This window comes from Orcinus orca, chromosome 16 (assembly GCF_937001465.1).
Source record: "Orcinus orca chromosome 16, mOrcOrc1.1, whole genome shotgun sequence".
Classification (NCBI taxonomy): domain Eukaryota; kingdom Metazoa; phylum Chordata; class Mammalia; order Artiodactyla; family Delphinidae; genus Orcinus; species Orcinus orca.
Genome location: NC_064574.1, coordinates 68,366,932 through 68,600,565, shown reverse-complemented (window position 1 = coordinate 68,600,565; position 233,634 = coordinate 68,366,932). Strand labels below are relative to the sequence as shown.

The window sequence follows — 233,634 nt, the reverse complement described above, 5'->3', positions numbered from 1 at the left end:
TCCCCTGGGCCATGCTACCCCTGATCCCTTGCTGCATCCCTGCGGTCCTGGCAGTGGCTTCGTTCTTCCATGGCCACTGCTCTGCAGAAGCTGTGTAACATTATTCCCTCCTTCTTTCCAGTCTAGGAATAACTGTTCCCCACAGTGACTATACCACTCTACCAACCCTTGTTGGTACCCCCTAACCCCGCCTAAATCTCAATAAACAGCCCCTTTAATATGGTATCTTTGGTTAAATCCTTTACACTCTGATATCTCTTTCATGCCGGAACCCTGACTCACAAGGCTTCCCACTGTCTGTGGGATAAATTCCATATGACACACTCTGTAGGGATTATCCTCCTCTCCTCGGTTCCTGGGACCTTGGGTGTGAAATTCTACCTTTTACTTACTTGTTTATTTATTTATTTATTTTGGCATAAGTTTAGTAGATTTTCCAGGAGAAAGGCTTTCCTGGGTCTAGCTGTCTGCTCTTCTAAACAAAGGTTAAAAAAATTTTTTTTTTCCTGAAGGCCATGGGGAGTGGTATCTTTCGACACCCTCTTGAGTGTGAGCTACAGAAACCCAACTCAAACTAGCTTATGCCAAAATGTTGGTTCACACAACTGGAATATCCCAAGCTTCAGGTCTGGTAGGATCCAGTGTCTCACATCATGTCATCGGGCCCTGATTTCAGTGGCTGTGATTTCTGGTCTTATCTTTGCTCCCAAGCAGCCTTCTTCTCCACCATGGTCTTGAGAGGCTCCAGCTAACATCCACTCAGGTTCAAGTCCAGTAGGAAATGAAGATTCCCCAACAGATTTGACAACAGTCCTAATGGTCCTTGGCCTGACTCTTATTGGTCCACACTGGGTCACATGCCTATTCTTGAACCAATCACCTGAGCCACGGAACGCAAGATATTTTTCCCTGCCGTCCTTGAGTTGTTGCCAAAGAAAATCAAGGTTGGTATTTCTAGAAGAAGGGGAAAGGTGTGCTGGACAGACAAAACCAGTGCACATCCACCCGCTTTGCTCATTGGTTCATTATGAGGACTGAGTGAAAAGTGCTTGGCTGGGGCAGGGTTTATGACGGGCTCTCCCACAAGCATGTGGCTGTATCCTTTCCCTCACCGAAATTGAATGCCCCAAATCCCTTCCGTGAGAGGGTAGATGTGCCCAAGAATGCAGACAGTCCTACGTCATCTTTCTGTAACTCCTTTCTCTCACATAATCCTCTGAGGAGCCATACCCTCCTGGGAACCATTCCAGACTCTTTCTAAAACTAAGCAATGTAGACATAGAATGCATGTGTGACCCATCAACTTTATTTTCGCCCCAATAAAAATGAGATAATCCTAATAGGGTTTTCTGTAACTGTACTTTTTTTTCACTTAACTATGTCAGAGATGCCTTCCCGTAGTGGCTTATCCATATCTATCTCATTGTCTTAGTGGCTCAATATTCCAGCTTCTGGATAAACTATAGTTTATTTAACCAGTCCATTCTTGGAGCAAATACTGCTGATGTCACCCAATATCCAGTTTCCACTTTTTCACTAATAACAGAACACTCGCATTGTCTACGGGGACATGACATTCCAAATAAAGACTACAGGTCACAGCCCCCCAGCTCGGCGTGATTAAGTTCTGCCTTGTGGGAGGTGAGCATAATTGAGGCATCGACATGGGGGTCCTGCCCTTAAAGAGAAGGGGCATATACTCTCCATGCCACTATATCTCTTCTTGCTGGCTGGGATGTGACCAAGGGAAGGAGATATCTCAGGCCATGCAGATGAGAGGAACACTGCAAGCATGGAGGGAACCTGGAGTACCAGCCCTGACTCCTGGCAGCCAGACTGCTCAGTGAGAGTGAAGCCACAGCAACATGGTCCTGTTAGTGAAGCCACTGCTCTTTGGGGTCCCTAGTCCAGGGGGTGAGCCAATACCCTGAATATGTGGTCCTCCAACCAGCATCAGCATCACCTGGCTACACCCCAGACCTCGGGACTCTGACTCTGCCTTTTTTTTTTTTCTTTTTTGCGGTACGCGGGCCTCTCACTGTTGTGGCCTCTCCCGTTGCGGAGCACAGGCTCCGGACGCGCAGGCCCAGTGGCCATGGCTCACGGGCCCAACCACTCTGCAGCATGTGGGATCTTCCAAGACCTGGGCACGAACCCGTGTCCCCTGCATCGGCAGGCGGACTCTCAACCACTGCGCCACCAGGGAAGCCCTCTGACTCTGCCTTCTAACAAAATCTCCAGGCAAGTCCAAGCACTTTAAAGTGTTGGGTTTTTTTTTTTTTTTCACTTTAAAGTTTTAGGACAGATCTGATATCCTTAATGAAGGGCGGTTCCACTGTCTGCAGTTTTCTATTGCAAGCAAGGTTGCAGTGACAATTGTTGTCAACGTCCTCTCCTAGACTGGAATCTCTCTAGGTCAGATCCTAGGCGTGGGATTGCTGGTCCATGGAAGACGGACCTTTACAAAAGGTTTTGAGAGTATTTTTTGGCTGTTTTTGATTTTTTGGTTTTGTTTTGTTTTGTTGTTTTTTTTAAGATTTAAGAAGTTTCTAGTGGGAAAGCCTGCTAATCTCAGAAAACCTTACTTCTCATACCTTCTTCTAGGAAAAGGGAAATCACAGTATGCCCCCTGGTGGCTGTCTTCTTCGCTTACAGGCAAGTGGGTCCAGGGCTAAAAGACCTAGCAACCCCAAACCCACCAAGGGTTAGTAAACCCAGAGCAAATGAGGATTATGCTCTCACCAGGGCTGACTGGGTGCCTTCAAGGCTACTCCCCACAAGAACCGCTGCAGTGGTCATGCAAGCAAAGGGCTATATGCAAGAGGACTGACACGCCAGTGCAAGACTGACAAAAAGAGTCCGAAAAGAATGGCTAGATGGAAACATAATTGTTGCACAACAAACCACACATATAAAAAATGTCCAACGCTTCCCTGGTGGTCCAGTGAGTAAGACTCTGCTCTCCTTATGCAAGGGGCTTGGGGTCGATCCCTGGTCGGGAACTAGATCTCGCATGCCGCAACTAAGAGACCTGGTGCAGCCAAAATAAATAAATAAATACATTTTTTTTTTTAAGTCCAATGGATGAGGTTTTTTTTAACTTAAGTATAGTTGATGTAAATATTATATGTTTCAGGTGTACAACACAGTGATTCACAATTTTAAAGGTTACACTCCATTTACAATTATTATAAAATATTGACTATATTCCCTGAGCCGTACAATATATCCTTGTAGCTTATATATTTTATACATAGCAGTTTGCACCTCTTAATCTCTTACCTCTACCTTGCCCCTTTTTTCTCCCCACTGGTAACCACTAGTTTGTCCTCTGTATCTGTGAGTCTGTTTCTTTTTTGTTATATTCACTGGTTTTATTTTTTATACTCCACAGGTAAGTGATACCATGTGGTGTCTGTCTTTCCCTGTTTGACTTATTTCACTAAGCACAATACCCCTCAAGTTCATCCATCCATTTTTTACAAATGGCAACATTTTATTCTTTCTTATGGCTGAGTAGTATTCTACTGTGTCAATATATATATCCCACATCTTCTTTATCCATTCATCTGTTGGTGGACACTTAGGTTGCTTCCATATCTTGGCTAGCGTAAGGGATGAAATAAAATTTATATTTTAAGCAAGACAAGAAAAATTAAACAAAGCGTTCTCTGTGTTTGCTTGGGCCTCTTCCCTTCCTCCCTAAGGTGCAGTGTGCATCTGCGTTACACATTAACCAGAGCTCCTCAAAGATGGGAGTGCCTGCTCAACCATAAAAATCAATTTTTTTCTTTCTTCTGACACTAGCAATGTAAATTCTTAAAGGAATAGTGTTCTGTCCCAACTCTGCAGGGGGTCGTGACGACCTGCTTCTCGCCTTGTACATGCTTACTTGGACTATGTACCCTTGGTGAACTTTATGTAAAATGATCAGTATGTCATTTTGATGTACGGTCCTTAGTCTCGAAAATGTGTATGACTGCGTTTGGCTTCTAACAGGCAAGTTAGCTCTCAGAGCTTTCTAAGAGTCTGTTTCCTGGGTTATAATCCTCAATTTGCCTCAAATAAAATTTTTTTCTCCTTAACTTGATTGTTAATTGAATTTTCGTCGAAATAAGTAATGCTGCTATGAACATTGAGGTGCACGTATCTTTTCAAATTAGTGTTTCTGTTTTCTTTGGGTATATACCCAGGAGTGCAATTGCTAGGTCATGTGGTAGCTCTGTTCTTAGTTTTTTGAGAAACCTCCATACTGTCTTCCACAGTGGCTGCACTAAGTTACGTTCCCTCCAATAGTGTACAAGGGTTCCCTCTTCTCCACATCCTCACCAACATTTGTTATTTACAAATAACTTTTTTTTTTTTTTTTTTTTGCAGTACGTGGGCCTTTCACTGTTGTGGCCTCTCCCGTTGCGGAGCACAGGCTCCGGACGCGCAGGCTCAGTGGCCATGGCTCACGGGCCCAGCTGCTCCGCAGCATGTGGGATCTTCCCGGACTGGGGCACGAACCTGTGTCCCCTGCATCAGCAGGCCGGCTCTCAACCACTGCGCCACCAGGGAAGCCCACAAATAACTTTTTGATGATAGCCATTCTGACAGTTGTGATATCTCACTGTGATTTTGATTTGCATTTCTCTCATGATTGGCAATGTTGATCATTTTTCATGTGCCTGTTGGCCATCTGTATGACTTCTTTGGAAAAATGTCTATTCAGGACTTATGCCCATTTTTTAACTAGGTTGTTTGTTTTTCTGATGTTACGTTGTATGAGCTGCTTATATATTTTGGATATTTACCCTTTGTCAGGCATATCATTTGCAAATATGGTTGTCTTTTCATTTTGTTGATGCTTTCCTTTGCTATGCAAAAGCTTTGAAGTTTAATTAGGTCCCATTTGTTTGTTTTTGCTTTTATTTCCTTTGCCTTAGGAGACAGATCCAAAAAAATATTGCTACAGTTTATGTCAAAGACAACCAATAAGTTTTGACATATGCATGCACCTATGAAACCATTGACACAAGAAAATATCCAACATCCCCTGAAGTTTCCTAGCACCCACCCCATCCCCAGACAGTCAATGATCTGTTTTTTGTCTCTATAGATTAACTTGCATGTTCTGGAATTTTATATAAATGGCATTATGTAGCATGCACTCTTTTTTGTTTGGCTTTTTTCACTTAGCATCATTATTTTGAGATTCATCCATGTTGTTGGGTTTATCTATAGTTATAGTTCCATTGTATTGATTGATTGATCAATTGATTTTTAAATTGTTTTAATTAAAACATTTTAATTGAAGTATAGTTGATTTACAATGTTGTGTTAATTTCTGCTGTACAGCTAAGTGAGTCAGTCATACCTATGTATACATTATATATACATTCTTTTCCATGACAGTTCTGTTGTATGGATATACCACAGTTTGGTTTTTTATAAATTTATTTATTTATATTTTATTTTTGGCTGCGTTGGGTCTTCATTGCTGCACACGGGCTTTCTCTAGTTGTGGTGAGAGGGGGCTACTCTTCGTTGTGGTGCGTGGGCTTCTCATTGCAGTAGCTTCCCTTGTTGCGGACCACGGGTTCTAGGCGCACAGGCTTCAGCAGTTGTAGCACGCAGGCTCAGTAGTTGTGGCTGGTGGGCTCTAGAGCGCAGGCTCGTAGTTGTGGTGCACGGGCTTAGTTGCTCCACGGCATGTGGGATCTTCCCGGACCAGGGATCGAACCTGTGTCCCCCTGCATTGGCAAATGGATTCTTAACCACTGCACCACCAAGAGAAGTCCAAAATTTATGTTGGTTTTTAAAAGGGTAAAAAGCAAAGCTCGCCCTAGCTGTTGTGAGGAGGGTGGGCTGTGGGGCAGGAGCAGAAGCTGGGAGAAGAGAGGAGTGGCTCCAGCAGGAGATGTCCGGGCTGAGGTCGTGGGGCTGAGGATGGAGAGATGGTCAGATTAAGGATCTCTTTTGGAGGAAAAGCAGATGGATTGTGGATGTTGGGGGTCAGGGACTGAGCTGGTAGGTGGTCTGATGAGAATTTCAACCCAGAGTGGTCTAATTCCAAAAGCCACGCCCTTAACCGATAAAGGTTCTTTTACATACTCTCCCCCTCTCTTTTTTTTTTTTGGCCACACGGCATGCGGGATCTTAATTCTCCAGTGAGGGATGGAACCCATGCCCCCTGCAGTGGAAGCACGGATGGAGTCTTAATCACTGGACCACCAGGGAAGTCCAAATGGTACCTACTCTCAAGGGCATGGGTGGGCCCATGGGAAGAGCTTTCCCTCTGCCATGTTCCCTGGGCCTTAGGCACTCAGGAAATCCCACTTCTGCCCATCACCTGAACCGCTACTTATGTAACTAAGAAGGTCTTTATTTTTTAAAAATAAATTTATTTATTTATTTTTGTGTTGGGTCTTTGTCGCAGTGTGCGGGCTTCTCATTACAGTGGCTTCTCTTATTGTGGAGCACAGGCTCTAGGTGCGCGGGCTTCAGTCGATGCAGCACGCGAGCTCAGTCGTTGTGGCTCGTGGGCTCTAGAGCACAGGCCCAGTAGTTGTGGCGCACGGGGTTAGTTGTTCGGTGGCATGTGGGATCTTCCTGGATCAGGGATCAAACCCGTGTCCCCTGCATTGGCAGGTGGATTCTTAACCACTGCACCACCAGGGAAGCCCCAGGGGTTGATTTCTAAAACTATGAAATTAGCAAAAACCCAGGTGGTTCAGTGATATGGTGAAACTGAGCAGGACCCTGTGGGGCTCCTGGGCACAAAAGCCTTTCTGGGTCCCCCATTTCTTGTTTGCAGGAAAAAGGCTTCATTCAGCCTCCATGCCCTTCCCTGAGTTCCAAAGGGCAGGTTCAAACAGTTGCTAATCAGGGAAGGGAGGGGATGCAGAGACAAGGAAGGAGCAGCCTAGAAACAATTGCGCAGCCTTGGGGCAGGGTCCTGGTTCCACCTCAAAGGATACACGTAACAATGATTTTGAGCTGTGTTGCAGATACTGAAACACCCACCAGGTGGGAGAAGTGAAGTGTATGCTGCCCACAAGCACAGACCCCAGACTGGATGGATCCAGAAGGTTGATGATGCTGACTCCCAATTGCCTCACCATCAACCAATCAGAAGAATGTCCACAAGTTGACCACACCCTCTTGGAACCATTACTATAAATCTCCTCACTGACCCCTCCAGGTCAGGACACACAGTTTTGAGGGCACTAGCCCGCTGTGGCCCCTTTTGCCTGGCAAAGCAATAAAGCTATTCTTTTCTACTTCACCCAAAACTCTGTCTCTGAGACTCAATTCGGTACCGGGTACAGAGGCCAGATTTTGGCTGCAACGGTAACATGGTAATGGGGTCCATGAATTGGATTCAGGCTTGCAGACTGTTTAGATCCTGGGATCCATGTTTGTCCTCTTCTGGAAGCTGCTGGACTGTGGATACAGCTTCCCTCACTATTCAAAGCCCAGCCCTGCTGTACCAGCAGGTTGGGGTGCTTCCCCACCTAGTGAGTCAATGGCTGGCCAGGACAGGGGCACACTGGTCCCTGAGGGCTGAGACAGGGCCCAGAGACTCAGTGTAACCTAGCAGGACCCTATGGGGACCTTCCCCCAGATACTCTGCTTTAGCTCCTCCATGAAGTACCTAGATAATGGTATTTGATGCAAATTTCCTGGGTTGTTGTGCAGACGTGAAACTGCCCCCCACCAAATGGAAGATGTTAACTACTTGATGACCATGAGCACATAGCCCCAGGCCTCCTGGAGCCTAAGGACTGATAAAGTTAACCCCTGTGACACCGCCCTGTTCCCTCACCATCAGCCAATCAGAGAATTGTACACGAGCTGATCGGTACCGAGACCCCCACTCCCTCACCTGGCTTTTAAGAATGCTTTGCTGAAACCCCTGGAGCTTGAGGCTTTTTAAGGCATGAGCCACCTTGTCTCCTTGCATGGCCTTGCAATAAACCTTCCTCTGCTCCAAACTCCGACGTTTCAATTTGTTTGGCCTCACTGTGCGTCGGGCACGTGAACTTGTGTTAACATCAGGACTGGGAAGTCACTCTGATGCCCCTTTACCAGAGCAATCTCTGCCACTCAAGTCATCCGGAGCTGGAGCTCTCCAGCCCTGCTTCTTCAATTCAAGTGGGGTTCGTGGGCCTTAATATGGCCCATCTTTCTGAAGCAGCAGAGACGTTTTGAAGAACAGCAATTTAACTGGCTATTTGAAACGTTATTTCTAGGTGAAAATGGGTATCACGGAGTCAAATGCAACATTCATATGCAGCTTTAACCTGAAGTGAAGAGTTCAAAACTCTGCCCCCAGATCCCAGAGAGATCCACATCTTCTATCCTCTCCTTAACTTGGGGAGTGTGTTGGTGGACAATTTGAGCCACACTGTACTAGGACTTTGTGTTTCCTGTTCTAGGGCCAGGCTGGGGTGCTCTGAAAATGAGAAAACACGTACAAACACCAGGTGTGTAGAGAAGCCTTTAACATACTGTTACTGTTATCCCCTTCCCCCAGGACCCTGCAAACACCTACTCAGAGGCAGGGCCAAAGCCCTGGTCTCTGTAAGGGGCTCTCAAGTTTCATCTGGGTGGTTTCTGGCTCTCATCTGGGGACCCCGCCGCTCACATCTGAAATCAAAGGATCGACTGGAAAAGATCTAAGTTTTGAAGAGGGAAAATCAGTCCAGTCCCAATGCATGCAAATTATCTCTCAGCCAAATATGAAGCCAGCTTGCTCAGTGCAACCTCCTTGTCGCTCCCGTCTTGATTCAGCCATCTCCTCCTTTGGCTCAGTCGTTACCCTTAACACTACTTAGACCCTACCTGTCAAGAACTTCACCTCCACCCTCACAGTTTGACAGCACGGCACTACCACAATTTTTGGTCCTCAAATGTCAACCGGCAACAGCTGTTATCCCTTCAATATCTACTCAGCAACTACTGTGTGTGTGACCACGTGGATTACAAAGACTAGCAAGAGATTATGCATTGGCTGCAGCTCATTCATCAACAGCAGTGATCAGAAAGGGGACCATGGTTTTGAAGCAAGCACCAATGGGAGGACGCACCTAAATTTGACCCGGGTAAGCTGAACCCAGTGATTACTGTCTTTGAGGGGAAGGCAGGGTTGGGCAGGCCTACTGGGGAAGGAGAGTGGAGCCACAGCAGCAAGGCACAGCAGCTCAGGATGTCTAGAGCTAAGACACGTCCAGGGGCACGGAAGCTGTGTGGCCCTTGCGAGCTATATTTGGAGATGCATGACTGGACGTGTTACAATGTTTAGATCAACTCTTACAGGCTGTTAGTGACTTGAGGTCACAGAGCCAGGGGAATATCACGGTCAAACTAATGGCCTGGACTAAGGACTAAGGAATGGGCAGTTGGGAGAGATTAAGAAAGGTTTAGGAGTAACACAGTCGCTTAGGGACCAGAGCTGTTGTATTTAAGGACTAGGCAAACACCAAACCACTTTTTAATTTTTTAAATCAAACACTTTATTTTCACATAACAAGCGCAAAAAACTCCCAAACACTTTAACAATACAATTAACGCAGTTATGAAGTCAATTATATACTACTCAAAGCCCCAAAAGGTCAATCAGCTTAACGTTCCAAACATTTCCAGACGTGGTTTTTCAAAGCTACCTTTGGTTTTTGGAAAAACCAGTATGGAAGTCAATATACATTGAATGCATTGAACAACATTTGCTTATATTAAGGTGTCCACCAACATTAGCTTACACCTGGCAAGTTGGAGCATGATCTGAAGTCATACACTGAAATACGTACACAGGTTCTGCCCCGGAGCTCCTGCAGTGAGGAGGGAGGAGGGCCGTGAAGGGGGAAGAAAAAGGCCAGTCCAGGCTGTGGCATTTCTCGTTGTGTAACAGAGGTATGAGAGTTTAACACTAGAACACTGTCAAGTCATTAAGCTTCATGTTCCAAATGGTCTCTTGCTGAGGCTTGAGATGGGCACAAATGGTGGGGAAGATGAGTCACAGAAGAGTTTTGAGCGACAAGATCCCAAAGATGCTCAGAGGGCCGGAAGGAGCAAGCGACAGTTTCCCACTGTTCTCACATTATTTCAGGGTGAAATTGTGTATAAGTTCGGATAAAATATTCAAATATTTGCTTAGATTTTTACCAGTTGCTCTATGAGAACCCTCATACATAGCAACTTTGAAACTTTCATTATAAAAAAGAGCGTACAAATAAATTCACAAAAAAGAGACAATTAATGTTGAGCAGCCAAAAAGTCATGGTTTATTATATCTGAAGAAATTTCATAATTCAAACACAACCAAACTGTACATTTTACAATCACATTCTATTTGTAAACAGTTAAAAGCCACTGACTTCTTTTGCATCTTAGGACACAAACAGTTAGAATCAAGGCAATGAAATGATGGCAAATTCTGTACTGTTAAAATTTTTACCCTTGTTTAGTCTCTCTTCTTTGACTAAGCAAGCATTATAATACCATTTGTGGGCAAAAGAGGGGAAAGGAGAGAAAGAAATTTTAAAAATGGTGTAACTCGTTAGTTTGCAACAACATTTAAAATTTTCTTTATACAACGAACAATTCTGTAAGCCCAATACCTTGGTTACAGTATGCATAGTTACTGATTTCGGTTTTAAGGTACAACAGTTAAACATTAACACAGTCACAAGAGAGCAGAAACATATAGAGCCACTTGATGGGATTACAAAAAAATTATTACCTACTGATTATTAGCAAACCATCATCACTCACTAATAAAAAGACAGCATCTGAAAGCAGAATCTCAAACTCCAGCTTTAAGCGTTTTTTTGTTTTTTGTTTTTTTTTCTTTTTGGCAGAGAAGATTCTTTAACAGAGCAATATGTAGTATCAGTGCTAAAAGTTGGGGTTTTTCTTTTTTTCCTATAAGAAACTACAAGGAGGTTTTTTTTTTGTTTTTTTTGTTTTTTTTTAAACTGGGGAACTGGTTTTCCTGAGAACCATGCTCTTTGATTTAGGACAGGAATAGAAAAACAAAAGAACATGGCCAAATGCTGCTCCTTTTTCCCAGAGATAGAAAGCATCTTTTAAATCATCCTCCATTTTTTTTTTGTCTTTTAATTTTTTTTTTAAATGATGGAAGAGTAAACATTTTTTTCTCAAAAAACAAACAAAAAAATCTGTAAACAAGAAGGTTCAACGTGGGAACCTTCAAAACAAAATGGAAAGCCTATTCAAAGTGCAGGGCCCGTCCTGGGTGGCAGGTGGGCTGCAAGTCACAGCTGTGGCCACAGTTTTTCAAACTGCAGAGCGAATTCTTTAGTTTTATAACATGAAAAAACTGGTGCAATACTTTCATTTATAGTCCTAAGTCAGTATCATAACTTGATCTTTTAAACTCCACGATACCACAATAAGGTAGGCAAACATCAAGGCATAGTAGAGAGCGCACACCTTTTAAGAACATCCTTGAGTAAACATTTACACTGGAACAGCTGCCCCCCCATATTGCCGATTAGACGGAGAGAACATCATTCAGTGCAAAGTTAAAAGCTCATACATTATCAGCCCAAAAAAATGGTTTTGCAAAAAGAAAGAAAGAAGAGAAAAAGAATGAATGGGGGGGGAGGGGGAGAAAGGGGAAAATTAAAAAAAAGAACCCAAAGGCTAAACATGATGAATATACACAAGTGAGCTCATTCTATACGGTGTAGCATGTATGGCGCTATTTGGGAGTGTAAATAGATAGATACCTTTTCACATTATAATATTGGCCTGCATGATTCAAGTATTCAAACTGATATGTTTCAGGGAAAACAAAGTGGAAAATGTGCAGAGAATAGCTGTTCCCACAGGTGGCCCTGGCTGCAGGCGGCGAGCCCAACTTAGTGCTCCTTTCTTTCGCGTCTTGAGGTCGCAGTTCTGAGTCGAGTCTACACTGTTACATGGACTCTCCACCCCCACCCAGGTGGTCAACAGAAAGAAAAGCGTTAATGGGGGACGGGCTGCTAATTCCCCGGGGGTCGCTGCTGCTTGGGGGACCCCACAAGCTTGTGGAATAATGTGGGGTCCCCCAGAGGGAAGTGCCGTGAAGCTCTCCACAGTTGGCTCCCGACAGCCCAGCACCATTCCAGTGATTGAGATCGGCCCGGCTGGAGAAGGAGTGGGAACAGTCGAGGGAGCCCAGCCGGCTCTGGCTGGACCCGAGGGACTGCCAGCTGGGAGAAGGGGTCAGAGACTGACTTTGTGCAAAGAAACGACTGATCTCCTCTTCACTGGCAAGCTCAGCAAGAATAGTAGTGTTCCCCAGTACACACCTGGAGGAGAGAGACACAAGTGGGCTAGCTGAGGGGTCTGGGTCAAAGTCAGGGTGACACTGTCTCTGCTACAAAAGCAGTGGAGGGCGAGAGGGAGAGGGCGGGGCACACAAGGACCCAGCGTGCCCTCCCTCCCAGCCAGCGTGTGCCCCGGAGGCTGCACACGGCGGGGGCGCAGCGCCCAGGGCTCTCCGGGCCCAGCCGTGCCACCCGGTGCTGCTGTGGCATCAAGATCATGTCTTCTTGTCCCTAACAAGCAATTTAAGGGACTTTCTAGGGCCATTTGGATCTGGTGTGATGCATCCCTCTCTGAGTACTGCCCCTGGAGCCCAAGACACAGTGAGGCTGCAGCTTTTATGAAGCGCTCACTGCGGGACCCCAAGTGCTGGCCCAGAGATGGCACACACAGTCACCAGCTGCACTTTCATACACACAAGGGAGCCCTAACGAGAGAATTCCAAACTTGCAATCCCAAGGGCATTTTCCAGGTGCCATGCGCAGAATGGCCAACTTACATGTGCAGAGACTTTTGTGCCTTCACTACCTCTTCTTTTGAACTGTAACGGACCAAAGCATTTCCATGCGGGAGGTTCAGGTGGAATGTGATCAGTGGGCCATGCTGCATGCACAGAGTGCGCAGAGTTGAGCCGTCAATCTAGGAAACAGAGCGTGGGAACTGCCAATTAGATGCACCGCCATGAAGACTGTCCAGGTAGGTTGTCCCAGGCTGGGACTCTGGTCCTTTCTCTCTTGCCCAAGGTTCTTCACTCCTGGTGCCACTCTTCACTGGGACTCACTGCTGTGACAGGGTACAGTGCCCCCCTCCCCACCTCCACTGGTCCCAGAGCCATACCTCTGTGGCCTCTAGACTCCTGGACATTCCCCAGATCCCCAATTCCTTAGTTAGTCACTGCCCCTGCTGTGGCTTCATGTCTTCTCTCTTCCCTGCCCTGAGGACAGGATGCATCAAGGCACTGCTCCCTGGGGAGGAGGGGGGTGGGCTCTTAACACCCAGCCTCCAGAGGAGGGGGCAGTCCAGGGACTAAGAAAATGTTCTCATCTAAAAGGGCAGACAAGTTTTCTCAAAGTGCAGTACAAGGACCACCTGCATCAAATCCATCTGAATGCCCTTATGGAAATGCAGATCCCTGGCCCTAGCCCAGATATACTAAATGAGAGTCTGTGGGGTGAGGCCTAGGACTCTCTATTTTCGGTCAGCTCCCGTGCATTTTACAGTGTAAAAACCACTGGGTCAGACCACCAGCCTGCCTGAGGCATCTGAAGACCATTCTCTGCTGTTTTCTCTGCCCGGCCTTGACATCTACTCAGCACCACTTTGGAAGGCCTGGGTAGTCCCCATCTCAGACTTAAACCAGAAGGCAAACCTTTGCTTCCATGCTACCTGGCGTATCCACATAAGCCAGGATACCTGATGTTCTTACCTGAGGTGTAAGGTTTTTCAGAACAAGCCAATTTGTTATTCTCCCTGAGCTGCTCTCACCCCAGCTGGAACCTAAACAAGGAAGAAAAAGGACAAGTCAGTTTTCCAAGACTGTGGCCTGAATGACTGTTCAGGACAAACATACTCCAGTCAAACTGCAGACATTCAGGAGGAGCATCTGGGCTCGCAGCGTCCTCCTCTTCCTTCTTCCTTACCTGTGCGTCTACATGGGGTATTTTCTCTGTGGGCCCAAGATGCCGGCTCACTCCAGCTCTGACCAGGTGTTAATTTCTGGGGCACGTGGCTCTGCCTCTGGGTGGAGGGGGCTCAGAGGGCTGCCAGCTCATCACACGGTGGGCTAGTGAACCAAAGGCCAGATGCCTTTGGGGTCTTCCCATTTATAAAGCTAGAACTATCGCAAATGGTAGCCTTTGGGGAATCACCTCAACTCACGATGATCTCAGGTTATCAACCGATGACTGCATGTACATCCCACGGGGTGTGAAGTTCGAGGGGATTTAAGAGCTTGCAGTCGTCCAGACATTCCTCGTTTCAGTCTGGGCTACCACAGGGGCTCCACACCTGGCTCTCCTGCCTGGCCCTACAGCATCGTCTCTCCCTCCCAGCAGCAGAGCTTTAAGACATGATCAAGTCAATTCTGTCTACAACTACTTAAAAGTGCCTCAGACCTGATGAGGATGATTATAATTTATGTGACTTTCTGTTTGAATATAAAAAAAAAAATCCCACAAGGACTCAGAGGCAAAAAATATACAAATCAATTTTCACTGCAAAGTAAAGGAGCTGTTACAGTGGAGGATTCCTGGACTGAATGTCAATATTATGACATAGTGTGCATGTGTGGTAACTGCAGTCATTGTAGCTTTTGTTGTGGTCATCCATTTACAATGCTTGCTGTCAGTTTATTTATCTCTTGTAAAAATAAAATACAGGGTGTGTGTGTTAAAAAAAAAAAAAGAACTTAAAAAAAAAACCCAAAAAAACAGTGCCTCAGAAACACTCCGGGTGGCTTAGGAAGATGGCTGCGTGACACAGCTCGTGCCCACTCAGCTCGCCCTGAACACCACCCCTTGCCAAGCTCCAGCAACTCCAGCAGGAAACCCTTGTGCTTTCCCAGGTCTCTACGCCTGGCACATGCTGCGCCCTCTGCTGGCCTGGCTGTGACTCTTACAGGCTTCCTGAGCCCATTCAACTCCACCAACCCTCCTGAGGGTGAGGGTGCCACCAGGCACTTGGCCGGCATCCAAAACACATCTGTGGCCTGAAAGAACCACTTACACACGACACCAATTACACTAACTTGCATTCAGTGGCTTAGAACAGACTCATGTGCTTTTTTCACATAATTAAAACTTTCCCCCAAAGGAAACACCGCAAGTTTTATTTCAGCCAATCACCTGTCCAAAGATAAGAAATTATTAATGAGGTTTTACTACAACTTTCAGCCTGGAGATGAGAAAGTTCGGTGCATTTGAGGGGTGGGGTAGAACGGATGAACTGGCAGACGAGCTCTGAGTTGTATTTGTGGCTGTGTGTGTTGTGTATGTTGTGCGGAGGCGGGTGAGGACATGATGCCAGTACAAATCCGGTGCTAGCCATTTACGGAGGGAGTAGAGAGGTAAGGGAACCATCTGTCCCAGTTTTCCTGGGACAGTCTGGTTTAGGCCTGTACAGTTAATTAACAGCACCCCTTTTCACTCTCAAACGTCCCTGTTTAATCAATAAATTTTATGATCATCCTAAGTACAGGCCAAGCTTTCACCCAAACAGACCCCATTCTTCAAGGCCCAGGTGGGCTGCTCCCACCTCCCCAGGCTTGTCAGATGACACTTCTGCTCCATGTGACATGGTATTATGACAAGCCTGCCATGAGCAGGAAGTTACTATACCTAATAAGATGAGCCCTTGAGGAACTTCTGAAAGAAAGGAGATCCCCACTCCATTAACTTTATCACTGACAGGTGTGTCTTTGGGGAAATGTAAGTAAACTGGGCAAAATTTAAAATAAAATTTAAGACTCTCAAAAGCATGGCAATTGCAGAAGATAGCAATGAACCAGGAATCTTATGTTAAGTTCTAATCTTACTTTATAGAGGATAATGCAACAGTCTGCTATTTAGGTCTCTGTTAAACTAGGCTGTTGGTACTGATTAGTGTTCAGCAAATAAACCACATGAAACCTTATGCATGTCGTCTTACCTGGGGTATACCTGGCGTCAGAATTTCCCCATCCTCCACCTACACGAAGGGGAGAATTATCCCACGTAGACAAGGGTGGCTTCTGACCAGTCAGTCCCGGAGGTGGGCGGGACGGAGCAGTGATGTTTTTAGGTGGCAAAGGGACCTTCCACAGCTCATGAGCCAGAGAGGTGTTTGTAACTGAACCAGGAGACCATGTCAATTTGGAATCACTATTTCTGGCTACTCAAAGGAAAAAAACAAAAGTGGGAAAGAGGGGAGATAAATGCTTTCAGAAAAGAGAAAATTTAAATAATGACAACACTCATTCCCCCACTAAAAGCAAATCAAACAAACAAAAAAACTTAAAAAAAAACCCAAATCAAACTAAACTGCAGAAGAAACAAAAAGCCAAAAGGAAACTGCTCCCTTGCCTCAAAACAGACTGTCTGTCTCATTAATAGTTTTAAGACCTGTGAAACCCTTAGTCCAGCGTATACAACTACATTGAACACTGCTTTGAGCTGCTCGAAAGTAGCAAGTGGGAACTCCATACCTTAACAACCATAATGAGCTGCTCAGGACCAACACTCAGGCCATTCGATTTTAGCATTGTGTTATTCATTCATGAAAAAAGGACTATAAAAGCAGCCCTAACTCAGGGAATCTTCACAGCAGACATTCGCTGGGGGCTACTCTATGCTGAGCGCTGGGCTGCTGGGCGCTTGGTGTACGCTACTTCTAATCCTCACACACATTTTACTGAGGTTCAGAGAGGTTAAGCAACTTGCCTATGGGTCCAGTGCACAGCCAGGAACACAGAAAACTAAATCGAAATAATACCCAAAAAAATGAGAGAGCAGAAGGGGATAGAAAATTTTATAACTTCTGTCACCATCAATTATTTTTTCTACCTGCTCATAAGGAGCATGTCTTTAAGTCAGCACGTCTCAAAGTGTGATGGGAAGACTGGTCACAACACAGTTTATTACTGGTCTGTGACAGTACAAATACAGAAATTCAGAGTGAGCGTTTGTAAACTCTTAACAGCAATCTGATGCTGCTGTAACTCCCAAGTGTGTACTCCAGCAACTCGAAGTCCAGGTTTACTGTATTTTACAAAAGTTACCAGTTTGCAAAGGATTGGGCATTAAAAAAGTAAAAGGTCCTTCACTACAGATTGTTGAGGACTACTGCTTCGAACTAAATTATATTTAATCTGAGACAGCTCTCAGATGAGAGTGGCTATTCAGTGAAACCTGATTATTTTAGTAAATGACTACTGGAGACAGTAAATTTTAAAAGGGGGCAAATGGTGTTAAAAATATCTTCCCAGGCTCAGAAATATACTCTCCCAGCTCCCTGAAAAGAAGACTCTGAATCAAAAGAAGAGGTGAACACTACGGCCCTGGCCCCGGGTTCTGCCCCTTGCTCTGCCAGAGCCTTGGCAAACCCAGGACAAGGCCCACCTGAAGTGCTTTGTGCTGTACTGCTGAGGGGAACGTTGTAGTTGGAGGCACGAATGGATGACCAGGCACTAGTTGAAGGCAGCGTGGTGTTCAAGGATGAGGATGACCCTACACAGGAAAAGAGCACAATTAGTCATCCCCAGAGCAGGGGACATGGCATTCGAGAAGAAGCAAAAGCACCCAGTGGACCTGCACCTTAACAGTATGCCACAGAAAGGAAACAGCCATGTTCAGGGCCACGGGAACGGTGCCCATGACTGTAGCTTCCTTCCTGCCTTCAAAACAGCACGTGGAGAGCTTGCTCACTGTTTCCACCGTGGCTCAAGAGGTATCCCTCCCATTCCGGTCTTCTAATAACTGTCTGTGAGAACGCACCCCAACAACGGGATCCAGCAAGAGACAACAGCAGCCCTGCTTCTCAGCAGTGGGCTCCACCAGGGCTCCCAGTCTGTCTCTGAACTCTAATGACTTCTTATTGGGCAGCTCACCAAGGTGCCCTGGCACTGGCACTACCAGGGAGCCAGGCCTTTGTCCCCTCCCATCGTGCCCTACATTCAGTCTCGAAAACCTAGCCTTTTTTCCTATTTTTTAAAAAAATCCCCTTGACCGCTACCCTAGTTTAGCTCCAGACCCGACCATTAATGGGGATCACTGCAACAGCTCCTGCTGCCAGATTCTTTCATTAACCACCAGGCTGTGAGGTTTTATTGCTGGCTCCGTCCCCACGTTCTCCTGTGAAGGCAGTGAGTGGCTTTAACTATTGCTATACACAGTTGGCTGCTAAACTCAGTCGTTTTAGAATGATGAGGATTCTCATCTTACCACTGTGACCTGGCAAACACCTGGTAACACATTCTGTATTTAACAAAGTGCTGACTGTTCTACATTTTCTTTATTACAAACTGTTTAAGGGGACAGCTGTGAGGCTGTACGTTACAGAAAGAGAAGAGATCGTCACTCATTTCATTCACCTTTCTTCTACTGCATGCATGGAGTACTTACATATGCCTGGGGTGAAAGACAACCACGGGGTAGGTCGGAGGAGGATTTCATTGGATAACCCACTAAAAGTGCATCTGGACTGCAGCGACCCTTAAATTTTTCTTATTTTCAGTCTCTGGGAGACAAAGAAAGCCAATTCCTTCTCCAGATGAAAGTTCTTTAACATCCAGAGTGTATAAACAAATAATAATATAACATCTTCCATAAGAAACACCCATTTCTTAATAACCACAATACGGAAACTTGTTATAAAATGGGTAACAACCTTCAGTTGTTAATAGTTACTGGAAAGCAAGTGTCTGCTGGTCCTTTGCGTTTACCACATCAAGTGATAATAAATCCTCATCATTTTAAAAGTGGCTGAAGAGTCACCCACGGGAAACCGAGAATTCTGTTATCCCTGTCACGAGCCCCTTGGAGGTCAGGCGCTGTGCTGTGCTGGAGTGACTCTCACTGCTCAAACTTTCACATCTACTTTGAGCCACTGTCCTGCATCATTCAGAAATCCTGAGTTGTATCCGCCTACATACCACTGTTCCTGTCCCTGAGGTGGTCGACTTCCCGCACAGTATTAATTGAAAGATTGTTTATGACACTGCCAGGAGTGACATAAGGGTCAGTTTCAGGGTCAATGTTTGGATAACCTTTCCATGGTTCACCAGGGCGAAATTCTGGAAATAAAAATTTAAAATTAGTTCAGGCTTAATCATCAGCTGAAAATCCATCGGTAACTACCCAAAAGTTTTATTCCTAAAGTCTATGCAATTATCAAATATCTCCCAATACTCTCAAATTATTTTCCAATACCCTAACAGGCTGACTCAATATCACAATTAATATACTGTTTTTTATGAATAACTTGCAACTTTTTTCTGGGTTTATATATCCTTAGAAGTAACACTTTAAAAAAAAAAAAAGTAACACTTTAAAGTGCTTTATTACAAATCACAAAGCCACAGCAAGTTGGAGAGGACGAAACAGGTCATAGGTGCATTTCTGGTGATTCCTCAGTAAATGCAAATGCTGTCACCTCTGTCCCCAGACACAGCTGGAGAAGAACAAGGAATGAAGGTTTATATCATTCTTCGCACTGGCCTAATCCCTTTGTGGGACTAACCCCGCCTTCACAGACTAGAGCATAAAGGCGCTGGCAATGGGCCAGGTCACTCATCAGCCCAAGACCTGGGCTCAACTTCCCTTTCCCATTTCTGTGTTCTTCCTCATCCTTCGCGTAGTTCAGTCCAATCACAGATTCAGGGCCAAACCATTAGTATATCTAGAGGTATCGAAACCTTAATGGACACAAACTCTCATAAAAGAAGATGTCGGCATTTTACCTGGTGGCCAATTAACACTGCTAGAGCCGTTAGGCGATTTGGCACGTGGCCAGCCATCTCCTACTGAACCCGGAGGACTGGCTGGTGAAGTACTGCTATTCATAAAGTCATAGGGAACAAATGGAGACTCTTCCAGCCTGAAACCACTTGAAATAGCACCTAAAGAGAGAAAATGGAAGGGAAATGTGACCAAAATATAGTATCACATTTATTTCTTGTAGTTTGTCAAATATAGTAAGAAAACTTTTCATTAGATCTGTGGGTTCCAAACTGTCCTGTAGATTATGTGAAGATGTGAGGAGAAAAGAAAGCCCTGTGCTTTCTTCCAGATTTCAATCACTTCTAGCCTCTGATATGAATGAGGCCCTTGCCCACAACGACAGTATATTTTCACAAAAAGCCAAGTAAATGGACAGAGGGCAGGAGGAGAGAATGTGTGTCAAGGAGGGGGCAGGGACAGCATGGAGAGTCTGGGGGAAAAGATTCTAGCCAGTGGGTGCGGCCTGCACAAAGACTTGAGGAGAAAAACTGTTCGGCACATTTGAGGAACTGAAAGATCATTTTGCCTGAAAAACAGTAAACGGGAGAGAGAACAACATGAAGGAGTGGGGCCCTGATCTTGAAGGGCAGGGATGACCAAGTACATTTTGTTTTAAATGCTTGGAATTCAAAGATCCTGAGGTGGGGTGTGCACACTCTAGCTGTCCCAGGCCCTACCACTCCAGACTGGCCTATGCCCTGCCTGTTCCCCGAAAGCATCAGAATTTACAACACCCTCAGACAGGGCTTTGTAGGACTTGGCAAGGAGTTCTTTATGCTGAGGGGTTTTAGGAAGGGAAGTAATACAATCCCATTTGTTTTGAGGTCACATTTGCTGCAGTGTGGAAAATGGAAGGAAGGCTAGCATAGAAGCAGGGAGACCATTAGGAGACACAACAGATGCATAAACTATGTATTTTGGAAGCAGAATGGGTACTATTCACAGATGGACTCAATGTGCAGACTGGAGAAAGGAAGAAATCAAGAATATCTCTTAGGCCCAAATACCCATCAACAGATGAATGCACAAACATAATGTGGTACATATTGTCCAATTCAACTATAAAAAGGAGTGAAATACATGTGCATGCTACAACACGATGAACCTCGAAAACATTACGCTAAGCCAAAAATACCAGTCATAAAAGACCAGATATTATATGCTTCCATTTATATGAAATGTCCAATACAGACACATCTACAGAAAACAAAAATATCAGTTTTTACTTATGGCTAGAGAGATGGGAAAATGGAGGTGGGAGAAATGACACCTAAGGGGTTCTTCTAGGGTAAGGAAAATGTTCAAAAGTTGATTGTGTGGGGCTTCCCTGGTGGCGCAGTGGTTAAGAATCCGCCTGCCAATGCAGGGGACAGATTCGAGCCCTGGTCTGGGAAGATCCAACATGCCGTGGAGCAACTAAGCCCGTGCACCACAACTACTGAGCCTGCGCTCTAGAGCCTGCGAGCCACAACTACTGAGACTGCGTGCCGCAACTACTGAAGCCCGCGCGCCTAGAGCCTGTGCTCCGCAACAAGAGAAGCCACTGCAATGAGAAGCCCATGCACCGCAATGAAGAGTAGCCCCTGCTCACCGCAACTAGAGAAAGCCCACGTGCAGCAACAAAGACCCAACGCAGCCAAAAACAAGCAAAAAAAAAGTTTAAAAAAAAAGTTGACTGTTCGATGGATACCCAACTGAGAATGTTACTGAAAGCCACAGAATTTTATACTTTAAAAGGAGAAATTGTATTATATGTAAATTATCTCAAACTTTTTGAAAAAGAGAATGCCTCTTAAACTTCTAGCTTTAATAACTTGATTGAAGGAGGTACAATTTCTGGAATGGGGAGGAGCAAGGGTGAAGAAAGTAAAACTGAGCAGGTCCCTGTGTGGCCCTCCCGTGTACAAAAGCCATTCCATGTCCCCCATTTCTTGTTTGTAGAAAAAAGGTTTCAGCCTCCTAGACCTTCCCTGAGCCCCAAAGGGCAGATTCAAACAGTTACTAATCTGGGGAGTGAGGGAATGCAGAAACAAAGGAAAGGCAGTCAAGAAACAATAGTGTAGCCACCGGCCAGATCCTGGTTCCTCCTCAAAAGATATACATCACAACCTGATAGAAATCTGAGTTCTTCTACAGGAACTGAGGCCCCCAACCCAGGTGGAGGATGGTAACTTCAGGCTGATCACAAACACTGGACCACAGACTGGATGGGACCAGAGGGCTAACGACTGAGACTCCTGGAACACCACCGTGTTATTTCCCCACCAATCAACCAGAGGAAGGTTACACCCCCTGTAGCCCCCCCACCCCAATTTCGCCTATAAAAATTCTTCCCCCCCTGAAAAGCATTGGGGAGTTTGCGCTTTTTGAGCACAAGCTGTCCATTCTCCTTGTTTGGCCTTGCAATACTCCGTTCTCTATTCCAAACTCTGACATTTCAGTTTGTTTGGCCTCACTGCGCATCAGATGAACTTGGATTTGACAACAGAAGGAAAACCAAGTGTCTTGTCCATTCATGTAGAGTTTGAAACAGAAGTAAGGAAAGCCCTGGTTCACGGACTCAAGGCTGCTCCAGCTATGAGCTTCTGGTAAAATACAAGACCTCATGCCACTCACTGGTGGGCACTAACCTATCCCTGACTTGATTCAGTTATTCCACCAATTCCATTTCCCTCTCTTCTCTGGCTTCCTCATCTAGTTATTACTTTTATCGTAGTGAACTATGTATCTTAGGCTAATTAAAACCACTTGGAAATACAGTGGGATATATAAAGTAGTAGTTGCAAGTAATATAGTAAGTAAGCATAACTGCCAAATCTGAAGTGATTAATTCTTACACAAGAACCAGCAATGATGAAAGCATCCGCCCCCCTTTTTAAAAAGAAACAATATCTACTTATTCAAACTTCATTTTATTTAAAAGGACAATAGACACAACTTAAGCGGCATCCATGATCCAATTACATTCTATTAGACACTGCATGGGAGAGCATCAGAAAAATGAAATGTAAAATTTATATGGTAGGTTTAGTTTAAGCAAATAGAGCTGGATTTACACTGGAGAAATGGTGCCGTCTTAGAGGTAGGGCACTCATGAGATGACAATGACAGCAATAACAATAATGATGAAAGCTGAGACCCACCGGCCACTTATGTGTCTAACCCTGTTCTAGTGCTTAGGCGCTTCAGAGTTACTGCCTTATCAATCCTCAAAACATCACAAGCATTACTATTATTACTCCCATTTAGCAGATGAGGGACCAAAGTTCAGAAAGGTTAAGCTACTTGCCAGCAGCTAATAAACAGCAGAGCTAATTAGGAGCGGAGGTAGGTGTCAATTCTAGGGTCCATATTTATTTTGACATTTTGCCATTGTCTCAGCTCCCACTCCCTCTCTTAAGGAAAATTCCAAACATGATATACCACTGTGTGGCAAATTAGCTTAGAATTCAGGGCTGCTTGATTTCATGTTTCAATGTTCCTTCAATTACATGACAATTTCACCTTTAATTTCTGATAATCATCAGTCCAATGTGTACAAACCAGCAAACTGAACTTTAAGCCAAGTTTAGTCAAAGTTTCAAGATAAAATCCAATGAAAAGGGAAGGAATGAATGTAACAAAATATCCTTTTAATACTAATCAGAGGAACAATGATTTGGTGTTACTTAAGTCAGAAAACAAGAGTCTCCCCTGGCTCTTCCCTATTATTTTAAAATCACTAAGTCCTGTCAATCCTGCTGCCTACCTAGCTCTTTTTTCTCCTCCTGTGATTGCAAAGATTTCTGAATTACTTTGTTCTGGGTCCCCCTGTATATAGCATAGAGTCAGATTTTGCTTTATGATCCAATATGAATTTCTTTTAATTTCTTTATAGATTCTTTAAAAACTCTTTGAAAATGTTGATTTATCTTTTCTGAAACTGTGGAAGGCTTATAGTTTTTGTTTAGTGGGTATCTTTATAACTTACACATTTAATCTTCATTTCTTTTTAAAATATTTTGATTGAGATATAATTGACATACAACATAATTAGTTTCAAGTGTACAACATAATGATTTGCTATTTGTATATATTGTGAAATGATCATATAGCTTTTGAATAATGACACATGAGATCAGACTACTGTCATCTCGTTTGACCACGCTCTGGATTAGGCAGAAGTTTCCTAACTAATCTCTCTGTCCACTTCTACTCCCCAGTTCTTCACACTGCCTCTTCAAAAATGCCAATCTGATCATGTCACTTTCCAGCTTAAAACTCTTCAACAGTTCTCCATTACAGAGGAGTAAAATTCAAACTCTTCAGTAGTTTGAAAGGCTCTTAAAACTCTAGCCTCTACTAACGCTTTATGGTTTTCCCTCCTTTGACCTCTGCCTGGCTAATGCCTGTTTATCCTTCATATCTCAGCTTAAGGGATCACAGGCCTCCTGGAAACCATTCTCAATTGCCCTCAACTAACTCTAAGACTAAAATAAATGTATTCCAGCTCCTGAACATTGTACTTTTCTCTGGCAATGAGGAGGGGAAAGGGATTTTCTAAACTCTGGTAAGTCACAGAATCTTAGGACCATAAAGTATCACAAATACCCCAGTCCAAACCTCACTTGACCCACAATTCCCCTGTTAAGCGGCCTTGCCTCCACTCTACTCTACTTCCCTTAATGAATCTCGTTTTTTGACTCTGGAAGGTGTGCAGTAAAGGGTTAGCACAGGGCTAGACTGCACATGGCAAAGAGCTTCAGACTAGTCCTTGATGGCTCCTGGGTTCCTGTAACTCACAGAATAGCATGCCAGATGAAGAGTTCCTCTGCATACATTGGGCCATGGCCATGCCAGAGAGTTTATGATAACAATGTGATTTATGGTGAACATCTGTTTTTGTTTGCATGGGCCTGGGTCACGCTGTTTTGGTCTGAACTCTGAAGGGTCTGCAGGGGGTTGGAGATTGACAAGCAGGTGTGCTCCATGTCTACACAACTGACCCCTGACAAAAAAACGAGGACACTAAGGCTTAGCTGAGCTTCTCTGGCTGGCAATACTTTGTACATGTTGTCACACATTGTTGCTGGGAGAATTAAGTCCGAGAAACTGCACTGAGAGAGGACAACAAAAGGCTGCTCCTGGTTTCTCCTGGACTCTTTTCTATGCGCCTTTTTCCTTTGTTGATTTTAATCTGTATTCTTCTGCTCTAATAAACCATAAGCATGAGTATTTCCGTTTTTCTGAGTTCTGTGAGTTCTTCTAGGAAACCAGTGTACTTGGGGATCTCTGACACGGAAGATTCTCTTGAATTTGCCCTTTCTTCTCTGCTCCACAACTATCTTACTAGCCCTCTAAGCTTCACTAGATGGGGATAAAAATAGAACCCACGTAAGATTGTGATGCAAAAGATCAGAGCCAGCCAAGCGTCCCCACAGGCCTCTCCTGTTTCCAGGCTCAGCCCATCTCAGCCCAGCCTGACTACTGCTATCGGATCATTCCCTCTTAAAAAATGATCTCTACACTACTCTGGTACTATGGAAAAACAACCCCCGTTTTCTACAACATGGAAATACAAATGCCAATAAGGCCAATCAGGTTTTATATACAAGTGAAGCAACCTGCCTACAGAAAAAAAATCCCATGGTCCCTCCTCAGACAGAAACATGACTACAGGGAAATATTCCCCCGGTTAGGGAGTACAGAAAAATACTTCTCCACCAATGGGAGGGAAGGCACAGGTGTGAGGGGAATGGGAAGAATGAGCCATGGGCAGCAGCCACTCAACTCTGGGTGGTGACTGCTCTGGAGCTTGGTGCTGGCAGACCTTCACATTTCTCCAGAGATGCCAGAAATCTGAATCTGTACGTGAAATTTCCTGAATGTTTAAACAGATGCTGGTTCAAAAAAAATATTTTCAAAATAGTGTGTAACAAAGCATAACACTCAGACCAGTTTTGGGATCTCTTCTAGAATACAAGGTTAGATGCCAATTTTATTTTTATAAGGACAAAAGAACAAACTGCACCAAAATAATAATGGAAATAAGACGATGAACATTTCTCTATTTTTTTAATATAAGGAAAACTGAAAACAAATAAAAAGAGTGTGCCTGAGAAGAAGATTCTAAGTCTCTACCAGGAGAAAGAGAGATAGTAAGAGAAGGAAGAGAACCACAGAGCCAAGAGGAGCGCTTCTGGGAGAAAATGATAGTATAAACAATTAGAGAATTATTATAGTAAGAAAAAGCACTTTCTTTAAACAGACTGAAAAGCTTAAAAAAAAAAAACCCCCAAAAACAAAACCCCAACCTTTTAAGACTTGAAATTTAGAGGGTTCTTATATACAGATATAAAACCAACCTGGTCTTTCTTTCTAGGCATGAAGACCAAAACCACACCAGGTCAAGGTATATTTCTGAAGTCATTTTTACAAGGAAGGAAAAAATACAACAATGAAGAAAGAATAAAAGCAACCACAGAGAAGAAATTTTATCAGTCTTGATTTTTAAGGGGATAAAGTAAAAGCCTGGAGATCTCAAAATAATATCCACGAAGGGAAGACTACTAGTCTTGGGCTGCTTCAGATGAGTTACAGGGCCTGCTAAAGTAAAGAAAATGAGAACATTTTGGGGGTGGGGAAGCATATAAAATTTTTGTAATTTGTATTAACAATACAAAAATAATTTAAAAAAAGAAAAACTGACAGTTCCAAGATGTCAAGTTAAGTAAATAAAGAATAGTAGAATAAACTCACACTTATGGTCAATTAATCTACGACAAAGGAGGCAAGAACATACAATGGAGAAAAAGAAAGTCTCTTCAATAAGTGGTGCTGGGAAGACTGGACAGTTGCATGTAAAAAAATGAAACTAGAACATTCTCTAACACCATATACAAAAATAAATTAAAAATTTATTACATTTAGGCTAAAGACCTAAATGTAAGACCAGAAACGATAAAACTCCTAGAGGAAAACATAGTCAAACACTCTTTGAGATAAATCCTAACAGTATTTTTTTGGATCCGTCTCCTAAAGCAAAGGAAATAAAAGCAAAAATAAAAAAATGGGGCTTCCCTGGTGGCGCAGTGGTTAAGAATCCTCCTGCCAATGCAGGGGAGACGGGTTCGAGCCCTGGTCCAGGAAGATCCCACATGCCGCAGAGCAACAAAGCCTGTGCGCCACAACTGAGCCTGCGCTCTAGAGCCCGCGAGCCACAACTACTGAGCCCGTGTGCCACAACTACAGAAGCCCATGCACCTAGAGCCTGTGCTCCGCAACAAGAGAAGCCACTGCAATGAGAAGCCTGCGCACCGCAACGAAGAGTAGACCCTGCTTGCTGCAACTACAGAAAAGCCAGTGCGCAGCAACAAAGGCCAGATGCAGCCAAAAATAAATAAATAAAATAAATTTATTTTAAAAAAATAAACAAAAATAAACAAATGGGACCGAATTAAACTTAAAAGCTTTTGCCCAGCAAAGGAAACCATTGACAATGAAAAGACAACCTAATGAATGGGAAAAAATACTTGCAAATGATATGACTGATAAGGGGTTAATATCCAGAATATATAACAGCTCATACAACTCAACATATAAAAAAAAACAACACCCAATTTAAAAATGAGCAGAAGACCTAAACAGTTTTGCAAAGAGGACATGCAGATGGCCAAAAGGCACATGAAAAGATGCTCAACATCACTAATCATCAGGGAAATGCAAATCAAAACCACAATGAGATATCAGCTCTCACTGTCAGAATGGCTATCATCAAAAAGACCACAAACAAAAAATATTGATGAGGATGTGGAGAAACGGGAACACTGTGCACTGTTGGTGGGAATGTAAATTGGCACAGCCGCTGTGGAAAACAGTATGGAGGTTTCTCAAAAAATTAAAAATACAACTACTAATGACCCAGCAATCCCACTTCTGGGTATATATCCAAGAGAAATGAAAACAGGATATCAAAAAGACATCTGCACGTTTATTGCATCATTATTCACAATAACCAAGATATGGAAACAACCTGAGTGTCCATCAATGAATGAAGAAGGTGTTGTATACACATACAAAGGAATAATATTCAGCCTGGAGAAAGAAGAAAATTCTGCCATTTACAACAACACGGACGAACCTTAAGGGTATTATGTTGAGTAAAATAAGTCAGACAGAGAAGGAAAAATACTGTATATCACCTATACGTGGATTCTAAAAAAATACAACAAACTAGTGAACATAACAAAAAAGAAACAGATTCAGATATAGAGAACTAGTAGTTACCAGTGGGGAGAGGGGCAAGATAAGGACAGGGGATTAAGAGGCACAAACTATTAGGTATAAAATAAGCTACAAGGATATACTGTACAACACAAGGAACTTAGCCAATATTTTGCAATAACTACAAATGGAGTATAACCTTTAAAAATTGTGAATCACCAAATTGTACACCTGTAACTTATATAATATTGTACATCAACTATATTTTAATTAAAAAAAAGAATAACAGGAACCTACACTGAAGTAAAGGAGAAAGAGCATCAACCTCCTTATTCTGAAAAAGAGAACGTTACTAGAATATGTTCATTAGATTGCTATGTATACAAGAATAAAACTATTTGTTTAAGCTAATTACTAAAAAACAAAAACTAACTGCTCACATTCCAGGTTTATGCAAAATCAAACAATAAAATGCATGATGAAAAAATAAAAAACAGATACTAAGTTTAAAAAAACAGAGAAGATAAAATACAAAATTAGAATATAAAATTACTAATTGAATTGACTGAAAAACAAACTTATGATAATAGGCTGCTTATAAGAAGACATCACCACCCACTACCTGCATGTCACGTGCCAGGCAATGAGGTAGGAGCTTAATAGTTATTATCTCATTCAATCCTCAACAGTTCTATGATGCATCATTTCCACTTTACAGATGCAAACACTGTGGCTTAGAGGTTAAGAACTGGGATCAAATCCCAGGTCTATCTGCCTTCAAAACCTATGCTGCGGGCTTCCCTGGTGGCGCAGCGGTTGAGAGTCTGCCTGCCGATGCGGGGGACACAGGTTTGTGCCCTGGTCCGGGAGGATCCCACATGCCGCAGAGCGGCTGGGCCCGTGGCGCGCTGGGCCTGCTCATCCGGAGCCTGTGCTCCGCAACGGGAGAGGCCACAACAGTGAGAGGCCCGTGTACCACAAATAAAAAACCAAAAAAATCCCTATGCTGCATGATGACATGCCATTTATATAACGCATACCATATACATACCAGTATGCCCTCAGTAAGTATGCTGAGCAGTTGAGACTATATGATATACGTTACACCTAAAACAGCAGTGTGAGGAAGGAAACATTTTTACAAAGAAACTGAGGGTCAGACATGCAAAACAGACATGGAAAAATTCATTTTAATCAGAGTAGACAGAAAACCATACGGCAGAGACATTTTTCTGGGTCTCCACGTCCTACCTCTCTACCCATTCTTCTCCAGGTTTCTTTACTACCACTGGCTCTAGGATTGTGTGTCCTTATTCCCTTCTATGCGCCGTCTCTCTGGGCAACCTCATCCATGTCGACGACATCAACATTCTGATGAACACAAAATCTTACTCTCGCCCAGATTTTTCTTCTGAGTACCAGGCCTCTAATTCTAATTTCTTACTGGGCTTTTCCACGTTGAGCTATCCCTAAAATACCACACTCAACAACTCTAAAATCCATCCATTATCTGTCCTAGCAGGCCTGCTTCAATTCCTACATTTACTCTGCCATTAACTGCATTACCGGCCACTCATCCTTTCACCTAGCAAATGTCCCCCAAGTGCTGCAATGTGCTCAGTGGGGCTACAGGTAAGCAAAGCATGGACTCTCTCCTCCAGGAATTTATGTCCTGTTACGGAAAAAGGCCTAAATGGATACTAACACAAGACAGATACACATAAGAGGTGCTATTCGAACACAAAGCCTGGAAGAGGCTTCTTGGAAATGACTCTTGAGCCCAGGGTAAGGTATAGGGTTGGACTGAGGAAGGCAAGAAGCACAGGAGGCACATCACAGATAATCATATATTTGCAGAATGAATTAAGTTAGTTACCAAGCCCTTCTGTCCTTAATTCTAACACTCTCTTCAATGCATTCTGTCTTCTCATGTCCGTTGCCCTCTGTCTCACTTAGACTCCTTTAAGCCTTAGGTGCCTTTATATATCCATCATTTTCATGTTTAAAGTGATTTTTTTGGCACAAAAGTTTTCCATGATTGCTCAATACCTACTGTTGCAGCTACACCTTCCTCCTTTCTCTCACTTGTACCTTCAGCCCCAGACATGCCCACCTAGCAGAGCTCACCAGGAGGTCCTGTCTTTGAACGTTCCACATGCTATCCTCTCCATGGTGTTCTTTCTCCACTCCTTTGGTAAACTTGAAGACTCAGTTCAGACCCATGGTTTGTTATTCCTGACTCACTTCTCCATTAGATTTCACATTCTTATACTATTTATCCTATTGTATGTATTAACTTTTATAGCAGCTATCACAGTGTAGTAAAGCTGTTTACATGTTTATTTTTGCTACCAAACAATGAGCTTCTTCAGGGCAAGTATTTTTACTTGTTTACATAGTCAATTGTGCACATGTATGTACATATGTATCTATGTATTCCAGGTGGCCTAGCAGAGTTCTTGGCAAGCAGAAAATACTCCATTAACAATTACTAGATGAATGGAAAGGAACTGTTAGAAATCAAATTATGGTGGAAGTTTTTAATCCCTTATACCAGATTAAATTGAGTAAATGTTAAGTAGAACACTAAAACAATAAAATAATAGCAAAAAACTAAATGATCATCTAAAGAGGGAATAATTAAAAAATAAATGTGTAATCTGACCTGTTTTTCACAATAGCACAATAAAGGTCATTTTTTTTGGTTTTAACTAAGACTTAATAACTAATAAAGCACTTTTTAATAATGAGAAAAGGTTCTTAAGAGAATTTAGCTATGAAAAAATACATATATAAAATAAAATAAAGCCTAAATTTAATATTCTACAGTTATTTTTTTAAAAGTCAAAATATAAGAATGTATTTTATACCATGTTTGCTGGAGTTTTGATCCAAAGATGTGTTCACAGAAATGCTGTCCACTGTAGTCCACTTCCTTAGTCTTGACTGTGGCTCTTTAATACTGTTCATATCCATATTTACATTCAAGTTTGAGTTCAAGCCTAAAAATAAGATAATAATTTTAAAAAACCACTTTATAAAATATAGCGTATTTTCCTTCTGGTACCACAACTTTCATTTTCTAGAAAAACATATGTAGCTAATCTAATGTTTTCAATCCTAATGTTCCTTAATAAATACCATCCTGCAAATGTGGCACAGCCAAAAGATTACAGACAAAGGCAAGGCAGGCAGGACAGACACTCTGGACTCCTGGCCGATGCCACGCAGAAACAACGTCATAAGAGCGAACCATGGCTAGATTATCAAAGAAAGCAACACACAGAAATCCTAAATAGCTTGTCTAACACTCATTAATATAACATTTTCAAAACTGTTAGTACCATAAAACTGTTAGTACTATAATTGCATTAACTGTGGGAAACTACTCCATATAATACTGATTATTTTTAAATTCCTTGGCAAAATAACAGAAAATTCTACGACAGCCAAATATTAAAGTTTATCTCTCTATTAAAATATACCTCTTTAGGTACTTCCCAAGAGAAGAATTACATATGATCACTTTCAGTTGCTAACTTTTGCTTATGAACAATTTTCAACTGCCTGACCCGCCAAAGGATAGTATCATTTAAAAGTAAAAATGTCCTGCTCTAACAATTGTACCTTAGGGCGAGACTCCCATATCCCAAGGTGCAACTTACTTGAACTCTGCTGATGACACCCATCAGACTTAGATATTCTCTTGGAACAAAGATGGAAATTTCTATCTGAGATACTATAGTCAGAAAACTGACCATTAAGCCAGTGTTTCTTAAAGTGTGATCCTGGGGACCATCATCAACAGAATAATCTGAGATGCTTGTTAAAAATGGAAACTTTTCGGAATTCCCTGCTTCCACTGGGCACGGATTCGATACCTGGTCGGGGAACTAAGATCCCAAAGGCCGTGCATTGTGTCCCGCCCCCCCCCACCCCACAAAAAGAATTGATGATAGATGTTTTCTTAAGCTTAAGTATGCACAGGGTAAGAAATTACAAATATAGGGACTTCCTTGGTGGCGCAATGGTTAAGAATCCACCTGCCAATGCAGGGGACACAGGTTCAACCCCTGGTCCAGGAAGATCCCACGTGCCACAACTACTGAGCCTGCGCTCTAGAGCCCATGAGCCACAATTACTGAGCCCTTGTGCCACAACTACTGAAGCATGCGCGCCTAGAGCCCGTGCTCCATAACGAGAAGCCACCGCAACGAGAAGCCTGTGCACCACAACTAGAGAGAGCCCGTGCACCACAACTAGAGAGAGCCTGCACACCACAACTAGAGAGAGCCCGGGAGCAGCAATGAAGACCCAACGTAGCCAAAACTAAATAAATTTTAAAAATAATAATAATTAAAGTATATAAATGGGCACACAACGAAAAGTAAGTCAGGGTGAGTTCTTAAAAAGTAAGTCAGGTTCTATTACTTTCTTGCTTCAATTTTCCCAGTGCTGAAACTCACACTAAGCTCCTGCATGCCATGTGGCACGACCAAAAAAAAAGAATTCAGTGGGAGCCAGAATCTTTATTTAACACACATCGAGGTGGTTCTTAATCTAAAGTTTCAAAACAAATGGTTTTTAGATACTTGGGTCTGATGAGTCCCTGTGATACCAGGTCAAGCTTAAAACTTTAATAATATAAACTCTCTAATACCACCCCTATTTGGAGAAATTAAATTTGCTGCTCTCTGGACTCATTAATTAGACCCAATACTTGGCAAGTTTTTTCTGTGAAGGTTTAGATAGTAAATATCTTAGGCTCTATGGGTCACATGGTCTCAGTGTCTCTATGCAACTCTGTTGTTACAGCACAAAAGCAGCCATAGGAAATACATTAACAAAAGAGCATGGCTGTGTTCCAATAAAATTTTATTTATAAAATCAGGCAGCTGGCCAAATTTGACCAATGGGCTGTAGTTTGCCAATGCCTGATTCAGACAACCATACTGGTGCTTGCCTGGGTTAAGCAGACTTCCTTTTTTTTTTTTTTTAAATAAATGTATGTATATATGTATGTATTTATTTATTTATGGCTGTGCTGGGTCTTCGTTGCTTGCGCGGGCTTTCTCTAGTTGAGGCGAGCGGGGGCTACTCTTTGTTGCGGTGCGCAGGCTTCTCATTGCGGTGGCTTCTCTTGTTGTGCAGCACGGGCTCTAGGTGCGCAGGCTTCAGTAGTTGTGGCACATGGGCTCAGTAGTTGTGGCTCGCGGGCTCTAGAGTGCAGGCTCAGTAGTTGTGGCGCAGAGGCTTAGTTGCTCCATGGCATGTGGGATCTTCCTGGACCAGGGCTCGAACCCATGTCCCCTGCATTGGCAGGTGGATTCTTAACCACTGCACCACCAGGGAAGCCGCTAAGCAGACTTTCTTAATCAAGAAGTCGTCTCTTGCTGTAAGGGTAGCGAGGTTAGGAAATCCCTTATTTAGAAACTTATCTCCTCATTGGCCCAATTTATATGTCCAGTATGTAATCAGTGAGAGTCACTTCCTTTCACTAGTGAGACAAAACCTCTCAGTGTACACTTGGGTATTCTTTTACCACTATACTGTTGTCTCTGGGATGACCCGGCTTCTCTGGTATTCACCTACAGTGGTAACTGACAAGGGAATGTAAAGAGATTGCTAACAACTCCTAAAACTCCAAGTTCCACCTATGGCCTAGCTGAGAGTCCATGGCAATACCAGGGAGAGCCGAATCCTGTATCAGGTTCAGCCAAAGTGAAACGGCACCAGGGGCAACAGCAGGCCCAACTCCTGCCCACAGCCCAGAACGTGCTAGTTAACTGACTTGTCTTCAACAAAACTGGGCCTGTTAACCAACAAAGCTGGTTTACAAGAGAGAAAGAAAAAGTTAAATGAATAGAGTGTGAACAATCAAAGGTCAAAATATATTCAAAGGCACAAGAAGAAAAGGGGCCTAAGGAAGGAGAAGACATATAAGCCTGAAATTCCCAGAGGGAATAAAAAGCCTGGAGACGTCATAAAAAAAGAGAAGGGGGGGGTGCTACGGCAAAAGGAATAAAGGCAATCCCTTCTCTCACCCCTATTTTCTACATTTATGCCAGTAATCATTTATAAATATTTAAATAGTAATTAAAATTTCAGATGTGACTGTTCCCAGTTGTTTCCTCAAAGCAGCACTGCTCAAAATTTCTCTGGTGTGCTCTAATAATTTCAGTCCTCCCCTCCAATTCATATCCTACAATTAAGATATCTGAGTGTTAAAAAGAAATAATATCTTTACACTAACTCATTTCAAAAGAGCATGGGATTTTTTAAATAGTGTGATTTTCTTGAATGGAGAGAGGCGTTCCTGAAGCATGAAGAGGCTAGCGCTAGAAGAGGCGTGGCCACCCTCTGAGAGGGAACGGCTAAAGATCAGCGTGGCACTCACAAGAGAACATCTGGACAGGTAAGACAGCAGGATGTTAACTTGTGATCATGAAGCACCAGCCGAATGCTTTGGCCAAGGAGAAACCCACCTATGGGGAAGTTGCTGAAAGCATTTATTGGTGATGGCCCTTTTTGCAGCTCAGGTGTAGTGTGGGGCATGACATTTTCAAGGAAAGATTTCATGGCTGGCTGATGGAGTGACTGCTGCTGAGATGGCGGAGTCTGTTGCTTCACCAGCAGGTTTGGATCAAGTTGACGAGACGGCTGCATCATCTGCTGCTGCACACTAAGAGGTCGACCCTTAAAACGACAAGACGACTGTGAAAAACTGTGGAGAAAAGTCTTTACAGACACCTTCATTCCCCTTCACTTTTGAATTCACTTCCTTCTCAGTAGGAAGGTGAAGAATCACTATATACCAGTTAATAAGACTTCTGGGCAGACAGAAGACTTAATGAACAACCTTTTCCATTATAGTTTAATAAAGGCATTTCGACTGTCTTCTTACAATGGAGTTGATATAAGCTGAGTACAAGCAAAGCAAGGGGAAGGATCAGATCTACCTGCTGGTCTTGCTGCTGCCGGTTCCCAGAAGGCACGCTTCTCTGACTCTGCGCCCTTTGCTGCTGCGCTAACAATCGCTGGAGGGAAGATTGCAAAAAGGTCATCAGTATCACGTCATCACAGACTAGCGTGCCCTAGAGTGACGGTGGCAGAGGGACCTACAAAGGCATGGTTTCATCTAGTCAATGCCCACATGCCCTGCCTCATCTAGTATCTCTTGTTTGGACTCTCTGGCCTCCAGCCATTCTATTGAATTCAGTCTTTTGCTCAATCTAAACTTCCACTCCATCAGGGAAATTTTTCCTCCTCATAATACCCTGACCACCAGCCCAGACCTGGCTGGCCTTGCTCACAGAGCACCCTGCCCTTCGAGTTCACCATCTGTCTTCACACATGGACTGTTAGCTCCCTGAAGGCCATGGCTATGCCCGTTTTGTTTACTGCAACACTTCCTGTGCACACTCTAGTGTTTAGCACACAGTAGACACTCAATAAATGTATACTGAATAAGGCTATTATTCTACTTACCTGTAACTGGGAGATCTGAGAAAGCTGGTTTAGTTGGGATAGCTGGTTCAGCATGGCTACCTGCTGAGGGCCAAAGAGTGGATTCAGGCCACTGTTGTTTGGTGCATACTTCAGCAATGAAACTGGAACCTTAGGGTCACAATGGTAGGTTAATAACAAAGGTAACTCAAGCTAACAAAATGTACTGTGTATTTTAAATTATCAGGAGAGCAATTAAAATTTGTGGACTATTACTGGGGGGGATTGTGTTCTGTCTTTCTTGACTTCACTAATTTATTGTTCACATATGTTTTCACGTGTTAAGTATAAAGTGACAGAGATGAATCTTAAGCCAGTCAAATTTACTTTGCTATTGTCCTCCTCCCCTCAAGGTATTTTATGAAAGAGAATGATAAATTTTAGATTTAAATTATCTTTGACTCATTTTCTTCACCCTACCACGTCCCTCTGTAATAATAACTAATTCAGAATTAGTTTCATCTCAAAGTTGCCAATAAATACTATGATGATCAACTAGTCATCTCATTCAAATATAAATTTATTCAAGGTTCTTTTCCAGGTAAAGAGTAGAGAATATAGTGGAAATTTATTCACCTGAGGGGAGAGTAATGGAGGAGGCACTTGAGCACGGAGATTAGGCTGAGATGAACTGAGAGGTTGTGCTGGAGGCTGCTGCAGGCCCCGGGGTTGTGCTGCTGTGTTTCCAACACCAAACATACTGGGATTGCCATTCTACAAAAACAAACAACCACCACCAAATAACACTGGGATTCTTTAGGGACAAACACCTCATTACCACACTGAAATACTGATTTAAACACAGCAACTACATGTAAGAGAGATCTTATTACTTATACAAATCAACAGAGAGCCTAAAATACACATGTGGACTTACCTGTCTAACAGAATTCAAGTTTTGCATACCCAGCCCTGCTATGGAGCCAAGGGCCTGGTTAGGTAGTGCACTATTTGAAGGGGGAAGCTTCATGCTTTGACTGGACATAAACTGCATGTTTTGGGATTCATCTGCTACAATGCCATCCTGATTGGACAGACAGAAAGATGTGCAACACCAGCCAAGCAAACAAGTGGAAGGGAGAAATCATTGCAGGAACAGAAGAGAAGTCATATGACATTCCAGCATCAACAGGAAACAGGTAGAAAACAGAAGAGATCGGATTAGTGTTAATTCTAGAGTACATAGAAAGAACCAAACATACTTTATGGGATTAAGAGGAAAATATAAATGCAACCCCTATGATAAATCGACACATAAAAGGACAATGAACTACAAGTCCAGTAATATTTGGCACTGGGTTATAAACACTTCATATTATATTAAATGTTCTAAACTGTTAATGAGAAAATTATGCTATTAAGTGTATTGCTTTCTTAGCCACAGGGTAAAACAAACAAAAAACAAACGAACAACTTACCTTATCAAAATAAGGACTGCGCTCCATGGAAGACTCTTTGGAAATCTGAGGCCGAGAACCAGGGCCTTTCCCGACCGTTCGATTGTAATCACCAATATTTAGGCTATGTTTATCTATCTCCATTCGTTTGTCTTGTAACATTCCTAATAAATGCAGGAGACTACGTTATCAAGTAGGAAGATAACTAACCTAGATGGTTTCAGATAAATGTACAGTAGAAAGAAAAATACTCACTTCCAAACCAAAATGAATTCTGCCTTGACCAGGACCATGTGAAGAATGCACTTAATAAATCTTGCATTCCTCACAAGTTGGGTTTAGCGAATACTGTTATTTTATTGAACCAAATTAACTTGAAAATAGACTAGGAAACAGACGGTTAAGACATCTATTGGTCATCTATAATCTGCTTAATTTTAAAATAACAACATAGTTTCCAGTAACAAACAACAGAAATAGCACTAAGACAAACCACCATCTAGCATATGCTTACAAAGTGCCAGGCACCGTTCTGAACATGCATTCTCATTTAATGCTAATAATTCTACTATCATCACCCCCATTTAGCAGACAGGGAAAGGTCTTCCTCTTTTCTCAGGGCTTGCTCCGCTCTCCTCATTCTGACTAAGCTGCAATAAATATGACCTCCTCTCATGGAAAGCCCGTCTGGCAAAAAATCTTCACTCAAAATAGCCAGCTCCCAGGCTACAATCCTACTTAAACAAATCTCTAACTCCACGTCCTTATCATATGATACCCGTTCTGGGTTCTCTTTCTCCTCCTCTTTCCATAGCTGAGCCCACTTCTTTGTGTTTCTTCAATGCTGGGATGTACTCAGTATGTTTAAGGTCTCACTCTTTCAACTCTCTCTCTCAAACTGGCCTCCCCCAGGCTTATTCACTACCAAGGTGACCCTCAAATACAAATGCCTACTCTGAATTCACTCCTGTGCTGAGTCGCACATCTTTAACTGCCTGCTGAGCAGAGCCACTTGAGTGCCCCTTGGTCACTTTTAACAGGTGAAACCAAGCACATGATATCGCCTCTAGATCTTCATGGGACTCAAAAGTGGCATCTTCATTCTCCTGGTCACACAGCCTTGAAACCCTGGTTTTTACCTTGTGAGAATACCTTTTCCTCCCATTTCCCTGTTCCTCAGGCTCCACATTTTCTCAGTCCTCAGATCTCACCCATAATTTCCTTGCAGCTGCTGTCCTTCTTTGAGATGCCTGCTGCTGCAGCCACCACAACACTCACCCCTACTACCCTCATCCTAGGCAAGTGGAAAAGACAAATTTTAACAAAAGAATTCTTAAAATAGGTACAATTTTCAAATGCTGCTGCTTTCCAGAAGTACTGGTCCAGATATGTGAATAACCCACACTTCAGCACTTGTAATTAAGAGCTCTCCCTTAAATGGCAACGAACTTTTTTTCTTTGGCAACAAACTTTTGCAACAACCTCTCCTCTGTTCTCTTTCCCCCGTTAATGGTGTCAACATTCACTGACGCACCCAAGCTAGCCATCTTGAACTCTTTTCCTCACTCTCCACATCTAATCTTGTAACCAAACCCAACCAACTCTTCTTCCAAGTCTCTCTCCAAGCTGTTCTTTCCTAACAATCCACATTATTTTTGCCTACCTAAATAAAATCTTTTCAAAAAGTGGCATGATACATCCTTTCTCCAAACCATTCTGCGTCACTTTATTCATTCATTCATTCATTTTTGGCTGCGTTGGGTCTTTGTTGCTGCGCGCAGGCTTTTCTCTAGTTGCGGCGAGCAGGGGCTACTCTTTGTTGCAGTGCGTGGGCTTCTCATTGCAGTGGCTTCCCTTGTTGCGGAGCACGGGCTCTAGGCACATGGGCTTCAGTAGTTGTGGCACACAGGCTCAGAAGCTGTGGCTCGTGGGCTCTAGAGCGCAGGCTCAGTAGTTGTGGCGCACAAGCTTAGTCACTCCGTGGCATGTGGGATCTTCCCGGACCAGGGCTTGAACTCGTGTCCCGTGAACTGGCAGGCAGATTCTTAACCACTGGGCCACCAGGGAAGTCCCCACATCACTTTAAAAACCATCTGAGTGCCAAATGTGGCAGCCGCCCCTTGACCAATCTTTTAAGAAGACCCTTGGCTAAAGTTACCAATGACTCGTCCTAACCCCCAGGATCAAATCCATTCCATGACAATCACTTTCCTCTTCTCAAATCTCTATTCTCATCTGACTACTGAAAAATTACTCTATTCTACTCTAACTTGTTCCATTTCTCAGATCTCCCTTAAATGTCATTATACCCCCTGGAGTTTGTCTTTGGTCCATTACTCTATAAGCCTCTAGCCGACCTTCTTTTTTTGTTAAACTTTTTAACCTTTTTTTTCTTCCTGGCCGTGCTGGAGCAGCTTGTAGGATCTTAGTTCCCTGACCAGGGATTGAACCCAGGCCCTTGGCCGTGAAAGCTTGGAGTCCTAACCGCTGGACGACTAGGGAATTCCCCAGTCAACCTATTTTTTGAGGCTGTACTACCATCAGTGTCTAGTTACACTTCTTATCTCCAGCCCTATCTCTTCTAAGCTCCACATCCAGATTTTCTACTGCTTACTGGACGTCACCACATGGTTTTCATAGCAACTTTAAACTCAGTAACCTTGTCTATCAAACCTGTTTCCCCTACTATATTTCCTATCTCAAATAATGCCCAGTTATTGATTTATTGTCTCTCAGCTCCAAATTCACACTTTCTGACTGCTCTGTGAAAGTATCTGGGCTCTACATTTTTTTCTTTCACCAGCTGGCACTGAGGCTTTGTCAATAGAGGGCGCTGGAGAGACACTGCAGGCGGAAGTTTTGCCTACGTGCCCTTGGCGGCTTTGGCAGTGCTTCCAGCTTCTCCTGTGCCCTACACTTGCAGTACAGGGTGATCAGCCTCACTCGGAGGCCAGCTTCTCCCAGCATTCCCACATACCTCCAGGCAGCTTTGTAGCAGAGTGTCTAAGGTGAGACATCTCTCCATGAACAGCTTTTCCCAGCACCCTAGAAGGGTAGATTTCCAGAAAGTTCCAACAGCACAGCAGCACAGCAACTTCTCTGCCATTCAGTGAGCCATGGAGGAGGCAGAGCCTTGTCATCACAGGAATAGATGCATATTCTGGATACGGACTTTCCCCCCCTGCCATCCATGGTCTCACAAAAGGCCTTATCCATCACTCCTCACAGCACTGTGTCTGATCAAGGAACTCACTTCATAGTAAAGGAAGTAGAGTAACGGGCTTAACTAACTGGTCTTACCACATATATCATCACCCAAAAGTAGCTAGCCAAACTGATAGGTACAAGTGGTTCCTGAAGACCCAGTTACAAAGCACGCTGAAAGACAACATTCTAAAAGGATGGGCTTCTGTCCTACAGGATACAGTTAAGAACCGATGTCACTGAACCAGCTGGCAAGGGGGCGGGGGGCTCACCTGCTGGCTGGAGTGAGTGACTCTGATTACCAAGGGGGACCTGGTTTCCTGCTACAAAACGAAGGCAGCAAAGACTCTGGAATCCGGGCAGGTGGGCAGGGGGTGGGTGTGTGCGTCTGGGGGTGCTTCTTAGTAATTCCATGCCCAGTAGTAAAGGTTAATGAAAAAACTATAACAACCAAAAAAGCAAAGATGACTGAGGGCTCAGACCCTGCAGGAATGAAGGTTTGGGTCACTCCACCAGCAAAAGAACCCAGAGCAGCTGAGGTGCTGGCTGACAGTGGGGAAGTATGGAATGGGTAGTAAAAGAAGGAAGCCAAAGATACCAACGAGAGCTTGTGACCAATTACAGAAATAAGGATGGCAGTAGTTTTGCATGTTATCTGTTGCTTATCTGTATAGGCCATCTTCTTTTCTCTTCCCTTTTTTCACTTTTTAAGCTGTTGAACAGCTGTTTACGCTGTTGAGTTTATAGTTTAGTCTTTAGGTTACTCCTTGTATCTGCTATTCATATATCCATATATTCTCGAGGAGTCTCGTTATTATCTCTTCCTAGCCAATCCCTCATTAGTCTAATAGTGATTCTTTACATTTGTATTAAACTTTCCCTGTTCAAACTACTATGTAGTTTCTCTCTTCTGCCTGGACTCAGACTAATACAACAACAACAGTACCACATACTAAACTGCCCAGGCAAGAAAGCTGGGAATTATCTTTCACCACACCCTCACCCTCATCCTCCATAGCAGATCGATTCAAGCCAGTTATCAACTTCTATTGATTCTAATTCCTGTATCTACACTGAATTAAGATTCTTCCCACCAACTGTCTTAGTTTAGAGCTTTGAAAATTCTCACTGGCTACAGCAACAAATCTCTAACTGGTTTTGCTATGTTTAGTATCTTTTAGTCTTCCTCTGCTGCCAATGTTTTCTGTCCCAAGTTATTTACAATCTACAGCCATGATTATTTTTGTAAAACATAAGACCAAATCATTTCATTCTCCTGGCTTAAAGTTCTTTAATCCCATACTTTCAGAATAAAGCTCAGACACCCAAGCTCCTCATGATTTAGCACCTACCTAGTTTTCTGGCAACCTCACCTAAGTAAAGCTTTCACCGTCACCACACTCCCACCACCACAACCAATTTATATTTCTTCTTCCATTGCATGGAACTACTTGCCATTTCCCCAGTATGGTTTAAGATATCTCTATCATGTATCTGGGTCTTTGTACACATTGCTCCCTAAATTAAGAAGACTATATCACTCAACCTGGATAACTTATTCTTGACAGGACTAAATTTGAGGTAATCAAAGGCTAACAGTATCACTACCTTAGATCTGCACAGTGATTTACACTTTAAAAGGCATACTAACTCAGAAAACCCCCACATTCTAATGTATGCTAGAGAGAATAGGAACACTGAAACAGAAACCCAGGTCTCCGTCTCCTGGTCAAGGTCAGTGCTCTTTCAGTAGGATCATGTCAGATAAGTTTCTCCATCAATGATGAATATAAAACTCAAACTGATTTAATTTTTTCTTACCTCCAGAAAGGTCCATCTTATTGCTCTGTACATTTTCTTCTGGTGAGTCTCTCTGAAGAAGGAAAAAGTAGCATGTTAGTAGACCTTAATTTATCAATGAAAATAAATTAAAAGTGAAGAATTTTACTTTATTTCCTTATTTGTGAAATTTAAGTGGATCATAAAACTTCATTTTTCACTGCCTAATATGATAAAAAAAAATTTTTTAAAATAAGACTAAAAAAAAAAGATACGTGATCAATGTTTTTAGCTAAAACTGTAAAAATAAAGAAGACATCATGGAAAATTTTATTCTAACCTCAGCATATTCATAAGGACTCAAAATAATTATTTGTTAAGAAAACAAAAAAATGAAATTAGGGTATTAGGGTAAGTTTATGGATCGCCATTAAAAGGGAAGGAGGTTGCCAAGAAAACATACTTACCGAAAAACTGATATTTGAAAACTGTTTAACAAATGGATTTATCCATGCTTCTTCTTGTTTGTTTCCACCTTTCATCATTCCCTTTGTAAAATAAAAGAGTAGAAAGATGCCATGGCCATCTCTATTTATCTGGGTATAGTGATGGATTAATAAAACTTCAAGACAATTCCCAACTCTCATTTTTAGCCAATAAATTTCTCCTCCAACCAACTCTTCTCACAGAGTTGTTCATAATTAAAAATCAACTTATTTGATTTTCAACTTCCTTTGCTCCAGTCCTCTGGTATAGCTGTAATGCACAGAGAAATCTCTAAAGGCAAGCAGTCAGAAGGAAAAGACAGAAGCAAAGGGCCTTGATGACCCACAAAAAGTTAAAAAGTCCTCTGGATAATGGAGAACTGTTCATCAGACAGTTTCCAATTTATAAATGAACTGTGTCCTAAAAGATTAATTATAATTTGGATTTGTAGAATTCTCACACAAAACCAAAGTAAGAAGAGTCACCAGGTTTCAGGTTAGTCCAAAGAAACCAATTAAACCCATAATTTAATTATGCTATGTGCACTGTACTGAAAAAACACCATATGTTTCCATATGAAAGAGTATTTTAAAATTCCAATTTATGCTGCCAAGAACACAATATCCCCAGCAGCAACTAAAGCTGGGATTCCTCCTACTTGGTGTTGGCTTTCTGTGGCTGCTTAGGGTATGGGAGGTACGGAAACTACTTGGAGACATGACTTCAGAGAAAAAATGATCCGTGATTAGCAGTTTGGTAGACAGGGAGGCTGGAAGCCATAGAGACCAAGGCCTCCCATTAACGTGAGGATCACAGAACAATTCTCAGTTTGTTGCCTTCATTTCCCTTTCCCATTGCTACTACCTATTCCTTCTGACTGTGGAACAGAACACAGCTTCGTAATTTCCCCCTAACTGCAGGTCTCTGAAGCAAGCATCTAACCCTTTCCAAGGTTTCTGAAGTGGGCTTTGATTCCTTTTCCTTTTTCACCCCCACCCCATGCCTAACTGGTTGCCAATACCTGTCTCTTTTATTCCAAATGTCTCTCACAACAATCCCTTCTAAACATTTATTCTTGCTTCCCAATTCAGGCTGTCCTTTCTAACCAGAATGAATGCAGAAGCTTCCGAACTAAGATCACTAACTCTGGTCTCTCCTCTGTTCCAATTTATCTTTCATACTATCACTGGTTAGCTTTCTTTAAAGAAATTAATTTTAAAAACCAAACTGATGTTGCCTTCTATTCAACTTGACTGGCTCCATATTTTATACAAAATGAAGCTCAAATTCTCTGGCATGTTACTGAAAACACTTTGGTATCTGCCCCTAATCTAACTACAGATTAGATTGTCACACCTCTTCTCTAAAATTCTGTTATTTTAGTAACATCAGCCTAACACTTTCCCTAACACACCCCACCCCGAGGCATCTTCCAAATTCAAGCTAACACTCCTTAGAGCAACTCTTAATGCCCCATACTAGACCCTGAGCTCCTTGAAGGTATGCTCTTATCCTAGTGTTTCTGAACCCCCAGCACCAAGCACAGTACCTGGCACACAGCAGAGGCTAAATAAATATTTGCAGTTGCTTTCTAAAAGATTTTTACTAGTAGAAACAAAGGAGAAAGAGTAAAAAGGCTACACACCCTTTCCCTTCTCCTTTTTTTGCCACTCAGACCCTGTAAGGAAAGACAAAGTCACAAAACAGCATGGTCCAGTGGGAAGAACACAGGGTTTGGAATTGGAAGACCTAAACTTAAGTCCTTGCTCTGTCACTTACTAGTTATGCAACTTTGGGCAAGTCACCACTTTTTCCAGTCTCAAATTCCTCATTAGTATTCTATCTCAGAAGGTTATGAGGATCAAATGATTTATGTAAAATATGGGGAAGCACTTCATAAGCTATATGGTGAGGCGATAGGCAAATTCAGCCAAATGAAAAGTTTTTTAAATGAAAATGGCAGGTCCTAGACTTAGAATCCCAGGATCAAAAGGGAGGGACCCTGGCAGTGAGCTACTAGGTATTTGACTTCTAAGGTCCCTCAAAAACAAACTGTTCTCAAATAGGGTCGAGAGGATATATTAGAATCACCTGGGAGATTAGGCACATATTTTCAAAATGGTCCCCAAGAAAATCTGACACCAGTGTTCTCAAACCTGGCTCTGCATCAGAAACATTCAGAGAGCTTGTTTAGGACAAGAAACTTGGTCCAATTTCCAAAACAACAGTAGCCTAGGGTATAGGATATTATACTTTTTAAACAAATGTCATACAATTCTGATGAACAGCCAGGTTTGGGATAAGATGTGTCCACATTTAAAAGCAAAACAAAACTCTACTCATTCCTAGGGATTTTTGTCACAGGACCTTTCAGGGTGGAGAAGGGACAAAGATGGGGGATGAATAAGGAGGATGGTAACTCTGGGTAATGCGGAGGTCGGGGACTCCAGGTGAGGAGGTGGAATGGGAGACGAACTGGCAGTGGGATGGAAAGAGTCGACATGGAGATTTGCCCTTCTCTTCATCCTCAGCACTGCAGGTACCACCCTGGGGTGAGGGGTTGTCCCAGGCAGCACTGGTGGAGGGGGAGGAGGAGAGAAATCCCAAGCTGTAGCAGTGGGGAGAAAGGAAGTTCCTGTAGTCTTATGTTTTTCTAGGTGGCTGCCCATACAAGAGGTTCTACCTAAGTTGGGGACTGCATGGACTATACTGATTGCATTAAACGGGTAGGCAGAACATTAATTTTCTGTGGGTAAACTACCTTTGGAATTTAAAGTTTCAAGGGCTTTGCCCTTGAAATGTTTACCTTCGACGACATTTTCTTTGTATATGGTGGCCAATTTAAAGATGAATTAAGCTCTTGAGATGAATTACTATTCCACATTCCAATCTCTACATCCTCTTCCTCTTCCCAGCCAGTGGGGCGATTTCCAGGCAATGGCATATCATCACCACACCAGCCATCTTGCATAGATTTTGGCCCTGATTGTGGATTTGTGATAAAGAGAAACATGCTTTAATCAAACAATTCTTTCTGGAGGCTGAGCATTCATTAAGCAGGCAGAGCAGGGGGAGAACCTAAAAAACCCTCTTTTATCTCCCTTACCAGATCTGCACGGCAAAAATGTATGTTATATGCTGAGCCAAAAGCTACATTAAACAAGAATTTATTTTTATTAAAATTTTCAATAAAACACCTGCCATGCTTTTACAAGTCAGAGGGCTCCTAAACATGGGACATCGGTGGCACTCTTGTTCGTACTTGCTTAGCAAGCTGCATGGTGACGCACAGGGCCAAGAGGACGAACAGAATTTTTAAAAATTAATTTTAATACATATTTTTAAGGAGAATGGCCCAAAAGCATAGCAAGTCAAAAGCAGAAAGTATTTCATCTCTATACTCAGCCTTTGGAATTCCTATGGGAATAGTGACAATGTTCATCTGAATATTGAGGGTCCTTCCTGAACTCTGTTCATTTTCTGTGTAATATTCAGGGAATTGTCTGGAACCTAAGCCAGAGAGTTTGGACATATGTCCCCATGACTATTATACTCAGTCTCTCGTGCTGGATAGCATGAAAGTTGCTTGACTATTTCTAAATAATCCAATTTGATAAAATATAATTTAGATTTGGTGAAGTACATGCAAATCATTAATAGTTATACACTTCTAAGAAAAAGAAAAGATAGGAAAATTCAGAAAGGTAAAAAAGCAAACCACATTAACAAGTTCAAAGAGCCAAACAAATAGTGAAATCATCCAGTATGATAATACATGGACACATTATCAATGACATAAGCATTATCCAATTACTTAATTATAGTCAATGAGATCACCACTGCTACAGCCAGGAATTATCAATAACTTACCAGATTTGCTTAATGCTTGTGGACCAACAGAGCTGGAGCCCCACGTGGATGTGCTGGATGCCGCAGCAATGGGTTCGCCCCAGCTGGGACCACTGTCTATAGGTTTACCCCATGCTGAAGTACCATTATCCACAGTTGTGGCTGGAGTAGAAGTCTCACCCCAGGGCTCACCCCAGCCTTTAGAAAGTGTGGGAAAAGAAGTCATCAGCACACGGTAGAGGCAATAAGGAATACTTAGGGAACAAAAGAAGAAGACCTTCACATTTATGTATTAAATAATAATGTGATAGGCAGAAAGGATGGCATCTGTTTTATGTAAAGAAGACAAATAATTTCCCATTATTATAATTTAACTATATGGTATGAATTTTTTTTTCACCTCTTCTTTCAGAATTGCCCTCTGGGTGTACAGCAGATTCTTTTGAATAACCTTAATTATGGCAAGTCATCCTCCTTTGAAGATGAATTTAACTCCTGGAAAAGTCAAGTCATTCTGAGTCAAACCTAGTGAATTAAAGCAGGTGATCAAGCTGGGTACAGTATGTGTATAAAATTTTTACTATACGTACAACCTTTCAACATCACTGTTCTGGAAAAAGCAATTTACTGTAAGACTAATAATAGGTAGGCATCCTACTTTTATACATGCTGAACAATGCTTCTTAAAAAATTTATTAGGTTGTCCGAAGCAAGGCAAAGCCAAGCCATAAACACGTTGTTTAAAAGAACCAAAACAGCCTTCCCCTTAGATACATACCTGTTTTTTCTAAGAATTATATCTAAATTAATAATACTCAGAAAAAAAGTTAGGTGCTGAAGGGTTAGTTCATGAAAACACTTCTGTCTCTACATCCAATGGATTATTCAATAAAACCTCCATTCACAAAGGCAACACATCTCAATGACAACTAATGAAAAATGTCATTGTCAAGATAATTTGCAGAGGATAGGAATTAGTTCCTTGCTATAAGACGAAAGTGGAATATACTAGAAAGATATTATTAAATGTTTTAAGCAAGCATACATACATGCTATATCCAATAGACTTAGATTTCATGCCTACTTAAGTAAATTCCTTCTAAGGCCAAATATAGTACCTAGTTTCTTAGAGAGCACTGTGCTTATTAGATACTTGTTTTATTTCTGGGGATATTTTAGTCAAATAATAAAACCAAAACGTGATGGCTTGACTCAGAAGAACTGAAAAAAGTGTACAGCATTCCAGCTTGACATCACTTTTCCAATTCTGCCTTCTACAGCGTTCCTAACGGAGAATGGAGTATGTGGGATTCACAGCCAACACTGCCAAAGGCAGAGCTCTGTTCCCTGATGGTAAACACCTTCCCCATAATTTTCTTCCCTATAAACTTCTCCTGGATTAGAGTTAAAAAAAGCTTTGTGTGCACATCCAAATACTTCGTTAGACAAGTTTTATAATAACAGTAACTTGAAACAAGGTTCACAATACTGTGAAGTACTTTGTAACACAGACTCCATAAAATAAAAACTCACCAGAGCCACTGCTCGCCTCCTTGTTTGAGATGGCACTTGCAGACGGCAGCAGCTGATGTACCTGTGCTTGCTGGTCTGAACGGCTGCTGCCGTTTGGGACATTTTTGTTCCACATGTTCACATTTTTGTAGTTGTATTTGCTTGGATCTCCCCAAGCTGAAGTTCCATCATCGATCTCCATTTTGCGACGTATGGATTCTGGGGATGGTTCCTCCCAGCCTGTGGGCTCTTCTTCTTTTGTTGGGGCTGGTATAGGTCCTCCCAGCCAGCCTGTACCAGGAGGTTTGCCTGTAGCTGATGGGATTCCCCAAGATCCGACATCTTGTTGCTTGTTCCAGTCTGGAGAACTGACTGGCTTTGACGAATCTCCCCAACCTAGAGACTGATTAGACTTTGGAGGATCTCCCCATCCCTGGGAAGGATTCGGTTTAGAAGATTCATCCCATCCTGATGAATTATTTGGATTTATGTTATTTCCCCAAGTAAAAGAACTAGTTTTACCAAGTTCGTTCCAACCAGAAACGGACCTATCACTGTCACTACCTCCTGAGCTAGATTTCTTATTAGCCTCACCCCAATGGTTACTCCTTGAAGTTTCTCCCCAGTTATCACTGGCAGAAACGGACCAACCTTGGTTTGATTTTTGTCCATCACCCCATCCCTGTTTGTTCTTTTGCGAATCATTCCATGCAGACTTCTCTTCTTTGCAATTCCCCCACTGATTGCTCTTGGCCATTCCTGTAGCAGCAGAATCATCTTCCCATCCCCCCTGGCAGTTTGAGCCTTTGGAATCTCCCCACCTCAGAGTAGGTTTGGGATCTCCCCACCCCGATACAGATGAGGTATCATTACTACTAGGGCTAGTCTTATCTGTACATGCCCCTGAGTTAAAAGTCTGTGTTGCAGAGCTTCCCCAGGCCTCTGTCCCATTGTCAGTCTTTCTTTCCCCTCTAGGTGATGTTTCGGTATCCCAGGCAGTATTCTGCTTAATAGGAGTCTGTCCCCAACCAGAGTTGGATAGGACACGTGGATCTAAGTCAGTTCTGTTTACAATGCTTTGGAGTAATGAGTGCTGATCGATTTTTCTTCTATCTCTACTCTGATTTTCCCCAGTTACTTTTTCCTCAAGGCGTCCAGTGCTTTCTGTACTACCTTCACTCTCCACTGTACCTCCCGTTTTGGCCCACACACTGTTTTGCTCATTTGTCTGAGATGTGGCAGAACCCTGATCCTCTTCCTCAGTAGATTTCCATCCGTTTGTAAACTTCTTACCATTGCCATTTGCACTGTCACTGGAATGCTGATTGCTAGGCAGTTTGCTCCATTCCACGCTGGGTATATTAGTGCCAGTGTTTTGTGCAGGAGTTCCCCATCCTCTTCGACTTCCTCCAGAATTTGCACCATTTCCCCATGATGCACTCTGGGAATTCACTGCCCCAGACTCCCACACACCTCCTCCTTTATTTGTGTTAACTTGAAAGTTAGTGCCCATAGGCCCATTTATGCCAGGCTGCATTAGAGTTGCATTCACAGTGTCACCATTAGCTTGGCCATTAGGGCTTGAACATTTGTCTCCAGAGTAATTAGAACCATAGGCACCCCATGTAGTACCATAAGAGCCTCCACTTTTTGACTCTCCATTGCTAAGGTGAGAAAGGGAAGTGCCATTTACAACCGACGGAGCCTGTATCTGAGGATGATTCATTGTGCTCACACGCCAGGCCCCTGTATTACTAGGCAGCTCATTATTCTGTACTGAACCGGAGTTTGGTAAACTAGAGGTCACAAAGTTAGTAGTGTTATTTGGTCCAGTCATTTCAGTGGTAATATTTTGAGGTTGACCACTGAATGAAACCTTCTGTGTACCACTTACTTCAGATTCACAAGTTTCCTGAAGGCTTCCCCAGGTACCATGGGTAGAAGAACCACCCACTTTAGAGTTAATACTCTGATTGTTAGGCATCTGGCCTAAGGTACTGCACTGAATATTGACGCCAGAACTACCACTCCCTACAGGCCCTTTTAGGGCAAGTCCGTTGTTCTCTAACACTGGCCAGGCACCATGGTTGCTAGCTGAATTCAAAGTGCTTGGATTTAACCCTCCATTTGATGAAGAACTTACAGTGCCCCAAGCATTCATTCTATTGTTGCTACTTTCTGATTTGCTTTCAGGAGCATCCACAGAGACCTGACATGTGCTTATTATGGCTCCATGGGAAAAACCCCATGGCCCAGTACTACTTCCATGGCCCACATTATTGCTGCTGCTACCAACCACAAACTTGTTTTGGGATCCAAGTCCAGTGCTATTCCGAAGGCCATCGTTTTCACCACCTGTGCTCCCTGAAGCCATGATAGTGATGTTTCTCTCTGATTCAGAACTGGAGGCAGAATCAGCATCCACACATTCTGAAGCCAACTCTAGATCACTGCCAGGGACTGAGGGCCATGCTTCTTTTTCAGGCGAGTCGTTTACAACAGCATTCTTACAGTTTGTGCTAGAGTCACTTGTAGAAGACACAGGTCCCCGCTGCGAATTTTCATAATGGGATCCTGAAGTATTGTGGTTTATATCTAGAATAAAGAAGAAGCACAAAAATGCATGAAATGTTTGGAAAACTGATGAATATATTATAAATGTACATGGCTCCTCAACATCAACAAGCTATAATACTTGGCAGTATAATTACAAAGGCATTCGTTATATCTCAGCCACCAATTTTCCATATCCAATAATTAATTCCACACAGGCAGGGAATTTTGCTGCTTTCTTCATTGATGTTATTCCAAGAGCCTAGAGCAGTACCTGGAACATAAGAGTTCCTCAATAAATATCTGAATGAGTGAATTGTTAACATATCAGCAAGTAAAGAATTTGGAGTCAGGAAGGACAAGGTAGTAATGATGTATTAGGATAATGGAGCAACCCAGGCTTGGAGGCCCAACATGGGAAAGAAGGGGCTGGGATATAAACGGTTAAAGACAAGTGAACAGGCCAAACTTGATAAAATGTATTAGAAATATATTAGGAATCCTTTTCTATCCACACTTTTTTAGAATAGCTTTTTCACAACTGTTTTGGGTATTACAACAAGTTTATAAGAATTATAAAGCCTTTTCCATTATATTTCCATTTCATTAGTGTTCATATTCAATCTGAAAAATACTACATGCAAGTAAAAATAATTTTAGTTCTACTCTCCTTCATAAAAATGTCTTAATAGCCATGTTTATTAGAAGACAACAGAAAAATGGTTGATATGCTGAAGATCAAAGTTATGATTAAAAAATCAACTGCTGACATTTGAAGACATTAATGACTGGTCACATAATCCTGTCTTAGACTTACTGCTACGTACTGATGTTATCATCTAGTTACTGTACTGCATGTAGGGCAGGCAGTCTTAGTGCTTCTAATGCTTTCCCAAATTCATTACTCTCATTCAGTTTAAGAATCTGGTAGATGGAAATCCTCAGAAATATTAACCTGCATAAGATGTTTGCATTTAGACTGTCCCTAGCGGGTTGCTCATATTGTAGTTCTCTACTACAGTAGTAATCAGAATCATATGTAGTGTTTCTCAGTAATACATATGCTCAAGTCACGTCCCAGATGCAATGAACCAACCACCAGGCATTGTAAGCCCAGAAAGTTAAGTGTCACTCACTATAAGGGTATTGCTAATATGGAAAATCAGGTTCATCTTGCATCATTTTCTCTCAAAGCACAATTGTTAAGCAGCAAAAGGTGATGAGCTAGAAAGAGTAGCAAAAAAAAGGACTAGACAGAGACCAGAAATGTATACATAATTCACCAAATATAGATATACAGATATAGATAGATAGATAGATATAAAGTTCTGTGACTGTGACTTCTGCTCTCTGATTAAGAATCATTTGGCAGTTTTAAGCTGCCAGGTAAAGCTTTTCATCTTTCAGTGCCCATGAGGAGGATTTTTCTCATGAAATAAAGGATACTAACATGTCGCTCAGTCTCACTGGGTAAAAGCAAATCTACAGACCAGTACCTGCACTGTCAGCAACACCATTTGGCACTCTGGAGCACGTGCTTTATGTGCAATGTTGTCACTGAATCCTTGAAACAACCCTAGAGCACAGGCATTACCTTCACTTTACAGATGAGGAAATTGAGGCTCAAAGGTTGTAGAAAATAAGGTAAGAAAGGCAAGATTCATCATTAGGTAAAAATGCAAGGTGGCTCAGAACATGGCTGGAACTCTAGAGATACCCAGGTTCAAGTCTGGACTCTATGTAGTAGCTGTATGACCAAACCTGCAAAATGGGGATACAAACAGTACGTACGTACTTCTTTACCTGTTTGTTTAGTTAGCCTACTGTCATATGCCAAGTATGTAGCTCAGTGCGGGTTTCAAATAAGTGCTCCATGAAGGGCAGTTTGGTGTAGTAATTAAGAGCAAAACTCTGAAGCCAGCCTGCTTGGGTTTAAAAGCCGCTCTGCCATTTACCAGCTATGTGACCACAGGTAAGATCCTCAATCTTTCTGTGCCTTAGTTTCTTCATCTGTAAAGTGGGAATAGTAACAGTACCTATCTCATACAGTTGTGAGGATTAAATGATTAATAATTAAAAGTGCTTTGAACCATATCTGATCCAGATTAGGTACTTAATAAATGAGGACCATTATTTTCATTAATTAATGTGTATCAGTGATTTTCATTATTTTTCAGTCCTATCTCTAAAGCACATGTCATTCCACCATGCCTCTCTCAAGAAGAACAAAATTAGAAATCATATACGAAATTGCTTACTTTAAATCTCCATTTAGATATCTCAAAAAGGATGCCAGCTCCTAGATTATACCCCTACAGGTGCCTCCTCCCAAAGGGAAAAACAATCCTGCTTCTTTACTAGTTTTCCTCATCTCAGTAAGTTTCCTAAAACCTAACATTTATCCTTGATTCCCTCCTGTGCACAGCAAAACCAAAACATCATGAAGTCCCAAATCCATCCACTTTTCTCCAAATCTAAAACAATCAAGCCATCATCATCATCATCTCATGGACTATAGCAAAATGGGATGAAAAAAGATCCTAATTGTAATGGCCACAAAAACTATAAAGGAAGTTGGGGGGCTTCCCTGGTGGCGCAATGGTTAAAAATCCACCTGCCAATGCAGGGGACACAGGTTCAAGCCCTGGTCCCGGAAGATCCCACATGCCATGGAGCAACTAAGCCCGTGTGCCACAACTAGAGCTCACGTGCAGCAACTACTGAAGCCCGCGTGCTCTAGGGCTCGCGTGCCACAACTACTGAGCCTGCATGCTGCAACTACTGAAGCCCGTGCACCTAGAGCCCGTGATCCTCAACAAGAGAAGCCACCACAATGAGAAATCTGCACACCACAACGAAGAGTAGCCCCGCTTGCCGCAACTAGAGAAAGCCCGCACGCAGTAATGAAGATCCAACACAGCCAAAAAATAAAAAACTATAAAGGAAGTTGGAATAAAGCTAACATAAATACTTTAAAAAGTCATATATGATTAAACTTTACTGCAGACCATAGCAGACAACTTGATTAAGTATAGAAACTTGTTCCTCAATAGGAATATATAACAATGTTCCTTTTAAGTTTAATTCAATTATAAAAAAATACTAACAAGAGTCTGTAATTTGATTAAAGTGATTTAAAAGTTCACGTAAAACAAATAAGAGGAGTAAACAAACTCTTGTTATCATGTAACAGTTAAATAGCACTGTACTACCAGAGTACATAAGAACTTCAATTGAACAGAAAAAGTAATCCAGAAACAGCCCCGAGTATATTATCTAAGGTTATATGTCAACGGTTAGCATTTTAAATCAGCAAAAGGAATATTCAATACTTTATAAAGATTTTTTTAAATGGACAACCTATCAAAAACAATACCAAATGATTCAGTGTTAAGACGAAACCAAGAAGTTACTTGTGAATGAGAATTTTTTATACATAAAAGCAAAGAAAGAAACCATTAAAAAAACAGAGATTGGACTACTTAAAGTTTTTCTTTTTTTTTTTAATGCCCAAATACATCAAAAGCAAAAAGCCCCAGAGAACAGCAGAATACACTTGGCAAACCAATTCTATCACCTTTAATGTTAGTGAAACTTTCTCTCACAATCTGGTCATGACCTAGTTTGGAGGTGGTAATGTTCTAAATTTGCCTTTTGCCGTGTACTCACATGCATTTTAGGAAAATAAGAGATGCCATCAGTAATTATTAGCTAAAATTCCATTTTTAATCTGGAACCTACCTGACACTTTCCCAAAAACCTAAATTAAAAGGCTATCTCAAAAGCTGCATTTACCAAGGCTGGATCACAAAGCCATTTTTGTTATGAAAAACACTGCAGCTTAGATAGAAAAATAAAAATCTAAGAGTAGGGGAGTGGGATAGGGAGTCAGGATGGGGGTGGGGAGATTACTAGCCTGACTAAAATTACAAAAAGTGCAGGACTCCTCAGCAATCATGACTAAAACATTTCAGAGTCAGAGACTACTTCAGAATTGGAAGAAGTCAAATAATATATTTCCCTTACACATAAGGAAGCCAAAAGCCATCATTACAAATGATCTGGAAGACAAACATATAGAAACATCATTAAGTAGATGATAATTACACTTTTCCAGGAAAGGGGACAGTTCAGTATTACTGAGTGTAATGCAAAATACAAATTTTAAACTAAGATTTGGAAGACTGAACTTAACTGAGAAACATCTGAAGTCCAAAATATCATCAGCATCCTGCTCTCATACAAAATTGCCTTAGGAAGACTGAGGGCAGCTCTAGTACCATACCTCAAAAAGAATATTAAAAAAAAAAAAAAAAAAATTTCCCTGGCGGTCCAGTGGTTAGGACTCTGCACGTTCACTGCTGAGGGCCCTGGTTCAATTCCTGGTTGGGGAACTAAGATCCCGCAAGCCATGAGGCATGGCCAAAGGAAAAAAAAAAAAAGGACATAGCAGTGCATTATGTAGCACCTATTCAGAAAGAAGATATGTGGGGTAGAGCAAAGACTGGTGATAATTCAAGGGAATTGCATAATTCATTCAGGAAGAATTTAGATCCAGGAAAATTCATACAATTTCCTAAATAAATATGTATCATGTAACAAAATGGCTAAATATGTGCTTTCTGCCTTAAAGACTTCCAATCTCACCAAAAATAAAGACCTTCAGAAGTTAACAGTATTTAGGTTTTATAGTATTTCCAGGAAGTATGAACTGTTATCATTGGGAATATGAGAGAACCTTAGATGCACAATTTCAAACAGTACTTGAGTGAGAAAGTTAAAAATGTTTCCTTAGGGACTTCCCTGGTGGCGCAGTGGTTAAGAATCTGCCTGCCAATGCAGGGTACATGGGTTTGAGCCCTGGTCCGGGAAGATCCCACATGCCGCAGAGCAACTAAACCTGTGCACCAGAACTACTGAGCCTGTGCTCTAGAGCCCGCGAGCCACAACTACTGAAGCCCACGTGCCTAGAGTCCGCACTCCACAACAAGAGAAGCCACCACAATGAGAAGCCCGCACACCACAGTGAAGAGTAGCCCCCGCTCACCGCAAGTAGAGAAAGCCTGTGTGCAGCAACGAAGACCCAACGCAGCCAAAAAAACTTAAAAAAAAGTATCCTTAGTTATTCTAGCCTCTAGTCCAAGGGCTGGCAAACGTTTTCTGTAAAGGTCCAATTAGCAAAGATTTTAGGTTTTGCCAGCCAGATGGCCTCTGTGGCAACTACTTACCATAGTAGCTGGAAAGCAGCCATAGATAACATGTAAATGAACGGGCATGGCAGGTTAAAGACGACAAATGCAATACCACAACCGAATGCAGTGTATGGATCATGACTGGTTTCTGGGGTAGGGACTGTGGGGAGGCAACTATAGAAGACATTCATAGGGTTGTTGCTCTAGACCAGGTGGTGAGTGTCTGAACCAGGTCAATGGTGGCAGCAGTGCAGAGGAGAGAGGAAAGCTGAGAGATGTTCTGGAGTTAAGATCAGCAGGGCATGATAAACCAGTGGCCTGTAGACATGAAGAAGAAGGAGAGTTAAGCATGATTTTAAGAGTTCTAGATGGGTGACTGGATGAATGGGGTTGCCGACCTTTTGAGCAATGGGATCCAGAAGGAGAAACTGGCATGTGGCAAGATAATGAGTTCGATTCTGGACATGTTGAGTTTGAAGGGCCCAACATCAGCTGAAGAAATCCAGAAGACATGGAACCTAAAACTGGGGAGAGAGATGAAACAAAGCCTTGGGAGGGAGTAACATCTGAAAACTGGTCAAAGAAAAATGAAAGAATGAAAGAGCTTTAAAAAGAAGGAAGGGGTCAATGATAAAAAATGTAGATACAGGTTAAGATAAGAATGGAAAAGTCTATTTTGTAACCACAATTAAAAATAAAAAAAGTCTGGATTTGGCACAAGAAGATCAGTGCCCTTAGTAAGAGCTACTTTAGTCAAGTGAGCAGGAGCCAGACTCCAGAGGAATGAAGTGATGTATCAGAGATTCCAAGTCTAGAGTATTTCTGTAAGAACTCTAAAAGTAGAGAGAAATTCTACAATAGCCCCAAGAGAATGGGAGTTTAAAGGAATTTATTTTAAAGATTATAAAGACTTGAATATGTTTACAGACCAAGGGACAAGTTGAGAGCAAGAAGTGGAAGTTACAGGACAGCGAGGATGTGTACTACACCGAAAACACAGTGATGAGCACAGCTGGATGGACAGTATTTTAATCTTTAAACATCTCTGGAAACTTTAAGTTTCTTAAAAAAATTGAAACGTAGGAAAATCTATAGTGTAATATAAAAAACACTCACACACCCCTCACCTTAAGGTATATACTACTAATATAATAGAAAACTCCTGTGTACCCCTCTCTTGCTTACATCTCCTTTCTTCTACAGTAGGTAACTGGTAACCACACAAAATGCTATATTTGAGTTTACTCATAAGCAAAATATGTTGTTTTGCAAGCTTTATATTTTATATAAATGATATCATACTATAAACAAAGACTTTTTGGTACCATCTGCAAAAATGTGAACATGAACTACGTATCACAGGATATTGCTGAAAACATCCCTCTTCTGCTTAACGGTGACTGTGGTATCATGGTTGTATAGAAGACTATCCTTATTCTTTAAGAAATTACCTGTGGAAGTATTAAAGGTGAAGTGCAATGAACATTTGTGCACACGTTTGCATATGTATGTATATATAATGTACTAATAACGGATGGATCTGAATCTATTTGTTTAACTTTTCTGCATGTGTCATGTCAGTTGGATGATAAAAATGTGGGTTGGAACACTCTGCCCCATAAGAACAATACTGCTGCCAGCCCTGTTAAGCATAAGTCCCCCCAAATCCTTTATCACACAGCCTTCAGGCCCCCCAATTCAAGTTTTTTGGGGGAGGAGCAAGGCCTGATACCTTAAGGCTCTAAGAAATCAACTGCAAAAGAGAGGTCCTTCAGTGATGACTGAAACCATCACTAAGTGTTTGAGGCACAGCCACAAACTGGCAGCTCAGCCTGCAGCGTTGTGTGGTTTGACCAGCACACGTTCTAAAAACTTAAAATGAGAATGTAAAGGTAGTCAGGCAGGGTACAAAATTAATACATTTACCACAGTTCCCATTACTTCTTTTCATCCTTTACTCCACTTACCTGCTAGCCTATGAAGGCATTTAGTTTGTGCGATCTCTAATTTAGAAAATACCTAATGTCATCTAGGTACTATCCCTCTTCCTTGACTGCAGTGAACGAACGAGAAATGCATTCCGTGAGGACAAGGGAAGTGTATCCAGAACTCCTCATCTTTACCATGCAAACTTGTAAGTAAATTTCTATGTATGTATTGCATGTATTAATTTAAATGTCAAATCTATTCCATTACCTATCTCTGTTCAGGAAACAAAAAAACCAAACACAAGTACAAAGAGACAAAACAGTTAAGATTATGTTCCCACATTTCTGAACTACATGTAATTCACAACATGCAATTTTGGGGTTTCTGGGCTATTGTTCATGCTGTTTGTACCGTCCAGTACGCTGCTCTTGATTGATTGCTAAGCTATTCTCTAATCTGCAAAATGAAAATTAAACATGTTAATACAGTGTGTGGGTCATAAGCACCCCATAAGGGTTAGTCACTATATTATTATTATTATTGTTGTTATATTATTATTAGCCCTTCAGGAGCCAGGAGAGACCTGAGAAGTCCTCCCTAATTCACAGACACCCAATGCCCTATTACGTGACTAGTGTTTCTATTATCATTTCTAGTAGCACCTACAAAAATATTTTAAGGTAAATACGTGACTATGCTGTTAAAGGGGGAGTCATAAATGTTTAAAACAAGACAAAAGCACAAGTCTGGTTCTTCTGCAGAATGCTTTGCCTTCATCCTCTGCATTCTCTAGCTGTGTGGGGATTTAATTTTAAACCTCAGGCAGATTGCTGCACCCTCCTTATTTCCATCGTAACCTCCACGTTAACGCAGTCCACCTTTGTAAAGTTGTTTTAGAAACAGGTGGGATATTTTCCTTTCTCAGCCTTTGTTTGAAGACTTCTTCCTATGCCCACATCGTAGGCTTTCTTTTCATCTGAATGTATACCGATAACACTTGGGTTTCTTGACCCATACCAATTTTTGAGAAATAAGATTCTTATACTCCCATTGTTGCCATTTCAAAAACGGCTTTGCTCTTTCATTTCCCAAATTGAAAAAGCATATTCAACATATATCTTCTAAATTTACTATCCCACTTTCCTGTTTGTTAATTATCATACCACTATTACTTAATTTGCAGTAGGTACTCAAGCATTGTTGTATAAATAACCTCTCCTAGGTTTTAACCACAATGATGCTGATGACTCAGTACATCTGCTTTGCTTCCAACCTGACTTCCCAGAGGAACTTCAAACCAAATTATTAATTGCTTGGCATTAGATCTAACATATCTAAACCAGACTCTTCCTCCTGAAAAGTGCAGGTCCTTCGGTAAAAGTTTCAGGGAAGATAATTCATGCAGTGCCTAAATATTAGGCACTAAACTAGCTGCTTTAAATGTCACATAATATCATCCTCAAAGCAACCTTACAGATTGGGTACTACACTTTACAGATTAGCAACGACAGTCAGATAAGTTAAGTGACTTGGCCAAGCTTATGCAAGGAAGTGTGTAGGGGAGTAGAAGTAAGTATTAACTTGGGCTGATAATTTAAGTTTGCATCCTTTCCAATAATGCACTTCTCTAATTACCTATGCGCGAAAAATCACATCTGTGCCCTCTTCCTCCTTACCTATCACTACCAATATGCTGCCAAAGCAAAGCACGGTTGTTATGAACATAGCTTTGGAGTCAGACAGATCTTGATGTGAGTGCAGGCTCTGCTACTTATTAGCTGTGAAATACCATATTACAACGTAGAGTAGTTCCTGGTATATATAAGAGAGCATAGAGGTAGAAAGTGAATATTCTACCTGAGATAGTTAGGAAAGGCTGCTCAAACGAGACTCGAACACACGTAACAATTAAGTAACCTGCCAAGGTCACACATGCTGGTATATGGTGGAACTAGGACTTCAAAACCAGGTCCATCTGGCTCTAGAGACTCTGTTCATTACCAATCTGCTACTGTTTTCATGTGTGGAAACCTTGATTATCCTCAATTCTCTATATGACTTGTGGTAAAAGTGTCAAAATAGTTCAATAAGTGAATGGACAAACCAGTCGTCAGAACATATCAAAACAAACTGGGCTTTGAGAAAACTGTAATCACACACTGGATTTATCTTCTGCCTCACAATCATTACTGAGCTGAGAAAAGCCATTCTGAGGCAATAACTGAAATGCATGTGCTCTGAACAGCATTTTCATGGGTGGTAGTCTCTTTACGGCACGTGGTAACTGATCTCAAGCCATTTTTGTCTTGGTGCCTCAGTTTCCTCCACTGAAAAGTGGAGATAAGAACAGCTTACACCTCTCAGGGTTGTTGAGGATTAAATGCAATAACGTGCACAGTTGCTCAGCACGTGACTTGGTGGGGGGGTGCTCAATTTTAGCTATAGTCTTATAATCAATTTTAGCTATAAGCTGTATATTAAAATGGGTAAGATCTGGAGGGAGAGCTCTAGTTAACCTACAGGAAACATTTTCAGATTCTCCATTCATAACTTCTGTATAGAATTCTTATTTTTACAACACAGATACTGATGAATACAAATACATCACCAAACAGGCATGAGTTTATAAACTTGCTACACTGCTAATGACGACAGTTGGAGTCTCGTAAGAAATGCCTTCTCTCACCTGACTGGGTTTTGCTGATCTGCACCTCTCCGTTATTTTGTGGCTGTTGATTTGTTAAAGCACTGCTCTCTGACTGGCTGCTTAACACTTTAACAGCAGATCCCAGGTTTGCTGCTATGACAGGAAAATGCTGACCCCTCTTTAGAAGCTGCTTATGTTCCTGGTGGCGAAATCGAGGTGGAACTTCGCGCGGATACCGAGGCAAGGCCTGTGGTGGCTGCGGCTGCGGCGGCTGCTGTGGCTGTGGCGGCGGCTGCGGCGGCGGCTGCTGATTGTTGGCTGTGGCTCGCTTGGCATTATTATTAGTGCTGGTTGCTGTGGAAGTGCCGTTATTAGAGTTGGCAGGCTGAGGCTGGCTTACACTGGGCTTTATCTGTTCTGGCACTAATCCCAACAAAAGAAAAGGGGTGGAAAAGATTAGCCAGTAAAGTGCACCTCCATTCCAAGCCATCTAAGTAAAAAGGCACTAAGAAAAACAATCCTAAAGGAACAGAAGCTTTACGTGTGCAGGGATATCCTTCCTCATTCACGGGCTCCAGTTTTCTTGAGAAGGATCACTGCCAAGCATCAAATTTTACTTCTGCTAACTACCTATCTGATAAGGGAATGGACACCAGTCAGCATTCCCTGTCCTGGATGACAGTTCATGCTCACCATCTCCTTCCCATATTATCTCCAATTAGAGAACAAGCACTGTTTATACAACTCTGGAACTCACAATAACTAAAATAACAAAGGTGACAAATCAAGTTTTGGTAATCCCGAAAGAATCCTCAATTCCCCAGTAACTGTTCTTAATCTGCCTCATGTTTAATGTGTCTGGTCCCTATTTTTCATCTTTGAAAGACAACACAGAGTAAGGGTAGAAAATAATCCTGCTAGTTCCCTTACAAAACAGCAAAGTTAACACTGTTTTTTGTTATTAAAATGTAAAGCCTGAATCAAATAAGACAAATTCAGAATTGGGATGTATATACAAAGATCACAGACTGAAATCTATGAGACTAACCAAAATTGGAGAAATAACTTGGATACCCTGTCTTAAGCAAGTCTGAAAAACAGCTATCTGTCTACTGTATGAACAATCAGAGACTACAGTGAATTTCTGGACTCCTAAAGGAGATTAAATAAGTAAATAAACTGAGGGAAATGCTCTAAACCAGTGAAAATATAGCCCATCTCTAAAACTACAGGGAGGCAGCGTGGTATATGAACTTTTGGTGCCAGATGGACCCAGGTTTCAATCCCAGCTCTGCCTTTAGTTAAGCTTTGTGTCTTTGGACAAGTTGTAAAAACCCAAGCCTGTGGTCTCCTCTGTAAAAGAGGGATAACACCTATTGCTTGCAGAGCTCTCCTAAGGTTAAATATATTAATGTTTACAGAGCACCAAACACAAGGCTATACACGCATACTCTGGTTTATTGTGCTTCGCTTTATTGCACTTAGAAGATATGGTGGTGGGTGGTTTTTTTTTTTACAAATGGAAGGTCTGTGGCAACCCTGCATTGAGCAAGTCTATCGGCGCCATTTTTTCCAACACCACCTGCTCACTCTGTGTCTCCTGTTTCACATTTTGGTAATTCTCTCCGTGCTTCAAACGTTTTCATTATTAGTAGTTATGGTGATCTATGATCGGTGACCTTTGATGTTATCGCTGCAAAAAGATTATGACCCACAGAAGGCTCAGATAATGGTTAGCATTTTTTAGCAATAAAGTATTTTTAAATTAAGGTATGTATATTTTTTAAGACATAATACTATTAAACAATAGACTACAGGATAGTGCAAACATAACTTTTACATGAACTGGGAAACAAAAAAATTTGTGCCTCGCTTTATTGTGACATTCACTTTATCATTTTGTGTGTGGCACTTTTAAGTTATTAGTTTTTAAAATAAAAATATATATTCACTTTACTCCGGTGGCCTGGAACTGAACCCACAATATCTCTGAGGTATGCCTGTAGAGTGCCTATTTTTTAATGACTGGCATAATACCACTTTATACTTTTGTAGCAGTTTAATGTTTCTCTGAGATTCTGATGCATCTTCACAGATGCCACTGTCAGATAAATAAAGTGATTCGTCTCCATGTGATCAGTGAGGACACTCAGAGAAAACTGTTCGAGAGTTAAGAGCTCCAACCCCACCACTCACTAGCTACGCTATTTCTGTGTCTTTTTCCTTGTCTATATGGTATAGACAGTCTTGATCTAGTACCCAGAATAATGTAAATACTCAGTGAACAAAAGGTATTACTGTGGCCCAAATAAAAGAAATATTTATCAAATGCCTAAAATGTATATGATTCTGTGATAAAGTGCTGGTCACATGGGTTGTTTCCAATAGCCACCCAACTTCCTCTTACAAACCCTCAGATCTAGAGCCACCTTTCATTTAACAGTTTAGCCTCACTATTGTCTTCTTTCTCTGAAATGGTGGATTTAGTCTATATCACTAATACTGATACTTTTTATTCTTAATATATGATCTTGACCTCTTATTTTTTAAAATCTGATTTTGATTTTTCTAAAGTAATACAAAAAAATTGTATTTCAGGAGGAATTACATTGAAAAATCACAAACATTCCATCTATTGCTTGGAATTCCTTCCATTCTTGAAGGCAAACCGAAAAGCCTCTTATTAGCATTTGGGCCAAGTACATTCTAGGTCTAATTACTTTATGTAGAAAATTCTGTCTCCTAGACAATTTTATGCTCCCAGAATGTAACAATAATGTATATTCCTCTGTCATGAGGAAAATAAGGAACTAGAATATTCTAAAGTACCTCTGAAACCAAAAGAAGATCAAGTATATGTAACTGAAATTATAAGGTACATAAAAACTCTAACTCAGCTTTTACATGCCTAGTATTGGGCTCAGTATGGTATTTGGCAATTGAATGTAACCTTAAAGTGGTGCAGTTACCCACTGCTAAAATACAAGTCTGTCCGCCACTTTATTACTAAAGGGAAAAGATTGTGACAATTTAATACCCAAACAAGATGTTATTTATGTGAGACAGCAACAGGAAAGTGTTGTTTAATACATTCAAGAAATTAGAAGATATCCTACATGCAAACACTGTGAATAACCTACATGAAGACGTGTATAAGAACCCTAACACTACTTCAGAAGTGACTAGGAACTCAGAAGCAGTATTTACATTGGTCACCCAGCAACCCCACACCTACCTCAAAAATTCAAAGAACTCCTGTATTTCTTATCAATAAAGCGCCATGGGGAAAATAAGGCTGAAAGAGATACTAGTTTCTTGGGCCAGAAAACTTCACTGACACCAGTAAAAACATTAAGACACGTAACTACTGACTATAATACTAAACTAAATAATCTAAGGTAAAATCTCAGATGTAAACATGGGATGTAGTAGTAAAGAGTAAAGGAGAAGCTAACAGTGCATGTAGGTGTGCCAGGGTAAGGGTGGAGTTGCTGGGTAACAGATATAAATACTGAATAATTTTCGCTGCTGTATATGTGTAGTTAAAATTTAGGTTAATTATGTCAGTAAATATCTAAACCATTGGAAGGGGGAAAAATGACAAAACGATCCATTCAACAGACAGAAAATGCAATAAAGAGAATTACTTTTAAATTGTGGTTAACATGAAATACAAAATGAAATGTCAAGCATAAAACTCAAAATATCTGTAATCAATAAAAATGTGAGTGGGTTAAATTAACTAGTTAATAAAAGATCTTAAACAGGGTTAAGAAAAGAAAAAACAAACTTAAGGAATATACTTATCAAAAATCACTCCTGAAACAAAACAATACAGGAAAATTGGTGGAAAAAAGTACAGAGACAGATACACTAACAAGAAATGCTAACAAAACTTAGATGAAAGCAACATTAATATCAGACTTTTAAAATTCAAAGAGAAAGCATTATAAAGATTTTGCATACTGATAAAAGAAACAAACTAAAAAGAAATAAACAGCTAAGAACCTTTATATACCAAATCTTAGTATCAAAACGTGTAAACCAAGTGGGGACAGAAAAGAAAAACTGAGAAAAAGCAAAACCATGTATCTTGAAATGAGGTAACACCTTTTTTGACAAGTACCCGAGAAACAGTCATGAAGTGCACACACAAACCATCCAGCACTAAAGAAAACATCAATAAATTACAAAAAGTAGGAATAATACAGATGGTATTTCTGGATTACAATGGCATCACACTAGAAACACAGGCAAATACGACTGCCTTATTTAAATAAATTTTGAGTTGAAGAGGAAATAAATACCAAAACTGTAGAATTATATTTAAAAAAATAGTGAAAACAATACACATAATAAATTTTAAGGTATCACAGACTTAATTATTTTCAACAAATGAGAATGAATGTGAAGCAACCAACTCAAGTTAAAAATCAAACTAAAGGAAGCAGTAAGAAGGAATCAGTAAAAATAAAAGTAGAAATCAATGACTTTAAAAGTGAACCAATAGCAAATAAAGATTTGAATAAATATATGACACAGATATAAAAAAGGAGTATAAACAAAATATGCTATAATTTTACATTTTAATCTCCGGAATATTTTACATTGTTGATTCAATAAAAGTTTTTTGGAATGCAAATAAGTGAACCAATAAATCCAAGGCATGGTTCTATGAAAAAAGTAAACTACCAATTAACCTAATTTTTAAAAAAGAAAATGGAAAAAAAATAAGAGATGATTTTCTAAAATTAAGGTATTTCTTAAGGCTTAACTCATTAAATAATTGGAAAAACTGGAGGAGGGAATTATTTAACACTGATCCCAGAAGAGGCAGAAAAAAACAGATTAATTAGCATAGAAGAAGTGGAGAAATTTATGAAATCATCAATCAGGATCACATAGTTTGATCAATACTACCATGCATACTTCTTCATTTTTTTTTTAACTAGCATACTTTTAAGAGATATTTATCTCTAAATTAAATGCTATTTAAATTGTTGTAGGGCACAGCATAAGATGGAATACCAACATTAACACTGTTACAAATAAATCAGACAAAATTTTCGTAATCCCAAACAATGGGGGAAATAAAAGAAGCAATATAAATAGTACTGGGGAAGAAAGGACATAACTTCAAATATAGAGATTCTGTAAAGACAAGAAAATACTATAATCTATACCAATAAAACAGAAAACCCAGCTAAACTGAGTGTTCTACAACATGGCTTGGCAAATCTTTCCTGTAAAGGGCCAGATAGTAAACATTTTAGGTTTTGCAGGCCATACAGTCTCTGTTGCAACTACTCAACTTGCTGCTGTAGCACAAAAAAACAGCCACAGACAGCACGTAAATGAATGGATATGATTGTGTTCCAACAAAACTTCACATAAAAAAAACAGGCAGTGGGCCAGATCTGGCCTGCAGGCTGTAGTTTTCCAGCCTCTGCTCTGTAAAATATAATTTACCAAAATGAGCTCACAGAGGAGTAGAAGATCCTATGGAATAATAACAGCAGAGGACACTGAAAGATCCTGCAAGGTTTACCTCCTTAAAAAGCACCTGGCTCAGATGACTTTACAGGGAGTATGTAAATAAAATCCTCAAGAAGCATATATAATATCAATCTTACATAAACTGTTCCAGAACAAAGAAGTAAAGGTTCAAAAGACTGGCTGGATTCAAATTTTGGCTCTGCAACTTACTAGCTACATGACCATGGGCAAAGTACTTATCCCCTCTGTACCTGTTTCCTCATCTGTAAAACAGAGTCAAGTATTAATACCTACACCCATCGGGTTTTTGTGAGGTTTTAACAAGATAATAGATGTAAAGAATTAAAAACAGTACCTGGCACATGGTTAGTACTCAATGAATGTTAGTGATTACTATTACCATCTGGGTAAAAAAAAGGGAGGAGGAATTAGGATGAACCCCAGGTTTCTGGCCTGGAATCCGAGTAGACAGTAGTACCATTTACTAAGATATGAAATAGAAGACAAAAATTAAATTTGGGAAGTATGTGAGAATTACTTTTTTTTTGTTTGTTTAATTGTTAGGTTTGTTATTACTATAGGACAGCCACTCTCAAACTTTTTGGTCTCAAAAAGTTTACACTTTTTGAGACACTTAAAATTTACACTTATAATTTACACTTAAAAAATTACTGAGAACACCAAAAATTTTTTGTTTATGTGGGTTACATCTATAGATATTTACCATACTAGGAATTTAAACAAAGAAAATTTTAAAATATTTATTGACTCATTAAGAAAGTCCTTTATATATTAAAAATAAATGTTTTTTGAAAAAAAATTTCCAAAACAAAAAAAAAAAATTATGCATTGTTTTACATTTTTGCAAATCCCTTTAACATCTGGCTTAACAGAAGGCAGGTGGATTCTCACATCTACTTCTGCATCCAATTTGTTGTGACTTGCACATTATGTACCCTCTAGAAAACTCCACTATATACTCATGAGAGAATAAGTGGCTAGGCAAAGCCTTTCTACTATTATTATGAAAATAGTTTTAACCTTGTGGATCTCATGAAAGCTTCAGGAAGCCTCTCAGGTGCCCTTGGGTAAACTATGAAAACCACTGCTGTAAGAATGCTACTGAATATATGGTTCTAGAATTCAGTAAAAGTTTGAACTAAAAATATGGATTTAGGATTCAGCATACAGGTAGAAAAAGAAGTTATAATATAAGAAATGGCAAGACCTAAAGAATAGGTTTAAATAGAAGACAGAAGAAGAGAAGTTATGGCAAGAATAAGTTACAACTGCCAGAGAAGTAGGAGCGCTGTTGTTTATTTTAGTAAACGGCCTCACTATCTATCTAATTACTAAAGCAGGGACATCTTTCTCAAATTCTCCCTATCCCTTTAGGTCCAGTCAGTCTAAAGGTCCAATAGATTAATTATCTCCTTGATACAATCCAAATGCATCCTTGTATCTCCAATGTCACTGCTGTGATTTAGGCCCTTACCAATTTCATCTTGCAAAAACCTAATTGGTCTCCTTGGCTTAAGTGTTGATCTCATCCCACGCCCTTTTCACTCTCCCCAAATCTATCATCTCTCTGCCCCACATTATCTATATTATTAAAGTGCTCTCAGAATTAATGCAAAGTCCTTAGCACAGTCCCTATCTACCACTTTTCCAGATTTTCCACTTTTCCTGCTACATCCACACACATCTCCTCTTCTGCATCAAATACCTCCAATTCTCTGAAAGGCATCATGCTCTTTCATGACATTCCTTTCTTGAAAATCTTTCTGTCTACCACCTTTCCTAGGAAACAGCTAATCACCCCCCACTACCCCTCTATTCAGCTAATCTTAGAAGTATTTTATGACAACATCCCCTCCCCACTCCCATAAAACTCTTAGGCATTCCTTACACCAGAAGTCTCCAACCTTTTTGGCACCAGGGACCAGTTTCATGGAAGACAATTTTCCACAGACGGGGGTGGTGTGGTGTGGTTCAGGCAGTAACGCGAGCGATGGGGAGCCGCACATGAAGCTCCCCTCCCTGGCCTGCCACTCACCTCCTGCTGTGCGGCCCGGTTCCTAACAGGCCTGGGGGTTGGGGACCCCTGCCTTACACTACATGTGCTCTGTAAGTGCAGGTTTCTTACTACTTCTTCCTTTTTCCACATGGTGGTCCCAGCACCAAGAACAGCAAATGGCATGTTCAAAAATCCTAGAGAAATCAGAAATATACCTTTTCCTGGGTCTTAGCTCTGCTTCTTCAAGGAACTCTTACCTTCCTACCCAAAATTTCCCATCTTAAATTACCAACACAAAGAGGAACACAGCTGATTTGTCCTTCTACAATCCTCTAGGTTTAGCTGACTGAGTAAATTCTTCCACCGAGCTTCATTAATGAATTTCTGGATGAAACCACCCTATTAACCAATTCTGCTCTTCAGCAAAACACCTTAGGCAAGGTACATCTGTTCTAACGTACAGATCTTCTTTAAGAGCTAGAGGATACCCATACAATATTCACAATATGGTATTCCCAAGATCTTGGTTAATCTGTCCATCAAATTTTGTCCAAATATGTGAGATGCAGAAAAGTGGGATGATGAAAGATTTATTTTTCAGGCAGAGGCACGTGTTTTAAAAAAAAAAAAAGTCATCTACTGTATAGCACAGGGAACTCTACTCAATATTCTGTAATAACCTATATGGGAAAAGAATCTGAAAAAGAATGGATATATGTATAACTGAATCACTTTGCTGTACACCTGAAACTAACACAACACTGTAAATCAACTATACTCCAATATAAAATAAAAATCAAATTAAAAAAGGAAAAAAAAGTCAGATTGCCCTCAAGTCTCTCTTTCATAACTAACAATTCTAGAAGTGATCCCCAAATTTATTTAATTAAAAGTGCTATGGGGCATATGTTTAAAACAAAAACAGGTTCTTCAAGCCTCACAGATTTACTAAATCAGAATCTGTATTTTTAAAAGCACATATCACGTGGTTCTCATTTCTGAGTAAATTCTGAAAACTAGATACTGTAGCAGCATCTACAGAGCTTCTGACTTCCATTTGTGAGTCCAAAACAAAAGATAATACCTAACAATTTCAACTAGAAGTTAGTGACAGGAACAACAAAAAAAAGTCCCAAACACACTGGGGGAAAAAAAAAGTTTGCAAAAGTTATATAATAAAGGAATTTTTAAATTTAATTTTTGATTAATTTGATTTTTTAATTAGAAAAAATGGTCCCAAATATATATAAAAATGAAGTTCAGATAAATTAAACAGTTAGACTATACAATGCTAAAATTTTTTAAAGCTTTCAGAAAGCACAGGCAAAACTTTTTCTAAAATCTGAATAAACGGTAGGTTTTCTCAGCATAAAAATGAGTCAAGAAATCAGAGTAAAAATTGTTAAGTTTGAGCAAATAAAATTATGCAGTGTATTTTATTTTTTCAAAGGTGTCTGTGTGTATATATTTATTCCAAATTAAAAGACAAACTGGAAAATATTTGTCCTTTGGAACAAGTTAAAGGGATCCATTCCCTACCCCCCTCCCACTGCCCACCCCAATTTTCCCTAACCAAAGGGGAAAAGGTACTGTTTTGGTTTAAGGCTGCTAAACCTAACATAGGAAAGCATTCAACAGAGTCACTAGAGTTTAGGACCGGAGTCCTAAACTAAGAATATAAATGTTATTTAATTTTGCTTTCCTTCTTCTAAACATATATTTGCATCTTCTGCATATGTACCCCCTATGGGGTCTGATATTTAGATATTTCTACCTGGTATCTCATCCTCAGAACAACCTCAAACATATAATACAGTCCATAATCTTAGAAATTTTTGCATCAAACACATTAAATGGAATGTTAATGAGCTTCTTATACAGAGAGCTCATGTAAATAGATAACAAAAACTCTAGGCCCAAGAGGAAAATGGGTAGAGAATAATGGGCAATTCATAAGAGCAAAAAAGTACAATTGAACATATGATACTCCATTTTATCAATAAACAAATTGATTTATATTTAAAGCAATAAAATACCAATTTTGGCCTGACAGATTTATAAAGATAATATATCCCATTCTTACGTTGCAAGACATATTCCTTGCACTGTGGCAGAGACACTGCACTGTGATTCACCCATGCTGGGTTGGGTTCTACTTTAATGAGAGGAAAAAGCCAGTCATCGTCTGGGTGAGGAGGAACTCTGAAATGACTGGGGAAACTGCTAATATGATGTTTCAATGGACTAAAAGGTTGCTAGGATACTGCAAAACCACAGTTGTGGGAGTTACAATTTACCAAGTATCAGTTGGATGCCACACAATTTATCTAATATCTCTTTATCCTCACCATGATTCTATGCATTTGAATTATTACTTCCATTTTACCAATAAGGCAACTAAGGGCAGAAGAAGGCTGCCCATGACTAAACATCTAGTAAATGGCGAAGCTAAAATTTAAAACCAAATCTGACCCCCAAACTAATGTTCCTCCTAGTATACATTTTCATCTTACTTATAAGAGCAAAATCAAACTCTCCAAAAATAAAGGAATGACTAATTCTGGCTTAATGACTTTGAAAGCTACAAATCAAAATTTTCTAACCAGCGTTTATAAGTTATCTATCACATACTCAGCATTAACTACCCTCCAGTGACTTATGTTCTATATTATATATCATTTCATTCCCACATTAAGTAACCTGGATTATCTCCTTTTAACAGAGTCAAACCGAAGTTTAGAGGTTACAGTACTTGCTCAAGGTCACAGAGATAAGAACTACAAAGGCAGTATTCAAATCCAAGTTTATCTGACTCAGAAGACTGGACTTTTAACCACTATGCCTGGTTTACACAAAAATTCCAGGATTATCTTATTAGATGAATCAATGCTTTTCGCTTCTGGCAAAATGCTGCCTTTAAGTAACATTTTATCAGGCGTACTTTCACTAAGGCTACTGGCACTGAGAGAGAGAGCTCTTAGTAAGCATTCTGAAGCACAGCTACTATTCTAATTAGAACTACAAGTATATAAAAGTGAAAAAGATGATATATCATGTGTTTTTTCCTAGTCTGGAGCTTTCTTTTACCTGGTTATAACTGATAAAGCTATTCTTGCGAATCCATCCCGACTTCTACTCCAAAATTTAAACCAGAAGACTCCTGATTTGTTTTCTTTGAAATTGAAGACCTAATTGTTGCCCAAGCAGAGTATCTCAGGGCTCAGGACACAACCATACGATGCCTCCAACAACTATAGGCTCATTAGTCTCTGAATCTAGTTTTTGACAATAGTTTACTTTGTTAACTGCAGTAATCTCTGCTTTTCTCATATCTATTTCCTGTCTCCTTTGTCCTGCTCCAGTCTCATCAGACATCTGAATTCACCAAAATCTTTAATTTCTACTTATTTTAATAATTTATTAGTATTTATAAGCAAAACACATCTACATTTGGTAGAAATAAAATGGTTCCTACCTAAAACAAAAAGAGATCTTTAGCATTCTTCATAACCTCCTGAGTACATAAATCTAGATTTACATGTATAAATCTATATAAATCATTTTTCTTTCTCAGTAGGAGAAAAGGAAAAATGGCGACTCTGATATACCTAAAAACAGTACTTTTTATTGACTCCCATGGAAGTAGAAGCCCATTTCCCCCCTTCCCGTTAGTGCATAGTTAGAAATCTTTTTGTTACACAGCTCAAAGACATCTTCATAGAAACACATTCACCATTAGTAAATTCTTAATCAGTAACAACCTCCTCTTCTTCAAAGAGGTCAGTACCCATCTGCCTTCAAAATCTCTCATAAAGCCAAAGTACTATCATGGCACATTTGGAATCAGAACCTGGTCTTCCAAATATTACCTAATACCTGCCTGTGGTACAAAAGTCATGTTTCTACCATGCATACTGTGGAGAAAAACACTGAACTGAACCCCGGTTCTAACAGCAGACCTTTCCAACCTGTGTGCCAGGAATCGGTTAGAGGGATGCTGAGGGGAGCAGTACTTCAGAGTCCAGGTGACCAGACTCTCTAGATCGTCATCCTCAGCTGAGAGCAGACTCTTCTGTTTACAATAGCCCCACAAATGTCATTTTCTACATGTGCCATTATGTGAATAAGGTCAGGCAATGTGCTTCAAGTCACAATCTATTTGCGCCTCAATTTTCTTCTGTATGCAGTACAGTGATCCTTTGTCAGGCCACCAAAGTTCCTGAATTTCATTACTGTAGGAAGCTTTGTGATTGAGAAACTTATGATCTCATGGAGAAAACAGAGTGCTAAGCTGAGATCACAGGTAAAAACATTTAAAACAAAGATGAGAATGGAAACACACTGGGGACAAGGACTTGGAGTTTTGTTCATGCACAGCAGTGACCACAACAGTGCATGAAACAGGGTGGGCACACAATAAATATTTCATGAATGTTAAATGGTTCCTGAAAAGTCAACTACTTCACACATCACAAAATTGTCGAAACCTCTCGACAAACAATGTTGCTGGTAATACAATTTTTTATTTGTTTCTTTGTGCTCAGTCAACAGGGAAATACTATAAAATCTGTTAGATCTTTCTGTAATATTTTTAAAAGATGCATTGTTTTAGTTCATTCATTGCATGTTATTAAACCATGGGCAATGGTGTAGCTCTCCTGTTCTGTCTTCCATATAACTAACTACAGGGATATTTTCAAAGAAAAAGAAGCAGTAGAGCCCAGTAGGGTTAGTAGTCCAACCCTTACTCAGACACCAATCAGCTGCATAACCAATAGGAAAGTTACTTAACCTTTCTTAATCTTGATTTTACCTGTAAATGGTGATAATACTATCCACTCTCATAGGGCTGTTGAAACGATTAAATGCAGGCTTATATTGTGCTAGTACACACTGATGAAGCCCTATTCCTAAACATTTAAAACAAAGATGAGAATGGAATAATTCCTGTATTAGTTTTTAAATATCCACTGCGTTAAGTCTCACAGTTCCCAGGCTGCTGCCCTGGTGCCTTCGCTGGGTCCCACACATTTCCCAAAATTCAATAGCTAAGAGTTACTCTTAGCACATTAAGATCTTAGGTCTGCTCCAGTACAGTGTTATGAACCACTGGTGCCCATTCACTATTAGTAATTAAATATTTAGAATCTCACCTTGACTAATGAAATATAATCAAGCACAATATAAATATAAAGCACAGTCCATGCTACAGAGTAGGTGCTCAGAGTTAGCTATCTTGACGCCTCCAATATGATGTGACATGCAGCTGATTTAACAGCTCTTGAATATTTTGATCACTCCCTAGATCAATGGATTTAAGTAATGAAATTGTGTTTGATAGAAAAACAGAAAGGCTAGAATTGAATACAAATAATGGTTTCCAACTATGGCAGGAACAAAAATGTGTTTTAAACGTTGATTCAATTCTCATGAGTTTTTAATTAATCCGGAAAGAGAATAGCCACAATTAACTATGCTTCCCTATGTGATCACCAGAAAACAAAAAGTCTGTATCAAATTTTCTCTATTCCTGCTTCCATCCCAGGCTCCCCTCATCTCCTTTAGGAGCTCTAGGGTTTGCTATTCTCTGTAATTAGCTTGCTTATGAAACCACTTGAAGAAAGCACTGGCATGATATAGACAGACAGAAAAATAAATATTAGCTGTCAAAAATTAACAGTGCTTATTCTTTTGCAAGGAATGTACAATCAGTATGCTTCCAAAACAAGCCAGTGTCAGAGCTGGAAAGCTGTTTTAAAAAAATGACGTTTATTCTTGATAGAGTTCCCAGTCCTTCCCTGTCTTTACAATGTATAGGTCCACAGGATACCCATCCGTTCCTATACCTCACCATAATTTTTTTAGCGCTTCATTCCCCTGCTGTTTCAAAGAGATACTCATCATATACATATTTTAGAAAGGAATTTCAAACATTCAAATAGCTATGCTCCTTACAGTTTTTCCAAGTTCAAGTCACAGGTAAGAATAAAATTTTCAGAAATTTCATTATGTCACTCATTATAATGGTCCACATTTTTATGAGATGACGCATGAGTCCACTGCACCAAGAAATAAACATCATATTGTTTTCATATAAGAAAGCTGGTCAAGAATTTAATTTATGATACCTTACAAAAATCCAGCTTTTATACAGTTTCACCACTGAATGAGAGCAACATCAGCAGGTATTATTTAATCGGGAATGGCAGTAGCCTTAGAAAAAGAAATAGCTCATTAAGGCAGAATTCTACAGGGAGTGCCGGGCCTAACCAGTTATGCAGTCTGAGCACTAAAATCTTGACTCTTAACAACCAAGAAGGCTCTAGAACTATGTGGTCCAATAATATTTTAAATTCAGTTCCTCAGTCACATTAGCCACATTTCAAGTACTTAATAGCCACATGTGACTAAACCTGGGCTTTATATAGACTCTATAATATAGAAAGACAAAAATAATGCTGACAGTATAAACTATAATCCTGAATTAGGTGAATTCTCCTAATTTTTAAATGTTGGCAATCAATTAAAAATTTAAAGGATAACAATAAAAACACTGTGTGGAGACCATAGGAGATGAGGGAGAAATGACAACTAAACAAATTACCTTGCATTGGATCCTAGAACAGAAAAGTTAATAGAAGAATTGGTGAAATCTAAATACAGTCTGGAGTTCAGTAATACCAACGTATGTCAGTTTCTTAGTTTTGACAAATGTACCACAGAAACGTAAGATGTTAATAATGGGGAACTGGGTGAGGTCTATATGGAAACTCTCTGTACTATCTTTTCAACTTTTCAGTAAGTCATAAATTATTCCAAAATAAAGTTTAGTAAAAAAAACAACGGTGTGAGCCAAACCCATACCACAAGCGTCCTAAATTTATAATCTAATCACTGCCATAAACACCATATATTGTACACACCACGAAAATAAATACATTTTCATGAATCAGAATAAGCGTGACCAAGTATGAAGGGAGCTGCCATCAAAAGAAGGATGAAGTGAGTAAAATAGTTGGCAAAACAACGTAAAGCATTTTGAAGTGACTTTCATATACTCAGCCTAACATTCTCAGAATTGTGGAAAATCTAAAAAAAAGATTCAAACATGTTCATGTTTTATGTATGGATGTAAAAGAATGACTTACATTTGGAAAGGATATAAACAGTAGGTACTCAAAGGTCATGTCTGAAGAAACAAATATCCATGGACCAGTCAAAAATCTAAGATAGAATAGTGAGTGCCCCAAGCTTAATACACATCACAACACTAAGAAAATGGAAAGGGAAGGATCTAGGGCAGTTAGAGAGATCCACTAGAAGATGAGTTCTGAGAGCGTTAGAAAAGCTGAAAGGCATCCTTGGCTAAGAAATGGGATCAAAAAGAAACAAACAGGAATGAACATGAAAAAGATAAGAATGATCTGAAAAGTATAAAGGAGTGATGGGAAACAAGTTGGTTAGATCATGGGAGGTCAGATTAAAGCGGGACTTGAAAGTCAACCAGGAGTTTGGTTTTGAAGCAAAGCAACAAGGAACAACACAACATTCCTATCCAGGCGAGTGGTGTGAGAAAAGTGGAATTTTAAGAAAATTAATTTGGTCATGTTCCTACTAAAATTTTTTTTTGGGGGGGCCACGCCACAAGGCTTGCAGGACCTTAGTTCCCCAACCAGTAATGGAACCTGTGGCCCCTGCACTGGAAGCTCAGAGTCCTAACCACTGGACTGCCAGGGAATTCCCCACGTTCCTACTGAATTAATTTGGCAGTGCTACTCCCTACATCATTCCACATCCCTGTAACTTTCTTAGACATCCAAATTCAAAGCCACAATATCACCTTCTGATCTCACCAGTTGCCAATCCTGTCAATTACATCTCAAACATCTGTCATCCATCTCCTACCTCTACTGTCAAGACCTCAGTTCAAATCCTCATTACCCTATTCCTTCCCTTCTCTCTCTGGTACTGCTCCTTTTTGGTGACACTAGACACAACTGACAAAGAAATGTTCTTAAAGCATAGCTTATGACCATGACCTCTAAATGCAAGAACGTTTGCTAGCTCTCCACTCTTTAGGCAGCATGAAGTCCGTCCTCTGGTTCCCCCTACCTCTATGCCTATATTCGGCCCCTTCCCTTTAACACCCCTATACTCATTCTCTGAATATTCCCTCTTCTTGTCCACCTGCCTCTTCTGCCCAGTGTCTTTTTTCTGTTAGCTCCATCTTTCAAATCCCTGCCCATCTGTCAACCAAAACTTTCCATGTAAGTAATTGCTAGATTTAAAAGAACGAAAAAACAAATGATGTCACCATCTTCTTAAGCTCTTCAGTGGCTCCTTGAGTACATTTAGCATATAAGGCCCTCTCTGACCTGGCCCCTGCCTACCTCCTTCAAAAAACCCTTCAACCCTGACCACTTATCACTAGGTATTTAATGCTCTTGGAATACCACCAATGCACATAACATCACATTATGTCTTGTCTCTGTGCCTTCAATCATGCTGATCCCTCTGCCATTTCATTCTTTCTTTGACTGGCTGTCTCATCTTTAAGACTCACAACCTCAAAAAGGTCTTCCTTATCTGTTCTTGTTCACTCTCATACAACTGCACCTAAAAATGTTACCTTAAGCAATGCCTTGGACTTCCCTGGTGGCACAGTGGTTAAGAATCCACCTGCCAATGCAAGGGACACAGGTCAAGCCCTGGTCCGGGAAGATCCCACATGCTGCTGAGCAATTAAGCCCATACGCCACAACTGCTGAGCCTGTGCTCTAGAGCCCGCGAGCCACAACTACTGAGCCCACACATCACAACTACCAAAGCCCACGCACCTAGAGCCCGTGCTCCGCAACAAGAGAAGCCGCCGCAACGAAGAGTAGCCCACGCACCACAATGAAGAGTAGCCCCTGCTCGCCGCAACTAGAGAAAGCTTGCACGCAGCAATGAAAACCCAACGCAGCCAAAAATAAAAATATAATAAATTTATTTTTTTTTTAAAAAAAGCAATGCCTTACCTTAACCTCTAATAAAAACAAGCAGTTTTGAGTGCAGTATCAGCCAAATGCAGAGATTATACTTTTGGTATAGCTTACGTAAAAATTCAGAATCTTTAGGCCTAACAAGTTCAGCATCAGAGACCCCTACACCTTTCATTACAGGTAGTCGACTCCTGGGAAGGTGAAGAACTCCTGATTCAGGATGTGAGAGGAATTAGGTTCCTGTTTCTTTACCACCCTGAAGTCTTTTGCTTGGCATGTACTGGGGGCTGTTCAACCTAACCATAATGTTAGCAATCTACTATTCTCAGTGATAATATAGAATGGATGTCAGTCTGCCTACAGGAAGGAGTGGGGGACAATATTATACAGAGAACAAGGAATAAAGTCCTAGAGGTAGCTCCAGCCAAGAAGACTTTTAGATGGAAGACTGAAGGAAAGGCACATGTGCTCAAAGACTCCAATCAAGGAAGTATGTTAGGAAGTGGTGTTTATTCTAGGAGATAAATGTAAGGTAGGTCTCGAAACTATATTTTTAAGGTGGTAATTAATATATACTACAATAAATCATAAACCCCAAAAGATGACTCCACGGTGATGTCACTGAAGAAGTCTGTCCCCACCCCCTGTTCCTTTCATGCTCTTCTCTCTCCCATCCTGGAGGTGAATAAAAATGCATATCAACAACCTTCCTTTAATGAAAAAAAGAATAAAAAATAGCTTTAAACAACGTACCTTTGATTTTTTGTTCAGTGGCCTAAAATAAAAACAAACAAAAAACAATGTAAATATGAAACTGAAAGAAATGGATTGTTATGATAAAATGCTCATATATTACTATTACATAAGACATAACACATTTTTATTAAATAAGGAATTTGTCACTTAGATGAACTGCATAGGAAAAGATATGCAAAAAAAGCATGCTTTTCCCACAGATGTGCCCCATTGTCCCTGACACAATGTTTATTAGTAAAAAAAAATTCTGGAAATGCTTTAGTCACAAAGCAGAAAAGACACCATTGTATGACAGTATAATAATAATAATGATAAATGGAACTTCTCTTCATTTAGTTTTAAAATTATATAACTGTCACCTTTACCTTTAATGGATCTAATGAGTTTTTCAAATGTTTAAAGGGCTTCAAATTTTCTTGTATCACATGATAAAACATGAATTAAGTTTTCTGGAAGAAAAGCTGCATAAAGCTTCTTTGGCCAAATTAGTTAATACATTTAACTCCTGGAAGTTAGGCTGCTACAGTTAAGCATGGTGAACTTTTAAGTATTTCTGGGTGGGAAAAATTTTGAAACATTTGTCACTTCTGACACATCTGACAATTCAATTAAAATCATTGTGTTCTGAAGTTAAGCTGACATGGGCCCTGCTTCCCATGCCTGCCCCTACTTCCACTGTCTCTGACACAACAGGGAGAGGGGCTTGAGGACAGTAGGACTGCCTCAAGGTGGCTGGCTCAAACTTCAAGGGCCTCAAGAAGAACTGATTACAGACAAAGGCCACAAGTGAAAATCAACTTTTTGATTATGCCCAACTGTGTGGGAATCCTAAAAGAAAAAGATACAAGGATAGGCAGGGAGGTGAGGGAAGATTGAATACTTAGTAACTGAATAACCAGGAATTGCTTCTAAATGAAGATAAAGCTTTTCTTAACTGTCATAGGGCAGGACAATTCATTTTGCTTAGTCATATTAAATTGTTACCAAAAACAGCATTTTTAAAATTATATCATTATAGAACTATATGGTAAAGAACTATATGGCAATTACCATAATATTGAAGCCACACCAACCATTAATCTTTCCCCGGAGAGCCAGAGTCGATCTAGGCACTGAAGTACTTTACCAAGTTTTAGAGCACTAGTGACACATAAAATAATGGAGGCCCATCTTTTACTTTATATGGATCGAAAATTAAAAAAAAAAAAAATTGATGGAAGGACAATGGCAAAAGACCAGTCAACTAGCTTGAACACTTCATTTATTTCTGGAAGAAATTGTTTTTAAAATCTGGTAGTAGAAAAATAGTCTTATTAAAGAGAACTCAGTATCTGAATACTTCCAAGTATTACAAGCATCATGTCAAACTATAAGATAACATAATTTTCTGAAACCCAAAAAATAAACACAGAAATTATTCTGCATGTTGAACAGATTGTGTGTTGTTTTGTGCGCTGTTTTGTTTTTTTTTTGTTTAACTCACCTGGTCTCTTCCACAGTTTACTTCCAAAGGAAACTAGGCTACAGTACATAGAAACCATGACCACATTACTAAACCCCAAGATATACAGTGTTGCTCTTCTAGGCCTTACAGCATAAAGGATATCTACTATGCCAACTCCTTTGGGAAAGAAACCTTCATGTTGCTTGAGAACAATGATCCACCTCATTCAGTATTGTGTCATCTACAGAGAACAGCACCAGGGGACACTCAAAGGAGTGTCTGAAGGACACCCATCAGAACACCAACTAATATAGTAAAAGAATATAAGTAATAGAACCCAAGACCTCCTGATTAGGAGGAAATGGAACTGAAAGAGTTCCATTTCGTTCAAATAGGTTTTTGTTGGTTGGTCCAGGGAACTTGTATATTACTCAAACTATTAAAAAGAGAATTTTCCAAGTGGGGTCAGTGATTTTAAGAATATTTGTCTGCACTGTTCAAAATGGTGGCCACTATCCCATGTGTTTACTGACCACTGAAACAGAGCTAGTGTGAAGTGATATGCACAAAATACATACCAGATTTCTATTATTCAGTATTTTTTAAAAAGGTAAATAATTTCATTGATAATATTTTATACTGACTACATGTTGAAATAGTAATATTTTGGATATACTGGGTTATATAAAATATATTAAAATTAACTTCAACTGTTTTTTTTTGTTTGTTTTGTCTTACTTTTAAATGACCTTGTCATTTAAACCCTCTGGGTCTCAGTTTCCTAATCCCTCAAATGGAGAAGGAGAAAAAAAAACTGTTCTGCTTACCTTTTCAGGGCTATTACAGGGCTCAAGTAAAATATAAAAAGATCTTTTCTGGATAAATAACACTATTCAAACGTGACGTATCATTGTGGATCTTGTACAACAGAATTAAAGGATTCTGGCAAACTGAGAAGCAAAAGTATTTCTATTTTGAACATCTTTTTCTTAAAAACAAAAAACCTGAGCTGTGATTCCACAAGCAATTATCACAATTGCCTCAGTTTATTAGTGAAGGCATCAGACAAGTGGCAGACACACCCATGCCAGGTCCATGCCAGGTGCTTTGTTTCTGTCAGGCTCTGCACCACTTGTCCCAGCTCCTCGACCCCTAAGTACACCTCAGTGGTTAAGAGCTCAGAGTCTGAAGCCAGACTGCCTGGCTTTGACTCCTGGCCCCACCATTTACAGTGTGACCTTGGTCAGAATTAGTTAACTTCTCTAAAGCTTGGTTTCCTCATCTGTAAGACAGGAACAAAAACACCTACCTCAGAGTTGTTGTGAGGCTAAAAGGATTGAACTCATATAAAGAGCTTAGGGGAAAAAAAAAGAGAGCACGCTTAGGACAGTGCCTAGCATACAGAAAGCATTCAACAGATATTCCCTAGTGCCCTACTCACCCATGCTTTGGCTCCTTCCTCTCACAAACTTGACTCAAACTCACTCCCAGCTCCCAGGTCCTACTTTTTTCCTCTTTTTCTAATCATCTAAAATGTCTTAACAGTTCCAGGTATTAGAAACTAAAACAAGGACTAAAGAATTAATAGTTTGATTCACTTATTTTAAATGAGATAATTACTGGTTAGAGATCTTTTCTGTGATTTCTCAGCAACCAGCACACTGTCTAGAACCCAGGTCTGCTGAATTATATTTTTAAAAAAAGAAAAGAGAAGAGTAAGCTTAAATAAGGGCCAGGACTGTAAAGACAATACCTAACTGCCCTTGATGAGTACAATGCTCCAGGCCTGGTTATATTACCACTTAGGTTACTGAGAAAATTTGCTACTTAGACTGATGAATATGGTCTCTAGTCTCAGAACAAAACACCCTTTGGGAGACATAACTAGTAAATACTAAAATTTCCAAAAAGGAGGAATGAAATTGGAAGTTTTCTACAACATAAGTCTAATTTAAGCTCGAAATGAGTACATTTAAATCCACAAAGCCTTTTATAAAAATCCCTTCAAGCTTTTAACACAATAACAAAAATATCCATGAACACTGACTTTTAAACATTCTCAACCGAAAGATCCCAATTTGTGTTGGTGCCTCCTTCCAACCCTCAACCATTATATGCTTTCTAGGAACTACAATTACATGTTTAAAGTAAAGTTTATACTAAATGATCCCTCTATAATTAACCTATTTCTCATCCTCCTTTTTCCTCCTCACTACATTTCCCTCAAGATTCCATCTAGAAATTTCTTCTAAAAACAGAACCTAGAGATAAATCCATGATAACAACCTACCACTACTATTGTTACCCTTTTCTTAAGTACAGAAACTACATTCCTGTGCTATATCAAATTATTTTCTGAGCCTAGAATCAGAAGGTAAGCAAATAGCCATAATTCTTAGATGTGAAATAGAAGGCTTTTCAAAAAATAAAAAATCATCCATTGATTTCTATTATTAACTAGAGACGTATGGAACTGAAATAAAATAAAAACCATGTAATTTTGTGTCAAAAATTTTTTAAGGAATTTAAATATTTAAATTGATATTTAACAGACAAAATTAGAAAAACTATCATAGTACAAATAGTGCAGTGAGCTTTGTTTGGTGTCTAATTGTTTATATAAGGAGTTGTATATCTAGTTTTTTATTTAAAATAGAAATTAACTCTGGTCTGAATTTAAATTTCTTTAAAAGACCACAGTTAGGGACTGTTAAATCTGTTCTCTGTATTCATGGCATAAAGACTTATTAAATGCCTTATAAAAACCACCATATTATCTCCAGCTTTAAAGTTCACCTTTAGTTGGTGAAAAATAAAGTAAAAGTATAAGATAATGTTCTGTACCAAAAGGATAAAGCCATAGCACCGAGTTTTGGAAAACCTAGGGGAATAAGAAGATTTCAATTCTATTCCTGTTCTGTCACCCTGATGGTGACACTTAACTCATTTTAATGCTTGTGTTCCTGATATATAAAAAGAACGGATTAAAACAGCATCTGAAGTCTTTTCAGAAACAAAAATATATAGTTTTTTTCAAAGTGTGCATAGATTACATAAAACAGACAGATTGTTTTTACCATAGTGAATTCATGTTTCAACATTTATATAAATGGGCCTGTCTCCCTAGCTTATGGAGATCTCTGTCACCTACCTGGATACACCTGCTGGCTCCTACGACAGACAAAAGACAAGCTCCAGGAAACTTATCTTAAAACTCCTGTGACTCACAATATATCATATGGGCTATAAGTGTGCCAACTTGGGATATTTTTCCTTTTATATTGTTTTTAAAGAGCTATTTGGTAACAGCCTACAGAAATACCAGCTGTCCTCATTTCACCAATGGGTTGTATTCAAATTCAATTGTAAGCTGGTTATCTAGAATTCAGACAACAGTCTTATTTACAGTGGCATTAGTCTACTAAGCTTAACATTTATTAGAGATATTAAATATTCCTTTATATTGTGTTCAATCACCAGATATTACTTTTTCTATAGGATACATAGGAATCCCTATTAATGCTGAAGATCTGACAAAAGAAAGGGGGAAAAAAAAACCCTCCCCATCTCTCTAATGGCTATGGAACCGTATCTCTGATGATGGTTCCAGTGGGACACAGTTGGGGTGAGAGCCTGGAACCCTACAGTGAGTGAGGCAGGGATGGAGTGGTAAACAGTATGAAGAACTCACTTCATATTGTGTGAGGGGCCAAACACCACGAAAATCATCATTCGTGTGTTAAAGACACTGCCTTGGTGATTTAGATTTGGTTATAAAGAATATAAAGGTAAACTTTAACAATTAGAGTCATTTATTTGTATATGTTACAACTTAAAAATTATACTTACATTACATATTTAAAAATACAATATTTAAAATTTTAAAAGTTCTCATTACAAGAAAAAAAATTCTCCAATTAGGTATGGATATGATTAACCAGATTTACTGGGGTGATCATTTCACAGTACATACACAAATATTGAATCATTATGTTGTACAAATGAAACAGAGGCCTAAGGCATTATCAATGCCAAAACTCTATAGTAGGAGTCTATTCCAAACCCTATGACAATTACCAATGCATCTCTTCCCATCACTCGAGTTAACAAACGGCTGACAACAAGGGTCACCTATTAAGTCAACTCGTCCTCATCACTCTTAATCCTCCACAGTGCTCTGTACTCTGCTCTTCCCCGGTTTACTCGCTTCATCACACCCTAAACCCTGCAAGTTCAGAACTGAATTATATTTCTTTTCCCCTTTCTGTGTATCCCCTAACCTGGTTAACTGCTCCCAAAATGTACTCAGCCACTCACTCTGGAACCTAAAAGTCAATCCAGGTTACTCTCCCTTCATATTCTTTCAACAAATTCTATGGATTCTTTTAATAGTCCCTTCACCAATATCTCAGTCTCTAGTTTCTACCCCTTCCAATCCAATTCCACAACTGGCCAAGGTTCTAAATACAATTTTAAAATACAAACTTTTATGTCACTCTACTAAAATGTCTTTGGGGTTTTCCCCAACACCCGATGGCCAAAATGGGAGAACTGCCAACAGCTATGACCAACCCTCCAGTCTCACCCCGACACTTCTACACTTGGCTCCTTCCCACCACCACCCCCTGCAATCAAAACCCATACTTTAACACATACAGGCTACAGACACTTAATTCTCAGTTTATACTGCTGGAATCATTTTCCATTCTGCTCCTTATTCACTTGGCTAATTTCTATTCTAAGAAAACTTCCCTGTCCCTCTACCCCATTTCAGGCTGAGTTAAGCACTTCTCTCTGTGCTTCAACAGATCCCTACCTGCCATAGTTTTGTATCCTGTTTTTCCCTACTAAATAGTGTGGAGATAATGATGTTGCTCTAGTCTATATCCAGTTCCTAGCACAAAAAAGGTATATATTAAAAATTAAAATCATAACTTTTCATTAGAATACAGAAATGGAACAGTAACGTCACTGGGTCTTTTAGAACATTTTTAAGGTCCCTGAAATGTTGATGTAGCAGGAGATGAGTGCCTAGCTCAGTTAACTGTCATCAGCCTCTAGTATTAATTTGGAAAAATCTTTACAGGCAACTTTTATTTTTCTGCAATTTGTGTTGCTTTGATTACAGTTTTTGATTAATGTATTGGTTAAAGATCTTTTGCAGCAATTATGTCTTAGGCTTATTTTTAAATAACATAATCTTCAAATTAAAAAAATCAGCCCAGGTACTAAATAAAAAGGGAAAAGGAAATTGACACTTTGTTTCCTATTATGTTTATTACTATTTCCTTTATTACTTTATTTTCTATTATGTGTATGTATTACATTATCTTATTTTATTCAACTCTCATTTTACAAAACATAAGGAAACTAAGGCCCAGAGAGGCTAAATAAAGTTGACGGCCACACTGTTCTGTACGCTATGTGGGAGAGCCTGCTTTCAAAGCCTCTCTATGCAGCTACAAATTCCACGCTCTTCTCACTATAAAATGATGTATTATGAAAACCTAGGAGCACCTAATCGAAAAATAAAGACCTATGCAAAGCACTTACCTTCGAGAAAAATTATTGGCAAAATCAAATAACTATGCATTAAATTGTACACACTTAACAAGTTACTATTAATGCATATTCAAAGACATTAAATATTAAAATGAATCTCCACTGAAGTTAAAACATTAAATCAAATGCTTTACATAATCCGATAAGAGTAATTTTCTTTTTTAATCTATGTTTAAACTGCTTAATATAAATAATTAGTTTATACATATACTACCTTCTTTTGAGCAGCTTCCTTCTTTTTCTTGTCGTCTTTTTTCTTTTTCTTTTCTTCCATCAACTGTTCTTCTTCTTGCACTAAATCCCTGAACCACACAGTTGCAATTAACTTTCCCAAAATGAATTAATAACAGTAATGTTGCATATAGATTCATTTTCACTCTTATTAGAAGACATGGCAAATTACTCTTTTATCATTCATTGAAATAAAACACAACTTGCAACCTCAGTCTAACTATACAGCCACTGCACAGTACTTTTCTTTAGTAAGCCACAAGTAGTAGAGCTTTTATCTTAATGTTATATCAAGGAAGACAACCTACAGTTAGCAAATTTTACACTGGGAAACAAGCAACTTCCTCCAATTCTAGCATGTAAACAACATCTCATGAGCAGAGTTACCTTGCTTCTGGCCCCAATTATCAATTAGTAGCTAATGGCAATGCCTGGAACCTTCCCCACAATCCTCTCCTGACCAGGTATCTGGGGTATCTTCAGCTCTCCTTGCTCTAAAAAGCTTTATACCTATTTTTAGAACACAACTTATTCATAAATAGATGATTTGTATTTTAGCATTATACTAATTTCACATCCTATAAACATTCTAAACTATTCTATCAATACTTGGGAAACAATCCATAATGCACTAATGTAAGTAAGTTTGTTTCAATTCTTAAAATCAGAAATGTTCAAATTTGTCAACAGAACCTCTGGCTCGGGATTTCAAAATGAATGGGCAAATGTATTTGTCTCCTCCTTTCTACTCTCCCTCACTGAAATGATAGGGAAAAGGGTACTAAATCTATTCAGAGCTGATGAATATACAAGAGCAAAGGAAGCTGCAACCTAAGAATAAACACAAGAGAAGTCTTAAACGGCTGTATGTGCCATCCTGTGGTAGAGCTCCAGAGAGGCTCCAAGATTAGAGCTGGTTGAGCAAAACAGGCACAGAGCAAAGACTGCATAAGGAACAGAAAGGCCACAACTACTCAGCTCTTTCCATCCACTTTCCATTCCTATATGGCTACATGGCCACAGGTAGCAAATGTATTTAAATCCAAAAAAACAATCAACATCCTTCACATACACAGGGCTCCCCATCAGCATCCCCCCAACCCTTTCAAGGCAGGGGACTACTGGGTAATGAAATCTACACAAAGATGGAGGAAACATACTCAAGTTACCTACATTAATTACCCTAGAGTCTAGAACCTAAACCTTCATTCATAATATCAACAGACAACCAAAAATCACGAGATACTTAAAGAAAATCAATACACAAAGAAAAAGTACCTAACTCTGCCCTGAGGAAGCTTTCCAGGGGGGACATTATGAATACCAGGCAGAGAAGGTTCAAGGGACATGAACTAGACACTTGGGAAATTGTAAATAATTCATTAAGGCTGGAATGCATATGGCAGTGGGGATGCAGTAGAAGATAAAATGAGAAACACAGACAAATACATACAAAACTAGAAGGGGTGCTATAGGTGCACTCCATTGAGATTACACAAAACTTAAGTTGGCTTTGCTGATGGAAGAAACTGAGAGAAGACGCAGGGAGACCATGAAAAACAAAATGAGTGACATTATGTAAATTGATGATAATTTAGTAAAGTTAACTATACAACTGCTAAAATCAGAAGTTGGAAGAACAGGTTGATAACTGTTGCTGAATTTCATTCCGTTTTGTTAAAAGCAGCACTGTCATGTGGCTAATAAGAGTAGCAAAACAGATTCAAGCCAACTGTAATCATGACTCATTCTCTAGCATTCTGTGTGAGGGAGGTAATGAGACTGAGCAAGCTCACTCACTGTAATCCTGGAAGCCAAGGCTGAGATAGCCATAGCAGTGAGAGAAAGAATAAATTCGTAAACAAAAGCAAATAAGTTACATCATTGTCATGTTACTCAACCAAAGCTGTTTACTAGCTCCAAATACTTAAACTCCTTCAGCCTCAGTTTCTTCATTAAAACTGGGGATAAATTACCGTATGCACCTACTTCCTAGCATTTCTGTAAGGTTTAAATGAAGAATGCTTACTTAACACATTTGAGCAAGCAACTCAAATGCCTAGTCAGGAACCCCTCTCACCAATTCTCAGTGGCATCTCTAAGACTGTATTCACTCTACTTTTGTCAAGATATTTAGGGTCACTTATTATGCAGAAACTCAGGAATCTTTAGCATTTGTTCTTTGTGTTTGCCTGTGAATTACAGCCAAGTCCTTTTCTAACCTTGTTCTACATCACTATAATTTCACTCTATGGGATGTTCCTTTACTATTTAACCGGAATTTTTTTTCTCCCTTCTCAAACTTCATTTTGAAGACTTTTTGATGACATTAGCAAATGTTTTCCTGACCAAAAATGGTCTCTTTAGTACTTAAAAGATGAACCATATTTCCTCAAGGAAATATTATAGTATCAGTTGATACCAGAAGCATAAGAGAAAAAAGTTCTCTTCTTCAATACTGTCATCACCACCAACTAACCACACTTTTCCCACATCTCCTTCAGAAAGCCAACTGGAAAAAATATATATAAATATACCTAAACACTTCGACTTTCAGAATTTAAATGCTAGTAGAGAGTCATATAAGATATTTGATTCTATCTTTCACCATATCTATCAAAAGGAATAAGGGTCGATGGATCTGATAGGTCTAAGTTGTCCATGTTGTACATGCTAAGTTGCACATGCTCCACAAAGACGACATTCCAGTCAGCAATCATTCATCCCTTGAAAGTTAGTAGCAAAATATCTCAAATATGCAAGTTCTGGATCTAGGAATGAGAACAAACCTCTGAGTGATTAAAATGTTACAGTGACTATGCTGGGCCGTTTAAATATATTTTCCCATTTGTCACTTTTTTAAAACGATAGGGACAGGTTTCCCTTCTACAGATGAAGAAACTGAAGCTCAGAAAGGTTAAGCGACTTGTCCAAGGTCATACGGCTAGTATACAGTGGAGTAAGGATTCAAATCTTGGTTCTCAAAGTCATGGTCCTTCCTTTCCCCTACACCATAATACCTCCCAAAGTACTAGCTCTCTTTTCAGAAGCCATAGAGAATAATCCTTTTCCTTTAGATAGGTTAAGTGATAGATCTTCTCACTTTTATCTTTTCTCCAGACTGTGTGCCTCCACAATCCTTTTCTTATTTCCTTCCACCTTTTATAAGAACACTTAAGAACAATGTACTACAGGAAATACAAAGTATTGGAGTTCCAAAAACCATGGGGTGTATAATCAGGAGCAAGAACTGCAAAAGACTCAAAGACAAAGACTAAACAACCACTGGTTTTAACAAGAGGGGACCAGGCATTGGTGATATTTAAGACAGCAATTTCAGTATTTTTTATTTTGTGAATGTTTGTGGGAGGACAATGTGGGAGAAACAACTAGACCACAACCAGTGAATAGTTGTAAAGTCCATACTTGAGGAGTTCAATCGTTTTGTGGGGTTTTTTTGTTTGTTTAAGAAAAAAGAGAAGTAGGCGAGTAGCTAAAAAGCTATCAGAAGTGAGCAAAAATGCCCGTCTTTTTAAAAAAAACACTCATGAAAAATGCAAGGTGCATGACAGAGTACCTAGTATTCAACCATTTGTGTATAAAGTGAGAGAGCCTATGTATTCATATTCATCTGTATGTGTCTAAAATGACTCTAAAAGAACACTTAAGAAACTAATAGTAATTGTGGGGGAGGAAGCAGAAGGAACTAAGCATTTGGGGCCCGAGAGGAAGGGAGATCTCACTGTATAAACCTTTTCATACACTATTTTAGTTTCTGAGCTATGTAAGTATTCAAAAACTTAAATATTAAAAATTTTCCAGTATTAATATTAAATTTTACTATTTAAAAAGTAAAAGGCTGTTCTGTTTCTGGTTTGCTCGGAGATCCAGTCATGAATGCATGCTATATTCTCTTAGATTTCTTTTTTGTATCTATTGAAATGGTTACAGAATTTCTGTCTTTTGATCACTGATATGATTAACTCTATCGATGGATTTTCTAGTATTGAACCAAGCTTTGCATTTCCTAGTATAAAGCCAATTCAATATATTATTTTTTTAAATAAATTGCTGAGTTTTCTTTCTAATAAAGGCAAAAAACTATAATGCTACACTATTTTTTTATACTAATTTCACTGGCAAAAATGTTCAAGAATAATAATATCCAGTGCTGCCAAAATGAAAGTTAAGAGGTTCTTGCTTATATTACTGGTAGAAAACTACTATAACCTTTTGGAAAGTATTGTGGTAACAGTTTTAAAAATTGAAGTTACACATAATCTGAGAATTCCCTGGCGGACCAGTGCGTAAGAATCCGCACTGCCACGACAGGGGCCACTGGTTCAATCCCTGGCTGGGGAACTAAGATACTGCGTGGGGGGGCGGGGGGGAGGCAGGAATGAAGGAAGGAAGGAAGTCATAATCTATCCAGCCACCCCATGCTTCAGAATGTGTCTTACAGAAATAAAGCACTAGTACACAAGGCCATATGCATATGAAGGTTCACTGCAAGGTTCACAAGGGCTGAAAAGCAGAAAAGTTGAATGTCCATCAATAAAGAAATGGCTTTATAATAGCACAGCATATTGGATTGAAAAAAAGCTGATCTCTTTATTGATTTGAAGGAATATCCCTAACATTGTTAAATGAAAAAAAAGCAATTTGCAGAACTGTGAACAGTGTTAGCCCATATTTTTTTAAAGTTGTCTGTTTGTATATTTGTATAACTTTATACAAATTTAAGGAAATACCCTTAAATTTGGGTATACCCTCCTGAACTAGGTATCAGGAAATACCCTCCTGAACTAGGACACTAGAGTAACCTCACAACTGAACCAACTGTTTGGGGAAATTGTTATGTTTTTTAAAAAGCATATCCCCATGGAAAATGTTATGGTGAACATGCATTATTTTTGTAAATTAGTACCAAAAAAATGTTTTTTAAAAACATCATGTCTAGGATTTGCTTTTACTACTCCAGTCCCCACCCCATCTTCCCAAAAAAGGAAAACAGAAAAATGAAACAAGATTGACAAAATGTTGACAATTGCTGAAACTGGGTAATAGGTACGTGAAAGTTCTTTATTCTGTTCTATTTTTGTGTATGTTTGAATTTTTCCATAATAAAAGACAAAATGATCACAAGCCTCCAACCAAATGATTAAAGGCAACAAGGTGGGAGATCAGAGATAGATGAAGCAGATAACTGTGTGAACCAAGTGTCTTAGGAACAGGAAGAGAATGGGTAAGACAAGTGTCCATAATGGCAGCAAGATAGATCTGGGATCTAGAAAGCCCATCCTGGAACTGCTCTTCCTGATGCTTGGTCAGTTTTCCCTACATTCCCAACACGAGTATCATTAAAAACAATCACTTCCAAAGGATACTCCTGTAAACTGCTGTTGGATATGGACTAGCAAGGACCTCTGGTGAGCAACTTAGAAATATCTATCAACATTAAACTTTTAAATGTCACTATGTTTATGACCCATCAATTTCAATCTAAGCCTCTACAAAAGGAAATGTACAAAAATAGATACTGCAAAATAATAGCCTAAAAGCCAATCAGTAGGGAAAAATTAAACAAATCATAATGTACTCATACCATGAAATACTACGCATTAGTTTAAAAAAAAAAAGAAGGGGAGTTATAGATTTCCACGGTGTGCAGAAAGGAGTTATTAACACAGCAGGTTTGAGACTGTGATCCTAAGAAAGGACTGCAAGGTTGGCCACTGGCTGGTGTCAAGGAACTTGGATTTCAGGGAGGTTCCCACCAATCCCTAACTGATATGGGTAAGCTTGGTACAAACAGTATAGTTTTGCTGAAAGCCTACTTTTCTTATGGCAGTTGGGAATTTTGGTACGTTAGGCAGAGGGTACCTACATAACCAGCCCCGAAAAAAACCCCTAGGCACTGAATTTCTAACCAGTTTTCCTGGTAGACAGGTTTACATATGTTATAATAATTTGATGCTAGAGAAATTAAGCACATCCTGTGTGACATCACAGGGACAGAAATCTTGGGAGCTTATACCTACCTAGTTTCCTCTGGATTTTGTCCAATGTGCCTTTTCCCTTTACGGATTTTGCTTTGTATACTTTCACTGTAATGATTCACAGCCATGAGTATGACTATATGCTGAATCCTGTGAGCCTTCCTAGTGAATCATCAAACCCGAGGGTGGTCTTGGGGAACCCCCTCAACAAATGTGGCCTTACAGAAAAGATCTCTAAGACACACTGCTGAGCTGAAAAAATGTCACGGTCCAGATCATTATATCATTTGTTAAAAAAACAAAAACAAAATCCCATTAAAAAAAGTACACATCCACAGGATAGCAAGGAAGCGGACCCTCAAGGTACCTGGATGATCTGACTCTCTGTATCCAAAATCATTTAATAATAACCTACAAAATGTTTAATCAATAAATCAATAAGAATGTGCCTGGGGATTCCTAAAGTCAAGCAGTCTGCTGTGTACTGGGAGAACCCAAGTAGAATACATGGTTTTAAACTACAATTTTGTAGGAACAACAACTGAACACACCCGCAATATGGAAACAAGAAATCATTTGGTAGAGGCCATAAGCAAGTTCAGGAAAATAAGACATGCATATGAGCTGTTACAGCTAAGCAAAGCTTCATGGAGCAGTAAGAAGTTGATCTGGGTCTTAAAGAAGAGGCAGGATTTCTAAAGAGAGGTGGGCTTTTTCAAGCAAGGGAGCACAAAAGGGCATGGACAGCAGCAAAGCATGGAGAACTGTTAGCATGGCAATTTCAGGGTCCAGTGTTGACTGGGATAGAAAAGGGAGGAAAAGCACTGGGTAAAAGTAGGAAATAAATTTGCTCAATAGGGTGAGAAGACTGTTGCAGTAATCCAAGTAAAAGTGTTATGTCCTGAACCATGATGGTGGCAAGTGGAAATGAATAGCAAAGAATAAATCCAAGATAATCACAAGAAATTGGAATAGTTGACAGTATTAATAAGAATGGGGCTTCCCTTGTGACGCAGTGGTTGAGAGTCCGCCTGCCAATGTGGGGGCGCGGGTTCGTGCCCTGGTCCGGGAGGATCCCACGTGCCGCGGAGCAGCTGGGCCCGTGGGCCATGGCCGCTGGGCCTGCGCGTCCGGAGCCTGTGCTCCGCAACGGGAGAGGCCACAGCAGTGAGAGGCCCACGTACCACAAAAAAAAAATATATATATATATATATATAAATAAGAATATATATATTCTTATATATATATTCTTTTATATATATATATATATATATATATATATAAAAATAAGAATGACAAAAGAGAGACAAGATAATGACAACTCCAGATTGTAGAAAGCAAAAATTTTTAAATGGAGGCTCTGCTGTTAGAAATGATTATAGAAAATAGGGGGCTACTTTCCATAAGGCCCAACTAGCCTATCAGTCTCAACCTACCATAAGCCAGCTCACCTTCACACAGAAACCAACTGTATGTTACAAGCTAGTTTTGAAAATAATTTCACATCTTCTGCCAAAAAATGTTGTTCACCTACTTTTTCTCTTACAATTTATTGTTTTCTCCCAGCCTTCCTGCTTCTCCTTTTCCTATCTGCTTGTCAGCCTCTTCTTTTTTCCTCCTTCTTGTCCTCCTATGCCTAAATTAATCACCAAAGCCAGTCTAGCACCACAACAGGAAGTCACTGGTAACCTTCAAAGCTATAATTTCACCAGATAGTAAAGATAGAAACCAAACTGCTGCAAAAGAGGTTAAGCATGATCAGATTTTCAAAAATTTAGCCATGATATGAAAAAAAAAACCAGGATAAAACTGAAGTTTTTTTTTTTAAATAAGGAAGACTAGTACTTATTTGGAAGTAGAAAAGGGGTTAAGGAATAAAGGTATCAGAGAGGGTGATAATAAATGGGGTAACACAAGAGAAGCTTGTTTACAGTCACAGGTAGTTTATACCTGCAAATGCTAAAGTAGTTAAATAAAACTGATACATCCATAAAATGGAATAACTATACTGCTGTAAAACAGATAAGGAAGGCCTCCATATTCTGATATGAAAGGATCTGAAAGGTATATAGTTAACTGGGGAAAAAACTAAGGTTCAGTATACTATCTTTTGTGTTAAAAGTGGGGAAGAGATAGGAATATATATCCCCCATGTGCTTGTATTTGCGTAAAGGAATTCTAGAAGCACACACATACAGAAACTAATAAAAATACCTATTTGTGATAGAAATATGTGGAGAAAAGAGGACAAAAGACAGGATGGTGGCAACACTGTGTATTTCTAGATAGCATTCGATTTTGAACCATAAAGCATAGGCAGGTAGTGAAGCATAGGCGGTAGTGAAGTCAGCGTATCTTCCCCTTAAGAATGAAGAGAAGATAAGAAAATAGGATATGATGAGGTATCAGTGAAGATACAGACGACACATAGTCTGGATCTCTTCAAAAAGTAGGAGGTTGAGCTTGAAGGGGGCTTCTACTGGCCTCATAAACTAAGCAATAAAATAGTGCTAGTAAAGGATTACAACCCACTGAATAAATGAAGAATCCATGAGTCCCTACTAATATGAATAAATGAATAAATGGATGAATTAACAGGGTAAAGGGACAGATCATACAGTAGAATGTCAACTAATGTAGCAAAAATAATGGACTTAGAAAATCACCATTTAGCAATCTATTGACTCAGGCAAGAATCTTGATGAGAAATAATATATTTACATAGTTTCAAAGTACTCCCAACAATATAATTATTAATTACAAAGGGAAAGTACTAACTTTACAGTGGTGAAACCTGACATATACCAGGTAGTTGGTATTCAACTTACCCAAGTAGTTTAAGTTACCATCGCCAATAATGAGATAAAGGGACATGATGCACCTCTTTATATGAGGCAATAAGCAAAACAACATCAGTCCTGTGCTGTTCCTGCCAAAAACACATAATGTAAATCTAATCAAGAGGAAACATCAGACAAATATAGATTGAGGGACATTCTACCAAATAACTAACCTGTACTCTTTAAAAAATATCAAGGTCTTCAAAAACAAAGACAGACTGAGAAACTGTTCCAGAATACTGGTGACTAAACAAACTTGAAAACTAAATGCAGCCTGTATCCTAGATTGAATCTCTGACCAGAAGGAAGTTGTTTTTTTTTTTTTAATTTGCTCTAAAAGTTATTACTGAGACAATTGGCAAAATTTGAGTAAGATCTGCAGATTTGCTATTAAGATTGTACTTTGCTATTAAGATTGTACTTTTCCAATTTTGATAATGGCACTGTAGTTACTAAGAAAATGTCTTTGAATTTAGGAAATATTTATTTTTAAATTGAAATATAGTTGATTTACAATGTTTCAGGTGTCCAGCAGTGATTCAGTTTATACACAAACACACCTTCTTTTTCAGATTCTTTTCCATTATAGGTTACTATAAGATATTGAATATAGTTCCCTGTGCTATACAGCAGGTCCTTGTTATTTTATATATAGTAGTGTGTATCTGCTAATCCCAAATCCCTAATTTATCCCTCCCTCCCCTCCCCTTCAGTAACCATAGGTTTGTTTTCTATGTCTGAGTCTGTTTGTTTTGTAAATGACTTGATGTGTATTATTTTTTTAGATTACATATATAAGCGATATCATATGATGTTTGTCTTTCTCTGACTTAACTTCACTTAGTATGATAATCTGTTTGCAGCAACACAGGTCCACCCATGTTGCTGCAAATGGCATTATTTCATTCTTTTTTTATGGCTGAGTATGTTAGGAAATAAATATTTAAGTTTTTAGGGGTAAAGGGACATCACGTCTCTAAGTTACTCTCAAATGGTTCAGGAAAAACACCATTATGCATGTAAAAAGAGAATGAGAAAGCAAAGGTGGTTAAATATCACCATTTGAGGAACACAGATGGAGGCTATTCAGGAATTTTTTGTCTAATAAAATTTCTCTCAGACTGAAATTATTCTCAAATAAAAAGCGCAGGTCGGGGATAGTGATATTAGAATTTTAAAAGAACTGAAACCCCCCACCGTAGCAACAGGAGCACTGTACAGTTTACAAGGTGCTCTGAAGAGATCATCCATTTTGAACCACAATGCCAAAACACAGAATTTATGTTATTGCCATTTGACACTAAAAGAAACCAAGGACTGGAAGCTCTAAATGACCTGTACAGTGTAGACAATGGTAAAGGCTGGCCCCAAATCCGGTTTGCTAAGCTACGCTCCTAAATCTACTCCTCTTTTGAGGCTTAACAATTACTAGTTCCTTCATAATTCTTTCCAACTCATATAAAACTCACCCTTGACCTCTCATTAAACAATGCTCATTTTCTAATTATTTCAGATGTTAATCTCACTCTTCCAAATAGAACTAATTACTGTTCTGGGGACAAAAAGCAGTTCTACTTATATTAGTACTCCAATTTAATACCAATTCCTTCTTCCCTGCTGTTACTAACACTCTAACCCCATCCACCACCAAACATGCACTCTTTTCACTCTCTTCTACCCACATTCTACTTCTTTAAGGACCAGTTTAAATCCAATCTATTCAAACAAGCATTTCCTGGGCAGCACAGCATGAGGTTAAGAGCTCTGGCTCTGATCCCAAAGAGACGTGGCCTTAAATCTCAACTCCACTACCGACTTGTGTAAGCAACTTGTTTAATTTCTCTAAAGCCTCCGTCTCCTTGTTTATAAGAGGTCTTAAACTGTACCTCCCTCAGAGGGTTGTTGTGAAGATTAAATTAGGTAATGCAGAGGAAGTGCTTAAGAGATGCACGTAAGTGTACACTAAACATTAGCTACAAGAAACTAGGTACAAAATATGGCACTAAACTAATGTTAGGACACAAAGAAGATTGCGACCAAAGAAAGGAGAGCATACAGTAGAAAATGGAATTGACTCACCTCTTAGAATGGCTGTCATCAAGAAGACAAGAGGTAACAAGTGTAGCAAGTGTCGGTGAGGACATGGAGAAAAGGGAACCTTTGTGCATTGCTGGTGGAAATGTAAATTGGTGCAGCCACTATGGAAAACAGTATGGAGGTTCCTTAAAAAACTAAAAATACAACTACTAATGGCCCAGCAATCCCACTTCTGGGTATATATCCAAGAGAAATGAAAACAGGATATCAAAAAGATATCTGCACTCCCATGTTTATTGCAGCATTATTCACAAGATATAGAAACAACCTAAGTGTCCATCAATGAATGAAGAAGGTGTTGTATACACATACAAAGGAATAATATTCAGCCTCGAGAAAGAAGAAAATTCTGCCATTTGCAACAACACGGACGAACCTTAAGGGCATTATGCGGAGTAAAATAAGTCAGACAGAGAAAGACAAATACTATACGATTATCACTTATATGTGGACTCTAAAAAACCTGAACTTGCAGGGGCTGGGGGATAGGAGAATTGAGGAGATGTTGTTAAATAGTACAAACCTGCAACTCCTGAAACTAAGGAGAATAAGTTCTGGAAATCTAATGTACAGAATAGTGATTACAGCCAACAATACTATGTTATATGCTTCAAAGTTGCTCAGAGACTGGATTTTAAATGTTCTCACCACGAAAAAGAAATGGTAATTATGTGACATGATAGCGGTGTTAGCTAATGCTTCAGTGGTAATCATATTCTAATACTGTAGACCCTTGAACAAGGCAGGGGTTAGAGGCACTGACCACATGCAGTCAAAAATCTGCATATAACTTTACAGTTGGCCCTCCAAACCCACAGTTCCACATCTACTGATTCAACCAACCACAGATCATGTAGTACTGTAATATGTATTTAGTGGGGGGAAAAAAAAATCTACATATAAAAATCCACACAGTTCAAATCCATGTTGTTCAAGGGTAAACATGCATATAAATATCTCAAATCAGCAAGCTGTACACCTTAAACTTGCACAAAGTTAGATGTCAGTTATATCTCAATAAAACACACACACATACACGGGCAATGCACTAACTGCTGGGGGGAAAAGAAAATGGAGTTAATTTTGTTAATCATACCTTAATAAAGTGGGAAAAAAATAAAAGGAAAAAGTGGAACTGGATATATAAAAACAATTATTAATGCACAATGCAGAATGAGGTAGATGCCAAACCAAACAGCTCAAGACCCCGGATTCTAGATTCCAAACCAGACCATACCTGGTACCAAAAGACAAAGATATCACAAGAAAGGAAAACTACAGATCAATAACCCTTGTGACCACAGACTCAAAAATCCTTAACAGAAGACTAATAAATCGAATCTAGCAACATATAGTAAGGACTATATGCCTTGCCCAAGAGGGATTTATCCCAGGAATGCAAAGTTGGTTTAACATATGAAAATCAATGTAATACAACATTAACAGAACAAAGCATAAACCAACGTGACCTCAACAGACACAGAAAAAGCATCTGACAAAATCCAACACCCTTTCATGACAAGATAAAAACATTCAAACTAGGAATAGAAGGAAACTTCCTTAATTTGATAAAGGCCATCTACAGAAAGCCCACAGTTCACATTATACTTAATGGTTAAGACTGAATGCTCTTCCTCTAAGATTAGAAACAAGACAAGGATGTTCACTCTTGCCATTCCTATTCAACATTTTACTATAGGTTCTGGTCAGGAAAATTAGGCAAGAAAAAGAAACAAAAGGCACCAAGATTGGAAAGGAAATTATAAAACTTATCTTTATTCACAATTAATATGGTCCTATGTATAGAAGTCCTAAGGAATACACACACACACACACACACACACACACACACACACAACGGGTTCAGCACAGCTGCAGGATACAGGATCAACATACAAAAATCAATTGGCTAATGTTCTAAAACATGTATGAACCTTGAGAATATTATGCTAAGTGAAATAAGCCAGTCACAAAAGGACAAATATTACGAGTGGTTCTAGGAACCACTCAAGAGGTTCCTATAGCAGTCAAATTCATAGAGACAGAAAGTAGAATGGTGCTTCCCAAGGGCAGAGGGGAGGAGAGAATGGGGAGTTATTGTTTAATAGGTACAGAGTCTCAGTTTTGCAAGATGAAAAGAGTCACTGGTAGTGACAGTTGCACAACATTGTGAATGTGCTTAATTTCACTGAAATGTACACTCAAAAATGGTAAAGACAGCAAATTGGCCATACCAAAATTTTAAATTTTTGTGCTTCAAAGGACATCAAGAAAGTGAAAAGGCAACCCACAGAATAGGAGAAAATATTTGTAAATCATGTATCTAATAAAGGACTTGTATCTAGAACATATAAAGAACTCTTACAACTCAACAATAAAAATATAACCAACTGTAAAATGGGCAGAGGATGTGAACAGACATTTCTCCAAATCAAACACACAAATGGCCAGTAAGCACGTTGACAGGATGCTCAGTATTATCAGTCATTAGGGAAATGCAAATCAAAAGCACAATAAGATATCACTCCACATCCACTAAAATGACTATAATCAAAAAGAACAATAACAAGTGTGGGTGAGGATGTGGAGAAAATGGAATACTCATACACCGCTGGTGGAAGTGTAAAATGGTACAGCTGCTTTGGAAATAGTTTGGCAGTTTCTCAAAAAGTTAAACATAGAATTACCATATGCCCAGCAATTCCACCCCAAAGTACATACCCAGGAGAACTGAAAATGTACGTCCACACAAACACTTGCACATGAATGTTCACAGTATCACTATTCATAATAGCCCAAAAGTGAAAGCAACCTTAATGCCCATCAACTGATGAATGGATAAACAAAATGTGGTACAGCTATACAATGGAATATTTTTTGCCCATAAAAAGAATTAAGTACGTGCTACAACATGTATAAACTATGAAAACATGCTAAGTGAAACAAGCAAGACAAAAGGCCACACATTATACGATTCTATTTATATGGAATGTCCGGAATAGGCAAATCCATACAGAATACAGATTAGTGGTTGCCAGGGGATGGAGTGAATGGGGAGTGATTGCTAACGGGTATGGGGTTTTTTTTGGGGGTGGGGGGCGGATAAAAAAATGTTCTGTAATTAGGTAGTTGTGATGATTGCACAATTCTGTAAATATACTAAACCACTGAATCATGTACTTTAAAGGAGTGAACTTTAGGGCTTCCCTGGTGGCGCAGTGGTTGAGAGTCCACCTGCCGATGCAGGGGACATGGGTTCGTGCCCGGGTCCGGGAGGATCCCACATGCCGCGGAGCGCCTGGACCCGTGAGCCATGGCCGTTGAGCCTGCGCGTCCGGAGCCTGTGCTCCGCAACGGGAGAGCCACAACAGTGAGAGGCCCGCGTACCGCAAAAAAAAAAAAAAAAAAAAAAAAAAAAAAAGACTGAACTTTATGGTATGTGAATTTAATCTCAATAAAGCTGTTAGAAAAAAAAATTGAGGTAGAATTTGAAGGAGACATTCAGAGAAGGAGGAACTGAGGACAGGACAAAAGGTAGAAGGGATAAAGCTAAACAGATAAGCTTAGCACAGACAAGAGTTTGGGCTTCAATTCCAGAGTCACTAGGGAGGCGGCAGAGGTTTCTAAGAAATAGTGAGTGACAGGCTCAGAACTGTGGCTTGAGCATGATTAACCTGCAGCAGTGTAGAGAATGCACATTTTATGTCCCTTTCTATTTTTACATGGTAAGATTCTCACTTATATGCCTCACATCACCTAGGGATTCACAAGAAGAATATTAAGTAAAACATATTTCTCTGACAGCCTTTGTATGGTCAATTATCAAAGTAATGCTTAAAAATACATTTTAAATTAGTGCATATTTCACACCACACAGCACTATTTCCTTGTGTTTTAGGGGGATCCTCCAGAAGAATAAGAGAAAGAAGGGACCCAAGTCAACAAAACACAGATGTCAAAATTATAAAAATATTCAATATCACTGCAGCAAGCTGTTCAATAAATGCTGGCTAACTCAAAACCACTAGTAAGAATAGCAAAACAAGTGACTTGGTTTAATCTTGTTTGTTATTATACAAAATCCAATCAATTGCTGTTTGCAGAAAATATCTTGTAAGGTTCAAAGTATAAAATTCCTTAACCAAGTTTCAATCTGTTTTGAACATTCCATCTGAAACGGGAAGTCAGCTGAGTCATGGTCACACAACATACTACTGCCTAAAATTCAAAATGCTTTTCCCTAGTTACAAGAGTAGAAATGCTAGGATTTCTGCTTCATACCCAGCTCACACAGAGTATGCAATTCATTTTAAAAGTAAGACCACCTTAATATGACATTTAAACTATACAGCTGGCCCTCTATCCCGGGTTCCAAATCCGCAGATTCAATCAACCAAGGATCAAAAAAAATTCCAGAAAGTTCCAAAAAGCATAACCTGAATTTGCCATACATGGGTAACTGTTCACATAACATTTACATTGTATTTACACCTATTTACATAGTATTTACATTGTATCAGGTATTATAAGTAAACTAAAGATGATTTAAAGTACACAGGCAAATGTGTACAGGTTATATGCAAATACTATACCACTTTATATAAGGGATTCGAGCATCCTTGGATTTTGCTATGGGCTGGGGTGCGGGTTCTGGAACCAATCCCCCTCAGATACTGAGGGACAACTGTATTTTCATGTTGGTTTTTTGGGTTTGTTTTTTTTTTGAGAGAAACTATGCCTTAGTTGAATGTTACTTTCTCTCTTTTAAATCTTAAAATCTCCCTTTTACTGACATTATTCAGCTCCTCTAACCTCCCCCCCATAACACAATGTTTCTTAATATTTGCAGAGCCATGAGCCTTTGAAATCTGATAAATGCTGAGGATCATCTTTTTCTTTTTTTTTTAAAGCACACATTCAGTTTTTCAAACTACCTCATACCACCTGTGGTCCCTCTGTGGAATCCAGGATGAGAAACCCTGTTCTGGTGGCACAATGCCACTCTAACTTCATTGGGGTATTCTTTTGAAGAATGCATATCACAAGCCCAGTCCTATGTTTCATTTTCTTACCAGGGTTCGGTTTACTACTGGTGAAAGCCAAAAACACGCAACTTTTATGTCTAACAATGGAAGAGCTACCTTCAGAATAACCCTTCAAAAAAGCTGCAATCGTTATAGTTGGCCAATTTAAAAAAGACTTGTAATTACTGTAACTTCAACTATTTAAAATTATACCTCAGTTTCAACTAATTGTCATATCCTAAAATGAAAGAAGCACTGAGCTAGTGTAAAGGTAAAAGTACTGGGTAAACTTTTAGCTAACTTCCTTCAAAGGGGACAGGGAGAGGGCCTGATGTGATGCACTAAGAACAAACACATCACCTATGTGGTATTCCTGCCAACAAGGTTTAACCTGAATCTAATCATACAGAAACCAGACAAATCCAAACTGAAGCCTGCAAAAACAACTAGTCTGGACTATTCCAAAATGTCCATGTCATGAAAGGGGAAGAAATGCATAAGGAACTGCTCCTGATGGAAGGAAATTACAGATGACTAAATGCAACCCTCGATTAAGAAACTGAGAGAAAAGAACAAACTACATTTTAAAAGATACTATTAGGGTTTTCCTGGTGGCGCAGTGGTTAAGAATCCGCCTGCCAACGCAGGGGACACGGGTTCGAGCCCTGGTCCGGGAAGATCCCACATGCTGCAGAGCAACTAAGCCCGTGCGCCACAACCACTGAGCCTGTGTGCCACAACTACTGAAGCCCGGGCGCCTAGAGCCCGTGCTCCACAACAAGAGAAGCCACCGTGATGAGAAGCCCGTGCACCGCGACGAAGAGTAGCCCCGGCTCGCCGCAACTAGAGAAAGCCTGCGCGCAGCAACCGAGACCCAACGCAGCCAAAAATAAAATAAATTTAAAAAAATTAAATAGCTACCCGACCCCCCCAAAAAATGTCCAAAAATAAATAAATAAATAAAAGACATTATTAGGACAACTGGAAAAATTTGAATATGGACCAAATAGTACTGTAACAAAGTTAAACTTCCCCGACTGTGATAATCTGATTGCTGTTATGTAGAATGCCCTTGTTCTTGGGAGATACATATTGTCTTATTTAGGGGTGAGAGGGCATGATAAAACAAATTTGGCAAAATATTAGTAACTGGTAAACCTAGGTGGAGATACAGGTGTTCGTTGCACTATTCTTGCTACTTTGCTGAAGATCAGAATGATTTTTTAAATTTTTTAAATGAGAGGACATTTTCTCGATTTTGAGTGAGAGACGTCATAAGTCAGTCTGACAAGAATATATACAGCCATATCTATTTTAGTCTTTCCAATTATGGGCAATACTTCTGAGGTTGTCATAAAACAGAACTGTAAAGGACTGTATTTTATACTTGCACACTTACTTCAGATGCCAAAACTCACAAGAGTTACAGAATGGTACTTAGATTTTTTAATGATGTTTGTATTTAAAACTTCCAGAGGGTTGTTACACATTTTAAAATTAAGCTTACAGTTTGTGATTCATTTATTCTACCAATTGATATACCACATAGCTGCCAAATAAAGCTAGAAAGAAACCTACTAATAGGAAATTGCTGGCCTACACTACATCACAGGAAAGCAACAGAAAAGCTTAACAAAATCAGAAGATTTTTTTTTTTTTTTCCAGATAAAGTTTGGTGAATTCCAAGAGCAGGATCCACCTTATCTAGGAAGACCTAATGCTCTGGTTTACTCCTGCTGTCCCTAGTCTTTTCTTATTTAGCATGTCCCAAGTAAAGGTGTCTCAGATAAAAACGTTCCAGTTTAGATGCTACATTTTATGGTACACAGCATCTTTAACGACTTCACTTGATGACATTTAATGGTTGGTTTAGGGAGAAAAAAAAAATCAGCATAACATGAAGCATGTAGTTCTACTCTAGACAACACACCCTATGTTACAGTAAATTAGTAAAATGGTCACAAAATATATTGAGGGAATGGTTCTCACGTTTTCAGAAAGAAAGGAGAAATCAAAGTTATCTCTTTTCTATTGTGCAATATAAAACAAAATGCTGCCTAGCTGTAAGAACCCTATAGTGAGAGTCAAAAGGCCTGTTTGAATCCCAGCTCTGTCACTTGTTAGAGACTATAACCTTGACCATAGCTTTCTCATCTGTAAAATGAAGGGATCAGAATATTGGCTGGGATCATGGTCCAGATCTAAATATTCAATGATTCTATCACTTTGGTATATATATTTTTTTAAGTTAGATAAGTTGAGTTACAAGAGGTTTTTTACAACTATAAACTGTAACTTACCATCTTATCTCTCCAAACTCCTATTTCTGTTCTCACATCTATTCTGTTCAGAGGCTGGGTCAATCTCCCATTCAGCTTGGACAGAGACCCCGTGTATTCGCTCCTCTCACAACTAATCACAGACTAGGTAGCTGCCAAACCCCATACTCCACATCTTCAGTATCTCACACTCTCCCCTCTTTCTACTACCATTTTAATTCATGTCTTCATCACACCTCTTGCCCAGGTCACTAGTTATCATTTTTCTATCCTATCACCACCCTACCTAAAAGCACGTAGTAGCTTCCCACAATGTAAGATTTATGCAAAAAGTCCTCAACCTGATATTCAAGAAACTCGACACCTGCCCCCACCCTATACTTTCTGGATTTTGTGCCTTCATTTCTGCTGTTGTTCCTACAGTGCCTTTTTCTCTGCCTTTCAAAACTGATTCCATTCTTTAAAATTTAGTTCCAATGGCGATCTCACACATCTAGACATTACAGTTCTCTTTTGAATGCCCAGGATACCGACAAAAAGTGACAATTTTAATGGCCAACAGTAAATTAGATAGTTTACCTTGTGTGGGCAACTAAACTTATCTATTGTGCCAATTTTGTTTAACTGGCACGGGCTACCTGGCATGCTGTCTTGAGGGTTTGCAGTTTAGCAGAGGGAAGGGAGAATGGCAATGTAACTTTGTCATTCATTCAGAGACTAGAGTTTCCAAACAGGGGGTCTATACAATGGGAATTTGGAGTTCCATGGTATTAAAAGATATTTAACATTTAAAGATTTAACGTTAAAAATCCAAATGTTTGGTTATCTTCGTGAAACATGAAGATCTACAACAGTGTGGGTGACTTTGCCCTCCAGGGGACCTCTGGCAGTATCTGAAGACATTTTTGATTGTCACATCTGAGTATTTCTGGTAGACGCTGCTGAACATCCCACAATGCACAGGGCAGAATTCACACTAATCAATAATCTGGTCAAAATGTCAACAGTGCCCAGGTTGAGAAATTCTGATCTAGAAGTGTTGCTTGTATGTGTGGGTTGTGCCTCCCCAAAGATTTTTTCAAATTTTTCAAGGTGAATAACCATGCCTCTTGTGAAGCAACACAATACAGTCCAAAGCGTACCAGTGGTGTGGCCTCCTGAAAGCTACTTAACCTCTTTGTGCATCAAAGTCTTCACCTATAAAACAGGAACAGTAAAAGTACCTACCTCACAGTGTTCCAGGATCAGATGAGTCAATATAAGACCTTCAGAAAAGTGTGCCAGGCAGACAGAAAAAACACTCAATAAATTCAGCTACTTCCATTCTTCCCCTCCCTAGTGCCTAGTCTTCCGTTTGGAACATATAAGATGCTCAAGAAATGGTTACTGAATGAATATAGGATAATGCCTTCCTGGGGAGAGCACAAATGGGTAAAGACATACTCTCCTTATTTGTGAAAAAGGAAGCACAGAGCTAAGGATGGAGTTGAAAGGAAGCATTTACCCACCTAATCATCTCTCTCCCGCCTCAGGAAACTTTTAACCTTTAGGAAATGTTCCCCTCTCACAAGGTCCTTAGTACACAGGGCCCTGTTGTTTTTCCTTTTCATTCCTTCTGACCAACTGAAGAGCCTTAAGTATATGAATGGAATGGTATCTTCTTTTGACTCTTACATCATCTACCTTGTATTAGTTATTTATGTACCCATGACAGTCCTCCTCCTAGACTGCACATGCTCTCTGTGGCCAGGGACAACACTTGACTCCTTTTTATAAAACCCTAGGGACCTAACAGACCTTAGCAACTAGCTGGCCCAAACCTCTTGTTTTATAGATTAGGAACAGAGAGGCTAAGTGATTTGCCAAGAGTCAAGGTCATACTGTAAGTGCCAAAGCTGGGATTCAGACTCTCATACATAGATGATACAGAGACTCCAAGTTCTATCCAACTGTAATAGCATATAAAAATTATACCTGTGGTAGAGACAATTTTTAATTTATAGTCCCAGAAAACCTCCAAAGGAATTACACTGATATAGTTACCTGACAAAGCAAAAAAAGAAAGAGAAACAGACTGATACCTCCAAGCTCCTTTCTGACATTACACCTTAAAAATTCAACCTCTTTTATTTAACGGTTTCATATCTTAACATTTCTTTAATAGCTTTTGACAAAACTTATTTAAATATCCAACAGTTAGTCAGTGACATCGGGTTTGATTTCCTTTAAATGATCCTGTAATTATTTTGAATAACAGAAAATCTCTTATTTGGTAAGACGATGACGTCCATCCTTCACCGACTTAACAGATTCTTTAATGATCACTTTAACAAATTAATATCTATAAAACTCAAAAGACTAGCAGTTTGAAATGATTCCATATGCTGAAAAATATTCAGATGATTTGAACTGTGAATGTTAATTAAGAACCTCAACACAAACATAAAACTTAAAATCACCAAGCACAAACTACATTAAGACCTGAGATAGAGAAATTTTATTTTATTCTGTTCAAGTGAAAGAAAGCTGCTCACTGATTAGGTTAATCTAGAAGTTTCTGAGTGTCCCAATACGATGCAAAAGAAAACGGCGAATAAGAAAGGAAAAGACTGTAAAACAGAAAATGAATGTGAAAAAGAGTTAAATATGGTGCAATGCCCTAATGCTTAAGCAATTACAGCTCAATAAAGCTCAACATTTCCATAAAGGCATCGTTTAAAAAAACCAAAAAACCCCTTTGTGGTGAAGATTTAAATTACCAGTGCAAAAGCACTCAGGTCCAAGAGGAATGAGAGCCACTTACTGGAACAGATTTTTAATTATTTTACCAGCTGATAAAAAGAGCACATACAGAACGTAGATATAAATGTATTTTCAAAAGAAAACAAAACGCAGTTTATGCTTGGTAAAGTTCAAGGGCAACACTGTTTCTTTCCAGTGCAACAGAATCCGCCTGACTACAATGTGTTGGAAAAAAAAATGCGAACACACAGTATCTTTTTATAAAGGCAACAATTTGAGTTTCAAAGTAATAACGGGGAAGCCAAAACAGTTTGACAGCCCGCCATAAGGGCCGCCTCAATCATGAGTCACACAATGCCTGCAACCATTTACAATAGTAATTAATGCACAAGTCCCCTAATTAAATTCTAAAAGGGTGAGAATGCTTTAACTAAGTTTACAAGAATTGCTTTTCGCTGTGTTCCCCCCACCCCCAAAGAAAGGAACACACGCGTAATTACGCATCTCCCCGCAATCCCTCCATGCAGTATTCCCTCCGGCCTCTTCTCCGTGTCTGCTCCCTGCGTGCGAAAGAAAATGACACCGGGTAACTTCTAAACCCAGCAAGGGCGAGCCAGAGTGGAAATACAAGATTAATAGGTCGAGAGGCGGTAAGCTCGCCCATCTTACCTGCTAAGATTTCTTTCTGCGTCTTTGGTAGCTTTAGCTTCCAATTCTCTGGAACAGAAAAGAAAAAGGGAGAGAGAGAGAGATGCGCATGAAAACGGAGCTGCTGCGGCAGAGGCTCGCGCCGGGGCCGGATGGGGAGGGGGAGGGGAGCCCGGGGGGGCTCACAAAGCTGCGGGGCTGCAACCCCGACTGCGGTCAGGCGACGCGAGCGAGCCGCAGCCCCCGGCCTGGCCCCAGCCGTGCAGCGCCGCCCCTCCGGGCCTCCCGTCCGGCCTCCGCAGCAGCGCAGCCGGTTTCCCTCGCGCCGAGGCCCGAGATCTCGGGGACGCCCGGCGCCGCCGCTGCAGCCCGCAATCGGGGGCCCTGCGGCAGCGCCCGAGGCTCCTCCCGCCCTGAGGGAGGCCCCCGCCCCACTCACCTCATGTGTGTAAAGTGCACGAGCAAGTGGGGCGCGGCGAGTGAGGCTCGCGAGCCTCAAGCCCTCCGTAGCGCCGCGGGGAGAAGCCCGAGCCGCTGCACCAGCGCCATTTTCTACACCGACCCGAGGCCGCCGCCGCCGCCGCCACCGCCGCCGCCGCCGCCGCTGCAGGCCCCAAACCGGAAGTGAATGCCCCACTCGGCAACCCCTTCCGGGGGTGCCGCGGCCACCGGCCTCAAGATGGAGGTCCTAGCAACTAGAGCCGCAGGCTGGGTAGGCCCTTGGCAACCACCCCGGCGTGGCGCGGTCCCCGGCTGGACCTCCCTTGGGGGGGGCGGGGGGGGATCACAGCCTCCGAGGCGCCCCGCACAGCGGCAGGGGGCCCCGCCGAACTCCGAGCCCAGCCTTTTTTGGCACGGCCGCCTCGGATTCTGACTTGAGTCCCTCTCCTCCTTCTTTGCTGCGACACAAGTTTCCTTCCCTGCTGCCCGGCCCCTCCCCCACCAAAACACAGCAGAAAAAAAAAAAATCGCATAAACCGCAAATTCTACCCCAGCCGCAGCATGATGATTCCTCGCTGCTTTTGAAATCCGCCACTTCTAATTATTTTTGACCTTGGGCCAATTATTTAACCTCTCTGCTTCTCTGTTTCCTCCTCAGATAATAATGCATACCTGAGGATGACAGGTTTAGAAGCGATTTTTATCCTTCGAATTTTGCAGACCATTTGACTCAGCAATTCCACTTGCATGAACTTCTGTTCAAAAAATAATCCTAGATAGCTACAGATAACGTCACCATCGTGATATTAAGTCCTGCGTTGGTGGTGGTGAAAAATTGTGAACGGCCAAAATGTCCAACATTACGACATGGCTTTAAAAACTGAACTCCTGTAAATAGTGCTGCAATGAACTTTGTGGTAAATGTCTCTTTTTGAATTATGGTTTTCTCAGGGTACATGCCCAGTAGTGGGATTGCTGGGTCATATGATAGTTCTATTTTTAGTTTTTTAAAGACCCTCCATAGTGTTCTCCATAGTGGTTGTTCTGTTTACAGTACACTGTTTACAATAACCAGGACATGGAACCAACCTAAATGTTCATCAACAGATGAATGGATAAAGAAGATGTGGCACATATATACAATGGAATATTACTCAGCCTTAAAAAGAAACAAAATTGAGTTATTTGTAGTGAGGTGGTTCGACCTAGAGTCTGTCATACAAAGTCAGAAAGAGAAAAACAAATACCGTACGCTAATGCATATATATGGAATCTTAAAAAAAAAAATGGTACTGATGAACCTAGTTCAGGATTAAAGAGGTAGACATAGAAAATGGACTTGAGGACATGGGATGGGAGGGCGAAGCTGGGGTGAAGTGAGAGTAGCATCGACGTATATACACTACCGAATGTAAAATAGTTGGCTGCTGGGAAGCAGCAGCATAGCACAGGGAGATCGGCTCTTCGCTTTGCCATGACCTAGAGGGGTGGGATAAAGAGGATGGGAGGGAGGCTCAAGCGGGAGAGGATATGGGGACATGTCTATGCATATGACTGATTTGCTTTGTTGGGCAACAGAAACTAACACAATATTGTGAAGCAATTACACTCCAGTAAAGATCTATTAAAAAAAAAAACTGTACTACTGCACGCGTTAGGATACTATAAAAATGCTGGAGAGGAAGAGTAATGGCACAGCGGAAAATGGTTACAATAGAATAACTAAAAAAGCAAGTTCCTAAGTAGCTCACACTGTGAAAGCATGTAGATACAGTAAGATACTTATATATGAAGACAGTAAGCTACATATGTGTACATAAAGTAAAAATATATACCTACATGTAGATACAAGATACCTACGGGTAGATACAGCAATATACATACCTGTATATACAATAAGATACATATATTCGTGTGCATATGTGTGTATTCTTTCCATCCTCTCAAAACGCTTTCTCTTTTTTTTCTTTTTATTTTTGGCTGCACTGGATCTTCGTAGCTGCACGGCCTTTCTCTAGTTCTGAGAGTAGGGGCTACTGTTCATTACCGTGCACAGGCTTCTCATTGTGGTGGCTTCTCTTGTTGCAGAGCACGGGCTCTAGTCACATGAGCTTCAGTAGTTGTGGCACGCAGGCTCAGTAGTTGTGGCGCATGGGCTTAGTTGCTCCGCGGCATGTGGGATCTTCCCAGACCAGTGCTCAAACCCGTGTCCCCTGCATTGGCAGGTGGATTCTTAACCACTGCGCCACCAGGGAAGTCCCTCACAACGCTTTCTCCCCCCAATCTAAAGATGATTCCAACTCTGTGCTTGCAATCCATTCCTTCTCAGAAACCTCACTTTATGGATCATCCCATTTTCCTCTTTCTACTGCTTTGATCCTTTCGTTGCCTTTAAAACATGCCCAAATCTCTCCCATTAAAAAGAAACAAAACCTCCCTTGACTGCCCAGTTCCTGTCCTCTGTCAGGGAGATGTGTAATAAGTTAATGTATAAGGGAATGAATGGATGCACAGAAAGTCCTAAAGCATATGTACCAAAATGTTAACCGATGATATAGTTTTTAATTTCCTTCTTTTAATGTATCTGGCTTTTTTTTTCATTTTTATACAATAAGCATGTAAAAAAAAATTTTTTTTAATCTGGTTTACAAAGTGTAAAATGTAGGGGGCACCAAATAAATGCTAGTGACTTTCCTTTTCTTGCCATATCCCTAAGTTCGATTCATCCATGCATATATTTGGGTTTGTTTTCTTTTATTGTTCTTTCTACTTAAAGCATTAAAAATTATATTACAGCATTTCTTTAGGAGTTAAAAAAATGAACATGTGTATATAGAACAGTATGCTTTCATACCAGGTTTATGAATAGTTTTCCACAAAAGCATAAAGCAATGTAATATTTATCAACATTTACACAGCTGTTAAGATTAACTGATTTTTTTTTAAAAAATTAGACTTTCTTAGGTTTGAATAAATCATTGATTCTCATTTGGGGCAATTTGGCTCCCTAACCCTCACACAAAGATTTAGCAATTTCTGGTTTCTGATGGTCACAACTGGATGCTACTGGTACCTAGTAGGTAGAGGCCAGGGATTCTGCTAAACATCCTACAGTGCACAGCACAGCCCCAATCCCCCCAGCGTGAGAGTATCTGAACCAAAATACCAATAGCACCCAAGGTTGAGAAACCCTGGAACTAATTCCCAGCTCCAGGGAAGCTGAGAAGATGTAATTTCTTGAAGATCTTTCCAGAGTGGTTTGACACAATCACATATGACTCCTAGAGGGCTGCATTATGAAGGTATGCTAATCACTTTTTGATTATCTCTTAAACTTGGTGCATAGGGGTAGGTCAAAGAAGAATGACAACAGAAAACCAGCACTGATTCCTTATCAGAAACCTACTGGACTTCCCTGGTGGTCCATTGGTTAAGACTCCATGCTTCCAATACAGAGGGCATGGGTTCAATCCCTGGTTGGGGAAGTTCCACATGCTGCATGGTGTGGCCAAAAAAATAGAAAAAGAAAAAAGAAGGGCTTCCCTGGTGGCGCAGTGGTTGAGAGTCTGCCTGCCGATGCAGGAGACACGGGTTCGTGCCCCAGTCCGGGAAGATCCCACATGCCGCGGAGCGGCTGGGCCCGTGAGCCATGGCCGCTGAGCCTGCGCGTCCGCCTGTGCTCCGCAATGGGAGAGGCCACAACAGTGAGAGGCCCGCATACCGCAAAAAAAAAAAAAAAAGCCTACTAAGGGGTCTTCTCTTATTATTCTTTCTCTTTATTAATAATTAGTCTGTCTATTGAATATTTCCCATCATCATACAAACATATTCTAGTAACTTCCACAATAAGAAAAAAACGCAAACAAAACAAAAAACAACTCCATGGATGCCTCATTCCTCTCCAGCTTCATTTCTTTTCTTTTTTTTCCTCTCTTTCCCAGAAAAACTTCTTGGAAAGGTGTTCTATACCAGCTGCTTCCAGTTGCTCACCTCCTTTCCCAGCCCACTCTAACCTGACATCCCCACTCCTCCCCACAAACAGCTCTTATCAAAGTCAGAAATGACCTTGAAGCTCTCAAGCTCAATAGTAACATTTCTATCCTGCTCTTGATTTACTTCATTTTTTTTTTTTTTTGGCTGCGTTGGGTCTTCATTGCTGCACACAGGCTTTCTCTAGTTATGGCGAGCGGGTGCTACTCTTCATTGCAGTGTGCAGGCTTCTCATTGCGGTGGCTTCTCTTGTTGCGGAGCACGGGATCTAGGCACGTGGGCTTCAGTAGTTGCAGCATGCAGGCTCAGTAGTTGCAGCACATGGGCTTAGTTGCTCCACGGCATGTGGGATCTTCCCGGACCAGGGCTGGAACCCGTGTCCCCTGCATTGGCAGGTGGATTCTTAACTACTGCGCCACCAGGGAAGCCCCTGATTTACTTTTTAGCTGTATTTGTCACAGCTGACCAGTCCTGCCTTCTTAAGAGAGCTTCTTTTCCAGAATGTCTTGGCAGCACACTCTCCTGGGTTTCTTTTTACCTCTCTAGCCATTTCTTGTTTTTGTATCCTTTGCCATCATCTCTTGCTTTGTACCAAATAAATGTTGGAGAACCCCAAGGCTTTGTTCCAGACTCTTCCCCTTCTCTGTCTCTCAGCTTTCTCCTTCGGATGGGTAATTCCATCCTTTCTCTTGTATTTAAATACTATTTAAATGTAGATGACTCTCAAATTCATATTTTTAGCCCATATCTCACCTGTGTACCCCAGAATGCTAAAATGCCAGTCTGTCTGGGCAACAAATATATGTGCTAGGTACTGTGCTAGGGCCCAGTTCTCAGCAATACAGGAGCAACTACTCCTGTCCATTAAGTCTTAAGAGGCAGACAGATTTTTTCTTTTTAAAGCAAACTATAAAGTGTATAATTATAAACTATGACAAGTGCACAGAGGGAAAGAAATGTTGTGCTAAGCATGAAACAAAGGAACATTACATAGATTGTGTGGTCAAAGAAGGTTTCTTTGAAAATGTAAAGCTTCATCTGAGAGCTGAAAGATAAGGGGCAGCCAACCCAGCACCTAGGGAACAGCAGAGGAAGGGTCTCAGGCTGGAGGCTTAAACTGTGGGTCCTTATTGTGGATGAAAACAGGCTTCGTATTGTATTTAGCTTTAAATCCACTGGTGCCACCATTTTTACTTACTTGTATGAACAATTAGGAACAAAACCAGAAACAAGGTTCTGTACAGAGTAATGGGTTTCACTAACATAGCTGGTTTAAGTAAGCAAATGCCATTTCCTACAACAAGCATATTCTCTAGATTAAGTGAATGTTATAATATGTTGCATGCCTTATGGTTGAAGTTTCCAGTTTGAGAATTTGTATATAACATTAACTGACTTTCCTACCATAGCTTTTTACGGAATAGCTCTGGAAGAATCTGTAACTATCTCAGGAAGCTTCTTGCTTCTTCTTAGTGAGCATAGTAAGAAACAGAGGCTATACAAAATTAAACGTAAATAAGATCTTTTCTCCGTTTGTCTTTCTTCCTTGGGTTTTTTGTTCCTTTGGTTTCTGAGGTTACCAGAGCTTAAGTATTCTTCAACCCTCTCTTCCTTATCTAAGAAGGGTAAATGACTAGCCTAATACTTGAAAAATTATGTACTTGAAAGGATTATTTTTTCTCCCAAGTCTCTACCAAATACCATCATGAAATCTATATATTTAGACAAAGCTCACTCAAAATATTTTTAAATTTAGAAGAATTTTCACAATAATGTATAAATGGATATTGAAAACATGAACACAAATGAGATTTCCTGGAAAGAGTATAATTATTTTATTTAACTGAAATCTATTTGGTACTTAATACATGCCAATTATGCATTGTTCTAAGTGCTTTAAAAATATTAACTGGGGGCTTCCCTGGTGGCGCAGTGGTTGAGAGTCCGCCTGCCGATGCAGGGGACGCGGGTTCGTGCCCCGGTCTGGGAAGATCCCACATGCCGCGGAGCGGCTGGGCCCGTGAGCCATGGCCGCTGAGCCTGCGCGTCCGGAGCCTGTGCTCCGCAACGGGAGAGGCCACAGCAGTGAGAGGCCCGCGTACCGAAAAAAAAAAAAAAAAATTAACTGATCATTATCATTGTCCTCACACAGCCCAATGATGTTATCCCCATTTTACAGATGAGGATAATTGACTTGCCCAGAGTCACCTAAAATGTGGTAAAAATCAAGCAATTTGGCTTCTGAGCCTAGATCACTAACCACTACATTGTAGATCTTTTTTTCTCAACTCAATTAGACCCCGCAGCTCCCTTTGATAAGAAATATTTTGTAACACCACCCTTTCTATCCCTAAATGATCATCATAGATAGTATAAGCTACCTAACATATAATTTTAAAATCACATAAAATGACATGTCTGAAATAAAGAAGTCAAAGGAAAGTAAATAAAATAAAATGTCTTTCACTATGTAAATACTTGGTAATGGTCTACACTGGAAGACTCAGTAAAGTCGGCAGATCTTGGCACCTATGTGTTGAATCACTTCTACAAATGCAGCAGTGTTGAAATAACTACTCATACACCAAGACCTGTAGAGATGTAATTTATCTGGAAGAGAGAACAACTCTCAGTCAAGTTCTGAACAACTAGAGAACAATTCTCTTTCAATTTAGGGGAACATTGAATTACTGAAAATTTAAGTGTATAGTAATGCTGAATAAAGTAAAGAGGTCCTTGGATAATTACAAACATGCTTTCACTCATGAGAATGTCGGGGGGGGCATCCTACATTTTGTGGGACTGTCCCTGTCCAGCCCCTCTCCACTGAATCCCACCTCTTTGTGACAGCCCAAACCCCTTCAGCAGTTTCCCCCACCCCTCTGAGGAGTGGAGGTGAAATATTACCCTATGGAGAACCATTGCTGTGGACTGAGGAAAGAGCAGAGGAATGCTACTCCAGTGACAACCTAGCAAGGCACGATTAACAGGATTAAGGGTAGTATAATGGGGACAATCGATGCTTCTCAGATTGATGTGTCAGAATTTAGCCTTATTCCAGACTTCCCTGCTGGCGCAGTGGTTAAGAATCCACCTGCCAATGCAGGGGGCAGGGGTTTTGAGCCCTGGTCCGGGAAGATCCCACATACCGCGGAGTAACTAACCCTGAGTGCCACAACTACTGAGCCTGCGCTCTACAGCCCGTGAGCCACAACTACCGAACCTGCGTGCTGCAACTACTGAAACCCGCGTGATTAGAGCCCGTGCTCCGCAACATGAGAAGCCACCGCAATGAGAAGCCTGCGCACCACAATGAAGAGTAGCCCCGCTCGCAGCAATGAAAACCCAATGCAGCCAAAAATAAATACATAAATAAGTAAATAAATAAAAGAATTTAGCCTTATTCCTTCTCTGTCCCATTCCCCCCACCACACACAAACCTGTCCCCAAAGAGACAGTTTCCCCCAGGTAGCAGTAATACCCGGCACTAAGCTGCCCCAGCCAGAAACCTGAGTCAATTTTGACTCTTCCCTCCCTCTCATCCAATATATCACTGTTACTTTGTTTCCAAACTTCTCTTATTTTTCCCTTCCTCTGTTTCTCCACTGCCAGCCCCCATGGTATACCCTGAAAACACCACCGATTCACTTTTATTTCCCTTTTTTTTTTGTGGTATAGTTTACATACAATAAAATGCACACTTTTGAAGTCAAAAAAAATTGACGAGTTTTGACACATAAATACACCCGTGTAGTTATTTGTCAAAATAAATACCAAAATTAGTGTAACCAAAATCACTATATAGAACACTTGGTCAGCCCTGAAAATTCCCTTGTGCCCCTTTTCATCACTCACCTGATCCCCCCCGCCCCTGGCCCCCCACACACACCTGACACCAAGAAACCACTTTTCTGATTTATATCACTATGGGTTAGTACTGTCTGTTCTGGAACTTCATATAGATGGAATCATATAGTATGCATATATATATACTTTTGTGCCTAACTTCTCTTGCTGAACATATCCTAGTCATTCATATTGTTGCATGTGTCAGAAGTTCATTCCTTTTTGTTACTGAGAATCATCCCATTAAATGAATGTACCACGGTTTGTTTACCATCCTGTTGTTAACTGACACTTGTTTCCAGTTTGAGGTTATTATGAATAAAGCTGCTATGAATAAAGCTGTATTCTTGTACAAGTCTTTTTTTTTCTTTCTTTTTTCTTTTTCTGTGGACTGTAGACATATGTTTCTATCTCTCTTGGATAAATAGCTAGGAATAGAAATACTGAATCACAGAATAAGTTCATCCTTAACTACATGAGAAGCTATACAGTGTTTCTGAAGTGGTTACACCAGGTTACATTTCCAATCGCAGGAGGGGCTCTGATGCACCACATCCTCACCAGCTTTATACATGTTCACATGAAATCATTCACCGTTCAGCAGCCTCAGTGATTTTTCTTAAATTGAAAACTTGATCATCGTACTCCTGAACTTATAATAATTCAAAGGCTTTCCAGGGCTCTTGATTCAAAGCCTAGTAACTTTAACATGGTCTGCAAGGTCGCCCAGTGTTATCTCCAGCCACCACCCTTCTCTCCTTGCTCCAGACAATTCAATCCAAGGGCTTTTGTTTTTTTTCTTGGCCATGTCACATGGCTTGCAGGATCTTAGTTCCCCAGCCAGGGGCTGAACCGGGTACGCAGCCATGAAAGTGCAAAGTCCTAAACCCTGGACCACCAGAGAACTCTCCAAAGGGCTTTTCTTTCGTTTTCTAAAACGTGTCCGGTTCTTCACCCAGCCTTACCATCCTTCAGCTCTCAACCACATGTCACTTCCTCAGGATAGACTTTTTTTTTTTTTTTTTTAGGATAGACTTTTTGACCACCACCTGCCTTGACTTTATTAGGTCTCCCAGTTACATATTCTAAAGGCATCCTCTACTTCTGCATTCTGGCATGATCACATCTGTAATGCAGTACTTCTATCATTATTTGTTTAATTTTTGATTCTCCAGATTCTTTGTAAGCTCCAAGAGAGCAAGGACAATAACTGCCTTGTTCTCACTACATCTTTCGCATCTAGCATGTTGCCTAGTACATATTAGGCCCTTAATAAAATTTATTGGATGAAGGAATGATTCTTCCATGCTTGCTAACCTCCCTCTATCCAAATATCCACACTGCTGCCAAACTGGTTTCCTAACAAGTAAGTCTCATCAGGTGCTGCTGCTGCTAAAATTTCTTTTTTTTAACACCTTTATTGGAGTATAATTGCTTTACAATGGTGTGTTAGTTGCTCCTTTATAACAAAGTGAATCAGCTATGTGTATATATATATCCCCATATCCCCTCCCTCTTGCGCCTCCCTCCCACCCCTCTAGGTGGACACAAAGCACTGAGCTGATCTCCCTGTGTGATGCAGCTGCATCCCACTAGCTATTTATTTTACATTTGGTAGTGTATATATGTCCATGTCACTCTCTCACTTCGTCCCAGCTTACCCTTCCCCCTCCCCATGTCCTCAAGTCCATTCTCTACGTCTGCATCTTTATTCCTGTCCTGCCTCTAGGTTCTGCATAACCTTTTTTTTTTTTTTAGATTCCATATATATGTGTTAGCATACTGTATTTGTTTCTCTTTCTGACTTACTTCACTCTGTATGACAGACTCTAGGTCCATCCACCTCATTACAAATAACCCAAGTTCGTTTCTTTTTATGGCTGAGTAATATTCCATTGTATATGTGTGCCACATCTTCTTTATCCATTCATCTGTTGATGGACACTTAGGTTGCTTCCATGTCCTGGCTATTGTAAATAGAGCTGCAGTGAACATTGTGGTACATGACTCTTTTTGAATTATGGTTTTCTCAGGGTATATGCCCAGTAGTGGGATTGCTGGGTCGTATGGTAGTTCTATTTTTAGTTTTATTAAGGAAACTCCATACTGTTCTCCACAGTGGCTGTATCAATTTACATTCCCACCAACAGTGCAAGAGGGTTCCCTTTTCTCCACACCCTCTCCAGCATTTATTGTTTGTAGATTTTTTCATGATGGCCATTCTGACTGGTGTGAGGTAATACCTAATTGTAGTTTTGATTTGCAATTTTCTAATGATTAGCTACATCGAGCATCCTTTCATGTTTCTTTTGGCATTCTGTATATCTTCTTTGGAGAATTGTCTATTTAGGTCTTCTGCCCATTTTTGGATTGGGTTGTTTGTTGTTTTTGATATTGAGCTGCATGAGCTGCTTATATATTTTGGAAATGAATCCTTTGTCAGTTGCTTCGTTTGCAAGTATTTTCTCCCATTCCGAGGGTTGTCTTTTCGTCTTGTCTATGGTTTTCTTTGCTGTGCAAAAGCTTTTAAGTTTCATTAGGTCTCATTTGTTTATTTTTGTTTTTATTTCCATTTCTGTAGGAGGTGGGTCAAAAAGGATCTTGCTGTGATTTATGTCATAGAGTGTTCTGCCTATGTTTTCCTCTAAGAGTTTGATGGTGTCTGGCCTTACATTTAGGTCTTTAATCCAGTTTGAGTTTATTTTTGTGTATGGTGTTAGGGAGTGTTCTAATTTCATGCTTTTACATGTAGCTGTCCAGTTTTCCCAGCACCACTTATTGAAGAGGCTGCCTTTTCTCCACTGTATATTCTTGCCTCCTTTATCAAAGATAAGGTGACCATATGTGCATGGGTTTACCTTTGGCTTTCTATCCTGTCCCATTGATCTATATTTCTGTTTCTGTGCCAGTACCATACTGTCTTGATGACTGTAGCTTTGTAGTATAGTCTGAAGTCCAGGATCCTGATTCCTCCAGCTCCATTTTTCTTTCTCAAGATTGCTTTGGCTATTCGGGATCTTTTGTGTTTCCATACAAATTGTGAAATTTTTTGTTCTAGTTCTGTGAAAAATGCCATTGGTAGTTTGAAAGGGATTGCATTGAATCTGTTCATGGCTTTTGGTAGTACAGTCATTTTCACAATGTTGATTCTTCCAATCCAAGAACATGGTATATCTCTCCATCTGCTTGTATCATCTTTAATTTCTTTCATCAGTGTCTTATAGTTTTCTGCATACAGGTCTTTTGTCTCCTTATGTAGGTTTATTCCTAAGTATTTTAATCTTTTTGTTGCAATGGTAAATGGGAGTGTTTCCTTAACTTCTCTTTCAGATTTTTCATTGTTAGTGTATAGGAATGCAAGAGATTTCTGTGCATTAATTTTTTATCCCGCTACTTTACCAAATTCATTGATTAGCTCTAGTAGTTTTCTGGTAGCATCTTTAGGATTCTCTATATATAGTATCATGTCATCTGCAAACAGTGACAGTTTTACTTCTTCTTTTCCGATTTGGATTCCTTGTATTTCTTTTGCTTTTCTGATTGCTGTGGCTAAAACTTCCAAAACTATGTTGAATAATAGTGGTGAGAATGGGCAACCTTGTCTTGTTCCTGATCTTAGTGGAAATGCTTTCAGCTTTTCACCATTGAGAATGATGTTGGCTGCGGGTTTGTCATACATGGCCTTTATTATGTTGAGGTAAGTTCCCTCTATGCCTACTTTCTGGAGGGATTTTATCATAAATCGGTGTTGAATTTTGTCAAAAGTTTTTTCTGCATCTATTGAGATGATCATATGGTTTTTATTCTTCAATTTGTTAATGTGGTGTATCACATTGATTGATTTGCTTATATTGAAGAATCGTTGCATTCCTGGAATAAACCCCACTTGATCATGGTGTATGATCCTTTTAATGTGCTGTTGGATTCTGTTTGCTACTATTTTGTTGAGGATTTTTGTAACTATGTTCATCAGTGATATTGGTCTGTAGTTTTCTTTTTTTGTGACATCTTTGGTTTTGGTATCAGGTTGATGGTGGCCTTGTAGAATGAGTTTGGGAGTGTTCCTCCCTCTGCTATATTTTGGAAGAGTTTGAGAAGGATAGGCATTAGCTCTTCTCTAAATGTTTGATACAATTCACCTGTGAAGCCATCTGGTCCTGGACTTTTGTTTGTTGGAAGATTTTTAATCACAGTTTCAACTTCAGTGCTTGTGATTGGTCTGTTTATATTATCTATTTCTTCCCAGTTCAGTCTCAGAAGGTTGTGCTTTTCTAAGAATTTGTCCATTTCTTCCAGGTTGTCCATTTTATTGTCATGGAGTTGCTTGTAGTAATCTCTCATGATCCTTGGTATTTCTGCAGTGTCAGTTGTTACTTCTCCTTTTTCATTTCTAATTCTATTGATTTGATGAGTCTGGCTAATGGTTTATCAATTTTATCTTCTCAAAGAACCAGCTTTTAGTTTTACTGATCTTTACTGTCATTTCCTTCAATTCTTTTTCATTTATTTCTGATATAATCTTTATGATTTCTTTCCTTCTGCTAACTTTGGGGGTCTTCTGTTCTTCTTTCTCTAATTGCAGTAGGTGTAAGGTTAGGTTGTTTATTTGAGATGTTTCTTGTTTCTTGAGGTAGGATTGTATTGCTATAAACTTCCCTCTTAGAACTGCTTTTGCTGCATCCCGTAGGTTTTGGGTCGTCATGTTTTCATTATCATTTGTTTCTAGGTACTTTTTGATTTCCTCTTTTAGTTCTTCAGTGATCTCTTGGTTATTTAGTAGTGTATTGTTTATCCTCCATGCGTTTGTATTTTTTACATATTTTTTTCCCTGTAATTGATAACTAGTCTCATAGCGTTGTGGTCCGAAAAGATGCTTGATATGATTTCAATTTTCTTAAATTTACCAAGGCTCGATTTGTGACCCAAGATATGATCTATCCTAGAGAATATTCCATGAGCACTTGAGAAGAAAGTGTATTCTGTTGTTTTTGGATGGAATGTCCTGTATCAATTAGTCCATCTTGTTTAATGTATCATTTAAAGCTTGTGTTTCCTTCTTTATTTTCATTTTGGATGATCTGTCCATTGGTGAAAGTGGGGTGTTAAGAGTCCCCTACTATGATTGTGTTACTGTCGATTTCCCCTTTTATGGCTGTTAGCATTTGCCTTATATATTGAGGTGCTCCTATGTTGGGTGCATAAATATTTACAATTGTTATATCTTCTTCTTGGATTGATCCCTTGATCATTATGTAGTGTCCTTCTTTGTCTCTTGTAATTGTCTTTATTTTAAAGTCGATTTTGTCTGATATGAGACTTGCTACTCCAGCTTTCTTTTGATTTCCATTTGCATGGAACATCTTTTTCCATCCTCTCACTTTCAGTCTGTATGTGTCCCTAGGTCTGAAGTGGGTCTCTTGTAGACAGCATATATATGGGTCTTGTTTTTGTATCCATTCAGCCAGTCTCTGTCTTTTGGTTGGAGCATTTAATCCAGTTACATTTAAGGTAATTATCTATATGTATGTTCCTATTACCATTTTCTTAATTGTTTTGGGTTTGTTATTGTAGGTCTTTTCCTTCTCTTGTGTTTCCTGCCAAGAGAAATTCCTTTAGCATTTGTTGTAAGCTGGTTTGGTGGTGCTGAATTCTCTTAGCTTTTGCTTGTCTGCAGGGGTTTTAATTTCTCCATCAAATCTGAATGAGATCCTTGCTGGGTAGAGTAATCTTGGTTGTAGGTTTTTCCCTTTCATCACTTTAAATATGTCCTGTCACTCCCTTCTGGCTTGCAGAGTTTCTGCTGAAAGAGCAGCTGTTAACCTTATGGGGATTCCCTTGTACGTTATTTGTTGTTTTTCCCTTGCTGCTTTTAATATTTTTTCTTTGTATTTAATTTTTGATAGCTTGATTAATATGTGTCTTGGTGTGTTTCTCCTTGGGTTTATCCTGTATGGGACTCTCTGCACTTTCTGGACTTGACTGACTATTTCCTTTCCCATATTAGGGAAGTTTTCAACTATAATCGCTTCAAATATTTTCTCAGTCCCTTTTCCTCTTCTTCTTCTGGGATCCCTATAATTCGAATGTTGGTGTGTTTAATGTTGTCCCAGAGTTCTCTGAGACTGTCCTCAATTCTTTTCATTCCTTTTTTCTTTATTCTGCTCTGCAGTAGTTATTTCCACTATTTTATCTTCCAGGTCCCTTATCCATTCTTCTGCCTCAGTTATTCTGCTATTGATTCCTTCTAGAGAATTTTTAATTTCATTTATTGTGTTGTTCATCATTGTTTGCTCTTTATTTTTTTTCTCTTTATTAATTTTATTTATTCATTTATTTTGGCTGTGTTGGGCCTTCGTTGCTGCATGTGGGCTTTCTCTAGTTGCGGCGAGCGGGGACTACTCTTTCTTGTGGTGCATGGGCTTCTCACTGTGGTGGCTTCCCTTGTTGTGGAGCACAGGCTCTAGGAGCATGGGCTTCAATAGTTGCAGCACATGGGCTCAGGAGTTGTGGCTCGTGGGCTCTAGAGCGCATGCTCAGTAGCTGTGGCGCATGGGCTTAGTTGCTCCGTGGCATGTGGGATCTTCCTGGACCAGGGCTCGAACTCGTGTCCCCTGCACTGGCAGGCAGATTCTTAACCACTGTGCCACCAGGGAAGCCCTGTTTGCTCTTTAGCTCTTCTAGGTCCTCATTAAATGTTTCTTGTATTTTCTCTATTTCCAAGATTTTGGGTCAACTTTACTATCATTACTTTCTATTCTTTTTCAGGTAGACTGCCTGTTTCCTCTTCATTTGTTTGGACTGGTGGGTTTTTACCTTGCTCCTTCATCTGCTGTGTATTTCTCTGTCTTCTCATTTTGCTTAACTTACTGTGTTTGGGGTCTGCTTTTTGCAGGCTGCAGGTTTGTAGTTCCTGTTGTTTATGGTGTCTGCTCCCAGGGGGTAAGGTTGGTTCAGTGGATTGTGTAGGCTTCCTGGTGGAGGGGACTGGTGCCTGTGTTCTGGTGGATGAGGCTGGATCTTGTCTTTCTGGTGGGCAGGACCACATCCGATGGTGTGTTTTGGGGTGTCTGTGAACTTATTATGATTTTAGGCAGCCTCTCTGCTAATGCATGGGGTTGTGTTCCTGTCTTGCTCGTTGTTTGGCATAGGGTGTCCAGCACTGTAGCTTCCTACACTCAATGTAGTTCATTGAGTGGAGCTGGGTCTTAGCGTTGAGATGGAGATCTCTGGGAGAGCTTTCGCTGTTTAATATTATGTGGGACTGGGAGGTCTCTGGTGGACCAATGTCCTGAACTTGGCTCTCCCACCTCAGAGGCTCAGGCCTGACACCTGGCTGATTCACAAAGACCCTGTCAGCTACACGGCTGAACCATCCTTCTAATGTATCTGAAACTCACTTTGACTTTACTTGTCTAATTTTCCACAATTTCTCCCAGAACCCAGTGGCTGTAATTAAGGATCTTGAGCACAGGTTCCAACAGAGCAGAAGGGTAGCATACTGGAGCTGAAGGACCTAAAAATTCTTAAAGAGATCTCTGTACTCTATAGAATATTAACTGAAACCCCTTGCTTAGCATAAAAGAACCCTTCTTCAAGAACTCTTACTACATAACCTACCCTATTTCTTAGAATTCCTATTTTGTGTTCCAGTGACACTGAGTTATTGCTACTTTCTCATGTTTTCCAAAGCCTCTCTGACTTAAACATGTTATTTCTTCTGGGCGGAACATCTCTCCTATTATGTCTACTTAACATAAACTTCTACTTCAAAGCCCAGCTCAAATGCTTCCTACTTTAATAAACCTTCGCTGAGGTTCTCTGGACCTCATACTAATATAGATGGGATTCATGTATCAAAACTAACCTAGACTTCACTGATTGTTTTCCCCTCCTATTCAGGTGGAAACAGCCCCCCTAGAAAGGACCCCTTGAGCATTTAGGGCTGGAATCTTACATGTTCTCATGAGATAATTCATTTTATCCAGTCACTGCTGCCATGTAAGGTCCATAAGAGTGGGGACTTGTCTGTGATGTTCAGAGTTGTATTTCCAGTACCTACAGTGGTGCCCAGGAGTATCAAACATTGAATTAATATTTGTTGAATGATGAAGAATGAATGTTGTCTTTCTTCCAAGCAGTCCCACCAGGTGTGTCAAGGAGCATCATTGTTCTCCCAGGTACCTGCTCGTGACCATCTTGACTACCAGCAAGAAATAGATTCTCTTAGACATCTGCTTACTTTTTTAGATCTGCTGGGTTTTGCTTTATCTTACAGATGCAAGCAACATTCTTTCATAATGCTTTTGTTTTCCCACCAGATCCACCAGGCACCTTCATTGTTTTGTTGAGGATAAAGTAGGTACATCTACCTCTTACTAGGTTCCTCAACATTTACTGCTAAAGTAATCAGTTATTGTTTCCCTTTTTCTCTGAATTGAACAAGTGATAATGGCACCTGCTTTGCCTTGAGGGCAAATCTCCCTTACTCTCAGTCCGTTAACTTTGATGAAGAAATGCTGCATTGAGCATTTTTATATTTAAATTTTTTTATACCCACTGACCAAATTTAGGGTAATTTTAACACTAAAATAAATATAGTAAGGGATTATAACCCTCTGAATAAAATAGGAAACTATACATCTGCATAGACACAAATGTATATCATTCATTCAACATTAGGTGAGGAATAGGGGCTTCCTCATCCACTTCCAACCAAGGTGGAGCAACCAAAACTCTATTTACCCTCCCTTCTGAAAAAGCTAAAAATACAAACAAAATTTATGAAACAACAGTTTTTAAGATATTGAACATCAAGGAGTGAAAGAGAGTGATCCCTGAGAGAGGGGAAACAAATGAGGCGAGCCCTATGATTGCCCTAGATTACTGTTTGAGGATAGTTTCCAGGCTATGGTACAGTGGTACAGGGAGGGGGAACCCAAGCAGAGAGGACTCCCTGAATTGAGACAATGTAGCTGAGAGTCTGGAGCATTCAAGGTGGCTAGATTGACAGGTCAGAGGCCCAGAAAGCAGAGAACCACACACATGGAGGACTCTGGAGATCTGCAGAGGGTCATGTTTGGGTCTTTAGCTGAGAACTGAATAGTGCCTTCATGTCATGAAATAATTCAAGATTGGGAAATATTGGAAGGATTAGAGGAATAGAGTCAGATAACAACAGGCTTCTTGTTAGAAACAATGCAAGCAAGAAGACATGGAACAACATATTTCAAGCATTAAAAGAAAAAAATATTAGTCAATCTAGAATCCTATTACCTTCAAAAATACTTTTAAAATTAAAGATGAAATAAAGACAGACTTTTCAAGCTTAGAAAATCTGAAATAATTGTCACCAGCAGATCTGTACTACAAAAAAAAAAAAAGTGGTAAAATGAAGTCCTCAGACAGAAGGAAAATGAGCGAGATAGAAATTCAGATTATATAAATGAATAAAGCGCACTGCAAATGGTACCTACATAGGTAAATCATAGATAACTATGAAAAATACTTTTCTTATTATTTAAATATCATTAAAAGATAATTGTTTAAAACAAAAATGAGAAAAACATATTGTGGGGTTGACAACATATGCTGAAATAAAATGTAAGACAAAGTAACACAAAATCTGGGAGGGGAGAAATGGATGTATTGTTGTAATGTCTGGTTACTAAGGTGTATACTATTGCTTAAAGGTAGACTATGATAAGTTAAGGCTGTAAATGTAAACCCGGCAGCAACTGCTAAAATAATACAATAAATAGTTAAGGCTAATAAGCCAACAGAGGAGTAAAAAGGTGTAAAGTAAGGATTCAACTTTATTCTTTTGCAGGTGGATATCCAGTTTTCCCATCGCCATTTGTTAAAAGACTGTCCTCCAACCATTAAAAGTTCTTGGCATCCTACAAAGTAGTAAAATGAAGTCATAAAAATTACAGAACTAAAAGTATACAGGGAAAAAAAAAGGAAAATAGAAAGAAAGAACAAACAGGACAAACAGAAAACAAATAGCCAAAATCTAAAATTTAAATCTACCAGGTCACATCAGATATAAGTTGTCTAAGCATCTCAATTAAAGGCAGAAATAGAACGGATAAAAATGAAGGATCCAACTGTATGCTGCATACAAGAAACCCCTTTAAATACTAAGACACAAACAAGTTAAATGCAAAAGGATGGAAAAAATAAACTAGGCTAACACCAATCCAAAGAAAGCTGAAGTGGTTATATTAATACCAGACAAAGTAGATTTTAAAGCAATGACTATTACCAGGGAAAAGGATGATTCTTTTGTAATGATAATGGGTCACTTCATCAGGAGGGCACGACAATCCTAAGTTTATGCAGCTGCTAGGAGGGCTTCAAAACAGCAAAAATTGACATAACTGAAAGGAGAAAAAGACAAATCCACAATTGTAGCCAAAGATTTCAACACCTCTCGCTCCATAATTGATAGAACAAGTAGACAGAAAATCAGTAAGAACATAGAACACATGAACAATATTATCAACCACTTGACTTAATTCACATATACAGATTACTCCACACAATAACAGCAGAATACACATCCTTTTCAATTGCATGCAGAATGCTTATGAAGATAAACAATATCCTTAGCCATAAAAAGTCTCAATAAATTAAAGAGAATTCCAATCATACACGGCATATTATCATACTCAACAGAATAAAATTAGAAATTGATAACAGAAAAAGATCTGAGAAATCCCCAAATATTTTGAAACAAAATAACACACTTCTAAATAACCCAAGGGTCAAAGGAGAGATCAAAAAGGAAGTTATAAAGTATGAAAAATGAAAATATACCAAAATTTGTAGAATGTACCTAATGCAGTACTTAGAGGGACATTTATAGCACACTAAATATCTATATTAGAAAATAAGGTCTCAAATCAATGACCTCAGTTTCTACCTTAAGACATTAGAAAAAGAAAAGCAAATGAAACCCAAAATAATAAGAAAGGAAATAATAAAGATCAGGATGGTAATAAGTGAAAGAGAAAAAAAAAGAGAGAGAGAGAGAAATATCAATGAAGCAAAAAACTAGTTCTTTGATAAACTAGTTTTATCAATAAAATTCATAAATGTTTAGCCATGAAAAAAGATAGAAAACACAAAGCAGTAATACCAGAAATGAGTGAGGTGATAACACTACAAATTCAATAGACATTAAAATGATAATAAGGGAATATTGTGAACCAGCTTATGCCAAAAATTCAGCAACTTACGTAAAATGGTCAAATTCCTTGAAAGACAAACTAAAAAACTCACTCAAGAAGAAAGAAATGACCTGCATGGTCCTTTATCTATTTAAAATTTTAACTTTATATTTTAAAACTGTCCCATGAAGAAAACTCCAGGTTAAGGTTTCTTCATTTATTCTAGCAAATATTTAAGAAATAAATAATGTAAAAATCTACCAAACTCTTCCATAAAATCAAAGAGGAGGAACTATTTCCCAATTCCTTCTAGGAAGTCAAAATTACTCCAGTAACAAAGGCTAAGATATTACAAGAAAAGAAAACTACAGACCAACATCTCTAATGAACACAAATGCATGAATTTAAAATTTTTTTGCAGAACAAACCCAACCATATATAAAAAGACATATAAATATTCCACAACCAAGTGGAGTTTATCCCAGAAATGAAATCAATGTAATTCATCATATTATAAAACTATAAAAGAAAAACCACATAGTCATCTCAATAGATGCAGAGAAAGCTTTAGACAAAATACAATATTTATTCCTTATTTAAACAAAAAAAACCTCATAGCAAACTAGGAATAGAAGGGAATTTCCTCAACATGATAAAGGGTATCTATAAAAATTCTACAACTAACATTGTACTTAATGATGGAATACTGAATATTTTTCCTCTAATATCAGGAATAAGACAAAGATGCCTGCTCGAACGTCTTGTATTCAACATTGTTCTGGAAGTTCCAGTCAATGCAAAAAAGTGGAAATGAAGAAGTACAACTGTCTTTATTCACTTTCTATGCAGAGTGTTCAATGGAATCTACAAAAATACTACTAGAATTAATAAGTAGGTTTAGTAAGGCTGTAGGATACAAAAGCAACATACAAAAATCACTTATATTTCTATACAATAGCAATGATCAATAGGAATTTGGAATTAAAGATCACAACCATTTTCAATGGCATCAAAAATATGAAATGCTTAGGGATAAATCTGACCGAACATGTGCAAAACCTATACCCTGATAACTACAAAATATCACTGAGAGAAATTAAAGTATACCTAAATAAACAGAGATATATGGTGTTTATGAATCGGAAGACTCAGTATTATTAGGATGTCAGTTCTTCCAATTTGATGTATAGATTTAATGTAATGATAATCAAAATCCCATCAGGTTTTTTGGGGGGGGGCAGTTTGGTAAAAATTGACAAGTTGATTCTAAATCTCATCTAGAACTGTAGAGGACATATAATAGCAAAAATAACCTTGAAAAAGACCAAACAACTGGTGGATGTAGACAACCCAGCTTCAAGACTTACTAGAAAGCAGCAGTTATCAAGATAGACAAATGGATCAATGTAACAGAACAGAGAGTCCAGAAATAAACCTATACACATATGGTCAATCTATTTTCAGCAAAGACAATTCAGTGGAGTGAAGATAATCTTTTCAATAAATTTTGCTGGATATTTATATGCAAAAAATAGTACCTCAACCCTTACCTCATATCATATACAAAGATTAACTCAAAATAGATAATATACCTAAACATGAAAACAAAAACTAAAAAACTTTGAAAAAAAAACTCAACTACTTTTGGAAGTAAATATAGGAGAAATCTTTGTGATCTTGGGTTAGGCAATGATTTCATAGTCACCAAAAACACAGTCCATAAGGTATCAGAATTAAACATTTCCACTCTTTAAAAGATGCTGTTCAGAGAATGAAAAGCCACAGACTGGGAGAAAATATTTGCAAATCACATAAAGAATTTAGATCCAGAATACAAAAAGGCGTCACAAAACTCAATAATAAGAAAGCAACCTATTTTTTTTAAATGGGCCAAAGATTTGAACAGACCTTCAGTAAATAAGATATATACATGCTCGAAAGCTTTAGTAATTAGAGAAATGCAAATTAAAACCACAGTAAGATACCACTACTCACCTAAAAAAATGTCCAAAATTAAAAAGACTCATTATACTATTGTTGGTAAGGATGTGAAGCAACTGTAGTTCTCATACACTGCTGGTGGGAATGTAAAATTACTCGATTATTTTGGAAAACCATTTTGATAGTTTTTTTGAAAAAGATAAGCACACACCTACCTTTTAACCTTGTGATTACATTCCCAGATTCTTACCCAAGTGATATGAGTGCATTTGTCCATACAAAGACTTGTGCATGAATGTTCATAGAAGCTTCATTTGTAACACTTCAAAACTAGAAACAACCCAATTGTCCATCAACAGAAGAATGGATAAACAAACTGGTATAAATCTATATGGTGGAATATTCTTCCGCACTTACAAGGAATGAGCTATTGATATATACAACATGGATGAACTCAGACCAAAATTAGTACAAATTGTATGGTTCAGTTTATATAAAATTCTAGAAAGTGCAACTTATTTTATAGTAATAGAAAGTAGATCAGTGCTTGCCAGGGGATGGGGAAGATTCAGGGCAAGACGAGAGGGAAAAATTACAAAAAGGCAAGAGAAAACTTTTGGGGGTGATGGATATGTTTACTATTTTGATTGTGGTGATGGTTTCACAGCTGTATACATAATGTCAAAACTTATCAAATTATACACTTTAAATATGTGAGTCAATAAAGCTGTCCCCCCCCAAAAAAAAAAAGTTTGGCAAAAGGAACAGGATATTTACATAATTTCAAAACACCTCCCACAAAATACTCAAAAATGTAAAAGGAAAATGAGTAACTTTACATTGGAGAAGCCTGACAGACACCCGCTTAGTCGAATGATCAAAGTGAACATCATCAAGAGACGGATACTTCTAAATCTAGCACCACCTGGTAGGATGCAATGAGAAGAACACAGCATCATTTTGTGCCGTTCCTGTCAAAGATGCATTACTCGAACCTGATCATGAGGAAACCTCAGACCAACTAAATTGTGGGGCATTCTTCAAAATAACTGACTTGTCATTTTTTTAAGTGTTAAGGTTATGAAAATCAGGGAAAGACTGGCTGAAGGAGTTTAAAGAGATACGGCAAACAAAAACAATGCTTGATTCTGAACTGGATCCTTTCCCTACAAAGACATCATTCAGATAATTATGGACCTGAAAAGCGTTTGAGGATTAGATGATATTAATGTTAATTTCTGGATTTCAATCATTGTATTAAGGTTATGCAAGAGAGTTTCTTAGCTCGTAGGAAATATACACTAATTTATTCCAGGGTGATGTGGCATGGATTTGGGTCTATTTTCAGGTTGTGTCAGCAATTTACTCTCAAATGGTTCAGGGAGAAAAAAGTTCTTTTTCTGTACTTCCAACTTTTCTGTTAATTTGTGATTGTTAAAAAAAAATTCTTCTATTTACAACTTTGTTAATGTGCTTGAGATATCTGTGGAACAGATTCATAAAAGTGGACTAACTGGGTCAAAGTTTATGAACATCTTTAAATGTGATAAGTATCACCAAATTGCCTTTCAAAGAGATTGTGCCAATTTATAACCTGGCCAACAGTTTATGAAAGCATTTATTTCCTCTCACTCCTTTTGGACACTATTAAACACTTTTATCTTTGCCAATCTGTTATCTCATTTTAATTTATATTTCTTTAGTCACTAGCAAGGTTGAGAAACTTTTTATGTGTTTAAAAGCAATTTGGACTTCTTTTTTGTGAACTACATCTTCATATCCTTTGTCCAATTTTAAAGCTATTCATATTTTCCTTTTTATTTATGAGCTCTTTGTATATTAAAGAAATTATTTTTTTGTAGTCTGAATTGTAAACACTTTTTTTCTAGCATGTTATTTATCTTTTAACTTAGTCTATGCTGTTTTTATACTATGCAGCTATTTTAATTTTTATGTTGCCATTTATTCCTGTTCAGCTTCTGAGTTTTGTGGCTTGCTTAGAAAGATTTTCTTCGGTTCAAAATTATATGTGTGTGTACACATGTTCATGTTTTCTTATTTTTTGTGTCACTTATTTACATTTAAATTGTTTATTCGTCTGGAATTTATTTGGTGTAAGAAATCAGATAAGCACCCAGCTTTAAGTTATATTTTCTCAAATGGCTAGCCAATTACCCCAGTACTGATTACTCCATCGTATGATTTTACTTCTTTTCTCCCTGATTTGAAATACAGCTTTACCGTATACTAGCTTCTCAAACGTACTTAGGTCTATTTCTGAATTCTAACCTGTTTCGTTAATCTGCCTTTCTTTTCATGTAGCAGTACCAAACTTTTTTCATAAAAGCAGCTTTATAATATGCTTCAATGCATACTAGGGTTAATCCTTCTTTATTAGTTTTCTTCTTCAGAATTTTCCTGGCTAGCCTCACTTGTTTATTTTTCCATTTGAACTTTAGACTCAGTGAGTCTACTTCCAAAAAAAACCTCATAATGTATTTTTATTGATATAAAGTTAAAAACAAAGGTTAATTTAGGGAGAATATGCATCTTTACACCATTAAATCTTCTTATAGATGAACAGGGTATGTATTTTCATTTGCTGCTTCTTTCATTTTCCTTCATTTTTGTTTTGCCAACATTGTAAAAGTGGGTGTTGGTGCTCTTTTAAGTACAATATTTTTCTTCCTTTTTTTTAATAGCTTTTTTTCTGAAACATAAGAATGCTGTTGATTTTGGATATTTGTTTCGTAACCAACTACTTTTCAGAATTAATTCATTGTGTATAAGAGATTGTCTTAACTTTTTTAAAGAGATTTTTCAATAGTACTCTTGGATTGTCTAGATATGTAATTATATTAGCTGCGAATAATCATTACATTGTCTCCACTTCGGAATTCTTAAACTTCTTACCTTTAAATCTTGGTACATCTAGAACAATGTTTAAAAATAGCTGTTTAAAAAAAAAAGCTGAATGATACTCAATACTCTGTAATGACCTATATGGGAAAAGAATCTAAAAAAGAGTGGATATATGTATATGTATAACTGATTCACTTTACTGTATGCTGGAAACTAACACAACAACGTAAATCAACTATACTCCAGTAAAAAATTTATTAAAAAGTTTACTGAGATGCTTTTATGATTGATAAAACAAAAATTTCAATTAGTGAAAAGAAAAAAGCTGAATGAACTACAAAAGTGAACACACACATGTAACTCCACACATCCCCCTCCCAGTTTCCACCCCAACACCCCTCCCTCCAGGAAACCACCACCCTTGTTACAGCAAACAGGTTGTGGTGCATTATGGTTTTGAGATGCTACTGGATTCTGGTTTGCTTATCAACAATATGCTGGCTTTGTGGAAAAAGTTGACTTTCTTTATATAGTAGGTTGAAAATTACTAAATTGCCAATATTCAACTGTTTTGGAACTACAGAAACAACAACTGCATTGGAGAAGATTTAAACAAATTAAAGGACATCCAGAATGCTTAATATTGTTAAGATGGCAGCACTCCTCAAATTGATTGAGAGATTTAACACAATCTGCATTGGAATACTAGCTGGATTCTTTATAGAAATTGCCAAGCCAGTCCTAAAATTTATATGGAAGTATAAGGGACCCAGAATAGCCAGAGCCATCTAAAAAAAAGAACAAATTTGGAGGACTCATATTTCTTCTTCTTTTTTTTTTTTTTCCGATATGCGGGCCTCTCACTGTTGTGGCCTCTCCCGTTGCGGAGCACAGGCTCTGGACACGCAGGCTCAGCGGCCATGGCTCACTGGCCCAGCCGCTCCGCGGCATGTGGGATCTTCCTGGACCGGGGCACGAACCTGTGTCCCCTGCATTGGCAGGCGGACTGTCAACCACTGCGCCACCAGGGAAGCCCGAGGACTCATATTTCTTGATTTCAATATTTACTACAAAACATAGTAAATAAACAGTTTGATACTGACATAAAGATAGACATATAGATAAATGGAATAGAATTGAGAATCTGGAAATAAACCCTCACGTTTATGATCAATTGATTTTCAACAAGGCTATTAAAACAATTCAATGAGAGAAAGAGTCGTTTTTCAACAAATGGTGCTGGGACAACAGGATAGTCAAATGCAAAAGAATGAAGTTTGACCCCTAACTTATGCACATAAAAACATTAACTCAGGATGGATCAAAGGCCTAAATGTAAGAACTAAAACTGTAAAACTCTTAGAAGGGGCTTCCCTGGTGGCACAGTGGTTGAGAGTCTGCCTGCCGATGCAGGGGACACAGGTTCGTGCCCCGGTCCAGGAAGATCCCACATGCCGTAGAGCGGCTGGGCCCGTGAGCTATGGCCGCTGGGCCTGCGCGTCCGGAGCCTGTGCTCCGCAATGGGAGAGGCCACAACAGTGAGAGGCCCGCGTACCGCAAAAAACAAAACAAAACAAAACAAAAAAAACAACCCAGTCAAAAAATGGGCAGAAGACCTAAATAGACATTTCTCCAAGGATGACCAACAGTTAAATGAAAAGATGCTCAACATCGCTAATTACTAGAGAAATGCAAATCAAAACTACCATGAGGTATCACCTCATACCAGAATGGCCATAAACAAAAAGTCTACAAATAATAAATGCTGGAGAGGGTGTGGAGAAAAGGGAACCCTCCTACACTGTTGGTGGGAATGTAAATTGGTGCAGCCGCTATGGAGAACAGTGTGGAGGTTCCCTGAAAAACTAAAAACAGAATTACCAGATGATCCAGCAATCCCACTTCTGGGCATATAGCTGGAAAAGACAGAAACTCTAATTAGAGCAGATACATGCACCCCAATGCTCATAGCAGCCCTATTTACAATAGCCAAGACATGAAAGTAACCTAAGTATCCATTGACAGATGAATGGATAAAGAAGATGTTTCATATATATATATGAATATATATATATATGTATATATATAAAAACATACACAATGGAATATTAGCCTAAAAAAGAATGAAATAACGCCATTTGTAGCAAAGGGATGGACCTAGAGATTATCATACTAAGCGAAGTAAGTCAGAGAAAGACAAATATCATATGATACCACTTATATGTGGAATCTAAAAATAATGATACAATGAAGTCATTTACAAAACAGAAACAGAGTCACAGACATAGAAAACAATCTAATGGTTACCAAAGGGGAAGGGGAGGAGGGATAAATCAGAAGTATGGGATTAACAGATACAAACTACTATATATAAAATAGAGAAACAACAAGGACCTACTGTATAGCACAGGGAATTATATTTAATATCTTGTAATAACCGATAATGGAAAAGGATCTGAAAAAGAATATATAAGTACGTGTGTGTGTGTATATGTATATATAGTTTTATATATATATAACTGATTCACTTTGCTGTACACCTTTAACACATTGTAAATCATCTATACTTCAATTTTTTAAAAAGGCACATAACACAAATAAGAAATGTGCAAAGGATCTATATGACATTTCTCCAAGACAAATGGCCAATAAGCACATGAAAATATGCTCAACATCATTAGTTATGTTGGAAATGCAAAAAAACCAAAACCAAAAAATCCTCAGTGAGATATCACTTCACACGCACTAGGATGGCTATAATCAAAAAGACAATAAAAAGGGTTGGCAAGGATGTGGAGAAACTGGCACCCTCATACACTGCTGGTGAGAAGGTACAATGGTGCAGCCACTTTGGAAAGCAGTCTATCAGTTCCTCAAAAAATTAAACATATAGTTACCATATATATTGACCCATCAACTCCACTTCTAAGTATACACCTAAGAGAAATAAAAACACGTGTCCGCCCAAAAACTTGCACACAGAAGTTTTTAACAGTTCTATTCATAATAGTGAAAACGTAGAAATAAATGTCTATCGACTGATGAATGCATAAAGAAATGTCGTATATCCATTCAATGGAATATGATTTGGCCATAGAAAGGAATGAAGTACTGATACCAGCTATGACAGGAATGAATCCTGAACACACTACCCTAAGTGAAAGAAGTCATTTGGGAAAGATCACATATTATATGATTCCATTTACATGAAATGTCCAAAAGAGGTAAATCCACAGAGTCACAAAGTAGATTAGTGGTTGCCCAGGGCTGGGGTGGAGAGTTGGGGGAATGGGGTGGGAGATAAAGGGTATTGAGGTTTCTTCTTGGGATGATTGAAATGTTCTAAAATTGGTTATGGCGATGGTTGCACAACTCTGTGAATATACTAAAACCCATTGAATTGTACACTTTAAATGTGTGAATGTAGAGTATGTGAATTATATCTCAAGAGAGCTGTTGCCAGAAACATGTCAATTTCATACGGTTCAATCCAATTGTCCAGTATCTTAAATAGCACTGGCTTATATGGTATGGCTTGAAGATGTGATAGAGTTTATGTGTGAATCTGGGAAGAGAAGAGGGAGTAAAAAGACTACCTGCATGAGAAGATAGGAAAGGAGGCAACCAGTGGGGGCAGGGGGAGGTTTGTTTGCTTGTTGAGCATGGGAGAGACTTAGACTTCCCATATAGGAGGAGGAGAAAGAACCAGCAGAGTGGGAGATGTTGAAGAAATAGGAACAAGGTTGATGGATGACCTCCAGAGTCGGGGCGGAAGCAATCACCTGGGAAGGAGTCCAGTCTCTCTCCCATAAGACCAGAAGGAAGGGGGAGAGGATGAGTTCGGATACTAATTAGTTGATGGTGCAGAGAATTTTTTTTCACATTAGATTTTTTTTTTTTTTTTTTTTTTTTCTTTGCGGTACGTGGGCCTCTCACTGCCGCGGCCTCTCCCGTTGCGGAGCCCAGGCTCCGGACGCGCAGGCTCAGCGGCCATGGCTCACGGGCGCAGCCGCTCCGCGGCATGCGGGATCTTCCAGGACCAGGGCACGAACCCGTGTCCCCTGCATCGGCAGGCAGACTCTCAACCACTGCACCACCAGGGAAGCCCCAGAGAATTTTTTTTCTTACTGGCCTCAATTTCTCTGGAAAGAAGGCAAAATCATTTGTAAAAATAAGAGAAGAGAGATCAAGGTCGTGGGTTTGAGGAGAGGGGAAAGTTAGAACTTAGTAAGGGGAGTGAGCGAGGAACCCGGGGGGCTTGAGAGCCTGAAGATTCCTCTGCCAGCAGAGGAATAGATTCTGAAGTGATGCTGAGACTAGACCCCTGCAGTTCTTTCCTGCAGCCTCGTTCAGGAGCCATCGCCTCCTGAGTCATTCCTGCTTCGGGCCAGACAACCCCAATTCTTTCAATATTACTCATACATTTTGGCTTTGAGCCTCTTACTCTCTGGATAGTCTCCTCTGAACTGGCTGCCTTTGGCAACCTTCCTCCCAGAACTGAGTGTTCTTTGCTGGTGAGCGCTGATCCAAGTCGACCTCCCTGGTTCTGAGCCCTATGCTTTCATTAATTCAACCTAAGATGACTAGATTCCCCTTGGCAGCCTCATGGCATTGGGTTAGTGACAAACAAATCCAAAGAGCAGACGGAAATCTGTCTGATAATACATCAGCCCCCCTTGTGAGGCACGGGAAAATGTGGGGTGGAAGGAGACCAGCGGTTTGTCAAAGAAGCTAGAAAGATATTTAACATGTTGGCGAATGTCTAAATGTGTGGGATCAGGGAACAGGGTGGAGACACATAGGTGGGACGTTCCCCAGGGGTGGGTAAGGCCAGCCAGACTGGCACGTCACCCATCACCTTGAACCTAATTACTGAGCATAGCCAATCAAGCACCTTTATCCTGGAGATCCTCAGCCCATTAGGGTTCAGGAGTATCACAAGAGAAAGGGGAGGGTGCCAGGGAACCCTAAGAAATATCTTTTGACCCCAGCTATTGGAGTTATACTGGAGTTACTGCTGGTCTAAGTCTCTGGGCAAAGAAGATGTGGCACGTATATACAATGGAATATTACTCAGCCATAAAAAGAAACGAAAGTGAGCTATTTGTAATGAGGTGGATAGACCTAGAGTCTGTCATACAGAGTGAAGTAAGTCAGAAAGAGAAAGACAAATACCATATGCTAACACATATATATGGAATTTAAGGGAAAAATGTCATGAAGAACCTAGGGGTAAGACAGGAATAAAGACACAGACCTACTGGAGAACGGACTTGAGGATATGGGGAGGGGGAAGGGTGAGCTGTGACAGGGCGAGAGAGAGGCATGGACATATATACACTACCAAATGTAAGGTAGATAGCTAGTGGGAAGCAGCCGCATAGCACAGGGAGATCAGCTCGGTGCTTTGTGACCGCCTGGAGGGGTGGGATAGGGAGGGTGGGAGGAGGGAGACGCAAGAGGGAAGAGATATAGGAACATATGTATATGTATAACTGATTCACTTTGTTATAAAGCAGAAACTAACACACCGTTGTAAAGCAATTATACTCTAATAAAGATGTAAAAAAAAAAGTCTCTGGGCACCAGGAGGCATAGGGTTCCTGATTCTAGAAGGGACAGTATAAAGTGTGGTTGAAGGAACGTAGCCTTTGGTGTCAGATGTAGACTTCAAGCCTGTCTCTGCTACTTATTTGCCGTGTAACACTGGAATTTGACACACTGCTTAGCCTCTTGTGGCCTAAGCTTCCACATCTGTAAAATGGAAATTAATTAACATCTCTTCTCTTCAGGGCTGGCTGTTGAGGAGATGATGTCAGTGGCCGTCCAGTGCTACTTTCCTGTTCTTTTCTGGGCCTTTGTTTTGGTTGTTCCCTCAGAAGCACATTTTACACAAGCCAGATTTGCCTGAATATCTCCTGGTCATCCTTTGCATCTCATCTGGCTCTCTTCTGTCTCCTGCAAGCCCTTCTTGATTAGGTGTCCCTCTCCTGCCCGCTTCGCTTACCCCCTTCCCAGGACTAACTGCACCACATCAGAACTCTTTACCTGTCCATCTCCCTGCCAGGTCTGTGGAGGCAGGAGCAGGATCTTGCCACCATCGTACCCCCAGTTCAAGGCACACACTGGGCACTCAACAGATAAATGTTGATGAAATGAAGTTCTGAAGATGAAGTGAGATCAGGCAGGTTTAGCCCACGCCTCCCGAAACACACTAGGAACACGAAAGAATACTTACCCACTTTGTATCCTCTCTGTAGGTGCTTTGGCTCCCTTAAAATTCTCCCCAAATCCTGTGGGGAGACTCCAGGGAAGAAAGCACAGACTCTGGAAACAGAATGCATGGGTTCCTATCCTGCCTCTGCCACTCACCAGCTCTATGATTGACCCTATCTGTGCCTCAGTTTCCTCACCCATGAAATGAGTCATAAGGTTGCCATGGAGATTAAATAAGCTACTATTGGCATAACGCTTGTGACAGTGCCTGGAATGTAGTAAATACCATGAAAGTATTTAATAAACATCTGGAAAATGCCCCACACCAGTCCCCCTGGCTGTCCCTCCATGCTCCTTCTCTCCCACTTCAGCTGCCTGTGATGATCTCCCACTGTTGTTGCTAACAAAGATGGCGGGACATCTAATCCAATCTTGTGGAGTCTAGGCAACCTCTGTCTCGGTTAGGTTGCAATCAGCCACACTCCTGTGATTACTGAAACCGTGGCTTCTCCCACTTTAATGTGCCTCTGAATCAACAGAGGATCTTGTAGATTCTGATTTGGAAGCTGGGGCAGGCCTAAGATGATGCATTTCTAACAAGCTCCCAGCTGATGCTGATGTCAGAGGTCCACAGACCACATTCAACTTAACAAGGACCTAAACAATAAGGATTGGTTTTTCTCACAAATAAGTGAGAAACAGACCTATAAGTTAATATTAGAAAGAGGATTAGAAAAAAAGAAATCAAAAGGTACCCCGACATAGGTAGTTGCTACCATTGTTTTAGCATTTTAATGTTGTCAGGGTCTGTGATTCTCTTGGCCACAAAATGGCTGCTTCAGCTCCAGCCATCAAGTCCAAGACCCAGGCAGAAAGAAGGGGGATGGGTCAACAGGAAGGCCAGTTCTGAGCATGCCTTTTTAATACAAAAGCAAAAGCTATCCCCCACACCTCTAACAAAGCTCTGCTTACATCTCATTGGCAAGAATGCTTTCCCACGGCTACCACTAGCTTAAAGGAAGGATGGGAAGGTGTTTGGGCACAGTCCTGCCTAAAACAAAATGGGAAAGAATGAGAGGAATGGATAAGAGATGAGCAACTGGCAATACCAGCCAGTCTGTGCATATGCCCAGATTCATGTACACACCACTTCTTGTCACTCTCAGAAAATTATGGGATTAGTAAAATAATTTTTTTCTGCCTCTATGGTTCAGGGATGGTGCATAATCTCGGAGCTGAACAAGCCTTTCAACCTTTAGCACAAAGTCTTTCCCAGGAAGCTTCTCAAACTATCATACACATAAGGAGGGCAGTGAAATATTGAAATTCTGCCCACTCCTGCTATCAATTGTTTCCCTTCTTCTATTATTTTTATTTTTTAAATAACAACTTTATTGAGATATAATTCACATACTATAAAGTTCATCCTTTTAAAGTGTATAATTCGATGGTTTTCAGTATAGTGACAGACTTGTACAACCATCACCACTATCAACTTTAGAACATTTTCATCAACCCAAAAGCAACTTCATATCCACTAGCAGTCCCTCCTCACTCCCCCCCCCAGCCTCTGGCAACCACTAATCTATTTTTTGTTTCTATAGATTTGCCTATTGTGGATATTTCACACAAATGGGATTATACAATACGTGATATTTCACTCAGTGTAATACCCTCTGTATTCATCCATGTTGTCACAAATGGCAAGAGTTTATTCATTTTTATGGCTGAGTAATATTCCATTATATATATATGTATGTATATATATATATACACATGTATATAATATCACAGCTTCTTTATCCATTCATCTGTTGCTGGACACTTAGGTTGCTTCCATATCTTGTCTATAGTAAATAGCGCTGCTACGAACATTGAGGTGCATATATCTTTTCAAATTAGTGTTTTCATTCCTTCCTTCAATTAAGCTAGTTTGCACTGGGCTTCGGTCACTGGCAGCTGAAAGCATGTGGCTAATACCATCAGGCATTGTAACTTAGGATGGTTATAGGCATGGGCTCCAGCAGCAGACAAACTCGAGTCGAATTCCCCTCCTGTCACTTGCTAACTGCTTGACCTCACTTCCAAAAGCTTCAGTTTCTTCAGCTTCAAGAGTGGAAAAATGAAACACCCTCACGGTGGGATTCATTGAGAGGGCCCAGCACACAAGTGCAAGGAATATCACAGTGCTTCACGGCTTTTATCTAAACCACAGGGAATGCTGCTCAGTATTCTGTAATAACCCAAATGGGAAAAGAATTTGAAAAAGAATAGATACATGTGTATGTATAACTGAATCACTTTGCTGTACACCTGACACTAACACAACATTGTTAATCAACTATGCTCCAATATAGAATAAAAAATTTAAATGAATGAATAAATAAACAAACAAATAAGCCAAATTAAAACCCTGGGAGCTTCATCAGCTCACTGGACCTGCTCAGCGGCCCGTGCTGGCGGGTGATGGTCGTGGGAGAGCTCGCGGGCCTTGCTCTTGGATCAGTGCATTTAGCACCGTTGTCTGAGTCCATGTGTTGGGCTTTTAAAGATAAGTGTCTTGGCTTCTGTTGTGTGGAGCTTGGACAGAGGGTCCTTGGCTAAGATGGGAGCCCCAGGCCACAGTCCAAATGGCCACATGAATCATTTCCCTCCGAGGTACTGCCACCTCCCCAGGGTGTTGTAAGAGGTAGGACATGGGTGGGGACATGCCAGTCTCTGTCCCCATGTCTAGTCCTGGGGACAGTTCTGCTCCACTTGGTGTTCATTGCTCTGTCTCCCCTCCATCTAAGATACTTGCCTTTTCCCCTCATCCTCAGCGATGACCCAACATAAGTCCTGCAACAAATAATATTTCGAAGAACAAAGCCAGAGATGGGGGCTGTTTTGAGGTTCCTTCTGCTTTCCTCCATATCAACCAATCCCTTTCAGGTGAGAGAACACAAAGTCTGGTTTCCTTCTTGGAGCAAGGGAGGGAAAAATCCACTGGGACCACACTATGAATTAATAGCTGGCTAAATCATCTTGCCATAGTATGAGAATGTGTATATCATTATTTTTCATAATACTACTATTATTATTTTAAATATACTTCAGTTGGGAATATATTTGCCAGTTCACCCTAGAATAAATACAGCTTTGGCTCAAATCTGAGACCTCAAGGATTTGTCATAAATCGTTTAGTGCGGTGTCTGGCACCTACTGGAACCATGATAAATATTAGTTTTCCTCCCAGAAGGTTCACTAAGAACAGTTCTGGGTGAGGTGTTAGATATTAAGGTTGACTATCTTTTTTTCTTTTTTTTTTTTAAGGTGCTGGCTGGCAATATATTATTTCTTTTTTTTTACTGGAAGTGTAGTTCATTTACAATGTTGGGTTAGTTTCTGGTATACAGCAAAGTGATTCTATATATATCTATTCTTTTTCAGATTCTTTTCCATTATAGGTTATTACAAGATACTGAGTATAGGTTCCTGTGCTATACAGTAGGTCCTTGTTGATTATCCATTTTATATATGGTAGTATGTATATGTTAATCCCAAACTCCTAATTTATCCCTCTCCCCCTCCTCTTTGGTAACCATAACATTGGTTTTTTATTTTTAAAGTTTATTTTATTTATTTTTTAATTAAAAATATTTTTTATTGGTGTATAATTGCTTTACAATGTGTTAGTTTCTGCTGTACAATGAAGTGAGTCAGCTATACATAACATTGTTTTCTATGTCTGTGAGTCTATTTCTGTTTTGTAAATAAGTTCATTTGTATCATTTTTTTAGATTCCACATATAAGTGATATTACATGGTGTTTGTCTTTCTCTTTCTGACTTACTTCCCTTAATATGATAATCTCTAGGTCCATCCATGTTGCTTCAAATGGCATTATTTCATTCTTTTATATGGCTGAGTAATACTCCATTGTATACATGTACCACATCTTCTTTATCCATTCATCTGTCAATGGACACTTAGATTGTTTCCATGTCTTGGCTATTGTAAACAGTGCTGCTATGAACATTGGGGTCCACATATCTTTAGGGCTGACTATCTTTTAAATAAAGAGTGAAAATTACAGAATTAAATGTACAGTATGACACTTTAGTTTTTTAAAAAAGTGCATAGACAGCAACAGTATGTGGATTCTATAGAAAAAAAGAAATGTTTAGAAAAACGTCCAGAGGGATAGACTCCAAGCACACTGAACCGAGGCAGGGGAGGGGAGCCCAGGATTGACAATGGCAACTGGAGGGGACTTATCCTTACCTGTTACATTTTAATTGTTTTAAGAAGATATTCATATATTTTGTGTACAATTAAAATCATTTTCTAACAAGTTAACTTATGATTGAAAAACACGTGGGCCGGAGGGGAGCCAAGCAGCCCCGAGGAAGGGTATGCACAGAGCACCCTTGGCTTTGCTTTTTGGCCCTTGGGTCTCTAACATGGGGTCTCCATAACTACATGGAGTTTTATTTGTTTGTTTGAGAAAGGGACAAGGAACCCATTATCTGAAATCTGGTTGACTCATTGCTCCAAATATCAAAGATCTTCACCTTTCTGGGTCTGTTCCAGACCTCCAGAAACCCCAGGCAGCCCCTGGAGATTATAAATTTGGAAGCAAAAAGGAGGAGATATGTAGGCAGTGGAGCAAGCGGGAATCAGAATATTGGTGAAAAGACTAGCCAGGTCTGGAGGTCAGGCTGACCTATCTTTACTCTCCAGAGACTTTTATATTTCCTCTCACGGAACACATTTGAAAGACCGCATTTATCTAATCAAACATAGCTTTCATAACAAATTTATTTTCTCTTTGGTTGTCTTATCTAATACTACTAATTGTAGCTGCTGAGAAACATGAATTTGGGATTAAGCGGAGTTACTCCCTAAGTTACCATCATACAGTCAAAAAGCAAAACAAGGGACTCAGTGTTGAAAGAACCCAGGTTCAGAGCTCTTGCCACCGTGCCATCTTGGGTGGCATACTTTACATCACTCACTTTTTGTTCCCTTATCTATAAAATGGAGCTTAAGTAAAGTAGTATTTGTGAGCCGATTGGAACAAAGCTTTTGCTTTTCATATAGTAGGCACCCAATCAACGTTAGGGTTACTTTATCTAGGAAAGATGTTTCTGTACATTATCAGCCACAAAATAATACAGAAAGTTACCATTCCTTGAGGGTTTTTGTTGAGAAAAACATCACTTTTGAAGACCATGGAATGAGAACTTCTGGCTGAATGATTTCCCTTTCTGACAGTCCCTATTTCTCTTCCCTTAAAAATTATTTTTCTTCATAGCACGTATCACCACCTAACCAACTTTATCCGTGTATTTATTCTTTTTGTTTATTGCCTGTCCCTCCACTGAGACGTCAGCTCTATAGGGGCAATGATTTATGTCCGTCTTGTTCTCTGCTGAGTCTCTGGCAGCTAGCCTAGTGCTGACACATAAGAGCTCCAAAAATTGTGTTGGATGCATGAATGAATATTCCTAAACTTTCTCCAGGTCTGCATACAGTGCCACCATCTCAGAACGTTTGGAGTCTGAGGAAGGATTCTTGTCAAGGTGTATATTTTAGCCTCCAGTCTTAGGAGTCTCCTTCAGTTTGTCCTTGACCCATGTCCACACCAGGCATCTAACAACATGGTGCTGCCTCAGTCTCAAATCCAGCTCACTTTCCTCACTGCCACCAGAGGGCTCTTTTTAAAGCACTGGATCTGGTCATGTAGCTCTTCTCTGGAAGAATCTATGTTGCCTCTTGATGGCTAGATCCCCATGTTACATGTTTATACCAGTTAGGAAGCTCCTGGATTTTTTTTTAAACTAGAAAACATACCTTCAACTGAAACAATGTGGACATGAATTGAATCCAATAAAGAGTCTGATTTGACCCCATGGGTCCTGCTCCATTGGCCTTGGCTCAGTCCTACGGAGGTTTCATTCATGGGCTCGTAGAGAGAAAACAGCTTCAGTGCTTGGCCTCGCTTCCTAACTCAGCAACGTCCAGAAGAGGAGAGATCAATATACCTTTCTAAAACATTTTTATTGAAGTATGGTCGATTTACAATGTTGTGTTAATTTCTGCTATACAGCAAAGTGATTCAGTTATACATATTCTTTTCCATTATGGTTTATCGCAGGATATTGAATATATTTCCTGGGCTATACAGTAGGAACTTGTCCATCCATTCTATCTATAACACTTTGCATCTGCTAATCCCAAACTCCCAATCCTTTCCTCCCCTACTCTTTCTCCCCTTTGGCAACCACAAGTCTGTTCTCTATGTGTGAGTCTGTTTCTGTTTTGTAGGTATGTTCACTTGTGTTGTATTTTGGATTCCACATATAAGTGACCGCACATGGTATTTGTCTGTCTCTGTCTGACTTACTTCGCTTAGTATGATAATCTCTAGGTCCATCCATATTGCTACAAATGGTGTTATTTCATTCTTTTATATGGCTGAGTAATGTTTCATTGTGTGTATGTATATATATATATATATATATATATATATATATATATATATATATATATGCCACAACTTCTTTATCCAGTCATCTGTTGATAGACATTTAGGTTGTTTCCATGGAGAGACCAATGCATCTTAAGGCTCTCTCAAATGTCATGAGCCCTTGCCTCACTTCCCTCTGGACTAGGTTGGGTCATTTCCCCTTCTTAAATCAGTCCCTGCCTCTAGGAGAAAGCCATGCTCTGGTTGACCTAGGTCTGGATTTCTGAATCAATCACTGACTTGGAGGATGTAATATCATAATTGGTTTTTATCAATCAGGCTCCTCCCTTTTTCTGCTTCCATGGTGCTGAGGGTCAATGCCTCTAGTGGCTTCTGAATGGTGGAGAGGAGGTGGGAAGGGTGTTGAAGGAATAACACAATTTGCTTCACAATATATCTCACAGCACCCCGTATACTATTCCTTCAATTATCACAATTATTATTTTGAATAAATGCGAGTAAATGAATCAATGAATGAGTAGGGTTTCATCTGCTAGAGATGAAAGATGTTCAAGAACGTTGGAACAGCCCATAAAGCCAAGACTTCTTAAGGTTTGTTACAACTAGAGCCTAGGATGATAGGGCTGGGGAGAATTTCCAGGAATTAGATCAAGTGAGTGTTCCAGAGTTCTCCAGAAAAACAGAACTAATAGGTTGTATATAGAAAGAGATTTATTATAAGGAATTGGTTCACAGGATTATGGAGACTGAGAAGTCCAGACCTAGGAGACCCAATGGTATTGTTTCAGTCTGAGTCCAAAGCCTGAAAACCAGGAGAGCTGATGGTGTAAGTTCTGGCCTAAGTCTGAGTCTGAAGGCAGAAGACCGATGTCCCAGCTCAAAAACAGTCGGAGAGAAAGAATTCTTTCTTACTCAGCCTTTTATTCCAGTCAGGCCTTCAACAGATTAGATGAGGCCCACCCACACTGGGGGGGGGGGGCTGTGCTTTACTCAATCTGCTGATTCAAATGTGAATCTTTACATCCAGAAACACCCTCACAGACACACCTCACCCATAAATAATGTTTAATCAAATATCTGGGCACCCTTCAGCCCAGTCAAGTTGACATATAAAATTAACCATCACAGTGGGTCTTAGTCAAATTGTAGAAGGTCTTGAATGCCATGATAAACAGGTTGGATTTATTCTTTAGTCATTCGACCATTCACACTTTTCTTTTTTTTTTTTTTTTTTTTGCGGTACGCGGGCTTCTCACTGTCGCGGCCTCTCCCGTTGCGGAGCACAGGCTCTGGACGCGCAGGCTCAGCGGCCATGGCTCACGGGCCTAGCCGCTCCGCGGCAGGTGGGATCTTCCCGGACCGGGGCACGAATCCGTGTCCCCTGCATCGGCAGGCGGACTCTCAAACACTGTGCCACCAGGGAAGCCCCCCATACATTCTTTGATTCCCTGCTCCATGAACTGTGCAAGGAGGTAGGGATAAGATGATGAAATAATGCAGATATACTCCCTGACCTCAAGGAAGTATTGAGGTCACTTGTGTTGTATTTTGGATAATGTATAATGGGAGATACATTCGATCCCCAGGTATCTGCAGATCCCCAGGTATCTCCAGGACCCCCCGCAGATACCAAAACTCATGGATGCTCAAGTCCCTTATATAAAATGCCGTTGTATTTGCATATAGCCTATGCATATCCTCCTGTATACTTTAAATCATCTCTAGATGCTTGGCGCGCTTATGCATGTCGGTACCATTGGGCATCTTCTTCCAGAGCAAGTAGAAAGCTTGCTCTGGAAGATAGCCTTTCTCATCTATGAGTTTCTTGAACTCTCCTGGGAACACTGATGCTGCCTCAGCATCGGCCAATTGCTGATTCCCCCCTGATGTTTAAGTTCTTGAGGCTGCAGCTTTACAAAGCCAGCCAGCCAACCCCTACCAGCCTGCATCTCCTTCCTCTCTCAAGCCCCTCACGGTAGCGCTCACAGAGGCTGGGTGCTTTTCCACACATAACTTTGCCACCATCAGGGACATCCTTCTGTGACATGTCTTCTGGCCACACACTTAATGCTTTCTCAGGCTTTGCAGGTACTCTATCACGAACCAGAGAGACCATTTTTGCTATTGGAGGGCCAGCACTGACCCTTCCACGAATTTCAGCTTCTTTCTGCTTCCCTGTGTAAGTGCCTGATTCGTCCTTAGCGACCTTATTCCCACTTCCGCAAGCCACGTGCTGCTTTTCAAAAGATTAAGATTTTTGTTTTCTTGTTGAGGTGGCACTTCAGGCTCCCTCTCAGCATTTGATGGATCGCTTTGACCACCTAATTGCTCTTTAGAAGCTATTTTTTTTTTCCACAGAAACAAAGGGTGCACACAACACGAGGAGCAGGGGAACGAGAGGGGAGGCAAACGATGCTCAAGTGAGGAGCGCTGGAGAGACACCGAGGACCTGTGCGGGCCCGAGGCCACAGAAGGCCGTGCCTGCACATCACCGCGTTCATGTGGATTCAGTACAGTGCTCAGCAGGTGACAAATTCAAGTGTTGCTTTTTGGAAGTTTCTGGATTTTTTTTTTTTTCAAATACTTTCGATCTGAAGTTGGTTGAATCCACATACGTGCAACTCAGATATGGAGGGCCAACTGTGTAGCTAATTGGGTAGCTAATTATCTACCTGCTGCCTCCTCTGGGAAGGTCCCTCTCACTGCTCAGCACCCAGTTCTCCAGGGGGACCCGTCTCTCCCTCCTCTGGGCTCCCAGGGTCCCCTGAGGTAGTGGTAGTAACACAACAGGTCTAAGAGCCCTGTCCTATGTACATGCACTCACTTACGTAGACCTCACACAGCTCTATGTGATGGGCACCGGGACGGTCCCCATTTAACAGTGAGTGTAAGTAACTTGCCCCGAGACACAGAGCTAGTAAGTGGTAGAGCTGAGACCTGAACCCGCCTGCCAGTCCCACTCCAGGAGGCAGACTCCTAAACGCCACGCTAAGTAATGCCCTCAAGTGGGTACCAGCATCATCCCCATTTTACAGATGAGAAGACTGAGGTTCAGGCTAGGATTTGCCTAAGGCCATGGAGTTTAGGAGCTGAACCTGAAAGCAGGCAGGTGGCAGAGACTGAGTTTCTTCCCCGTCACAACTCCCCACCACCCCTGAAGAGGGCTTTGTGGAGACACCACACTGTATATGTTTATTTCCACGCCTTTCTCCATTCTCCAGTAGAGAGGCTCCTCAAGACTGAAGACCTGATCTATTTCCCTCTGTTTCTCCAGCTCTAGCACAGTTTTGGCATTTGACCCAGTAGGCAAATGTTTGCTGAATGAATGAATGATTGTTAGTGAAGTTCCCATACCCAGGGTATGGCCTGTGATCGAGAGGGTTTTGAAATATTCTCTGCAAACTGGCCTGTTTCCTCGGCCTCAGGAGGAAAAAAAAAAACGTTGAAAAGAAAGAAAATGGGGCGTAACAAGGATTCCGGGCTGGATTCCATGACGTCACCCTGAAGTTGGATGTCTGGACTGGTAAACAAAGGCTCTTGTGACAGGGGCCCTGGCTGGCCACTCGGCCGTGTGGGAGAGGCAGGGAAAGCAGCCTGCCTCAGCTCTGGCCTCCACCCCAAGCTTTAGCCCAGGCGCCTCTGCATTCAGCAGGTATCTCATCCAAGGGAAAACCAGGACAGGAAATCACGTTGCCATGGAGACCAGAGAGGCCCTTCCAGACACAGGGGAAAATAAACACATTCTGGTTGGACTTAACCCCCACGAAGCCAGGGTAGCCTCACCTCCTAGTCTAAGAGGTCCTGGTTTTCTTTAGAAATGTCCAGTGGCCTCTCTTCCAAGGGCCCTTAGCACCAAGGGCTGAACGACAACTCCAGCCTGCTCTGGGTCCCCAAGGGCAGTGTCACCCCAGGGCTGAAGGAGGAAGCCATTTTTCTGCCTGGACCTAAGGCCTCAGTCTCCTTCACGGCTGGAGGCTCCCTGCTGACAAGGACTGACATTTACATGGTGCTTGCTGGGCGCCAGGCAAGATCTCCCCCTGTCCTCGCGACAACTCAGTGAGGAAGGCATTGTGTTATTGTCATACCCATTTTACTGACGAGGAAGCTGAAGCACAGAGTCCTTGTGACTCACCCAAGGTCACCAGATTGTTGATGGTGGCATCAGAATTTGAGGTGCTTGGACACTTCTTGGTCAACAGAGTACAGCACTTAAGACAGGACTTTGAGAATTCCCTGGTGGTCCAGTGGTTAGGACTCCGTTGCTTTCACTGCCAAGGGCCCAGGGTTCAATCCCTGGTCGGGGAACTAAAATCCCACAAGCCTCGCAGCATGGCCAAACAAACAAAGACAGGACTCTGGAGCCTCCAAAACTAGCTGTGTGACCTTGAGCAAGTTAATTAGTGTCTCTGAGCCTCAGTTTCTCCAGTGGTATAGAGCACCTGCCTTGAAGGATTGTTTTAGGGTTAAATGCAATGCACGTTTATTGAGCACTTGCTGCACGCTGGGCACTATGTTGGGCCTTGAAAGTACAGCAGGATGGAAGACAAATACAGTCCCAAGATCAAGCAGCTTATAGATGGACAGAGGCACATTCAGGACAGAGGGAAGTGCCCCCCTGGGAGCCCCGAGGCAGGAAGGAGTTGGCCCCTTGGAAGAACTGGAAGCCAGAGGGGCAGTTCCGAGCAGCACGGAGAGTGCCGGAAGCTGGATCACATAGTACCCACGGTAGATTTCTCTCTAATGGGAAGAGGTGGGGTTCCTTCCCAGTCCTGATGCTGTGAGATTACAGAAGAAAGTCAGGTTTCACGGTCACTGCCAGGGGTCAGTCCTACCTGAAGGGGCCTACACTAGGGGTTCGCTAGCCAATGCCAGACTGAGAGCTAAGTCTGGCCAGCTGCGTGTTTCTGTATGCGCCTGCCAACTAAAAATGGCGTTTATGTTTTTAAGTCATTGAAAAAGAATTTGAAAAAATATTTTGTGACATGTGAAAATTATATGAAATTCAGATTTCCGTGTCCATAAGTAAAGTTTTATTGGAACACAGCCACACCCACGTAGGCCAGTGGGCTCTGGCCACTTTGGCGCCGTGCCAGCGGGTTGAGTACTTGAGACAGAGATGCACCGCCTACAGAGCCGATAATACTGAATGTTTGACCCCTGATGGAAGGAAGTGGCCAAGCCCTGGACAAGACGCCTCTGGCTTTGCAGAGCAGAGTGTAATTAGGGAGAAATCGTGCATCTGGACCTTTGAAGGGCAGCGATGCCGGGAAGTGGCAGTTCCCTGCGAGTTAGCGGTGACGCGCGTAACAAGGTGCTGGGTACCACGTGTGTTGACTTCTGAGGTCCTCACCACGGTAGGTACAAAAATGATCCTCACTTAACACACGAAGAAACAGGACAAATGTCCTTGGGACCTGCCCAAGGTTACACAGCTGGTGGGTGACAGGCTCAGGATTTGAACGCGGGCAGTTTGCGCCCTGCCACCTCTCCCAGGTGGCGTCAGTGATGAGGCCGGTGTCCCCGGGGACGCCGCGCTGGACGTACAGCTGAGAGCGCGATTCCTCACCGCACCTCACCTGAGCTACCACCTCACCTGTCCCAGAAGCTGCAGGAGAGTCTTTCGAGACCTCCACAACTCCTTGGATCCCGCCCCATGTTGGGGGACTTCATTACTTGACAAAGTGTTTGTGGTGACAACAGCCTACTTGCCCTCAGATCCAAGTTCCACAGCACTTCAGAGCACAGGGCTTGGGAGCCCTCCAAAACTAGCTGTGCAGCCTTGGGCAATTAATTAACCTCTCTGAGCCTCGGTTTTCCCATTGGAATGTAAATGCCTACCTTGAAGGACTGTTGTGAGGGTTGAATTCAGGGACACACTTATTGGGCAATTACTGTATACTGTACGCCCTGTGCCTTTGGGTTGCCAAAAACATGGACGATTCACAGGGCTCCCTTGCCCTGTGGCTTCCCATTGGTTTTGACCAATAGGGAGCTAGAGAAGGTGAGTGGGGGAGGAGAAAGCTGGAAGGATTTAACCTCCAGCTTCCTCCCTGCTGGGTGGGTGTGACCTCCTTAGGGTCACAGCTCCTGCCTGGTGGCCCTTTTCACACGGGCTTCTCAGTCTCCAGGTTACAGTAGTCACTCTTCCCCTTGGCCCCTTCAGGTCTAGGGGTGATAACAGAGCCCAATGTAATTAGTCCCTGGGGATACTTATGGTTTTCTGACACCCTGCCCTCCTTTGGAAAGAGTTTCTTTATTAAACGCCCTTTAAAGTACCTAATCTGAGTGTGCCCTTTCCTGCTGGGACCCCGACTGGCACACTCTTCATTTAAATTAATTTCCCAAGCATGGTAGGCTCAGTATATTCTGCCCGGTCTCACAAAGGATCTGCTCTTCAATTCCCCAACACAATATTTGTAGTTGCAAATCCCATCACAACGTTATGTCAGAGATGAATTATATCCCATACTGGTGAGGGTGTAGGGGCTGTAGGTATTTTTATATACTGATGGGTAGGAATGCAATACAGTAAACACTAAACACACGGGAATTTGGCAACATGTTTCAAAATGTTAAGAAATCCCTTTGGGGCTTCCCTGGTGGCGCAGTGGTTGGGAGTCCGCCTGCAGATGTGGGGGACACGGGTTCGTGCCCCGGTCCGGGAGGATCCCGCATGCCGCGGAGCAGTGGGGCCCGTAAGCTATAGCCACTGGGCCTGCGCATCCGGAGCCTGTGCTCCGCAACGGGAGAGGCCACAGCGGTGGGAGGCCCGTGTACCGCAAAAAAAAAAAAAAAAAGAAATCCCTTTGACCCAGTAATTTCATCCTCAGGAATTTATCTCAAGAAAATAATCGTACAAGTGTGAAAAGATGTTCTATTCTAGTCAAACAAATTGTCTATCAGTAGTTGACTAGATAAATTAATTCACCCAGTGGATTTTTTTGAGTACCTACGGAGCTTCAAGCACTGTTCTAGCCCCTAAGGATCTAGCAGTAAACAAGTTTGATGAAGTCTTATTTTTGTGGAGCTTACATTTTAGCAGTTGAATTAATTACAGCACATGTATATAATGAATGACATGCAAAAAGACAAAAAAAATTAGTAGTTCCAAATGTATGAGTGTATAAAGATGTCCGTGATAGACCATTAACAGAAAAAAGATCTGCCTACAGGACAGTAAGTAAGATAGGATTCCATTTTTATTTGTTAGATTTAGAAGAGACTATGGATGAATATAAAACAAACGTAATGATTATTAATTGGGGCAATGAGGTAATTATGGACTTTCATTTTGTATTTTATACAGTCTATATTATTTGAGTTTTATTGGAATAAGCTTTGCCAATTAAAAAAGATATTTTCACTTTGAACAATAAAATCTCTAAGCCTGCGTTTTTCCATTTAAAGTAGTATTTACCTTTTTAATTTTAAAAATTATACATAAATACATTCTTTGTGTTAAAGTTTCAAAAAATATAGACAAAGTTTAAGCTCTCCTTGACTACTCCATGGTAACCACAGCTGTGAGTTATGTTTACCTCCAGATTTATTTCCATACATACATTTACTCGTAGCTACAGAAAATATATTGTGTATTGAGGTTTTTTTCTTTTACATGAATGATATCCTACAATAAGTATTGTTCTTCACCTTGCTTTCTAAAATCCAGTGTTGTAAACGCCTTACATTAGTACCAAAAGATTGGCTTCGTTTCTCTTAATCACTCCATTGTATTCACAGTATGGGTACACCAAGTTAATTTAGGCCCTTAGAAGGTTTAGTGCTTGTAATTTAAAATTAAGCCTTAGGTTATTTTTACACAATAAATTACCCCACAATTTAGCATCTTAAAACAACAAATATTTACTATCTCACAGATTCTGTGAATCAGGGTCTTTCACAAGCCTGCACTCAATGTGTTGACAAGGACTGTGGTCTCATCTGATGGCTCAGGTGAGAGAGAATCCACTTCCAAGCTCACTCACATGGTTGTTGTCAGGCCTCCTTGCTGTCTGTTGGCTAGAAGTTCTTCCTCAGTTCCTTGCCACATGGGTCTTTCCAGAGGCTAGCTCACAACATAGTAGCTGTCTTCCCTCAGAGACAGCAAGAGAAGGCATGAAAAATGAAAGCCAGAGTTTCTTTGTCACTGAACCTTAGAAGTGACATCCTATCACTTTTGCCACATTCTATTCATTAGAAATGATTCACTAGGTCCAGCCCACATGCAAGGGTGAGAAGATTATACAAAGGCAGGAATATCAGAAGGCAAGAATCACTGGGGACCATCTTGGCCGTTACCTATCCTGGGAAAGATAAGCAACCACATGAGCAATAGATATGATGAACGATAATAGAGGAAGCACAGGTAATTCAAGGCAGGAGCTGTGTAAGGAGTTATCCATTCATTCAACAAGTACTGAGCCCAACAATTATATATTGTGACCAGGCACTAATCTAGGTTCTGAGCAAAAAATGATAAACAAGGCAGACCAAGCTCAGGCTCTCATGGAGTTTACAACATAGCAGAGGCAAGACAAGGCAACCAGAGAGGTAATGAGCCTAAGAAACAAGACAGCGGTCGTGCAATTCATAAGGGATTTAACAGGTAGACTCACCACAGTCTGTTGGTGACAGGATGTGGTGAGTGAGGGGGAGGGAGGAGTTCAAGATGGTTCCCATGTTTCAAGGCCGGGCAACTGGTGGACTCTGGTACCTTGCCCAAGAGGAAGAAAACTGGAGGGGGAATAGACTTAGAGAAGAATAATAAGCTCAGTGTTGGATGTGTTGAGTCTAAAGAATCTCTGGAACAACAAGGTGATACTCAGGAGGCAACGGACACCAGTCTAGGAGCTCAGCAGCGATGCCTGGACTCAAGACAGAAAACAAGACATCAATGGCGTGGTGGTGATATTTAAGCCACACCAGTGAATGGAGAGAGGAAATAAGGCTAGTGGAACCCTGAGGAATTGGAACATCTATGCCGTAGGGAAAAGGAAAGAGGAGGCAAAAGGAGAGAGAAGATAAAGGAGCAATCAGAGAGTGGGGAGGGAGTGTCATGGATTCCGCAGGAGAGAACTGGAAGCAAAAGGAGTGAGCAGCTCTGTCAAACCCAGTTAAGATGTGTCCCTTGGGGCAGAGAAGTCACTGGTGACCATGCTGAGAAGAGCTTCAGAAGTGGGGAGTGGGGAAGGGAGAAGGTTGAGGAGTGATTGAGGGGTGAGGAAGTAGAGATAGTGAGAGTAAATCATTCTTGACTTTTCTTAATCCTATTGGCACATATATGAATACTGAGGCATTATCTGAATTAAATGTCCATCCTTGACGTTATTTTAGTGTCTGCGAGGCTGTCAGCTCTTCCTTTCTCATTCAGTCCTAATACTTTGGTTGGGAATGGTTCTATTAGGCAAGAAGGATAGGATTGCTTTTGAAAAGTGGGGAAAGAGTAGGAAGAAAAGCCGGGGTGGGGGGACACAACTTTCTGGACTGTGATTGTGAAGTTGTGTAACCTCCAGTCAACAGAGAAGCAGAGGTCTCCAGGAGTGCAAAGGCTGAGGTGCTGTGAAGTCCTAGATCCCTTATGGGTACTCAATATCTCCTATCTAAACTGAATCCTCTTCCAAAGCTGAAATGTGTCCATATCCTTTATTAGCAAGATGGAATCTTTCTTAGAAAATTCAAGCATTTACTATCTAAGTAGGAAGAATCTCAGCTTTTCTCACGCAAACTATCTTTTTGGACTGCTGCAGTATCAACTTGTTCTTTCTGTCCACCAGAGGCCTTGCTTCTTGAATTTTTTTTCTTCCCCTTGAGATCAGAAAACTGTATGAAATTGGTGGTGTTGATTGGAGAATTTGAGTGGATTGACTGACATGGTTCCTTTGGCAGTCTTTTCATAATCTTTCTTGTGATCCTTTTGAAAAAATTTACTTCACATAATTGTTCAGATGTAGACCGGTCTGTATATGTGTGTGTAGGGTGAGGGGGGGGGCGTGTTTTAAGAGAAATAATGCTTTAAAAGTTTCCTTTACAGGTGTCACCTTCTGTCACAATACACTGAACAATTCATCTGCTTTTGTGTGTCACTCTGTTGCAATAGAGAGAAAAGGATGTCCCCACCTCCACCTGAAATCCAGGCTCTATTACTTGCAAAGTCCATTTCTAACTAGTCCCAAATTATCAATCCCACCCAGGAAAACTGGCGCCTTGCTCTTTGTGGACCCACTGATTCATTTAATACTATTGTACTTTTGAATCACTTACAAGTTGGAAATAAAAAGTAGACCATTTCTAAACATTAGCATTTGACCTGAATCGACCTTCTATTGGGAGGTAGCACTTTAGAAAGAGGTGGCCAGGGCTGGGAAATTCTAGAACTAATTTGCCATTGGCATTTTCTTCTTCACTTGCTTCCCAAATAATCATATCCAAACAGCTGTTTTGTTTTTATTTTGTGCCATCCCCCCAGTTTCATTTTATTAATACATGTTCAGATACTGACTTGCATTTAGGACCTGAAAACAGGTAAGTTTTGCAAAATGCTGTGGACAATAAAAATGATTTGTAATCTGTAGACTTTACTCCTTGGGAGAGACTCATCCAGATGTTCCTCAAACAGACTTTTATCATGTATAACAGTGCACCATGAAGGAGGATTTATGTAGATCCTTCCATCTTCTCCTCCTTCCCATGATAATGTTTCTGGGGACTGAACCATTGCTGTGTTATATCATTAATTTTACTGTTAAGTTTCCCAGCCAGTTCTTTCCCACTGCACTGAATCCAGAAGCTCCATGATCACTTTTTTCTGTTATTTTTTTCACTTCTTGACCTATTTCCTCTGCATTTCACAAGTTCTTTTGTTGCATCGATACAACCTTCTCCTGTATCATTTCTGCTTTTCTTGCTTCCAATAAGAGTTTTGTTCAGTTGATGTTCTGTGAAGTTTTCCTTTGTATCTGCTTCTTTTTTTTTTCACTCTTGGCCTATTATCTCACTGAGTGTAGACTGTTTTTCAAACATGCTGCCTTCTTTGCAGTAAATCTTTTACCAGGAGAAACATTTTCTTCTGAGCTCTTTCATCTTTGTAATTCATCTCATGCTATTAAATATTTTCATAAGTTCCAACATTTTATTTTTTATTCACTGATAATCTATTATTAGTTTAATTTGTTGATCTGTATATGTGTCCCTGGAATGCATAAGACTGAGTAGATGCTTCAACCAACATCTGGAGCAGGAGGGCAGAAGGAGGTCACTAACTCTATTTCTATAGTGTATTTAAGACTAGAACCTACCATACTTTATTCAGAATCCCCAAAGCTTAGTGCTTGGCTATCAGTTGTCAAAACTTGCCAGGTGATTCCATCGTACAACCAGGATGAGAACCACTGCCTACCTCCTGGCTTCTCAGTGGAAGCTAAAAACACCCAGCAAAGCTAGCCCATAGCGCTAAATTTTGAGCTAAGCACAGATAAAACAATAAAGACATTTATTAAGAAGTTCAAGTCTATTATCACTTCATTTTCTTAAATGAGAAAGTGACAAATCTCAGCGGGAGCCTTTAAGGCTTATTGTTAAGGCTAGTGTTGAAAGTAAATTTTGGACATAGTGCTTTTAAGAAACACTCTTGATATTGTTGCTAATGTCGATGTTGTTATTGATATCACAGATATTTTTTAATTGCTACAAAATTATGGTCTATATTCCTGACTCCCTTTCCGAGGCTGTTTTATGTTTTGATGGTATCTGATGCCAGGCTCTGCTGCTAAGGAGAATGTAGTCTAAAGTGGATGCAGCGTAATTACGACAGACGGAACTTTGGTCCGTTTTCATTCACAGCTGCATTTTGTTAGCTGGTTAAGGTCACATAGTTGTCTCGCAAAAATATTTCTTGAGTGAGTTGCTGGAGGGTTGTTTCACTGCTTGGGCCAGTGCGATTCTCATATGCTGCCACAACCTTCTTCCTTACCTTTGCCTGAGACGTGGCCCTGCAAAGGGAACTCTCTGGCATCCCTAGGCGAGCAAAGCCCTGTCCTCTCTCTCCGGGAAGGCAGCGGAGCCATGCCCCCAGGACATGAACTTTGAAGCCTGGCGGTTCAGATGTGAGTTCACTTCTGACACCTAATAGCGGTGTGACCTTGGGTCTTGTGCAATTTACTTAAGCTTTCTTTTCTACCCTCTCTCATAATCTTATTATGAAAATGTTCACAGATACAGAAAAGTTGAAAGAATAGTACTATTATGATATATATGATAAATACACAGTAATATATGATGTACTACATTGATAATCCAATGACGAACCACCTAGATTCAACATTTGTTAACATTTTACTATATTTGCTATATTTGCCATATATGCTTACGTATAAGGGTGATATAATTTAAAAAACAATCTTTGTCCCAGGTTCCTGGCACACAGCCCCTAAAACCCGTGGAACACTGGAGTGACGAGCGTCTTTTGTACGCTAATGAGATGATTGGTGTCTGGGGGCCACTATACAGTTTCAGGATGGGGCTGGTCCCCAGAGAGACCAAGGTTTGATGACAGGGTTGGAACGTTCAGTCTCACCCTTCTCCTGGGAAAAGAGAGGTGCTGGAGATATGAGCTAATCATCAATGGCCAATAATCTAATCAATCCTGCCTATGTAATGAAGCTTCCATAGAAAGCTCTGAATAACGGTGTTCAGAGAGCTTCTGAGTTGGTGAACACGTAGAGATACTGGTACATGTGGAGAGGGCATGGAAACTCGGCACCCCTTCTCCCACACCCTGCCCTACGCACCTCTTCCATTTGGCTGTTCCTGAGTTGTATCCTTTATAATGAGCCCCCAAATGTAAGTGCTTTCCTCAGTTCTGTGAGTCATTCTAGCAAATTATTGAACCTGGGGAGGGGGTTGTGGGAATCCCCTGAATTTATAGCCTATCAGTGAGAAGTGCAGGTGACACCTGGGGCTCATGACTGGCATTTGAAGTGGGGCAGTCTAGTGGGACTGAGCCCTTGGAGTGTAGGACACCCCACTGGTGTCCAGAGAACCAGAGAATTGGTTGCTGGTGTTGGACAACATCACAGAGTAAGTATATGTACAAGTAAATTACAGGCAACATAACACTTCTCCCCTAAATATTTTGGCCTGTATCACCTAAAAATAAGACCATTCTCCAACATAAGCACCCTACGTAGCGTTTTCACACTTAGCAAAAATTAACAGTGATTTCCTAATGTCATCTAATATACAGTCCATATTCAAATTTTACCAAATGTCCCTCAAATGTCTTTTTAAAAAAATATTCATTTAGGGCTTCCCTGGTGGCGCAGTGGTTGAGAGTCCGCCTGCCGATGCAGGGGACGCGGGTTCGTGCCCCGGTCCAGGAAGATCCCACATGCCGCCGAGCGGCTGGGCCCGTGAGCCATGGCCGCTGAGCCTGCGCATCCGGAGCCTGTGCTCTGCGATGGGAGAGGCCACAACAGTGAGAGGCCCGCGTACAGCAAAAAAAAAAAAAATTCATTTATTTAGGCTGCATTGGGTCTTAGTTGTGGCATTCGGGCTCTCTAGTTGGGGTGCGAGGGCTCAGTTGCCCTGTGGCATGTGGGATCTTATTTCTCTGACCAGGGATCAAACCCGCATCCCCTGCATTGGAAGGTAGATTCTTAACCACTGGACCACCAGGGAAGTCCCTCCCTCAAATATCTTTAATGACTGTTTTTATTTTCCATATCAAGTGCAAGTAGGATCACAAATTGCATTTGGTTTTTATGTCTCTTCACTCTCCTTTTTTTTTTCTAGAAAATATCCCTACCCTTTTGTTAATGATATTGTGAAGAATCCAGGCCAATTGTCTTGTAGAATGTCCCACATTCTGGATTTCTGTGATTGCTTCCTTAGGCAGGGTGTGATATTTAACTTTTCTAGGCTTATATACCCATGGGTGCAGTAACAGTACCTGCCAGTTCTTACTACTACTATATAGTCGATGTGAGGATTAAATGCAATAATGCTTGGAAAGTACGGTATCTGGCACAAAATAAATGGTACTATTGTCACATCATGATCAGCAGCCTCCCCATCACCACCGCCATCCTCAGCACTGCAGGCTCCAAGCTGCCGCTGTACACAAACTTCCCTGATTCTTTCCTCACCCTCTGGGATATCTTATGCTCATCTTGCTCTGTTCCTTCTGTCCTGGAGAACTTAACTGACTAGTCCTAAGCCAAGTGACTCTCTTAGCCCCTCCACAAACTGGTGGTTAGCATTTACCCATCCCCGTAGGGACACCCTCTTTGTTCAGAATCACCGATTTACTACTACAAAATGGCTCAGATGATAGCGAGGCACTAACTGGTGTAACGCCCACCTGGGGAGGAAGTTGGTGCTTTGTCATTGTTGGCTCTGGGGGTGACCTTGGTGCTGAGTTTGTTGGTGCCGCAGCTGCTGCAGTGCTGATGGAGGGATGCTGGAGAAAGGAGATTGGCTGGTGAGGAAGGTGAAGAATGTGCTGCCAAAAGACTGGGCTCAGAGCCAGATGCTAATTACGATGGCCTGGGGGTGCTGGTACCCTCTGTCCGCGTCATCTAAGGAAGCAGGGGGGAAGCTGGTGGGAGGTGGGGAGGTGAGAGAAATGGGAAAGGTGAGAGGGACTGACAGGTTGGAGAAATCCACTTGTTCCCCTAGGGTCCACCCTCCCTTCAGGCCCAAGCTGTCTGGGAGAAATTGTGGCTGTCACCATAGCAACAGCAGCAGCTGATGCATGATGCGCAGTGTCTTTATTAGAGAACCTCGGTCAAGCTTGTGCCAGTATTTTTCCATCTGAATCTCATTTCTTCAGTAAACGAGAGACCGGAGGCTGGGAATGGCACGGGTGGGGCTGGGGGTGTTTGGAGATGGAAACAGGAGAGTTCTCAGATATTCTACTGAATTTCTGGGAATTGTAGATTGAAGAGAAGCAGATTTTTTACATTACTTTGATAAGACATAATTTAAATATTCAAACTGCTTCAGAATTCCCTTAAATTATACATGAATTGCTGAAGCAGCATTCCCATTGCCTTCGGAAAGGTGCAAAGCATTGCACACTGGAAACCTTAGTGGAAGGAGATGTCTCTGGTCGTGAGCAGGGCCAACCTGGGAATCAGACTGACCTTAGTCTCCCAGCCCTGCTAACTTCCCAGCAGAGCGGCTTTGGGCTAATTACTTTACCTCATTAAGATCAATGTTCTCAGCTGTGAAATGGAGGTAAGAAGAGTAGCTGCCTCACAGGGTTATGATGAGAAATAAGGGAGCAGATGCGTACAGAGTTAAGCCCAATTCTTGACCCTCATTAGATGCTCAATAAGTGGTCTCTTCCTACTGTGAATATTTCTATTACTACTACAACAATTTCTATTATTCCACCTATTACTCTTACTACTACGGGTACTATTACTGTTACTATTCTTACTATTACTCTAACAATGACTAATGTTACTCATCTTCTCTTCCTCCTCCTATCACCATGGGGATAACACAAATCAGCTGAGTAAGGATTATGACCCACTGGCAACTGCCTCTTCTCCCTTAAATGGTACCAGCGCCTCTATGAGGGGCCGGGGTCAGAAACTGGGAAGACCTTGTTGTTGCCTCACTGGCTGTGAATCTAGGGTCAGACGAAAGCGTGACTCCACAGACAACTAGGGAATCCTGGAACAGCAATAGGATCTTTCTTAGAGATTGTACAGCTGATGTATTTCAGGACTTTTTCCAAACTTGTCACTCAAGTACCCCCTCTCTATTTTTGTCCTGAATACCACCCACGTTGTTCTTTATTTCAGGTTCTTCCCTTGAACTTGACTCCCTTTTTATTGGCCACGTAAATGTGGTTTTGAAGGAAATTTTATAGCGCTATGAAAAATGTAAAACTAGTATCACTTGCCATGAAAGGAAGTAACTAAAAATAAAAGTGATGGAAACAATTCAGTGCTGTTGAATTCTAGCTGATACTTTTTTCTGTTGAAACTTTTGAGACTTGGGCTCACCCTCTCTGTTCACAAAGGAGGTTGGCAAGAGGTTGTTGAAGATACACTAGCACCAAAATGAAACTTTCCTGTGTGAAGTATTGAAAACCACTGGAGGGGAATGAATTTCTCACTATATGGTCCAGTGATATCTTATGCTCCATGTGTGTCCCCCTGAAATCACTGCTGACCTTAATTAAAGAATAAATAATTACCTCTTCTTCGAGGGGAAGGGGGTGGGCGAGAGGTAGGCCCTAGAGCAGACTGCATTTCAACTGCTTCTAATCGTTCAGGCCGCCAAGGACACAGGTGGACATCCCAGTGGAAGGAACGACACTGGTGAAACATGGGGGCACACGTCATGACGATGCTCCATCAGGCAGCTTTAAGTAGTTCAGAGTCACTGAAGCAGGGAGGGGCAGGCCGACAAGGTCCAAATCACAAACGCTTTGTTAGTTGCACTAAGGAATTCCAATTTCATTCACTGAGTAAAGTGCAACCATTGAGATATATTAAAGTGTAGAATAATAAGAGAGTAAAAATAGCTATTGTTTACAAGCACCACTATACACTTGGCATCGAATCTTCACAACAACTCTGAACGGGGCAATATTATCCCTGTTTTACAGATGAGGAAACTAAGCCTTAATGAGGTTAAGTGGCTGCCCAATGTGGTAGATTGCAAAAATGACCGCAACTCTCCACCCCTCCCCATGTTTGTCACATTGTAGTCACTTTGCAAAGGGACTCTGCGGTTCCTTCCATCAAGAGTGGAATCTGTTTTCCCACCCACTGGCCTTTGGGGTCAGCTTGAACCAGAAGAATGTGGGGAAGGGACAATGGGCCAGTTCCAAGCGTAGGCCTCAAGAGGCCAGGCATGGCTCTGCTCACTCTTCTGGAACCCTGACATCACCACGTGCACGAGGCCCGGTTGGCCTAATGAAGAATGAGAGGTCGGGTAGGGCAGAGTCCAGCTGCTCCAGCTGCAGCCCAGACATGTGACAGAGCCCAGCCAAGATCAGCAAAGCCACTTCTCCAACCTGCAGCTGACCCCAGACACAAGAGTGAGCCCAGGCGAGACCAGAACCACCACCAGCTGATCATAGACTCGTGAGCAGTAGAGAATAGGGTTGGTTCGTTTTGGAGCCACTTTGGTTAGTAAAAGCTAACTGAGAAACCCGGCTAACCCAGTGTATAAATGTTGGAGTCAGGATTTGGTCCCAGGCTCTACTTTTTTTTTCCTCCAGGCTGTGCTTTTAAACACTATTTCTCAGGAACACTGAGATTTCCCAGTTACATTGGTAGGTATCAGTTTTTCAGCACAGCTCACAACTTTCCACTGATTGTGGACCACAGCTGCCCTGTACACCACCTCAAAAAGATTTGGTCAATAGATAAAGGAGGAGCAGGAAAAGACTTGTGTCCCAAGAACATTTTCTACAAATGGCACCTTCAATAATTCTTTTAAGGCAGTGGGTCTCAACCAGAAGTGATTTTGACCCTCTAGGGGACATCAGTGGTGTCTGGAGACATCTTTTATTGTCACAGCCGGGCAGTGCGGGTGCTCCTGGCATATCGTGGAGAGAGGCTAGGGGTGCTGCTAAACGTGCAGCCTAAACGCGTAAGACAACGCCCCCAAACAAAGACTTATCTGGCCCAAAAATGTCAGTCGTGGCGAGGTTGACAGACCCCGTTTTAAGATAACATGTAAACGAGACCATCATTATGACTATGATGCAAACACTTCTGAGCAGTGGATCTCAAACCTGGCTACGCACTAGATTCATCCAGGAAATTTTCTTGAAATACCAACACCCAGCCCCCATGCCCAAAGACTCTGACTCAGTTGGGGTGGGGCCATTTAAAAAATTCTTTCCAGGTGATTGTAACGTACAGCTAGGGCAGAAAACCACTACTTTAGGAAAAGTAGCGGACAGTGAGTCATACAAATAAGATAGTGAAATGATGTTTTTAAAAATCTGTCTGCCCCTTCTCTTTGTCAGAGTAGCCTCTGTACCTGGATTCTTGCTCCCCTGGTGTTAGAATCTGACTGCAGCCCTGTGCATGATTCCTTTGAGTCCTGTGGCTTACTTCCCCTGGCTTCTGTCTGTTTCCACTATACTTGCCCCAAACAAACACTTTTTCTCCGATGCAAGACTCTTCCTGCTCACAGATTTTCCTAAGACCTTCATATACAGGAAGATTTCACGATTTACTATAGGCTTTTCTTGATATTTGGGGATTACTGGCAGGACACTCTTTCCAGGAGAGTCTTCTGATATCTCCCTACGTTTATTCACCCTTCTCTTCTGGGCACTCCGGGGTTAACTCAGCAGGCTTGGGATGGTCAAACCGTGCACATATCAAAGAAAAGGACTGGCCTCTGATCTGCTTCTGGGAGATGACCTCTAAGCCCTTGGAATATCCTGCCTGATAAGAGTGTCTTCGTATACCTGGGATCTTGGGCCATGCCAGATGGTTTATGCTAACGTGGGATTTATGGTGAGGGCTTTGGGCCATGCTGTATTAGCTCTGCTTCCGGAGAGGATGGAGACTGAGTAACTAAGGTCAGTGACACACTCACTCTATGTCTACATGACTGACCCCCAACAAAAACCGTGGACATCAAAGCTTAGGTAAGCTTCCTTGGTTGTGTTGGGAGAATTAAGCAGTATCTCTATGATTCCACTGAGAGGGTACAACTGAAACCCAGTGCCTGGACCCTGCCCTGTGTACCTTTCTCCTTTGCTGATTTTAATCTGTATCCTTTCACTGTACACACTTTAACTGTGAACATAACAGCTTTTCTGAGTTCTGTGAGCCCTCCCAGCAAATCTTCAAACCTGAGGGTGGTCTTGGGGACCCCTGACACATCTCCCCACTCCCTATTCTCTCTTTTCACGTCTTCTGGAATAAACTACAGTGTCCTCTATTTTCTCTTGTAAGGCAATTCTGACCATATGCAGATCATTTGGGGTCTCATGTTTTCTTCTAAGTAGTTTATCAATAAATTTCTTTCAAATAAATTCAGTGTTCTCCATGGAAATGAGGCTGGTAAAAACAATTTTCTCTAGCTTATTACATACTTTTGCAGACATTACTTTGTAAGCATGTGCACACACACACAGAACTGTCCTACCATTACCAGAACCAGGGCTGGGAGTTACTTTTCTGCTAGAATCTAGAAATCATTTCCACTCACTATAAGGCCAGTGAAAGTAGAATGAGAAACACAATTGGCAGTGTACCTCTCTGCAAATAAGGTGAAGGTCTCTTCATCACTTCCTCCCAAGAGCTAATGACTGTGTAGATTCCACCATATGGATGTACCATGATTTTTTCAACCAGTTCTCTATTGTTAGATACTTGGGTTGTTTCCAACATTTTTGCTCTTCCATATAAGGCACCAATAAAGATTATTCCATAGTAACCATCAGGCTCTTCTATAATTATTATCTTAAGATAAATTTCTATACATGGTATTTCTGAATTAAAGAGTACAAATGTTTTTAAGATCTTTTTTTTTTTTTGCGGTACGCGGGCCTCTCACTGTTGTGGCCTCTCCTGTTGCGGAGCACAGGCTCCGGACGTGCAGGCTCAGCGACCATGGCTCACGGGCCCAGCCGCTCTGCGGCACGTGGGATCCTCCCGGAATGGGGCACGAACCCACGTCTCCTGCAGCGGCAGGCGGACTCTCAACCACTGCGCCACCAGGGAAGCCCTAAGATCTTTGATAGAGTATTTTCTTTGAGGACTATATCAATTAAAAATTCACCAGTTCTATGTAAACATGATTGTTTCCCTGCTTCCTTATCACACTGTGCATTAATTACTTGTTCCATTAATAAACAAATTGCTCTAACAATAAGAGGATAGTTAGCTAAACCATGGGGCACTTATACTACAGAATATTATGCTGCAAAGAATAAGGGAAGCTTCTGGAATATAAAGGTGAAGAGAAGCAAAGAGATAGACTTTTCCTATCCCAACATAATGAAATGGACAAAAATTAACAAAATCTAGATTTAAAAAGCCACCAGGATCATTTAGAGGAAGAGAGGAAGATGTATGACCTTAGGTTTTGGCTCTAAAATGTCAATGGAAAAAAAATACAGAAGCTTCATGCAATTAACAGGCAGCTTCTGCCCTGTACCCCAGGAAGTGTGAAGAGGGGTGAGGAATGGGTAGAAGGTAAAGGTGAAAATCCTGAAAAATCTTAGTAATATCCCCCCATTTGGAGAGATGACAACTGAGGGGATAAGCCAGCAGCTGGGGGGAAAGTCTCCCGCACCCACGGGAAGAGAAGCTCCTTGCTTCCATCTCGGTGTCCTTCCAGAGAGCTGAAAAACAGGTAGGGTCTGGCATGGTATATCCCAGGTGGCAGGAAAGCGGGAAAGGAGATATAGACTGGTCTCAACTACCTCGCTCTAACTACTTACTGCCATAAAAGGACTGGATGGAAGAGGAAACAGTAAAGAAAATATCAGTACATCAGATAGTCTCCTGATGGTGTGTGTGGCAGGTGGAAGTACCTGGTGCCTGTCCCCCCTCTCCCCCACCTTCTGGCTCAGAGGGGAGTGGGAGGAACCTCTGGGAAAGTTGGGTGAGGGGATAACGGAGGTGGAGTGAGCCCTGTGATGGGGCATTTAACACAATTGCAGAAAACAGGAACCAGCCTTCAGCAGCCACTATGGCTCACTGGCTCAGCCTAGCTCTGTTTCCCTTTGCTGCCTGCCCCACCCTATCCCAATGCAAAAACTGACAAAACAGAAACCCAGGAAGCTCACCCATTTTCCTTTATTTGGGGAACTCAGTAGACATTTACTAAAGTTGACAAATCAGGAAATGGAGGTTTAAAATATTACCTAAAAGTATAAAGCCAACCTAAAATTATAAAGCTAAAAGTTACCAGAAACAAAGTAAGGGGAAGCAGAACAAACATAATCCTCATATCAAAATAGTAGAAAACAAAGTAAATATTAAAAGCAGAAAAGATGAGAGAATGAAAACAAATCATAGCTGTTATTTCCATAAATGTATGTGGAGTTTTAAAAAAGCAATTTAAAGAGAAAGACTTCTTGGATCAAAAAAGCAAAACACAACTTTTGGCGGAAAACAAAAGAATATGTCAAACAAAATATCTCAGGAAGGTTGAAAGGTATGAACAAAGACATACCAGGTGAAGATGACAAAAAGGAAGCTGGGTTCATGATATTAATATCAGACAAAGTTGAATCTAGAATTATACGAGGTAGTTGAGACCAACAGGGGCATTTGATAATGACAAAGGGTGTGTACACACCACAATTAGGCTAAAACTTCAATGATATGAGGACACAATTGAAGACAGTATCAAAATGATCAGAGCATCAACTACAAACAGACACCAAGGACTAAAAAACTTATGTAGCTCACCTCTCCCAGTCCACAATAGAGAAGGAAATTAAAAATGAAGATTTAGAGGACCTCAATGTACATTTAATTAGGTCGACTTTGTAGTTTTGCATCAAATGCTGTACACTGACAATAGAGGATACATCTTTTCATAGTCCTGTGGAATTTTTACAGTAATGGACTGCATATCAAGCCACAAAGAAAATCTTAATAAAATTCAAAAAGTAGAAATATTACAGACCATTTTCAGTAACACAAGAAAACTAGAAATTAACCACAAAATTAGGAGGGGAAAAAACCTACCACCCACCTGGGTGGGGGAGAAGTGTGGGAAGAGAGAAAGAGATTAAAGAATATTTTTAAACCAAAATTTCTTAATATCTCAAATAATGGGGCTTCCCTGGTGGCGCAGTGGTTAAGAATCCACCTGCCATTGCAGGGGACACAGGTTCAAGCCCTGGTCTGGGAAGATCCCCCATGCCCTGGAGCAACTAAGCCTGTGAGCCACAACTACTGAGCCTGTGCTCTAGAGCCTGTGAGCCACAACTACTGAAGCTTGTGTGCCTAGAGCCCGTGCTCCTCAACAAGAGAAACTACCGCAATGAGAAGCCTGTGCACCACAAGGAAGAGTAGCCCCTGCTTACCACAACTAGGGAAAGCCTGCACACAGCAACAAAGACCCAACGCAGCCAAAAATAAATTTATTTTAAAAAATATCTCAAATAATGAAATAAAGTCAATACATATCAAAACCTGTGTCATATGGCAAATATGGGTTAAGAGGAAAATACAGAGCCTTAAACAAATATATTAGTAAAGAAGGCAAAAAAACCAAATGAATTTAGTATTCAAAGAAGAAGAAAAAGAACAACAAACTATTCTAGGAAATTAGAAGAAAGAAAATCATAAAGAAATGAATCAACTAGAAAATGAAACAAATTTTAAAAGTACAGTTGGTTAATCCAAGAACTGACTCTTTGGGATGGGGTGGGTTAAAGTGAAATAGATAAACTACAGAGTGAACTAATTAGAAAAAACAAAAACAAAACAGAAAAAGCACTGAAAAGACATTAAAAGTAAGGAGAAGGAAACAACATAATACAGAGGAAATGAAAAGATTTAATACCTAGCAAAACTTTGTGCAATTACATTTGAAAATCTGAAATAGATGACTTTCCAGGAAAATATAAATAACTGTACCAAAATAAATACAACGCTAGAAATCTTAAAACAGTAAGCAGGAACAAAACTGAGAATGTTATCAACCAGCTCCCTACCAAAAACCCACCAGACTCAGAGAGTTTCTTAGAGGAATTCTTCTAAATAGCCAAGAAATAGACAATTTTTTTTGTATGTAAGTTGTATCAGAGCACACAGAAGTAAAAGACGTTCATATTTTCTGTGAAAGCCACATCAAAACATGAAAATCATGTCACAAAAACCATATACCAAGCTCATTTATAAATATTACATCTTAAATAAGATATTACTAAAGAAAACCTAACATATTTCAGGAATGTAGGTAATGCTAAGTGTTAAGAAATCTTTTTTTTTTTGGCTGCACGGCTTGCGGGATCTCAGTTCCCAGACCAGGGATTGAACCAGGCCATGACAGTGAAAGCCCAGAAATCTAACCACTAGGCAACCAGGGAACTCCCAAAAAAATCTATTAATAATCATTGTTCCCCATATATTTTGTTTTTTAAAAAAATCGCCATAATATAAAAATTTTAATGTTATTAGCATAGACAACAAAATATTCTCTTACGTCTTTCAAAATCTCTACTGTATATCTGGCTAAACCTTTTTTATTTCCAATTTTTGAAATATGCTATTTTTCTTTGTAAATCTCTCTAGAGTTTTATTTTATTGATCTTATCAAAGATCTGGTATATGGATTTATTTAACATTTGTTTTTCGCTATTGTTTAATATAGTAGTGGCTGACTTTGTCATGACTGATTCTATCTACCTCCTATTTTAGTTCATTTAGTTCTTTCCCATAACATCTTTTTATCAGAAACTTATTTCATTTCTTTTTATGCTTTCTTAATAAAAAGCATTTAAAATTATGATTTTGCCTCTGATTACTGGGTTGCCTCTCTCTCGTAAGTTTTGAAAGGTAGTGTTCTTTTTGTGTTATTTTGTACACAAACAGAAACTAAAGTTTTAATTTCCTCTTTTCCCCAAAGTAATTTTTTAGGGGATTTTAAAAAATTCTAAGTATTTTGATTTTTTCAGTAATCTGACATTATTCATTTATAGTTTGTTTTTATCAAATATGTAATTTGACTTGTACAATTTCCGCCTTTGGAATTTACTTACGTTTTCATTTGGCCTAACGTGTTATCATTTTTTATTTAAATCCTGATTTTCTTGTATTTTGTTCTTTCAGAATGAGAAGAGCCTGTTAATCTCTTGCTTAATTTTATTTTTGTTAATATTTCTTATAATTCCATAGAAATAGTTATTTTTAATCCCCACACTCTTTGCCTCAGCCCTGCTTTAAATTTGAGGTAATAAATTCAAAGGCACTTAACAAAAAGCTCTAAGATAAAAAAACTGTTGGGCTTCCCTGGTGGCACAGTGGTTGAGAGTCCGCCTGCCGATGCAGGGGACACGGGTTCGTGCCCCGGTCCGGGAAGATCCCACATGCCGCGGAGCGGCTGAGCCCATGAGCCATGGCCGCTGAGCCTGCGCGTCCGGAGCCTGTGCTCTGCAACGGGAGAGGTCACAACAGGGAGAGGCCCAAGTACCGCAAAAAAAAAAAAAAAAAAAAACTGTTGACTCCAGTTCTTTTGAGAATGCAAAACACTAGCTTTTACTTAAATAGATTTTTAAAAAACATGTTAAAAACATATTTACAATCTAGTGATAAAATTAAGTTAAATACGTACTTTTATGAATTTCTGTCATCATAAAATTAAGTTTTTGTCTAAGTCTGATAACTATAAAAGGTAAGGAACTTTCTTAAAGTCAGAAATTATTTTAATGCTCCTAGGACCGTTCATTTAAAATCTTAAAAAATTAAATATTTATACAGGAAATGGCATTTGCTAGAGTGTTTGTTGTAGAGAATTTTGCTTGTTTCCTCAATGTTCTAAGCTACATTTATCACGGGAGGTTAATTTTTCTTACTGATGCAATTATAATGAAGCCAGCCAGCATATAAACTCTGTATATTCTCTTGGAGTTAAGGAAAAGCTCTTGTTAAGACTTTTCTCCTTACCGAAGTCATATTATAGAAATAAATGGCGATTATAGTGGAAACTATTTAAAACCACAAAATAGAATCTCACTTTCTTTGACAGTTCCTATCATTTTTTTTCTGCAGTGCTTTGGTTTTTATCTCATAGATGTTCACAAATATTATTATCCTTTAGGAGGATTGTACCTTCTGCCATAAAATAATACTCTGTCCAAAATGCTTTTTTGTCCTCTTTCCTCTAAAATTAATATTACCGTTCTGTCTCATTTACTTTTATATTTCTGATGTATTTTAGATCACCCTCCTCCCCCTTTTTTTTTTGCTTAACACTTTTGATTCACTTTCCATAGGTTTGTCTCTTGGAAACATGATATAGCTAGATTTTTTTTAACAACTTTATTGGAGTATAATTGCTTTACAATGGTATGTTAGTTTCTGCTTTATAACAAAGTGAATCAGTTATACATATACATATGTTTCCATATCTCTTCCCTCTTGCTTCTCCCTCCCTCCCACCCTCCCTATCCCACCCCTCTAGGTGGTCACAAACCACCTAGCTGATCTCCCTGTGCTATGCGGCTGCTTCCCCCTAGCTATCTATTTTACGTTTGGTAGTGTATATGTGTCCATGCCGCTCTCTCACTTTGTCACAGCTTACCCTTCCCCCTCCCCATATCCAGCAATCTTGAGAACAAAAAATGGAGCTGGAGGAATCAGGCTCCCTGACTTCAGACTATACTACAAAGCCACAGTAATCAAGACAGTATGGTACTGGCACGAAAACAGAAATATAAATCAATGGAACAGGATACAGAGCCCAGAGATAAACCCACGCACATATGGTCACCTTACCTTTGATAAAGGAGGCAAGAATATACAGTGGAGAAAAGACAGCCTCTTCAATAAGTGGTGCTGGGAAAACTGGACGGGTACATGTAAAAGTATGAAATTAGAACACTCCCTAACACCATACACAAAAATAAACTCAAAATGGATTAAAGACCTAAATGTAAGACTGGACACTATAAAACTCTTAGTTAGATATTTAAAATCTCATCTAAAAGGGCTTGGTTTTTTAATGGGATTGGTTAAGTCTTTTCATTACTGTTCTGTTAGGTCTTATCATTGTCATCATACTTTATACTTTCTGAAGTTAATGCTCCCTTGTTTATTTTTTCCTCTTGTCATTTGCAGTATGAATCATTCTGCCTTTGTTGGTGTTATTGTTCTACTTTTTATAGATTTGTTCATTTATTTTATTCCCAGACACACATCCTCTGCTTGGGTAGTTCAGAGTTTCCATAATCCTGTCTTAGTGAAAGGCTGTGATCTTAGGGAAGTGGAATGCAATTTCAATTTAGGAAATGGTTTGAAGCGAATGCTCCCAAGAAGCTCCAATTTCAGGACACTTTTACACAAAGTTCAAGAAGATTCCCGAGCCGCTCTGCTGATTTAATTGTCTTGACTAATCTGTTTACTCAATCAATGTCAGGTAGGCTGAGGGGAATTTGGGATCAGGATGAAATTAATCAATCCATGTCCTGTAGGCCCTGGGGTAAACTCGATCTCTGGGAAGGCAAAAAACTAGCACTGGGGCGTTTATTAATTTGAAATTGGGTTTCTCTAGGTACAGAAGGGCAAATTGAGGATCCCAAACACTTAGATATCTTCCCCTCTCTTTCCTGAGAAAGGTTATGTCGTTTGATCTCATCACCACTTGTTTGGATCCTAACTGCCACTGAATCAACATCTATATTTAAGAAACAAATGAAGCAGAAGAAAAAGAACAGTAGATATGAAAGTAGGAACTACAAAAACAATTGATGTGTTGGAAAATGTTGAGGTCAGGGGGTTGGATGCCAGTTGGGACCTTAGACTGGAGGCTTTTAATGCAATAGCAGCTGGTGATGGGTAACCTGGATGTTCTCCAAAACGCTGGTAGAGGCGAGCCTCATAAATTAGTTTTGATCACTGTTTGGCATTTCCCATTTTCAGTTTACAGAAGGGCCACTATATAATTTGTATATCTTCTTTTTTTTTTTTAATTGGGGTATAGTTGTTTTACAATGTTGTGTTAGTTTCTACTGTACAGCAAAGTGAAGTAGAGTTGCCTGTGCTATATGTATATCTTCTTTTTGAAGAATTACTTTTGACATATTCATTAAATATTATAATCATGTGATTATACTTATTTAGACACCATATAATCTCTATTGTAGTTAATTCTATTTAATTGGTGTCTTTGTTCATCTTTCCACTTCTCTCAAGACTTCCCTTTTCTTAAGATCTTTCTTTCCAAATTAGTTTTAGTCACATGAGTAAGACACGAACGCATTCTTCTTATTAAATCCAAGTTAGTCTAAGTTTCCTCTCTCCCTCCACAGAGGCACAGAAGTAACCACTCCGGTGTGAATCTATTTCTCTCTCTCTCTCTCTCTCTCTCTTTCTCTCATCTATCCATCTATCTATCTAATTAATTTTAAAATGTGGTATTTTTTTAATGACATCACAGTGTACAGCTTGCTTTTTCCCCTTCCCCACATAGTGATATGTTTTAGAGATCTAACCATAGATCTATTTTAAATTGCTACATAAAATTCCTTACAATGGATACACCACAATTTTTTGGCCATAACCCAATTGATGGATATGAGATTGTTCTGTTTGGGGGCCACTGTAAACAATGTTTACAATGTTGCAAGGAATTTCCTTCTATATGCCTTCCTGTGTCCATATACAGAGCTTTAGGGAAGAAACGAAGCAGTGAAATTGCTCAATTTACTGTTGTCATTTTGTATTTCTAGAGCTGTGCTATCCAATACGGTAGCCACTCGCCACATATAGCCACTGAGCACTTGAAATAGAACTAAATTTTTAGCTTTACTTAATTTTTAAAATTTTGAAACTGAATCAGAATAACAGGTTTTTTTTGTTATAGTGAATTTTGGTAGGACAAACAAATAATTGCATTGCATAAAATATTATTGTTATAATGTAGGGCATAGTTATAGGTAGGTCACTTGTGCACGTTCCTAGGATGATATATAAACACATCACCTATTTAATTGGTGTATATGGACTGATTCAGTTTGAATGATTTTTTTCTGTGCACTGATGTAAATCACTGTAATGTGTTTACTGGAATATTTTATGCAGACAGTATGAGTTGCATGATACCTTTTAAATTGCAATTAGTAATTAAATCAAAATATGTATTATTTTAATTATAATTCAATTACTTTTTTACGTAGGAATCAATTTGAAAGGTATAAAATGAAGGTGTACAAATGATGAAGAATCAAATGGAGCTGTAGAAGCTAGTGACCAAAATAGTAAAAAAAAAAGGGACTGGAAGAAGATAATGCCACAAACTTCACGATGAATGTCAATTGTAATTTGCTGTGGCAGAGCAAAATGAACATGCTGTGTTATTGTGAAACAAACATTTTAAAAAATAATAAACTGGAAAATATTGAGGCATTTCCAGCAAATATACAGTTGAATTTGATAAGAAGTTTTCTCTCTACATTCAAAAAAGAATTGGTGAAGCACATGAAAAAATGCCCAATATCAGTAGTCATTAAGAAAATGCAAATCAAAACCAAAACGAGGGGCTTCCCTGGTGGCGCAGTGGTTGAGAGTCCGCCTGCCGATGCAGGGGACACGGGTTCGTGCCCCGGTCCAGGAAGATCCCACATGCCGCGGAGCGGCTGGGCCCGTGAGCCACGGCTGCTGAGCCTGCCCGTCTGGAGCCTGTGCTCCACAACGGGAGAGGCCACAACAGTGAGAGGCCCGCGTAACGCAAAAAAAAAAAAAAAAAAAAAAAAAAAAAAAACCAAAACGAGATCTTTTCGCATCTATTAGGATGGCTATTACTGAAAAGACAAACAAACAATCAAAAAAACAAACCCAGAAAATAACAAGCTTTGGTGAGAATGTGGACAAACTGGAACCCTGTGCGTTGCCATGGAAAATGGCATGGTAATTCCTCAAAAAACTAACATAAGAAATACCGTATGATCTAACAATTCCACTTCTTGGTATATATCCAGAAGAAGCAGAAGCAGGGACAGATATTGGTACACTCATGTTCGTAGCAGTATTATTCACAATAGCCAAAAGCTGGAAGTAACTCATTTGTCCGCCAATGGATGAATGGATATACAAAGTGTGGTATGTACTTAAGCGGAATATTATTCAGCCTTAAAAATGAAGGCAATTCTAACACCTGCTACTACATGGATGAACCTTAAAGACATTACATATACTAAGTTGAAATAAGTCAGTCACAAAAGGACGAATATTGCATGATTGCCCTTATATGAGATACCTAGAGTAGTCACAGTCATAGAGACAGGAGGGAGAATGGTGCTTGCTCAGGGCTGCAGGGAGAGGGAAATGGAGAGTTAGTCTAATGGGTACAGAGTTTCAGTTGTGGAAGGTTTTAAAAGTTCTGGAGATGGACGGTGGTGAGGGTTGCTCAATGTGAATGCACTCATGCACTCAGTACCACAGAACTTTACACTTAAAAATGGTAAATTTTATGTTCGGTATGTTTCAACACACACACACACACAACATTGAAATTAGTTGCCTGAAATCAGAATAAAATGTTGAACAAAGAAGTTTTAAATAGGCGTTAACAGAATCAGAGACTGCAAATTTGGCCAGTTATAAAATGATTCTTGCACACACGTGTGCACACACAAGTTTCAATGGAAAGATGGTAAAAGAAACTATTTTTTCAGTTATGAAAATTTGGTTAGAAAATTATGAAGAAGAGACTAAAAAGATATTTCATAACAAGTGAACAAGCTTCAACTAAGCCACCAAACAAATGCCCATAGAATAAAAGAACTTATCAAAGACAAATTAATTCAAAGTTTGAAAAATAGCAAATTTTAGCTGAATCATGCCATGAGACACTGCCAAATGAATACTTTGGGTATACAAAGGTCTTCCGAATTTATACAGAAACGTTGTAAACCCATGGCTCTAAAAAACTGTAGACTAGAAGTTTTGAATATTTCACATCTGATAAAGATGAATTTCAGTTAGATATGAAAAAAAATAGTTCCTGTCATGCCAGATGGTGCTCCAGCTATGTTCAGTCAAAAATGCGGATTCATTGGAATTTCAAAACAAGAGACTGATGTTTCCCTTATTGCTTCGTCCCACCGTATGATATATATTGAAAATATTTGTGTTCACGTTCAGAAGTAAACTCTATGGAAAGTGTTATGGATACAGTTGTTAAAATTACTCAGTGTATGCATTCAAATGCTGTGAATCATCACCAGTTTATGGAAAGGAACAGAAAGCAATGAATATGATGATCTTGTTTCTTAATCTATGTTCATGGGTTGAGTCATGGAAGAGTTTTACAAAGATTTACTGTACTGTCAATTCCAATTCAAGATTTCCTTGAAAGAGAAGAAATTCTTCCCAAATATTTAACAATCAAAGATTTAAAAAATGGCAGCATGATTTATGTTTTCTTATTGATATCATAGTGTGTATGAATGAGATACATTTGAAGCTCTAAGGAAAGAGAAAAAGCTTACTTGTGACCAAGCTAGAAAAGTACAAGGATTTACACTGAAACTAAAATTTTTTTATAATGCAAATCAATAATTTTTACACATTTTAATATGAATCAATGTACATAATGCTTTAAGTGGTAATAATCAGCATTATGTAAATTATCTGCAAAACCTACCAAAAAACTGGAAGAAATTTGAAGAAAAATTTTTGTGGGTATTGATAAACTTAAAGTTACTTTTCAATTTGTGCAACACTCCTTTACATTCCATGTGAATACATTGAGTTGATGCAAGAAACAATGTATTAACATAACTTGGACAAACATAGCTTTGAAATTGATATGCTTTTGCTTCAAACAATTCTTCTAATAAAGATGAATTTGTTTTGTCAATGTGGAGGTGAATATTAAAGGCAAGTGATTTTTGGTACTTGATTCAGTAGTTGGAAAACTTTTAAGCAGGTCTGGAACAACTTGGGAGTGTGATTCTACTTTTTCAGCTGTAAATATAGACACAGATCAAATATTTCCAATGAAAATGTAGCATCTGGATGAGCTGTGCCATGAGAGTTAAATACACCCTGAATTCCAAAGACTTAAAAGAACAACAAAAAGGAACATATCTGGATAAATAGTAGGATAAAGGTCCTATTGTGTAGCACTGGGAACTATAGTCAATATCCTATAATAAACCATAATGGAAAAGAATATGAAAAAGAATATATATACGTATAACTGAACACTTTGCTGTATACCAGCAAACACTAAATCAACTATACTTCAATAAAATTTTTTAAATGGAACATATCTCATGAATAATTTTTTATATTGATTACATGTTGACACAATAATATTTGGGAAATATTGGTCAAATAAAATATAAAAATTAATTTCACCTGTTTCTGCTTTTTTTTTTTCTTTTGCGTGGGACTCTCACTGTTGTGGCCTCTCTCGTTGCGGAGCCCAGGCTCCGGACGCGCAGGCTCAGCGGCCATGGCTCACAGGCCCAGCCGCTCCGCGGCGTGTGGGATCTTCCCGGACTGGGGCACGAACCCGTGTCCCCTGCACCGGCAGGCGGACTCTCAACCACTGCGCCACCAGGAGAGCCCTCTGCCTTTTTTAATGTAGCACTAGAAGATTTTATGTGGACCTAATTAAACTTAAAAGCTTTTGCACAGCAAAGGAAACCATAAACAAGACAAAAAGACAACGCTCAGAATGGGAGAAAATATTTGCAAACAAAGCAACTGACAAAGGATTAATCTCCAAAATATACAAGCAGCTCATATAGCTCAATATCAAAAAAATAAACAACCCAACCCCAAAATGGGCAGAAGACCTAAATAGACATTTTTCCAAAGAAGACATACAGATGGCCAACAAACACGTGAAAAGATGCTCAACATCGCTAATTATTAGAGAAATGCAAATCAAAACTGCAATGAGGTATGACCTCACACCGGTCAGAATGGTCATTATCAAAAAATCTACAAACAACAAATGCTGGAGGGGGTGTGGAGAAAAGGAGACCCTCTTGCACTGTTGGTGGGAATGTAAATTGATACAGCCACTATGGAGAACAGTATAGAGGTTCCTCAAAAAACTAAAAACAGAACTACCATATGACCCAGCAATCCCACTACTGGGCATATACCCTGAGAAAGCCATAGTTCAAAAAGAGTCATGTACCACAATGTTCATTGCAGCACTATTTACCATAGCCAGGACATGGAAGCAACCTAAATGTCCATCAACAGAGGAATGGATAAAGATGTGGTACACATATACAATGGAATATTACTCAGCCATAAAAAGGAATGAAATTGGGTCATTTGTAGAGACGTGGATGGACTTAGAGAGTGTCATACAGAGTGAAGTAAGTCAGAAAGAGAAAAGCAAATATCGTATACTAACACATATATGTGGAATCTAGAAAAATGGTATAGATGATCTTAGTTGCAAAGCAGAAATAGAGACATAGACATAGAGAACAAATGTATGGATACCAAGGGGGAAAGGGGCGGGGTAGGAGGAATTGGGAGACTGGGATCGACACATATACATTATTGATAACTACATATAAAATAGACAACTGATGGGAACGTACTGTATAGCACAGGGAACTCTACCTAAGGCACTGTGGTAACCTAAATGGGAGGGAAGTCCAAAAAGGAAGAGATGTCTGTATGTGTAGGGCTGATTCATTTCGTTGTGCAGTGAAGGCTAACACAACAGTGTAAAGCAACCATACTCCAATAAAAATTAATTTAAAAAAAAAGCGAAAAAAAAAGTTACATATGTGGCTTGCATTATTATTCTATTGGACAGCACAGATTAGAATCCGTCCCTTCTGATTAGCACCAGATCTCCCTCTGGGAGAATTACCCATTGTGATTAGGTCTGGCAGGAGGGCAGTTTACGGCACCTGCCGCCTCTCTCAGCTCCCACACTGTGGAAGCCCAAGGAGCAGGATCCAGGATCCATGAACTTGGGCAGTCAGATGCTCACTCCTGGGACTTTGATTCTGGGCTAAGTGGCACAGAGACAGAAGGACTGTTTGGAAGTCAACCTTGACGTGGTATTGGTGGTAGTGTGTGGACCAAACTGTATTGCTGTTACTAACGGGGGGTGGGTTGAAGAGTCAAACAGAATGTCCACTACAGAAGTGTAGCCAGAGGAAGATGTCAAATCAGGCAAAGTTGGCGTCAAGCCATGTGAAGGTTGAGCTAAGCCTCCAAATAGGGAATAAGTGAGAAATGTGGAAGCCAGGGAGATGGAAACGGGACGGAGTGTGGAGTGCAGCGTGCGCTGAGACTAAGTGGTAGCTGAAAGAACCACATAAAGATTAAGTAAGATGCAGATAAGGACTCCATGCCTGCCCTAATCAGCAGTCCTTCTAAGAAAACCATCCTCTGAGTTTTGGAGTGAAGACCTGGATTAATTCAGGAAAAAGGACTCTCTGGAACCATCCAATGCTATGGCAAACAAGGAAGCAATAGTGGGGATTCCTGCTGACAACAGAAGCCACAGACATGATCTCCCCCCTCCTTCCTTCTGCATGGGGCGGGGGGAGGAGGGAGGTGGTGCCCATTTCCTGTCCCCTCATCCTACTTTCTCTAAAGACCAGGTCCTGTGCTTCCCATCAATGGGAAGGAGTCTTAATCCACAGCGAGATTTAAAGGTTCAGGAGCTCAGTCCCTCTGGCTATCATCTCAGGTTTGATGAAGGGTCCAGCTTATAACTGGGCTCCTGTGAGCAAGTCCCTACCTTATGCTCTGGTTCTGATGGCATCTCCCTTCTTCACTCCTGGGACTGAGTCCCTGTCTCAATGCCTTGCTTGGAATGTGGTTTATTCCTCCCAGAGGCTGGAAGTGTTCTTTGAATCTCAGCTCAGTGACCACAGTCCTGCTTTCTGCCCACTGATTGATGCTCACCTACCTGACTTACCTGGATCTCAGGTGCTCCTAGACTTCCCATGGCTTGCTCCCCACACCCCTGTGTTGAAACCACCTGTGACAAAATTGCGTGGTCTCTTAAAGTCCAACTACCCACGTAAACTGACCATTCCTTTGGGCACTCTGTTCTGTCTGCAGATCTGAACCTCCTCACCCGGCCTGGGTTCAGAGTCCTTCCCCAAGTGCCTCCTGTGTTGCAGTTTATCCCTGGGTGTCCAGTCCTGTTCGGAGCCTCAAGATCACAGCCACTAATCTGGGCAGAGCCTTTGGGACGATTCTGCTATCTCAGTTCTCTCTGCCTAGAAAAAAAGCTTTCTCTGAGGAACCCAGTGAAACTCAACCTATTCTTTCTGGCTTTTACTTTGATGAATACCATTTCAATTAGCAATTTCCCTCCTAGCTTTCTTCTCCATTGTTTTTCCCAAGAGACTAGCTTCTTTAGCTACTTTTCCCTGATTGAGCTCCATGAGGGCAAGGGTATTTGTTTGTTTAGCTCACTTGATGTGTTCCAAGTACCCAGAATAGAACCTGGCACATAGTAGGTGCTCAGTAAATAACCATTGAATAAAGGAAAAAGAAACTATGACTCAGACTCCTCAGAGGGATTAATACGCGTTAGCAGTGACCAGTACCCATATTAACATATAACACACAGGATAAATCTTACTTATAGCATTTTAGGTAGTTTTTGTTTTATCAGTACTGGTCTTAAGAACAGTCCTTAATACATGAAAGCAGGAACTCTTTTCCTCCCCATTTTGATGTGGATTTCATTTTTTGTCCACCTTTCCACTATCACTGCAGGCCAGCTTTACCAGCTACTACCCAGGTGATGTCACACTGATCCAGCAAACCCACCAGCCAGACTTTCCTTATTATTTCCCTCCTGGATGTCTACAAAAGCCTCCTAACTGGTCTTCCTGACTCCCTTTTTCCCCAACTCCCCAGTTGTCCTCTTTAAGTGGCCACTGACTTTCCTAACACTGACTGCATTGGAGAGAGCATAGGTGTCAGAATGGCCAGAAGGTGACTCACCACCTTGCTATTTGAAGATGGACATGATACGGCAAGCTAGATCTACCTTGAGAAGATAACCGCTGCCGTGGGAGCATGGTCCATTGGCCTCTGTCTTGGACTCATCAGGGTTATGTTTCAAACCTCCCTTTTTTTTCTCTTACCCAGTTTTGATTTCAGCCCTGAGTCATTCAGTGGTCAGAATTTTGAGCTGACACTTCCTCTGGTTTCCTTAGTTGGAACCCCAGGCAGCTCTGGGCTGAACGGACTGACCCATGGACCCCAGTGTGAGTGATACTACCTGTTCCATTCCTCGGGCAGCGGAATGTCTTGGGAGCCAGGACACCTGGCTTCTAGGCCTGGCTCTGCCACTAGTTGCATGACTTTGGGCAAATCACATCACCTCTCTGGGCCTCAGTGTTCACACCTGAGAAATGAAGGGGTTGCATTATATTAGTGATTCTCTGCTTTTAATTTTTTTCTCCCTCCCGAATATAGCCAGTGATATAGATTTACTTATGAGACACACACACATATGCAACTTTTTGGTGCTAATTACATCCCTTTCTTCCCCACTCAAGAAAGCCTATTAGAATGCAAGGGAATGACAGTGGAAATTTGTTTTTATTAGTATTTTTTAAAAATAAGTAATCTGCAAGCTTGATATTTTGACTGTAATAGAGTTACACTTATTGAGGATTTAATTACCCACTTTCAGAATAAAAAGAGAGAGAGGGAGGGAGAGAGAAAGCATAAGGAAGAAAAACTCATCACCTTAATAGTGAGGAATAGTGTGAGATGGGAAACAGGGACCTGGTGGCTTCTGGGTTGGTCTCGGTCTCTACAAACCTCTCATCCTGTGAGGTTCATTAAGCTGAGAGTTAAACAATCATTTCTTAATACAAAGCCCCCACAGGCAAACCAATGACATCACCTCATGTTCAGCTAAAGAAACAAAAATCTCTACCTATGCTTTTCTGGAAGAAAACTTGCCAAGAAAGTTTCTCATCTCCAGTATGGCTTCTTCCTTCGAGATTTTTCACCGGAAACTTCATGCAGTTTTCACCTTCTCTGCTGGCTTACCGATCCTCACGTCAGATGTGACTCTGCAGAATTTTACGCAGTCTTCACCCTTGACAACTGCTTGACTTATGAACCGAGGTGGGTAGCTGCTGAATTAGGTATCTCTAAGGTCTCATCTAGCATCCAAGTTCTGGGAACAGCTTGGCTTAAGTCTACCATCCCCTACCTGGTTTCACCTGATCTAGTGTACGTTTCCACACTCCTGCCTAAGAGGAGGGCTCCACGCTGCTGTTTTAATAATTTTTCTTAGCAACATTTGTATCCATCTTTCAGTTTTATCCCCTTGTAAGAAAGGGATATCACTGCTGTCTCATTGTAAGAAAAGATCCCTCTTGCCCATGCTAATTCTTCCCCTTGTACTTTGATTCAGTAACCACCCCTGCCCCCGCCCATGCCAGCATCATTCTTTCTGTCACCGACGTCTTCAACGTCTCTTCCCTAATAGAGTGTAAGCTGCAGGAGGGCAGAGGCTGTGTCTAGTTTATTCACTGCTCTTTACCACTATCAAGAACTGATACAACAGGTACTTAGTAAGTAGTTGTGGACCACATGAATGACTGACGGATTGAATGAAGAAGTAGATGAATGAAACTACTCTTGTCTGCTGAATTCCCACTTTAGCATGTAAACATGCTCTAGTTTTTCTCATTTTTCATGATAAACACTCACACAAACACTAAAAAGAAAAAAACTATCAACCCCAAATAATTCTCTCCTAACTTTTAGAGTTAAAGGACTTGAAATATGTGTCAGCGTTCACTGTTTCCAGTTCCTCACATCCCATTTCCCCTCAGACCTCTGCAGTCTGGTATCTGTTGCAGCCACATGAGTGAAACTGCTTCCACCAACACCTTCAAGAACCGACATGTTGCCAAATCCAATGGACAAGTTTTTGTCCTCATTTTACTTGATCTCCTGACTCTAAATCATAAAAGTGTTTGAATGTCTGCTGAATGAATTTACTATTCTTATATAAGCAGAGGGGAGACAGAAATGATTTTTTAAAAATAATGTCTGCTCCGGGGCATGTATCCAGAGAAAACCACAATTCGAAAAGATATATGCACCCCAGTGTTCATAGCAGCACTATTTACAATAGCCAAGACATGGAAACAACCTAAATGTCCATCGACAGATGAATGAATAAAGAAGATGTGGTACATATATACAAGGGAATATTACTCAGCCATAAAAAACAATGAAATAATGCCATTTGCAGCAACATGGACCCAGAGATTATCACACTAAGTGAAGTAAGTCAGACAAAGACAAACACCATATGATATCACTTATGTGTGGAATCTAAAATATGATACAAATGACCTTATTTACAAAACAGAAATAGACCCACAGACATAAAACAAAAACTTAGGGTTACCAAGGGGAAAGGTGCGAGGAGGGATAAATTAGGAGTTTGGGATTAACATATACACACTACTAGATATAAAATAGATAACCAACAAGGACCTACTGTATAGCACAGGGAACTATACTTAATATTTTGTAATAACCTATAAGGGAAAAGAATCTGAAAAAAATACATTTATATGTATGTATAACTGAATCACTTTGCTGTACACCTGAAACTAACACGACACTGTAAATCAACTATACTCCAATAAATAAATAAATAAAACCTAAAAAATAAATAAAAATAATAATAAAATGCAAAAATGACAATAAAAATAGCTATTGCTTCAGTTTTCTCCAGGGTGATTAGTTTAAGGGAAGCCAGGTACAAAACCAGTTAGAGATTATAGAGATGCATTTGTTTACTGACTCACTTATTCATTCAAACACACGCATGTAATGAATCCCTTTAATGTGCCAGGTATTGGGGAAAAAAGACAAGGCAGCAGATTTCAGGGAGGGTCCCTCTGGTGGTTGTGCCATGTACCAACCAGACAGCTGATTTTGAATTAAAAAATAATAATAATGCAACTATTAACATGTAACATTTATATTGAAAATACACACAGTTTCAAATGCTCAGTCTAATGAATTTTCAGAGACTGAACACACAAGTGTTAAGAGCACCTGGATTAAGAAACAGAACATTACCAGAATTCCCACTGGGTCTCCTTCTAGACACTCCTTCACCTCCATGATAACTGCTGGGTTGACTTGGACATTATAGATCATGGTTCCTGTTTTTGTGCTCTGCATAAGCACAATCGTACAGAATGCACTCTCATTGCCTCACCTGTCTCGCTCAACATGGTATTTTGGGGATTCATGGATATTGTGGTAAGTAGCTGTAGACATTCATTCTCATTGCTGTCTGAATTCTCTTTCAGCAAGACCCTCAACCTCCCCACATAATTATGGTTCCCTCTCTCCCAATAACATTTCCCGTCCCCCTTCCCTGCTTTCTCTCCATACTTCTTATCACCGTCTAACATACTGTACATTTTATTTATTTTATCTTTTGCTGCCTGCCTAGAATGTAAGTTCCGTGGAGTCGGATAAATACCACAAATACCCTGTGAACAAATGAACCTCAGCTACTTCCACATGGCTCCCAGCACACCCAGAGTCGGGGGTTGGGGGTGGAATGCCATGTTGCCCAGAAAGAACAGATGGGTCAGGACTGCAACAAAGTGTCATTTAGCAGGAGACGCCAACCTGATGTGGAGCCAGGTGTGGCTCTCCTACTGTGACATCTGTACCATGACCACAAATACCGATGCGAAAATCCTACATAAAATCCTTGCAAATGATTTTTAAAAGTTTATTAAAACCGAAAAAGAAAAAGGTCCAGAAATATCTATTAGTAGGGAATATCCCCTGGGATATCGGAAAATTGGATGTGAACTTTCTGTCTTTATATGCTTTTCATCTTTTGAATTATTAATAATAAGGTCTATTGCTTTAGTAATAAAATTTAAAGAATAACACACCACAGTTAAGTAGAAGTTATCCTAGTATTGTAAAAACCATTGAATGTTTACAAACTGATATTAAAGATATCACAAAGGCCAACAACGTTTTATAAAAATCACAAATTTTTATAATAGAAGAATGCCTGGCTTAGAGTAAGCACTCAAATATTTCTTGAATGAATGAATGTAAAATATATTAACATGTTCAATCATCCCTATAGGTCAAACAAGAAAAAAATAATTGAACTAATAAATGCTGAAAGAGCATTAAAAAAGAATTTAGCATAAAAGAAGAAAGTATATATATGTACAAAGGAATCACTTTGCTGTACAGCAAAAATTAATACAACATTGTAAATCAACCACACTTCAATAAAAATAAATGAATAATAAATAAAATCAAAAAGAGTTCAGCATCCATTCTTGATGAAAACCCTTGGCACGTGTTAAGGAAGAGGTTTCCATCATATGCCTCTCTGCAAACCACTGCAATCTGGCTTCTGCTGGCACCACGCCAGGGAAACTGCATTCCCCAAGGCTCTCAGTGCCCTACATATTGCCAAATCCAATGCACTTGGCTGGGGACCAATAAATATGTAATGAATTAAGGAATGGATGATCAAAGAATCTCAGATCAACAGTCAACATCATACTGAACAATAAAACACTGGAGTTGTCTCTTTAAAGTCAGAAGCTAAACCAGGATATGAGCTACCACTGTCATTTGATGTTTTTCTGGAAGCTCAAGCAAAACCAAACAAAGCAGCATGGAGACAAAACAAGGTATAGCTCTTGGCAAGGAGACAAAAATGATCTTTCCTTGCATGAAACCTAGCAGAATCATCCAAAAACTATCAGCAATAAGAAGAGAGTTCTGGAAATTTACAAAATAAACACTCAAAGAGCAATAGTTTTCCCCCAAAATCAGCAAATGGAATGTCCATGGAATGATGAGTTATGAGACAGCTGAGAAAGTACAATATAAAGAAGGCACAGGGAATTCCCTGGCAGTCCAGTGGTTAAGACTTGGCACTTTCACTGTGGTGGCCCAGGTTCAATCCCTGGTTGGGGAACTAAGATCCTGCACGCTGTGTGGCACGGCCAGAAAAAAGAAGGCACAGAATCCCATGAATAAAAAGTAAAACAGTCTAGGTGAAAGATACAGAATCCTAGCTTTACAAATTTAAAAAAAAAAGTTGTAAGAAGAATAAGATTTTTTTTAAAAAAATTGACTAGGGGCTTCCCTGGCGGTGCAGTGCTTAAGAATCTGCCTGCCAACGCAGGGGACACGGGTTCAAGCCCTGGTCCGGGAAGATCCCACATGCTGCAGAGAAACTAAGCCTGTGTGCCACAACTACTGAGCCCGTGTGCTACAAACTACTGAAGCCCGTGTGCCTAGAGCCTGTGCTCTGCAACAAGAGAAGCCACTGCAATGAGAAGCCCGCGCACCGCAGTTAAGAGTAGCCCCAGCTGGCCGCAACTAGAGAAAGCCTGTGCGCAGCAATGAAGACCCAATGCAGCCAAAAATAAATAAACAAAATAAATAAATTTATAATAAATAAATAAATAATTGGCTAAATGTGAAGAATAAATGATGCTTATGTTATGAATTTAACATTTAATTCTAGGTGAAAGAGACAGGCTAGATATCTATCATAAACAGATCACACACAGCTTAACTATGAGAGAGGATCAAGGTTGTTAAAATGGAGCTGATATTGCCCCAACCTGGAAAGCATATCCCACTTCTCCCGTTACTGCTTGTAATCACTATCTGAAGTTCCCATACTTGTAACCTCAGTTTCCCTGAGATGATAATCTGCTCTCCTAGAGAAGTGACTTGACAAACGTGGGAAAGTCTAAAACCAAGAACCGGGACGATGAACCTATTTAGGTCCAACTTGAACCTCTTGGTTCAGCAGAAAGTTTTCACGGCCCTTGTGATAATTTGTGGGTTTTGCATATTATTTAAGGTGCGTGAAATACTTAGAAGAATTTTATTATCTAATGTACATTTATTTTGAAATGTTATTGCTTGAATTTTCACACTATTCTAAGTACTGGGCATCTCGTCCCTGCCTTAAGTGAGCTTAAGTTCTACTCAGAGATGGACACAGAGAACAAACACATACACAACTAGTATTATTTCAAAAGTGACTGACACACCTATGGTCAATTAATCTATGACAAAGGAGGCAAGAATACACAATGGAGGAAAAACTGTCTCTTCAACAAGTGGTGCTGGGAAAACTGGACAGCCACGTGTAAAACAATGAGATTATAACATTCCTTCACACAAAAATAAACGCAAAATGGTTTAGAGACCTAAATGTAAGACCTGAAACCATAAAACTCTTACAAGAGAACATAGGCAGAACACTATTTGACGTAAATCATAGCAATATTTTTTTGGATCTGTCTCCTAGGGCAAAAGAAATAAAAGCAAACATTTAAAAAATGACACCTAATTAAACTTAAAATCTTTTGCACAGCAAAGAAAACCATCAACAAAATGAAAACAAAAATGATGATATCAACTGACAAGTGGTTGATATCCAAAATATATAAACAGCTCATACAACTCAACACTAAAAAAACCAAACAACCAATCAAGAAATGGGCAGAAGGCTTGAATAGATATTTTTCCAAGGAAGACATACAGATGGCTAACAAGCACATGAAAAGACGCTCAGCATCACTAATCATTAGAGAAATGCCAATCAAAACTACAATGAGACATCACCTCACACCGGTCAGAATGGCTGTCACAAAAAAAGTCTACAAGTAATACATGTTGGAGAGGGTACAGAGAAAAGGGAGCCCTGGTGCACTGCTGGTGGCGACGTAAATTGACACAGCCACTAAAGAAAACAGTATGGAGGGGCCTCTAACAACAAAACTTGGAGCTACCGTGTGATCCAGCAATTTCACTCCAGGGTATAGATCCAGAAAAAACAAAAACACTAATTCAAAAAGATACATGCGCTCCAATGTAGTAGCAGCACTATTTACAAGAACAGCCAAGACAGGGAGGCAATCCAAGTGCCCACAACGGATGAATGAATAAAGAAGATGTCACACACACACACACACACACACACACACACACACACACACACACACAGGAATATTGCTCAGCCATGAAAAAGAATGCAATTCTGCCATTTGCAGCAACATGGATGGACCTAGAGAATATTATGCTTAGTGAAATAAGTCAGAGAAAGACAAGTGCTGTCTGATGCCACATATATGTGAAATCTATAAAATAATACAAATGAATGTATAGGCAAAACAGAAACAGACTCACAAATATAGAAAATGAGTTAGTGGTTACCAAAGGGAAGAGGGAAGTGGGGGAGGGACAAATTAGGGTTATGGGATTAACAGATACTAACTACTACATATAAAATAGATAAGCAACAAGGTTATTTTGGATAACAAGGAATTATAGCCATTATCTTGTAATAGCTTTTAATGGAGTATAATCTACAAAAATACTGAATCGCTATGCCATATACCTGAAACTAGTATAATATTGTAAATCAACTACACTTCAATTTTTAAAAAGTCATTGATACTATGAAGAAAATAAACCTGGTTAAGGTGATAGACATGAAAGAGAGTGTACTCTGGATCGAAGACTTCTCTGGGGAGGTATTTGAACTGAGATCTAAAATGTACGAAGGAGCAAACCATGCAGAAGCAAAGCATCCGTGCACAGCAAAGAGAGAGTATAAAGTTTCAGAGGCAGAGACGAGCTTGGTGTGCTCCAGACTGTGCAAGGCAGCACTACGGCTGCAACAGAGTGAGCAATGGGGAGAGGAGGTTGAAAGCAAAGCAGATGCCAGGTCACGTAGGGCCTTGTAGACCACGTGGAAGAGTCTGGATTTTATTTTTAATGTGAAGGGAAGTCTTTGGGACGTCTTGAACAAGGGTGTCATGTGGTCTGATTTATGGTTTTTAAAAGCCCATGGGGGCCGCTGTAAGAATTAGTAGTCTGTTGGGAATTGCCTGGCGGTCCACCAGTTAGGACTCGGCGCCTTCACTGCCAGGGGCCCAGGTTGGATCCCTGGTCAGGAAACTAAGATCCCGCAAGCTTTGAGGCGCGGCCAAAAAGAAAAAAGAATTCGTAGTCTGTAGTAAGGAGGGGTATGAGTGGGAGCAGGCCAGCCAGTTGCGAGGCCCCTTAAAGAGTCCCGGTGGAAGATGATATTGGCTTGGAAGAGGACGGTAGCAGTGTAATTGGAGAGAAGTGACTAGTCTGAAGACAGGTTATGAAGACAGAACCAAAGAACTTACCTATGCCTTGACTGGGTGTGGGATGTGAGGCAGTGAGAAATCAGGAAAAACATGTAGCATTTTGGACTAAACGTCTGGGGGGATGATGGGAACATACTGGGGTGGGGGGGACAGGTTTGTTAAAGGGAAATCGAGAATTCTAGTTTGGACATGTGAAGTCTGGAGTGCCTATTAGATACCCACGTGGTGGTGATAAGCAGGGAAACTAGGAGTGCGTCATCAGCCGTAGGTCAGCGGTCCCCAACCTTTTTGGCATCAGGGACCGGTTTCGTGGAAGACAGTTTTTCCGCGGATGTGGGTTGAAGGGTGTGGTTCAGGAGGTAATGAGAGTCATGGGGAGCGGCACATGAAGCTTCGCTCACTGGCCCATGGCTCACCTCCTGCTGTGTGGCCCGGTTCCTACCAGGACGTGGACCACTGCCGGTCCGAGGCCCAGGGGTTGGGGACCCCAGCCGCAGGTGGTATTTACGGACATGAGACCTCAGATAACAGAGGAAAGGATTTAAGTGGAGTGATGTTGAGGTCTGAGGCCTGAACCCTGGGGCATATTTAGGGCAAGTGGGAAGAGGCGGAGGAAAAAACAAACGGGCCAAACCAAGAGGGAACAGGAGGCAGGCCAAGATTTTGGTGCTGTGGAACACAGGAGAAGAAAGTGATTCATTGTGTCAAATGCTGCTGAGAGGTTGAGGAAGATGACGACAGAGATGTGGGCACTGGATTGGCAAACTGCAGGTCATCGGCGACCTTCACTAGAGAGGATTCATGGGACTTGTAAAAATCTGATTGGAGAGGGCAATCATGGGGCCAAAAGTACAAGTGGAGGTCTACACATCACACGTCTAAATATTTAAATTTTATCAGTCAAGCAAACTGCTAAATAAGATATTATTGTATTTATTACATATTGGAAGGCGAGTTCCTTACCAGAAGGAACTGGCATAGAGAGAACTGGTACCCTGACCTGCTCCCCCAGCTTTTTCTTCTCTCCCTCCAGATTGAATATCCAAGTTCCACCTACACATGCTTCCCCAACCCTCCACCCTAGTCAACAGCCATCTCTGAGGCATAGAGATATATACACCACATCACTTGGATCTGGGGAACAGCCCCTCATAGGCCCTGGGAACTGGTTTGGGACCATTTAGACAGGGTCCTAGGCATCCTGAGTGAGGTCTGGGGAGGCGGCAAATCCAAAGGTTTGTGTTCCCCTCATGGGGAGGGGCATAGCCTGAGGGGGGCCCGAGTGGGGTCCTCTAAAGCATGGGGCTTAGGGGCAGTACTGGAGTGGGTTAAAGAGAGAACGGGGAATATGAGGTGAAGTGGTGAGAAAGCAGTGTAGACAGCTCTTTGGAGGCACTTTTCCTATAATGGGGAAGTAGCTGGAAGGAAAGGAAAAGCCAAAGAAGACTTAGTCTTTTTGCTTTTTAAAGACAGCACTTTTGCGTGGTGATGGAAAGGTTGAGTGGAGGAGAGGATGGGGATAATGTTGGGCCTACAGTCCTTCAGCAGGTGAGAGGGACAGGATCTAAGCCTCAGGGGGAGAGATTGGTACGGACAGTTCTTCCACTATTAGATGAGGGAGAGCAGATTCAAAGGGCACGGATGTAGGTAGCCTGGTAAATCTGGCAGTGGGAGGAAGAAAAATCATTCTTTTCTAATTGCTTCTAATGTTTACAATTACTTAGCAAATGAGATCATCCACTGAGAGTAGGGAGAGACAAGTTGTGAAAAGTTATCTGAGACACTTAATGGTTAAGATGGTAAATTTTATATTATTATGTATTTTACCATAATTAAAAATAATAATAATCTTAGGGAGTTCGCTGGTGGCTTAGTGGTTAGGATTCCGGGCTTTCACTGCCATATCCCAGTTAAATCCCTGGTCGGGAACTGAGATCCTGCAAGCCGTGTGACACAGCCAAAAGAAAAAAAAAATTTCAAAAGATGAAAAAAGCCTAATAAATAACCATCCTCCCCTTTTTCAAAAAAAAAAAAAGCTACCTGGGAAAACAGGAGAGTAAATATATTAGGGAAATGTAATATTAGAGGCAGTACTAGGAGCTTACTGGAGACTTACGGACATAAATTTAAAGCAAAACCAATAAGCTTAATCGTGCATGTTTTTCCTCTGCTACCTTCAGTTACCAGGGTACAAACAGGTGAAGCAGGCAGAAAGTTGGGTTAAGAGAATTTGATTGATGTAAGAAGATTTGTGACTTTAATTAAAAAATAGTTAAGAGAATTTGATTGACTTAGACTAAAACTGAACGCTTAAAAACTTCTGGATTAGTAAACAATTTCAGATTTATTAGGTTTGTAAATAGTGTTTCAGTGCTTAGCAATTTTGTTTGTTTCATTTATAAGTCTGCCTTGTAAGACGTTTGAAGCACTGAAGAGAATCAAATCTGTAATTGTGGTTAAAAATGTCAAAGCTGGAAAAAAAAATGCCAAAGCTGGGCTTCCCTGGTGGCGCAGTGGTTGAGAGTCCGCCTGCCGATGCAGGGGACACGGGTTCGTGCCCCGGTCCGGGAAGATCCCACATGCCGCAGAGCAGCTGGGCCTGTGAGCCATGGCCGCTGAGCCTGCGTGTCTGGAGCCTGTGCTCCGCAACGGGAGAGGCCACAACAGTAAGAGGCCCGCGTACCGCAAAAAAAAAAAAAAAGCCAAAGCTAAGGGAATGTTATTAATCAAGTTTGTAAGTGATGTTAAATATTTAGGAGAATTTACTATGTCAAATTTACAAGCTAAGTTAGCACTGATATAAGAACAAATGAAAATGAGTCTAACTTTAGATAAGACTTATAAATACAACAATATCATCTGTGAGTTATATGTTAAAGGCTTAGGGAAAATTGGGTTTTTACATTTAAAAATTTAGCAAATTGAGCATTAATTAAAATACAAGTAATTGTAAGTATACTCTTGTACTCACTAAGGCCCAAATTTAGATGCTAAAAATATGGCTGTTCCCTATGACATGCCATCTTATGCCAGTCTCATCATTTTATTTTCCTTCCATGTTCCAAAATTCCACTAAAATGACAGAAAAATATGCATTATTTACATATACAAAATCATTTATATTTAATATATATTATTTATACATAAAATATCTATATGGTCTGGCAAATTTTGCATTTAGATCTATAACTGCCAAAACTAAGAAAGAGTCCTATTAGTAAATCAGAAATGACGAAGAATTCCTGTAAGATAGAATATATAAGGGTTCCAATCAACGGCAAAACTAGGGTAGAGAAACTTGACACTAAACACTCCTGAGGGAAGGTAGCTCTTCCCAAGGAATCCAGGGGGAAATCCAAGGTTAGAGTAAACAAGTAGAAGAGAGAGAGAGAGGTCTGCCTGGACAGTTGTTAAAGTAATTAAATGCAGGGCTGCATTTGGCCTGGCTGGATCAGATATCGCCCTCTAGCTGGCAGCTCAAGGCAGATAAAGTTCCCAGGATAAAGACCCCAGGACTACTTTTTGAATAGGGGAATAAATACCTTTCTTGGAGAAGGCTCTGAACTTGAAGGCTGGCCTGGATGGGGAAGCAGAGCCTTTTTAACGGGGCCTCCAAAACAATAGGGACTGAGGTTGGGGAGGAAGAGAAAAGGTTGTCCCCAGTGTCTGGTCCTGTCATTGCTACATGGGTAGCTCTCCAAGGAAGGATGCTTCAGAATAACTGCAGGGGCAGCCGAAGGAGGCAAGCAGTGCCCCGGAGAATACTCAGCTACCTACCAAGAAGGATAGAATATCTCGACCCCTAGAATATAAACTACCTGGTCTGGCAGTACATTTACCCCATCCCTTAAAATCCCAGGAATCGGCTCCGGAAATAAGAACAGGGATCCTCATTTGGACTAACAATGCTCCAGCTTCCAACACTGCAAGTTCTAGAGAAAGGAGTGGTGGATACAAGAAACATAGTGTTTATAAACACTAGTAAAACTTATGACTATATCTAAATAAATGTGGATATGTTTATTGTGAGAAAAATTAAAAACTGGAACTAGAATTTCATAAGATTTCAACATTGGAGGGGGCAGGAAAGGGTCTGAAAGTAGGTCATGGCTTGAATTATTCCAAGGGGGCTGTAGAGGCAAAGTCAGTCTAGATACTGATGGGAAGATGTCTGACAGGAGATTTAAGATGAATTGGAATGGGTCATGCAGGAGGCTTCTGGGGTGCGGAAAATATTTCATTTCTCAACGTAAAAATGTTGTTTTGTTTGCTTTATGTTTTTTTCCCCTGAGTGTCTTATATTTCTGTACATAAGGTATTTTATAATAAAACATTTAAAAAATCAAGAGTGACTGCTAGATTTGGGATTTTCAAACCTGGCTGCATATACAACATGCGGAAGGTTTAAAAATACTGATGGCCAGAGCACACCCCAGACCAAATGAATTAGAATCTCTGGGATGGGGACATATGTATCTGAGAACAACTGTACTAAAAGAATAAAAATAAACAAATTCAATGGGAGGAAACAGTAATCACGATCAATGTTAATGGGTTAAATTCTCAAAGTAAAAGAACTCAACAAGATCACCGAGATCCAAGTTTCCTTCATTTCTCAGGTTTCCTATCTTAGTATTGGCTCTGTTCTCAAATTCCTTGTGGCTACAGGACTGCTGTAGAAATGTTATCCCTATGTGCTTTTAGGTTTATATTAAGAGGGAAAGAACTCTTGAGTGTATGCCAGATATCTCAGCAAAACCTTCATGGCATCTCTTTTCTTCTACTGTGATCATGTGCTTAACCCTGAGCTAATCACTGTGACCAGGAGACTTTGGTTGGCCAGGCCTACATCACAGGCATGCCCACCCCCTGCCCCAAACTCGGGGTGCAGTCAATACTGCCAGAACTACATGGGATGAAAGTGTGGGGGAGAGCTGGAGCCTCAGGCAAAACCCAGAAGCTGTTAGCAGAAGTAGAGTGAATGGAAGCTGGGCAACCAAAGAGAAAAACAAATTCCATAATGGAAATATAGATTCAAGGCATTAGAAAACAATAAAAACTAAACCAAAGTGGGTAGGTTCAAAGTGGAGGTTAAGGAGATGGAAACTGGTTAAAAAAAATATCCTGCCCTACAGAAACAGTTGTCTATGGGCTTGACTGAGGCCAGAGAAGAAGCTATTAAGGACAGTGGACAAGCTGAGTCAATCTCCATGGCTACCAGTCCATCCTATATCCCCAAATATGTATCTGCAGCTCAGATTTCTCTCTCCACGTTTATATACACACTTGCCTTCTGGACAACTATACTACATGCCTAAGAGGCAGTTCAAATTCATCATGTCCAAAACTTAATTACCAAAAGACGCGAACTCTCCTCTTCTTAAATTCCTTTTCTTCGTTAATTACCTCAGGCTCTAAACCAGGAACGCAGAATCATCATTTAATTCCTTCCTCTCTCACCTCCATGTCTCATCTTTCTCTAAGAATGGTTTTTATCTCCATTCTTCATCAAGATTTAGCACAATTGTAATTTAATCTTTGGGTAATTTGTTTGAATAGTGATCACTCCCACTAGGCTGGATCCAGGACAAGAGGCCCATTGCAGTCTTTCCATTTTTGTATCCCCAAATCTGAGCTCTGTTACTGGCGTTCAGTACCGGCGAGTATTTGTAGAAGGGTTAAAATCAAGTCTGCCAGCATCCAGTTTTATGTGCCGTTTTCCAAACTCAACACTATATTACTACCTGAGTAATCTTCTGAAAATACAGATCTGACCCTATTTTCCCCTCTGTTTAAAATCTTTGCATCTTTCAATGACCCCCTCATTCCCTAAAGGAAAGCAGCGTTTCTTAAACTTCCAGTGTCTAATAACTACTTACTAGCTCTCTGGAGCATATTGAAAACCTCCAATTTTAGGTTAACATTCATAAAATTTTTAAATAATAAAATGAGTATAAATTAACTTAAAAATTAATAATATTCAAGTATCCCTTGTTATCCAAGCCTATCTCCTGAGTTTGAGTTTGGAAATCAAGTTCATAGAGCAAGGGATACATATACTTGGTACCTGAATTCTGGATAACAAGTAGCAAGAGTTTGGATAGTGCAGTATACCAGGCCTACTAAAAAGAAGTATTCAAATATACTCAGATCCTGAGTTTGGGTAGAGAGAGTTGAAATAGCAAAAGTAGGATGATGAGAAATATCAAGTCAGCGAAAGGGATACTGTTATTTGCAATCAATCATTAAAGTATATAACATACACACATATATATGTGCATCTGGATTAATGACAGATTCCATTTATTTTGTTCTGCTAAACTAGAGAGCATAACTAAGAATTATGGGCAGTGGTGGCCCTACAGATGGTTATGTATATTTGGATGGGACCTATACCTAGAAAAAGTGGTGAAGTCTCTCACTAAAGGCCACTTTCACAAGCAAGTAAGTCAAAGAATATATCTTATTCAAAGGCTGGATGGTTGGATGTTTTAACTTGGATGGTAGTTGCAAATGAATTTCTAATGTTTTTTGTTTGGGTTCAGCTCTGGAAAGAATTTCTCCATGTTTTCTGGCATAGTGAATGTTTTTTAAATATGCCCAATAATATGTTGTTGATGTCTTTCTCCAGAAAATGAAAAAAATCAAGTATTAGGAAAGAGTCAATGCCTGCTAACAAAGCCTCTTCACCACAGTTCAATTTCCTGATATCTTATCCTTGGCACTGAATGTCCTAAGAGGTTGGGCCTGAAGTGAGAGGTCTGAGCTTTTCAAGCTACTGCCCAGGGCGTGTTGACACCCACTTGAAATCACTGAGATAACATTTCCTTACAACACTGGTAATGACCCAGATTTATGGTTTCTGGCTTTCCCTGGCATTATTGGTGTTATAAAGAAGTCTTATCTCCTCCCTCCTTTCAATTATTCACATGAGTACCTTCCCCTTGGATAGCCAGCACGCTTTACGGGGGAGAAACTGTTTTAGTACACGCCGCCCATTTCTTCACAAAACACACGGGAAAGACACGGGTTCCCTGATGGAGATTTGATTGTGCTAACAATTTTTGTTACTTCTTCAACACTTAGAGAAGATCAGCATGCGTAACTGTTCTTGGTAAATAAAACAGCGTGCAATTTTAGCACCTGGATACAACTATTTTTGAGTGGTCAAGTGAGGTACATGGCAAAAATGGCCCTAATCCTTCATCCCTCCTTATGTCCATGCCCTCTGTCACAGTATGGTGGCACCCTCCCACTCCACCTCTGAGCTGGCCATGGGACTTGCTGTGGCCCAGTGGGATTTGCTGTGGCCCAATGGGATGGTAGCAAATGTGACAAAGCAGAGACCTGAAGAGTGCTTGCGTGTTTGGGCTTGCTTGTTCTTGTTCCTCTGCCTTTGCCATAAGAACATGCTTGGGCCAGCCTGCTAGAAGATGAGATGCATAGAGTAGAGTTACCCGCCTTGTCCCAGCCAAGTCTATCCCAGACTAGCCGTGCTGATACCCAGACACATGAAAGAACCCAGCTGAGAGGAGCAGAGCTGCCTACACCACCCACAGCCAGGACTGGCTTCATGGCTATGGGGCCTTTGTAGTCACACAGGGTCCTGTGCTAAGAAAAGTCCCATGCTTGGTTTCATATTCTGCTGTCATGACCCTGAAAGTCTTACTAACTTTTGAATAAGGGGCCATGCATTTTTATTTTGCACTGAGCTCCACAAATCATGTAGCTGGTCTTGCCCACGTTCTAGCATGACACCTGGAGGAGCCTAGCTGAGATGGGGAGGGGCCTCATGGGCCTACAGACTCATGAGATTAATCAATTCCTACTGTTGAAGTGACTAGGGTTTGTAGTTGTTTTACATTTTGTAGCAATAGATACTGACACACCAAGCCTTTTTTTGCTGGACGCGTGGCTGGTCCTCCATCAGCATTACCTCAAATACACTTCTAACCTGCATTGTATCTCACAAAAATATTAGATTAATTGATAATGAGAATTCAAAATTATAAATTATGTCTTTCTCATTCATATAGCTACCACGGAGATGCAAAAAGCCGGTTCATTCTTTTCCCACAAGTGGTTTCACTCAACTGTAAAACAAAATATTGGCTGTCATCAGTACAACAGTAATAGTTCCACCCTCTTTGTGTGCCATTTGTGCTATGCAGCATACTAGCCTGACGTTAGGTTTGCTTATGGCCACTTTGGCTTTCTTCCTCAGCATTTTATTTGTCCTGAATTTGAGGCTGGTTTTATAAGCACGTTGGCCATAGCATGACTTGTATCTGTTGATGCTGTTGCCTTGGTGTCTTTGCATTTAGAAATAAAATTAATCAATTTCATACCAGAAAATATTATTTTGTGCTTGGTCCCAGAAAAACTACTGGTTGACCTATAAGGTTATGCTATTTTGGAAATGATGTAAAATCTCTGAGAGCATCACGAAGCTCTCTGACAGAGTTTTCTAATACAGAGTGCGCAAGGGGGGATAAATCCCTTGTTCAATAAAATCCAGTTTTTAGATATTCATAGCCACACTTCCCGTTCACACTTTCCCTTTCAGCCGCTTGGGTGAAATAATCACATTCACAGATGCTCTTGTCCCAATAGATCCTGAAGTCCTGTTCACTAATTATGCTTCTGAATTGTAGAGTTTATACTACTATTTTTTTTTTTTTCCAGTACATGGGCCTCTCACTGTTGTGGCCTCTCCCGTTGCGGAGCGCAGGCTCAGCGGCTGCGGCTCACGGGCCCAGCCACTCCGTGGCATGTGGGATCCTCCCGGACCGGGGCACGAACCCGAGTCCCCTGCATCGGCAGGCGGACTCTCAACCACTGCGCCACCAGGGAAGCCCTATACTACTATTTTTATCATTGCTTTTCCACTTCAATGAACCACTTTTTAGTCATTAATCTATTTTTGTTAATCAGAGCCATAACACAATAGTAACAACAAAAAATGCAAATTTTACACACGTAAACAGTAATATTCCAATGATATAGCTAAAATAAACTATATCCTAGTAACTGATTTTAACTACGTCTTGTTAAGTGTCTGACAGATTTGATCCATCCATATGTGTGAACCATTATTAAGAACATAATGGTATTTGATAATTTTTCTTCCATTTCAAATTCATAAAATTTTAAAGAACATATCTTTTTATTACTTGCACCACAGAAGCTGCTTGAGGACCATTTGTTTTACAGATTAATTGATCACATTTTAGAAACACTGACCTAAAAGGCCTGAGCTCTTTGACGTGGTATATAAGCCATTTCACAATCTAGTCCCTTGATTCATATAAAACAATAGTTATTATTAGTGTGTATACACACACACGTTGTTATTAGTATAACAATAACAGTAGCAACAACACTTTCTATTTACTGAGACTTAAATGATGCCATGTGATCAGGTGCCTTTCTAAGCATTTAAAAGGGATTCTCTTATTTCAAACTCACAGTAACCCTAGGAGGTAGGTACTAGTTTGTTATTATGAATTTACAGATAGGGAATTATGAATATTACAGAGGTACTTGCTCAAAATCACAGAGCTAGTAAGATGCCGAGCAGGAATCTGATTCCAGGCTTGTCTAACTCTCAAGGACTATATTACCTGGCCCCCACCCTGCCTCTTCAACCTCCCCTTCCTGTACTCTCTCACAAACGCTCGCAGCCTCTGTATGCCCCAGCGAGGCCACACTACCTTCCATTCCCCAGAGGAGATGTCTTCCACCTGTGTCTGTGCCCATCTTATTCCTTCTGTCTGGAATGCCCTCCGCTTTTCCCCCCGTCACCCTTGTGAACTTTCATTCACCCTTCAGCACCCAATTTAAGAGTCTCCTCTATGAAGACTTTCCTTCCACCCACACCCCAGATTTTTACCTTGTCTGTAATATCAGCCTAAATTTTATTTCTTTCCATTCTCCAGACACAGATGCAAAAATGTCTAGAGTGACAGCTGAGTTATTAAGAATTATAAGATGACAGAACATAATTTACTACATTGTACCTGATTGTTCCCTGGTCTATCATTAGTCGACTCCAGTTATTGATTTATGCCTCAATGAATAGGCAATTCCTTACCTTAAAATGTTATTCTCAGCTGGTCAGAGGACAGAATTACTTTTTATTGCATCTCTAATAGCAACTAGTTAACTTCATGAGGCACAGGGAATACATTCTCTATTTTACCCTCTCCAATTTACTATCTGAGAGTGAGATCCATGATAATAAGTAAAATTTCTAAATTCACTGTCTCTAAGAGCTGGTAGGGATATTGTTTTATGGATACTTAGAAAACACAGCTCTATCAAGGTGGCAAGAGTATATCTTTAGGTCTGCTGGTAATTAAGGAAGCTGTAAGTTAATCAGTTATATTCTCTCTGAAGAGAAAGTAGGGGCTTCCCTGGTGGCACAGTGGTTAAGAATCCGCCTGCCAATGCAGGGGACATGGGTTTGAGCCCTGGTCCAGGAAGATCCCACATGCTGCAGCAACTAAGCTCATGTGCCACAACTACTGAGCCTGCTCTCTAGAGACCACGAGCCACAACTACTGAGCCTGCGTGCCACAACTACTGAGCCTGCACTCTAAAGCCCACGAGCCACAACCACTGAAGCCCGTGCATCTAGAGCCTGTGCTCCGCAACAAGAGAAACCACTGCAAAGAGAAGCCCACGCACCGCAACGAACAGTAGCCCCTGCTCGCCACAACTGGAGAAAGCTCACGTGCAGCAACGAAGACCCAATGCAGCCAAAAATAAATAAATAAATTTAAAAAAAGAGAAAGTAGAAGGTGGTGGTTTAGAGCAATGGTCTCTAAACTCTTTTGAACACTCACTCCAGCAGTAGACATGTGAACCTTCACCCCCGCAAATGTGTGTACTTATTTATAGTTTATGTATGTGTACTACTGAATTAACATTCAGTATGGAAAAACATTCAAAAAACATACAAAACATTCATGAAATGGAAACGAAAAGGAATGAGGGAAGGAATAAATAAAAATAGAAGTTCCACTATTTTCCTTCCTTACCCAGTGGATCATCTTGTGTACCTGCTGGGATACATTCACACTTCCAGCAGAAGATTCACTGGACAAATACCAACTGGCCCTGGTGGATCCAGATGCTGGGCTCACCCTAGTGGTCCCCAGAACCTCGTTGGCCCCTGTGGACCCAGGATCCAGGTCCAACCATGCAGACTCTGGTCCCAGACCCATCACTGCAGACCCAAGCACCAGGCCTGCCTGGTGAACCCGGGCTCCAGGTCCACCCCCAAGGACCCAGGCACCAGGTCTCCCCACCTGCTGACCCAGGCACCAGGCCTGCCCACTTATGGATATCACCTAGAATCTCTGGATGGGCTGACTGGTGAAGGGCTTTGCCTACTGAAGCCAGTCTATAAAGCCATTCAAGGTGTAGACACCAACACAAGGCCACAAGGATCATGAATAATGAACAAAACATGACACCACCAAAAGAAACTAATAAAACTCCAATGACTGACCCTAAAGAAATGGAGATCTATGAACTGTCTGACAAAGAATTCAGAATAATCCTCTTAAAGAAATTCAATGAACTACAAGAAAACGCAGATAAATAAATGAAATTAGGAAAACAATGCATGAACAAAATGAGAGGTTCAACAAAGAAACAGAAACTATGTATTAAAAAAAAGTAGAAATTCTAGAGTTGAAGAACACAATAATTGAACTGAAGAATTCAATAGAGAGCTTTGGCAGATTTGACCAAGCAGAAAAAAGAATTAGTGAGCTAGAAGGCAGATCATTTGAAATCATCCAGTCAGAGAAGTCAAAGAAAAAAGAATGAAAGAGTCAAGAAAGCCTATGTGAATCATGATATACCATTAAAAGAAACAGTTACGCATTATTGGAGTCCCAGAAGAAGAGGGGGAAGGGGGAAAAGAAAGCTTATTTAAAGAAACAGTGGCTGAGAACTTCCCAAACCTGGGGAGAGATTTGGACATCCAAGTTCATGAAGCTAATAGGTGACTGTAAAATTTCAACACCCAAATCATGTTTTCCAAGACAACTTAGAATAAAATTGTCTAAAATCAAAGAAAATGAGATAATTTTTAAAGCAGCAAGAGAAAAAAAATCTCACCTCTATGGGAACCCCCATAAGGCTATTAATGAATTTCTCAGCAGAAACCCTGTAGGGCAGAAGAGAGTGGGATAATATATTCAAATTACTAAAAGAAAAAAAAAAAAACTGTCAAGAATACTTTACCTAGCAAAGTTGTCTTTGAGAAATGGAGAGAGAAAGATTTTCCCAAAGAAACAGAAGCTGAGGGAGTTCATCATGACTAAAGCTGTCTTACAAGAATTGCTGAAACGAGTTCTTCAAGCAGAAATGAAATAACATGAAAATATAAAAGATACCGGTAAACGTAAGTATATAGTCAAATTCAGAATACTCTAATACTGTTAATCAATTAACTCTAGTATAAAGGTTTAAAGGACAAAAGTATTAAAAATAACAATAGCTACAATAATTTGTTAGTGAATATACAATATAAAAGAGGTACATTGTGACATCAAAAACATAAAATATAGGGTGGGAATAAAAGAATAGAGCTTTTGTATTCAGTCAAAGTTAAGTTATCAACTTCAAATATACTGTTATGTCTACAAGATGTTTTATTTAATACTCATGATAACTACAGAGCAAAAACCTACAGTAGATACACAAAAGATAAAGAGAAGGGAGTCAAAGCATTCAATTATGGAAAATCACCAGTACAGAAAGAAAGACAGCAAAAGAGAAAGAAAGGAAAAAGGGAACTACATAACAGCTGGAAAACAATTAATGAGATGGCATTAGTAAGTCCTTACCTATCAATAGTTACTTTCAATGTAAATGGATTAAATTCTCCAATCAAAAGGTACAAAGTGGCTGAATGGATTAAAAAACAGAAACCAACTTTATGCTGTCTCCAAGAGACTTACTTCAGACTTAAGGACATGAACAGGCTCAAACTGAAGGGGTGGAAAAATATATTCCATGCAAATGGAAACCAAAAGAGAGCAGGAGTGGCTATACCTATATCAGACAAAATAGACTTGAAGTCAAAAGTGTTAACAAGAGACAAAGAAGGTCACTATATAATGATAAAGAGGTTAATTAATAAAGAAAATACAGCAACTGTAAATATATAGACAACCCAAATCAGAGCACCTAAATATATTAAGCAAATACCAGTAGATGTGAAGGGAGAAATAGACAACACTACAATAATAGTAGGAGACCTCAATACTCAACTTTCAATGATGGATAGATTATCCAGACAGAAAATAAATATGAAATGTTGGACTTGAACTACACCTTAGACCAAATAGAGCTGACAAACATGTATAGAATATTCTACCCAACAGAAGCAGAATACACATTCTTCTAAAGCACACATGGAACATTCTCCAGGATAGATCATATGTTAGAGTACAACACAAGCCTAGCAAATAGCAACTGTAAGATGACTGAAATCATACCAAGTATATTTTTTGACTGATATGAAACTAGAAATCAGTTACAAGAGGAAAACTGGAAAATTCACAGATGTGTGGAAATTAAACAACACACTCTTGAGCAACCAATAGGTCAAAGAAGAAATCAAAAGAGAAACCAAATAATATCTTGACACAAACAAAAATGAAAATACAACATACCAAAACTTATGGGATGCAGCAAGACTAGTTCTAAGAGGGAAGTTTAATGCAATAAACATCTCTATTTAAAAGAAGAAAAAAAAAAGCAAGGTTCCTAAAGTGAATGAACCCAGCCAGTGCCTCTTGCAATGGAGATGGCCACGTCTTGAGAGTTTCCAACTCTGGAAAAATGAGCGTCCTCAAGAGATCCCAGAATCTAACAACAGCATATACACTTCCTTTATAGAGTCTCTTGCTGCTATGACTTGATTCTCACAAGCTCCAATTTGGTTGTATTTGCTACTTCCCTGCAGGTGAAGAAAGCTTTCTTTGCTTTGGTGACTAATGGTATACAAGCTGCCCCTTTCTGGGACAGCAAAAAGCAAGGACTTGTGGGCATGTGGACTACCACTGATTTTATCAATATCCTGCACCGTTACTATAAATCAGCCTTGGTACAGATCTATGAGTTGGAAGAACACAAGACAGAAACTTGCAAGGAGGTGTACATATGGGACTTCTTTAAACCACTTGCCTGCATTCCTCCTAATGCCAGCATGTTTGATGCTGTCTCTTCATTAATTCAAAACAAGATCCACAGGCTGCCAGTTGTTAACCCAGAATCAGGCAACATCTTGTACATCCTCATCCACAAATGCAGTCTCAAGTTCCTCAAATTGTTTATCACTAAGTTCCCAAGCCAGAGTTCATGTCTAAGTCTCTGGAAGAGCTACAAATCAGCTTCTATGCCAACACTGTTATGATCTGCTGTATGTGGCTCTGGGCATCTCTGTACGGCACCAATTCTCAGCCCTGCCAGTGGTGAATGCGAAAGGTCATGTGGTAAACATCTTTTACAAGTTTGATGCTATCTATCAGGCAGCAGAAAAGACCTACAACAACCTAGGTGTGTCTGTAGCCAAAGCCCTGTGACATCAGTCACATTACTATAAATGTGTCCTCAAGTGCTACCTGCATGAGACGCTGGAGACCATCATCAATAGGCTGGTGGAAGCAGAGGTTCACCAGCTTGCAGTGGTGGATGAGAGTGATGTGGTCAAGGGAATTGTATCATTATCTGACAACCTGTAGGACCTAGTGCTTACAGGCAGAGAGAAGCAGCCCTGAGCTGAGGGAAGAGGGCAGGCAGCACCAGCGGATGTGCCTCACTCACTGCCTGCCTAAAGCTTTGGGAATCACAGATAAAACCTGGTGACTGTTCCGTGCTCAGGAGCCCCCCTACCCTTCTACCTGGGAGCTGGAGAATACATGGGGAAAGGAAGGAGAATAAATTTTTAGGTGTCCTTAACCTCACAGTACTCAGAAAAACTTTCAGTCTAGCCCATCCTAGTTCCTACCCTCTTATTCATATCCCCCTTTCTGGGCAAACTATGGGCTCTGTGCCCCCCCAGAAAATTCTGATCTCTAAGAGATCCCTGGGCTTCATTTAGCCTTAGCTTCTATCTCTGCCTCTGACTCCACTATAAGACAACAGCACCATAGAACTCTTCATAAAGACATTTTCATTCATCCTGTTTCATGTTGGGTGAAAGAGGCTAAATTCATTTTGTGACATTTCTTCCCACAATGGGAGTGGGGTGGATCATTGGGAGGAGGGTTTTGGGGTGTCTATGCTGTATGCATGTGAAGGGAGATGGGAGTTGGTGAAAGAAGAAGGCAGAGTGGTTAGCTGAGGTTATCGCTTTTCATGGTGAACCTAATTAAAATGACAAGAACCCATCCTGAGGGTTGTCTTTTCATCTTGTTTATGTTTTCCTTTGCTGTGCAAAAGCTTTTAAGTTTCATTAGGTCCCATTTGTTTATTTTTGTTTTCATTTCCATTTCCAAAGGAGGTGGGTCAAAAAGGATCTTGCTGTGATTTATGTCATAGAGTGTTCTGCCTATGTTTTCCTCTAAGAGTTTTATAGTGTCTAGCCTTACATTTAGGTCTTTAATCCATTTTGAGTTTATTTTTGTGTATGGTGTTAGGGAGTGTTCTAATTTCATTCTTTTACATGTAGCTGTCTAGTTTTCCCAGCACCACTTATTGAAGAGGCTGTCTTTTCTCCGTTGTATATTCTTGCTTCCTTTATCAAAGATAAGGTGACTATATGTGCATGGGTTTATCTCTGGGCTTTCTATCCTGTTCCATTGATCTATACTTCTCTTTTTGTGCCAGTACCATACTGTCTTGATTACTGTCATACAGAGTGAAGTAAGTCAGAAAGAGAAAAACAAATACTGTATGCTAACACATATATATGGACTCTAAAAAAAAAAAAAAAAAGGTTCTGAAGAACCTAGAGGCAGGACAGGAATAAAGACGCAGACGTGGAGAATGGACTTGAGGACATGGTGAGGGGGAAGGGTAAGCTGGGACGATGTGAGAGAGTGGCATGGACATATATACACTACCAAATGTAAAATAGATAACTAGTGGGAAGCAGCCACATAGCACAGGAGATCAGCTCGGTGCCTTGTGACCACCTAGAGGGGTGGGATAGGGAGGGTGGGAGGGAGATGCAAGAGGGAGGAGATATGGGGATATATGTATACGTATAGCTGATTCACTTTGTGATACAGCAGAAAATAACACACCATTGTAAAGCGATTATACTCCAACAAAGATGTTAAAAAAATTAATTAAATTAAATTTTAATAAATGACAAGAACCACCCCCCCAAAAAAAAAGAAAGATTACAAAACTTTATACCTTAAGGAACAAGAAAAAGAAGAACAAACTAAGCCCAAAATTAGCAGAAGGAAGGAAATAGCAAAGATTGGAGCAGAAATAAATGAAATGAAGACCAGAAAAACAATAGAAAAGATAACACAATTAAGAGCTGGGTTTCTTTTAAAGATAAACAAAATTGACCAACCTTTAGCTAGACTAATTAAGAAAAAAAGAGAGGACCCAAATAATTGACATTAGAAATGAAAGAAGAGACATTACAGCTGATACCACAGTAATACAAAGGATCATAAGAGACTACTATGAGCAATTATATGCCAACAAATTGGATAATCTAGAAAAAATGGATAAATTCCTAGAAACATTCAAACTAACAAGACTGAATCATGAAGAAATAGAAAATATGAACAGACCAATAACAAGTAAGGAGATTGTATCAGTAATCAAAAACCTCCCAACACAGAAAATTCCAGGACCAGATGGTTTCCCTGATGAATTCTAACAAACATTTAAAGAATTAACACCAACCTTTCTCAAACTCTTCCAAAAAATTGAAGAGGACAGAACACTCTTAAGTTCATTTCACAAGCTAGCATGACCATGATGCCAAAGCCAGATAAGGATGCTACAAGAAAAGAAAACCAAAGGTCAGTTTCACAGATTAATATAGATACAAATATTCTCAACAAAATACTCACAAACTGAATTCAGCAGCACATTAAAAGGATCATACAACATGATCAAGTGGGATTTATGTCTGGGATGCAAGGATGGTTCAACATATGCAAATCAATAAATGTGATACACCACATTAATAGAATGAAAGATAAAAATCATATGATCATCTCAATAGATGCAGACAAATACTTGACAAAATTCAACATGCTTTCATGATAAAAAATCTCAACAAGTTGGGTATAGAAGGAATGTACCTCAACATAATAAAGGCCATACATGACAAACCCACAGCTAACATCATCCTCAATAGTAAAAGGTTGAAAGCTTTCCCAATAAAATTAAGAACAAAACAAGGGTGTCCCCTCTCAACATTTTTATTCAACAGAGTCCTAGAAGTCCTAGACAGAACAGTTAGGCAAGAAAAAGAAATAAAAAGCATACAAATCAGAAAGGAAGAAATAAAAGTGTCTTTGTTTGCAGATGATATAATCTTTTATACAGAAAATCCTAAAGACTCCACCAAAAAAGAAAGTTAGAACTAATAAATGAATTCAGTAAAGTTGAAGATACAAAATCAACCTACAAAAATCAGTTGTACTTCTATACAACAACAATTAACTATCCGAAGAAGTAAAGAAAACAATCCCATTTACAGTAGCATTACAAATAATAAAATACTTAGGGATAAATTTAACCAAGGAAGTGAAAGGTCTGTACACTGCAAATTATAAAGCATTGATGAAAGAAACTGAGGAAGACACAAATAATGGAAAGATATCCTGTGTTTGTGGATCAAAAGAATTAATATTGTTAAAAGTTCATTCTACCCAAAGGCATTTCTAGATTCAATGCAATCCCTATCAAAATCCCAATGCATTTTCCACAAAAATAGAAAAAGCAATCCTAAAATGTGTATGGAATCACAAAGACCCTGAAGAGGCAAAGCAATTCTGAGAAGGAAGAACAAAGCTGGAGGCATTACGCTTACTGATTTATTACAAAGCTATAGTAATAAAACAGTTTGGTACTGGCATAATGACAGACACATAGATCAATGAAAAAGAACCAAGAGCCTAGAAATAAACCCATGCATATACAGTCAACTAATATTTCACGAGAGAGCCAAGAATACTCAATAGGGAAAGGACAGTCTCTTCAATAAATGGTGCTGGGAAAACTGGATATTCACATGCAAAATAATAAAATTAGATTCCTATTTTATACAACCCACAAAAATTATCTGGAAATGGATTAAAGATTTAAATAGAAGATCCAAAACTTTAAAACTACAAGAAGAAAGCACAGGGAAAAAGCTCCTTGACGTTGGTCTTAGCAACAATTTTTAGTATATGACAACAAAAGCATAGGCAACAAAAGCAAAAATCAACAGGGGGGACTAGATCAAACTGAAAATTTCTGCGCAGCAAAAGCAACAATCAGCAAAATGAAAAGGCAACCTCCAGAATGGGGGGAAATATTTGCTAACTATCTTTTAAAATTTTTTTATTTTACGTTAGCATACAGTTAACAATGTTTTGTTAATTTCAGGTGCATAGTAGATTGATTCAGTTATACATATACATGTACCTATTCTCTTTCAAATTCTTTTCCCAATTATGCTAACCATCTATCTGATCAGGGATTAATATCTAAAATATATAAGGAAATTGTATAACTCAATATCAAAATAACAAATAACCTGATTTAAAAATGGGCTAAGGGGGCTTCCCTGGTGGCGCAGTGGTTGGGGGTCCGCCTGCCGATGCAGGGGATGCGGGTTCGTGCCCCGGTCCGGGAGGATCCCGCGTGCCGTGGAGCGGCTGGGCCCGTGAGCCATGGCCGCTGGGCCTGCGCGTCCGGAGCCTGTGCTCCGCAATGGGGGAGGCCACAACAGTGAGAGGCCCGCGTACTGCAAAAAAAAAAAAAAAAAAAAAAAAAAAATGGGCTAAGGACTTAAATAGACATTTTTCCAAAGAAGGCACACAAATGACCAACAGGTACATAAAAAAATGCTCAACATCACTAATCATCAGGGGAATGCAAATAAAAACTACAATGAGATATCACCTCATACCTGTTAGAATGGCTATTAACAAAAAGACAAGAGACAACAAGTGTTGGTATGGCTGTGGAGAAAAGGAAACCCTGGGGCACTGTTGGTGGGAATGTAAACTGGTGGAGCCACTATGGAAAACAGTATGGAGATTCCTCAAAAAATTAAAAATAGAACTACCATATCATCCAGCAATCCCACGTCTGAATATATATCTAATAGAAATGAGATCACTGTCTCAAAGAGTTATCTGCACCCTCATGTTCATTGCAGCATTATTCACAATAGCCAAGACATGGAAACAATTTAAGTGTCCATCAGTGTATGAAAGGAAAAAGAAAATGTGATACACACACACACACACACACACACACACACACATACACATTGGAATATTATTCAGCCATAAAAAGGAAGGAAATCCTGCCTTTTGTAACACATGGATGGACCCTAAGGGCATTATACTAAGTGAAATAAGTCAGACAGAGAAAGACAAATACTACATGTTCTCACTTATATGTGGAATCTAAAAAATTCAAATTCATAAAAATAGTAGAATGATGGGGACTTCCCTGGTGGCGCAGTGGTTAAGAATCTGCCTGCCAATGCAGGGGACATGGGCTCGATCCCTGGTCCGCGAAGATCCCACATGCCACAGAGCAACTAAGCCTGTGCACCACAACTACTGAAGCCTGTGCGCCAGAGCCCATACTTCACAACAAGAGAAGCCACTGCAATGAGGAGCCCGCGCACCACAACGAAGAGTAGCCCCCACTCGCCGCAACTAGAAAAAGCCTGCGTGCAGCAACAAAGACCAACGCAGCCAAAAATAAATAAATAAATATTTTTTTAAAAAAATAGTAGAATGATGGTTGACAGGGGCTGGGGCATGCGGGGAATGGGGGAGATGTTGGTTAAAGGGTGCAAACTTCCAGCTCTAAGATGCATAAGTTTTGGTAACTAGACTTAACAATACTACATTATATTCTTGAAAGTTGTTAAGAGAGTAGATCTTAAATGTTATCACTACACACACAAAAAGGTAATTACATGGAAGAATGAAGGTGTTAACTAAGCATATTGTAGTAATCATTTCACAGTATATATATGTGTGTGTATCAAATCATCACATTGTATACCTTAAACAAATGTATATATATATGTCAATAAAGCTGGAAAAAAAGGGAGAATTCAACAATATAATTCACTACACTAAAAGGATAAAGTAGGAAAATCATTTTATCATCTCAGAAGACACAGAAAAAGTATTCGATAAAATTCAAAAACAATTCATATTTAAAAACTCCAAGCAAAGAAAAATAGGAATTTTCTTAATGTGATAAGAGATAAAATTCTAAAAAACCCCATTCAACCAAAAAAAAAAATCAGTTACTTAATTGTGTAATGTTGAATGCTTTCCCTTTGAGATCAGAATGAGACAAGGATAATTACTTTCACTATTTCTATTATATTGTATTAGAAGGCTTAGCTGGTATAATGAGGCAATGACAACAAAAATTAAAAGGTGTAAGGATAGGAAAGGAAAAAAATTAACTTGCAGAAAATAGTTTGGCATTTTCTTGTAAAACTGAACTTATGCATACTTTATGATCCAGCACTTTCACTCCTAGGTATATAGCTTAGAGAAATTCTTGTACAAGTCCATAAGACATGTACAAGACCAAATGCCCATCAAGAGTAGAATGGATGAATAAATTGTAGCACATTCACTTGGTGGATTACTATACATCCGTGAAAATGAATGAACATACACAAACACAGATGAATCTCAAAAATAAAATATTGAGTAAAATAAATGTCATAGAAGAATATCTATGATCTGATTACATTTATCTACAACTCAAAAAGTTGGAAAAACTAATATATTGGTTAGGGATGCACACATATGTAATAAAACTAGCAGAAAAATTACTATTATAAAAGTCAAGATAGAGGTTACCTCTAGGGAAGATGAAGAGAGATGTTATTGGAGGGCTTCTAAGGCACTAGGTAGGTGTTACAAGGACATTTTTATTCTTCAGGCTGTATGTATATATGTATGTATTTATACATACATGTTTCATGTGTGATACATTTCACCATAAAAGTTTTTTTGAAAGCAATTCTTTTTAGGTCTAATTACCTAGAGGTACTTAGAGGAACATATTCAACGATACCTTGAGCAAACAATCAGTAAAGTCTAGACTTTGGGAAAATCTAGAGGACAAATCATCTTGTTTCTTCAATACAAAATTTCAAGGAAAAAAAAGAGATGAACAGGAACCTATAAATTACAAAAGATGTGAGAGACATATTAACCAATTGCCAGGTACAGACCTTGTTCGGATGCTAATTCAAACAAACAAATTACTACAAATATGACAACTGCAGATATGTGAACACTATCTGGATATCTGATGATAATAAGAATTTATTCTTGATTTTATTGGGAAGCAGTGATGATACAGTGGTTATGTTTTAAAAGGGGGCCCTTGTCTTTTAAGGGACAATCATTCCCTCGAAATCCCCCTCAACGTCCTCGCCCTTTTCTCTCCTGTGGAATTTGTTCAGCATAACTTCAACCCGACTTGCACTCCAATATTTACAGATGAAATTTTATCATGTCTAAGATTTGATTCAAAATAATCCTGTTTGGTGGCGGCAGTGGGTGGGGTGGAGGGATGGTATAGAGAAAACAAGATTGGTCATGAGTTGAAAATTATTGAAACTAATGTTGGTATACTGGTTTTCACTATATTTATATATACATTTGAGATATTGCATAATAAAAATTAAAATAAAATAAAAACCAGGACAAAATTTTAAAGAAGAACTTCTGCTAAATCAAGATCTGTTTTGAAAGGGAAAATAAATATAGAAGTGAGTGTGACATTTTGGGGTTCATTACCTTCTCACTCTGCCCAGAATAGCACCATTTATTTTGTTTATCTTATTTTGGCTGTAACGCGCAGCTTGTGGGATTTTAGTTCCCCGACCAGGGATTGAACCCAGGCCCTCAGCAGTGAGAGTATGCAGTCCTAACCACTGGACCACCAGGAAATTCTCAGCACCATTTGTTTTTCACAAGACAATCTAGATCATTGCTTCTAAATCTTCAGTGTACATACAAGTCACCTGAGGATTGTTAACATGCAGATTTGGATTCAGAATATCTAGGTTGGGGCCTGATATTCCACATTTCTAACCAGCTCCCATGTGATGCTGATGCTGGACTACCTCCAAGAATGCAGTCTTTCACCTCATCATAACCTCTATTCTGTTGAGCTTACCACTCACTCATCCTCCATCATTCCTTCCTGGTTCCATTCCCATTCTGGTCCAGCTTGGATTCTCTGGCTCACCTGGACAATCATTCCCTTAAAACCCCCTTCAACATCCTCGCCCTTTTCTCCCCTGTGGAACTTGTTCAGCAAAACTTCCACCCGACTTGCACTCCACCATCTCCAGGTTCTTGAACCCAAGCACTTAAATGTTACTGGAGAAAATGAGACAATTTTAAATACATGCTCTCTGTTCTCAGTAGGCACTCTGCTTTGCCCAGCAACCCTACTTCTCTCTTCAAGATGCTTATTTCCAAAATGACCATTTTATATCTTTACCTCCTCCCTCTTCTCATCTCCTTTCTCTCTACTAATCCCCTTTCACTGGGAAAATAAAATTTGGCAGATAGGAAACTCTTCATCCTCTCAATACCAAAATCTAGAAGCCTTCATGTATCTGCTCCATCTTCTTTCTCGTTATTCCCTCCTTTAAAAAAATAAAAATCTATCGTCACCTATTCATTCACATACACTTTGGATCCCATTCCCCTCTCTCCCTTTCAACTGGACCACTCCAACAGTTTACATAATCTACAGGTTCCTGTTTCTGTTTTTTTAAAGCAAACATAAAATCAAGATAGATTCCCAACCCTGACCCATATCTAAATGGTGCTTGATTTCTGTGCTCCCTTTCACAGTTTATTTACTTTTATTCACTCCTTAACACACTCCAATCTGGTTTCCATTATCACCAATCCACCAAAATTGCTCTTGTCAAAGTCTTCAGCTATCTCCATGTTACCAACTTGAATAGACAATTTTCTGTCCTCAATTTACTCAATGTCTCAGCAACTTTTGACCCAGTTAATAGAATGCTAGATTTTTTCCTGCCTGCTCCCTTTCCCCCACCAAAATATTCTGATCCTCTCCTAATCTTTCCACCTTAGGAAATGATATTACCAAGTTTAAGTCCCTTTTCTTAAACTCCTATCAAATCCATCAGCAAGGCTTGTTCTTTCTACCTCCTGAATATTTTTCTAATCTGTCTACTTCCATGCCATTTTCACTGCAATTACATTAAACTAATGCCTCCTATTTCCCAAAACAAGCCACCTGCTTCCTTGCCTCAGGGCCTTTGCACACACTGTTGTCTTGCCGAGAACACTGAAACACACTCCAAGTTCCATATGGCCCAAATTTCATTCTAGGGTAACAATCACAAAGTCTTCTTGGACTCCAAGTCATTCCCAGATAACCCCATGAGGAGACATTTCGACATTTCTACACCGCTTTCTCTACCCTCTCCTGATTCATGTCCAAAAGAGATGCTCAGACCCCTGCTTGTTCTAAGCAGATAATAAAGTCTGATACATGACCAGGTCTAAGCTCATCTCTAATCAGAGCAAAACTGGCTCCAAATTTCTTCTTGGCTTTCAGTTCTTCCCATAGTAGAGGAAGACAGTATCCAGCTTACCATTCTGAATTCATGTAGTAGGCTGGAAGCAAATAGACACAGTATTTTATAACTCCTCTTGTCAAGAGGTATATTTCTTCATCCCTTGAATCTGGGCTTGACCATGTAACCTATCTAGGCCAATGGAGCATTAGCAAACACAATGCAAGCAGATGTTTGAAAAGCGCTTGTGCATTGGGGCTTACCCTCTCTTGCTGAATTTGGAACTCAGCCATCATACAAAGACAACTGAGCTAGCTAGCTTGTTAGATATGGAGACACATGGCCTGGTCAGTTTCAGTGGCCTCTGTCGATTAGCAGACATGTGAGTGAGAACATCTAATATCAACCACCGCCAGCCAGCCTGCCAGCTAACTAGCTATATGAGTGAAGCCACGCAAGAACAGAATTCCTGGGTTCCCTGGTGGCGCAGTGGTTGAGAGTCCACCTGCCGATGCAGGGGACACGGGTTTGTGCCCCGGTCCGGGAAGATCCCGCATGCCGCTGAGCCTGCGCGTCCGGAGCCTGTGCTCTGCAACAGGAGAGGCCACAACAGTGAGAGGCCTGCGTACCGCAAAAAAAAAAAAAAAAAGAACAGAATTCCTGTCCAGATGATCCCAGCTGCAGCTGTCAACTTGCTGCATAATGACCTATAAATGATTGTTGTTTTAAGCTGTTAAGTTTTGGGGTGCTTTGTAACACAGCAAAAACTAACAGATACACCTCTGGAAGGAGTCTTTTCATATTGCAAATCCAATTATGCTACTTCCCTACTTAAAATGCTTTAATGGTTGTTCATTGATCCTGGGATGAAACCCAAGTCTTTTTAGCGAGGCCTACTGTGACCCACATTATCTGGACGGCTTCACCTCCTATTGTCCCACTCGTTCTTGCTGCTCTTGAAGTGGACCCAGTTCTCTCCCACACCGAGGCCCTTACACATGCCATTCCCTCTACCTGGGATGCTCTTTCTGGCTCTTCACCTGGTTGACTCCTGCTCCTCTTTCAAGTCATAGCTTAAATATTATTGTACATCAGCAGAGAGGACTTCTTGGACCAACTCTTCCCCTTCGCCCCCCAACGGAAGTATGTCTCCAGTTATATATTCTCATGCTACCCCTATTATTTTTCTTCTTAGCAAATACCCTAATTTGAAACGATATATTGTCTTGTGTGATGGTATGTTTATTAGCTGCCTTTTCCACTGGATTGCAAACTTCACGAGAACAGGATGTCTCTGTTTGTTCACAAATGTAGCCCCAAACCTTGCATACCACCTGTCACATAGGGATGTGGATAGATATTTTTTGAGGCAGTTTATCATAGTGGCTAACAGTGCAGGCTCTGGAGAAAAGCTGCCTGGGCTCACATCCTAGCTCCATCACTTACGAACTGAGTGACATAACTAACTCCTTTGTGCCTCAGTTTTCCCATCTCTAGAATGGGGATACAAAGGGCACCTCCTCATTGAATTGTTAGATGGATTATGCTCAGTAATTTTTAATTATTTCTTGCTGAACAGGTGTCAGCATACCTGGAGAACAGTGAACCAGGAGCTTCTGACACCGCCAACATCTCCTTCCTATGAGGCTACAGACACTGCCATGATTCAATTTACTTCTGCCTTCCCTGTGGCTAGTTTCTCAGCTAATGCTCTGCTCGTTCCACCAAGGTGCAGCCTCAAACTGTAAGCCATCTCTGTGGGGTGCCTTGTGACAACTGAGTGAGCCCCCATGCATTGAGCACTGGATTTGACCCCTGCTTTAAGACCCGACTTCTTGCACAGAGTCAGACATCTGGGGTCAGAAGACGTGGTCTCCTAACCACTGTAACTGCCCCTCCTGTCTCTTGATGATCCCCTGGCTGAGCGGGGATCTGGAGCCGCAAACATCCACTCAAGAAACAGTTCTGATGGGAAATACATCAATCACCCTTAACACACACGCACACGCACACACATACATGACAGGAACTGGGCCCTCTGCCTTGTCTTAGTAAGAAAATCATCTCCAGAGGGGCCGTTAGTAGATTTCCAACCACCAAGTCCTCAGAAGCTGGGCCTTCAGGTTCTGGACAGAAAGAACATAAAATCTAGGTACCCCCCCCCCAAAAAAAAAATGTTTCAAGGCGAGGGGAGAGGAACTCCTAAGACAAGGCGTGGGAGAGAGAAAAACAGAAGGTGGGGGTGAATGAAAAGAGAAAATAAGAGGGGGTGGAGAGGGAGGAGGTGAGAAGTAAGAGAGGTTGAGAAGAGAGAGGCTCAGAGGAGCAAGCTGAGACAGGAGAGGGATGTCGGAAGAGGAGGCCGGGAAGGCAGGGAGAAGAGAGATGGAGTGCACATGCCGCCCCGGCACAGCCGCGCAGCACTGGTCCCAGGAAGCCTGCGTCTGGCGGGGCCAGAGCCGGCAGGCACGTTCCTTCCAACGCGCCCAACCAGGGTGCCTGTGCATGCTAATGAGGCAGTCTAGGACGGCTTCACACACAATTGCTCCAAGTGCTCAGGAACTTACCAGGCTTCAGAATGATGGGGCACAGCTCCCGGGGTGGGGTGGGGGGGACCCCCTGCAGAGGGGCCTGGCCTCCAGGTACCCGGCGCTCACGGGTTAGTGGCTGCAAGACGACGGGTTTTCCATTCAGTCAGGCACCAACCCAAAGGGAGGGAGAGCCAGACCAAAAGGCAAAGGAGAGGAGGGGAACCTGCTTGTGTTTTTGGATTTAAATTGTTTTTGAGCCCACGTAGCCCTGGGAGTCACATGCTGCCTGCAACATCACCGGAGTCATCACGTGATACAGGTCCCCCATCATGTGACGAGACAAATCTGCCTAACTTCAGACCCCCGCCCCCACCTCCAGCTCTCAGACTGGCAGATAAAGTGCTTCTGGAGGAGCCTCCCCTTCCCCCAGAAGTCAGTGATAGAGGGAGGGATGCAGGTGGAGAACCTCAGAGCCCACGCGACGCTCGGGTCTTGATGAATAGTAATATGCCTTTCGCCCTCCTCCTAAGCTACTGCGACTTGGAGCAGTGCCAACCTCATTTGCATTCCAGCCTTTGTGAATAACTCAAGTGTCGCCACCGTTGCTCCAGCAATTGCAGAGCGTTTGAGCTCACACCATCCTGCCTCGTCCTGGAAAGCCCAGCTCGCCGGCCTCCCCTCCCCACAGCTTCCATGCCTCCTCCCAGAGCAGTGGGAGTGGGGCGGAGCTGGGAGACGGTGGGGCTGCAGGAGAAGGGGAGCCGCTCCAGCTGAACCTTCTAGTCCTTTTTTTTTTCTAGCTGCAGTAGGAGTCAGGTGGGGCCCGTCTGGCTCTGATTAGGCTGTCTCCTCTTAGTGATTGTAGCTCGGCTCTGCAGCGCTCTCTCTCTCTCTCTCTGTGCCCACAAGCATTCCTTCATTTCCCTACTTAATCGGGATTCAGTTAAGTAGATCTGGTTTAAAAATCCGTTAGGCTTGTTTCCTCCCATTGCAGTAACCTCCTTGTCTCACTTGTTCCTTCACTCAAACAATCTTTTATTAAAGAAACTCATTTTTGTCGAGTACCTACTGCGTTGTGGATCTTGTGCTAGGCATTGAGAAAGGAGAACGGAAGGGAAGAGATGTTAAATGCGTAAAACAAGATCTCCATCCTGGAGGCGCACGTTTGTTAGGGGCAACAGAAACATCAACAGACGTAGTAGATGTAAATTTCAGAGTCACACAAACTCAGGCATGCAAAAATGTGAATCCTCTATCTGTCTACACCACAACCTCACCTCTCCCTCCAGCCCCACACGCCCCCCGGCCTCCATTCTGCCCAATATAGGAGATTTAATCTAATCACTTCCGAATAAACTTGTCTGGGTGATTTTTCTCTGCTTCGGATTTAAAGTCAAATTAAATTTCTGTTCTCTTGTCACTCTGCATACTAGGGTTGATACTAAACTCTGACACTCGCTCAAATAAAGAAACAGGTAAACAAACTATATGGACCACTTTCCTTGGAAGGAGATAGTATGACCGTTACTTTACAATCTGGAGGTCTGTTTGAGCAAAGGAAGATTACATTTTAAGAACAGATGGGCAGCAGTGTAAAATGCCTATGAGAGAAAAGATCCTGTTCTGAATCAGAAGTTTTGTTCTATTCCATCCTATATAATAAGAGAAGAAAGGGTGTCTGTGGTAGGCACAAGTGGCTGAGTTTACATGATGTGATAAATTAAGTTTCCTGTGTGGGGCAGAGTGAGGGCTGAGTGTAGAAATTAGGCTTAGGAGTAGACAATTAGAGCACTAATGTTTTTGCACTCCTGAGTTTGTGTGACCATGAAATTTGGGTTTGCTGTGTCTGAGTTTCTTCTGCCTTCCACTGACAACATGCACCTCAAGGACAGAGATCTTGCCTTACGTGTTTCTACAACTCTTATTCTTTGTCAACAAAACCCCATTATGATGCCAACAGCAATGTTTCCAGCCCCGGGGATGACTCCATTCTCCTTTGCCAGTGATTGCTCCAAGGATGGACATGTGAAAGTTCTTGCCATAGGGGCAAAAGGGTCAACTTCTTGGAGCTTCTGGAAAGATTTTCCTACTTGATAAGAGACAGAGTCATGAGGGAAAAGTTCTCTTCTTGCTTGCCACCTTTTGTTACTTGGATGTGGTCATGGGAGGCAGCCATCATGTGACGATGAGGTTAAAAAAATAATCATTGTCATAATACTAAGGATGGCGAAGAGGAAGGACAGAAAAAACACAGGTCTTTAATGAAACTGAGTTGCCAAACTGACCCTGGGTCCACCTATCTTAGAAAAATTAAGCATCTTTATGGTTTAAGACACTTGTATCCAGGAATCTTGTCACTTGTGTTTGGAACATATCCTAACTGACATAGCATCCACTGAACTTGGCAGCTGCCTCCTGGTTATCAATGGCCTTGGAAGAATAGCACTGGTGACGTTGTGGAGGTGGAAGTCTGATGATAGTGAGTCAAGAAGTAAATTGGAAAATTCTGTTCCTGACAATACAGAGGACCAAATAAGCATAGAAAAAAATCTGGATAAAATGTAACATATTTCTTTTAAGTGCATAGTTGAGTACTCTGAGAGAGAAGAAGAAAAAGAAAAGCAGAGAGCTAAGCTCATGAGGTAACACTGTGTCAACCTTGGGGAGTTGGTGCTTAATGGGGACATGGCAGCCTTAGAGGATTGGGTTGTAACCTCGAGCAGTGTAGAAGACAAAGTCTGGGGAATTGGAACTGAAATTTCGACAACTTAGGACCCTTAAAGTGCTGTATTCTCACTGAAAACGTGCAACAGAAAAAGGTCTGCATTTAAGTCCAAGAAAACATGGAAGCTTGTGTGATTTGACCTGAATTCTGGGTCAAGGGAAAAATGACTCCCTGATAATTAATAACCAAGGCCTGGCTCATGTACTTTGATGTTTGAATATACACTACTTTTTATGACCCAGGAATACCCAAAATAAAAAATAACACATAAAGAGAGGAGCCTTGGAGAGGCAAACATAAAACTGACCCAGAGGCAAGTTCCCTAAACCCAGGCTCCACAGAATTCCCACGGATTAAGTTCCCACAGCAGATGAGTTCATAATCCAGAATGATAAAACACCAGTTATAACATATAAAGCACTAGTAGACAGAACAGTATTAGATCCCTCTAAATTTCATACAATAAAACAGTTAGATGTAGACTATTTTTAAAAACTTTATGCTTAACTTTTTTTTTTTTTTGCGGTACGCGGGCCTCTCACTGTTGTGGCCTCTCCTGTTGCAGAGCACAGGCTCCGGACGCACAGGCTCAGCGGCCATGGCTCACGGGCCCAGCCACTCCGCGGCATGTGGGATCTTCCTGGACCGGGGCACGAACCCGTGTCCCCTGCATCGGCAGGCGGACTCCCAACCACTGCGCCACCAGGGAAGCCCTATGCTTAACTTTTTAAGAAAAGATATTGCCTCTTGATTTCAAATAAGATGGAATAACAGGATTTGGATGTACCCTTCTGTGTGAAACAACTTAAAAGATAAAATATATAAAACAACAGTTTTCAAGACATGGAACATTAGAGGACAAAGGAAACAAATGAGATGAGCCTTATTATTGCCCCATATTACTTGTCTAGAAAGAGTCTTCAGGCTGCAGTGAGAGAGGTGGGACTCAGACTGAGGCTGGCAGTCTCCCTGAGTTGAGGAGACAGAGCTGAGAGGCCAGGGAGGCCAAGGCAGTTAAAGTTTGCAAGGCAGGGTACTGGAGAGGAGATAGCCTCATGGAGAATGAACCTCCAGAGATCTGCAGGGGTGCCCTTCAAGTCTCTAGCTGAGTACAGATCATCACACACATGTGATAAAACTACCCAAGACAACTGAAAGAACCACCCAAAAGGATTAGAGGGACCAATTCCTGGGGAACACACAGGGCCAGAAATAATTCCTGTTCACCACCCTAGTATGGAAAAATTTGTAATTTACAGGGTATTGGGTAGAGTACTAAGAAGTGTCTTGCCTCAGTGGTGGGACCAAATTATCTCCAGACTAAACACAACTCTAGTTCAGCCAAACAAACTTTAAAGCGAGCCTTGAAAGAATCAGTATATTTCCGAGTAACTTAACTCTACCCCATATCAAAGTTAACAATATTTAAAGAAATACAAAAACATCCAGCACATGTCAAAATAAAGTTCACAATTCTACCATCCAATCTTGAATATTATCAAACACGCAAAGAAACAGAAATATATAACAGAGTGGAAAAAAAATCAATCAAAACTGACCTAGAAATGATACAAAATGCAATTAGTATGTAAGAAAATTCAAGCAGTTATAATAATTATGTTCCATATGTATAAAAGGCTAGAGGAAAGATGAAATATGTTGGGTAGAAGCATAAAGGTATCAAAGTCAAGCTTCTAGATATGAAAACTATAATGACTGAGAGGAAAACTATAATACATAAGATTAAAAGCAGATTATACTTGTAAAATAGAATATTAGTGAACCTAAAGACATAACAATAGAAATAATCCAAAGTGAAGCACATAGAGAAAAAAAAGATTGAAAGAAATGAGTAGACTATTGTGAGTTTTAGAAAAACTTCAAGTGGCCTAGTATACATGTACTTGGAGACCCTGAAAGGAGGGGGATAGAAAAAATATTTTAAGAAATCATGGCTGAAATATTTCTAAATGGATGAAAACTATAAACACAGAGATCCAAAAAGCTAAACAAACACCAAACACAAGAAACATAAAGAAAACAACAGCAAAGAATATCATAATCAAAATTTTAAAAACCAATGATAGGGAGAAAATATTAACAGCTGTCAGGGGTCACTTCACATCTGCTAGGATCGCTATAATAAAAGAAGATGTTTTGTGGATGATATGATACTATACATAGAAAATCCTAAAGATGCCACCAGAAAATTACTAGAGCTCATCAGTGAATTCAGTAAAGTTGCAGGATACAAAATTAATATACAGAAATCTGTTGCATTTCTATACACTAACAACAAAATATCAGAAAAAGAAATTAAGGAAATAATCCCATTTACCATCACATCAAAAGGAATAAAATACCTAGGAATAAACCTACCTAAGGAGGCAAAAGACCTGTACTCTGAAAACTATAAGACACTGATGAAAGAAACTGAAGACAACACAAAGAGTTGGAAAGATATACCATGCTCTTGGATTGGAAGAATCAATATTTTTAAAATGACTATACTACCCGAGGCAATCTACAGATTCAATGCAGTCCCTATCAAATTACCAATGACATTTTTCACAAAAGTAGAACAAATAATTTAAAAATTTGTATGGAAATACAAAACACCCCAAATAGCCAAAACAATCTTGATAAAGGAGAATGGAGCTGGAGGAATCACACTCTGTGACTTCAGACTACGCTACAAAGTTACAGTAATAAAAACAGTATGGTACTGGCACAAAATCAGATATATAGATCAATGGAACAGGATAGAGAGCCTAGAAATAAACACATGCACTTATGGTCAATTAATCTACGACAAAGGAGGAAAGAATATAAAATGGAGAAAAGACAGTTTTGGGGTTTTTTTCTTATAATAATGGTACTTTGTTTTTGTTTTGTTTATATTTATTTTTTTATCTGGCTGCACCAGGTCTTACTTGTGGCATGCGGGATCTTTAGTTACAGCATGTGAACTCTTAGTTTCAGCATGTGGGATCTAGTTCCTGGGCCCCCTGCATTGGGAGCATGGAGTCTTAACCACTGGACCACCAGGGAAGTCCCGACAGTCTCTTCAATAAGTGGTGCTGGGAAAACTGGACAGCTACATGTAAAAGAATGAAATTAGAACATTCTCTACCACCATATACAAAAATAAAACTCAAAATGGATTACAGACCTAAATGTTAGATCAGATAGTATAGAACTCCTAGAGGAAAACATAAGCAGAACACTCTTTGACATAAATTGCAGCAATACCTTTTTGCATCCATCTCCTAGAGTAATGGAAATAAAGGCAAAAATAAACAAATGGGACTTAATTAAACTTAAAAGCTTTTGCACGGCAAAGGAAACCATAAACAAAATGAAAAGACAACCTATGGAATGGAAGAAAATATTTGCAAACAATGCAACTGACAAGGGATTAATTTCCAAATATACAAACAGCTGATTCAGCTCAGTATCAAAAAGAACAAACAACCCAATCAAAAAATGGGCAGATGGGACTTACCTGGAGGTCCAGTGGTTAAGACTCCACGCTTCCACTGCAGTGGGCAAGGGTTCAATCCCTAAGATCCTGCACGCTGCATTGCATGGCCAAAAAAAAAAAAAAAAAAAATTGGGCAGAATACCTACATAGACATTTCTCCAGAGAAGACATACAGATGGCCAACAGGCACATGAAAACATGCTCAACATCGCTAATTATTAGAGAAAGGCAAATCAAAACTACAATGAGGTAACACCTCACAATGGTCAGAATGGCCATCATCAAAAAGTCTACAAATAAAAAATGCTGGAGAGGGTGTGGAGAAAAGGGAACCCTGGTACACTGTTGGTGGGAATGTAAATTGCTGCAGCCACTATGGAGAATAGTGTAGAGGTTCCTTAAAAAATTAAAAATAGAGCTAACATATGTTCCAACAATCCCATTCTTGGGCATATATCCAGAGAAAACTCTAATTCAAAATGATACGTCAACCCCAATTTTCATAGCAGCACTGTTTACAATAGCCAAGACATGGATGCAACCTAAATGTCCATCAACAGAGGAATGGAAAAAGAAGATGTAGTATATATATACAATGGAACATTACTCAGCCATAAAAAGAATAAAATAATGCCATTTGCAGCAACATGGATGGACCTAGAGATTATTATACTAAGTGAAGTAAGTCAAAGACAAATATCACATGATATCACACATATGAGGCAAATGAACTTATTTACAAAACAGAAATAGACTCAGACATAGAAAACAAACTTATGGTTACCCAAGGGGAAAGGCATGTGAAGGATAAATTAGGAGTTTGGGATTAATAGATACACACTACTATATATAAAATAGATAAACAACAAGGACCTACTGTATAGTACAGGGAACTATATTCAGTATCTTGTAATAACCTATAATGGAAAAGAATCTGAAAAAGAATAAATATCTATCTATCTATCTCTCCATTTATGTATAGCTGAATCACTTTGCTATACACCTGAAACTAATACAACATTGTAGATCAACTATACTTCAATAATTAAAAAAAAAAGATAATATCATCTGTGTAGGCCAAGATGTGGAGAAATTGGAACCCGCATACACTGCACTTTTGAGAATGTAAAATGTAAAAAAAAACCACTTTGGAAAATAGTCTTGTATTTCCTCAAAAATTTAAGAATACCATTTGATCCAACAATTCTAATCCTAAGTATATAACCAAGAGAAATTAAAATATATGTTCACATAAAAACTGGTATATGCGTGTTCATAGTAGCATTAATCACAATAGCCAAAAGGTAGAAACAACCCAAATATCCATCAATGATGAATGGATAAGCACAATGGAATATCATTTGGCCATAAAAATAAATTAAATACTGATACATGCTACAACATGGATGAACCTTGAAGACACTATGCTAAGTGAGAGAAGCCAGTCACCAAAAGAACCACATATTATGATTCTCTTTATATGAAATATCCAGTATAGACATATCTGTAGAGACAGAAAAGAGATTAGGGCTGAAGGAGATGAGGATATTGGAAAGTAATAGCTAAAGGGTACAGGGTTTCTTTTTGAGGTGATGAAAATGTTCTAAAATTGATTGTGGTAATTGCTGCCAACTCTGTGAATATACTAAAAAACCACTGAATAGTATACTTTAAATGTGTGAATCATACAGGATGTGAATTATATTTTGATAAAATTGTTACAAATAATTAAAAGCAATGAAATGGAGGAAAAGACATTTTACATATAGAGGAAACAGATAAGAATGAGAACAAAATTTTGGTTGGAAAAATGCAAGTGAGAAGACAGTAACAACATCTTTAAAGTACTGAAAGGAAAAAAATCAACTTAGAATTTTATACCTCCCAAAAAACCTGTCAAAAATGAAGTCATATTAAAAACATTTTAATTCATATAAAAGCTGAAAGAATTCATCACCAGCAGACCCACACTATAGGAATTGTTCAAGGAAATCCTTCAGACAGAGGGAAATAATTCTAGATGGAAATCTGGATCTACATAAAGGAAAGACGAGCACAAGATATAGTAACTATGCAGGTAAATATAAAGACTCTGTGCCTTATTATTTAAATCTCTTTGAAAATAATGTTTAAAGCAAAAGTGATAACAACGTACCATGGGTATACAAAATAAATAGAAGTAAAATGGATGGTGAAAATAGCATAAAGATCAGGAGGGGGAGATGGAAATATACTGTTGTAAGATTCTTATACTAACTATATGTGAAGTGAAATATCACTTGAAAGTAGAATGTGATAAGTTAAAGACGCATACTGTAAACCCAAGGCAACCCCTAAAATAACATAATTAAGAGTCATAGCTAATAAGCTAAGAGGAGCACAACTGCATATAGATATGGATAAATCACTAAGGAGAAACAGATAATTCCGCAATTATAGGCAGATATTTCAACATCTCTCTTTTAATAATTCATAGAAAAACTAGACAGGAAATAAGTAAGGGTATAAAAGACCCAATATTTTAACCAACTTGACCTAATTGACATTTATAGAACATTCCACATAACAGCAGCAGAGTACACATTCTTTTCCAGTGTACATAAAACATTTATCAGGATAAACCATGGTCTCTGTCATAAAACAGTTCTCAAGAAAATGGATTAAAATTATATGAAGTACCTTCTCTGACCAAAATGGAATTAAATTGGAAATCAATAATAGAAATAAATCTGAAAAAGCCCCCAATAGTTGGAAACTAAAAAACACGCTTCTAGGGGCAGAGTCAAGCTGGTGGACTAGGAGGACGAGGAATTCGTGTCTCTGCACAACTAGGGCACCTACCAGGCACCGGTGGGGGACCATGGACACCTAAGGGGATGGGAGAAACCCCCAGAAACTGGGTAGGATGTGGGGAGTAGTGAGGGGAGAGGAGAAGTGGAGGCTGGACTGGACCGGCGCCCCTGAGGGGTGGCTGCGGGGGAAAAGGGATCCGAGGCCCGGAGGGGAAAAGGGGGGGACCTTTGGGAGGGCAGAGGACCAAAAGGGAGAATGGCCAGCGTTTAGCCTGTCCACTTGGGCCCCCGGAAGCCTGCTGAGATCCCAGGCCTGATCCTCTGCACACTAAGGCCCCATCCAGCCACGTGGGTCCTGAGGGAGTGGGAGGGAGGGAAGGGGGAGCAAAAGTAAAGGCCGGACCTCTGGGACCAGCACCCCTGAGGGGTGGCTGGGGGAGGGGAGGAGTTCCTACACCTGGTTGGACCCACCCACAGTTAGGGGTCCAGAGGCAACGGAGGAGACTCTGGAGGGGGATGGGGTGGAGGAACGGAAGGGACCGCAGCCAGCATTTTCCCTGTCCACTTGGGCACCGGGGAGCCTGTTGGGCTCCTGGGCCTAACCCCCTGCCCTTAGAGTCTCCCTCCTGTCCTGCAGAGCCCAAGCTCCGCCCCTACACCCCCACCCAGAGCCCTACCTCTACAGGTGGCACTCTGAGACCCTCTCCAACTGCCCTGGGCCTAAACTGCACCCACACACCCTCACCCAGGGACTTACCTCCAAACTCCGGAACTCCACACTCTGGAGGCCCCCCTCTGGACGTGCCTCATCTCCACTTCTGCACAGGTGCTAAGCCTAGGCCCCACTCCATGCTTAAACTGCACTCCCCAGCCTAGGCCCCGCCCCACCCTAAACCCCACCCCTGCCTAAGTGCCACACCCCCGTCTAGGCTCTGCCCCGCCTAGTCAAGGTCTTTTCGGGGCTTTTTTTTTTTTCTTTTTTCTTCTTTTAGGTTGGGCCTCTGTATTACCTTGCTGTTGTTGATTCGCTTATATTTTTATTTTTTCTAATCTTTTATTTTTCTAATTTTATTTTATTCTTTATACTTTGTTATTGTTCTGCTCCTTTGGGCTTGTTCCTTTTTTTTTTCCTTTCTTCTGCTGTGGTTTTCTTTTACCTTGTTGCAGTTGTTTCAATTATACTTTTATTTTTCCTAATATATTTCTTATCTTTCTAGTTTTATTTTAGTTTTTATTCTTTGTTATTGTACTGCTTCTTTTTTTCTTTTCTTTTGCCTCACCACACAGCTTGCAGGATCTTGATTCCCAGGCTGGGGGTCAGGCTTGAGCTCCTGCGGTGGGAGTGCCAAGTCTAAACCACTGGACTACCAGAGAACCTCAAATCCCAGGGAATATTAATTGGAGTGAGGCCTCCCAGAGGTCCTCATCTTGGCACCAAGACCTGGCTCTACCCAACTGCCTGCAAATTCGAGTGCTGGATGCCTCAGGCCAAACAACCAGTAAGACAGGAATTCAGTCTCACCCATCAAAAAAATAAAAAATAAAAAATGGAACGACAAAAAGTACATTACAGACGAAGGAGCAAGGTAAAACCCCACAAGAACAAATAAGTGAAGATGAAATAGGCAACCTACCTGCAAAAGAATTCAGAGTAACGATAGTAAATGTGATCCAAAATCTCAGAAACAGAATGGAGAAAATACAAGAAATGTTTAACAAGGACCTAGAAGAACTAAAGAGCAAACAAACAGTGATGAACAACACAATAACAGAAATTAAAAATACTCTAGAAGGAATAACTAGCAGAATAACTGAGGCAGAAGAATGGATAAGTGAGCTGGAAGATAGAACGGTGGAAATAACTGCCACAGAGCAGAATAAAGAAAAAAGAATGAAAAGAATTGAGGACAGTCTCAGGGACCTCGGGGACAACATTAAACACACCAACATTCAAATTACAGGGGTCCCAGAAGAAGAAGAGAAAGAGAAATGGTCTGAGAAAATATTTGAAGAGATTATAGTTGAAAACTTCCCTAACATGGGAAAGGAAATAACCACTCAAGTTCAGGAAGTGCAGAGAGTCCCATACAGGATAAACCCTAGGAGAAACACACCAAAACACATATTAATCAAACTAACAAAAATTAAATTCAAAGAAAAAATATTAAAAGCAGCAAGGGAAAAGCAAAAAATAACATACAAGGGAATTCCCATAAGGTTATCAGCTGATTTCTCAGCAGAAACTCTACAGGTCAGATGGGAGTGGCAGGATATATTTAAAGTGATGAAAGGGAAAAACCTACAACCAAGATTACTCTACCCAGCAAGGATCTCGTTCAGATTCAACAGACAAATCAAAAGCTCTTTACAGACAAGCAAAAGCTACGAGAATTCAGCACCACCAAACCAGCTTTACAACAAATGCTAAAGGAAATTCTCTAAGCAGCAAACACAAGAGAAAAAAAAAAAAGACCCATAAAAACAAACTCAAATCAATTAAGAAAATGGTAATAGGAATATACATGTCGATAATCACCTTGAATATAAATGTTTTAAATGCTCCAACCAAAAGACACAGGCTTGCTGAATGGATACATAAACAAGACCCTTATATATGCTGTCTACAAGAAACCCACTTCAGACCTAGGGACACATATAGACTGAAAGTGAGGGGATGGAAGAAGATATTCCATGCAAATGGAAATCAAAAGAAAGCTGGAGTAGCAATACTCATAACAGATAAAATAAACTTTAAAATAAAGACTGTTACAAGAGACAAGGAAGGACACTACATAATGATCAAGGGATAAATCCAAGAAGAAAACATAACAATTATAAATATTTACGCACCCAACATAGAAGCACCTCAATATATAAAGCAAACGCTAACAGCCATAAAAGGAGAAATCCACAGTACCACAATAACAGTGGGGGACTTTAACACCCCACCTACACTAATAGATCATCCAGACAGAAAATAAATAAGGAAACACAACTTTAAATGACACAATAGACCAGATAGACTTAATTGATATTTATAGGACACTCCACCCAAAAGCAGAAGAATACACTTTCTTCTCAAGTGCACACAGAACATTCTCCAGAATAGATCACATCTTTGGTCATGAATCAAGCCTTGGAAAATTTAAGAAAATTGAAATGGTATCAAGTATCTTATCCAACCACAATGCTATGAGATTAGAAATCAATTACAGATGAAAAAAACTGTAAAAAAACACAAATACATGGAGGCTAAACAGTGTGCTGCTAAATAACCAAGAGATCACTGAAGAAATCAAAGAAGAAATTTAAAAAATACCTAGAAACAAATGAGAATGAAAACATGATGATCCAAAACGTATGGGACACAGCAAAAGCAGTTCTAAGAGGGAAGTTTATAGCAACTCAAGCTCACCACTTTTGACAAAATTCAACACCAATTTATGATAAAAACTCTCCAGAAACTGGGCATAGAGGGAACCTACCTCAACATAATAAAAGCCAAGTACAGCAAACCCAGAGCAAACACCATTCTCAATGGTGAAAAACTGAAAGCATTTCCTCTAAGATCAGGAATGAGACAACGATGTCCACTCTTGTCACTATTATTCAACATAGTTTTGGAAGTCCTAGCCACAGCAATCAGAGAAGAAAAAGAAATAAAAGGAATACAAACTGGAAAAGAAGAAGTAAAAATGTCACTGTTTGCAGATGACATGATACTATATGTAGATAATCCTAAAGATGCCACCAGAAAACTACTAGACCTAATCAATGAATTTGGTAAGGTTGCAGGATTCAAAATTAATGCACAGAAATCTCTTGCATTCCTATACACTAATAATGAAAAATCAGAAAGAGAAATTAAGAAAACAATCCCATTTACCATTGCAGCAAAAAGAATAAAATACCTAGGACTAAACCTACCTAAGGAAGTAAAAGACCTGTAGTCAGAAAACTATAAAACACTGATGAAAGAAATTAAAGATGACATAAACAGATGGAGAGATATACCATGCTCCTGGATTGGAAGAAACAACATCGTGAAAATGACTATACTACCCAAAGCAATCTACAGATTCAATGCAATCCCATCAAATTACCAATGGCACTTTTCACAGAACTAGAACAAGAAATTGTACAATTTGTAGGGAAACACAAAAGACCCCGAATAGCCAAAGCAATCTTGAGAAAGAAAAATGGAGCTGGAGGAATCAGGATCCCTGACTTCAGACGATACTACAAAGCTACAGTCATCAAGACAGCATGGTACTCGCACAAAAGCAGAAATATAGATCAATGGAACAGGATAAGAAGCCCAAAGGTAAACCCACGCACATATGGTCACCTTATCTTTGATAAAGGAGGCAAGAATATACAACGGAGAAAAGACAGCCTCTTCAATAAGTGGTGCTGGGAAAACTGGACAGTTACATGTAAAAGAATGAAATTAGAACCCCCCTAACACCATACACAAAAATAAACTCAAAGTGGATTAAAGACCAAAAGGAAGGCCAGACACTATAAAACTCTTAGAGGAAAACATAGGCAGAACACTCTATGACATAAATCACAGCAAGATCCTTTTTGACCCACCTCCTAGAGTAATGGAAATAAAAACAAAAATAAACAAATGGGACCTAATGAAACTTAAAAGCTTTTGCACAGCAAAGGAAACCATAATCAAGACAAAAAGACAACCCTCAGAATGGGAGAAAATATTTGCAAACGAAGCAACTGACAAAGGATTAATTTCCAAAATATACAAGCAGCTCAATATCAAAAAAAACAAACAACCCAATCCAAAAATGGGCAGAAGACCTAAAAGACATTTCTCCAAAGAAGACATACAGATGGCCAAGAAGCACATGAAAAGCTGCTCAACATCACTAATCATTAGAGAAATGCAAATCAAAACCACAATGATGTATCACCTCACATTGGTCAGAATGGCCATCATCAAAAAATCCAGAAACATGGGGGCTTCCCTGGTGGTGCAGTGGTTGAGAGTCCGCCTGCCGATGCAGGGGACATGGGTTCGTGTCCCGGTCTGGGAAGATCCCATATGCCGCGGAGCGGCTGGGCCCATGAGCCATGGCCGTTGAGGCTGCACGTCTGGAGCCTATGCTCCGCAACGGGAGAGGCCACAACAGTGAGAGGCCCGCGTACCGGAAAAAAAAAAAAATCTAGAAACAATAAATGCTGGCTCAACTTCCCTGTTGGTGCAGTGGTTAAGAATCCACTTGCCAATGCAGGGGACATGGGTGCGATCCCTGGTCCGCGAAGATCCCACATGCTGTGGAGCAACTAAGCCCATGAGCCACAACTAGTGAGTCTGCATGCCACAACTACTGAAGCCCGCACACCTACAGCCCTTGCTCAGCAACAAGGGAAGCCACCACAATGAGAAGCCAGCGCACGGCAACGAAAAGTAGCCCCCACTCGCCGCACCAGAAAAAGCCTGTGCACAGCAATGAAGGCCCAATGCAGCCAAAAATAAGTTAATTAATTAAATAAATAAATTTAATTTAAAAAAATGCTGGAGAGGGTGTGGAGAAAAGGGAACCCTCCTGAATTGTTGGTGGGAATGTAAATTGATACAGCCACTATGGAGAACAGTATGGAGGGTCCTTAAAAAACTAAAATAGAATTACCATATGACCCAGCAATCCCACTACTGAGCATATACCCTGAGAAAACCATAATTCAAAAAGATACATGCACCACAATGTTCATTGCAGCATTATTTACAATAGCCAGGACATAGAAGCAACCAAATGTCCATCAACAGATGAATGGATAAAGATGATGTGGCACATATATACAATGGAATATTACTCAGCCATAAAAATGAATGAAATTGAGTTATTTGTAATGAGGTGGATGAACCTAGAGTCCGTCATACAGAGTGAAGTAAGTCAGAAAGAGAAAAACAAATACCGTATGCTAACGCATATACATGGAATCTAAAAAAGTGGTACTGATGAACCTAGTGGCAGGGCAGGAATAAAGATACAAACATAGAGAATGGACTTGAGGTCACAGTCGGGGAAGGGGAAGCTGGGATGAAGTGAGAGAGTAGCACTGACATATATACACTACCAGCTGTAAAATGGATGGCTAGTGGGAAGCTGCTGCATAGCACAAGGTGATCAACTTGATGCTTTGTGATGACTTAGTGGGATGGGATAAGGAGTGTGGAGGGAGGCTCAAGAGGGAGGGGATATGGGGATATATGTATGCATATAGCTGATTCAATTTGTTGTACAGCAGAAACAAACACAACATTGTAAAGCAATTATACTCCAATAAAGATGTGGGAAAAAATATTTAAAAACTCACTTCCAAATAACCCATGGGTGAAAGGAGAAATCAAAAAGGAAACTAGAAAGAAGTTTGAACTGAATGAAAATGAAAACACAACATATAAAAATGTGTTGAATGCAACTAATGGAATATTTAAATGGAAACTTGTAATACTAAGTGAATATTTTAGAAAAGGAAGATCACAACTACGTAACTTTAGCTATTACCTTAAGAAACTAGAGAAAAGGAGCAAACGAAACACACAGTAAACAAAAGAAAGGAAATAATAAATATTAGAACAGAAATCAATGAAATAGAAAACTGAAAATATAGACAAATCAATGAAAAAAACCCGGATATTTTCAAGATCAATAAAATTAATAAATTTCTAGCCGTACTGATCAGGAAAAAAGAAAGAGAAGACACAAATTACCAATATCAGGAATGAGAGAGATAACACTCCAGATTTATGGATATTAAAAAGGATAATGGAGAATATTATGATAACTTTATGTTGATAAATTTTACAGCTTAGATAAATTAGACAAATTCCTGGAAAGACAAAAATGATCAAAGCTCACTCAAGAATACTGTACTATACAAGATCAATATATACAAATCTATTGTAGTTCTATACATTAATAATGAACAACCAAAAATCTAATTAAGAAAGCAATTCCATTTACAATAGCATGAAAAAACATACTTAGGAATACGTTTAACCAAGGATGCACAAACTTGTACACTGAAAACCACAAAACATTGCTGAAAGAAATTAAAGACGATATAAATAAATGGAAAGATATCCACTGTTCATGGACTGGAAGACTTAATATTATCAAGATGGCAATACTATCAAGAGAGATCTACAGACTCAATTGTAATCCCTATCAAAATTCCAACTCCCTTTTTTTTTTTTTTTTTGCAGAAATGGACAAACTAATCCTAAAATTCATATGGAAATGTCAGGGACTCAGAATAGCCAAAAAATTGTATTTTAAAAGAACTAAGTGGGAGGACTCACACTTCCCAATTTAAAAACTTACTATGATGTGGTACTGGCTTAAGGATAAGCACATATTATCAATAGTATAGAGTTAAGAATCCAGATATAAACCTTCACATTTATGGGCAATTGATTTTGGAGAATGTGTCAAGATTCAAATGGTGCTAGGACAAGTGAACAACCAGATGCAAGAGAATGAATTTGGACCCCTACCTCCTTCCATAGGCCAAAATTAACTCAAAATGCATCATAGACCTCAGTGTAAGAGGTAAAATAATAAAATTCTTGGAAGAAAATGTAGGAGTAGATCTTCATGACCTTAGATTAAGCAAGTTTTCTTTGACGTGACACAAAAATTAACAAAAGAAAAAATAAGATAAATTGGACATCATCAAAATTAAAAACTTTTGTGCTTCAAATGACACCATAGCAGAAATAAAAAGACAACCCAAAGACTGGGAGAAAATATTTGCAAACTGTATATCTGATAAGGGACTTGGATCCAGACTATACAAAGGACTCTTACAACTCAACAGAGGAAAGACAAATAGACCAAGAAAAAGTTGGGCAGGGAATCTGAATAGATATTTCTCCCCGAAAGATATGCAAATTGCCAATAAGCACATGAAAAGATGCTTAATATCATCAGGAATGAGGGAAATGCAAATCCAAACCACAATGAAATATCAGTTTACATCCACCAGGATGGCTATAAACAAGAAGATGGACAATAAAAAGTGCTGAGGAGAATGTAGAGAAATTGGAATTCTCACACTGTTGGTGGGAACATAAAATGGTACAACTGTTTTGGAAAACAATTTGGCATGTAACCCAGCAAATACACAAGACTGAGAATTGAAAATATACATCCACCAAAAAACTTGCACATGAATGTTCAATAGCAGCATTATTCATACTAGCCAAAAAGGAGCGATAAGTCAAATGCCTATCTATTGATGGATCAACAAAAAGTGGTACAGCCAATGGGACCTAATCAAACTTAAAAGCTTTTGCACAGCAAATAAGACCATTAGCAAAATGAAAAGACAGCCTACAGACTGGGAGAAAATATTTGCCAACAATGTGAACCAACAAGGGGCTAATTCCAAAATGACAAACAGCTCATACAAATCAGTATTTTTAAAAAAACCTGATAAAAAATGGGCAAAGGACCTGAACAGACATTTTTCCAAAGAAGACATACAGATGGTCAAGAGGCAAATGAAAAGGTGCTCAACATCACTAATCACCAAGGAAATGTAAATCAAAACCACAATGAGATATTACCTCATATCTGTCAGAATGGATATTATCAAAAAGACAATAACAACAAGTATTGGTGAGGATGTGGAGAAAAGAGAACACTCATGCACTGTTGGTGGGAATGTAAATTGGTGCAGCCACTATAGAAAATATGGAAGTTCCTCAAAAAATTAAAAATAGAACTACCGTATGATCTGGCAATTCCACTTCTGGGTATTTATCCAAAGAAGGCAAAAACACTAGTTCAAGAAGATATATGTACCCCTACATGCACTGAAGCTTTATTTACAACAGCCAAGATATGGAAGCAACCTAAGTGCCCATCAATAGATGAATGGATAAAGAAAATGTGGTATATATATATATATATATATATAATGGAATAGTAGTCATAAGAAAGAATGAAATCTTGCCAGCTGTGACAATATGGATAGACACATGGAGGGTTATTATGCTAAGTGTAATAAGTCAGACAAAGAAAAATAAATGCCTTATGATTTCGCTTACATGTGGAATCTAAAAACCCAAACAGAAACAAACAAAAAAACCAAAAACAGACTCAGATACCGAGAAAAAAAATGATGGTTGCCAGGCAGGGGATGGGGGGAATGGACAAAATAGGTGAAGGGGATTAAGAGGTACAAATTTCCAGCTATAAGATAAATAAGTCATGGGGATGTAATGTACACATAGGCAATATAGTTAATAATATTGTAACAACTTGCATGGTGACAGATGGTAACTGGTCTTACTGCAGTGATCATTTTATAATGTATAAAAATATTGAATCACTATGTCATACACCTGAAACTAATAAATTTTATTCTATTATAACTCAATAAAAATTTTTAATTAAAAAACAAGCTCATGGAAAGGTATATGGAAGACAAATCCCTTAGCTATACCCTACAAAGAATCAGAGTTACCAACAGAATAAAAGAGGTGGAGGAAGAGAAGAAGAAATAAGGAAACAGTGGAAGAAAAAGTTCCTGATCTAAAGGAAAAACTTAGGTTGATATAGTTGACCAAGGATTCTAGGCACAAATCTAGAATGGCCTTGAAAACATGAGAAGTCCAGAAATTTATAGAATCTTGGGGGAAAACTTTGACATTTTACAGGCCCACGTTTTGCTAATCTGTAGGACTTGGCAAGCTCCCAGCTGACATTGTTTAACAATATTATTGATGATAGAGAGTCGGATTGAGGGATTCCAGCTAAACATAGTGGACTGAATATAATTCCTTCTGATTCTTCCTGAAAATTCACTATAATGATAATAAAGGGAGAAAAGGGGCACAAATGAACAAGAACAAAGAGAAGAAATAATAGCAACACATTTTTGGAAGGTGAAATTCATATGGAAAAGTAGAAACTGACCAGAAAATCAGAGGTCTAAATCAGTAGCCCAAAGTGAGGCTATTCATAAGATAGAAGCCCAGGAAGAATCAGAATACATAGGTGACAGATACTACTGAAAGCAGGGATGCAGGTAGGGCCAGAAGGGTGAATACACAGCAGCTCATCCTGCAAAAGAATGAAGACTAGCTCAACTAGAGCAGTGGTTCCAAACCTTGGCTGCACATTGGAATCCCCTGGGGAGATGTATTAAATCAGAAACTCTGGAGGGTAGCATCCACCCAGTTTTCAGTATTTTTAAAGCCCCCCAGGTAATTTCAATACGCAGCCCTGTGAGAACCACTGAACAGAAAGCCTCTGGATTTGAGGACATCAGGGGTGCTATAATGAGAATAGGAAGATTGACTCTAAGTCTATATACTGAATGAAGCCTACCTGGCTCCCCAAAAGTTCCTGGTAGCAAGCTTTGTAATTATATTGCACCTTCTCTATCCCATTCTGAAGAGTAGAAAATTCCTCTTTGGGGAAACTAGCCCAAGAAAAATGTCTGGGAGATAGTAGCAGCTGGGGCTCCCCTAATGAAATGATCCAACAAGAACAACAGAACCCACTTGACAAACGTCACACACAGTTTCTAATGCAAGGGACAACAACCAAAAGAAAAAAAAAAACTCAAAACCTATCGTCTCTCCACAAGTCCTATTACATCCATGAAAAAAGTACAAAAAGGGAATAAAACAAGAAATAATTCTGAGAAATTAAAAATATGCTAGCAGAAATAAAAATTGGGAAATGTTGAGGAGTCTTCACCATAAAAAACATAGATAGAAAATAAGAGAAAAGGGGTAAGAAAATTAGACAATCAGTCCAGGAAATCTAACATCTAAATAATAAGTCCCAGGAGAAAAACGGAATGGGGGGATATTGTCCCACAAGTAATAAAAGAATGTTTTCTAGAACTGAAAGACATGAATTTCCAGATTGAAAGGGCTCATAGAGCACTCAGCAAAATAAATTTAAAAATACATTGATGTACATCAATGTACATCACTGGGCTTTTTAATGCACCCAGGATAGGAGAAAGTTCCCAAAAGTTTCCTGGGAGAGAAAAAAAAAATAAACAAATGGATTAGAAGTCAGAATGGATTTGAACTCCTTATCAGCAATGCCAAGCTGTATCATGAGAAAGGCCTCCAAGTACGAGTGAAAATAATTTCCAACCTAGAATTCTATGCCTTGTCAAGCCATAAATCAAATGTGGGGTGGAGTAAAAACACTTTTAATATTATAGGAGCTCAAAAAATATACCTCTCAGGAATTTACTAGAGCATGTGCCCTCCACCCCAAATGAGGAAACAAACCTAGAAAGAGGCACACAGGATGGAAAACACAAAGAAAGAGTGCAGGTGAGAGGGTGAGGAAAATTCCCAGGATAGTAAAATAAGCTTGTGGGATCAGAGCTGTGCAGCAGGCCTAGAAGAGAACCCATTTTTTATTTAAATAGGAATAGATATAAAGAAGGTTCTAGAATTGTCACAAGAAAAAAGATAAAACCGAAAGAACAGGATTTATTTGAGTATGCCAAGAGGTTGTTTACATTTTTGGTAATCCATAGGAAACAAAACACATTTTAAAATGAGCCAGTTATTAATTCCAGGAAAAACTAAATTTCATAAGAAAGAAATCCTAATATACCAAATGACTTGATTCTGAATATATCATAATGTACACACCATTTGATTTAGCCCAAACAGTGAAACTTTTATTTGGAGGCTGGGAGAGGATGTATATGTGGTGGGGAAGGGGCAGGTAGGGACAAGGAAGAGCTAAAGTAATAGTTAATACGTGAAACTGGAAAATCAAGAAATAAGAGGCGAATGCTCTATTTTTGGGTTTTGGGTTTTGCTTTTGTTGTTAAAGAAAGAACTAGCAGACTTGAAATTGCCTCTGAAGAATTGGAGTCAGGGTGCAATGGGTTAGGGCAGGAGACTGAATGTGAAGTCTTGAGGCAATTTGTGACTTTTAAAACTATGTACAACTTTGTTAAAAACAAAATTTAAAAGCCTTCCAATTGAGAATGTGTAAATCATGATCTGGGTGAACTTCATGGAAAAACTAACCATCATAGACAAATCCTGGTGGAAATGTCAAGGTGCGGGGAGAATGGAGAATCAGGTTGGCTTTGGACTTGTAATTCTAAACACCTGAGGGCAATGGAACTTTGTTTTATTGGAATTTTATTATCAGTGACATCTTTTTCAGATGTTAATTGGCCATTTGTATTACTGAGTAATAGCTGAGTTTGTAATTTTTAAAAGTTGTAGAGGGAAAATAAGTTGCTATTTTAAAGAACAAACTGTAGCTTCTTCTGCCCCCTAATGGCATAATTCATCACAGGAGAATTGTTTCTTGGTTCAGAAAAATAACTTAATGATTAATTTCAGTTTAAAAGATGAAGAGCCTA

The 233,634-nt window shown here is 40.1% G+C and overlaps 1 protein-coding gene and 1 pseudogene across 12 annotated transcripts; one reads left to right on the top strand and one right to left on the bottom strand.

Moving 5' to 3' along the window:
- Nucleotides 1-10,910: 10,910 nt before the first annotated feature.
- Nucleotides 10,911-222,085, bottom strand: TNRC6A (trinucleotide repeat containing adaptor 6A). 12 transcript variants are annotated; one of them, XM_049699019.1, is made up of 30 exons: nt 221,996-222,055; nt 218,468-218,540; nt 217,896-218,059; nt 202,827-202,923; nt 178,010-178,135; nt 106,187-106,234; nt 106,018-106,077; nt 84,520-84,607; nt 77,297-77,318; nt 60,086-60,469; nt 47,747-50,320; nt 46,235-46,411; nt 45,171-45,346; nt 44,010-44,042; nt 42,346-42,426; nt 41,921-41,972; nt 36,917-37,059; nt 36,376-36,522; nt 36,075-36,212; nt 35,481-35,609; nt 34,952-35,029; nt 34,478-34,688; nt 30,863-30,994; nt 19,751-19,909; nt 18,944-19,084; nt 17,412-17,519; nt 15,964-16,185; nt 13,745-13,815; nt 12,818-12,957; nt 10,911-12,302 (listed from the first exon to the last, which is right to left on the bottom strand). In XM_049699019.1, exons 5-30 carry the CDS (start codon nt 178,087-178,089, stop codon nt 11,927-11,929), a joined length of 5,970 nt encoding a protein of 1,989 aa, XP_049554976.1. In that variant the 5' UTR covers nt 178,090-178,135; nt 202,827-202,923; nt 217,896-218,059; nt 218,468-218,540; nt 221,996-222,055; the 3' UTR covers nt 10,911-11,926. The 12 variants fall into 12 exon arrangements, with proteins under 12 accessions (XP_049554976.1, XP_049554980.1, XP_049554977.1 ...); XM_049699023.1 differs by lacking the exons at nt 36,376-36,522; nt 106,018-106,077 and adding exons at nt 106,605-106,769; nt 124,707-124,821 and having other exon boundaries at nt 221,996-222,044; XM_049699020.1 differs by lacking the exon at nt 106,018-106,077 and having other exon boundaries at nt 221,996-222,053.
- LOC101289711 (5'-AMP-activated protein kinase subunit gamma-1-like) lies at nt 199,756-201,159 on the top strand (annotated as a pseudogene).
- Nucleotides 222,086-233,634: the final 11,549 nt, after the last annotated feature.

What these genes read in the sequence shown, in the direction of transcription:
- TNRC6A (XM_049699019.1), bottom strand. Translation starts at nt 178,089, where the DNA reads ATGCAACTAGTGGCAGAGCCAGGCCTAGAAGCCAGGTGTCCTGGCTCC. An exon ending in AAAAAAGGAGAAGGGAAAGG is followed by an intron (nt 42,427 to 44,009) that starts GTGTGTAGCCTT and finishes TATTTTACAAAG; the next exon opens with GGAATGATGAAAGGTGGAAA. An exon ending in GCAGTCCTTATTTTGATAAG is followed by an intron (nt 36,523 to 36,916) that starts GTAAGTTGTTCG and finishes CTGTCCAATCAG; the next exon opens with GATGGCATTGTAGCAGATGA.